Here is a 202,614-nt window from a genome sequence, read left to right as displayed (position 1 = left end):
ACACTGGGTGGGACACATGTGCTTAAGAGTAGAGCGAGGGCACAGCAACCTTGGGGAAAGAGAGACCTGGCAACGTACAAGTTTCAGCTGATGGCCTGAATTATAGCTGATCGCTGTGAGTGATTTGTTGCAGCGTGAAATTAATGTTTGATGGTCCATATAGACAAGATTATCTGCACTTAAGCAGATAAGGAAGTTTACAAACCTGTGAACCACTAGTTGTAGTTTTATTCTGAGCATAAATGTTCCACTCTCATCCACAGGATCTCCTTGCTCAAAGGATGCCAGATAGGTGATGCTTGCAGGCATGTGGCAGCCCTCTTTTTATATTAGGGAAATGTTTTTTTTAAAAAGAGTCAACGTCCACATCTTAATAAGTTGCTGTTAGTTGCTTGCAATCACCGCGTGAATATGGAGAACCCCCGGGACACACCTATGCGCTGGTCTTAGAACAAGGTGTCCTGACAGAGTGAGCACACATTAAAATAACCGTATAATAACCTTATTAATATGGATATCTCTGAAACCATTCCACTGAGGGTTCCAGAGACACTTGTCTGGGATACAGAGTTCATTTCATGATGTTTGCATCTGTGTTTGTGTGTCTACAGTACCTTGACAACAGTATTACTTCCCCCCAAAAACTCCATTTCATAAAAAACACAAAACAAAATGCACACACAGAAAAAAAGTCATTGCCTTTCTCTGCAAATGTCTTCGTTCTGAAAAATGGCGCTGTCAAGAAGACACAGTGCAGAGCGCTTCTCCTGAATCCTCGGCGGCGCCACATCAACAAACCTCTGATTTTCTGAGAAGCACCTCCACCAAAGTTCACCGATCATTCAGCCACAGGTTCCATCTCAAATGCGAGTCAGAGGTTTTGCAGATTAATGTCTACCTTGGCATCCTGTTTCCATGGCAACACAAGGTGCCAGTAGACGATACTGTATTGTGTGTTTGCATATGCTAAACAGATGGCATAAATGAATACAGGCACTGAGTGAGGACGCTCTCCAGCGAGTTCGTCCGTACTGAGTCGGGCCGCCTGAGGTGCAGCGTGAGTGGAAACACTCGGTGTAGGGCTTGGATTAGAAGAGCACAGAGTAAGAAGGGCGAATGTTTCGAGGAGGAAGTAATGCCCATAAAAAGACTGATATCTCCAACACAGATGCTGCACTGTGTGTATGTGTGTTTTCGTGTCCTGGTGCATGCGCTCAGCTCTGGTATACTTCACTGAGCGAGGGGCGCCCTCTCCTGGGCTGCTTCACTCCTTGTGGAAATCCACCTCGTCCTCAGAAACACTTTTCTCATCTGTCCCCGGCTTCTGCTCGGTGAAAGCCGGTGCGTAGAAGCTGGAAGGATGAGGCTTATCGTAATCTGAGACTCTCACTGTTATCAGCGTGTCCCTCTGCTCCTGCAGTACTCCATGAGCAGAAGCCCTTGTGCTGATGAGCACTCAGCATTTCTATGCCACACATTCACAGATTTGTCCTATTTATAGACATTAATTAGCATGAGACTGTTTCAACATTCATATCTGTACTCCTATTATCATCTCGTACTATCCCAGGTTTAAAGACACTTGCCAATTCGTACTCTGGCATTGTAACTAAACGCTCCTTTTATGTGATTCTCTATAAAACCTCCATATTTGACTTTAGCAACTGGTACATAAACTGGTTCGATCTTCACATCCACTGAATGAGTTTTAGGATGATTTTGTTGTAGATGGCATGTTTACGGTGTCTTGCATTGCTCTCGCTTTTCTCTCTTTTGCAAACATTTTACGATCGCTGAGGTTTGTGCAAAGCTTTCTTTCTGGGAAGCCCGTCTAATCAGAATCAGAATACTTTATTGATCCTTAGGGGAAATAATTTTTCATTACAGTGCTCCATTATAAACAAACATTAACAAAGACAGACAATACACTAACTAAGAATAGCACAATATATACATAAAAGTCACAACACACAAACGTCTATCAGCCTTTGCAGCGTTTGGACACTTAATGTTTTGCATCCATTCATATTTAGTTTCCTCGAGCTTCACGAGACTCTCTAACAGTATCTCTCACTCTCTCTCACACACACACACACACACACACACACACACACACACACACACACACACACACACACACACACACACACACACACACACACATATTTCCACTACTCATTCTCAGTTTTCACCCCAAGTCTTCTGCATTTTATTAGTAGAAAATTAGCTGTTAATAATAGTAATAAATATTCCTACATATAGATGTTCACTTACCTTATTAAACACAATTTTAAATGCATGAATTGATAGCAGTAACACACACAAGCCCATCATATTTTGTATGAGAGCAGTAAGGAAAATCATTGTTATCATGGCATGTATAAAACAGACCAACTTTACAGCAGGTGTTATGTTGAGATAGAAAACATGTATGGGTGATGTACGGTCATCTACCAATCGGAAGGTTGAAGGATCGATTTCCCAGCTTTTTCCAGTCTGGATGTCAAAGCATCGTTGAGCACGATACTGAACCCTGATGCATCCGTCAGAGTGTGGATGTGTATTCAAATATCAGACTAAGTACAAGAAAGATGAAGACAAACAGCACCTGTATGAATGTGTGTATGATTGGGTGAATGAGGCTTGTTGTAAACAGTGCTTTGAGTGTTTTGGTCTCAAGATGTTATTCGATTGGCAGAGAAGATTCTAAACAGTAAATTCATGCGTACACTTGAAATTGGGCACATTTCAAGTTCAAGCTATCTGCACCGCATGAGAAGTTTCTGATGCGTCTCCGTCTAAAACAGCTAAAGTCCCTGAACTACATGAGCTGATAGCATTACTCTTCACTTTATGTGAGTCACAGCATGTCCATCTTAATGCTTCTTGTCCCGCCTGAGCTTCTCCGTCCTGCTGTGAATCTCACTGACACCGGAGTGAATCAGCAGCTGCTCTGTTAGCTTTCGTAATTAACGGGCAGGCTGTCCCTTTCCGTGTGAGTGTGCCCGGCCTGTTTTCCTAAATGCGCGCACACACACACTGGACACGTGCACAGCCGGCCGCTGCACACATGGTGTCCTTCAACACACTTGATATCAGTCTGCAGCAAAGCGAGACAACGAGGGAGAGCCTGTCTCCTTCTGATGGCTCTCAGATACCTCGATGGCAGGTCTGTATATCACACCTGCTCATCAGAAGGAAACTCACAGAGAAAATTACTTGGAAAAAAATACAAATACTGCATTTTGAAAGGAGCTAATAAGTGAATGCTGACGGCATGTGTGTGCATGTGCACATGTTTGGACATCTTTCTGAGGACAAAAGTAGCATGCTAGTTTACTTGTGGGGACCAACGGTCACTTATGGTAACAAAACGCCCGTCACCCAACTTTGAAGGCTCAAAATGTGATTTTAGTGTCAGGGTTACAATTAGGTTTAGGCTGAGGGTTAGGACTTAGGGTTAGAGTAGCTAGGGAAAGCATTATGTCAATGAGATGTCCTCACTAAGATATGAAAGTGTGCGCGTGCTGGAGGACATCAGCAGCTCTCTCTTGCCTGCTAAACTCTCAGCTGCTATAGATTATTAAACCCGATTCTTTGATCCCCATGATAGAACAGAGAAAACCCGACTCGGTGTTATTTTGGTCACACACAGCCTCGATACAAACAACTCCTTATATGTTACTAGTTCCTGTTTTTATTTATATGCTTGTACAGCTCTACACTAACTTCCTGTTTTCCAGTCTGGCTGAGCACTTAGTCTGAGTCAAACTGGCCTTGCTTTACAAGCTTTTATTACTAAAATACATAAAACAATATAATCAGAAAATAAGCATTAACAATATGTTTATTCCTTAACAAGATGATAATGAGTCCTACACTATCTCCCCTCCTCAGCTTTTCCCACTTCCTACTGTTAGTCCAGACCCTCGACACTCGCCTCCTCCCACTCTCCTGCTCTCTCCTCCTCTGCACTCCCCCCCAGTGTAGCCACTGAACTGTTGCAGGAGTAGACTGTAGTTCCTGGCAACGTCCTCCACGTCCGTGCAGCAAGTTGATCATAAACAAATGTGACACAGAAACATAATGTATTAGAGAGAAACTCTGCTCCACTGTTTGAAGGTCTCCCACGAGGTGTCAGAGATCTCCAAAGTGGGACATGCTGGTCAAGTTGAATATTCATTATGCAAACCCTGAATTTAAGTTCCTGTGAGTTCAGGAACATTTCAGTGTCTTGTGGTCAAGATGCCGTTCAGCACACTGTGGCCATAGTTTCTTTGTGTGTGTGTGTGTGTGTGTGTGTGTGTGTGTGTGTGTGTGTGTGTGTATTTGCGCTGAATGCACACATTATGGAAACGTGTTCGTAATAGCAACAGGGCGATTGCTTCTGGTGTTGAATATTTACAGACAACTTCATGCTGCTTGTGCTGGCAGTTGTCACCTCACATATTGGAGCTCATTAACTTCATCTTCACCCTGGCATCAGCTCACACAGTCACCAGGAAGTGGCCACTAGGTGACCCTGCAGACTGTGCACAGGCACACTTGCAGATTCTTTAAAGGATCTCAAAAAAAATCAGTAAAAATCCCAAACTGTGCTGGCAGAAGGTTCTTCCAGCTGTTACTACTCACCTCTACTTAACTGTGTGAGGAACTGCGAGCCAAAAACCTGACTGTCTGGAATGCATGCTCTCTACAAGCAACGACTGCACTGAAGTGCATGTCTTTCACAAGCTAAGCACGACGATCGCTGTGACTATGGGACTGGATTTGCAGACCGTAATTGTGGAAACTAATTCTTATTTTTCTAATCTAATAAAAGATAAATATATAAAAATGTTGACTATTCAGTACCTCCCGTGTTTTCACGACATGTACATGGTGGAAAAAAAATACTATTTGTTGTGTCATTGGACAGTGTTGCACTCTCGGTGTGTAGCTGTGTGCAGCCCACTTACCTGGCATGAATGTGTTTCAGTATGTGCTGCATCTGTCTGTGGGGACTCCTGTCATTGAATTGTATAGTATATGACTGGAGGACAGCTGGTCTCCGTGGACTGTCTGTCTCAGCTTGTCCCTGACATAATGGGCAAGCTGGGAGAAAGCTTTGATTTAACGCTGAGTACTCACTTCCAGCTTGCTCGTTAATGGATGAATGACGGTGGCAGGAAGTGAAGGAAATGGGAGGTTCTCCCTGTTTCTGTGCTGACAAACCTTTAATTCCTTTTAATAAACTCTCCTTCCCCCTTTGCCTTTTTAATCAGAAGTCACACACACATAATCATAGTTTATGATGACACACTGCACTCACAAACATCAGTTCACAGCCTTATTCTAACTAATGGGAGACGTAGATGGAGCTGTCGACTCTATCCAGACACTCAGTTATACCTTTAATTCTGCATGGAGACCGGTTGCCCTGTAAGACGGGAGCATCTCATACCTGCTGAAGCTGAATGAACTGAATAATTAAGCATAAAACAAGTGAGACTACTAATACTTTGATGCTGCATTAGCGATCATTGCATGCTTAATGTTCAATTTAATGCATGCAGGTAGCATGGCCAATACTGTATATGCAAGAAGAAAGAAAACACGTATAGACGTTTTTCATTCCATAAGGAAATTTTAGGAAAAACTGCCGCCTACTTCCTGCATGTCTCCGTGGAATAGCTTGAGAAAAAAATTGGGGTCACACGGTGACAGAGAGGGGTGATTGTAAAAGCTTATCAGAAATCTGTGTAGTGCTTGACCAGATAGATCATCCGAAGAAAGTCAGCCAGAGTCTGTGTGTGCACGGAGGTGATAGTGAGAAGTAGCTTCAAGCCGCCAGGCTGGGCTCTAATGGAACGTTTCACAGCATGTGTGTAGCGTTCAGCATCCCTGTCTGTCTGTGCAGCTCTCTCCTCAGTGGAGTCCTGTTGTCTCTGATTATGTGCAGGTTTCCTATTGGCTGGCATTTTAAAATAATAAAGACCTAGAGTTGGTACTTCCTCTCTGCTGTTTGCAAGGACATCGTTTTCTCTCTAGCTGAGTTTAAAAGTTCACTGTTGAGACTGAAAAAAGGTCATTCATCAAATTAATTGACTCAATTATTTGCTTAGTGCAACATAATGCAGATTTTTTTTTTGCTACGCTAACAATATTATAGAAAGTATAATAACTACTTTCATCATAATTTATTATTTTATAGCTGACATAGATTAATTTAAATTATTAAATCACGTTTTATTATTTCTCCACTTAACTGTAACCAAACCCGTGATCCTTGGTTAGCAGAACCTAACAAGATTTATGTAAAAGGCACTCTCCTGATCATTTTAAATCACATTGTGGGGCAGAAACAGAAAACTTCAGTCCTCCTCGGAAGCAGAGCCTGCTTAATGTAGCTGAGATGAGAAATATTCAAAGACTGTACATAAAAGATAAACACAACTAGCAAAATTTTGAAGTCTTGACTGTCAGTTTATGGCAGCATTTTTTATTTTCACCAAAATGAGAAACCATGCATACATATACACATGGAGACGACCATCCATCCATATGCTGTGCTACCTGCATCCTGCGAGGTGGCACCTCCATGGATCAGACTTGTTTATCCAACATGTTGCAGGTTGTTCGATTGAATGGAAATATGGGACTTTGGAGGCCAAGTCAACATCTCAGACTTGTTGTTGTGCACCTGTTAAGATTCAATATTGAGGAAGGGTACAAGAGGTGATCGAAGAATAACCACACCGATCCGGCCGGGTGAAGTCAAACGATGATTTTAATGAATACACGCGTGGGAAGACAACTCTGTACGCAGACAGGAAGTAGTCTTCGACTTAATCAAAGCATGAACAGATATTTTATAGCATCAGGGTTTATTTACTGACGCCCCTTCATGCGTCACCGGTACATTTTATACATAGATCAGATCAACATCATCATGACTTTTCACCTAGAAAATCATCTTCTATTTTCATGGCTTGGTACTTTCCGTTCTTATCTTAAAATGAATTGTTCCTCTTTCTTGCCGAGACAACAAGAAACGGTTCCTCTGAATAAATTTAACTCTATGTGTGTGTGTCACGACCTCACATGCTCTTTGTGTCACCTCTTCACCTACTGTCTGTGTCTCGTCCTCAAATGCTCTTTCTCAATTCACCTGTTGCACTTCTGACCTTTTACCAGACCAGAAGCTCACTGAGACTATGTGTATGTCTTCTACTAAATAAATGTTTTAACCAAGAACCTCTACTAAAACCTTAATATAAAATGATCTGATATATAAGTGTTTTGTAAGCATGTATTGCGATTCCTTCTATGGCTCCAAGTCACTTGCACAATAGATTGTCCGAACATCGCGCCGAACAAAGCTTCCGACCCCCAATTAATTGACCGAGCTCCAACTCTTTAATAAGCACAGATATGCATTGTGTATAAAATAGTCATAGCTGCTTAAGGCCTTCTTAAAGCTATCTGTTACATTGTTAAAGCCTCGTCTTAGCCTGCGGCTCAAAATAACTTCCACTTCTGCATACAACTTCCTGTCAGCCTGCAACTCAGTCCTTCTGAAAGAGACACTGTTTAACCCCTGAATGCAATATAAACTCCAGATTTTATTATTAATGCAATGGTAATGATGACAATTATTTAACTATAGCAGTAAAATAATTTCCCTTCTCGACACTCCCTCTCATGACCTCTGGAACACCAGAGGTCACAATACATTGTGTCCTCACGCAGACCCTTCTCTGGTGGTCTCGAACCTCGAGATCTCCAGGATCCTCGCCCCTCCTGTGGTCGCCGAGATCGATCTTCTGCAAAAGAAACAAAACACCTTTTCTTGCATCTCCCTAACTTATCCTATCTGGGACTCTTTAATCAAAAGCCTGATCCTAATTATCTTCTTAACTTATTGACTTGTATTTATGTATATTCTTCAACGTTACTCATCACTTTAAAATTCTTTAAGCGCTGGTTTCACGTCCAGTTGCTCGCTCTACTTTCCCTTATCTGATCATCAACATCCTGTGCACAAATTGTCGCTGCTGCAAGTTCCTCTACTCTAAAAGAAAACAACCACTTTAATCAATTAAGTTTAAGCCTATAAGCAATTACTCCTGTATACATTTCCTATGTTATAACCCATTTTGGTATAGCCTTTTTATTTCATTTTGCTCTTTTAATGTAACAATACCTTCTAATTCTAATTTATCAGACTTAACCAAAATATATGCTTTCCTTCCTCTTTGGTCCTTTTTTAAGTTCAGTTAAAAGCTAAATGAATTTAAGGCCTTTTGCCTGGAATCAATACTGTCCTGTGTGTTTCTTAACTCTGTGTCTGTAAGCGTGTGCAATCCTTCATGAACTCATATTATCCTCACAGTAGATTGGCTAATCATAGCGCTAGCCAAAGGCTCGTGACCCTCCAGAGACAAATTTGAGCCACAACTCCTTTAAAAGCACAAAATGCGATATGTATAAAAATCATTTCTACGTAGAAGCTCCCCCTTTATCCTAAAGATAAACCTATGTAATATCTGTATGTGTACGCCTACATTATAACCACTTCTTCTAAAGATCAAAAAATCAAAGCTGTTCTACCCCTTCAACCCTCACTAATTTTCCCTCTAATATTTATTCACGGCTTTGAAAAACCGGCATTGTATCTTCTAAACAGGATTCAGTTCTGTCATGGTCCTGGGCCATGTTGGCCCAGCATTCTTGGTTCCTTGTATTTTCGCTCCTTATTTAGGCCAGGTTTTCTGAGGTGTCCTGTTGTGGTGTTCCCTAAGTGTTTTTCCCTTTGTGACTCTTACCCCCTTGTGCCCCTCTGTGTATTTATGAGCTCTCGTCTCTCTTTGTGTTTATTCCATGTTTCCCCCAGCCTGTTATGTCTGTGTTCTCCCCGTGCTCTGGGTGTATTTAAGTTGTGTCTTCTGTTATGGTAGTTGCTGGTTTGTCTGTGTTGTTTCCCCTCGGTCTCCCTGCGTCTCGTTTCTGGTTTGTGTTATTAGCTTACCCAGTTTAGGTTTCCGGTTTCTTGTTTTTCCACCAGTGCTGTTTTGTGCCCACCGTTGTAAATAAATATTCACCTGCACCAGAGCTGCCGCCTTTTGGGTCCTTTTCTACAACTCCACACGGCTTGCCTCGCAAACCGTGACAAGTTCACTTTTAATCCTTTAACCTTAACTTAAAATAACAGTTTCAGTTTTACCATATCCAACTGATCAAAAACCCAAAAGGTCCTAAAATGATCCTAAATTATTAAACAATTAAATTATTAAACCCTAAACCCCCCTTTATCTTGATACATTTCATGTGTCAAGATACTATACAAAACTTAAAATGCTCAGTTTCCCCACTCATGATCCAATCTATGTCATAAAAATAAACTTAAAACAGAACAGTTATCAGTCATGTGTTTCTTCAATTAATGGTGACTGAGTTACATCAAAAATATTTCCCCTTTAGCATTTGGCATTCTCCCAACAATATACTATAATCCCATAATCTAACCCCAGTCAACAAAACAAAAATTTTTCTGGTAAAAGCAAATTGTTTATCCACATTTATTCATCCTCACCTTCATCCAGTCACACATTCACTCACATGCAGTCACACCATATATTTGCTAATGGTGGAGCTTCCCGCGTCAGATTCTCCACCCTCAGCAAAATGAGCTCAGTCATTTTTTATTTTCCATAGGAAAATATTTCTTTATGCTTTTGGACTGGATTGACTCGCATAAAATCCTTTTTACAGGGACTTACGACCTGAATTGTCCCCAGGTAGCTCTCCTCAGCCAATTGTAATCTGGAAAGCCCCCTTATATTTGCTCTCCCCGAGAATTTTCAGCGCTGTTGCAGGCCTGCTTAAAACAAAAATGGAAAAAATAGAGCTGATTGTTAGCTCATAAAAACAAAACAAAATCACCTGACAGGTTTTCTTTAAGTGCACTGTTACAAAATAATGGGCCCAATTTTAGACATGTCCATGTTTCCTAAAACTCCCTCTATTTAAAACAAAAACACCAACAACCCAAACCTAACTGACCGAATCAACCCATTACCACAACAACCTCAACAACCTTAAACACACAAGTATTTGCCACCACATAATTTCACCTCCTCAATACACCAAAAGTCTCATTAAAACCACTCAATTTGCACACAAAAATCACCCCCTTATACTCTTAAATTCAGCATAAGACCCCTTACGACATCATATAATCACTAAACTATAAATTCCCTACCCCAATCTGCACTTCTCGTCTCTGCTATGCTTCCTCTTCCTGAAAGTCACAGTCACACACACACTCAGGAAGTTCCTTCGTCACCACACACTCCAGCTAATTTGCATACTGAGTCATCTCTCAAGAAGCTGTAACAACAGAAACATATGTTTAAACATTCACAACTCATTAAATCATTTTATTTCTTCCAACAGTGATCACTAGTGTTGATCACTCAGTACGAGAGCACTCCTAAGTCACTCTTTTTAAAACTACTTTAATCCCTTTTTTGTTTTCATAACTCCCTTTGTCATATGGCTTATTCTATTCCTCAATTACAAACTCAAATGTATTTTATTAAACATTCACACCATTGTATCATTCATACAAAATAGCAAGCTGTTCTTCATTGCCTATGTTTGTGTTCTTAGCCAGGTTTAATCAGTGTCTATGCATTAAACTCCATGAGCTTGTCTTGTCTTTATAAGTTTAATGCATTTTCTGTTTGTGTGTGTGAATTTGCATATGGTGCTTTTGCAGTGTGTCAGACTCCTTCATAATTTTGCCTTTAAACAGTCAATTTTCTCCTCCCCAAATTTACTAACCCAAATTCTGATTTCCTACCTTAAATAGCAGCATTCCTTGTCCTCAGCCAGAAGGTAGGGCTCCACTTGCCACTTTCCACCTCCACCCTAGCCCAGCGGCCTTACCCGTCAGGTCCCGTCTTCTTACTGAAGCCGAGAGTAATCGTGACTGTGCCTGCCTTAGGTTGTCCCAGGGTTTCGAGGTGGGATCTTACCCGTCATGGGCTATCCAGCCTTCCATACTCGCCTGATACGGGGCCCAAGTGGGCAGGGGAGGGAACACACTGGCTCTGGGAATTAAAGGAATGTAAGCTGCTTCCTTCATTGCATCTTATATTAAACTATCTTACTTCTGACTCCTTCCTAGAATAATTTCACCTATGGCACTTTGTGTATGTGTGTTTTCTATTCATTAATGTAATTGTCAGTTATTTTCTCTCTTCATTTTACTTTATTTATCTGTTTGTTTGTAACGTTCTACTTTAGTTCTACTAAACCTTGATGTAAAAACAATACTCCCTTATTTCACGCACACACTCTGCATTTTGCCTACGCACACACTTCTCTCTTAGACTTCCTCTGTTCACACATCACCTTGCACTCACTCTACTATCAACTTTCATAGTGTTATTATTATTTAGTATTTTGTACACCTCACACAGAATCATTCAAATCGAGTACTCACAGCATTCACATCACAACCTTCAACTTTCACTTTCGATCCTGCAAGACGCAGAGATGGACATCTCCTTCACCTAACATAAAACTAAATTACCATATCAACATACAATTACTGAAATTCAAACTCAAATACACCGTTTGTTTTAATAAAGTCAAAGAGTAAACAGGTGTACCAAGTGTATGTACTTATGTGTTTTAAACTGAAAGAAAAAGAAACTCAAACTCTTATAACATCACTCATGCCTCTCTCAAATTAAAAACACTTTCAAACTTTAAAACCTCCTACTTTACATCACCAAAGAAATACCTCTCATACCTTTATTCATCATTCAAAACCTTCTAGTCACCGCATTCACACTTAAAGTGTGACTAGAGTTGAGGGATATAACTCAAAACCCACTTTCCTAAGAGTATTTTAGACATGGTTGTCATAATCAAAAAAAGCAAGTAAAAAACAAACAAACAAAAATTGAAACCTCTATTAATTCTCACCGCACACACAAGAAATTGAAAAAATAAACCCACCAGCAACTAATGCTGGAGAAAAGTTACTACTGAAAGTGATGTGTTAGTCTTAAGTATATACAGTGCACTCAATATATTTATCTATCTACATCCAAACTCAGTCAATTACTATACATCCACTACGGCAACTCAAAACTTTATTTATAGTCCTCTAATAAACATAAATGGCATTTGAAACACACACTCAACACTGTTTGCAGCAGTATTTGTAAAACCAACTGTGGCTTAAACAGTTCACTGCTTACTCATTTGCATTTTCACTCACACACACACCGTCTAAAAATAGCAGCAGCATTGCCTCAGACTCCTTTCACACAGATCTTTTTATATTACAAAGACGTCTTATATTTACAACTACTGTCAGATCTGTCAGCTTTAGCGCCTAACCAATTTAGACAAATTTAAAATAACCGCCCACCAATTAACCAGTATCAAGACTTTAACTGTTTCTGGCCTCATTTCTAAAATCCCTAACTCAATTTAAAAGCGTCAACCAACCCAAACTTTGCCTGAAGCTCTATTTTTGGCATTTCACAGCCAAGGCTTACCTCGAAGTGTTAAGTTAAAGTTACACGCCCGAAGACCAACTTCTCCTGTCCAAAAAAGCGCAGGTACCGTTCCAAACGGTAAGGAGACTAACTCCTAGTTTAATTCCAGGCTGCCCTGTACCCCACAGTTAAACCACACTGAACTATCCCTCTTCGCCGAGAGGTCAATGTCGCGCGTCCACGACAAGGAGGGAGCGTAACCTCCGGGCTCTGCGCTTCCTACCAGTCCAACTGGCGTTCTTGAGTAATTTATAATACTTTGGAACAACAGTAAAACACCCAACAAAGTGTAAGACTGAAGCAGGTCCAACCTTATAACCAAAAAATAACCAAATTCCCTAACATACTAAAATCATTTCCAGCAGTCCAACTGCTTCCCGCGGTCCAACCGCATTAAATCCTTTCCAGCAGTCCAACTGCTTTAAATCCTCAGTACTGTCATGACATTCTCATCAAAATCAAAACAGACATCCACCAGTAACTTCAGTGAGTAGACTTAAATTTTGTCATGTCCAATTTGGCACACTTTGGAAATAATTCAACAGGTAGTGCCTTACCTTTTGGATAAGCCGGCTTATGCCCACTCACTTAGACCACTGGAATTCATGTCTGCCCGTCAGACCACCTAAGACCCCGGATTTCTCCGTCTAAACCTCCAACTCTCCCTCCTCAATAACCGGACGAAGCCCCCAAATGTTAAGATTCAATATTGAGGAAGGGTACAAGAGGTGATCGAAGAATAACCACACCGATCCGGCCGGGTGAAGTCAAACGATGATTTTAATGAATACACGCGTGGGAAGACAACTCTGTACGCAGACAGGAAGTAGTCTTCGACTTAATCAAAGCATGAACAGATATTTTATAGCATCAGGGTTTATTTACTGACGCCCCTTCATGCGTCACCGGTACATTTTATACATAGATCAGATCAACATCATCATGACTTTTCACCTAGAAAATCATCTTCTATTTTCATGGCTTGGTACTTTCCGTTCTTATCTTAAAATGAATTGTTCCTCTTTCTTGCCGAGACAACAAGAAACGGTTCCTCTGAATAAATTTAACTCTGTGTGTGTGTCACGACCTCACATGCTCTTTGTGTCACCTCTTCACCTACTGTCTGTGTCTCGTCCTCAAATGCTCTTTCTCAATTCACCTGTTGCACTTCTGACCTTTTACCAGACCAGAAGCTCACTGAGACTATGTGTATGTCTTCTACTAAATAAATGTTTTAACCAAGAACCTCTACTAAAACCTTAATATAAAATGATCTGATATATAAGTGTTTTGTAAGCATGTATTGCGATTCCTTCTATGGCTCCAAGTCACTTGCACAATAGATTGTCCGAACATCGCGCCGAACAAAGCTTCCGACCCCCAATTAATTGACCGAGCTCCAACTCTTTAATAAGCACAGATATGCATTGTGTATAAAATAGTCATAGCTGCTTAAGGCCTTCTTAAAGCTATCTGTTACATTGTTAAAGCCTCGTCTTAGCCTGCGGCTCAAAATAACTTCCACTTCTGCATACAACTTCCTGTCAGCCTGCAACTCAGTCCTTCTGAAAGAGACACTGTTTAACCCCTGAATGCAATATAAACTCCAGATTTTATTATTAATGCAATGGTAATGATGACAATTATTTAACTATAGCAGTAAAATAATTTCCCTTCTCGATACACCTCAAACCATTCCTGAACCATTTTTGCTTTGTGTCAGAGCACATTATCCTGCTGAGAGAGGCCCACAGCAGTGAATACTGTTTCCATGAAAGGGTGTACGTGGTCCGTAACAGTGCTTAGGTAGGCGGTACGTGTTAACCTAACATCCACGTTGATGGCAGGACCCAAAGTTTCCCAGCAGAACATTGACCAAAGCATCATTCGCTTTCTTCCCATAGTGCATCCTGGTGCCAGGTGTTCCCACCTTCTTCTGTTGCTCCGTGGTCCGGTTCTGATGTTTACATGCTCACTGATGACATTTTTGGCACTCGACAGCTGTCAGCATGGGCACAGTGATGGGTCTGCTGCAGCCCCGTGCACAGCACACTGTGATGCTCTGTGTAATCTGACCTTTCTGTCAGAACCAACACGAATTTGTTCTGCAGTTTAAGCTACAGAAGTTCGTCTGTTGGATCAGACAACAGGGTCAAGCCTTTGCTCCCCATGCACATCAGTTAGCCCAGGCTGCCCATGACCCTGTCGCTGGTTCACCACTGTTCCATGTTTGGTAGATACTGACCACTGCACACTGGGAACACCCCACATAGTCGTCTGCCCATCACAATCTCAGATCACTCAAATCCTTGCGTCACCCATTTTTCCTGCTTCCAAAACACCAGCTTTGAAGATATAATCTTTACTAATATATCCCACCCACCAACAGGTGCCCTGGTGAAGAGATGATCAGTGTTACTGGTCATAATTTTGTGTCTGATCAGTGTAAATACATATTGGAAAGATGTAATCTACCGCAGACAGAATACCAGTCCATCACAGAAAGATGGACACACATCATTACCTGTAGCCAATTTAAAACCAATGGTTAAGCTCTTATATCGTCTCTTTGATTCTAAATGGAAACACATTTTACAAGATGAAGATTATTCTGCATTAGTGTCATGGCTGTGTGCAGGCGGGCAGGATGAAGGACCCAACATGTAGGACTCAGAAACAGGGAGTAACTTAGTAACTAACCTTAATTCTGGAAACTCTTAAAAACAAAAGTTACAAAAACAAATCAAAACCTCAACTGCAGAGCTAGAAACTAGACTGGGAACAGGAACCGGAAGCTAACAGTCACACGCTAGGAAAAACCAACTAGGACATGACGAGAGAGCACACAGCGAACTGAGGGTACGACACGACACCGAGCAGTAGGAAGATGTTGCACACTTTAAAATGAATTGAAACCAGTGTGGCTTTGTGAGTTCACCTTTACTGTATCTGCAAATATATATGTAGACATAGCACAACGTTACACTCTTCTGCAGTCTCACACAACTCTTACAGGCGCACTGCCTTATGGTTAGTGGCTGGGCTTATTTACTCCCGCTAGAGCTGCTCATTTTATGGGATACTCCCTCTTGTGGTATAACGGAGGAATAACTACCCTTCCTGCACTATGTCATTTTTGGAGACTGGGGCACACATTATTTTACAACAATCAAAGAAAATACATATTTGAACAATCAGAACAATTTAACTAACTATAATATTGTAACTAAAGATTATTGGGGGTGGGGTGTCCTGTTTTGTCCACAATGTCTTTCTTGTCCTTACAAAGATTAGACACTAAATACAGACGTGAACAGTTGAGAGACACAAATGACACTAATGACACAGACGAGACGGGGAGAGCGAAACAGAACACATAGACATGAGACCTGGACCTTCAAAGTAAAACAGGAAATACAACAGGCACACACAGACACCAGCTTAACACTAACACATCAGACATGGCAACAGGGAAGGAACATGTGGGCAGGTAAAGGGACGCAGGCTCGACACAGAACAGAGGGAGCTTAAATACAAAACAGAACAAGGCAACAAGCATGAACCTGAAACATAAGATAATCAAAACCACTGAGTCCACAGACTCAGGACCGAGACAGACAGACTTAAATCCAGCAACTGAGAGATGCGTTTGCTGAGGTCAGCGTTGGTGCCATTTTCTCAGAGTCCTGTACTATCAAGCCTCTTTTGAGAGGGGTCGGTGATTATAAAGAACACATGTTTCAGGTACCTCCCTTTCTAGACTGGGAAACTACTTTCTTTTATATACCATGTATGGTATCATTTCTGAAAGCAGAGACAGAAAACAAAGAAGGACATTTTGATGAACCTCCTCTTTACAGCACAAACTACTGTAGCCTAGAAAGTTGCACGCCACAACATCCAGATGGGACTGTAAATATTCTGCCAGTTACTTTGTCATTGAAGGTTTATGCCTTGAACAGCTGCCTAGTTCAGCCTTAGATGAAAACGTTACATCAAAAATCCCCGTTTGTGCTTTCCACCTCTATTTCTGTCTCTTTGGTTCCCCTGTTGCCCGTCTTGTTGTTGTACCCAATGTTCCGAACATGTTTCTCCCACTGCTGCAATTACACCAAAGCAACGCCATCCATTTCAGCCCTCATTATTAGCACAGCGGCTATGCTGAATAGATGGCAGTCGTTTGGCAGGCCGGAGCTCCCCGAAACCTGGCGAGCGAGTCTAACCGAGCTCCACCTGCTTGTCTGAACCTGCTGCAGGCAAACACTTGTATTTCTCCTGTTTATGCACAGTGTGTTTTATTAGTCTCGTCTCTTTGCATTTATGAGCGCTTGTCTCTCTTTGCTGATGTGTGTGCAACCATTGCCAGCGCTCTAGAATAAGTGAAATATTAAAGCTACACGGGTCGATGTCAATGCAAACATTTGTCTGACCGTGTGCTCTGTCAGGCGTTCAGGTACTCATAACTCACTCTATTAACTTTTACCCAAAGAAACATTTTCTCTGCCTGTCGCCCACCATTCTTATCTTTCTGCTTTTTACCACAGTTCAAATTACATTTTTTTTGTGCTGTTGCTGTGACAAATAGCAGTGACCGCAACATCGGTTTGTTTTCAGAGGACACACATTATGTGTGGAGGAGTTGTAGCCAGCGGGCGTGAACTGGCTGCGAGCTGTGATTTGATTATCAGCCACAACAAATAGAAGGCAGGAAGTCAAATAGCAACACCTTACACAGTTCTGACCTCAATTCTCTGGTGTGTATTAAAAATAAATGAGTGAAGAATTGAATATAGGTATAGATTAACTTTTGTGTTACCAAATAGAACAACTTTGCTTTTGTTTGGTTTCTTCTATTGCTCTTTCTTTTGGGATATAATGTGGATATAAATGTCGTGCCAGTAGTTAATGCTCTTTGGTCTCTCATTTTGTAACAGACCATCAGTACTGCAGTTGTAGCAAATCATTTTTGAACATTTATCTGCTTCTGCTTATTTTATCTGCTTCCTTTAGAGTCCTCCACAGCAGATCATCCTCCTCTGTCACACCAACCCTCTACATGTCCTGCTTCACTACATCCGTGAATCTTCTTTCGCTTCCTGGTTTTGTTATAAAATGTTTCTATTTGGTATATGAAACACGTTTTTGTCCATCAATAAAGTTCAGGTTGTTTTTGAAACAGAGGCCAACAAAGCAAACCTTTGGTTTCCTAACTTAATCGGTCGTTAAGTGATGACATGACAAATCCTACTTCCGGGCCTAAAGTAGTCTGCGTTTAATATGGCTTTTGTGTTGTTAACATGTTTAATGTTATCTATTTTCTTCTATGTAATCTCAAAAAGCTCCTAAAACAGTCAGTGATCACTGTTGACCTCCCTCGGCTTTTATTACCGCTAATCATTTATTTAAGCTCAGTTTTTAAAACCTTAGGATGTAACTACAGCCCAGCCCATGCAGCAGTATATGAATGACTAACCTCGTATTGTGGATGGATTATCTCAGTTGTTCTCCTGGCTGAAGTTTGGTCCTTTTACAGCATCCTGCCATGCGATTACATTTGTTCCCGACCACCGAGAACACTCACGTTAACTTTTATCGAGTGGAAAACAAGTTAGCTTGTTTATATTATGCTAACATAGCTGTGTCGCTAGCGGTCACGTAGCACATCATTATATACCAGCTAGCCAAACTTCAGTAACCCTACAAACGTCACTGCTGTTTAGTTTTCTGTCTTCGTTTATGTTGGAAGTGATAACAGAGCTGTATGTTTTAATTTGTTTCCAAAACCCCGCAGTCAGGACATGCTATATTGTATTTAGATAGAAGCTAGCGAGCTAACTTCCTGCTAACTTCTAACTCAGTTAAATGTCATAAATTCCGTTTTCATGGATGCCTGGATGTTAAACTCAATTGTTACACCTGGTAGAGCAGAACGCTGATCATTTTATTAAAGATGAAAGACAGTTTTTCAACTCTCAGTAATGCCATAGTGATCGTTTGATATATGGACCTGCAGCGGAGTTTAGGCCCAGACACGGCTAGTGACATCAGACTTAACGACTGGATTATTTCCACTTTCACCACCAGCTTCGTTCTGTAACTCTAAGATCAAGTTTCAGCAGAAATGGTTTTTCTTGACATCCATCTGTCTTATGAGTCGGTGATCCATCCTGTCTGATGGACTCTGCAATGACTGCTTTGACTAAGTAGGCCTATCCTGGAAGGGTCATCCTTCATGCAGTTGTGGTAGATGCACTCAAATGACGATCGGGTTTGCCTTGCTCTCTTCTGCTGCTTTCGCTCTTTTGCTGTGTTGTTTTAGTCCTTATCTCCTCTGCAGGTTTCATGCCAGCTTTATTGATAGTCCACCATTCTGCACGATCAGAAGCTGCTTCTTCCCAGCATCCATGTTGATGTGGCATGCTTTCATGCTTACATACATCCTTGAATTTTAACTGTGGGTACCCCTCGTGGCTGGCACCAGTTACCAGTTTTTTTTGGGGGATTCTGCCCTCCATGTTTCACATGATCAGCGCCTTTGGTTTGCTTGATCAGCCTTTGTATGCTGGCAGTCCGAGCTTGCTGTAGGACCCTGGTGTTTTGATGCATGCTCGATCATCCAGATAAGGAAATCCCAGTATGATGATTCTGATCATCTGGACGTTGTGTTTTCAGTGGAAGAAGACTCAGACCGACCCTGTGATGAAACATCCAGATGGACAGAATCAAATCTGGATATTTTCCAGGTCTCCTGCCACATTTTGTGGTCTTAATATGGCTGATATTTTGCAGTGTTTGAATTTTATGGGATTTAAAACTTTCTCTCGTTCCCTTCTTGTCTCTCATCGACCTTCTAGAACAGCGATCCCCAACCTTTTTTGCGCGACGGACCGGTTCATGCCCGACAATATTTTCACGGACCGGCCTTTAAGGTGTCGCGGATAAATACAACAAAATAAAACTAGTACCGGTACCGAAAAAAAGATTTATTCATAACACACGTGAAAAGACCAAGGAAAACTGAGTTAACGATAAAAACGATAACAAAATAACGCTGAAAACCGATTTAAAAACCCTGAAAACCATACATTTCACACCTGAGCCTCAACTCTCGTGGCCCGGTACCAAACGACTCACGGACCGGTACTGGTCCGAGGCACGGGGGTTGGGGACTGCTGTTCTAGAATACTCTCAGCCAAATTCACCTCGAGTCTACCATCTGTAGTCTCCACTCTCTGTTGCTTCCTTGCCTGTCTTAACTCTTTGACCATAATGTTTTCTTGGGGTCAGTCCATCGGGGCACTCCTCATCCATCCAGCCAAATGCCATTTGTTGATGATAATTGAATGTGCTTATGCCTAGAGGGAGCAGAAGATCGAGCCCATTCCTCTACTGCTCCCCCTTGAAAATGATAATCAGGAAAACAGCATGGAAATCATCCCTCACACTGTTCATTAGCATTTCTTCAGCTGATGCTGTTTGTTCACTAATGAGAAACACACATGGAGAGACACTTGTTGTTTTCAAGGACACAGAAAGAAAGACATCAGCTGAAGTTCTGACGGACTCGTCTTTGCAATTCAAAGATTTCCTCACATTTTTCTTGACGTGTCATCACCTCTTCTTCTTCTTCCTCTTTATTAGGGAGGTGGGGGAATCGTTCTGTCTGTAGTGATCCCCCGCATCTTCCAACTGTTTCCACATGCAAATCAGCATTTTTGCTTCTTTGGAGAAATCCTCTGAAAATACCTTTTTCAAGGTTGCAGGGTGAGTGGCTCAGTTTATTTCAGCTTAGAAAAATAAACCAGACACAACAGAGTATAGAGACATTTCTCATTTCGTTGTAATTGAATTGAATTTTTTTGGACTTCAATAAAAACTAATAGCAGACTTGCATGACAAATTCTCGATATAACAACATCAAGAGGAAGGTGTGAAGCTGTAGCTTACAGTGACGGTCCTTTAAAGAGTGATGACAGGAAGTTAAATAGGAGAGGACGGGTGTGTGCTGTTTCAGCTCTGAAGCAGAGCGATGTCGGGAATAACTGGGCGGCATCATCACCCTCTCTTTCTGTAATGATGTCCTGCCTGCCTGATAGGCCTTAAGGCCAGAGTCAGACCTCCAACTGGCCAGATGATAAAGGACGACCTCGTTCCACAGCTCGTCGCGATGAGTCACTGCTCAGGGTTAAAGCTGAGTCTGTATTTGAGAAGAAGTGGCACGAGGAGGTCTTGTTCGCGAGTGATGGGAGAAGGGAGCCGGAGATCGACAGAGCGATTGGGGCTGCAGCTGCAGTAATGCGGACGCTGCAGCGGTTCGTCGTGGTGAAGAGGGAGCTGAGTGTAAATTTACCGGTCGATCTACGTCCCTACCCTCACCTATGGCCACGAGCTGTGGGTAGTGACCAAAAGAACGAGATCGCGGATACAAGCAGCGGAAATGAGCTTCCTCCGAAGGGTGGCTGGCCTCTCCCTTAGAGATAGGAGAGGTTTGGCCATCCGGGAGGGGCTCAGAGTAGAGCCGCTGCTGCTCCACATCGAAAGGAGCCAGCTGAGGTGGTTCGGGCATCTGACAAGGATGCCTCCTGGGCGTCTCCTGGGTGAGGTGTTCCAGGCATGTCCCACCGGGAGGAGGCCCCGGGACAGACCCAGGACATGCTGGAGAGATTATATCTCTCAGCTGGCCTGGGAACGCCTTGGTGTTCCCCCGGATAAGCTGGAGGAGGTGGCTGGGGAGAGGGAGGTCTGGGCCTCTCTGCTTAGGCTGCTGCCCCCGCGACCCGGCCGCGGGTGAAGATGGATGGATGGATGGAGCAGACAGAGAGACAGCAGGAAGTTTGGGATTGAAATAGACACCAGATTCATCATCGAACATAATCAACTTTATTTTAAATCCGTCGAAAAGCAGAAGTTAAATGTTTCTGATAATTGATTTATTGAGGAGAAGCTCAGACATGCTCATGTAGGGGACAAATGCTGAAGTTGTCTTTGTGATGAGCGGCAGCATTATCTCGTCAAGACACTAGTGTTGACATTTTTCATTAAGCACTGATGTTCTGTAATCTCATCGCCACACGGGAGATTCAAGAGTTTGACTTGAAAATGTTCTTCAGTCGAAATAAAAAATTGACATTCGGACGTCCAAATCAGATTCCAAAATTTCAACTTCAAACTGGACAACTACACATACGTTGGTGCTCGTTATTAAAGGAGTGAAAGTGAAATGATTATAAAGAGTACTAGAGAAAATTCAGTGGCACTTAATATAAGTGCCAGAGCTTGTTTCGGTTATGTGGATCACCAAAGTCGACGTTAAAAGTGGACGGGCTAAATGTCAGGCTTATAATCTGGCACTTTTTTATAGTGCCACTGAGGACAAAGAGATGACCGACAGCAGTTGCTCTTTTCAAGCTCTCAGTAGTTCAGAGGCCGCATTGAACTTCATCAAATTGCTTTAGAAAGTAAATCTGCTAGAGTACTCGCTTGATGCTTTATTAATGCTCTGGGAGAGATAACGGGGAGAAGATTATGGAGCAGCAAATTCACTTCCTTTGCTGCTGCGATGCGACAGATGTTTGACAACAGGCTTTCGTTCCCTCCATCCAAACTTCTGTGAGACTCACTGTGATATACCCCTGCTGAGATCAGAGGACGAAGGGATGAAAAAGCATAAACGCATGCACGGAGAAGGCTTTGATATCACGAGGGCTTAGGCGTGCAACAAAAGAAGCCTATAGTTTGGCATTCCTGAATACAATGTCTGCATATGTAAGGGCCAGAATAATATCTGGGAGGACGGGAGCATGAGGAACATTGTCATTTCGCAGACATGTGAATGAGTTGGTGTTATGACGTTTCACTCTGGAATCACCAAGAAAGTTTGAAAGCAGATCTACAACTCCAAAACTTTCTAAAGTTACTATTCTTAAGTAGGGCTGGACTTCAGAGCTGGGGTGTTTGAGGCTCAGGCGGTGGAGTAGGTGCATGCTAAAGTGCGACTGTGTGTGAGTGTTACATAGAAAGCATTTAGTGTTTGTGTTTGCATGAATGGGTGAACGAGGCGCGTTATATAAAGTACTCTGAGTGTTCAAGCAGAGTAGAAAAGTACGATGTAAGAAGCAGAATTTTCAGGGATCTGTGCTTCTATTTGAGTGTTTGTCAGTTTTTACTGTTAGCAGAGAAACTGCTGTGCTGCAGTGCGTAAATGCAGCGTGTACTCTAACCCTGCTGCCCACAGCAGACGTGGTTCTGAAGTGATTCGTACTTGCACCACTTTATCCTCTGACCGTACTCGTTGTTCTGTTTAGGTGTGAAGGGAAAATCATTTCTCTACGATGCAGGCACCAACAGACGCAGCTGTTTGCTCGTTTTTCTCTACTTGTGAAGGAAAATGTTCAAGCTGAGCACATTCATTAGAATTAGAATGTCATTTGATTTTCACATTATATTCATATGACATTAATATTCGAGTAATGAGCTTTTTACTTTTATACTTTGAGTACAAAAGTCAAAAACTCACCAGAGAATGGTTCAACACAAGCGTCGGTACTTCTAGTAAAGCTACAGTTGTATTTTTGACTCCTATCTTTTCAGTTAGCGTAATGAGATGAATATAAGCAGTCATCATGATCACATATGGTGACTGAATGCTGCCGTTTTCTTGGCACAAGCCCTGCAGTTCAGAAATGTGTTTACATATCTATGAAACACACAGTTGTCCAAACTTTTTACTTAATCATTTCTATCACTGGATCCCAGAGAGCTGATTGTTAATCTGGAGGTATCTTTTATCACCACCTTGAGATTCAGTCACATGATCAGAATCAACTTCCTGGGTATGGGATGACTGAGCATACATCAAGACATATGATTGGATATTTCAGTGATGTATTGAATGATGTACCTGCATGGTCTCTTTATCACAAAGTAAATGTCACAGTTAACATATCAAATGAAACATCGTATAACAAAATCTCCAGTTGTTACTGTCCTGGGCCGGTGACCCAGTGTTTTGACTTTTTGTATTATTATTATTATTATTATTATTATTATCCATCCATCCATTCGCTTCCGCTTATCCTTTTCAGGGTCGCGGGGGGCGCTGGAGCCTATCCCAGCTGTCATAGGGCGAAAGGCGGGGTACACCCTGGACAGGTCGCCAGTCTGTCGCAGGGCTAACACACAGGGACAGACAACCATTCGCACTCACATTCACTCGCACATTCACACCTAGTGGCAATTTGGATTATCCAATTAACCTATCCCCACAAGCTGCATGTCTTTGGATGGTGGGAGGAAGCCGGAGTACCCGGAGGGAACCCACGCAAACACGGGGAGAACATGCAAACTCCACACAGAAAGACCCCGGCCTGATGGTGGAATTGAACTCAGGACCTTCTTGCTGTGAGGGAACAGTGCTAACCACCGTGCCACCGTGCTGCACGGTGGTTAGCATAATATTATTATTATTATTGTTGTTGTTGTTGTTGTTATTAATCTTTGTTTTCTTCTGGGTTTTGTCTGACGTCCGTGTGTTCTGTTTTGCGTCCTCCCTGTCTCATGTAATTAGGTCCAGGCATGTCTCCCTCCTGTGCGCCGTTTCCTTGTTACCTTGTGTGTATATTTAGTGTGTGGTTAGCTCTGTTTGTCGTCGGATCGTCTGCTTACCATCCCGTGTTTCTCTGCTTTCATGTTTTCCGGTTGGTTTGGTTAGTTATCCCCAGTCTAGGTCGCTCTTAGTTCTGTTCTAGCTCCGCTTCTGTTCGTGTTTTCACCCCTTCTGGAATAAAGTTCACTCGCATCTCAGCCAGTGGCTGCATTTTGGGTCCTTCTACAACTCCACACGTCTGCTGCTGTAGCCGTGACAGTTATGGGCTAAAAAGATCCAAACATCATCACTGAAAGAGCAAAGTATTACTTCATCAATCCAAACAGTCATTTAATGGATCTTTTTTACTTTGTTTTCTTCTGTCTGTCTTAATCATTTAGCTCTCAAAAACAACCTGCTCTGCATTAATGCAGAAATTTAGCACATGTGACTCAAAGTTATGTAGATGAGACTCTGTCTGTCACTCTACATTATCCTTGATTATTCTCTCTCTTTCTCCCTTTTAGCCAAACAGGTGGAGCAGCACAAAAGAGAAAAAAAGCCTGATGTTTTCATTTTACCGTCTGTGGAAAATTTCAGAGCTTTTACCAACAAATTAAGTGTGGGAAAGAGAAAGTATATTATGTTAGGCTGTTAATTTAATGCAGCCCGTTGAGTCATCTGATTAGAAGAGTCTTGAAGAGTGAGTGATGTTAACAGTGAAGTCATGTCTTTGTAGCCTTTTTCAAAAGACACAACGTTCAGCCAGCATCAGCGGCCACGGAGATATTCTGTAGGAACACCAACTATTTGGATTTATTTATTATATCTGATAACAATCTCCTAAATTGTTGAATAAACCTTATAAATAGTTTGTTAGTTTTCAAATATACATGAAAAGGTACAGATTGAAAGTTGTGTTTTAACAGTCTTATTAAATCTGATGAGACATTGATGTGGGAAATGCAGATCTGCACAGCTGCTAGTTTGATATTCCTGCCGTTATTTCCCCAGCACAGTTGTCTCCGGTCTCTAAAACGAGAGTGCACCAGGTCTTCTCCCGTTAGCTACAAGAGTGAACCCTAAAGACTTCCTCGCTCACACTTTATTAGCAACTGGCCAGTTAGCTGACAGATCTCTGTGGACTGCACGAAAAGAGAACATAGATGCCTCTGTATTTGTCTTAAAGTTGTAGTTGTGCCTCATATTTGAATGACAGGGTGAATTGTGAGCTAACACTACCAAGCTTGATTAGAAAGTTGCATTCATGTGCAATGCACAACAACAGATACCTGCTAATTGGTGCTGAATAAGAAACTAACACAATTCTTTAGTTGTAGTCTGTTTCCCCCGTTAGGGGGTGAATGTGGCTCAAGAGTTGGGAGTTCGCCTTGTAATCAGAAGGTTGCTGGTTCGGTCGTTGTGTCCTTGGGCAAGACACTTCACCTGTTGCCTACTGGTGGTGGTCAGAGGGCCCGGTGGCGCCAGTGTCCGGCAGCCTCGCCTCTGTCAGTGCGCCCCAGGGCAGCTGTGGCTACAATGTAGCTTGCCATCACCAGTGTGTGAATGGCTGGATGACTGGTTGTGTAAAGCGCTTTGGGGTCCTTAGGGACTAGAAAAGCGCTATATAAATACAGGCCATTTACCATTCTGCACTACGAGTCATATTATTTATCAGGTCATTTTAATAAAAAATGCTTCAGAAACATCAACCCAAACATGTCAGAGGTCCAGGTCAGGTCAGAGGTAGCGGTCAGACCCAGCAGACACTGAGACTGACCATGTCTCTAAAAAAAGAGATGTAAGATATAAGACCTTCATGGACAGACGTGCATGTCCATTTGAAAGGTAACATCAACAAACTGTACAATAACCTGGAAGTTTGAAACAGCAGCCTAAAGCCTCACTGATGTATGAGTGCATGTTTCTGGTCACAAACAAGGCAACAGACCATTTTGAAGCATGTTTTTTTAATCATCGTGTAGTTAATGTGTGACCTGGGTCAGCGTGCTATAATGATGAGGCGAGAGGACGTTAAAGGTGTGTGTGTGTGTGTGTGTGTGTGTGTGTGTGTGTGTGTGTGTGTGTGTGTGTGTGTGTGTGTGTGTGTGTGTGTGTGACTCAAATGATGTAACTTCTCCTGTTACAAATTGCGCAAGGTCAGATACAAACCAAATATTGGTTTTCTTGGCCAAGCAGAGGAAGAGCTTGTAGCAGCACTTCTTCTAAAGCAATAGAGCCCAGACAGTCATGAAGACAGATGGAGGTTATCTGTCCCATCTAGCGTGTCCAGCGGCGCGGTCCCAGATAAAGCTCTGCTGGGACCAAAACATGGGGAAACGCACACGGGACTCTCATTAAGACGACAGTAATGGTGTTTCACCGTTGCACACCTGCCTCAGCAGAATGTGCTGGGGATTAGAGCGAGAGAGTTCATTATTGGTGATTCACAGCTTTGGTTTGTCTGCTGCGCTGCATCACAGCTAATCAGTGGAAAGACTCCCCGGCTCTACGTTACCGCATGCTGAAGATGAAGCTCTGATGCAGCTCAAACCTCACTGTGTTCTCCTAATGGTGCACTGACATCTTGAGGAAGTAGATGCGTAAAGAATGCACAAAATACGTCCAAGTTAACGGTAATGGGAAAGTGGCTCGTGCATCATAATGCATCTGCAGTCGACATCCAATCTGTGGGATTGACGGCTCTCTTTTTGGACGGCACAGACAGCAGGCAGCCTGGCATACAGCTGCCATCATACTCACAGCAGGAGAGTGTCAAGAGATGAATGTCGATTTGGATCACACGCTGAGCACCTCACAGAATCATCACCTATAGCTAATATGGTGCTCCTTTATAATTAGGTTTTTAACATTAAATAAATATTCCACGTCTGCAGTCCATGCGTTACCCAAGAAGCTGCATCAACATCTATTTAATTTTCTGCACCACCAACCCATACATTACTACACTATTATAAGTTTAACTCAAGCCTACTTTCATCAGAAGGTGACATCTTATCTTTGCCAGTATTTCCAGGCTGCGCCGGGCAGATTATGTAATTCCACAAGCTGACACATCCTCAGCTCGGAGACGGTTTGAACCTCCTGCTTTTAAATTACTTTGTGTCCTTGCCTCACTTTAGGCACAGCAGTGAATAATTTAGCTCTCCGTATTGCTTTTGTCTTTACTGTATGTGTCTGAGGTTGCTGCATGGCAGCGTGAGCACAGGCAGCTTTGATAGGGCTTCAAAGTCTGTGAGATGGCAGACGAAAAGATTCTTAATATCGTATCGTAAATATTGAAAGACTGTTTAAAGATGCTGGATTATATTCACATGATGAAAGAGTGGGATGTAAATGGCAGGGTGAACAGAAGCGTGTGTAACTGTTGGAGGAAGTTTTAACCTCTTGAATTTGACCTGTAAAGATTAAAGCTGGAGGAGCTAAGTTGGCTTTAGCGAGTTCAGTATAGAAGGAGACTGTTAAACACGAGTGTCACTCTTGGCTGTTTGCATTACATCTCTCTTTAAAGATGAATTTCTGTGTAAGACCATAAGATGGTGCTATGCGTCTAAACTGGGGAAAAAGTCATCACAGTGAAATACATGGTGCACATAACGTCAGTGATCCCCAGCTCGAGTTGAGTGATACACATGTTTTTGATTTCAGGATTCATGTCTGTTTTTTCTGCATATGATCCAACTAGATAGGCGCATGCTGCAGGTGAAGGACTCTGCAAGGATATGTGGACCTGCATTGCTGACAAAAACCTCTCTTACCCAATTCTTCCCCCAGACCCATAATAAGATTCACCCATGCTGCTTAGCATTCACCTATCATGCACTGTGAGTCAGCTAATCTTTAGTCTGCACGACTAAGAGGGTGAATCTCCGGCTGCAGCGAACAGGCCTTTGCAATAGATTTACATCACTTTTTCGTGGCACAGAGCACTGGGGAGGAAAAAGCACCGGCATATAGGAGCTGTGAAGCGTTCCACCTGTGTGCCATCACTACACATCAGCTCCATAACTCAGCCCCCCCACCAGCTGCACGCAGACAGCTACCTGAAGAGGTTTTAGTTGCCTGCCTAAACACTGCAAGGTCAACACAAGCGCTGCAGAAGAGTGAATTTAAGCACGCTGTCAGGTGTCGTGTGCAGGTTTGGAGGAGTGATCGGCGTAAAACGGCAGAAGTGACAGGCAGGAAGGATTTGATTTCATGTCAGGCTCATTTCGAATGTCACGGCTTCTTAGATCATTTTTAACAGGTCATAATGTTTTCTCATGTTCAGTAATCCTCTATATTGTCCCCTGTTTGTTATTCAGTGTTTTGACCACACGTTTGAATTTACTCTGCTGCTGTAGCTAAACCACTTGCAGATTTAAGGCTATTAATCATGGTAGGGACGCCCTTTATTACCATTAAACTGTGCCAAGAATTGACTTGAGTCAGCATACAGTGGGGCAAAAAAGTATTTAGTCAGCCACCGATTGTGCAAGTTCCCCCACCTAAAATGATGACAGAGGTCAGTAATTTGCACCAGAGGTACACTTCAACTGTGAGAGACAGAATGTGAAAAAAAAATCCATGAATCCACATGGTAGGATTTGTAAAGAATTTATTCGTAAATCAGGGTGGAAAATAAGTATTTGGTCAATAACAAAAATACAACTCAATACTTTGTAACATAACCTTTGTTGGCAATAGTATGCAGCTGGAGTATTTCTGGATCTCAAGAAAGCATTCGACACAATCAATCATGACATATTAATTAATAAACTGGAACGGTATGGGATTAGGGGGGTTGTACTGCAATGGGTGAAAAATTATTTAAGTGACCGGAAACAATTTGTGAAGCTGGGTGTCCATTCCTCATCATGCTTGGACATTGCTTGTGGTGTTCCACAAGGCTCTGTACTGGGTCCAAAATTATTTATTATTTATATAAATGATATTTGTAAGGCATCTGATATATTAAAATTAGTATTATTTGCAGATGACACAAATATTTTTTGTTCTGGGGGGAATCTAAAGGAGCTGCTGGATACAATTACTTCAGAAATGTGCAAAATTAAAAAATGGTTTAACAGGAACAAACTATCGCTAAATCTAAGTAAAACTAAAATTATCTTATTTGGGAATTCCCTTAGAAATGCACAAGTGCAGATTCATGTAGATGGTGTGGAAATTGAAAGAGTACTTGAACATAAGTTTCTTGGTGTGATTATAGATGATAAATTAAACTGGAAGTCTCATATAAATCATATACATAACAAAATTTCAAGAAGTGTCTCAATCTTGAGTAAAGTAAAACACATTCTGGACCACAAATCACTCCACATTCTCTATTGTTCCCTGATTGCACCGTATTTGAATTACTGTGCAGAGGTTTGGGGCAATACTTACAAATGTTCGCTATCATCAATCTTTATATTACAAAAAAGGGCCATAAGGATAATCCATAAAACTGGTTACAGAGATCATACAAATCCACTATTCTTAAAATCAAAAATTCTAAAATTCACAGATCTGGTTCATTTTCTCACAGCACAAATTATATATAAAGCAATAAATAACCTGCTTCCTGACAATATTCTAAAAATGTTTTCTAAAAGGGAACGGGGATACAATTTGAGGGGGGAATTAAATTTAAAACATCCTCGTATCCGTACAACATTAAAAAGTTTTTGCATCTCTGTGTGTGGAGTGAAGCTGTGGAACAGACTAAGTAAAGATATGAAGCAATGTCCAAGCATGGCGCAGTTTAAAAAGCGGTTTAAGGATATGGTTTTTACAGGGTACAGGGAAAAGGTAGAGATTTGATAGGGTGTTCTTGTCTAATATTTTCATGTGTGTGTGCATGCACGGGTTTGTTGGTATGGGTATATATATATATAATTGTAGGCTGTGTATCCTTGAGGTGTTAATGGGGTTATTGAAAATGTGTATATGTGCGTATGTGTGTATATACGTATGTATGGATAGATAGAAACATATATGTGTATATATTTAAAAAAATAAATAAATAAATAAAAAATAATAATAATTACACATAACATATAATGTAATTGCAAGGAGGTATTTCTGTAGTCTATTGATACTAGATAGTGGAAAAGGGGTGGGATTAAATAAGCTTATGCTTCTTCCTGCTCCTTTTTGAACATGGACGTTATTTGGAGTTGTGGTTGCTCGTTTTCCTTTTGTTTGCTTTGTTCATTTGTCTCTTTTAATTCTATTTTTTTTTATACTTTTTCAACATGTTCAAAATAAAGATTCAATCAATCAATCAATAACAGAGGTCAAACGTTTACTATAGGTCTTTACCAGGTTTGCACACACAGTAGCTGGTATTTTGGCCCATTCCTCCATGCAGATCTTCTCGAGAGCAGTGATGTTTTGGGGCTGTCGCCGAGCAACACGGACTTTCAACTCCCGCCACAGATTTTCTATGGGGTTGAGGTCTGGAGACTGGCTAGGCCACTCCAGGACTTTCAAATGCTTCTTACGGAGCCACTCCTTTGTTGCCCGGGCGGTGTGTTTTGGATCATTGTCATGTTGGAAGACCCAGCCTCGTTTCATCTTCAAAGTTCTCACTGATGGAAGGAGGTTTTGGCTCAAAATCTCACGATACATGGCCCCATTCATTCTGTCCTTAACACGGATCAGTCGTCCTGTCCCCTTGGCAGAAAAACAGCCCCATAGCATGATGTTTCCACCCCCATGCTTCACAGTAGGTATGGTGTTCTTGGGATGCAACTCAGTATTCTTCTTCCTCCAAACACGACGAGTTGAGTTCATACCAAAAAGTTCTACTTTGGTTTCATCTGACCACATGACATTCTCCCAATCCTCTGCTGTATCATCCATGTGCTCTCTGGCAAACTTCAGACGGGCCTGGACATGCACTGGCTTCAGCAGCGGAACACGTCTGGCACTGCGGGATTTGATTCCCTGCCGTTGTAGTGTGTTACTGATGGTGACCTTTGTTACTTTGGTCCCAGCTCTCTGCAGGTCATTCACCAGGTCCCCCCGTGTGGTTCTGGGATCTTTGCTCACCGTTCTCATGATCATTTTGACCCCACGGGATGAGATCTTGCGTGGAGCCCCAGATCGAGGGAGATTATCAGTGGTCTTGTATGTCTTCCATTTTCTGATGATTGCTCCCACAGTTGATTTTTTCACACCAAGCTGCTTGCCTATTGTAGATTCACTCTTCCCAGTCTGGTGCAGGTCTACAATACTTTTCCTGGTGTCCTTCGAAAGCTCTTTGGTCTTGGCCATGGCGGAGTTTGGAGTCTGACTGTTTGAGGCTGTGGTAACAGGTAACGAGTGGGGGACAGAAAAGCGTCTTACAGAAGATGTTACTGGTCTGTGAGAGCCAGAGATTTTCCTTGTTTGAGGTGACCAAATACTTATTTTCCACCCTGATTTACGAATAAATTCTTTACAAATCCTACCATGTGGATTCATGGATTTTTTTTTCACATTCTGTCTCTCACAGTTGAAGTGTACCTCTGGTGCAAATTACTGACCTCTGTCATCATTTTAGGTGGGGGAACTTGCACAATCGGTGGCTGACTAAATACTTTTTTGCCCCACTGTATATTGGTGAAAGTCCATTTAAATACTTTATTAATAGGCCGTCTTACGCCTAAGCCCTGTAGCCGGGGATTTCCTCAGCAAAAAGAAAGAAAGAGGCAGAAGATGCACATAATGAGAGGACAGAGGCTGAGTACAAGCCCACAGCGACTTCTGTCTTTGCAGCTTGCAGCCTTTACTCATTTCCTTTCTGCAAAATGCATTTTGTTTTCTCGCTGATAAGAGAAGCACGGATGCTTTCTGATTTAATCCCATAGATTCATCCCACTGTAGAAATCAGGTGTTGTGTTGGAATTTGGGAAATTGCTGAGGTGTAAAGACTTATTCTAGGAAGAGTACTTTGCAGAAACGAACTTTCACATCATTTCCAGCCAGTTTTTGTAATGGAACAAGCCTCCATGCAGGGGGAACATGAGGATGCTAGAGATGACTGTAGCTGCCACTCATCCATGCTGGCCCGAGGCCCAGAGAGAAGGGGTGCAAGGATGAAAAGTGCTGGCTTGGCTGCGTGGCTTTTTTCTGTGTGTAAGGGAAAAGAAGAAGTGTCTGGCTAGGGGCTGTAAATCTATTTCTTCTGGGAGAACTAAAAAAAAGGACCTTCCTGTGGTGGGCTAAAATCAGCCACAGGGCGCATCATCGTGCTGAGTACACGTGCAAAACTCTCGTAATTACTACATTTTTAAACACTTTAAAGGACTATCTGACAGAACTGTGACTCTTATCTAAATTAAACCTAAACTTGAGCTGTCCAAAGTCTCTCTGTAGCTATTAAGGGTCTTGCCTTTAGACAAATATTTTGAAAATGCTCCTTAAATGAATCAGAAGGGAGCTGTTGATTGGCTCCTTGGGGGTAGGTGTGACAGCCAACCTTTGTTCTCATTATGAATTTTGTCTGTACATTTAAATTCAGTATTATCTGAGTACTGCGTCTCTTTGTCTTTCCTTACCTTCGGCCTCAGGCACACAGGCCCAGAGACTAGTTGGTAGCAAATTTGTGTGGCTATGTGAAATCGGTAATATTGGTTACAAAGAAGGTGTTGCATCAAAAGCCTCAGTCTGATTGCTTTGCTTTGTTGTTCACTAGCAGATTGCCGCAGTCACACATAGTTTTCATAAAACATGGCGATGTGTCTGCAGACACCTGCATTTACTCTCTGAGCGATGGAGGAACTTGAAAAAGTTTGCAAACTAGAAACGGAGAACATTAGGCTTCAAAGTAAAAGTTGTGTCTTACCACTACAATCATTAAAATGTGCAGCTTTTACTTTGAAGGCCAACACTGTCTGTTTCTGTTTTGCAGGAGTTTGTGAGTATTTGCAGACATGTTTATGCCCACTGTGCAAACTGCTGATAATCACAGCTAGTGACTGCTGGTAACCTCCAGCGACCACTCGGCAGCCAGCCAATGAATGCACGGGTTTTCCTTAGGTATTTAGACTCACTTAAATGGGGTTTTATTGGTTCATTTCACAGCGAATGACAGTTGCCTGCAGCATTCACTCGCCAACCGGTTGGGGAATATAAATGTTTTTCCCTTGTAATTGATGGTTACCGTTTGGATGCCAACTGGTCTCTAAGGCTGTGTGACTGAGGCCGTACCAAACCTAATAACATGTTCTACTGAAGGAAAGAAATCCTCATGATGTGACTGTAAACACAGACACACACATGCTCAAGCTGAAAACAAAATCAGCCATCGCGTTGGTGAGGAGCGTGTTATGTGCCTGTCCCATGTCCGGTACTCGGCATTCAGTGGTTGAACTCTGCCCTTCACTGCACACTGTGACGTCTGTCCATAGACACACAGATATAACTGCCTTTGTGAGTATCTCTAAAATCACATTTTGGTATGGTCAAAACAATAGCGGCAGCATTGTTGCAGCCGGTAACGACTCTTTTCACAGTGGGATACACCTCAGTAATGCTCCTGGACTGAAACCTATTTTCAAATCGTTGCTTTTTTCAAACGTCCCTTGTGCGCTTCATCTTATCTACCACTTCCTTTTCCTCACGCTGTTGGGTTTTTCCTTCCCTGCGTGATTCAGATGTATGCTGCCACTCGGCTCTCCCTTTTCTCTATTTAAAACACTGTTGTTGCGTCTCCACGTATGCACTGATGCACAGCTGGGCTTCCGCATGTCTGAGTCTCCGTCTTTGTCTCTCTAAATGTTCTTTTGCTTTCATGTCATTTTAACGTCCTTTCTCATGGGGGAGCTCTAATCTCTTATTCCAAGCAACGTCAGAATACAGTGCCTATATTTGTACCGCACGGCCTCACGTTGGCACTCACTCACGTTTACCACATTTGACCCTTGAAGGAAAATCTTAATTGCAGGAGAGTGATCTTTTGACCATCTGTCTTTGTTTTCTGACAGTACCAGCAGCGTGTGGCAGATAGCGCTGCCCCGTTATCGCACTCAGCTAAAATATGAAATTGAAGGATTATAGTAAGTCCTCGTAGAGTGGCTGTCCTCTCCTCTTCTGTGGATTTCAGCACTCCTCTGACCTTTGTCTCAGCCAAAGGGAAATTTGTCTTTTTGCAAATTGTTGGTACTGTGAATTTCATGCAGACTTACATTTTCTACCTATATTTCTACACCACCTCATGTTGTGTTTACTGTACAGTCCTGCAGCGCAAACCTTTGCCCTCCATTTTCAAAACCTGCAGAAAGCCACAACCTTCACTTAAAATCAGAGTCTTCCAGATTCTGGCAAAAATGCTCCGTTAGTGTTGTAATATTGTCAGAGTCATGCTGCTCGGTTTGCCTGTTGCCATTTGGGCGCTGAGATGAACAGGCGGATCGGCATGAAAGCACAGGAGGGGGGAGAGACAGAGCATTTGCAAAGAAAGAGGAGAACGGGCAAATACAGACTGTGTGGAGGAAGGCAGGTCTCCCGAGCACAGCCCTCTGTGCTGGACGGTAGCTGGGAGAACAGGCGGATACAAGAGTAAGCAGCAGCGGAGAGATGCACTCGATAGGGTACATGTATGAACACAGATTTTCACACAGAAATTCTGGCTCTAACCGAGATCCACTGATAACAGAAGCATCGTTCAGTTTTAGGCTTTCAGGTCCTTTCAGCTCACTGGAACAATTCATGGATTTGCAGTTTAAATAAATGTTCACTTGTATAGAAAATGTTGTGCTATTGGCTGTGATAAAAAGGCAAGGAAAGTAAAATGTTAGAAACCTGTAATTTATTCGTGTGAGTGGATCTTCTTACAGTATACATACACGCTGGGCCTTCTGCAGCTATAACGTGTTTCCTGTTGCACTCAGGAATAATAAAGTAAAGTTACCATAAAGTAATGTAAATGTCATTGGTGCATGTTTGTTGTTAAGGTCACAAAATCATGACATGGACATTCAAATGGGGAAAAATATATTGGTTGTTTTATTTCAGTCTGTAAAGTAAAGAATTTATTAATTTTAACACTCAACACTAAAAATGAAACAAAGATGTAACACGTATATTTTAGGAACTATTGTAGCCTAACGTGCATTTTTATATGGCCTTTTAAGAAGCACATGTCAACCTTTCCACCTTCGATTTATGCTCCTCTTTCTATACTCTAATCATCATGTCAGTCTTACAAAGTGAAATTTTTCTGCGGTCCCAAAGTGTCTCGAAAAGTGAAGTGAAGAATGTTTTTCCTGAATCCCGTTTCTCTTACTGAATATTTAAGAGAAAAACTCAGAAAGGACAGATGACGTGACACTTGGTGGCCATTATTCCTTTTAAAGGGTCAGTCCCTGACAGCATCCAGCTGTAGCATGTTCTGCCTGTGAGGATGCAGATGTGGCCAGATGTTTGGACTGGATAATGTGGATGAACCTCGTGCTATGGATATTACCAGCTGTTCCTGCTTCTGACCGCTATGTCGCCAGCACTACAGTATCTCCAGAGCTAATGTGTCACCGCTGTAACTCTAACAAACAAAGCACAGCCATGGCTACAGTCACAGAAACAGCGATGTCATCCCAGAGCTGTAGTCATAATGAGATCTGCAGTCTGTGCTCGCAGCAGTCAGTGAGAGAGCTCCTCCAGCTGTTTTCTAAATGCAACGGGACAGGCTAGTGCCTGACAGCCACAGCTACAGTAAGGCTGCACTGACTCACTGTAGTCACAACCAGTGGCAGCCTACTACATAATGCATGATACCCTATCAGAATACAGCTCAGCCTTCGCTGTTGGTCGGGAGAAATGCAAAAGTTATTACAAGGGAACTCAGAAATAGTCACAGAAAGTGAGAGCAGAGTCCAGAATCTCCACTCAGCTGTGAAGTATTTGTAGCATTTCAGCCCCTTATGTCAGTTTATTATGACCACTGCACGTTTTAAGGTTGCTAACTTATATATTCAGACAAACAAGTCACCAAACTAAGTAGTACCATTCAAAACTAACAGTAGAAAAAAACAATAAAAGAAACTTGTGTCTATTTCTTGGTACTTTTGAGTCAATATATGTAGATATAGACAAGTGACAGTAAGTTAAACCTTCCTGCAGTGAGTGGCATTGCATTGCATGCTCAACCTCTGGGTGATCAGTCGGTTGTCTCAGGTACTTGCAATTAATCTAATCTTAACACACACACAAAAAATCTATGCAATCACCAGGGAACTACTACAGCTTACTCCAAGGCCATCCAGAGTCATCAGGTTTAAAGCAGCTGAACACCTGAGGGTGGGCTTGGACAAGCATGTTAAACAGATCTCCCCACAGCGAGGAAATATTCTTTGGAACAATGGTGTGCCATCCCTCCGTTAAATTGAAGCTGTTCTGGCAGCATATGGTGGCTCAACATCTTCCTGTCTGTAAATCTGTTATCAGCAAAAAGTGTCAAGTGAAATCTGCTCAGCTGAAACAAATCGGGTCCTGACGTGGATCTGAGCAAACCTGGAAGAGCGAATCTATAGGAATGTATATATTTACACTATAATAAAAGGTTTGCTTGGACGTTGAACGTGACATTGAGGACACAGACGCCGTAGATTCCTTCTCTCTTTCTTATTCACCCGCTGCATTATTGATAAAGCCTGGAGTGAATTCACAGGGCTTTCCCCATTGAGAAGACTGACCTTTCTCACAGCTGAGTCTCACACTGGTAATGCACAGATATTTGGTAGTTGCATGGAGGGCAATTTCATGCTGCCTGCCTTCTGAACCACAGCCCAGTCACAAAGCACTGCTTCTGTTTTAGCATCAGTAATGTTGTATTGTCTTATTTTTATTTGATTCTTCTCGCCCTCCGCAGTATATCTGCACCATTTGTAACGACAGTTTCACTTCCAGATAGATTTATTCTCTGTTTATGTGACGTAGGGATGGATATAAAGGGTGTAACGCACACTATCTTTAGTTTATTTCAGATTGGAGCCATCACAGACTTTGTGTCAGTTTGCTGTTAAATAATGAATGAACAGTGGTATAGTCATACTCTGTTTCTGATCTTCTTTTCTCCAGAGAGCCCAGGCTATAGAAACAAATAAAAGTAATGGTTGCCTGCAGTTGAGAGACAGACCATGCATTTTTAGATGTGTCTGCAAAAATCTGGATTTTAGCACTTTTAAAAACATTTATTGGCATACAGTGCCATTTAGATTAGTACAAGTTGGTTAATTTTAATGCACTGGTGTTTGTTAACTTTGGGCATTGCATTGTATGACTTCCAATCAGTGATTGACACATGCACGTTACATAACCCCAGCTTATCACCCACCCAATTATTTTTTTCATTTTAATTTTTCCTTTTTCAATAGAGCGCTGAGCGTCATCTTCTGTCTCACTTCTAATGAGAATCTGGAGCTTTGAGAGGTGAATTTTCTTTCATAAAACCTGCCTAAATGTCTCATATTAAAAAATGCAAGCTTGGAAATCCGTCGCAAACAGACTCCGTCTTGGAGGGTCTGGGATGTTTGCTGCTGGAAATTAAATGTCAATTCCAACCAGCGAGTCCATTTGTAAGCGTGTGGGTGCAGCGGGGACATCCTTGTTCATACGCTGCACATCAACACACCAACACATTTACCGTCGTATCACTTTCAAAGTATTTATGTCCTGTCATGCTTGCTTTTCTGCAAAATCACCTTTTATATGTCATTCTCACAACCAAAGAAACAACCCCAGTGAGTGAAGCTTGTATGATTTTCCTGTCTGATGGCACTGTGGAAATGTCCTGGCAATTATAATGAACACACGAGGTCTACTGCTTCATCACTGTCATGGCTTTAATTAGTATATGAGCCTGCTTGGCTCATATGTGATATTGCTGTGAAACACACCAATCAGCCTGATCATTTAAACTCTTCAGAAATGTTTTGCTCGGTGATATTTGTCTGAATAACATCCATGAATGCCACGACTTGCAGCACAATACAGTCAGAAGCATCAGACTTCCTCTGTTGCCTTCATCTCATTGTGCATCCTGCTGCCATCTCTTCCCCTGGTAAATGATGCGAATGAAATGCGATTCATCAGAGCAGGCGATCTATGCAGTCAGCATGGGCACTCTGACCGGTTTGCAGCTATGCAGCCCGATTCAGAACAAGTTGCACTTTATGTTCTGAAATCTCTCCGTCATTGCAAACACTGAAGTTTGCAGTGCTGAACATTAGTTCTGCAGAGTGTCACTGAGCCTAAGCTCCCCATGACCCTGTTTTCCGGTCACTGGTCATCCTTCCAAAAGGTCTGTGTACCTTTTTTTTCTTTTTTTTTTCTTTTTTTTTTTTCCCTAAAAAGAACATGGCTGCACAGCTTAGGTTTGCAAAGCTGCATCTGAACAAACCACAAGACTACGGAGAGTAATGTTTAATGCACATCATCAACCAAAGACCTCAGACAAGCATCAGCACGGCGGTGGAGGGATGATGATGTGGAAACCTCAGAGTCACTGAGTCCACTACAGGGAGTGCAGAATTATTAGGCAAATGAGTATTTTGTCCACATCATCCTCTTCATGCATGTTGTCTTACTCCAAGCTGTATAGGCTCGAAAGCCTACTACCAATTAAGCATATTAGGTGATGTGCATCTCCGTGATGAGAAGGGGTGTGGTCTAATGACATCAACACCCTATATCAGGTGTGCATAATTATTAGGCAACATCCTTTCCTTTGGCAAAATGGGTCAAAAGAAGGACTTGACAGGCTCAGAAAAGTCAAAAATAGTGAGATATCTTGCAGAGGGATGCAGCAGTCTCAAAATTGCAAAGCTTCTGAAGCGTGATCATCGAACAATCAAGCGTTTCATTCAAAATAGTCAACAAGAAGCGTGTGGAAAAACCAAGGCGCAAAATAACTGCCCATGAACTGAGAAAAGTCAAGCGTGCAGCTGCCAAGATGCCACTTGCCACCAGTTTGGCCATATTTCAGAGCTGCAACATCACTGGAGTGCCCAAAAGCACAAGGTGTGCAATACTCAGAGGCATGGCCAAGGTAAGAAAGGCTGAAAGACGACCACCACTGAACAAAACACACAAGCTGAAACGTCAAGACTGGGCCAAGAAATATCTCAAGACTGGTTTTTCTAAGGTTTTATGGACTGATGAAATGAGAGTGAGTCTTGATGGGCCAGATGGATGGGCCCGTGGCTGGATTGGTAAAGGGCAGAGAGCTCCAGTCTGACTCAGACGCCAGCAAGGTGGAGGTGGAGTACTGGTTTGGGCTGGTATCATCAAAGATGAGCTTGTGGGGCCTTTTCGGGTTGAGGATGGAGTCAAGCTCAACTCCCAGTCCTACTGCCAGTTTCTGGAAGACACCTTCTTCAAGCAGTGGTACAGGAAGAAGTCTGCATCCTTCAAGAAAAACATGATTTTCATGCAGGACAATGCTCCATCACACGCGTCCAAGTACTCCACAGCGTGGCTGGCAAGAAAGGGTATAAAAGAAGAAAAACTAATGACATGGCCTCCTTGTTCACCTGATCTGAACCCCATTGAGAACCTGTGGTCCATCATCAAATGTGAGATTTACAAGGAGGGAAAACAGTACACCTCTCTGAACAGTGTCTGGGAGGCTGTGGTTGCTGCTGCACGCAATGTTGATGGTGAACAGATCAAAACACCGACAGAATCCATGGATGGCAGGCTTTTGAGTGTCCTTGCAAAGAAAGGTGGCTATATTGGTCGCTGATTTGTTTTTGTTTTGTTTTTGAATGTCAGAAATGTATATTTGTGAATGTGGAGATGTTATATTGGTTTCACTGGTAAAAATAAATAATTGAAATGGGTATATATTTGTTTTTTGTTAAGTTGCCTAATAATTATGCACAGTAATAGTCACCTGCACACACAGATATCCCCCTAAAATAGCTAAAACTAAAAACAAACTAAAAACTACTTCCAAAAACATTCAGCTTTGATATTAATGAGTGTTTTGGGTTCATTGAGAACATGGTTGTTGTTCAATAATAAAATTATTCCTCAAAAATACAACTTGCCTAATAATTCTGCACTCCCTGTATGAACTTCTCTGTATACCAAAGTGTTCTGGAGTCAAATGTGAGGCCAAACCTGGCCAAGACCGGGTCATCCAACATCTCCAACAGAATGCCTGAGTACCTGAATGCTGTGAATAAACAAATATCTAAAAAACCTCAATGAATGAATGAAGAGATTTTATAAAAAGTTTTTATTCCCTAATTTTAACAATGAAAATCAGATATTTTGAATAATATGCTTATTTTTTTTGAATGATCAGTCTGCATATACCATACCAACTCTATTTGTAACGTACTTAACATAAAACCAGGGTTCACAAAGTGCTGTACATATGCAAATAGCATAGGCAAAGTAAGAACAAAAAAATAAATACAAATAAAAAATAAGATAAAAGAAGTAAAATACAATAAAACATGTTAAAACAAAATATGCCTTTAAGCTGCTAAGTACTACTTCAGTTATCAGCTGTGCACACTACAGTAAAGTGAACAGCATCCCCATTTCGATTTGTACAGTCTGAGCTCTTGCAGTCAGAGATCAGATAACCTGCTGTTCCACGTTAGTCAGTTTGTGGGCTGTGTTGCTGGTAATATCCAATAAGCAGGCAAATATACACAAGATTTACCATGTTGATAGGAGGAGGGCAGTTTTTACACATTACAGCACAGGATTATGTGCTTAGCTGAGAGAATACGAAGGATATTCCAGTTGTTTCCGTCACTGCCTGAAATATTGCTGGCAGCAATGTCTTCAGCTGATAATAGAGATCTTTGTTTCTTTAAACCTGCCGCTTTCTGCTCGGTGATATTTCACACCTGGTGAGATGAATAGGTTTCATGACTAGCACGGGGGGCCGGTGTTATAATGTCGTTTTCCCACTTAGTAGAATTAATTTCCCTTGTCACAAGCTGAAAGAAAGCTTAATTCCATAAACAGCAAACACACAGATACACATCGTATCCAGCTCATGGGAGAACACGTGTGTGCACTCTGTAGCCGTCGAGCCAGCTGGTGTGTTTTTGTCTTCCACGTCGGGGAAAAACGACCACATATGTGCGCAGTTCTGCCGCAGTGGGTCAAGTTAATTTAGCGGGTGCGCAGATGCAGGGTTATACATGTGGAGACAGATTTCTCTGCAAGAGGGCCTGTGAAATGACTATGAGTCACATGCTAATTACAAGAAGTTAATTTGTGCTTTGAGGGAGGTGAGAACAAATCCCAGTATACACACAGATCTCCAAAACATCCAGAATCATCCAGTCGCATGGGAGAAACTCAAGAGCCAATCTTTGAACAATTTAATTACATTTTATTTATACAGCATCAAATCACAGTCGCCTCAAGGTGCTTTATATTGTAAGGTAGACCCTACAATAATACATACAGAGAAAAACCCAACAATCATATGACCCCTATGAGCAAGCACTTTGGCGACAGTGGGAAGGAAAAACTCCCTTTTAACAGGAAGAAACCTCCAGCAGAACCAGGCTCAGGGAGGGGCGGGGCCATCTGCTGTGATTGGTTGGGGTGAGAGAAGGAAGACAGGGTAAAGACATGCTGTGGAAGAAACCTTGAGGCAGATGGGTTACCACACCAGGCGCCACTCCTGTTAGTGAGAACATGAGGCTACAATGCTCACAGGCTTCCCAGAATTGAACAATAGAAGACTGGAATTGACCGGAATCATCCAGATATTAGGATCAGAATTTGGTGTAACTTACATAGGCCAGATTTTCTAGACCAGCCATTCCCAACGTCAGGAGTGCCCAATCTTAAATCTTCCCTCTAATCCAGAAACAAGAGGAGGTGATGCGTTCCCTTCAAAGTTTTATTTAAAAATCTTAAGCAGTACAGGATAGATTGATAATGCTCCTCAGTCATATGCAAAGCGTTAAGGCCAATGTGTGGCTGACTTAGGCTACAACCACACCTACACAGGTATTTTTGCACCTTTTGTCCACACGTAAACGGCGTTTTTGATCACTGAAAACAGAGATTTTTAAAAACTCAGTTTTTGCGTGTACGTGAGGGCGAAGAAAATGGAGATTTAGTAACGCAACATCAAAGGTGTGCGCCACGTTATTGTTTACATGAGATACATTTCTACAATGGCAGATATACACAAAATGCTGTGGCTGTTAATCTGAATATCTGCAGTTTTTACACAGTTACATAAACACACGCAGTTACTGTCCCTCCGTTTACAAAGACAGAGGCGTCAGAGTGAACTTCTACAATCCCGATGCTGACGTTGGTTTTGAATAAATAAATAAAAACATTTAAATTAAATTTATGCATGCTGTTTGCATTTTGTTCATTCCTAAGTTGTGAGTCTACACCGGCCAAAATACTGTTTTGTTTATTAACATTTGAAATGATGAAGGCTTCTAGGCTTCTGATTGGCCGACATTTCACAGGTAGGGTTTTGCATGGTCTGGACAACGTTTGCCTGCGTTTTTGGCGTTTACATGTGGACGGAGATATTATTCAAACTGTAGCCTTACTATTGGGACTACAGTACAGAGCAGTAACATCAGGCGAGAGTAATGAGTATGTGATGGACCGAGTTGAAAAAACAGGAGTCGTCCCAGGAATTATTAGAAAAATATACAGTAGTTTCCATTTATTTAACCCCCAAAAATTATATTTACAAGCGTAATAAATGTTGAGCTCATAAAAGAGGTCAAAGAAACAAAACTGAACTCAGGCAACGACTGCAAACCTAACGCCCCAAATGACTGCTACAAACAAACATAACTGACCTAAACATGAAGTGACATACAAGGGTATATATAATGGCTGATCAGACCACTGTGACACATGAGGGGTAACAAACAAAACACAATCATAAATCACAAACGATGCAGTACAATCTAGTTTGTTAATAAACTAAACACTAAAGAAGAAAACCAAAAACCATTAAACCCTAAACTCAAATATTTAATTAAATACAAATACTTTATTTTTAAATGAAAGAAAACACACATTCTCCCCTTCAGCAGGAAGTGGTGGTGTGGTCCAATTATCTACCTTTGCATTTAATGGTTTCAAACCCTGGCTACCATCTTTTGTCCAGCAACTCCCAGGGATGATGGCAGGTAAGAAATAAAAAGACAAAGAAATGAAGTGGTATGAATACATAAGTAAACTAAATGTACGCGCTTACAAATAGGACAAATGTATCCAAACCAATCAATAAAGTTATTGGTAACTAAAATATATTACTATGTTCAAATGAAGAATGAAAATACAAAAGTTACCGACTTTAGTGTGGCCACGGGTTTGGCCATCACAGAGTAATATCACAGTTACCAGTTTTAATTCACTTTTAATGTAAATAAATTCACATAAATAACTGTAAATGTACCTTCACAGCTGACCAGGGGGCCCCGCCCACAGTTTGGGAGTCACTGTTCTATTTCAATAACTTTATCGATAATCAGGGAGCAGTCAGCTGCACAAGTGTAGAGCGTCCCCAAACCAAAAGACATACGTCAACAAACGTGTGCGCAGTGGACGCAGTCTGCTGTAAAATGTACAGATACAAACTTTATAGTATGAGAAGATGATGACGACGGTAGCTCAAATGTCCAGTGTAAGGTTGACTGTGTGCTAAGTCCTGCTTGTTTACTGTTTTTTAGCGGTTTATGAGAGCTCTTTCATTGGTCCAATGATTTTGCTCCGTGATGTGGAGCCTACGTCACTTCTCATAAGAATCTTTTGAGAAGTCTCATTTACGTTGCATTGGTGAAAATCTCAGTCTTCTATATTTGCATCTGTGTCAACTTTTGCAAACTACATTTGTTAAAGAATTGGATGACTCATGTGAACTGAGCCTTTTCAGCATATATGAAATCCCACTGGCCTTTGGTAACAGCGAGTAAACTAACTGGTGTCTGCAGTTAGCCCAGCAAAGACCCAGTCCTTACATTTGCTCTTGAATTTAATAAGGAAATAACTTAAACGTCATTTGAACATTTTCTCTTTCTTTGATCGGGGGAACTTTTTCCCACCATTTACAAAGAAAGAAGACATTTGCCTGCCACACTTAATTAGGGTTCCTAACCTAAAACTGGACAATCACACTTTGGGGGAGTATTTCTCAATTTTGTGACTTATTTGATTAACATTAGTGCCAATCACGTTTGCAAATCACAGAGTTCATTTTATCTGTTATAATAGAGTCGAGACCAGTGTGGGAATGATTCAAACCTGTAATAGCCGGTCCCCATGTGCATAGTTCCCTGATTTGGTTTTTATTGAGTTCACTAGTCGTCTTCTCTCTGAGTGAGGTTATTCACGCTCCTTACAATCTATATGCCATAGTGTTGTGCAGACTCGCAGCCTGTGAGCATTTCATCGCAACTCTTCTTCTTCTTCTTTCTATTCAGTCCAGCACTGGTTAGTGGATGGGTACACACCCCCCCCCCCCGGCAGTGTAGTAATCACCGCTGCTCAATCTCTAATGCATCTCATTTCCTGATGCTGTGTACATCTTTTTCTCTCTGTCACCATTTTCTGGAAAAAAACAACATCCTGAGAGAATGTTTGTCATGACTCAGGGTGTCCTTTCCCAAGGCTTGTGTCACATTATTGAGGAGGAATTGCTAACACTGTGCCACTGAGAATGCACATTTTGAGCTTCTGGACTCACAGATGTGGTCGTCTGAGCATTAGGAAGAGCCATAAAAGCAGCAGGTAGGCCTGCATGTGTGCAGCTGGGCCTGGTTCACCATGCTGTCATGTCACGGCGCATTACAACAGGTACACACATTTGCGTAAACGTTGTTATTTACTGTTGTGACCTTGTGCATACAATTTTCTATGTGCTTATTTTGTAAATTTACCAGATTTGAGTTAATTTTGTTTTAAAACACATTCTGCAACGTTGGCGGTATAATAAGAATTATCATTCTTATTCGGAATAATAAGAATGAGCCTAGTAATTTTGACCTTGTTTTGCTTTGCTTGCATAGTTTTCAAGCTTTTATTAGAGGGTCAACAATCGAGAGACAAAAAATATCATTCGACTGTTGCACATGTCAGCTGCTGTGCTGTTTGCAGAAGAGCTTATGCCCCAAGCCAGGCATGAACTACAGATGTGGGGTCATGGTCTAAACCCCTACAGTTTATACACTTCCAATTCACATCAAGCTATTATAGAAGCATGTTTGACAAAGTCCTGCTTCACACTTGTTATTAACAGTCGAAGAAAACGTAACACGAGGTTTACAGGAAGCTTTTGCCCACTGAAAGCTAGAATTGGCAAAAACAGGTAATACAGCTGTTCGTAATTGAAATACAAGGACTTGCAGGTATGCAGTGATTCATTTCATGTCATCTTTTACACACACATGCTTTCATGATGTGGTAAAATGTTATCAGATGAAACGTTTTCCTGACTGTGCTGACTGTTCATCACATTTTTGATGATGCCTCTGAGGAGAAGCCAGCACCAACCCTGATTTACACCTTTGATGTCCGCAGGTCATAAACATCCGCCCTCCAGCACAGTGTTTTAAAGAACTAATGATTTAGATGAATCAGAGACAAACTGCTGAAGGTCTCCTTTCTATTGGGCCACAGCCACAAAGTGCCCTGCTGAGTCAGGACTCTAAATAGGCAAACATCATTTACAAAGATTGCATGAAAGCAGGCCTTGGGATAGCGGGTCGGTGTGAGATGGACATTGTGCTCCAGTGTTGTTTATAACAATTCTTTCAGAGGTGGTATGTGGAGATGTTTTTGAAAGCTTACAAGAGAAAGGTGTATTATTCAGTGGTGACAAATCCATTTGCTTTTAAATCCACAGCAAAGCTAATACTTGAATTCTGAACTCATAAATTGAGTCTTAGCATTAGCTTCAAACACTTCTGCACACAACCACTGGAGGTTGGTTAACTTTAAAATGTAGATAAACATCATAACATCCATCCATCCTCTTCCACTTATCCCAGCTGTCATAGGGCGAGAGGCAGGGTACACCCTGGACAGATCGCCAGTCTGTCGCAGGGCTTAACACACAGACAACGATTCACACTCACAGTCACAACTTTGGGCAATTTAGAGTTTCCAGTTAACCTAACCCCACTTACTGCATGTCTTTGAACTGTGGGAGGAAGCCGGAGTACCTGGAAACGACCTGATGGTGGAATTGAACTCAGGACCTTCTAGCTGTGAGGTGCTAACCACTGTGCGACCGTGCTACCCTAAAGATCATAACAGATTCCATCAGAGGAAGAAGGTGGCCTCGTCATCTGATTCATGTCATTTTGCATCACGTGGATGGCCGTGCACGATGGTGATTGGATACTTTTAAGTTGGTGGTATCACAAAGATGTGTGCACAAATTATCCTCGGCAAAAGTTGACAGTATGTGAAGGAAATGTAGGAACGTAGCAACGATTATGATGATGTCAGCAGGACAAAGTAGAAGGAACATTTTGAATCCATGAAAGCAGTCCAAGGAACTCCCAAGGGGCTGATCAAACTAAGCTCTGAACCAGCAAGATATCTGGAGAGGAAATTACAGTGACAAATTAACACTGGTCAGTGTTTGGCTAACGTCTTTTACAATAGCTCTAGGTGATTAGAAAGAAGACATGCATCTTAATAATTCATTTTTTCTAATATTTCTGATGACTCCAAATTCATAAATGCTTAAAAATGACTGCATTTGAATATTATTTTCAAATGGAAAGAAGCTAGACGATGACCTATCCCACGCGGTCATATGATCATTTATAATGGACCCAAAAAGGACTTTTTAGAAGTTTCCTTTGATTAATTTGTTTGTATTCTGGATTATAGACATTAAAACGTTAACACGTGTCACGTCTCAGCTCATTCTGAGGGTTTCAGGTGAATTCCCCAAATAAAACTGTAGCTGCAACAATTTATTGTCTGCTTCTGGAAGTAAAGTAGCACTGCAGTTTAAGAAATTGAGTGTTGCATGTGTGTTTTACCTCTTCATTATCCACTTGCAGTAGGAGGACTTTTGCTCACACATTCGTCTTTGTTGGGTTTGTTATTACCTTTGGGAAAATCCATCACACCACTTAATTCAGTCAAGTAATCACCTGCTTGGAGTCATTTCTTATGCATTCGTCAGCTGCAAACAGAACAACTTGGCATTTTGAGCACATTGTTTTTCTTAGAGCTAACCAGGCGTCGTTCATCAAGCTTTGTGCTGACCCAGTCAATGCTCAGGTGGCAGGCGATAAGAATTAGGGAGCAACATGAAAAATGCACGCAGGTAACATTCCTCCTTTTGGTTAACGCCTCATATAATTTGAAGTGGGTGTGGACTGATATTAATGGAGCCTTTCTAGACACCACCACCCCCTATATCTTTAAAATCTACTGTAAATGATTCAGTTGTTACATAGTTGCTTTATTCTGAGGTGTGAATCTGCGCTGTTATGCAGACATACTGCCGGGTTGTGAGGTTTGTGTGAGAAATGCTTTTCAATACTGTGGACGATATCACCTTGAACAACTATAGCAGTGTTTAGCAGAGGGTACAGTGGTTACATAACACACACACACACACACACACACACACCACACCACAAACAAAACTAGCAGCAAATGAGATCTGAGAAAGCAGATCGCCTAGGAGAGCCATCATTCCAGCTGCAAGCAGAGCCAGATATGCCAGGAATACAGACACAGTATTAAATTATCTCTGGATTTGATTTGTCTGATAGATATTTCCTCTTGGATACATTTAATGTCATGGTAGTTTAGAAGTTTTGATGCTGTGCAGGTAACGCATGGTCTACTGTATACAATTTGCCACAGTAATGCATGTGTGTGGGCTTGGTTAAGTTCAGATGTTGGATATTTACTGGAAAACAGTGGCTACTAAATTGTGTTACTCACAAATTGTTATTTTGTGATGCCTAACAGGTGAACAGCTCATAGTGGGGCCCTGAGAACGGTGAGTCCAGGTGAAGCTGACTTACTGGAGTGATTTTATTCAAAGCTAATTTACTAAGACCACCTTACAGAAGGAAAAAAGTTGCAGGGCGTTGGCCGTGGCTCTGGAAGAGCTCCTGTAGATTCTGACAAAAGGCCCACAGCTATAGTAGTTAGCCTGTAGCATTGCCACTATGCTGCATTTCATTGACTCACCCTTTGCTTTCATGCTTCCTGCAGGCTCACACGAGTCTCTTCACTACTATATTAGGCCCCAGTCACACGAGCCTAGACACAAGTTGTCTATTCCTTTACTGGTTGTTGAGGGTTTGCTGGAACTTCCTGGCTGAAACAGGTTGCACAGAGAAATATAGCGTTGCACTGAAAACGTCCTAGCATTTGCTTTGGTTGCTAGCAGACTGGCAAGTGTTACACAAAGTGGAAACAGAGCAGCAGTCGCACCTTTTTAAATGTGTTTCAACAATCACAGCTTTTACTTTGAAAGCGAGCATTTTTTGTTTCTGGTTTGCATCGTACTTTTGAACATTTCCCTACTGCTCGGTGGTTAGCAAGTCTTTGGAGACAAGTTTGCATCTTTCATGCAAGCTGTGGACGATCACCGCAATATGCTAGGCACCAAAGCAATCACAAGGAGGTTTACGGTCCATCACCAGCTTTGTGGCCAACTTTACCCAGCAACAGTCAGCAACCACTCCCCAAACAACAGACCAATAGGTCTCTGTGACCGAGGCCTTAACACTGAATTTGTCGTTACACTTTTGGTAGAAAATTAAAGAAAAACTAACGACCTTTTAGCCTCAGTCGGGTGATATGCTACATGGTAACCATTATACCTGCCACATGTTAGCTTGATGCTGTGAGCATGCTGCTATGAGCGCCACCCTTAGTGCACCGCTGTGTGCAGCACTTAGTGCATAGTCTTCTTACATCCATGTTACACAGGCCCTGTAACGTTTATAATTTCAGTTTTATAAACAGTGGTGGGGCAGCATGTGTTCAGCAGGAAGTTGTATGTTTAGTGCAGGGAAAATAAATTCTGTTAGCTTTTTTTACACAGTTATAAACTTTATAGCTGTGTGGATTAAATCTGAGAGTAAAATGTCAGAGAAATGCCAAGTGGATGATATTTCCCCATTAAATAATACCCTTCCTGTGTTTTTCACCCACTTTGTTCCTGTTCTTAAATGTGGGGCCTTATCGAACACTTTCAGGTGATACGATGCAGGTGCTGCTGTTTGTAATGAGCTTGGTAAGTCCAGTTTTAATTGGAATAAGATGCCGAAGAATCTAAAACTTCCCTCGCCTTAATCCGAAGGTCATTTCAGCTGCTGTTGTTTATGGATTTGTTTGCTTTGTTTTAATATAATTTCATTACTTTTCTTTTTTACTGAAGTCATTTTTGTAGATTTTATAAGATTTCTTATGTGTGTTTTGTGGTTATTGTTGTGGTTTGTTTTGGTGTCTCTGTCACTTTATTACTTTTATCACTTTACCAAGCATGTTTCAAAATATGTGAAACAGTAAGATATATATAGATCATTTGATTTTGAGGACATGGTTCAAATTAGGCAATAGATTTTCATTTTTCTCCTTCCTTCCATGCATAATTCCCTCAACACTGAGTGGCCTTCATGGGGCTTCATCAAACAATGACAAACTGCCCAGAGCACATCAGTCCAATGCAACAAGACAGGTGAGACGTGTCTCCTTTGCACGTCATTTAGCCAAAGTCATTGGAGAGCAATGATAAGCCTGCTGGTGAATGGCTTGAATGAATGGTTAGATGTGGCCGCAAACCTCATTACGAGGACAAACTACGTTCGGTGGGAGGCTGATATCTCTTGCACAGGCGCACTTTGCAGTCTTGAATTTGAATAGAGAAAGGAGTAATGCTTAATGCCTTTCCCTCTGTGGGTATTGGCTTGTGTGGGACAGCGACCCGTGAAATGAATATTTTTGTGAGATGAGATTTGTTATACACAAAGAGGAAGTCCCGACACAGGAGAGTAGAGGTATTGTACGTTCACGACGTGTCGAGCTCGGAGAATGACAATACTTCCGAAAAAGGAAGAAGATGAAGAGATGGGAGGAAATAAACTGGGCTTACATAAGATTACACAGAGAATCTGAAGCGGTCTTTTTCTACCTGATGTAGCAGATTGTGCAAGTCTGTCAAGTGTTCTGCATAATTTTTTCTTCTGCAAATGCTTTGTGAAAGTAGCTGAGTGAACTAATGACTTGCTTAATGAACAGTGGTGATTTTAAAATAGCGCTACATTTATTCATAAGAAAATTGCTCTTCAGATATATATGCTTTTAGGAGAACGAGAGCTCCATTAGTCTTTCTCTGGAAGAGAGAAAGACTCTTTTTAAAAACATATTCAAAAATAAGCTGTAAACAAAAGCGCCCACAGCTCACTGTGATTAAACGAACTGATTTTTTAAAAATCCTTCTAAATACTGAAACTTGCAATAATAGATACAATGTATAATTTATAAATGCTTTATTGAGAATTCTTTTTTTTTTTTTTTTAAAGCAGGTAGTAGAAATAATGATGAAATATTTGGTGACTTGACCGAGTATTTAAGATTATGACTCTGAATGGCCTTCATGCCATGAAGAGGCTGCAGGCGGGTTGGGGATTTGGTGACACTGCGCTCTGCGTTTTTTTTTTTTGTTGTTGTTTTTTTGTTGTTTATCATTTTCCTAGTTTGAAAAACAAAATTGCAGATTGCAAACTAAATGTTGCAGTGCAATGAGCAGGATGCACGTGCAGACCAGCGTTATTAGTCCAGGGCGAACGTAATCGATCGCGTTCTTTTCCTACTTCACATTGAAAATTGATTTTTTTTTAATCTTGTAAATTTGTAGAAACCAAACAAGCACATATTTACAATCAGTCTTCATTGTCAGTCTTTCCATGTTGCACCAGTTTAGAGTTGTAACTTGTCTGAGGAGCTACATTATCATATATTCTACCTTCTGGACCAAATTGCTCCTGGAAAACATGAATATCTTTCGGCGAGGACGCTAATGAGCGCTTACACATATTGTAAGTATTTTTTCTGAGCTGCAGTTTCTCATCAGACTTTGTAAAATATAACAAATCGCTTTATTTCGCTCCCAAATTTTTCCTGCGCAAAGGGACTGAATCAAACTAAATAAGCGATTTTCTGACGAGGAGGCAACAGCCACAGTCAGAGCACGAGATGCTCGGCTGGTTAGCAGATGAACTGTGAGCTTCAAGGTCACACTTTTCCTTCCTGATTTCACACTTTGAGAAATCAAAGTTTATCTGATGGCTGTTTATCAAAATTTACTCCAGTGTTTTATTTCTGGCCAAATTCAATAAAGATGTTTAAGTATTTGTAATTAATGGTAAAAATGTGTTAAATTTAAAAGCAATTGTAAATCCTTTGACTGACTAACAAAGAGTTATTTTAGGTTGTAGAGCTAGCACCTTTATATATAATGTTCTTATATATAAATAAGGCTGCTGCTTTGTCGTTGATAGAGATGGACTTAAATATTCGACCTGTTGCTAGTAAAGTCATATAAAGGAATGCAAAGTGTGTAATGACATCGTCCAAAAATAACAGCAGCCAGGGGGCAGAATTGAGTTGACTGCAATCTACTGACATCTAGTTGTGAACAATTATACACTATACCTTTAACCACGCAAAAGCTAATGCTAATTATATATAATTATTATAGCTTAGTATTAAATGATCAATAAACATATTTTTAGTCCACTAAAACTTTTGAAAGGCTTGCAGGAAGAATATCTGAAGAAATCTTGAGCTTGGCAGTCAGTGCTGTGTTTTTGCTAAAACTGGGGAAGGAAAAAAAATAAAAAGATCATTTTGAGTCAAACAGCATTAATTTATGCAGTGAGAAACAACAACAGTTATTTTTACCACTAGGGCTGGACTATATCATACCGTTCACGGTAATACAGGTGTAATTTTGGGCAACGATAGGAAAATGAAATATCGCGATAGAACATGGTTAAAACGCACATACGCACATGGCGGCAACGCAGAATGAGGAGAGCGGAAGCGGATCGTTGAATGAAACTGATGAACCAGAACTGGTTTGTAAAAATGCTGCAGCTTCAGTGGTGTGGAACTGGTTTAGCTTTCGTCCGTCAGATACACAACAAAGCGCTATTTTTGGTAGCCCATGCTAGCGGGCAGTCGTTATTACCGTGTTGTTTGGAAAATACGGCACACTTAAAATCAATCCTTTGATTTTTCTGAAAGTCGACAGTGCCCCTTATAATCCCATGTGCCTTATGTATGAATTCTGGTTGTGTTTACTGACCTCGAAACGAATTTATGCACACGGCGCTCGAAAATCTATCAAATGTTTTAGTACGACTTTGCTAAGCTATGAAGCCGCACCGCTTGATGGATTGTCGGAGCATTACGGCTATCGTAGGCGGGAGTGATACGTACTGTGCTTCAACATAACATTACCGTATTGTGTGTGTATAACCTGTTTTTAAGTTATACATGGTTATGCTGAGGATATGTCGGCCAGTTTCCACTGGAAATGCCTTTTGGTTAAACTGTCAGCAAGGAATTTGCATTTGCACTGTTACATTTTTATATAACTTTAATGCACATAAAAAACAGCTGCTTGTTTAATACATTGATGGGATTTTTTGCACTAATAAAGTTGTGGAGTTGTAAAGTATCTTGTCTAGTGTCAGTTATATCGTCACTTATATCTTTATCGCAAATTTTCAAATGTGTATCACGATAAACATTTTTGGTCATATCGCCCTGCTCTGTTTACCACAAATAAGTCAGCACGGAAAGCCAATATTTGTAACATGTAACAATGCTTTTATGAAAACATCAGTCTCATAAAATATAATGTGTGCTGATGTCACTGTAACGTGTTATCAGCTTTAATAAATTAATAATATAAAGTTCATAAGTCCAGTATTGGTTTGTTAGCACGGTGGCTAGCACTGTCACCTCACAGGAAGAAGCTCCTGGGCCGCCAGGCTTGTAGACAAGCTGTGGACCCAAGTGCAGATGCCACCCGGAGGCGAGGAGTGAAAATGCAACAGCAGTGTTTTATTTACACAATGCAACAGATCAGAAGGAACTAAGGAAACCCTGGCGACGGTTGAAACTAAAGAATTCACTCAATTAAAGTATTTTGTTGGTGAGGCATTCAATGTAATATAGGAATTCTGAGTTGTGCCTCACTTCTAGTTCTCTTGAATGCTTTCATAGCTAAGGATAAGGTTTGTTTCTGACTTCCTGAATTAGCGTTAAAGGTTAGTCTGGTGTTTTCCTAGTTTCTTTGCCCTCTTAATAAAGCACGGTTTAAGCAATCAAATTCTCTGGTCACACTGGTCATGTCTCCGGGGTGCCCCCCGGTACAACAGCCGTCCCCCAGCTGTGTGTTTTGACAACCAATTTACAATAAAGATCAAATGAAGCTATGAAAACATGAATCCACCAGGTAACATGTGATCAAACGTTGCTCTGACCTCAGCTCATTATAAACCCAGACAAACAGCCATTCTGACCTTGTCGTGTCCCCTAGTGAGCTGCAGAACAATATCAGTATTTTGTATGTACCCACCTTTTCGGTGAGAGGGGATTGACTTTTTTCTGTGGGTTCATATATCTCCCCGCTCTACCTGGTCGAGCGCTGTTAGAATGCACGTGGGTTAGCTGGCCGGCTCTCTTGGCCAAGACTATAGATTTGGATTGACAGCTTTTCCATCCTGTCTGCCGCTGTTAATCATTGAAGGATTTCGGCTGCCGGCAGGCAGCTCTGCCAAGCGACCTTGAGCCCTGCTGGGGCCGAAGGACTCTAACTAAAAGCCTGTTCCCTTGTTACAGTACAGCAAGCAAGAGACACTTTAGCCAGGTGGCCCAACTGCTCCATAAGAGAGATTATAGCAAAATGTGCCACATTGTCAGAAAGAGTTTAACATGAATATCCATGTGCGGTTAATAGAATGAATACTCCTTGTGCATCATTTGACTTCCTGTGGGAATGCAGTGTCCGTCATCACCTTGGATCTCCGCTGTACAGATTTATATAGCTGGAAAATGACCGTGACAGCACAATAAAGAGAAATAAAGTAAGGAAACAAAAGAATATGACAGCTGTTGTTAGAGATGATTCAATAGTTTGTCCACAGCAACTCTGAAGAAGCTGGAGAATGATAGCAAACATGAAATATTTGTTGCCAAGAAGGGGAAAATATTAAATGTTGTGCAAAAGAGAAGTCAGATGGAGGTCGTGCAGCAGACATAAGCCTTTCACCACGTCCTACAACGATGCTCTGCTCTGTCTATGCTCTCCATAACTCTCCATCTGTATGAAAGCAAAAGAGCAGGATCCACACTCCAGTCCCAGGTTTTCGCTCCAGCCGTGCTTTTGGAACCAGCAGCAGTAAATGCCTGTTTTGCCTGCCTCGCTCCTCTCTCCCTCCCTCTCCTCCTTTTCTGCGCGCTACTCTGCTCTGCTGCAGTGGATGGTCCTCACGTTGCGCTCGCAACTCGTCTTAGTGGAGGAGATCTGAGCATCTCGCAGCCGTTTTGCCACCCTTCTTTGCCTTTTTAGCCGTTCCTTTTGCCAGCCCCTTACCTTTTCTCAGAAGGTTTGGATCAATGTGAGGCAAAAGTCATAGGATAGATGAGAGAGCTCAGGAAGTCTTTAATCTCATGCACTATGACTGTCTAATCTTCTGCTGTCTCCAGATGACAGAGAAGCTTGTGGTCCTAGATGCCTCCTGCTTTTAGACTGTGTGCCAGGTAAGTTGTTTCTCTGGCTTCATGTTCATTCATGTTCGTCATGTGTTTGTTGTGGCAGGTTACAGAGAAGCTCCGTTTACCCATTTCTCCCTGAAGGAGGCTGATATGTTGTCATGAGGAGATATGTTGGTGGAAGTTATGTACAAACACAAGTCCAACACAGGCTGTATGTAACATATGTGCACCTGTCTCCAGTTTTGTGCTTTTAATAGACCAGCTGAGCTTCTGTGCAAAAAAAAAAAATCCTGCAGCAACTTAAAACTGTTAGTTCAAAGACTGAGGCAGCTCTGTTTACCTCCTGGTGCTGTAAAATGGTTTGCACGTTCCACATGCAGCCATAAATGATGTGGACTGACGGTAGCTCCATAAATGTGTGTTTGAGTCCCTCACTGTGGTTTTTGGGGAGGGGAAGCAGTGGCAGAGGTAGTGCATACACAGTGCGGTGCAGCAGGGATGATAACAATGAGATTCTGTGACAGCGCTGTGAGGAGAGGGCACTGCTGTGGGTGTGTGAGTGTGTACATGTGGGTGTGGGGCAGTGTTGTATGTGTCTAATGTAAAGTTTCAGCGGGCTGGGCTCTGTGTGGGCGGCTTTTGTGAATGAAGTGCTTTTAGTCTGAATGCATGCGTGTGCATGCGTGCTTGTACTGTTGCGTGTGTGTTTCCCTTTCAACGCTATCGTTTGTCGCTGCTCCGCTCACTGTGGTTGTGCCCGTAAGGGCACGCGCTCTCTTTTGGGAAACACTCGTCCGCGGCGCAGCGCCGTCTCCTCATCAGGTATTGGGTGGCGTTCCGCTGTGGGTGGTGACTTGGTGACGAATTACAACCTGGGTTCCCAGGTTCTCACCTACTGGTGTAAATCAGCTGCTTGGTGGAGCGCAGAGCCACAGCAGCCAGTTAGAGGAGATGCTTTGGATGTTCACTGCTGCACTGCAGACAGACTCTCACACTGAATCTACTTAGAGACACGATGTTATTCAGCCACAGACAGCGTGGGCTCAGTAAAGAGGCTCTTTATCTATCACTTCACAGTATTTAAACAGATGGTTGTAATCCAAAGTGACATCCAGCAGGCTGTGTGGTGTTTTTGCAGATGCAGGTGGACCGATCCCCGGGGAATTATCACCCATTGTACAACTGTGCACATAATGCCACTATGCTAAGTAATGACATAATCTAAACGTGTGAACTATAAGCACTAAATGCTTCTTCTGGCTCGTCTGCCATGCCCTCCCCCCGGGCAGTGCTCACTACTTGTACAGGATTTTCCTCACACATGTACTCTGTTGTATATTATTATTGTGTATAATGCTGCAAGCTGTGTGTGCATGTATCAGGACTCCATGTCACACTGAAGTGTCACTGTACTGCAGCTGTATGCATTCACCCTCAGCTCACCTGCTTGATTTTCAGCCTTTGCAGTTAAAACAGGAAAAAAAGCAACCAAGTGACTCAATGCATGGAACCAGTTTAAGTGTCAGTGAATTTCAGTTCATGTTCCAGACCCATAGATAATTGAGTTTCTTCATGGATCAGTAGAGTACATGAGCACACATATGCAAAGCTTGAAGACTTCAAAGTCACAAGTTTCCTTACTAACCATAATGAAGGAATGTGTCTTTTTGCCATATTTATTAGACCAGAATAAAATGCAGCAGCAGAATTTATAACAGTATCCAAAGAAAAACAAATTTAACTCCATATTCTGTAAATTGAACATTAACTCATTCTTAAACTCTTAAACTCTTCAAACGAACGCAGTGACTACAGATAAGATTACACAATCTGCTCTTACCTCTCTTTTACTTAATGCGCTTTAATGTGCCTCCATGATTAGCACGTGTTTAAACACGCGCTTCCACTCATCACCTTCACAAACTGTTTTGCACAAAGCCCAAGTAATGAAACACAAGCTGCCAGCATCTTTGTGAAGCAGTTTGCACTGATCTTTTGCTTTAGTATCAGAAGTGGATCCACCACCTGCACCGACACCATCATTTCCCATATTTTGAAAGGTTCATGCATGTTAATAACAACACCCATGTATAAACCAGCTTCATGCTCTGCTAAGCTGCTGGGCCATTACTTTATTCAGTACCAATTTGTTTTCGGCAAGCACTAAACTTGAGAAATCGTGTTTGTAGTATGTCACCTGGCTTACAATAACACGGAGAATAGTAGATTGTCTTGTCAGATAACTGCTCGGTGTGGCTTGTCCCTTTCAGCACCCTTAGAGGAAATTAGGATGAAGCAAGAATTAGACAGATACAGCTGTTAGCCCCGCAAAAACCATTTTATTGCACAAAATGTTTTTTATTTTTTTACACAATGATAATGCTGTTTCCTGAGGATGATTGGCGTGGCCTGTGTTTGGGCTGAGGTCTTTTTATCTTAGCTAGTTTGGCCGTTTCACTTCTGTTTGATGCACCGTCTCAAAGCGCCTGCATGAATTAAGCAAATGTTTTCCAGAAGAAGCCAGTAAAGAATGAAAAATGGACCAGTGGGTATTATTTTACATGCTGTGGTAGGACTCGACTTAAGCGGGCAAAGAAGTGCAGGAGACTGATGCTGTCCAGTGTAGCAAGTGATTTATTCACCATTTTGTGGCCCAAACAATATTTACAAAGAAACAAATAAGAAACTCAACTCTATAATTAACTCAGTTCAAATAAACATAACTGAACTTAAATCAACGGAAATTAAGGTCAAACTGCACACAGCTACACTGACCTGAACCTTTCTCCTAAAACACCTGAGTTCTTCTGCTTAAATAGTCCACTTAACCAAACAATTTCTCCTCTGGACTATTCCATTCAGTAGGTAGGTAAGATGAACGTGATTATATTCAAACGTCTACTACTCCTCTTTACTGGCAACATAAACTCTGGTGTAATCAATACATATTACAACAATAAATCTATTTCTTCTCAAACCCTCTAAAATCAACTTTATAAAATTATAAGAGTTCTTCCCCTTCCCCCAGCAGGTATAAAGCAGGAAGTAAAACTACATTTCCTCCTTTTGTTTCTGCAAGACAGGTAGGTAAGGTAAGTTTAAACAATACAAATTAACAGTTGAAATAAAGAACATGTTAACTTAACAAACTTGTAGGAATTGATTTAAACCAAGATGTTATATAATCTGTAAAAGTGCAAAACATAAACAAACCCGGGATAGTAGATGTTTGCCTATTGCAGATTACATGTGAAATATGGTTAAATCAAAACAAGAATGTTAACTAAGAATATAGACAAATGGTCTTCTCACCCACTTTGTCACACATGCAAAATGATAAGTGCAGTAAAGATTGCACAGAAGCCTTCTGAGTGATCTTGGCGGTTCGCGTCAGATACAATCAAACACTTAAAACAGTCGCCGGCTGTAAACAAATCAGAGGGAACATGACAGCATGGAAGGATTCCTGCAGCCTATCATCTCTCTGTCTTGACATGTAGCTGCAGCAGTATGGAATATCACCATCAGCACATTGTAATGTCAATCATTTCCTTCTACTGTACTGCATATTAGGAAACTCCATAATGGCTGTAACAAGGAGCTTTTAATTTAATTGTGCAAAGGCCTGGCAGTCAGACGCTGTGCAGGAAGCGAGGGAGCTTGAAATGATTATTCGCCTGCAAAGGTTGCAGACAGGTTTTGGAAAACACTGATGCTACAGTAACAAATCAAGTTTGCAGTGCCCAGATTTCAAGGTTGGAGGTTGATTTTCAAAAAGGAAAAATATTGCCACAGTCCAATAGTGACCAGTTACTGGAACGACAGAGAAGGAGAGGAGAAGTGGTTGCATACATTTAATGCGGTACAGCCTCGGGGACTTTACTGCAAAGGAATGCATTCCTCTGAAGACTTCATTTGTTATGCATCATCATTTCAGCAGCTGACATGGATGAAAGCTGTGGCCGGGCTGTGCTTAGGATAGTCGCTGAGGATAATGCTCCGGATGAACGTGTGAACTGACGCACAGATGGTGGCCCGGCACCGACAATAAGTCACCAGTCAGTGCGGGGCATCCCACTTGCTGCAGATGATGAGCTGCTGATATGAGTTGTGTCCTTTTTGTTGGTCGTGAATGTGTTTGCGTGAGGCATGCTATCTAATGGGATAATGGCTTTGCTGGGATAATGGTTTTGACTCCAATCAGAGTCCAGCTGACTCCATCAGCGCTCTCATTTTGGAACACTTACCCAAAAACACACATACACAAGAACACAGGCTGGATGCTATTGAGGTTCTGAGCAGCCGCCTCTTCAGAGGAGGCTTCTCTCCCAACAGAGAATCTTGAACTGAGCCCAAAAACAAAAATAAGAGAAGAAGAAAGCCTTCTGTTCTTCTTCTGCCTTGGCATCTCTCCCCCTTCTCCTTCTCTGTGTGTCTGTCACTCACCAGCGCTCTCAGTCCACTATAGCTCTGCTTTTATCGCTCTCTCTCTCTGTCCCTGGGCAGTCAATAGGTTGCACTGCATCCTGAGTCCGTGCCAGAGCCCAGCCTCTGAGCCACAGGTAAAGCATTAAAGCCAAATGACTCATGCACTGAAACAGAACAAGCTCTTTGCTACTTGAAAGCACTGCTTGGGCTTGCTTCTTAAAAGTTTCACCTGAATAAGCTGCTCCAACTGCGATGCTTTCTCCCTTTAGCTGCACCGACAGTTAGCTGACACACCTTTGTGCCTCAAAGTCAAAGGATGAGGTAGCACAAAGGGCTGTGTGTGTGTGTGTGTGTGTGTGTGTGTGTGTGTGCGTGTGTGTAGAAACATGAATTACAGTTTTTGTTTTCTTTGTTTTTTTAGAATTATTAGGTGGAGAATAAAAATAACTTACCGTTTATCGTTATTACCATTAACACGACGTCTTGAGACGGATCACTCTGATGCTGCATTCACTTGTTGTTCTGCTAAACTCAATAAATGTGCCCTGTAAGTAAATCGACCTGACTTTACTGGACTCGGAGTTTAAATAGGCAATTTGGTCAGATCACAAGTGCAATACAGTATTAAGCTGATTATTGCACAGAACTCATTACACTTGGCTTCCTACCTTTCTAGCTTATTAGAAAAGAACATGAATAACCAGTTTATATAAAATTATTTTAAATCCACGCTAATGCACAGTCATGCCAGTGCCTTCACTTTGTAGCTCTGGTTTAGCTAAGATTTGGATCTTTGCTCCTTCGTTCACATATTTCCATCATATATTATGGGTGAGGTTGGGTTATATTTAGGCAGCCTGGGGCTATTTGGTACTTGGACTGCTCTGTTAATTTAAAGCACCTTAAATGCAGTTTAATGTAGTATTTCATCATCACATTGTCATCGATTGGGGAGACTTCATTGCCATGGCAATGATAATAACCAGCGTCAGCGCGAAGCTGAGAAATTAACAACTATGTGACGTTTTATTGACTCATACATCCACCTGGGCTCCCTCTGGTTACACCGCACAGATCAGAGTGATTATTACTCCAGTAAATATTAAAATATGTCATTTTTGGGAATTTGCCAGAATGACTAATGCTCTTCTTCATGTGAGAACAGTTTTATTTCAGAGAGCCACTTCTGCGTTATCCTCTTGTCCCCCTGCTGTCCTGGAGATGTGTCATCCAGTGCAAAAACCTTCGTTTGAAGCAAAAAAGTTCACTTTGACATTACAGACGAGTGTCCAGTATGTTCCCAAAACATAGAAAATGTGATTAATTGGGGAAATGCTCACAGTATAATTCAAAAACAATAAAAATGTGTATAACCTATGGGCTCAAAATGTGGTCATAAATATTTTGTACTTGTAAATCGGTTTTGTACTTGTAAAAAAAATTTGTCCATGCGTAAAAAAGATTTGTGTGTGTAAAAAAGATTTGTGTGTGGACTTAGCCCAAAAAAACCCCTGCAAGTTACAAGTACGAATTTTGACCCTATTTTTCTTCCTTTAAGCTGATTGGTCAATGTCATGTCAATCATAAATTAAACAATCCAATCAGAGAACAGATGGGTTTGGCTGTCGGAGGGGCACTTTTTTGAACTGCAGGTCCTTGAAGGGTAATCTCTATATAAATATCCGATAGCAGTTAGGTCCCCTTACTTTCAGCAGCTGTTGAAAGGATAAAGTTGTGGTATGTCAGTGGTTAGAAATACCATTATTACTTTAGGATTGCCACAACGTCAGGGCTGACCCGGGACCACTGCTGTGAGTCACAGTGCGCAGCATAAAAGTCCGTTCACATCGGACGCAGGATGTGCTGCTAATGCTAATTGCTAACTAAAAGCAAAGGATCCAGAATTTGTTGCTGGCTGCTGAGCTCTGTGGGTTTTTGCAGCAGCTCTACCTGTACTAGATGCACCTGCTCCTTGTCGTTTTTATCTCTGACTTTATGTGAACTACAAGAGTTTGTGGGGTTTTTTTGCTAGTTCTTCAAATGTTCAATAAAAACATATATGCTAATTCATAACGAAGAAAGCTTTGTAATGAAAACACTGCGCTGCCGCCCCCCCCCCCCCCCCCCCCCGCGTCCGCAGCGCTGTTGAAAAGGCTGTGGAAGTCCCTGTATTAAACACGTAGTCCTGTGACAGAAAAATCACCAAACTCGGACGACCACAGACTGTTTTCCTTCATGGTGATGAAGGAAAACGCTGGGTTGGCATGTAAAAGGGCATTTATTCCCTTCAAAGACCAGGGGCCCGTTCTTCGTACGTCGCTCACTACATCCAAGATCAAATGACACATCCAAGACCAAACCATCGCGCTAACCGTGAGCTCGCTAATCCGGTTCCCCGAACACACCTGTTGTTGACGATTAGTACAGCTGGACGCAGTAATGTGACATCACTGGGTGTCGTAAAAGGGGCTACGCATCGATAGTAGAAACATTGATCGGCAACCCGCTGATTGGTCGGCGAAAATGTCGGTATTTTCCGGCAGCAGAGCAAGAACCCTTGATTGAGGGATTTCAGGAGTTTCAGAGTTTAATTAAAACGCAAGGGAACACTGCAAAGGCTGCAAAAGCAAGGAGAGAGGGCTGGCAGGAAGTTGCTGACAAATTAAACTCGTAAGTAATTCAATAATAACAATAATAATGGAGTGGGTTTATATAGCGCTTTTCAAGGCACCCAAAGCGCATGACAATACCACTATTCAGTCACTTTATTATTTATTCATAGATTTATTATATTACACTATATTATCCAATATTATATTACATTATATTATATTGTTATATTATATCCTCTTTCACATTAGAGCCACAACAGGACCCACTAGAACATGGGAACAAGTAAAAGTGGAATATAGGAATATTCTACAGAATGGTAATATTTATCACTTATATTGCTTTTCGTCTCTTGGAAAGAGACCCTGGAATAATCTGTTTGTTTGTTTATAATAGCAACCAAGAAAAGGGCAGAGCAAAAAAAAGACAGGTGGTGGTCCTGCACCCCCTCGTCAACAAGTTGGTTAAGTAAATAATATCCTCACGGGAATATCAATATCTCTCAATGAGCACACTGTCGCGCTGAGCTAAAGGATCCTGTCTGTCCCGCAATATACGCTGGATTCTGAGGACTCTCCTTATCTATCTTGCACCTTCCGCAATGGGTTTCTCGCGTAAACGGACAGGACATGGCTGCGACAGACTTCCCAAATCCACCTTTGCTTTTATAGCCGTGGTCTCTCATCTTGATTACACGAAGTGATTTGCAATTACTACTCTGAAATATGAATTACATCTGTAATAATCACATACATGTAATAGAATGTTAATAGTACATTTCCCTTTTTTAGGAAATGACCTGTATGTATCTGTGTGACATCAATAAAAGGATCAAGTGCTGCATTATCTTTAGTTACATTGATGTTATTTATTTATGGTGAAACAGTGGTGGAATATCGCTGTTGCTTTCGTATAAATGAAGCGGACATACCTGCGTGGCCGCGATCTAATCCTGTTTACATAAAGTAAACCTGCTCCCGAGCAGGTTTACGCTTACGGCTCTGTTGCTATGACAGCAAGTCCCGGATGAGTTTCGGGGAACCGAACGATCCAAGATCACGCGAAATCGTCAACAATCTAATCCAGCTAACTTACTTAGCGAGGTACGAAGAACAGGCCCCTGGGGTCCGTTTTTCGTACCTCGCTAAGTAAGTTAGCTGGATTTGATTGTTGACGATTTCGCGTGATCCTGGATCGTTCGGTTCCCCGAAGCTCATCCGGGACTTGCTGTCATAGCAACAGATCCGTAAGCGTAAACCTGCTCGGGAGCAGGCTTACTTTATGTAAACAGGATTAGATCGCGGCCACTCAGGTATGTCCACTTCATTTATACGAAAGCAACAGCGATATTTTACCACTGTTTTACCATAAATAAATATTAGCAATGTAACTAAAGATAATGCAGTACTTGATTCTTTTATTGATTTCATACAGATACATACAGGTCATTTCCTAAAAAAAGGGAAATGTACTATTAATCATTCTATTTCATGTATTTGATTATTTCAGATGTAATTCATATTTTAGAGTAGTAATAGTAAATTACTGCATGTAATCAAGATGAGAGACCACGGCTATAAAAGCGAAGGTGGATTTGGGAAGCCTGTCGCAGCCATGTCCTGTCTGTATACGCGAGCAGCCCATTGCGGAAGGTGCAAGATTGATAAGGAGAGTTTTCAGAATTCCGCGTATATTGCGGGATAGACAGGATCCTTTAGCTCAGCGCGACAGTGTGCTCATAGAGAGATATCGATTTTCCCGTGCGGGTATAATTTACTTAACCAACTTGTTGACGAGGGGGTGCAGGACCACCACCTGTCTTTTTTTTGCTCTGCCCTTTTCTTGGTTGCTGTTATAAACAAACAAACAGATTATTTCAGGGTCTCTTTTCAAGAGACTAAAAGCAATATAAGTGATAAATATTACCAGTCTGTAGAATATTCTTATATTTCACTTTTACTTGTTCCCATGTTCTAGTGGGTCCTGTTGTGGCTCTAATGTGAAAGAGGATATAATGTAATATAATATAATAAATTTACCCTACCGCCTACTGGTGATGGCCAGAGGGGCCGATGGCGCGATATGGCAGCCTGGCTTCTGTCAGTCTGCCCCAGGGCAGCTGTGGCTACAACCGTAGTTTGCCTCCACCAGTATGTGAATGTGAGCGTGAATGAATAGTGGCATTGTAAAGCGCTTTGGGTGCCTTGAAAAGCGCTATATAAATCCAATCCATCATTATTATTATTATTATTATTATTAAATTACTTACGAGTTTAATTTGTCAGCAACTTTCTGCCAGCCCTCTCTCCTTGCTTTTGCAGCCTTTGCAGTGTTCCCTTGCGTTTTAATTAAACTCTGAAACTCCTGAAATCCCTCAATCAAGAGTTCTTGCTCTGCTGCCGGAAAATACAGAGCGCGCTCCTTCGACATTTTCGCCGACCAATCAGAGGGTTGCCGATCAATGTTTCTACTATCGATGCGTAGCCCCTGTTAAGCCACCCGGTGATCTCACATTACTTCATCCAGCTATACTAATCGTCAACAACAGGTGTGTTCGGAGAACCGGGATAGCGAGCTCAAAGTTAGCGCGATGATTTGATCTTGGATGTAGTAAGCGAGGTACGAAGAACGGACCCCTGCAGTTCAAAAAAAGCGCCCCTCCGACAGCCAAACCCATCTATTCTCTGATTGGAATGTTACATTTGTGATTGACACGACATTGACCAATCAGATGAAAGGAAGAAAAATAGGGTCAAAATTCGTAGTTTTAACTTGCAGGGTTTTTTTGGCTAAGTCCACACACAAATCTTTTTTACACACACACAAATCTTTTTTACGCACGCACAAATCTTTTTTATGCATGCACAAATCTTTTTTACGCAGGCACAAATCTTTTTTACGCATGCACAAATCTTTTTTACACACACAAATCCTGATTTACAAGTACAAAATATTTATGACCACATTTTGAGCCCATATATAACAGGCTGTCTGTTAGAGTTGTACTGAATGCTACACAGTCAGTGTGTATTACTGTGTGCTGCACAGGCTGCTTTCTCCATGCTAAACATCATGCACTCATGAGTGTGAAATATCCGCCACCTAAAGTGTGTCAAATACAGTAATGATGCAAGACCATCATCCAGCTCGTTTCTTCACTAAAGTTTAAATTGCCGTGTTTGTTTGACACCGCAACGCAGGGCCTTGCTCCCTTAGTTGCCATGGAGACACCATTAGGCAGTGGTGCCGCAACGATTTTTGTATTTCTTTGCATAACCCCATGCCAAACCGTGCTGGTTCTCGGGGACTCGCCCGTGCCAACCGCGTGCGTGGGTGGATAGATGGGTGCACGTGCATGTTTTTGTGACTGAGAGCGAGTGGGAGAGAAAAGAAGAAAGAGATCAAAAAAAGGTGGGAGGGATTGAGAAAATTAACACAAAAAAAGGGGCGAAAGAATGACAAGGAGAGAAATGAATGATGGAGTGCACTGGAAACGCACCCACGCACGTGCACTGGCATATACGTGCTGATCAGACACACAGTAGCTGTGCACGTACACCCCCCAGCAGCCATGACTGGAGTACACGCGTGCGAGTGAGCACGGTGACTGTGTGGGTGGAGGGATGCCGCAACAGTGCATCTTATTTTGCCTTCAGTTTGATCCCTGCAGCCCCCTCACGGGAGCTTCTCACTGCGTTACTTCAAGCCGGTTCACATGGTATGATGCCAAATGCAAACTCGCTTCCAATTTTGTCGCGGACGAGAAGCTGATAATGACTCCAGTGGTTTTCAGATTCCTGAAAAGTGTAACGACTTGTCTTATGAGAGGAATGGCTACATATTGATGTATGGCACAGTGCAGCATAAAAAGGGCTCATTCAGTTACTCGTGCGTAGGAAATGACTTCTCTTCATAGGCTTAAACTAGTCCCATAAGACTATTTCCCTTAATGCAAATAATTATTGGAGAGGACCAATTTTTTTTTTTCGCAAGCTGCAGCTGTTTCCTGACGTTCATTACTGAAAGACAGATCAGCCTGATTTCTTCTTCTGCTACAAGTCTGAAGTGAGAATGACTGAAGAGAGATGTGTTAATCAGATGCGATGTGTTAAAATATTATGTTTCTGCAGGACAAATCTGGCTTACCAGGTTTGCATGATGTCTGAAGAGACTTTCAGCCTAATATTTTTAATATGTGCACAGTGAAATCTTCTGTGTTGCATTGTCTTGCATGCATTGTTGCTTTTGGTCAGCAGATGACACTGTTGGACACATTTCATGAAAGCACTGTAAATGTGGCACGGTGCTGTGGTGGTTAACACTGGAAGGTCTTGGGTTTGAATCTATGAGCTTGGGTGAGGTCTTCAAGTGTGGGGTTTGCGTGCACTCCCCGTGCCTGCATAGGTTTTCTCTGGACACTCCAGCTACCTCCCACAATCCAAAGACATGCATGTTGGGTTGTCTGGTCATTTTAAATCGGCCATAATAGGGTGTGAGATTGTGAGTGGCTGGCTGACCTCCGCGTTGGCCCTGCAGTAGATTTAGTTTAGTGTTTTTGTTTTTGCCTTTTCAGTTTGGACTCAGTGGCTCGATGGTGTAGTGGTTAACACATTTGCCAGCACATGAAAGGTCTGTCATAAAAACCCAGCCTCGGGGGACACAAGCACAGACAAATAGGAGGGTTGTGAGAAGAACAACATCCGGCGTAAAATCTGTGCCAAATTATACGTGTTCATCCATCTGCTGTGGTAACCCTTTGGGAAATAAGGGAGCAGCCAAGAGTTAATTTTAATGGTTTAATTTCCCTTTCCTTTTATTAGTTTTAGCATTAGTTCAGCTACTTTCATTATTGTTGTAATAAACGTGGGTGGTATTGATTAGCAGCAGATTTAAGTTCTGAAGAGAAAATAATAATACACATTAGTCACATTAGTTCTGCTGGTTGTGTAGAAATAAAAATACACCCAACTGACTAAAACTGAAGACATTTCCCTTAATTTTTTATATGTACATTTGTTTATTGTATTTTGATTTGTCACAAGATCAGCAGTGTAGTGTGTGATTCCACCATGTGATATAATGTAGAGATGGAGACCAAAGCTGTGGCGCTTTGGTAGATGCATATGAAAATAGACGAGCTGGTTTTCTCTCTGTAGTCTAGAAGTGCAGGACGACAGGGTCCCTTGATGGCACAGTACTTGTTCCAGAAGATTGCAGCAGCAAAAACTGGAAATGATTAGGCTTTCTGCCAAAAACTTTAGAAATACCTGTTATTGTGTTTGTGTTGGACTGACGCACTTCCAGTATATCAGTACACAGCTCCTTTTAAAAATAAACCAGGTAATGAGAGGGGATGGAGTCCCTGCTATAATTCACAAAAACACACCTTAAACCTGATAACATGTAAGCTGGTGAAGGTATGTTGTTGTTCTAATTGAGATGATCTTCATTTGATCTGTGAAATACTCAGAAGCCCTCAAAGGACTATTGTAAGACATAATGTTAACTACAACATTTTTAATAACCTATAATATTTATTTACAGTCCTCCTGTCCTTTACGCCTTTCTGAACTACAATATTTATACTGTATACTGTTTATAAGATTGGGGAAACCTGCAGTCAGCTGAGACTGAAGAAGCCACTTGGATGAGTGACGAAACGTTTCTCCCACAAAACGCTACGTCCAGATGAACAGAATCAACTTTTGGAGAATTAATACTAGGATTTTATATATGATCAGTTTCTCTCTATTAAAAGGATACATACCACAGGCTTTCAGGGGATTCTAATTAAACTGCTACTTAAAAAGACTTACTTGACCCAGCTGTCTTAGTTTATTATAGGCCAATCTCCAACCTTCCTTTCATATCAAAAATCCTTGAAAGAGTAGTTGTCAAACAGCTAACAGATCATCTGCAGAGGAATGGCTTATTTGAAGAGTTTCAGTCAGGTTTCAGAGCTCATCACAGCACAGAAACAGCTTTAGTGAAGGTTACAAATGGTCTTCTTATGGCCTCTGACAGTGGACTCATCTCTGTGCTTGTCCTGCTACACCTCAGTGCAGAATTGGATACTGCTGATCATAAAATTTTAATATATTAAATAGAGTACGCTGGTGCTATTAAAGGAAATATGCTGGAATGGTTTGAATTGTGTATATATGATAGACTTGGTGATGGAGTTCCACAGGGCTCTGTGCTGGGTCCAGTACTTTTCACGTTACACAATGTTCCCTTATACAGTATTATTAGAAAGCGCTGCATATATTTTCATGCAGATGATCCAATGAAGCCAGATGCCACAAATCAATTAGTTAAAGTGTAGGCATGTCTTAAATACATAAAGACTTGGATTACATCTAATTTTCTGCTTCTAAATTCAGATAAAATTACACAGCCCTAAACATCTTAATAACATGGCATTGTTAAGGTTCAAAGTTGAGGAAGGAGAGTACACACCACCCATGGTCCAGAAGGTCTTGGTCAAACAATGATTTTAATGAACACACGTGTGGGAAGACACTCTGTACGCAGACAGCCAGTAGTCCTCGACTTAATCAAAGCATGAACAGATATTTTATAGCATCAGGGTTTGTTTACTGACGCCCCTTCATGCGTCACCGGTACATTTTATACATAGATCAGATCAACACCAGAATGACTTTTCACCTAGAAAATCATCTTCTATTTTCATGGCTTGGTACTTTCCGTTCTTATCTTAAAATGAATTGTTCCTCTTTCTTGCCGAGACAACAAGGACGGTTCCTCTAAATAAATTTAACTAATGTGTGTGTATGTGTTGACCTCACATGCTCTTTGTGTCACCTCTTCACCTACTGTCTGTGTCTCGTCCTCAAATGCTCCTCAATTCACCTGTTGCACTTCTGACCTTTTACCAGACCAGAGGCTCACTGAGACTATGTGTATGTCTTCTACTAAATAAATGTTTTAATCAAGAACCTCTACTTAAACCTTAATATAAAATGACCTGATATAAGTGTTTTGTAAGCATGTATTGCGATTCCTTCTATGGCTCCAAGTCACTTGCACAATAGATTGTCCGAACATCGCGCCGAACAAAGCTTCCGACCCCCAATTAATTGACCGAGCTCCAACTCTTTAATAAGCACAGATATGCATTGTGTATGAAATAGTCATAACTGCTTAAGGCCTTCTTAAAGCTATCTGTTACATTGTTAAAGCCTCATCTTAGCCTGCGGCTCAAAATAACTTCCACTTCTGCATACAACTTCCTGTCAGCCTGCAACTCAGTCTTTCTGAAAGAGACACTGTTTAAACCTCTGAATGCAATATCCATGCTGCAGATTATATTCTTAATGCAATGGTACTGATGACAATTATTTAACAATAGCAGTAAAATAATTTCCCTGCTCCACAGCATCTAACCAAACACTTATTCTGGATGGTGTTACCTTGGATTCCAGGAACACTGTGAGGAATCTCGGAGTCATTTTTCACCACGATATGTCCTTCAAATATGCACGAATGCTATCGTACATCTGCACAATATCTCTAAAATCAGAAACATTTTGTCCCAGAGTGATGCCAAAAATATTACTTCATTTTATAACTTCTAGACTGGATTTCATGATCCTGGGTCTTTAATCTATTATTGCGAGTTTATGGACTTTTAGTTTGCTTCTTAGTTTGCATATTGTTAACTTTCAGTAGTGTATTTAATCTTTAATCCTTATTTTCTTTTGTTTTGGAGTTTATTTTTTCTCTTTGTCAGTTCCCCTGTTGTTTAGTTCAGTCTTTTATCTGGATTTCCCTATTTAGTTACTGCTTATCACCTTTTTTATTTTGGTAGTCATTTGTAGTTTTACTTTCTCTCATGTTGACTTTGATTGTTGTCACCTGCGTTTCATTACCCAGTTGTCTCTACTTTCCTTAATTGCCCTCTTGTGTGTATATAGCAGTGTCTTCCCATCTGTATTTGTCTGTGTTTGTTGCTCTTCATGATGTGACCCCTTCCCCTTTATTTTAATGCATCTTAAAGGGGATGCAGTTGGTGCAGACTATTCAATTCAATTAAATTTTATTTAGATAGCGCCAAATCACAACAAAAGTCGCCTCAAGGCGCTTCATAGATACAGAGAAAAACCCAACAATCATATGACCCCCTATGAGCAAGCACTTTGGCGACAGTAGGAAGGAAAAACTCCCTTTTAACAGGAAGAAACCTCCGGCAGAACCAGGCTCAGGGAGGGGCGGGGCCATCTGCTGCGACCGGTTGGGGTGAGAGAAGGAAGACAGGATAAAGACATGCTGTGGAAGAGAGACAGAGGTTAATAACAGATATGATTCAATGCAGAGAGGTCTATTAATACATAGTGAGTGAGAAAGGTGACTGGAAAGGAAAAACTCAATGCATCATGGGAATCCCCCGGCAGCCTACGTCTATTGCAGCATAACTAAGGGAGGATTCAGGATCACCTGGTCCAGCCCTAACTATATGCTTTAGCAAAAAGGAAAGTTTTAAGCCTAATCTTAAAAGTAGAGATAGTGTCTGTCTCCCGAATCCAAACTGGAAGCTGGTTCCACAGAAGAGGGGCCTGAAAACTGAAGGCTCTCCCTCCCATTCTACTTTTAAATACTCTAGGAACAACAAGTAGGCCTACAGAGCGAGAGCAAAGTGCTCTAATAGGGTGATATGGTACTACAAGGTCATTAAGATAAGATGGGGCCTGATTATTTAAGACCTTGTATGTGAGGAGCAGGATTTTGAATTCTGGATTTAACAGGAAGCCAATGAAGGGAAGCCAAAACAGGAGAAATATGCTCTCTCTTTCTAGTCCCTGTCAGGACTCTTGCTGCAGCATTTTGGATTAACTGAAGGCTTTTCAGCGAGTTTTTAGGACATCCTGATAATAATGAATTGCAGTAGTCCAGCCTGGAAGTAATAAATGCATGAACTAGTTTTTCAGCGTCACTCTGAGACAGGATATTTCTAATTTTAGAGATGTTGCGCAAATGGAAGAAAGCAGTCTTACATATTTGTTTAATATGTGCGTTGAAGGACATGTCCTGGTCAAAAATGACTCCAAGGTTCCTCACAGCATTACTGGAGGCCAAGGTAATGCCATCCAGGGTAAGAATCTGGTTAGATACCATATTCCTAGGCTTTTCAGGGCCGAGTACAATAACCTCAGTTTGATCTGAATTAAGAAGCAGAAAGTTAGCAGCCATCCAGGTCTTTATGTCTTTAAGACATTCCTGCAGTTTAACTAATTGGTGTGTGTTATCTGGCTTCATGGACAGATAGAGCTGGGTGTCATCTGCATAGCAGTGAAAATGTATGCTATGTCTTCTAATGATCCTGCCTAAGGGAAGCATGTATAATGTAAACAGAATTGGTCCTAGCACTGAACCCTGTGGAACTCCATAATTAACCTCAGTGTGTGAAGAGGACTCTCCATTTACATGCACAAATTGGAGTCTATTAGATAGATATGATACAAACCACTGCAGTGCAGTACCTGTAATACCTACAGCATGTTCTAATCGCTCTAATAGGATATTATGGTCAACAGTATCGAACGCTGCGCTAAGGTCTAGCAGGACAAGCACAGAGATGAGTCCACTGTCAGAGGCCATAAGAAGATCATTTGTAACCTTCACTAAAGCTGTTTCTGTGCTGTGATGAGCTCTGAAACCTGACTGAAACTCTTCAAATAAACCATTCCTCTGCAGATGATCTGTTAGGTGTTTGACAACTACTCTTTCAAGGATTTTTGATATGAAAGGAAGGTTGGAGATTGGCCTATAATTAGCTAAGACTGCTGGGTCTAGAGATGGCTTTTTGAGTAAAGGTTTAACTACAGCCAGCTTGAAGGCCTGTGGTACATAGCTGATTATTAGAGATAGGTTGATCATATTTAAGATTGAAGAATTAATTAATGGCAGAACTTCTTTGAGCAGTTTTGTAGGAATGGGGTCTAAAAGACACGTTGATGGTTTGGAGGAAGTAATTATTGAAGTTAACTCAGAAAGATCAATTGGAGAAAAAGAGTCTAACTTAACATCGATGGTACTAAGAGTAGCTGCAGATAATATTACATCTGTGGGATGATTATTGGTAATTTTTTCTCTAATGATAAAAATTTTATTTGTGAAGAAGTTCATGAAGTCATTACTAGTTAACGTTAAAGGGATGGTTGGCTCAAAAGAGCTCTGACTTTTTGTCAGCCTGGCTACAGTGCTGAAGAGAAACCTGGGGTTGTTCTTATTTTCTTCAATCAGTGATGAATAGTAAGATGTTCTGGCTTTGCGGAGGGCTTTCTTATAAAGCAGCAAACTATTTCTCCAGGCTAAATGATGATCCTCTAGATTTGTGACACGCCATTTCCTGCTGTCTCATAACATTGTACAATTACTGTACAAGCATTGAGTGTATTTTTATGCTTTGATCTTCCTCATTTGGTAAGGCCAACGGTCAAAATTGGTCGTGCATAAGAACTGAAATTGGCTTTTAAATTTATAGCAGCCTTCATGATGGACTACTGTGCCTTTGAAGCTGCTGCTCTTTTATTGCTATCAGTCTTTTTCTGTGCGTTGAATTGAGACACTAAGCTCTGGCAACCATTTCAGTATGAACTCTGATTTGAGGACCCATTGTGCTCCCTATAGACAGGCAGCCAGGGGAGATTCTGTGGGTCAAAGGTGAGACTGCACACTCATGGAGAAAATGAAGTCATCATAGCTAGGATTTGAGAATTAAAGAGACAGAGAGCAGCAAAGGAAGTGTGAGTGTTGTCATCTGCCGAGATAACAAAGAGCCTGGTCAGGGGTGTCTTCCAGGTTAAAGTCCACTGACTGAAACGTGGAACGTTTTATATTTCCAGCTGTGAACGCTGTAATGCAGAGAGCGTTTTTACACTAACCGTACTGATAGCTAAACCAAACCAAATCCAGCATCTTTCATCATGCATTTGCTTAACTAGCTTAGATTGATAACTAATCATAAGGCAAAGAACCCCAAAGATGCAAGCGTGTCTATCTTTGAACGCAGCGACATTCAGGGGCAAAGTAAGGAGCTTACAGTATGCCAACATTGACTTTAATGAACACTGAAAGCGGTCATCATCCAAATAGTTTATGAACACTGACCCTCTGGAGCTAGACTGTCCCCAGGAGACTGGTAGTTGTACCTTTTCTGCTTGTCCTCTATCCAGAAGACTTTTTCTATTCCTCATTTACTTTGTACATGTTTTCTCTTATCTGCCCACGTCCACAAAGCTCTGCACATATTCTTCCTCTGTGTCCTGAGTATCTCTTCCTCTTGTTTACTCAGTGAGTTTTTCAGCAGCATAAGCAAAGCTTTTTTGGTTTTGTTTTTTTCCTGGGAAATTATTTACTCCTGTAAATCCTTTCTGAAAGTCCCCCTTTGACTTTTGGCCAAGAAAGGACTTAATGCAAGTGTGCAGTTTTGATACAACAGACATCAAATCGCACAAACCGACCATCCAGATCTCTTCAAAGGTAATCCAATGTTCCCTCAGAAGCCCTGCTCGTGTCGCTCTCTGTCCATGCCTTCAGAAATCTTACATTAACACACAGATGGTGCATGTGAGACCAGCTAAATGCTGTATGAAGTGCCACATTGTGATCTAGCCTGTTTGTTAATGAGCAAACGGTTGCTGCTGCCACATCACTAAGCTACGTGATAAACTGACTAATTAGGTGGATGTAATATGTGCAAATCAACTGTTTGAAATTCCAACAAATAATAAAGTTGATTTATGTTTGTGTGATGTTGTCATGACCACGCAAAAGGGGATGTAGAGTAGGGCTGAACGATATATCGCATTTGCGATAATATCGCGACATGATCAAGTGCAATTTTCTAACCGCAAAGGCCGCGATTATACTCTGGACATGTCCAAATTCATGGGCTGCATCCTCCTGAGGCCGCATTTGTAGACCGATTACGTCACAGCGACGCGCCGAGGGCTGTCCAAATTCGTAGACTCCTCCGAATGCAGCCGACAAATGCGTCCTCCTTTTCCCTGAATTTGAAGGATTCATAGCGCGGCCCAGCCAAACTCCAGTTTCCAACAATGGCGGCCGCTACTAAGTTTTAAAATTACTCTTACTAATCTTTCTGGGTCACAAAATAAACTTTTAACATATTTTCAGGCGAGAAAGTAGCTGTGTAAACATCAAATATCTGCTCAGTTTATCAAGATATCGCATATTTGCAAAAGTGCTTCGACGTTTTCAGAGACGTCTTCTACCCACCAGCTCGATAGCTAGCCGGGAGCTCGAGGGTTACTGATGCGGCCGAGAACGGCACAACTCCCGGCACATCATGTTCAGATCACCGCGGACTTTCGCTGCTCGGGTTAAACGTAATATATAATTCACTTAGACAACCTAAAAATGTTATTGTTTGGCTTTTTTCAGTGTTTTGTTTGTTCGTGAGTAAATCGGTTTGGCTGAGATTAAAGTTATTAGATTATTAGATTAAATAAAACTTTATTAACTCTTGTGTGGCCCTTTAAAAATGCACCCCTTCCGAGCCCTGGGGACCATAAATGGTCCCGCCCCAAAAGTGCAATAAAAAGATTATATATTCATATTTTTTTCCACTTTAAATTGGTCAGTCTTTTAAAACTACTTCTCCCTGAAATATTCATATAAAGTTTTAATTATATTTTCGTTGTTTTAACCCTTTAAATCCCAGTTTTATTACATGAGCGCCGTTTTTTAGCCCCAAAAAACAAAAAACTAAATATTTTCCAAAAAAAACATTTGAAGTAATATTTCTTTGTTATTATAATTAGGCCTTTAGATGGACTAAAGATTGGCACGAACAGTCATTTCGATCGCCTTTTTTTTTTTTTTTCAGGACCAGAAAATGGTCTCCAGGCGGCAAATGCTCCTCCTCTAGGCCGAAATAAGTGCATGTTGCCGGGGTAAGTCGCGACGATCACCGGGGCACGATCACCGGGGACTGCTTTTTCCAGCCCACACGTCCGATACCACGTGACAACAAATACGTCATTTCCTGTTGACTAAAAAAAAAAAAAAAAAAGCACCCTCTAACGGTCCTAGGGACCGAAAAATGGTCCCGCCCGATCAGCGGGCGAAGCCGCTGCTGCACGCCGGAAATGAGGCTTCGTTTCCCGCAGGTCTATCCAAGCAGCCCGCTGTTTTCCAGCAGGGATCAAATGTGGAGCAAGGGCGCCACCCGGTGGACAAATAAAAAAAATTACAACTCTAAGGCTCATAGACCAAAACGAGACGGAGACATGAGTAATCACCAAGACATTAACGGTAATAATTCTGCAGTGAAAAATAGCGTTTATAATGGAAGTCAATGGGGACCAAAAATGGTCCCCAGGGCTCTAAGAGGATGTGTATTGTTAGCTTAGCCACTGAAGCTAATTTAAGGAAGTCAGACTTGAATTTTGAAATGAAATTATGCCAAACTTTTTTTTAGAGAATTTGGCTATATTCCATTCAACACAGTGCAAATGGCTTGTAACTGAAAACCTAAAGGGACCATTTATGGTCCCAGGGCCACACAGGGGTTCCCCCGGGTGGGTTCCTCCTTGGTTTTCACACAGCTGACTAAACGTCAAACAGAAAACTGATTAAACAGAAGTGTGAGACGGTCGAGAGTTTACTCCAGTGTCCTGTTATATTTTAGATAGCAAGGAGCAGATGGCTGAGTTTATTAAACTCCACCGAGACAGCGGTGACGCAGATCAGAAGGCTAGACCGTCCAATTTCACAGCCTTTAAATTTTAAAGGCGTGTTTGTGTGTGTGTTTATACAATTGCTATTATGTTTGCACTTTATGTGTAATGTTACTGACTGCAGAGATCAGTAAGATGTGTGTATTTTTTATTTATTCGTTTTATTTATTTAATATTATTTTTTAATTGAATGACTGTCTAGTAGTTCACAGATGTCGAAAAACTGAGTGTGGTAAAGCCACTGATTTTTTTTTATGTATATTTCTGCAATCTGCACATTGTACTGACTTTCATTTTAATGTTTACACCAGGGTTCCTTGTCAGCACTTTATGCTCAGATGTTTGTAAGCTAAAAATAAATTATTGTGTATGTTCAAATATACTGTTGTGATTGAAGAAGTTAAATAAAAATGTCAGTCATCAATTCATGCATCACCTCATGTCATCATAACAGAGGTCTGTCTTCCAGGAAAGAACAGTTTAAAATTAATGTAATATAGTATTGGCCATACTATATGATGTATTGCTTGTCTTTGTTTAATAATACAGAAGACAAAGACCTTAAAAAATAATCGCATATCGCATCGCAATCGCAATATTGGGGCAAAAAAATCGCAATTAGATTATTTTCCATAATCGTTCAGCCCTAATGTAGAGTTAGACGGTTCACTTTGCAGTCTGCATACAGCAGGTTTGCAGATGTATTAGCATCACATTGTAATTCATTAGTTACGCCTGTTTCACTGTTTCTTAATCACGTGGCATCAACAGTGCACTTAGACATATAGACTGATCACAGAGGTCAGAGGAGATGGACCAGACTGGAATCTGATAGGAAACCAACAGTAATCCCAGTAATGACTTGTTATAACCAAAGTATGCAGAAGAGCATCTCTGAATGCACAACGTGTCAAACCGTGAGGATGATGGGCTGCAGCAACAGGAAACCAAATCGGCCGTCGCTCCTGTCAGCTAAGAACAGGAAACAGAGGCTACAAATCACAGAGGCTCACCAGAAGGTGACAACGGGAGCCTGGAAAATCACTGCCTTGTCTGATGAGTCTTGACATTGAGATGGTAGGGTTAGAATTTGGTGTAAACAGTGTGAAAGCATGGATTCATTCTGCCTTGTACCAACAGTTCAGGCTGCTGGTGGTTTAGTACTGTGGGTGGGGGATAGTTTCTTGGCACATTTTGGGCCACTTGGTACCAGCTGCACACACAGCACACCTGAGTGTTGCTGATCATGCCTATCCCTTCATGACCACAGTGTACCATCTTCTGACGGCTGCTTCGAGCAGGAATTCACTGTACTCAAACAGCCTCCACAGTTACCAGATCTTAGAGGCACCTTTGAGATGTGGTGGAATGGGAGATTCTCATCATGAATGCAGCTGAAATCTCTGCACCAACCGTGAGATGCTGTCATGTCAGCATGGACCAAAATCTCTGAGGAATGCTTCCAGCCCCTTGCTGAATCTGTGCTTTGAAGAATTAGGTTCTGAAGGCCAAAGAGGGCATACGCAGTATTAGCAGCAGGTTGCTCACTGACACAAAGTGCACAACGATATGATTGGTTTATGTTTCCTAGTTTAATAGATATTAATTCTATGACCTCATTAGACAATTTCCCAAAGAGTTTCTAGTTCTTTCTAGTTATTATCTAGAACATACGGATCTTTTCACAAGTTTTAGAATCAATGATGAGTAAAATAAAATGGTCTAAAATAAAGTCTCAACACCATGCAGTCTACAGTCAGCTCATATACTTGCTATTCAGGGTTCTTCGAGAGGTTTCTCTCTCGCTTATAACACCTCTGACCATTTCAGCATAAAGTGACAGATCTGAAGGTACCTGAAGAGATTAGAACAGGCCAGATCATATTTCTTCCATAAAGTGTCAAAGCTGGAAAAGTGGTCAGCATCACAGAGGGCTGTGAAATACCTCAGACCCAGTCTTCTCCATTGTGAAAAGGTCAAATCCACTATGGAGGGTGGAAAGAGAGCCCAGAGAGAAAACTGTAAGATATTTAAAGTAAAGGCAAAATTGAATCTAAATTCTAAGAGTAGCAAGGACAATTGGGTTAGAGGAATGGCAGGACAGTCCTAATGGATGAGATGACTATGCCAAGGCAGGAAGAGTAGATAAATGACTTGGCTGAGGCACTGAAAATGCCCAGGTCTGTCTCAGGAGTATTAAACCAGAATGAAGCCCAGTAATAATAGCTAAATACATAATAAATATATTTAGGAAGGCATTCTACATCCTGAGGGCACTGGAGACTTTGCTCACTTTCAGCATCTTACCTGAGAAAATGAAGCTAAAATAGCCCGTTCTTTTTCTCCAGACCTAACACGTGTTTAATGGGCACTTTTTTTTACAGTAATGGCTACATTAAGGCATTATGCTTTGCGCCTCCAGGTCTTTGTGAGCTCATTTCCAACAGGAGCACACATATCAACAGGCGGGATGATTTTACCCCACCCGGGGTGTTCAAAACATGTCTTTTAGTCCTTTTCAATGAATGAGATGTTGAAAAACATCCACAAGCCACATTTCTAAACCCTGACCAAGACTGCCCACTGTCACCGTTTGTTTTCCTCACATTAGAGAGAAGGTTGTTGATAATTGTCCCGAGAAAGTGACCAAATGTGCTGCCACGAGCTACAGCAGTGCAGAATATATGAGTCACTTTAGTGCCATCTATTTCAGCTGCTCCTGGCCTTCACAGTCAGTCATCACAAGAATGCAATTACACCCACTCCCCCAAAGCTCCTATTAATAGCTGCAGATAAATCATCAATGCGTTCGACAATACAGATGAGCAATGATGGCAATGACCCGAACAAATCAAATCTTATTGTCCAACAAAAAACACAAACAGTTTTCACATTTACGCCTTCTCCACGTGGGCTCTGTAGGAACGTGACACCTCTGGGACGATCCGGTGGCGATCTAACACCTTCATTTCCAGGTCGGCGTGAGCTGAGCAAAACACATCGACAACCACCACCCCCTCAACCCTCTGACCCACCCCCTCATCCTCCTGCTCACAGCTTATCTGTAGAGGATGGAGCCAGAGACCTGCTGACTAGTAAGAGGCAGGGTCATTAGGCCAGGTGGTGCTGCTGTGATACCTGCTGTGCAGCACATGTCTGGCATTAACACCTACAGACATGACTATAGATAAGCACAACTCGGATCATTAATCATTGTTCCAGTAAACTGCAATCAGGTCTTCACCTGTTGTGCCGTGGAAGGCTCTCCTCTCCAGGCTGGTATTAGCCAGAAGGAACGACTTGTCACAAATAAGTGTTCACTTCAAATATAAAGATTCAAACCGAGATGGACAAATGTCACTCTTAACTGCTGATATCGAGCCCTGGCTCTATGTCACAGTGTGTTATTATTGTTAATACTGTATGTGGTAAGATCAAAGTCTAATTTAAAAATGGTTATTAATATAAAATGTAAGAAGTTTGAAAGCTGAATAATGCCAGCGTAGTTTTATGTGCCACCTGTTGGGTTAGGTCCAGTGTAGTGTACAGCTTGGTGGGTTTTTGTAAGCTGATGTTGCTCTTGTCACTCGTGGCACTTTATTCTGGAAAGCAGCCATGTGAGAATGCAGTTGGATAAATCTATAAAGAGCAGGAAACCTCAGAGCCACAGCAGCAGAACCTGCAGAGCAGACGTACTGAAGCAGGAACTTGTTTTCAGTACAGTCAGAAGGACTTAAAAATAAAATTCAAATTCTGCAATTTTAATGTTGAAGAAAGATATAGTGACCTGAAGATGCTGAGGATATCAGACAGCCCGGGCCCCGTGTAATCGCTGGATTTGACCCGTGTTTGGGTTTCACGATGCTCTGTCTCCTGAGCTCCAATCTGGCTGTTGCATGTTGCGAGAAATGATGAACTCATTTGATCCAGATCCACTGGATAAATGAGACAACTGTTGGTGTCATCTAAGAGTTGTTAGACAAAGACAGCTCTCGATTTGCTTGCCAAAGTGTAAACCAGCTCTGTCAATGACAATGGGGAAGCTGTGTCAGCGTCCTGAACTGTCTGAGTGATTTCAGGGAACAGATGCACTGTACAGATGGGCACTGGTCCTTTTTTTTTATTAGCAGGCATATGAAGCAAAGTCTCAATGTGCCCACTGGGCTTTAGAAAGCTTGCATTTAGGATATGATTCAGGCTGGCAATAAGAGCCTGTTTCATCTTATCTCTAATGTGCCAACATTGTTTTAGAAGTTGTGTCAAATGAATTCAAAGGATAACGTCCACTGCTGCACATTAACATGAAGATTTCAAGAGCCTATAAAGGTCGATCTCTCACAGGGCATCCGTCTTGATTTTCTTAATGAATAGAACAGAGACAAGATCGATCTTCGCTGTGATGTGCCAGCCTGAATCATTTGAGAGTACGTGAGGTTACGAGCTCATCACTAGCATACTTTTTTACATCGGTGAGCGGCTGGCTATTGCTCGGGGACAGGAAGGTGAATTGTTTCGGAACTGTCTAGGCGATCATATCATTCAATCTTTATCCTTGAAGTTGTCCTGCAGCGTCTGGTGCATAGCAGGGTGACATGGGGACTAATTAAAACAGGAAATGTTGAAGACTTTACACGTCGTTCTGTTTACACATCTTAAGGATCATAAAGCCTTTTGACTTCAGAGGGAGCTGCATGACATTTAATAATTGCAGTGGTGGCTGAGGCCAAAAAACTGTCTGTGCTATGTTAGAAAAGAAGCTTATGAGCACTCAGTGTGAAGTTTTGACCTCTCTGTGGTTGCTTTGCATTGTGGGTAATCTAGTGGCCCAGATTTGACAGGCAACATTTTGAGCAATAGCAAATAGCTCGGGTTCAGCTGCACTTTCTACTTTTCCAGGCGGAAGCACACACCTGATCTCCCACCTCTTGCTGCACTGTGGCCTACAGTGTGATGTCGAGCTTTACAGCAGCAGCAAAGGCCGTCTTGTTATGAAACAGAAATAATTCACACACACACACACACACACACTATAACAAACACCAAATGTTCCATCATTCCTGCCACCACTGTGGCTCCTGCCAGGCTGATTAGATGCTCGGCCTCAAAACCATTACAGCATTGATTGGAATCATATTTTGTTGGGTGGCAGATGCTGATCGACAAGCAAACTCCCAGGCATGTTCCACATATGGGAGTTGATGTGCCTGCCATTAATTAAATCACTCTGGGATAGAGACCGCCAGTGGATGATGGCTTTTATTTGAGGGGCATAAATCACTGGCATTGTGGGGAAAAATGCAAATGATGCCTAAGCAAAGGGCGCCTGTCCCCCGAGTGTTCTTTGATAGGAAGGAGTTACTCGGTACCGCTCCGTCACCATGATTTAAACTGCATGTCTCTTTGCAGCCGTGGTCTATATTTTATGACTCGGAGCAGCTCTTTGCTTTAATCTCACGCAGATTCATGCATCTCACATGCTAAACATTAAGGTTTTGCACTCAAGCGCCCCTCTTATTCATTTAAATTGCCATCATGTGTTTGTTATGATCATTGCTCTACCGATTTGTCCTCAAGTTAATACTCTGTTACCGGGTCGCTTTGTGAATTCGATGTATCGCTCCATGTCTTTGGCCTTAACCCATCGAGTCATGACTTGACTTTTATCCTTGTGAATTCAAGGGTTGTTCTGACATAGACAGACCGCTCCCATAAGTTCCAGCTGTTTATCCTCGCCAGGCCATCAATCTCTCTCTGCTGTCTCCAAACAGACGACTGACTAATGGAGATGAAACGCAACATTTTTTATCTCTTTCTCCCGCTGAAAGTGATGACTGAGCTACTAAGTGTTATTAAAGGGTCTTAAATCACATTACATAAGCCAGGTATGTTATTGTTATTTATTTCAGAAAATGGCCAAAACGTTCATCTTTTTAAATCTTTTTGAAATCCCGCTTGTTGAGTCAGTTGTTTTTGTTGTTATTAAATCTATAAAAATGGAGGGAAAGCTTGTTGCAGACACCAGTATGGCCAAAATATCGTGTAATTTAGTGTCACAGACCGTAAAGACAGCAGCAATTCCATGCATTTCTTTGCTTCATAAGAAATGTTGCGCATGAAATTTGCCTCAAGCTTAGTCAAGAAACTAGAAAAATCAAATCACTAAAGTTATTTGAGTAGATTAGTTCTGCCGGTCCACTGCAAACACGAGGAGAGGGATCAGCTGACTTTGTTGCTGAGCTCAGATGCTTTCAAGTGCCACCGTTTAAAAGCTTTAAATGTACTCAAATTCAACAAGTGCTCCCCTGGTCCTCAAAAATCAGGTACAATTCATTTTGAATAAAAAAAACTAGATTTTCTCCAGGCTCGCTGTGGCCGCCTGCTAAAACATGGCAGTGGGTTTAAAACAAAGCAGAAACGTGTGAACACACCCGGCTGCCGGCGTGTCCACCTACAAAAGCTGCAGGTGCTGAGCCGGTGATGCCACGCTGACCATCGGCTAATACTCGTGCGGCTCGCTGGAGTTATCTGACATTTCTGTGCAGGCTGGACTCCACATCAGCCGCACTTTGGAAAGCTGCTCACTGATGAATATTTCTGTGCTTTATTTTAGTACTTCATTCACTCCATTCTGTCAGTAGTTCTTTGCCTCTTTCAAGTGGAAAATGCAAAGTGTTGCTAATACCTGAGCTGGCCCCGCCCACAGCCAGTTACCACTTAGTCATGGCTGCTTAAAGACAGTTCTGATGGACTCCCGTGCTGTCAGTCCACTGGTTAAAGCTTGTTAACCGAGGGACTTTGAACACAAGGTCAGGGTTAATGTACCCCGGATGTCATTTTTTAGCACGCTCATCCAATTAAGGAGCCTAGCTGAAACAATAGCCTGTCACTATTCAAATGTACGCCTTGAATAGATTAGCTGTGTGGAGGTCATGTGAGCTATGTGCACCTGTAGGTGATAAACAGCCTGCATGACCGCACCACTTTACCTCGTGGGTGGAAATGATTACATATGTTGTTATGTGTGTGTATTCACTATGACTCAGAGTGTGTTACAGCTGATATTATAATATGGGTGTGGGGGGGGGAGTCATCTGGGAATCCATGCCTGGTTGCACACCACTGCTCGTCCATCCACAAGGCCTACCGATCAATGCTTAGGGAGCATGTGATGGAACAGTGGTCATTTTTCGAGAGCAGACTCTGCATCAGCATGCTATTCCCACATTTATCACTTGCCCACCGCTCCTCGCGAGGAGCTCATACTGTTCGAATCAAAGAGATTAAACCAAATAAATGGCTGCATGAATAAGCCAATGATTTAATCCCTGCAGTTCTTTTGCCATCAGACTATGAATGAAATAACACACTGTGATAGATGGCCAAGGCTGTGAAGTCGTAACGAGCACATAAAAGAGGCCATTGATGTAATATTTAATCGCATTTGCAAATACAATTCTGCTACAACTGCATGAGTCATATCGTTAGCTTCATAGCATAAGTGCCTAAGTCATTTGACTAAGTCAATGACTTAGGCACTTATGCTATGAAGCTAACGATATGCATATCTATTGAGGGTGACCTCACACCATGTAATATTCATCTCTCTGTCAGAGGTAACCCTTCCCCAGGCCTCAGCCTCTGACTTCAAGTATAATCGAGTGATCCTAGAGAGGGCCACAGGTCGAGCAGGCAGCGGAGGTCCTTCCTCACGTCATGGGCAACTTCCTGTCTGGAATAGAAGCGGCCAGGCGGTGGATCAGGTTTATATTTATCCATATGCTCTAAGACGGAGTGTGAGGGATAACACTTTGCATACAGGAAGGAGAATCCACAAACACCTCACCACCTCCTCTTCATCCCTGCCCATTACTATGGCAACGGGCTTTTTCAAACATGGGAGACTTAAGGTTTCAGTGTTTATCCTTCCTCAGTGGACTGGCTTTTTGCACATGTGTGCGATAAAGTGAAAAAAAAAACCCAAAATAGTGATTTGGGGCTTGTTTGCTGCTTTTAGTTACTGCGAGCCCCTTTGATCCTCCTTTGTCCTGAGTTGTTTGCACTCTTTGGTGATGATTTTTCTCTTCTCACATGTCATTTCATCTGTCTTCTAATTCCAGGAGAGTCCTAGCGTTTCCTTCCCTGTAACGTACAACACTGCAGAGCAAAAAAAAAAAGAAAAATGTGCTGTGGTCTGTTAGTTGCTAGGCTACAGACGGACAAGGAGTATCTGTGAAGAGTTCCTCCTTTATGAATTGTCACATTAGATGGCCTTTAGCATTAAAGAGCATTGATGTCATCATTTTTTAAACAAATCCAGAAACAAAAGCTTGTCTGCTACGTGCTGGTTATTCTTCAGTGTTTCTGGATTCATATGAGCGAGTGTCAGCTTTCTTGCACGGGTGTAACGACTCCATGTCCACAGTTTGGTTCATGCTTCAATTTCTGGGCAACGTTTTTGTTTTATTTGTTTAGTTTTTTGCCACACATGCACACGGCGGATACTGTCTCCCTCCGCCAAGGCTGAATCCGACTGGACATCTGGATTCAGATTAGTTGGTGATCTGGTTGAGATTCTACCTCATTTTTCTTATCTCAGTCTGAAACTGTTTTCCGAAGAGAAAACACAAAATATTCAGAGCTGCCCTGCCCTGTGGTCAAGACACTTTTCCCAAACTCTTGGATCCAGATTTAACTGGACCATCACTGCTACAGTTTTCCTCAAGAAGCAAACAAAGCTAACAAACAAGCGCACAAACATTTAGAAAACCTATCAACCTCCTTTGCAGAGGTAATTAGCATATCATTACACGCACACGACCGAACACCATTTCTTAACCACACACATGTTTTACAGCTACAGAAAACATGTTTAAATCTCTGAACAGGCACTCTGTTAAACTGGGTATTTAATCACAAAGCTTGCCTGACTGCTGCTGGCTATAGCTTGCTTTCTGCTTCTCGAATCATTCACTGAGCTGCTGCACTTCTATTATGCATTTATTATGCAATGAGAGATCTGGGGTCTGGCAGCTGGATGGAAGAGGAATGGGCGCTACCGTGCAACAGAAGAGTAAACCCTGTTTGACTGTTTCTCAGATGTGTATAAGCCTCCATGATGGTGGAGTGGGTAGCAGTGTCACCTCACAGCAAGAAGGTTCCTGCTGTCACAGTCAGCGGTGTGGAAAGTTGTTGTTTGCAGAGCTAAATGCAGAACACAGGGGACTAGGGCTGCTCAATTAATCGAATTTTAATCACGATTACGATCTGGGCTTTCAACGATCATTAAAAATGACTGAGCCGATTATTAGCCCCTCCCTCGTGCTTTACTCTTGCGCTGCACCGTGTGGCAAATCGAGCGCACCTCTCTGCATTTCGAACACGCATCACAACAATTAAGAAAGCTAGGCAGAAGTTATTTGGAGAGGAGAGTGACTGCCGTTGGTTGAAAAGAGAGGTAAAAAAAATTTCAGTGGTGTGGAAACATTATGGGTTCGCGGAGTCAGACGTGGATCAAGTAGACATAGTGTGTAAACTTTGCTATGGTGTCATAGCTGCACCACAGAGCAACACTGCAAAGTTCACTAAACATAGATGTTTACATTTTTCATTTATTTTTTATATTGCAAACATTTGCACTGTTATCAGTATTTGCACACTATTTTATATTACTTTTTAAAGTCATTATTCAATACATTGTTATTGTTAACCCTTTAAATCCCTGTAGAACCGTAACCGAGCGCAATAATTTGTTTTACATATGAAACTGGAGGAGTTGTACTTACATCTTATGCCATCAGCTTGTCCTCGGTCACGGTTTCCTTCCACATAAAGCTTTGCAAAAATTGCATAAAAAGCGCTTGTAGGAACCAAAACATAATATTCCAGAAACACGCTTTGCCGATCCAATCAGCTGTTCCTAACACGTCCTTTTTTTTTTTTTTTTTTTCCTTTTTGCCTGTCCCGTTTGGCTCTTTTGCCATCAGAATTGTTGTCTAAAGGCAAAGAAAGATGCCCAACGGATTTACTTTACCAAATTGACCATCCCAGCCTTGCCGTAATGGTCCATTTGATTCACCTTTTATTGTTTATTTTATTTTCACTTACTGAATACGGGACAGACTTGACTGGGGGAAAGAAGGGGAGAAAGAAAGAGGGAAAGAGAAACAGCTGAGAAGAGGGACGGGGGAGAAGGGCAAAAGACAAAAACCAACAGAATGAGCAGAGAAAAAAAAAGAAAAAAAAATGCATATATCAATCACCTGGATCACCTGCTGAGAAAGAAAAAAGAAAACAAGCAGAAGAGAACAAGAGTAATAGAATAAACAACATCACAATGATATATGGGAATATGACAGTAAATACTAAATATTAAACATTATTGTGCAGCACATAAGATCAACAGAACACAGTGTGCTTTGAGGTAGGAGCCAAAAAGGGTGTAGTTTGTGGGTGTGATCACCCGTGTGTACACCTGTGAGCATGGATGCGCTTGTTTTTTTTTTTTTAAAGGTTCCTTCATGTAATGATCTGCTAGAGGGTGTGGGGGGGCCACAGCCCCGTCCTCCAGGGCATGAAGCAGGTATGGAGGAGATCAAAACTCCAGACATCCAGAGGCCCCCAGAACACAAGAGACCATAGAAGACCAACAGAGGGGCAGCCGCACCACTGTCCCAGAAAGAGCTGAGGAGAGTCCCAGATGAGGGCTCACTCAGCAGCCGCGGAGCAGAAGCCAGGGGGAGTTGCAGTGACGCGCCCGTGAGCTCCGCCGGCAGCCAGCCGCGCCTGAGTGACCGAGCCCCAGGCCGAGAGGCCGGGGGCACCCCACCTCCGAAGTGGCCCGAGCGAGCCCCAGGCTCCAGGCCCCGATAAGCGGCCGCCAAGGAGTGAGCCGGTGTGTACCTGGATGCCCATCCCCGGACACAAAGAACCACCGACGCACCGACACCTGAGGGAGTCCGCCACCGGCAGGGGGAGATAGGCCTCCAAACCTTGGAGGGCCTGAGATGTCCCCAGAGAAGTGGCGTCTGACACCCAACCTGACATATAGACACATCAGCTGTTCCTAACACTTCCCACATTGAAAAAGACGTCAACGCGAACTATCGCATGTCCGCCATTTCCTGTCTGAAACTGGAAGTGACGTAGTAATTTTTAATTGTAGGCCTTAAAAGCCTATACTGGTGTTTTTATAAGTCATATTTGACTCTATACTTTTCTGAATAGTTTCTGTGATGCTTAGAACTCATATTGCACTGCTGGAAATAGTTTATTTTGATGCACATGCTGTTTTCTTTGCAAATTTGCATCATAGGATTGTTTTTTGTTTTTCCTGCAGTATATAAGAATTGCTGTATCTCCAAAATAATTTTTTTGTATTTAATGTTTTGAGGGATAAGCCTCTTAAATTTCCCCAAGTAGAAATATATGTAAACTATTTTCAATTTTTTTTGTAGTTTATTGCACTTTTTTGCAATTAATGTAATTACTATGGACTTAATGCATACATATTATTAAAATATGGGCTATAACAGTTGTATTGATGTATAGCAACTTGAAATGCTCCCAAAAATGGCACTACAGCATGTAAAAGAAAGCTCTGGCGGACTTGGTTCTATGGTAGTTCTTAAAGGGTTAAATAAATATCGTCAAATAATCGAGATCTCAATTTCAGTGAAAATAATCGTGATTATCATTTTTGCCATAATCGAGCAGCCCTACAGGGGACAGAGGTAAACATGAAGAGCATGTTTTTATGCAGGACCCTGGGAAACATTAGGGGACACACAGAAACGTGGGACAACTCAGCAAAGGACAAAGAGAGACAGTAAATACAAAATGCAATGAGCTAGTGGAAACGTGGGGAACACAGCTGAAACTAATCAAGCCAAGACAAAGGAAGTAGAACTAACTAATACAAAGCACGACTGACAAAACCTCGAGTCCAAAGCCCAGCACCTGGTTCAAGGCCCACCTGTGGAGTTTGCATGCCTGTTTGGGTTTTCCCTGGATACTCCTGAGTAGGGATGGGTATCGTTTAGGTTTCATCCGATACCGGTGCCAAACCGGTACTTTTGAAAAGGTGCCGGTGCTTAAACAGTGCTCGAACCGGTGCTTAACGAATGGAGAACACACACTTTGTCCAAAAACCTCTCATGTTCAGCTGTTTTCCACTTTTTCTTTGGTCATTTTAGCCTTTTTGGCCAGGGTGAAGGGAGTATCTGCCATCAAATAAGAAGACAGCCGCATGTAACTACGACTGTGTTTGCTAGTTCACCTTACGTGCATTAATGTAATAACGTGGTTAGCCTACTCAACGTAAATTACACACGAACAACATTAAGCTTCTCACGCAGAGAAGAACGGCTGCTACTGCTGCCATCATCATCAGTCATCATTTCTGCTACACTGGCAGGGGCCAGGACTCTCCTCTTTGAGTTCTTGGGGGATGTTGCTATCCAGTGCCATAATGGCACCGGATACCGGTACCCATCCCTACTCCTGATAGCTCTTATAGTCTAAACACATGCATTTTAGCTTAACTGGAGGTTCTAAACTGGAGGTAGAAAAAGTGCCACAGCATATGAACATGTGGTTAAGTGTACCTTGACTAAGTACATTACATCACAAGACGGTAGTTGTATTTTCTGCCGTGAAGCAGATTCATTCTCCACTAATTCCAGGAGACATAAGGTCAGCTGAGGTAACAGCATGCTATAGGAAAAGCCCAGTGAACAGTGTGATGGTGTTTACCTTTATTCCCAGGTGTCAGTGTGTAGATGTACATCCTTATTCACTGAGTATGCTGAAAGCAAGCACCTCTCTCTGGACCAGCATGATTTATTTATGCATCTGTGAGTCAGATGTAGTTCCTTATCCCCTCTTCCCTACCTGCCTGAGGCTGTTGGCGAGTTGATATCGATCTTTTGCAAATTTGTATGTGGCGTTTGAGGTGCCTGCGCTGTTGCAGCTGAGATTAACTAAAAAAAAGTGCACGCTGAATTAATTTGCGATTTGCATTATTAAGAAAAGCTTTTTATGTGTTTCCTTATTGGGTGGTATTATTTTTGAGTTGTGAGTGGATGAAGTTTGTGCACTACAGTTGCCTTCAGGTCTATCGAGTGGTTTTTTTTGCCATTTTCTCTGTTTTGGTTTTGTAGCCCACAGCTTAAGAACCTAATTCACTCTCCCTGCTCTTAATAATGTTGTTTCCAGCAGCAAGCAATTAAGGAAAGACATCTTTAAAAACCGATTGCAAAGAGCCGAAACAACAAAGAGACAAAAACGGTGAACACTGTGCAGCATTTGGCACAGATTTAACTCAGGAGTTGGTGGAAAAGCAAAAAAGAGCTGAACGCAGAATGAGTGCTGAACTTAAAGTTGTCAGATGAACCAAACAGAGAAAGATGAACAGATCTTAAAAGGAAGCCTGCACATCAAACTCTATTTGTAGATCTTGAGGGGCGAGTGTGTGGGGGGAAAAGCAGTTGTATTAAACCTTTTGTGGCTCCAGAAGGCAATGATTTATAAACAGCCCGAAAGGATGTCACCTCTGTCATCGCCTACTATGGCTAAGAAGTGAGAGTTAGAAATGGAATAAAAATGTTAAAATCTGGGAGTGTGGAGTTTGAAAGAAGCTTATCAGGCTGCTGTGGCCTGCTTCCCATATCAGCCCGAGGACAGCTGCTGGGAGCCGTGTTAGCTGATACCAAGCAGCAGCCTTCAGGGCTGAAAAATAAGGCCGGCCCACAAGTGTCACAAACTGCAGTTCTTTGAGCGGCCACTAGAGGCTGATTCCAGCAGTGAGTCAGACTCCCATGTTAAACATCCGACTGTACAGCTAATAAAGTGTCTATGGTTTAAACTTTATGAAGCCTTAAAGTCGTGTTTTACTCTAATTGGAGTCACTGCCCTGGACCTCTCATGTTTACGGTGTTACCTCATGCCACAGTACATGCTACCCAAGCTTAATCCGGTCGTTAAGTCTGACGTCACTAGCCGTGTCTGGGCCTAAACTCTGCTGCAGGTCCATATATCAAATGATCACTGTGGCATTACTGAGAGTTGAAACACTGTCTAAAGTCTTTCATCTTTAATAAAATGATCAGCGTTCTGCTCTACCAGGTGTAACAATTGAGTTTAACATCCAGGCATCCATGAAAACAGAATTTATGACATTTAACAGAGTTAGAAGTTAGCAGGGAGTTAGCTCCCTAGCTTCTATCTAAATACAATATAGCATGTCCTGACTCCGGGGTTTTGGAAACAAATTAAAACGTACAGCTCTGCTATCACTTCCAACATAAATGAAGACTGAAAACTAAACAGCAGTGACGTTTGTAGGGTTACTGAAGTTTGGCTAGCTGGTATATAATGATGTGCTGTGTGACCGCTAGCGACACAGCTATGTTAGCATAATATAAACAAGCTAACTTTTTTCCCACTCGATAAAAGTTAACGTGAGTGTTCTCGGTGGTCGGGAACAAATGTAATCGCATGGCAGGATGCTGTAAAAGGACCAAACTTCAGCCAGGAGAACAACTGAGATAATCCATCCACAATACGAGGTTAGTCATTCATATACTGCTGCATGGGCTGGGCTGTAGTTACATCCTAAGGTTTTAAAAACTGAGCTTAAATAAATGATTAGTGGTAATAAAAGCCGAGGGAGGTCAACAGTGATCACTGACTGTTTTAGGAGCTTTTTGAGATTAAATAGAAGAAAATACAAAACATTAAACATGTTAACAACACAAAAGCCATATTAAACGCAGACTACTTTAGGCCCGGAAGTAGGATTCGTCACGTCATCACTTAACGACCGGATAGTGTAGCTGATAACTTCTCATAAGATCTCAGAGTATGATCTCAGGGTAAGACCTGAAGCTACAGATTGCACCCACAACCCACCGATTCCCATTGTGCTGTCTTTCATATAGAGCCCACAATCTCTGGTGAGAGAGCTGTCAGTGGTTGAGTTGCATTAAGGATAATATAGGTAGATTAAAATATGCATCGTTATTCTGATTCTTGCCACTAGACCGTCAGCTCATCTGCTGAATCCAGTCACGTTGCTTGTCTGCATATGATTGGCTTGGATAATTAGCTGTGAGCAAAGCTACCCCGGCTACGGCCCAAGATGCATTTACTAGTTAACAAAGAGACAGAAGGATGGGGAACGAGTCCAATATGGCCTCCCGGTGACATGGCTGACCAGGTGTTAGACACATTGTACGCTGCCTCTGGGCTTGCTTCGTCTGCTTTCTCCTCACGGCCCATTAGGTCCATTCCAGGAGATGAAGCATAATGTAATACCCCGGGCAGCGCTCGTAAAGCACACACACACGCACACATACATAAATACACACGTGCGCTATGACATCTGTACGTGAACGTTCCCTGGCAGAGCGGTCTGAGCCAAAGACAGCAGGTGTGTAGCTGCTCAAATCTGCTCTGTGAAGACACCAGGTGCCAATCTGTCATCATTATACAGACACCCAATCACATGAAACAATGTTGTGACATTATGGAGACACACGGAGAGAAATGGAGGGAGTCTAGAAGAGGGAGAGGGTGAGGAGAGGTGTTTCCCAGCCGTGCCAATTTACCGATCTCCCTCCAAGATGCAGAGAATTTGGCTCCCTCTTTTCTTCCTTTCATTTTTTTATGATTGCAGCTCTTTTTTTGTCATTTTTTCTCCTGCACTTGGACGTATGCTAAGCAGCACATATGTGTTTTTGTTTACCAAACAGCTCGACTCATAACTCATCTGCACAGGTGGTGATCTCTGCTGGTTGTGTGTGAGACAGAGGGAAATTAGCAGAAATCGAGTAACTTGTCTTTATCTTGGATGTCTCTGCTTTGTCAAGTAGCATCCAGTGAAGCCTCTTCCTATTTGCAGTGACAGCATATGGCATCTAAGGAGTGATGCACACATGCACACAGGTTTTGATTTCTTATGCTGCCAGAAGAATTTTCTTTAAATAGCCGATAGTCAGTCCCACTCTCTCCATCTCTCTGTCCTCATCCTTTCTTCGCTCCCTCATCCCCTCCCTCTGCTTCCTCCATGTCCCTCTCTGTAAAATATGAGCACAGCAGCCTTATAAATCTGGACTGGAGATAATGAGAGTCGATCCCCTCAGTCCAGTGGGCCACCAGCCAGGCTTGGTGCCAGTGACATCATCCTTGGGGAAGGCGGGTAGATTGATGAGCGCAGTGACACTGTGCCATTGGTTCTAAGGCAGACACACAGTCATGTATTCACGTATACACACACACACACACACACACACACACACACACACACACACACACACACACACACACACACACACACACACCTCTTTATCAAGTCTTTACACATGAGAAAGTATGCAGCATGTCTGGTTTTCTCTTGTGGAGGAACACAAGCGAGTTGTCTGTAACTTTATATTATTGTAGCCGTGATACATTAAAAGCTTGTTTCTACAGACAGTAGAGACATTAAATCCAAACAGAGCGCAGCTGTGTCATTACACTCACCTTTACTTGTCCTGATGGTCGTCATATCGCTGGAGTTTGATACCTTACAGCATAAAACACATTGGGATGGCTGGCATCAAACCTGGCTTAGAGTGGCTCAAAGGCTCCGTTTCATTCACATACTGATTGTTTGATTTAAATATCCACTGTAGTGCTGTACAGAGGCAACATGAGAAAAATACCAGTGTCCAAATAGTTATAGTCAAATACCATGTGGTACCATGACAGGTAGATCTTGCTGTATGAGAAACACCAAGTGACAATGTAGCTAAAGTGCAACTGATTTATTTTGAAGTTCCTAAAATTAAAAATCAAATTTAATTGGTCTTTGCTGATTTTTCATGATGATGTCAAACTGTGTTTGTTCTTGGACTTATTGTGGTTTAGAGATGATGCTGATTGATGAAACTCCAGCAGGTTTACAAGAAACTGTCGATTAATCACGTTCCACACGACGTTTTCACCGCAGGCTAAAGATGAAAAGTCACCAGCAGCGTCGCTGAGGGGGACATGGCCAGGTTCCACTCCAAAGCGTGCGAGGCTGCGCTGAGCGTTTCTGCCTGACGAGGATCTGAGGCAAACTTTGATGCTGTTTATTTGCAGATTGTGCAACATTTTTTGGACATAGCTCTGAGTGACGTTGCAGATGGTGAAGTGAAGACAGACTGACGATGCATGAGGATTCAACAGTATCTTAGAATTTGGTTAATGCATTACAAATAAGCTAGTTTGCATTTCAAATTAGGTAATTTAGAAAAAGTCGTGTTTCTTTTCTCTAAAATCCAGCTGTTGAAACTTTTCCGTCTCACAGGATGACTGTATCCTGCTGTGTGGTTAATATTTGTGGTTCCATTTGAAAGAGCCAAGAAATATTGGAGGCATTACTGTGAAATAACGCTTGGACTGCTTGTTCTCAATTGTGCCCATTACTTTGGTCTAAGTTGCTAAAACACACTTGCTGTATGTCCTGTTCAGTGCTAAACTACGACACTAAATATCAGGATTAAATCATCATCGCTGTGATCGTGTTGATGACCTGGAACGTATAATAAAAGCCACGCAGACAGCTAGCATGCGCTCAAACTCCAATGGAGACACTTTAGTCGGTAAATTAATGGCACACAGCCAACCTACTGTACATCCTCAGTATCCCCTGAGATCTGTGTTCACCCAGCCTGAGTATGTTCTGCAAAAAGCTTGCATTTTAACGAGTTCCTTTTGTCTAGAGTTGGGTCTGAGTTTTCTCTAACAGCTGACAGATTCTGCCTGTGCTTGCAGACGAGCTTCCAATTCGAACCAAATTACCGACTTCAATCAAGACTCATTTTCAGGATGCAAACGGAACGATTTGCTCAGCTCTGTCTCGTTTCCTAATTGAAAATTATTGAAACAAGGAAAACTCCACGGAAAACAAACACAGCAATATTTTTCTGTAGTTTCGGAGACGAATAAAGACACGCCTGCAGATAACCGGTACGCAGTATTCCCACAGCTCTCTCCCCGTCTCCCATTTTTGTCTTTTCTGGTGTCTTGTTTGCTTTGAATCTACAAAACAAAAATGTCTAAAGGAATAAGAGTAACAGACAGTAGCTTGAGTACCGCCATCACTGACCTGGCCGATTACTTTCATGCTCGACAGACTCTTTTCTGCTTCTTCGTCTGCTGATACTGAGCACAATGCTGCGCACACGTTGGGGGCAATGAGCTGCAACAGAGCATGACAGTGATTACATTTATTGATTTATAACAATAACAGTCATAAGACATCAGTGGCTGATTTTCCACACACCATCCTTCCCACTTGCTCTTAAAGCTTTCTCTGTGGGAAAATGTCTTTCACATTCGGAGAGGTTTTAAAATGATGAGTCACTAAATCACACACAAAACAAACAGCGATGCTGTTTAGGTTCAGCATCAGTTCAGTTTTATTTACATCACTTCAGAAAGTTCATTTTTTTGTTATTTACATTGAGTCGCCTGATTCTGATGTGCTAGCACGCTCAGAAGTAAGCCTCTCGTGGCCGTGGGACATGCACATGTTAAATATTTAGTGCCAAATATTCTCTGAACTTCCTCTGTTGTTGGTTTAATCTGTAAATACAAGAACCGTTAGCTAGATGTATAAAAGGCTGCGTACATGGGATGTAAAGGTGGGGGGTGAACGAGAGATTTGGCAGGTGGGGGAACCCCAAGGTGTGTGTGTGCAGGCTGTGATCAGCTGACCTGTGCTGTTACTCTAATATTTCCTGCTATTTTGGATTCAGCCAAATAACCAAGCTAAAACATTAGCTGATGCTTTGTGAGCTGATTTCCAGCCATCCATATAAAAGCTAGAATTCAGGGAGTCTAACCACCATCATCTGCATGAGTATAAATCGATGTCAGCTACCTGTGATGTAACATTGACCATGAAAAGCACAGCCTTCTCTCTGCAAACTAGCCAGTGGAATCTGCACAAACTGCCTACAAGACTGTCATGCAGCCTCTGAATAGTAGTTTTGTAATATTTTCCACAAATATAATTCAGCCACGCATGTAGATCTGATTAAAATCAATGACGTTACCTTGGTGAGCTGTCCTTACCTGTCCCGCCTTTAGGTGTCATTAAAGTGCACGCAACCAGTTTGTGTGCTTCCTGATATTTTTGAGCTTTTTGAAAAATTTCTGAAAAGCATTTCACACGATGCACCTGAGCTGCACATGTCCATGCCATCAGCTGGAAGCAATGCCAGCACACAAAAATGAACTCAATCCAGAGTGATGTGCATCACCCGCCGATCAGATTTAATTGTTCGTTAAGTGAAGGCACCAGAACTCTCCGCTGGTCCACTTTTACCCAGCGGGGATTTCTGACGAGTGGACCGTGTTCCTTTCGAAACAGACTGACTTTAATTCTTTGTTAAAATGAAAAAAGAATCATTTTCTGCCTTTCCTCCACCTGCTACTGTAAAATCCACAAAAGTTTATCTCTATCTTCTGCTGCTTTTTAAGCTTTCCCTGTTGGTGCAGTGAAAGATGGCTGCAGATTCCCAGCAGTGTTTCTCAGATTTATTTTTAATTTCTGCAGATTTTTGTGGGTAAAATTAAAACTTAATTGACTCCAGCATTTCATTTTCTTGGTTCACGACTGTCGTAATACACAGATGTGCAGATATAACATTTGGTTCTCCGTGATTTATACTGATTCTGCCTGAAAGGACTCGAGATTGCAGGTATTTCGGTGATATGACCCATCAGGTCTCCGTCGCCCTCCAATTGGCTGAAAAACACCAAATGTCTGCTCATTTTCCACAACAAGCAGACATTTTCAGTTTGGAGCTAAACAAAATTTAAGAAGAGTTTAAAGGACGTGATGATGAATGAGCTGGGAGGACATAGTGAGCAAAGAGGACAAAGCGAAGGGAAAGTTAAGTAAGTGATGTGCCATTTATGGCTACACCCCCCTCCATCAGCAGGTGTCAATATGACCATGTACGAGGCCCGGCCGTCCTGATAGATGCTTTAGTAAGACAGAGGGCTGCTGGGGCGTGAAGGAGGCCATCAATATCCTCTCTGCATGACTCTCACTGTCTGCGTCTGTCTGCACAGCTCGCTCGCTCTCTTTGGCCTTCCATCATTTTCCATCTTTCCTACCTCACTTGTCCTTCTCTTTCACACGCGTCTTCCTTTCTTTCCCTGCCATCATCCACACTTGAGCACAGTTTAGAGGCAGCAAATCACTCAAATAAAGTCTCACCCTTATACTTCAATCCTCTCCTGCTCCCTAAAATATTTATCTCCCTATTCCTTTCGTCTGCCTTCGCCTCCTGAGACTTCAGAGAAACCAAGTATAAATCTGACCCGGGACCCTGGGGGGTTGATAGAAAAACGATGGGTTTTAGCTTCGGTTTTTTCAAACCAACCTTCTCTTGCCTACATGCACCAAATCCATCCCTCCTACCCTCCCACCTCCGTGTGTCTGGCGTGTGCATCTTATCGGCACAGTCAGGCTGTTATGTGTGAGGCTCAGGGACTAACATGGGAAACAAACTGCAAAATGAAATGTTGCTTCTAATGTGCAAACACTCATTGTGACAACACGGTGTGTCCACCCACCCACACACTCACTGCACTACAGCATGCATGCTTGCATATGATACGTATGCAGGATACACATCCATGTTACAAACTGTACACTCACAGCATATATGTAAAGATTAAAGGCCCTGCAGACTCGCACTCATTTACATAAAATCTGATGCACTCAGCAAACTTCAACTAAACCTTAGCTTAACACCCTCGGGGCGGGTCGTTTGGTCAGTCAGGTTAAACATGTTTATGTCCTGTTAATATGAGCTTGTCAATCAGAACCTCATTTGCAAGTATTGAAAACTGAAGTAACCCAATGGTTTGATGGTTAATTATGTAGTCGCATTAGGGAAAAATGTGGTTGAAGACTGCAGCACAACTAAAATTACTGCGACCGTGTGCAATGACCGTGCAATCTCATTGCCTTTGAAATTGTTGCTTGGAAGACGGAGATCAGGTCTGCAACCACTTGCAGGCAGTTGCCACCTTCAGAATGACTTTGGTGTGTGAAGACAGTATCAGTCTGCAGTCAGTCTGCTGTCAGTCTGCAGTCAGTCTGCAGTCAGTCTGCTGTCAGTCTTCTGTCAGTCTGCTGTCAGTCTGCAGTCAGTCTGCTGTCAGTCTGCAGTCAGTCTGCAGTCAGTCTGCAGTCAGTCTGTTGTCAGTCTGCTGTCAGTCTGCTGTCAGTCTGCTGTCAGTCGGCTGTCAGTCTGCTGTCAGTTGGCAGTCAGTCTGCAGTCAGTCTGCTGTCAGTCTGCTGTCAGTTGGCAGTCAGTTGGCTGTCAGTCTGCTGTCAGTTGGCAGTCAGTTGGCAGTCAGTCTGCTGTCAGTTGGCAGTCAGTCTGCTGTCAGTTGGCAGTCAGTTGGCAGTCAGTCTGCTGTCAGTTGGCAGTCAGTCTGCAGTCAGTCTGCTGTCAGTCTGCTGTCAGTCTGCTGTCAGTCTGCTGTCAGTTGGCAGTCAGTGGGGTCAAATGGCAGAAACTGATGAAATGACAAAAGTGCAAATCTTTTGCTGTTGACATCCACAGAAATTCACTTTAAATAGGTCACACTGCTTCTTTACATTCAGCACACTCATATGTTTGAAATAAAAATTAATGTATTCTTCCACAAATAGTGATGTAATTGCTGCAGGGCAGTTATTTAACTGCAAAACACGTACAACTGACATGTTGTTACCTTGTTTTTTTTTAGTCGTTGTTGAGTCGAGTTTCTTATTGCAAAGCAGCATTTAGACAGCAATTACTTGCTCTTTGGCCAGTCTGGTGGTGATTACAGTGCACCTTCAGCCTCTGGGTGAAGAGTTTGGCCACAACAACTTTTTACAATCGGTCATCACCATCATCAAAGAAATTACTGCAATCATTAAGCAAACACCAATTTTCCCAAAATGCGAGGAGGTTGCCGTCCCCTTTTAACTCTGATTAGTCTTCACTCTAAAGCCTTTGCTGTATGTCATCACCCTCCGCTCTGTCCCTGACTTCCTGTTTGTCTCTGCTGCAGGTGTTCACTGTGCTTAAAATGTCTAAATTCAACACTGGATTCAGATTTACACCAAATGTGCTGCAGGCTCAAGACAAAAACGGACAGAAGCTGCAAATCAGTGACAGTCAGGGAGAATTTTTTATGATGTCGCTGTCAGTTATCCACCCATTGACACGATGAAAGCGTGAGTGTGACAGAGGAAGGAGAATGGCTTCCTTATCCCAGTGGAGGTCTGCTGTACTCCACTGGTCCCCAGTCACTGTTACCTAACAATCTAGAGACCCCTGTGAAGACTTCCACAGGAGGAGGTGATTGTGACTCATAAACATATACATACAGGAATAACTGTCAGCGAGACCATGTACCGGATATTAGTCTTGTATTCGTTGTACAGAAATAAACATGAAAAAATCAGAAATTGGTGGAGCGGAGGTTTGGATTTCTCATTGCAGGGAGATGTGCTTGCCTCGAGCATCGGCGGCCTCATAGCACCACATGTACCCACGGAGATCTGCCGAAAAGACAAGCGATGCATCCTGACATGTGACAGTTTTTTACTCGCCACAGAATGACAGCGTTTGCCTATAACTGAAGGTCGTGCTTGGATCCCTGCATGTCTGCCACACTGAACCATCCACTGCTTCTTCACAGCACAGCCACAGGAGAGGACTCAAAGCTTTAAAGCTTCTTTTTTAGCCATTTGTTCCGACGCACCTTGTTTTGAAAGTCGCACACCAGTAAAGCTGCTCGTAGCGCTCTGACAGCATTCTTCATCCACAAACACTGACGGCAGGCCTGATTTCAAACTGTTTGATGTCAGACACCTGCTGTTTTCCTTCTAAGGAGGGAAAATTAAGAGTGTTCTTGAAAATGAGCTCCTCATTATTGCACAATGTTGAGGTTCTGATTCCTTGTCTGTTCTTATAAAGTGACATTTACTGCGTCTATTTTTTTTTTCTTCTATTTGCTTCTATGTCACTAAAAACAAACTTTCAAATCACCAGCCAGTTTCATGTCTTTGACATAATGAAGCAAACCTGGCAACCATCAGAGCTCACATATGAAGGGTGGCTGAGCTCTGGAGGAGCGGGACTCGAAGTGGAGCTGCTGCTCCTGCACATTCAAAAGGAGCAAATTGAGGTACATTATTGCCTGTGTACACAAGTATCAACCCATTAAAGTATGATCAGCACTTCCTCTATGCCTACTTATAACCTTTTTCATGTAGATCGCATAATTTAAGTAGCATAGCATGTGGAAGTCCAGTGTAATTAGCCCCTGCAGACACAGACAGAGCTTAGTGAGAGGCCTTCAGTCTCACGCTCTCCTCTGAGAAGTGCTAGATCAGCTCCAGGGGGGAGGCTGCTGTGTGCAGGGGGCTGAAGATGGCTCGTGCCATTCAAGGAAAAAGTAAACTGAAAGTGGTAACCGAATACACAGATGAGAGTACAAGCTGAGCACGTGGGACGTGGTCTATCTTTAGCCTGTCAGTGCAGTTCTGCGGGTTCATCTGTATGATCTGTACATTTCTGTGCACTTCCCTTTTATTGACAGCCGATTGACTCTGCCCCCAATAAACAAGCCTTTATTTGGCTTGTGTCTCACAATCAGTGCGCAGCCCAACTCAGAGCAAACAAGCAGAGCTTATAGGCTGTTCCTTCCAGTAAATCCCGAGTCATTGATAAAACACGCCAACTCCAATATGCTTTTCTTTACCCTCACACCTGTGCTGCACAGTTTTCATGCCCCATCTCACCTTCCTTTATATAACTGAGTGTTTTCTCAGAAACACAGCGTTCGTATTAAAAAAGAAAACTAGCTAATTAGCACCTGTATCTCTCACACATCACATGATTGGGAGAAACGGAGAGAAGGCAGGGAGTGAGGGGAAAAGAGAGATCAGCCACCGGGGAAGGTGTGAGCAAGCTGCGCTGATATGGAAATGAAGTGTTTAATTATGGATGAATACATTATCAGATCAAGGCTAAGGATTTGCTCTTCGTGTATGTTGTGTTTGGCGATATCGTGGGACACCGCAGACCCCTGTGAATAACAGCGAGTTGGTTTACTCCAGAGCAGCGAGGAGTCTGCATTCAAGCCCAGACTGGCGCACTGAAATACGCTCACGTGTCTCCGGGTATAGATGATGATACATGGCTGGTTATTTAGCTACATTTGGAGTTGTTCTTGAAATGTGACGACGATCATGGCCTGTAAAGTGCTGCAGTTATGTCATCTTCCTCTGTAGCTTTTATTTCCTCCTCACATGGTTGAGTGTGCAGTTTGGGCTTTGGCTACAAAACCTTTTCTCAGCATCTTTGGTGATACAGTGGAAAAACTCTCACTTTGTTTGTGGTTTCACTTCCACACAGAGCCATAAGATGAATGCTTTTTGCTGGTGTGTTTTTTTGTATTGTTTTCGCGATGCACAGTTACTTTTCACACCCAGTATTATATTTGGATGGATGCTGGCCTTTGTCCCAGCCCGACACAAAGTTAGTTAGAGCTTAGTGATGATTTGTTCTTCAGGTTTTAAAATGAATGCGACTCGGGAGTCAGTTAAATATATTTAAGGATAAAATGAATCGATAGCAAAAGTCCCAAATCCCCAAAAGTTGATTCTGTTCATCTGGACGTTGTGTTTTCTTCAGTCTCAGCTGACTGCAGGTTTACCCAAACTTATAATCAGTACATTTGCATAATGACTGAAAGCAGCACCACAGAAGGAACAAAGGGCTGGGAGGTCAGTTCCTTAATCTTAATTATGCAAATTCTCATGACTATTGATCAACAACCACTGATCAATGGCCATGAGTAGCATTCACAGAGAGTTGGGGAATGGCTGCAAGCACAGCATGTAAGATGGCGAAAGATGTACCCTTAGGCCCCCTCCTCGATTCAGAGATGGTCTTTCCCTTTTCACGTAGAAGAAGAAGAAGTCCCTTTGGATGAGTGACGAAACGTTTCGTTACTGAAAACATCCAAATGAACAGAATCAACTTTTGGGGATTTACTTACCTGGATGATTGAGCACAAGACACAAAGTCCGATAATTTATCTTTTTATATTCTCACACCACCGACTTTTTGCAAAAAGGAAGTTTTACATGTCAGGACATAATGAAAGGAACGCGATGTAAAATTAGGTACATAAAGCCTCAGATAAACAAAAAGACATTATTAATTTACCCAAAGCTAAGCCACGATTGGGTAGAACCACCTTTGGCATTTTTACTGTGACTGGATTTAACACCAATCAATAGCAGGGATAGCTCAGTAGGTAGAGTGGTGGCCCCATGATCGGAAGGTCGGGGGTTCGACTCCACTGAACAGCTACCCTGAGGTACCCCTGAGCAAGGTACCGTCCCTACACACTGCTCCCCGGGCGCTGCACTGGCGGCTGCCCACTGCTTCACTGGGTGAATGGGTTAAATGCAGAGGAACTATTTCCCTATGGGGACTAACACGCACACTTCATGTGCTTTTTCCATATTGAACGTAGTTGGAAGCTCATTCATCAAACGTATGGGTCTGCAGGCCGGCCGGCACCCTGTGGCGGGCGTCACGTGGCCCGTAGGATGTAAGCTGAGTGTCACGGCCATCGTCCACGTTTTAACCCAACGTAGCTCTGAGTCTTATTCTTGTACCTGAGAAGCAGAGCCATGATCATTTCTCTTGATGCTATGCTGGCAGCTACTTCACACATCTAATTGGAAAGCAAATAAGAATTACCCAAGAACAGTTCCATACTGTAAAAACTGCCTGACCTTGATCAATACGGGCCCCACACAGGGAAATTCAAGAGCATTTTAAATTTAAACAGGCAGGACAAACTAATAGAGCCAATTGCTTTGACTCTGTGGAATTACACTGTAGGGAGTGGGGAGTAAAAAAGGCTAATTAAACCAGTAAATTCTCTCTGGGCTTCTGCTGTCCGCCACTTCGCTGGGAGCCCTGCACTGACTGTGACTGGTTTAACCCCACAGACCCCAAACACTACTGACAGCGCAGGGACTTGTGCACGCTGGAGTTCTCTCTGCGTTTGGCTTTTTGAGCTACACTTATGCATAAACGAAGAGACATACTGGCTTTACAGGGAAGGTGTTGTGAAAGAGTAAATAAAATTTTAGCACAGCCAATTGCCGCCACGGTGCTCAGACAAGAAGCTATGGGCAGTTTTGTGACTGTGTTACAACCAGACTGACAGCAACAACAAACCTGTCAGGGCTCTGTGTGCGGGCAGGCAGAGATGAGGATCCAAATGCAGGACTCAAACACAGAATTGAAACTCAAAAAACCTCAGCTTTATTGCTGGCAGAAAAACAAACATGGAGTGAGGATGGAACACTGAGACCGAGGATGGAACACTGAGACCGAGGATGGAACACTGAGACCGAGGACACACAGGCATAATTCTGAGGGTACGACACGACACTGAGCATGGGAAAACACAGGGCTTATATACACAGGGTAGTAACGGGGGAATCGGCAACAGGAGGGAGACACAGCTGGGAGAGATCAGGGCTAACGAGACGGGGGAGCTAAGCTGCACACACTAACATAAGACAAAGACTTTCACAATAAAACAGGAAACATGAATTACAAAACAAGCATGCAGACTTTACACTGAGAGACAGACAGAATGACACATGGAATCTGAACTAAACTAAACGTGAGATATAACTGAGAACAAATCCTTAAGCACGGATAAACAGAAACAAGAAATAATAATCATCATCATCACTACGAGAAGAAAACAATCCATGAAGCAGAAATAAACCAAAACATAATAAACTCAAAATACTGGGTCCAACGGACCCAGAACCGTGACAAAACCTTTAAAGAGAGCACTGCTCTGTGTAAGCCTCTTCACCTGTGAGACAGCTCATGTGGGAACAACGAGGCAGAAAGGCAGTCGCGCTTTAGTGCTTTGAGCATTTGGGGGCAATTTTAATTTGAGTGTGTATGTAAGGATTTGAACCAGCCTCACCGATTACTACAAAATAAGACGAGTCATGGAAGGTTGCTGATCGTCTAATTAAGCCCCTAATTAGTGGAGAGTAGATGACAAAGCACTTCAGCAAAATAAAATTTCAAAAACAAAAAGCATGCATGGCCAATTTTGGCCACTTTTAGAGAAAAGAGAGAGACACGCAGTGACACAGCACAGCTGTTTTGAATCCAGGGCCTGAGGACACAACATTTTCATCATCATTCTGCTTGTTAAGCCCACTGTCTGCCTCTGCAAAGCAACATATTTGCTAATCTGGGCCATTTAAAATAATCCCGCTGCACTCCTGGAAGCTGCCAACACTTTCCTGGCTCATAGGAAGGATTGATCGATAACTTTAACGCCCTTAAACTGAGTTTTGGGATTCACGCACTTGTAGTACTGTGTGTTTGGGTGATGATTAGTTTGCATGACCTGCATGTGTCATTTAGGTTTAGCCTGAAATGCATGGTGCATATTAACCCTTATACCCTCTTCTTTCAAATAATTATAGCAATGAATCGTCATGATTTCATGTTGTTTCAGGGTTTCATTTAATGCTGTGTATGTGTTTGCAGTTTTGTCACATGACACTGATGAATTATGATCCTCTTTCTTTTTTCTCCCCTTTTTATGTGGCCGCGTGTGGCTCACGGTTGTATTATGCATGGTTGCTGGGTTTCTATTGTATTGCACATGGGTACCGCCCTGCAAGGACATCAGCAGCTCGAAAAATGTTTGTGGCTCTCTGTTGTTTGCTCACTTTGAATGTTTCATTTTGTTTGTGACAGAGAGCAGAGGGATGCTCAACCTCCATTTTTTCCTAATGCCTGGTGATTCTAATGTTTGTCCCCACACACACATGCTCAAGCATATATGCTCGCATATGTGTTACCTCTGTTAATAATCTCCTGTTATCTCTCTTTGGTCCTTGTTTAGAATCACAGTGCACACTGTGTGGTGAACCAGAAGGTGAGTGGGCTTTGCCATTCCCCGAAATGCTCGTGTCATCGTCATCTCCCAGCTTGTTGTTTGCCATTAGGGGAGGGTGGGAAGCGGAGCGGGGGCGAGGCTTTGCTGCAGACACCCTGTTCTTCAGTCTTCATCTCAGCAAAGCAATGGTGTGGAGCAGCTTTTTAGGTTCCGTGTCAAAAATAATAAAAGACACAAAAATGCACTGCACAGAGTGAGAAAGCGCTCCCTGGTTTTTATTTATTTACTGTGCAGCATTTCGACAGCAGCGCTGCAAATTTCAAAGTATCACATGTGTAGGCTGGGGTGTGTACGCACAGTGTAACTCCAGAGGCAGCCATGTTTTTGCACATACTCTAATTGACAGCATGAAGGCTGAAGGGCACATGTTCGGAGCGATGACTAACCACAATTGTTTCTGCTTCACATCTCATCCAATGTTGCGCACATAGTTGAGCAAAGACATATTTGTGAGCTTGTGTGTGTGCAACATGCTCGTGGTGTATTTCAATGCCTGGAATCTGCTTAGTTCATGAGCCTGCTGTTAGATTACGAGGTCTTTTCAAGCTCCTGCCACCTCCTCATTCTGCATCATTCCCATATGTCTCCTTCCACTCCCGTCCAAAACCATCGCCTCCTTTTTGCATGCTTTACTTCTGAGAGGTGACCCTCCGTCTCTGCACAGCTGTGCTCCATGTGTTTTGTTCTGGTGTCTTATCTGGTAGATTGCTGTAACTAACAGTCTCTCTAAACAAAAATGACTGGAAATTATGGGTGAATAGAAAGCGCTTAGAGTGCTTTGCATCTCGCAGTGAGAGGGGTAAACCTCGAAATGAGCATGCTCGCTGATGGGCTCGGTGACAGATATATTTCCCTCTGGACTTAACCTTGTCCAGGAATCAGCCATGTGCCTCTAAGCCCAATAAGCATTATTCTGTGTCTCAAAAATCAATGCTGCTCTCTCTGCTTTGCTTGATTGGATTAAGACGTAATCAAATCGAGCATGATAACTGTGTTCTTCTGACCTTCCCACTGAGACGAGCAAAGACAGGAGGGGAGGCCTGAGGGAAGGACAGGGAGTGTGTGTGTGTTTGTGTGTGTGAGTGTGTATTCATATCTTTGTGGGGACCAAAAATTGGAATTTTACTATACTTGTGGGGACCAAAATCCTGGTCCCCATAAGTTTGAAGGCATTTCTGTGACTCAAAATGTGGTTAGTGTCAGGGTTACAGTTGGGTTAGGGAAAGCATTATGTCAATTAGGTGTCCCCACAAGATATGAATACCCGACGTGTGTGTGTGTGTGTGTGTGTGTGTGTGTGTGTGTGTGTGTGTGTGTGTGTGTGTGTGTGTGTGTGTGTGTGTGTGTGTGTGTGGATCTGGGCAGAAGAGCTCCAGAGGCACCCATGCTGTTGCTTCATGTTGCACAGGATGGTGTCTGTTGAACCTCCGGAGGGGAAACCAGCCCTGGAGCATCCGTGTGGTTGGTTGAGAAACGGCTTTTAATGGTCACTTTGATTCCTGATCTTATTCTTTGATTACTTACATTATTATTATGGTTTTTCCCATTTTGGACCCATTTGAACTTATTTTTTTAGTTAAAGTTCTTTAATATGTAGATTTCATTTAGAACACATTAAGAGCTGTTCAGTAATGATGCATACACATCAGATGTAAGGAATGCAAACCAAAGTTTTGGATAAACAGTCGGAAAACCAGGATTATTCGCCCCTAACAGCCAACAGGAGGAGGAGGAGTTGAGCTGATAGCTGGAATCAAGCTGAACTCATGAGCCTTCTCCTTTTTTCCTGCATTTGTGATTGTCGGTGGCATCAGGAGAGAAACCACAGTGTGTTTGATGAAGCTGAAATATTTAAAGTCAAATGAAAACACAAATTCATTTCTGTTTACATTACCATGTGTGAACACACTTAAAGCATCGTTTTTGGACGTACAGCACATATGAGTCCTATCAGTACAGAAACATTTGGGTGTTGAGCGGCTAATAGCATCAGCATGTCCATTAGCTCGTTGCTGTCGTACCTCTGCACGTGGCGGCCGCAGCGAGAGGCTTCATGTCTGCAGCCAGCCTGACATCTTGATAGGTGTGGCACAAATTTTCACTTGGACACAAATTCGTTTTTTGATTAGATTAGATTTTGGTGGCAAATATCAAGAAAAGAAACTTTAGAATTCATGTGCTTACAATAACAAAACTCCCACAGATGTCTAATGAAAAACGGATACTTAATATCCAAGAAGTGAAGGTCTGGACAGGAACTGATGTAAATCAGTCATCTGAGGTTTATAATCCCAGATTGTAAAAATCTGATTTCTGTTGTGTTTCAGTCCTGAGAGGAGGGAGTGTGAGCTGCAGTGTGACGTGGTGATTCTTGGTGAACAACTGCTTTCATATTTCTATAATTCCTAAATAAAAAATATATTTTGCTGCTTTAAATTCCTGAATGCACAGCAATGTCTGTCTTTGCCGTTTGTTGCCTGGCGCACTCGTCTTGTTTCATACCAGTCACCAGACTCTAAACCTACTTAAAACACGCAGCTCTTATCTCTGTGTTTGTGTGTTTGCTCTGAGAATTGTCAGAGAGGAATTTAGCGCATTTACAAGGCCAGGCGAGGCTTCGTCGCCTGCAGGTGATAATCCCACGAGAAGGGCAGAAAGCAGGCATGTGATGTGAGGAAGAGCGATACAGAGACATTGAAGTGCAAACATGCACATTTGCACATCTTGTTCTCTTGTGTTTGAGCTGAATGCTGAGCCAGGGTCTACAGATCCCACTGGAACCCTTAACTCCTTATCTCATAAATATGTAGCTCACACCAACACATAAAAATGATTGGACCCACTCTGAAACCGTACAGTAGCAGAGCATGTCAGATGTTTGTTATAAACTCTTAAATTCAGTTTGTTTATTGTACACTACATGAAAAAAGTAAGTAATTGGTCAGTAAAAATAATCCTGCAGCAGTTTTCTTCATCTCTCTGTTCCACACATTTCTTTTTATAGTCTGCGAAACAGGCACGAGAACAAGCGCAGCTGCTCAGTGAACATGCAGAAAAACTGATGCAGAATATTTCTTTGTTTAGGTCATTTTTAATGTGCAAACTCTCAAAGTATTGTTCCTCCAGTTTTTATCAAAGATGCACCAAATAGAGCTTTTTCTTTGGCTGCTGGGAAAATTAGAGGATGCCCACAAATTTGCAAGACGTGGCTCCAAGCACCCAAATAAGAGAGCTCTGTGGTGCAGCTCAGAGAAAACACGACGTTTACTAAGCTGTGTCTACAGCTGACGTAGAGCAAGAGGGAGGACATTTTCTCAAAGAATGAAGAGAAGCACTTACTGGTGTTAATGGAAATTCAATTAATCTCGCCAAGTGATAGTTTGTAGCTTGAACCTATTCGCTGGAACGTTGAAGACAATATAATTACACAGCAAGCAAGACACGAAGTAGGCAAAGTTCTTCATGTTTCTCGTGCACGGGAGAGAACCGGACAAACGCCGTTCCTTCGCTTGACCCCAGTTGCTCTCGTCCACTCCCCCGTAACACTGCTCTTTTATTGAGGTTACATGAATATGCATAGGTTCATTAACATATGACGTCTTTTTTTTTTTTGTGTCCCGTTTGGATCTTTAGCCATCAGAATTGTTGTCTTAAGGCCAAGAAAGATGCCAAGCGGATTTATTTTACCAAGTGGCTCATCATGGCCTTGCCATATTGGTCCATTTGATTGACCTTTATTATAATTATGAATTTATTTTATTTTCAGTTGCTACAAACGGGACAGACATGACTGGGGGATAGGACAGGGAGAAAGAATGAAAGAAAGAGAGGGAGAGAAAGAAAACCAAAGGGGAGAAGAGACGGTGAGAAGGGGGGGAAGAAAGAAAAAAAAAAAAAAAAAACACCTGGGTCACCTGTATGGAGAAAAAAAACAGAAGAGAAAGCAAACAACAAAGAGCAACATAATAAAAAAACGGCACCATCACAATAAACTAGCTAGCAGTAGATATCAGTAGATACTAAATAATAAACGATATTGTGCAGCACGCAAGATAGACAGCGCACAATGTGCTTTGAGGCAGCAGCCAAGAAAGCTGTAGTCCGCGTCTGTGAATACCCGTGTGTACACCTGTGTGCATACCTGTGTGGATCAGCATGCTTGTATTCCAAAGGTTTCTCCATGTAACGATCTGCTAGGGAGTGTGGGGAGCCACAGCCCCGTCCTCCAGGGCATGAAGCAGGTATGGAGGAGATCAAAACTCCAGACATCCAGAGGCCCCCAGAACACAAGAGACCAAGGAAGACCAACAGAGGGGCAGCCGCGCCACTGTCCCAGTAAGAGCTGAGGAGAGTCCCAGATGAGGGCTCACTCAGCAGCCGCGGAGCAGAAGCCAGGGGGAGTTGCCGTGACGCGCCCGTGAGCTCCGCCGGCAGCCCGCTGTGCCTGAGTGACCGGGCCCCAGGCCGAGAGGCCGGGGGCACCCCACCTCCGAAGTGGCCCGAGCGAGCCCCAGGCTCCAGGCCCCGATAAGCGGCCGCCAAGGAGTGAGCCGGTGTGTACCCGGACGCCCACCCCCAGACACAAAGAACCACCAACGCACCGACACCTGAGGGAGTCCGCCACTGGCAGGGGAAGTGGTGGTGGGTGGAGATAGGCCTCCAAACCTTGGAGGGCCTGAGATGTCCCCAGAGAGGTGGCGCCTGACACCCAACCTGACATATAGACACAGACATACAGGCACACACAGACACAAACATCCATTCCCACCCTCATGCTCTCATATGCACTTACTCCACACTCAACCAACGTGGAGACAGACATAAAGAGACGCTGTACACACGTTTCATGTTTCTCGTGCACGGGAGAGAACCGGACAAACAACGTTCCTTCGCTTGACCCCAGTTGCTCTCGTCCGCTCCCCCGTAACACTGCTCTTTTATTGAGGTTACATGAATATGCATAGGTTCATTAACATATGACGCCTACATACAAACAAAAAGTACCTTGCCTGTGTGTTTGTGTGTGTGTGTGTGTGTGTGTGTGTGGGGGGGGGTCAGAGTGTGACCCCATAAATGACTTCCCTAAACCTGCTGGTCTGGAAGTCCAACAGTTCATCTAAACAAAAGGCACTTAGCCTAAAACAGATATAGCCACGTTTATCCTACCATAAAAGAATAAGACAAGGTACGACCTCTTCCCATGCTCCCAGAGTGGAATGCACACAAAGTTTGCAGACTATTAAGGATCGAACCTCTACCAATCTAAAACTAATTATAAAACTCTAAGCATATATAAGTAGATATTTCTAAGCATAAATGACAATCAACAATACAAAACCTAACATTCCCCCCTTTTTGACCTTTATGCTAGAAAAGTTCCCAGTTATGAATACCTCATGTCTGACAGTGTCAATGCAAACATTTTTATACACAGCATATGTCAAATCACCCTAAATTACTGTAAAAGCACACAGTTTAACAAATGTATCAGCAGTTATCCCATTCCTCATTGATCTCATCCAATGGCAAACTGCATCCTACGAGCAAACAAATGAATTGTTAATTTAATAGTTAAAATAAGAAAGTAACATTTTCAAAAACATTCCAGCTTGGTGATGCTTCCTCCGGGTGTGCAAATCACATGTCTCTCTGCAGAGTGGTTTAAGTTCTGCAGGGCGTCATAAATGTCTCTTCCAGTTGTTTCCATCATTGTCCATAGGACCAGAGTCCAAATGTATGTAGAATAAACATTCAAACATACCAGTTGGTTTTGTTGTTTGTCAACACGGGTCTCAGCTATCTCCAAAGTTGCAGACCTCTTCAGCACTCTAGTTTTATGGCCTCTACCAACCCCCATTACCTCACTTCAGGCCTTCGTCCTGTGAGGGGGGTACTTATGACTCCTCCATTGTCCACGCTCTGCAGAAAAACCCCTCTGTGGAAAGGGTGCTGGGTCCAGTTATCTTACTGCTGTTATGATCCCAGCAGCCTTCAGAGTGTCATCATATGCACAGTACAGTGGCACAGCATTAGGTGATGTTCATATGAAACTGCTGTCATCACCACCATAGCTTCTGGTTCCTGTGCTTTCCACAGAATCATAATGCCATCCTTAGACTCCCTCTGCGTTGTCGATGGAGCTTGGCACGCTCCCCTCATCCTTCAGGTGCCCGTCTGTTGTCCACAATCTCCTCTGTTGGCCTCTGGAAATCCCCCTTGGCACAGCTCTCATTCCAACGCAGCTTCATGGTCCTTGCTGTGGCTCCAAAGTCTGATCTCATGATGGGCTCCAACCAGCTCAACCTTTGACCTCAACCACTGCCTGGGCTGTCAGCTATGCCTGGAATGGTTCTCGCTTCTCACTGGGCCTCTTAAGATTTCTCAGGAGATCCCTTTCAGCAATACTCTGACTGCTGCACCTGTATTCCCTTGCTAGGAGGAAAAACTTCTATTTGGAGAGCATGTCAACAATCATCAAACCACATTCTTTAGTTCAGTGAACTTCACTTATAGGCCATCAAAGGCTCATCTGAACATGGATGCACCACTTGCATAGGTTTAATACCTGTAAATGAACTGTTAATCACACAAATCACTGCAACAATCATAAAAAACATTGTTTCATGTTAATCCTGGACCCCTCCTCTTGACGCATGGACACTCCCATGAGTCAACTCCTCAACCCTGGATTCCTGTCTTAAAGAAAAAGGTTAGCTAAATCCTGTCCCAGGCAACATCAGGGTGTCTCCTCCAGAGTAGCTCCGTAAACCTGCAATAAAAGATGTTAGCGTGTTTTGCATATCAAGTTTGCTTAACACCTGGCTCTGCCAGCAGCCTGCATACACACCATCATGGCCTGGAAAGCAAAATCTGGAAGTGAAATCAAACTTCACACTTGTAAACAATTGTATCAGAAGAGTAATAAAGCATTCAGCATCAGCAAGACAAATATCATGTGCAGGTTTTCTCAAATCAGTAAACTACACAGCAAAATCTCCAGTGTTAAATTAACACTAGAGAGTGTCTATATGGGTCCAGACCTCTGAGTGTTAAATACAACACTGTTGAGTGTTAAATTAACACTTTTGACAGTGTTATATGTTTAAAAGTAACCTAGTCAGTTTTGAAGATTAACAATGGCTAACACTGAGCAGTGCTGATTTTCTAACACTGGAAAATAACTCAAAGTGTTAGAAATATTCCAGTGTTAGAAAATCAGCACTGCTCAGTGTTAGCCATTGTTAACCTTCAAAACTGACTAGGTTACTTTTAAACATATAACACTGTCAAAAGTGTTAATTTAACACTCAACAGTGTTGTATTTAACACTCAGAGGTGTGGACCCATATAGACACTCTCTAGTGTTAATTTAACACTGGAGATTTTGCTGTGTACAATTACAGTGGGGCAAAAAAGTATTTAGTCAGCCACCGATTGTGCAAGTTCCCCCACCTAAAATGATGACAGAGGTCAGTAATTTGCACCAGAGGTACACTTCAACTGTGAGAGACAGAATGTGAAAAAAAAATCCATGAATCCACATGGTAGGATTTGTAAAGAATTTATTCGTAAATCAGGGTGGAAAATAAGTATTTGGTCAATAACAAAAATACAACTCAATACTTTGTAACATAACCTTTGTTGGCAATAACAGAGGTCAAATGTTTACTATAGGTCTTTACCAGGTTTGCACACACAGTAGCTGGTATTTTGGCCCATTCCTCCATGCAGATCTTCTCGAGAGCAGTGATGTTTTGGGGCTGTCGCCGAGCAACACGGACTTTCAACTCCCGCCACAGATTTTCTATGGGGTTGAGGTCTGGAGACTGGCTAGGCCACTCCAGGACTTTCAAATGCTTCTTACAGAGCCACTCCTTTGTTGCCCGGGCGGTGTGTTTTGGATCATTGTCATGTTGGAAGACTCAGCCTCGTTTCATCTTCAAAGTTCTCACTGATGGAAGGAGGTTTTGGCTCAAAATCTCACGATACATGACCCCATTCATTCTGTCCTTAACACGGATCAGTCGTCCTGTCCCCTTGGCAGAAAAACAGCCCCATAGCATGATGTTTCCACCCCCATGCTTCACAGTAGGTATGGTGTTCTTGGGATGCAACTCAGTATTCTTCTTCCTCCAAACACGACGAGTTGAGTTTATACCAAAAAGTTCTACTTTGGTTTCATCTGACCACATGACATTCTCCCAATCCTCTGCTGTATCATCCATGTGCTCTCTGGCAAACTTCAGACGGGCCTGGACATGCACTGGCTTCAGCAGCGGAACACGTCTGGCACTGCGGGATTTGATTCCCTGCCGTTGTAGTGTGTTACTGATGGTGACCTTTGTTACTTTGGTCCCAGCTCTCTGCAGGTCATTCACCAGGTCCCCCCGTGTGGTTCTGGGATCTTTGCTCACCGTTCTCATGATCATTTTGACCCCACGGGATGAGATCTTGCGTGGAGCCCCAGATCGAGGGAGATTATCAGTGGTCTTGTATGTCTTCCATTTTCTGATGATTGCTCCCACAGTTGATTTTTTCACACCAAGCTGCTTGCCTATTGTAGATTCACTCTTCCCAGTCTGGTGCAGGTCTACAATACTTTCCCTGGTGTCCTTCGAAAGCTCTTTGGTCTTGGCCATGGCGGAGTTTGGAGTCTGACTGTTTGAGGCTGTGGACAGGTGTCTTTTATACAGATGATGAGTTCAAACAGGTGCCATTCATACAGGTAACGAGTGGGGGACAGAAAAGCTTCTTACAGAAGACGTTACAGGTCTGTGAGAGCCAGAGATTTTCCTTGTTTGAGGTGACCAAATACTTATTTTCCACCCTAATTTACGAATAAATTATTTACAAATCCTACCATGTGAATTCATGGATTTTTTTTTTTCACATTCTGTCTCTCACAGTTGAAGTGTACCTCTGGTGCAAATTACTGACCTCTGTCATCATTTTAAGTGGGGGAACTTGCACAATCGGTGGCTGACTAAATACTTTTTTGCCCCACTGTATTTCCATAATTCGCCTCAGACATGGATCATCCCATGTACTCAGTCCACATTAATGTAATCGGTGACTTCTCTTAAGCAAAGTCACTCAACTCATCAATCACTATGGGCTCAAAAGTGGTGAGCTAATGAGCCCATATTCAACTATTCCATAAACACTGCATCTCTTATTTGTTTTCTCATGTCACTTGTCCGCTTCTGCTGAATCTTCTACATGCACTCTTAGAAAAACAAACATTAGCAACACACATTGACCGTGGTCAGACGGTGGTCAGACGCAGGCCGACAGGTTCCAGAGGTGCCATAAAAACACCATAAAGTTAGCCATCCATAGCTGTGGAAAGAAGTGACACTAATTTCTCACATGTTATTCACATTGTCAAAGTAACCTTCACATTTTCCCAACAACACAGTGTAACAGCATCACCAACTCATAACCTGTAAACACAGTTTTCTTCACACATAAACCCAAAAATCCTGTAGTAAAAAAAAACATTAACTAGTCCTCTTATAAATCACATGATCAAACCACATTAAGAACTGTAATGCTGTAGAAAAGAAAATGCAAATGTTAGCGCTGCGCAGATGTATACACACTTTCTCACAGTTTCCTCTGTGAGCAACACAAGGTAGTGAATAAATGGTAAATGGCCTGTATTTATATAGCGCTTTACTAGTCCCTAAGGACCCCAAAGCACTTTACATATCCAGTCATCCACCCATTCACACACACATTCACACACTGGTGATGGCAAGCTACATTGTAGCCACAGCCACCCTGGGGCGCACTGACAGAGGCGAGGCTGCCGGACACTGGCGCCACCGGGCCCTCTGACCACCACCAGTAAGCAACGGGTGAAGTGTCTTGCCCAAGGACACAACGACCGAGACTGTCCAAGCCGGGGCTCGAACCGGCAACCTTCCGATTACAAGGCGAACTGCCAACTCTCGAGCCATTAATAACACCCCCTGGTAGATGCACAGACACAGAAAGTGGCACTTAAAAGGTTAAATCGTCATGCAACCTCGAATGTTGCCGTCATCTTTCTGCGGCTGTCAAAGGAAACACACATAGATTCATCTGCACCTTTGTCAGGTGGGGGTTAACTTCGCACAGTCGTGTTACATCAGTAAAGTCTTGTCAGCTTTTGTCAGCTTTTACCAGTCAGTTTTTTTTCTCTTTCACTCATTCATTCATACATTCATTGTTTCTTTGCTGATAGTGGAACCTATCGTCACATTTAGTTTCCACTCTCAGCAAAATGACGTCATGTCAAAAAGAAAAAGAAGAACTTTAGATCGGATTACCTCGCTGAATCCTTTTGGACAGGAACTTACTTTCTAATTGTCTCAGATAGGTGGCTTTCTCCTGAGCCCATTTTAATGTGGAGAAGCTCACTTGTAACAATTTTCTCGACGACGTGTCGTACAGCGCTTTCTGTTCTAATCGTGCAGATCTGCTCAAACGACAGAGATTATCGAACAAAACTTTCAGTGCACTGTGAAAGTATCAAAATAAAAAGGCCTTGTTAGGTCATGACACAAGCTCCTCATCTCAGGAGGGTAAATCATACCATTAGCATGGTTTATCATACCATCATACTAATTGGCAGGCTCAACTTCACAACAAAAGAAAAATCATCAGCTAGATTAACGCCAAACCAACCATCAGCTGCACAACACACAACATAAGCCTAATGTCTTATTAGCTATGAGTTTAATCCCCAGGTCTGTGCTCTTCACTCATTTAGGCCACACACCCATTTTATTCAGTTTTCCTTTTTCCCTTCATCATAAAACATGTGACATGTTGTCATGCACTTCACAAAAGAAGTTTGTTCTGACGTATTCAGAGTTGTGTATCTAGGTACAGGATTCACTCGCACATCAAAACAGGAAACTCAGTGTTTTAGAGTCTCCACTCTAACAAACTCCATTCACTTGTGCTAGAATTCAGTCACCTTTCATTAATCTAAGAACGATCAACTAATTTGCATATCAGCTATTAACCCACTAGGATGACAGGACAACAGAAATGCATGTTCAAAATGTTATCACAAAAATAGAATTTCCCTCATACAGTAAATTACTTGTGCTGCATCAATCAAGCAGAAAGCATCTCCCAATTTACTACATCAACGACTAAATTTATTGTCTGATCACTGGTTGGTCAAACCAGAATCTTTTTTCCCACGAAAGTTAAACTGTTGTCCTGCAACCTAGAGAGTCAATTGTCAGCATTGGATAAATTCAGCATTTGATAACAAGTGTCTGTTAAATTTACACTATTTTAACACTGATGAGAGATAACAAGCTGATTTTCATTACATGTGTGTTTGTGTTATTAGGCAGGTTTAATCAATGTCTGTGGAGCTGCATCTCCAGCAGGACATGTTCTTAAAGCTGCCTTTCCTACACACTTCTCTGCTATTATTTGATCATTTCTTAACTAATGTGCTATGAGTCCACTGGTCTTTGCATCACACTAAGTGACTTGGACAAGATAATAAACAGACTCACATGCTTAAGATGTTGTCTAATCTTCATGAGCTCTCTTGTGTTTTGAAGTGTTAGTATGGTTAATGCATGTTCTGCTTGTGTGTGTGATTTTGTATATGTTTCTTTTTGCATATATCCAGACTCCTTCTCAGTTTTCCAACTTAAGCAGTCAGTTTTCTTTTCCCCAGGTTTGCTAACCCAAATTTTGATTTCCCACATTAAATATGTTGTCCTCTCACTCTGTTGTCCTCTCACTCTGTGTCCTCTCCCACTTCAACAGTCCAATAGCCGGCAGTTCTCTTTCAGCTTTGTCCCGTGTTCCACTGTCTCTTCTTGCCATTTTACTCCAAAGGTGGCAAATGTCAAACTCCTACAGTCTCCTCAGTTCTCCTCAAACGTTCTTGTCACATGCACAGTGAAGTTGCTTGTTGGAAACACAGTGCCATTCATCCAATCAGGCAGGATGATGGGTTTGCTCTTCTTCTCTGATGCTGTTTGTCCACACTGCTGCTGCTTGCTGGGTCTCTTTGCTCAGGACTTTGCTGCTGTCTCTTCATCTGCCATGCTATTGCTCTTTGGAGCTGCATTCCTTGTCTTCAGGGAGGAGTGAGAGCTCGCTTGTGAGTTTGAGAGACACACGGTGCTGTAAATAAGTCAGCCAGAAACTTGGCCTGAATGTTTCCAATGATGTTAACCTATAACTTTCTTCCGACCGCTGCATGTGGAAAATTGATTCAGGTCTGCTTTTCACCTGAAAGTGACAAACTAAAACATTTTCATTATTATCCTCACTGCTTAATCAACACACATCTCTCTCTCTCTGTTTTTGTGAACAGTCCTTTCTTAAAAGCAGAAAATGAGATTGTAGTTGTTCTTGGCTGATCAACACAAACCCTTTTTCCTATAATTATTTTTCATCTACAATGTAAATTTTGTCTCTTTTTCCTCTTTTTTTTTCTTTACAATAGCTGGTGACCTGCAGAATCACCGCTCTCACAATCAGAGGCAATTACTTTTACACAGCGCACAAAAACACTGTGACGTGAGACACATTCACACTCACTTTTTTCATGTGCATAAATAAATCATATGGCTGATGATATGTGCCATGGTGATCCATGAGTATGATCACAAGTTTATTTTTTTTCAACCCAACAAAACAAATAACAAAAACATAATGCTGATGCTATGAACACTCTACACACATGAGTCAAGATGCAGGAAAACTGCTCACGGAAATGCTGCACACTCCAGTTATCACAGTTATCATTGTTCTGTTTCCCTCTCTTTGAGGAGTTCTCAGCCAGCTCTCGATCTGATAATGTGTAGCTTGCTCATCAGCTCAGAAGAGACCGCAACGCAACCTCACACAGTGGTTGCGTGCTTTGCCCACAGTGGCAAAGACTTGCACTTTCATATTCAATTCAGCTTCTCCATCATGTAGTTTTAGATGTTTCATACAGGGTTCAGCATATTAGTTGTTTTCACAGGTGTGCTCTATATCTCAACAATGGCTCATATTAAGACGACAGTCTTTCAAACAGGTCAAGTGCCTCTATGCACATCATTAGTTAAAATATTTACCTATTTTACTTCATCTCATATGTCATTGTACTGAATTTGAGCAACCCTAAGCTTAATGCAGATTACTTTTAACAACTATCCACCTCAATTAAATCTATGGTCTGGAGCACAGGCTGTTGTCGAACAGGGCAAGCTAAAGAATAAACATTTTGTGTCAGTAAGGGGTGGGGGAAAGCCATTCACCAGAGCATATCTTAAGTGCTGCTGATGTGAGCTGGCCGTGCTCGCGTGAACCCACACAGCTAAGGAGCCGTCGCTCTCTTTTATTTAAATACTTTGCGCTGCCAGGAGCAAAGTCCAGCATAAACGTCTGTCACCCTCTGACTCACTCTTGGTTGCTTAGGAACCCATGATAACAATAACAGCTGGCGTCACAGACCACGTGTTCTACTCCACACTCACTCACACAAACACCACTCACACAACAACAACAACAACAACACAAAATAGGCCTATTGTCCAGCACAATCTGGACCCCGCGGAACTTCTCAATTCCCCACAAAGCATCGGACCCCACAAAGCGGTCTACATTTCTCCCCACTAAGACAGCGAACCAAAAAAGTTCGAACTGCGCAACTCTGCGACTTAATGCTTCTGTACATAAAAACCCCACTGAGCGGCTTTGTACATCGCCCCACTAAGACGGCGAATTTTATCCCCACTAAGCGGCCATGGACAACGTCCCACTGAGCGGCGAAGACGTACAGTTATAGAGTTGGACTCTAAACTTACTCGGTGTTGCTTAGCGTGTAGTATAGCCTCGGATCCCGCCGATCGTCATTCATCAAGGAGAGAAAACAGACAGCTAATCCACCGGCCCGATGACGAATTCTCACGTCTCGGGACTTTACTACAAGAACTTCCTGGCTGACTCAGTCTTTCAGCGTGTCTCTTCTCCCCTCGGTGAATGTCGATTCCAGGGCTCCGGCTCTCGAAGGACCAATTAATGATAGGTTTGTAGCTTGAACCTATTCGCTGGAACGTTGACGACAATATAATTACACAGCAAGCAAGACACGAAGTAGGCAAAGTTCTTCATGTTTCTCGTGCACGGGAGAGAACCAGACAAACAACGTTCCTTCGCTTGACCAGTTGCTCTCGTCCGCTCCCCCGTAACACTGCTCTTTTATTGAGGTTACATGAATATGCATAGGTTCATTAACATATGACGTCTACATACAAACAAAAAGTACCTTGCCTGTGTGTTTGTGTGTGTGTGTGTGTGTGTGTGTGTGTGTGTGTGTGTGTGGGGGGGGGGGGGGTCAGAGTGTGACCCCATAAATGACTTCCCTAAACCTGCTGGTCTGGAAGTCCAACAGTTCATCTAAACAAAAGGCACTTAGCCTAAAACAGATATAGCCACGTTTATCCTACCATAAAACAATAAGACAAGGTACGACCTCTTCCCATGCTCCCAGAGTGGAATGCACACAAAGTTTGCAGACTATTAAGGATCGAACCTCTACCAATCTAAAACTAATTATAAAACTCTAAGCATATATAAGTAGATATTTCTAAGCATAAATGACAATCAACAATACAAAACCTAACACCAAGGTCTAACACAGAGTCTCATATTGAGCGCAGGGACAAAGGAAGCACAGACACAGCTGTTTTCAAGTCAAAATTAGAGCCCCGTCCTTCAGCTGATGCATTGGTGATGCGTGGCAGTTTGCTCACTGACAGCAAATGTGAAAGGGAGCATTTCATCATTAACCGGACCTTCACACAGACCCTGAACTTCACAGTGAGGGAGACAATGAAAGAAAATGGTTGAGACAGGAGGAGGACAGGGGGAGGTGAAGGGTAAGCCACGCATCTGTTAGAGAAAGAGATGAAAAGCAGAAGGGATACTGGGCTGGCTCGCCTCTGGGATTTTTTGTTTATAAATTGTTATTTTCTTTACATGTTTTGATGTGAAGCCTAATTGTGTCTTTGATTATGTTTTTACAGGGTAGCAATTCTAGTAATTAGGTTGTTGAGCACATGGTGGGCATGGAAACACAGGACCCTGACACTGAACAGCCCACAGTCCCACATGAGCTGCCTCAAGTTGGATTGCACATTTATGATCTCATTATTTTAAATAAATAAGAAACCATTAAACCGTTTTATTAGTGTATAAATTTAAAAAGAGACAAAGAGGGAAATTTGCAAACTGATACTGCACAATCCGAGGTTCGGTTTGGTGGATAAATCATGTATTATTCATTCTGGGTAGCCAGTTTTTTACATGCTACATTAGTCAATGCAATAAGCATTATCAGGCTCTCGGGTCTTATTCTTAACTGCATCGTATCAACGCTACGAATGTCTTTTAGTGTAATTTTGTGTTGGACAATTTCAGCCATGAGCCTGCAGGAGAGCAAAGCCACATTCTACGTTATCAGTAACATTATTGTGCTCTGATAGGCTCCTGTACTCCTTCTGTGCCCACAAACTCTGTCCTGTATTGAAGCGGGCAGCGTATGTGCCTTTTAATGTTCACAAAGCCACTTACATTGTATGTTAGCCAGATAAATAGGACGTGCGGTGTGCCAGACCACTGGCCAAGGTCAGTGTCCAATACAGAAGGAGCTTGTTGGTAGGTGTGAGGGGAGTACTGATGCTGCACATCATACAACACGGAGCCTCAGCAGCCTCATAAGGAGCACCTTCTGCTCCTGGACTTTCTCCTTTATCTAAAATTAGTCTTTGCACAAAATTGTAATCACTGAATTAATTAATTTAAGGTTTACTAGCAATGTTCTCCAGATGTCTGTGCTGACAACCATGTCAGTAGTGTACGTTGTTCAGCAAACACATTCCTTAGACTTAATCTCCTCACTACTGCACGGAAAACTCTGTACAGAACAGCTGTTAACTTTACCAAGTTAACATTAATCTTCCAATTTCAGGATACATAACCCTGCTACTAACTTCAGATTTCCAGTATGATCCATATAAAGTCCTAATTTCAATTAGTACATATATGAATATTCCTGTAGTCTATGCCAGACTTGTCATTGGGAACCACCCAAGACAGTCATTTGTATTTTCATGCTTTTCTGTTGTTCTAGGCACTAGGGCTGCTTTATTATGGTCATAAATAAATATCATATTTAGGTCAGAGGTGACAGGAACCTGGCCTGAGACCAGTCGCAGTCAGCTGTCATCTTCAAAGCGACTTTGAAGCATCAAGACAGCAAGAAAATGCCAACATGATGGAATCAGTTTGAGATTAAATGAGGTCAAGTTTGCAGTTTGTGACAATGCAGAGATTAACTGAGATAAATCATCACACATCACAACTCTGTTGCTGTCTACATACACAGACGTTCACATTAACATCCAGAGTCCTCACTGAAAGTCCTCCTGAAACACTGACGTAGTTGCTGCCGGATGGCAATTTAGCTGCAACATGACATATAGAAACTGCAGGACGGCTTCCACTGCAGAGGGATTTTGTGCAGACGGACTCAGATTAATAGCAGTGTGTTAGCAGCCTGTCTCCATTCATGAATCAGCTGTTTGGAGACAGTTCAGTCAGTGCGGGTCTGTCCTCGATTATTTGGAGACGCGTTGCCTCCCACCTGCAGTGTTGGAAAGGTTACTTTTAAAATGTATTCCACTACAGATTACAGATTACATGTCCCAAAATGTAGTTTGTTACGTATTCCGTTAAGTTACTTAATGTGAGTACTTCATATATTGTCATTGCTTTTTAAAGCTACATGAATGCACTATCGCTGTGTGATTTATTACTATTACTGAAGCCACTGAGCTAACACTGTTAGCTGACGTTAGCTGAGGTTAGTTCATAGACTGCAGACTGTTAGACTTGATGGAAAGCATTAATCATATAATCATGTGCAGTTCTGAAAGCAACACCAACTAGATTTTTAAATTTGAATATAAAATGAGTAACAGTAGGGTGATAGATCACTTTCTGTAGTGATCTCGTATAGAAATATGTTTTCTTTCTGTCTGCTTTCAGAACTGCACATGATTATTTGCAGCTAGCAGGTTGTAATGCAGCCTTCAGTAATAGCAATAAATCACACAGCAGTAGTACATAAAGATGCTGAAGTGGCACAGAACCCAGGCAGCTACCACAACTAAAACAAGGTAGCTGCAGTAGGCTAATGTTAATTTTTTAAAGAGCTTACTTCCAGATGTTTCGTTAGGTTGGACTCTTTTGATGCTGAGAGCAGCTTGGTTGCTGGCAAACAGAGTTTGCATTGCAACCTCAGATTTCTGGTCAGAGCCTCTTAATGCATGTTTTGTTTGGGTTTCCTGCAATAAGTGGAATTACCAAAATTAAATAGGGCGATCCTTTAATCCTACAGCAAATACATACTGTACACAGTCAGGAAGCCGAGCAGCCTGACGGCCAACAGGGCAGCATTAGATTGCAGCGCTGTTCCCGGCCCCGGGCGGCGACACAACGCCATCCTCTCAAGCTTAGTGTTTGAGAGGATGGCAAAGCAGCAGCTTTATGTCACTAACAGGCATCTGAGGGAGACGGAGAAGGAGGGAACAGGGAGAGGAAGAAAAAATATAACATCTGAAGATTGCCTGCAGCTGCCCAGTGAAGAGGGATTTACAAAACATGCTATTTAAACGGCAAGCAATTTTTTTCTTCCTTTGCCAGGCACCGAGGAAAAGTGCAGCAGGCAGTCAATCCTTTGAGCTTATCGCAAGTAACCAAAGTTGCTCTCTCTGCTTTCTCGAGCCCTCGTCCCCTTTTGAGTTACAGCCAAACGCAGACATTCACAGTCCTCCGCAGCTTTGATAGTTTTACACTTAACATTCACAACATTTTGAAATAAATGTTTAATGGCGAGAGAGAAAGAGCCTTGCAGCTGGGTGTGTGACATATAAAATCTCATCAGGCAAACATAATGAAGAAGGCTTCAAGGAGAAAGTTGTGTCACATTACTGGCGCTCCCTCAGATATTACATGCCATCTAATCTAGCTTCAGCTTGAGTGCAGGCATGGAGAATGTGTGGGGATGTATCTGTTAAGAAGATTGAAGGGAACAGCTTTCTCAAACTGCCGCCATCGATCTGTCTCCGTCTGAGTCCCCATGAATGCCAAAATCAGTGGCTGAAATAATGAGAACGTAAAGATACAGACGCGTTACCGGGGAGAGCTAGCAAGAACTCTTCTATCAGAGCAATTCGTCGCAACACTCAGGTTCTGTGTGTGCCAGCATCTGCAGGTGTGCACGTGTCCCGTGTGTGCAGATGTCCAGGTACTAGCTGCAGGGGTCTGCACGCAGAGTAGTTTTGCTCAGAGACTCATGGGACAGCGAGGGGAAAGCTCGACATCACTCCAGGCAAAAGACTGATGAGCAGCAGAAACACAGGGGAAAGTTTGAAGCGCCTCAAAAGGGAAAGCCTCGTGTGATGTGTTTTTCTGTGAATGCTCCCATTTATAACTCATGTAAAAACACACACGGCTACAGCTTGTTAGCAAATACTTTCCCAGTGAAATCCTCACAATGAATACACTTTTAAATATTTGTATCGTTATCGCCCGTAAACATCATGTTTCGAAGGCCGAGTACAGCGTTTAAAACTGAGAATGATAGTGTTGGATTCATTTCTGTTTATAACTCTGCTGTAGGTCCTGTGGTTTAATGGGACTTTGGGGGTGATAACAAGAACACCTGACCATCAGCATGCAAATAGTCTCATTATAGGGAATGCTCCCACGAGGTGCTGTAATACTTATCCAGGCGCACACGTCATCCGGCTCCCGTTTCATGCTTGCTGTAAAAGGAAGGCTATCGGCAGCTGTGAGGACTAATACATGCATGCTGCATACTTTGTTTTTGAGCAAATGCACCAATCCAATCCATCTAATATCCACACACTGTGAGGCTTACAGTGGCGTTAACAAGGTTTGACAGTTTCAAGTGGCGGTGACTCGTTATTCGTTATTGTTTAAACGCTCCGCGCCGTTTGCCGACTGGTCTGCCAGGCCGGCTGGATTTGCAGAAAGCGCTCACCGTGATTGGAGTCTCGCTTATCTCGTTTCTCATTCAAACTTGAGAGCTGTCACGTGGATTTGTGTGGCTGCAAGTTTTATTAGCACAGAGATGTTAAAATGTGTCTGGTTGTCAGTCAGCAGGAAAGAACGACAGCCCTGATGCCACTGGCATCGCTGAGATACTTGCAGAGCGTCCGTGGAAAGCGCAGCACGGAGGTAACGGTGCACACGTGTAGGGTGACGGGGCTGGATTTGCTTTGTGGGGTTTTTTTTTCCATTTTTTTTTTAGGTTATGTTTCTGTAATCACTTAAAACTTGCTTGGCCCGGTCTCAGAAGACTCCGGCTTGGATTAAAATGTCCCACTTCACATGATTACCCTGCGAGAAGGAAAATGATGCTCACACAGTACATTACACACAAGCGTCTTTTATGAGACAAGGGGGGAGTGACAAACCTGGTGCGTCACAGCAGTGGCACCAAAGGAGGGTGAGATGCCATCGGCTTTGACACAGAGGCAGAATTGGAGTCCATGGACTGTGCAGCCAGAGGCACATACTGAGCTTCTTATTTTGGCATGCTAACACCCACACAGAGCCTCAGCACCTCTTTTAGCTTATTAAATATTCATTGACCAAATGATTTCAGGAATGACTTTCAAACTTCCTGTTTGCCCAACCAGTCTGCATGTGTTTTGTGGACTTGGAGAAGGCATTGACCGTGTGCCTCGGGGGGTCCTGTGGGAGGTGCTGCAGGAGTATGGGGTGTCTGGCCCGTTGCTAGGGGCCATTCGATCCCTGTACAAGCGTTGCAAGAGCTTCGTTTGCATAGCCGGCAATAAGTTGGACTCGTTCCCGGTGGGTGATGGGCTCCGCCAGGGCTGCCGTTTGTCACCGATTCTGTTCAGAATTTTTATGGACAGGATTTCTAGGCGTGACCAAGTGGTGGAAGGCTTTCACTTAGGTAGTCTCAGAATCTCATCTCTGCTTTTCGTGGATGATGTGGTTCTGTTGGCTTCATCGGGTGGTGGCCTCCAGCTCGCCTTGGAATGGTTCGCAGCCGAGTGTGAAGCGCCAGGAATGAGGATCAGTACCTCCTAATCTGGGGCCATGGTCCTCAGCCGGAAAGGGTGGAGTGCCCACTCCGGGTCGGGGATGAGTTCTTGCCCCAAGTGGAGGAGTTCAAGTATCTCGGGGTCTTGTTCACGAGTGATGGGAGAAAGGAGCGGGAGACAGACGGATCCACAGAGATGCAGACGCTGTACTGTTCTGTCGTGGTGAAGAGGGAGCTGAGTGTAAAAGCAAACATCTTAATTTACCGGTCGATCTACGTCCCTACCCTCACCTATGGCCACGAGCTGTGGGTAGTGACCGAAAGAACGAGATCGTGGATACAAGCGGCGGAAATGAGCTTCCTCCGAAGGGTGGCTGGGCTGAGAAGTTCGGCCATTGGGGAGGGGCTCAGAGTAGAGCTGCTGCTCCTCCACATCGAAAGGAGCCAGTTGAGGTGGTTCGGGCATCTGACGAGGATGCCCCCTGGGCTACTCCTGGGTGAGGTGTTCCGGGCATGTCCCACTGGGAGGAGGCCCTCGGACAGTCGCAGGACACACCGGAGGGATTATATCTCTCTGATGGCCTTGGTGTTCCCCCGGACAAGCTGGAGGAGGTGGCTGGGGAGAGGGAGAGGGAGGTCTGGGCTGCTGCCCCCGTGACCCGGCCTGGATAAGCAGAAGATGGATGGACTTAATCCACAATGTTTCAGTGACTTTTCTATACCAGTAAAACCCAGGACGACTCATTTGGCCCGATTAGAGTTGACCTCTTGGAAACTGGCAAACAGGACGAAGGACAGCCTGTGAATTGTTTTCTAAAGAAGTGACTTTTAAGGCTTCACTTTCACACAAACTCTATAACTTTTCAGTTGATTATTAAAGCAGGCAATCAGTAATCAATAAATAACCAGAAATTCTCTGCGTTACTTCCAAAGTGCTTATTTATTTCAGCGTGTGCCGTCTGTGATCTCCACAGGAACGCTGACACCGACTCAGGTAAGATAAGATAAGATAAGATAGAACTTTATTAATCCCTCGGGTGGGTTCCTCTGGGAAATTCGACTTCCAAAAAGCACAGCAACGACCGAAGTTACAGTTACAGAATTGTTATATATATATATATATACACACACACACACACACACACACACACATATATAAATACAGAGACAAATATAAATAAAATATACAAAGGGGATAAATAGAATAAATAGGAATAAAAAATAAAATACAAGTGAATTGCACATTTCAAGTATTGAGTCTATTGCACTGTTGACTATTTACAAAAAGTATTGCACAAGGTATTGCACAGTGAGGTGAAGAGGCACTACAGCTTAGTTGTTCCCCCCTCCTTTGTCCTCCTGTTTCCCCTCCCTCTCCCCTCCAGAGAGGAGTTAAACAGTTTGATGGCGTGTGGGACAAAGGAGTTTTTAAGTCTGTTAGTTCTTGTCTTGGGGAGAAGCAACCTGTCACTGAACAGACTCTTCTGATTGTTTATGGCCGTGTGCAGAGGATGCCCAGCATTGTTCATAATGTCCATCAGTTTCTTTAATGTCCTTTTCTCTGCCACTGTCACCAGAGTGTCCAGCTTCATGCCGACCACAGAGCTAGCCCTCCTGATCAGTTTCTCCAGCCTGGATGAGTCCCTCTTTGCTGTGCTGCTCCCCCAGCACACCACAGCATAGAAAAGTACTCCAGCAACCACTGACTGGTAAAACATCCTCAGGAGCTTCCTGCAGATGTTAAAAGACCTCAGCCTCCTGAGGAAGTACAGTCGGCTTTGGGCTTTTTTATACAGGTGCTCTGTGTTGCATGACCAGTCCAGTTTATTGTCCACCCACAGCCCGAGGTACTTGTACTTGTTGACCACCTCCACCTCCTCCCCCTCTATCTGAACCGGCAGTGGACCTTCTCTGGACCTCCCGAAGTCCACAACCAGTTCCTTAGTCTTTGAGGTGTTGAGTTGCAGGTGGTTTGTGTGACTCCATGCGACAAAGTTCCTCACCAGGCTTCTGTACTCCTCTTCCTGATCATCCCAGATACACCCCATGATGGCTGTGTCGTCTGCAAACTTCTGAATATGGCATAATTCAGAGTTGTAGCAGAAGTCAGAGGTGTACAGGGTGAAGAGAAGAGGGGACAGCACAGTTCCCTGTGGTGCTCCTGTGCTGCTGACCACAGTGTCAGACGTGATGTCCTTCAGCCTGACGTACTGTGGTCTGTCGGTGAGGTAGTCGGAGATCCAAGCCACCAGGCAGGGGTCCACCTCCATCCTGTTCAGTTTTTCCTGAAGCATACAGGGCCGGATGGTATTAAAGGCACTGGAAAAGTCAAGAAACAGTATCCTGACCGTGCCTTTTCCCCCATCCAGGTGTGAGTGGGCTCTGTGTAGGAGGTACAGGATGGCATCCTCCACTCCGACACCCGCCTTGTATGCAAACTGTAGTGGGTCCTGGGCATGTTGTACCTGTGGTCGGAGGAGGTTGAGGAAGAGCCGCTCTAGAGTCTTCATAAGATGTGACGTCAGTGCCACCGGTCGGAAGTCATTCAGCTCATTGGGCCGGTTCTTTTTGGGGACCGGGACGATGCAGGATGTCTTCCATAGGGCGGGCACTCTCCCCAGTCGCAGACTGAGGTTGAAGACTCGTTGTAGCGGCTCCCCAAGTTCAGCAGCACACGCCTTTAGCATCCTAGGACACACCTTGTCTGGGCCTGCTGCCTTTCTGGGGCGAAGCTTCCTCAGTTGCCTCCTGACCTGATCCACTGTGACACTGGGAGATGTTTGGGAGGAGGGGAGGGGGGGAGATGTCTTGCTGCTGAGAGAGGGATTCGAGGAGGGGGGTGTCATGGTGTCAGGAAGGGGGGGAAGCGAGGGAGGCAGGAGAGTGGGGAGAGGACTCTGTAGTGAAGGTGAGGGTGAGGGTGGGGGGGTTGTGGGCTGGTCAAACCTGTTGAAGAAGTTGTTGAGTTCGTTTGCCTTCTCCACAGTCCCCCCCACTGTGCTTTTCTTGGTGTTGTGGCCTGTGATGGTTTTCACACCATTCCAGACCTCCCTCATATTGTTCCTCTCCAACTTCTGCTCCACCTTCCTCCTGTAGGTGTCCTTTGCTTCCCTCAGGCAGCGTTTCACCTCCCGCTGTGCTGCTTTCATCTCCTCCTTCACTTTGCTCCTGAAAGCCTTCTTCTTCATGTTGAGGACAGCTTTGACTTCCTGTGTTACCCACGGTTTGTTATTAGGATAACACCGTAGGTATTATGAATCCATGTGACAACATTGATTCCAGACACTCTAAAGTGGAGCGCTGTGTCAAATTCAGTGTCAGCTCTAACCAAACATTAACATTTAGATTTAGGAGGGAAAACGATCTTTAATGAGGCACCGGGCCCTTATTATTATTAATATGATCGCTCGCAGGCTGTCTAACTCTCTCCCGTTCGCTCCTTCTCTTTCCTTCGCTGTCTTCATCGTCCACATTTTGTAACTCGAGATAGCAAACTGGAACATCCTAATTATGATTAAATATCTCACCGCTGCCTGTGTTACCAAAACCAGAAAAACATGGTACCGAACACGTCTCGTTTCCTCTCTTCTATTTTTGTCTCTCCTGCCTTCGTCTTCTTCTCCCCTGAGTGTGTGCTCGCTTCACGCTGTTGCTGTCATTTCCTCCCAAACGTCCAAACATGGCCTCACTCTGGCCTCTGGATGTCTTTCCCCGTCTCTGCCTCTTTATTCTGTTCGCTTCACGTGAGGACAAAGGTGGGAACATCTCTCTGGTTCCATCCCAGTCATCCGTGAACTTTTCAGCAACAGGAACCAATTACTGTAACAAGACTGGTTTGCAGAACGTCTTCATTTCACGCAGTTTGTCTGCTGGCTTTTCTCCTTAGTCAGCCAGGGCCTGCTTGTATGATCAAGAGCCTCGAGTGCAAAGAAATGAATCACTGCTCTCTGAAATGATGGCACCTTAGAGATGCTGGTGATTACTGCACACTGCAAACTCACCATATTTAAGGTCTGCATGGGTTTTTGATTGAAATCAAAGTTTATTGCCACACTTTTATTCATGAAGCCTCCACAGATGCACCGCTTGGCCAGCCAAGCGTCAGACAGGGCCAGAGATAGCGGATGATGCACTGGGCCGCTACTGAATCACAAGCACCCTGTTGCTATGTATAGGCTGCAAGTACTCTGAGGAAAGGATCGGGAGCGAAAGACTGATGGCTACTGTCAGCCAGCGGCACGGGTCAATCATGAGCGCGACTATTTTCACCCATCTGAGTTTCCACATAATGTTTCCCCTCTTGAACATTTCCTGCTTGAACAGTTGTCTCCTTTGTACCAATGTTTTATTTTGGTATAACGTTGCGGGATGAGGGTGAGTCACGTCTTTCCGTTTTAGCCCAAACCGACGTCGCTGACATTTGACATCGCGGTTGCGGAGCCGCAGACCCGACGCTCATCTGTTTATTGCTGCGCTGCATTGTTTACCACTTGATAAGCTCCAGCAGCTTAAGGTCAGAGAGAAGCGTGAATCCCTTACGTAACAGTGAGACTCAGCGCTCTGTGCCCTCTGACAGACGGTAAGCCTTTCACTGACACTGAATCACCGTGACGTGGGAGATAATGAATACAGCGCACATCCTACAGTAGAACATTTGGCCTATTTTTCCCCCCATTGCCAAACTCCACCTCTCACTTTGTGTTGTTTCCCTCTATTTCCTGAGCCTGCACCAAAATCTCATTATCATGCTCTGCAGCCTCTTCATTTAGCCACATATCTGGCTCAGTAGCGCTGGGGGAAGACATTGGATTCTTGAAAGCATATCAGCAAGCAGGAAATAAGGCGTCTCTCTCTATCTGGCTTGTCTCGTCTCCCCTAATGACAGTGTTTTTTTAATAAGGACGTTTTCGACTCCGCGGGAGCTGTACTTCAGTGACCACTCGATGTGTAGCTCTATTAGCTGTTAACTTCAGTGCAGCTCAGGTGAACACCAAATGAGTTGAGCAAGTCGGACAGATTTCCCACTGGCCCAGAATTCATTGCAGGAGTTACGAGCGACATGACAAACACGGGCTCAGGGGATGGAAAGTTTGGCTGGGAAAACTGAGCGATGCTGAGGAAACCACCTCACACAACAATTCAGGTCAATATGTGACCGCGGTCTCTAATTTGATGTTCTCTAGCACGTTGGTCCTCTTTTTGGATTTCGTCGTCCATTTAAACAGAAATCTTTAACTCCGGTCCATGACAGGCATGTCTCCGTGCCTCGGAGGTGCACTCCTGGAGCCAGAGACACACTTTTCATTTCTAAAAATAAACCTGTTCCCCCCTCATCCTAGTTTTCAAGCAGGGAGTATAAATAAGGGAGGAAGGAACAATGCTCACAGCTTGAACTGCTGGAAGGGACCGTCATTATTTTCAACAACAATTATGACAGAATTGCACTCCTGCGACTCCCCCCCCCCCCCGTTTGAATCATCCGTGAGCGAGGCTGATTCGCTCACAAACGTTTTCTCCTCCCACACGAGCTTTGGAGGAGTGTTATTTAGAAAACTGAATATAGAAATGATTTATTGATAACACAGTTTAGAAGTCCTTCTCGCAGCTGCCGGGGGATTGTTGCTTTGACTGACTGTGAGCGATGTGAGTCACCGTAGCTGTGTGATAGCCTCAAATTTGCTTCCTTTTGTTCCTTTCTTTGTTCAGGAAATTCGTCCTGTGCTCCTGAACCGAAGTGAAAGCAGCACACCTGTTTGTTGGCTGTGTTTAATCACAGAGACTTTAATGGCAAGCTGACCTCGGGACGCAATAGCTGGCCTTTTTGGGCAGGCGCGCGTGATGACAGGCATCAGTCTGACATGGCAGTAATCCAAGAAAGGGCGGGAGTGTTAATAGTGTGTACCGTGTCCTCACCCCGATGGACCCCACTTCCCTGAAGGGTGTTTAAAACAACTCGGCGCCTGGGTCCAACGTGGAAACACAGGAAACATTCATCCCTCAGCCAGTACAGGCCACTGTGGGTTAACCTTCATGACAAGAAGGATCCACGGCTCGTGCCCATACTCTGTTTCTCTCTCACATCTGTTGTCACCATGTGATGAGGGAATTAAGCCTGTTTCTGTGAATTTAAAATGATCCAGTAACAACAACAGTGTTTTATTGCGCCCATTTTATCACAGCGGGGTCACTCCTTTGAGCTCAAGTGTTTTCAAAGACCACCAAGATCCTTAATTTAAGCTATTCTGAAAAATACCAAGCACTCTGACTCCCACTCCCACTTAATGCTCATTCTACAAATCAAACAATCCATCACTGTTCGCCCACGCAGGTAATGCAACCTGTGGTGTTTCCTCTGACACCGCTTCCCCAAAAGTGTTAAAATCTCATCACAACCCACCAAGCGTGTGACGTGCAGCAGCTGAACGCGAGCCGACAGCTGAGCGCTTTTTAACGAGCGCGCCGATGGTTGAACGAGACTTGTCTCGGGTGTCTGTATCTGTCCGTCTCCCTCCATGAGGTCCACCATGTGATGACACAAGCCCGCAGTGACAGCAGCGTACCAATTTCCAAACAGTTGCAGCAATTTTAAATCACCCCGAGTTCAATGTTCCCCGCCACCTGATAAATCACCCCTATAGGTTTTTCTTCAAAATGTCACGATATGAACTGCAGAGTCGAGAAAGCGGCACACGCTGATCTTCGCCATCAATCCAGTCCATGTAACTCCTCGGCCTTATGGGAAAACCCGTGAACACGTTCATTACTGCAGCATTGTGGAGCTCGCCGCATGTAAATGCAGCGAGGCCGCAGCAGTTTCATCTACCCGTCCCTCGTCATCTGTTGATAATCGTGTTTTGCGCAAAAAGACTCGGGGAGTGATGCCCCGCACTCTCTGAAAGTACACAACATCAATAACACAAGGTAATGACTTATTATCTATCGCCTTTATCAGACTGACAAAACCCGTGGCATTAACGGGGCGCTGAATGAGGCTGCCCACATCAATTAAATCCGCACCTCTCATTGTTCACATTCAGGCGGCATTAAAGTATGACAAGTGAAACATAATTAGGTATTAAATTGTATTAAATTGACCATTGAGTGTAACAGATTCGCAGCATGTTTCGTACGTCCCTCATTAATTCATGCAAAACAGCATTAATCCATCATAAGCATGCGTGCTGCATGCTTCACTTTTTCTCACCTTGTCTTGTGATAATTCCCCTAACCCCCCGTCTGCCCTTTCTTAACACTGAATGTGGAGAGACAGCAGAGCACTTGTTCTCATCTATAGTAGGCTCACATACTCCCGCGCAGACTTCACTGAGTGCAACAGTTTGCTGATTCTGAATCACTCCTGCAAATATTGAACACTTTGTAATTCATGTTGTCTCAGACTTGAGTAATCTCTCCGACAAAGAACAGGAGGCAAAAAAAGAGAAGGAAAGCTAACAAGGGTGAACCAGCCATGCTCCGGAAACGCTGTTGTTTGTCTTACGATGGTGGAGAGTAATTGTTGTGGGCTCATTCGTTTTCAGGGGGCCTACACGTAGCGTGTAGGAGTTGTTCAAAGCTCGAGCCTCAAGGACGAACGTGAGAGGCCAATCGGGAAGTGGCGCAATGATGCAGCGATGCAGTCGTTACCCTGTGAGGGTTTGCTTCCTGCGTTACTAACATGACAGCGGCAGACTGTGTCGTGCAACATCGATATCCATGCAAGTAAAGAAAACACCTCAAATTTTGTTCTTTTATTGTGAAATGTATTCACAGTGCAGGGCTGCTGTCTTTGCACACATGCAAAACATGTTTATGTGGAAATGTTACAGAGTGGAATTATAAACAAGTCATTGTGAGATATCGGGATTCATTCTTTACGTTTGAAGGCGCTCGTCATCAAAAATCCTTGTCAGTATTAATTCTTTGGATTCATGGTGACGGTCACCAAGTGTTTGAGGCAGTAACTGTGTCTCAATCCAGATCTTCAGGTCTTACATGTGAAAGCTACGTTTTCCTGAATTAACTGACACAAAACAACAAAATATATTTTCATAAAGCATGCAGAGGATTGTTCCGTTTCCACTATCCAGCATGCGAGAAAGAAGAAAGATGAAGTTAAAAGTAGGTTGCAATTAGTTAAGCGCTGCTGGGACTTTTTAAATTGCCGTGGTTTATTTTCTCGCGACAGAACACCACTAAACCTCGTATTGTGTGGTATTTTCCAGAACTGCAGACTACTGAGCTTCAGACTCCTGAATTAGGACACAGCTATGGTGGCAGATGTGACTGTCACATCTCCCATCCACGGCCCCGGGCTAAGGCTAACACTGGTCCTGGCTGTGATGTGCATGAGCTTTGTTTCTAAGCAACCCCAGCTCAAAGCTTGGAGAGTCTAGATGGGGTGGGTGGATGGAGGTCTGTTGTGTTAGTGGTTCCACTTAAAGGGTTTGCTTTTGAAGCAGTTATGTCAGCTTTGTTGAACTTGAGCAGAACCTTGAGTTGCCTAGCTTCCCAGCTGTGATGTAAGTGCTGGCAAACATCTTTATCAGCAGCTCATACATGTGAATATTTAGCAAGCAGTCGAAATTTAGGGGTTTATTTTTACCAGAAAGCTGCAAACGTGCTCCCACTGAACGAGTATTTGCATTGCCTGTGTATCCTGAACCTAGAGTGATACTGTACCTGTGAGTCACCTTTTATTCTACAGCGTGAGCGCTCATGACAAAAGTTTAGGTTGCTGTAACTGCACGCTCACCTGTCTTTCACTTTCTTTCCTTCCTCACATGCCTGCCGCTCTGACAGCGCACAGATTCCCACACACACTTGCGTGCTAACCAGTCTGACATGATGAATTATCTCTACTCACCTCACAGAGTTTCAAAAATGGCTTGTTGATGAGACTCGGTGGAAGAGGCTACAGAGAGACCCCTTAGGGATGAAAATAAAAATAGAGTAAAGAAGGGAGATCCAGTGAAAATGGGCTCCATGGTTGACCTGTCACCAGTCAGCGAACCCTGCTGTCTGTGTGTTTTTAAATCTTTACATTCAAAACAACGTGTGACACTATCACTCTTCTTCTTCTTGTTGCTGAATTTCATCCTTTGTGACTGTTTCTGGGTTTCTGTCAGTCTTCTAGATGTGAAACATCAGGTGACACCCCCCTTCCTTAAATCCAATCCAGCCTGGCTGTTGTCAGGCATTGCACCCGTGTTTTCCATGTCTCCTTCCACCATTGCATCAACTCAATCAGCCCACTCACTCCACTGAATTATTACTAGAATCATGTGGTTTTAGTGACTGCCTGGGGAAGCAAATGAAAACCAGCCAGGCCCCGTAAGAGTGACTTTGCACAGATGTTGACTATCAGGGCGGCGGGAGTTTACATATCTGATCTACGCTGCTTATTTAAATCAGATGGGTATTACAGCTTTATGAGATGTGCACAGTAAAAGGGGATAACATCAGCTCACAAGCTTATTTGTCTATTAACCCTATGTAAAGGGCAATAAAAAGCATCGTCTGCCTTTAAAATTAGGCACACTTCAGCACTGTTTGCAAACAGCAGGTTGGCCGTTTCAAGCATCTTAAAAGCTGTGCTGTAGATTCAGGCACTCTTAATATCTTCTGTTACTGCATGTAATCCCAGAAAGCCTGGCTCCATGCTTTCGAGTTCAGGGCTATCTGGGAGCCTCCATCTGTCCTGTTCTTGTTGATGAAGTCAGTTCTTTATGACTTTGGCTTTGTGTTTGGGCTTGTTAACGTGCTGCAGAATGAATCAGATGCCTCCCCGATGGCTCTACGTGACTAATAAAAACCGAAAGTTCTCAGAACTTCTGCACAGCGTATAAAATGTTTTATGAAGCAAAATGGAAAGTCCAGGTTATCAAAATGCAAAATCTGAGTGTGGTCTGACCTTTTGTAGTGTAATCATTTTCATCCCTCAAAGGTCATTTTTGGACCAAGCTTGCTCTGTTATTGACCGGCCTTCTCATTACTGTCGATTGTTGGGGCTTTAGTTTGTACTGTAGGAGGCATTCATGAAACCTGCCAGCCAAGATCAGTCAAGGCCAGCACAAAGAAATAGTTCAAAATCAACTGTGTCCTTCCCACAGGTTATTTCACATTATTTATCCTTTCATTGAGTTTGGTCGAGGTAAAGGTCATCTCTCAATCCTGGCAAATCAGCTGATAATTAGTTTAGGTCTACCTGCAGCTAGTGCTGCCTCTGCAAGCCTCTTTGCAGCCCACCAAAGACGGCTGCAAAGAGTCTGCTGTCCCTGATGCCTGCTCTGTACGGTGTCGGGGTTTTGGCTCGTGCTCATCACCTCTGTGCTCAGAAGGTCACAGAACAGTTATTCTGCCAAAAATAAATTACTGCCGATTGAAAAACAATCCTCGTTTGGCTTATTTGGCTTTGACTGAAATGTGTTTGAGATTAAATAGCTGTTGGTTTTAATGATTAATTGCTTTCAAACTTGAGGCACTGTTCAGCAAACATGTCTAAAACCTAAAGACTAAATAGACAAATAACTGCACAGCATCTTCTGAGTATTTATTTTTTCTGCGGGACTGTGTCATGCAAAGAAAGGTTTCACAGGAATCCCAGAGCCCTGTGAAAAACACAATGACTGAATAGCTTCAGTGGCGGTAACCTGAAGTAATCGTTTTCTATACGATTTTCTCAGTCTGTCACATTATTGTGGAAAAACTGTGACATGCACAGCTTTCTAAAGGTCCCACATCAGCATCAGGTTAAAGTCTGGACTCTGGTCATTGCAGCACCTTGACTCTTTTCTTTTTCAGCCTTTTCCTCAGAATGTGCTGCTCTGTGGACAAACGTCACCACTTTGATCTCAGGTTGTTCCAGAAGTCTTGTGGCTTGTTCAGATGCAGCTAAGTCGTTCTGCCTCGTTCTCTTAAGGTGGAAGATGTTTTCTCCTGCAATCCTTCCAATCTATCCATGCTTGTTCAGTTTCTTTTTCCAGTCGTACCGGCATGAACTTTAACATTTACCATGCTAACTGCCGCCTGTAAAGTCTGAGATGGAGCTGTTGGGTCTGACGTTGTGCTGAGATGCTGGGGACGTCCACTCCTGGCTAGATCCTGGCTTGTAACAACACAAGCTGTATAGTAACATCAGTGATAACAGAGCGAGCTGTTTGAAGCACTGCTGTGAATCAGGCTCTCACACTAATTACGTTTGACTGTCAGATGTGTCCGGTTTCACCTCTGAGCGACATTCAACCTTCCTCCATCCAAATCCACCCACAGGTGTTTGTAGCCGATCTGAACTTTTCCTCCGACATACAGTTGATCCAAAGGGTAATTAATTTAATAGTCTATCAGTAGCAGCCCGTAAACGTTGCTCCTATCGCCTAATTTTTCTGATTTGATTTTGTCCAGATTAACATCACAGCTAATCATTCAGCACTCTGACTGACTTTGTGCTTCTGATGTTCCAGCTGACTTTGGAGAATAAAAGGCGAGCGAGAGACAAAGATCTGAAGTGGACTGCTGGTATCTCTTCCATCTCCAAAAAAATCATTATGTTAGGCTCCCACCCTCCACACTCCCGGGCTGCTGTGGTCTGCAGCGAGGAAAATTACATTAGAGGGGAAAGGATTTCAATTGTCTTCTTCAGACTCAGGAGCGCGGTTGCCTGCCGGGCTTTGCAGACCTGTAGCGTTTTAAAAATCGCTTCCGAGATGGGATTGACTCGGAGGCTAGTCCGGACCTTCCCGTCAGTCAGCGATCTGGAGCTGGGAAGTTGATACAGCGATAAACTGCTGCTGACTCGAGCAATAAAAACATTTGATACACTTGCTGATTTTTAATAGGCTGCCTTTGACGTGTTTGTTTGTTTATTCTGTGTCGTCGCGGCAAATAAACAGTGCGACGATATCAAATTATCTCTGTTTTCCCCGAAACTCCTCAGTGGCTGCAAAGACAGCAAAGGATGGGAACTTCAGAGCGCGTTGCTACAGCAACAGCAGTTCTGAGGCCTCGTCTAACAAGTTGCCTGGGAATGGAGTACCGGCTGTTACATAAGATGCGGCTTACTCTGCCTCTGGTTCTCTCTCACACGCAGGGCTTTTCCTGTGGCAGAAATTCACATTCAGCATGATTTATTCATAGCTGGATTGCTGCGCTGGATTTATGATTCCACCATGTAAATGCAAACACATGCAATCAACCACACTTGGCAGGAATTTGTGTGGGGGCATTGTTGCACTCCAAGTCCATTTCTGTAGCTGCTGTAAATGAAAAGATTTAGATTGAGGAGATTGTTGTTTGAATAAGAAATGATGCAAAGACAGCAAGACGATTTGGCCTGTGATGTTGCGCGGGATGAAATTAGCAGAGAACAAAGTGAAGTGCGCTTCACTTTCCCGGCAAAAGTATTAATTGCGTTAAAATCCAAATAGCAAAGAGGAAGCAGGAACCTGGTGAAGCACAAAAGCCTCGAGGATTGTCGTTCTCGGAGGAATAAAGAATGCTGATCCTGACACTTTGTTAAATTTCTTTCTGTCACCTCTCGCTCCCTCCCCACTTTGACTGTCGGAGAGAAAGGGAGCCGCGAAGGAGCGCTGAGCACAGCACAGATAACACTCTTCATCATTAACGGGCTCACGATAAGTATTCAGACATTCAGCGGCTTCTCCTTATCTGGCCTCCATAATCTCTCAGCGGCTAAATACTAAGGCTGCGTTTAGCTCGCCACACCGTAGGTGCAAATCGCCGCCGCAGAAGAGAAATAGTCCTTTTACGTCTGTTGGTACAGCCTGCCAATAACCTAATAATTTTCCAAGAGATTAGTGCCTCAGACTTGTGTGCAGAGCCTTCCTGGGGTTTACGGGAATATGCATAGCTGCCGGTATACTTCCTGTTCACTCTCTGACGGTATCATTTTACAGTCTCTGCACCCGTTATCTCCCCAGACTCTCCCGAAACATATAGCCAAACACAAACTGTCTTTCCTTAATCCTTAATGTTGTTTACAGAAGCTCAGAAGACAATACCTTCTAACCTCCGCTAGCTTCTGCTCACTATAATCTGTTCCTTCATCCTCTCAGGAAAACCTCCACCCTGCTGGGAGAAAGATAGTAGGCTGTAGGCTTTGATTGCTGTTGAGGGATGCAGGTAGGGGGCTCTATCTCACCGCCGTTTCTCACATCCAGGCAGCACATCTAGGTGTGTAAGCACAACCACATGCAACTCGGTGCAACACAATCCACTGGAGGCTACAGTGTGACAGTCCAAACACACACACCTACTGTTACATCTGCTGTGAGCATGTTGCATGCTGCTTCCCAGCACTTTGTTGCTAATATCCTGGGAAAACTAAACTTGTGAATTACGAGTTTTGGGGAGGTTTTTTTTAACCTCTGACATTTTTAAAAATTGTATTTTCATGTTTGCTAATCTTTCATAAGCTGTTCTGTAGCTGTAATAACATATTTTCAGGTTTTGAGCTTGGCTATCACTCATTTAGTTCACATTATAAGTCAATAACTGAAAAATGATTCTGTTAGAGTCACTGACCTATGAAACTTTTATATTATTTTGATATTTCAGTACATACTATTATTTTTATCGTAGAACTGCATCATTGTTAATCACACAGGTGTAGGCAAGCTAAAAATCCATGTACCCTGCAGGTATTTTTATGATTGAGGAATTTAGCCAGATTCTCTCTACATCAGGGGTGTCAAACATAAGGCCTGGGGCCAGAATTGGCCCAGCAAACACTTCAATCCTGCCCACTGGACAGTTTGGAAAATGTGTGTAAGCACATAAATTGTGTATTTTTTACTTTTAATGTGTGATTGTGGCCTGAGGTGACTGTTTTTGTAATTTGGCGCTATTTAAATGAGACTGAACTGAATCCTACATAACGATCTTCCCTACAGCTGTTCATACTACACCAATAAAATTAAGTAATAGTTAAAAATTAAATGACAGAAAAGTTCCTGTTTTTTACAACATTTTCTGTGAATTAACAAAAATGTTCAGCCTGAAACTTTTTCTGTAATTTTACGTATTTATTTCTTACAATTTAGACTCAAAGAGGTGAACTGACAGATTTCTTTATTGTGTACAGAAAACAAGACACACTCTTCAAGGCTGTCTGTGTGGCAGAAAGAGTAGGGCTCAAAGGACTCGGAAACAAAGTGGGTAAACTAAAAAGCAGCTGTATTTCTAAACTTAAATAAACTACAAAGTAATGCAGGTCACAAACGAGGAAACCAAAATGCCAAATCGTTAAGGAGGAAAACTATATCCTATGTCCTATGAGGGACATCACAACAAAGAGCACAGGGAAACTGAGGACTTAAATACACACGAGGGGCCTTTCTCAATATGCGTACTTGTGTGTACTTGCGTTCTCGTGTACTCGTGATACGTCATCAGTCGGAGACCAAGTACTGTTCCAATTCGAAGTACGCATCAAGCCGAGAACGCGGAAAAGTCCCGGATGTGTTCTCGCTCCGCCCGTTTTATCGAACATGCATCGGTGGTGACTTGTGTGGACTTGGTACAGCTAAATATCCCAGAATCCATTTCCTCCAAAACTCAAACGCGGCAATGGCGGACGAGCGGGGCTAAAAACTTTTTAATATTACTCTTTCTGGGTCACAAAATAAACTTTTAAGTTATTTTCAAGCGAGAATGTAGCTGTGTAAACTTCAAATATCTGCTTGATTTATCAAGATATCACATATTTCCAAACGTGCTCCGACGTTTTCGGAGACGTCTGTGACCCACCAGCTCCATAGCAGACAGCGAGGTCGAGGGTTATTAGAGCCGATGAGAACAGCGGACTCCCGGCACATCATTTCAACCCCTCCGCGGTCTTTTCGCTACTCAGGTTAAACAAACCCCAAACCCCAGCAGCTGTCTATTGTATTGAGTGTCCACTACAATAAAAATAAAAGCGTTCTAACATCTCACCTGCTTGTTTTTATTAAGGTATGTACACGTATGTACATGTACACTATTTTTATTAATAGAGATTTCACTACTGAGGTTAAACATGATGTATAAGTCACTTAGATCACTTCTAAATGTTAATGTTTGGTTTATTTCAGTGTTTTATTTGTTCCTGAGTAAATTGGTTTGGCTGTGATTAAAGTTCAGCTTCATAACATATTACTCACAGTTAAATTAAGAGGGGACGGCAGTTAAAACTCCGGACCTGTGTGTGACATCATCAAGTATGCTGGTGTTCCAATTGTACAAATCACGAGTCCGTACTCGCGTTCTCGGCGAGTACGTACTTGCCGAGAATGCGAGTACGGACTCGCGTACTTGAGAATTGAGAAAGGGCCGAGGTAATTAGGAGGCGAGAATACAGAAAACAAGACACAGGTGAACAGAATCTAACTAACAAGACAAGGGGAGCGAAACTAAATGCAGCACACACAAGACAAGGAACTATCAAATTAAAACAGGAAGTAGACCAAGACTAAGACAAATGAACTTGACCACAACTAACCAGGGACACGACCAGGGAGACAGAAAGGTCACCAAACATGGAGACAAGGCTGATTTCCACAGGAGACGCTGAGTAAAAGACACAGAGACTAGGACACAAAAGGGACTGAACTAACCAAACAAGAAACCATGAACTGGAAATACAGATAAACATTCAGAGGGACTAGGAAAGTAGGACATAAACAGAAAGAGGCCAAACACAAAACTCAATGAACCTAAAGACACAAAGAAAATCAAAACTGTAGCTCACCAACACAGAAGATCCAGCAGATATCTCATGATCGAATGTGGAGTTAAACTTATTTTCCCTGACAGAGTTTCACTGGTCTGACACACTAACGTCAAAGTGGGCTGTTTGTGGCCCCCGATGTGAAAGAAGTTTGGTGCCAGAGCTTTAGTTTTTCATGCACACATATCAGGAAGTGATCATATATGTCTGTCTTTATGCAATGGAGTGTTTAGTCAGCGGTGATAATAAAAGCAGCATGAATGTAGCTCTTTTTTCTCTGAACTGAGATCAACAGACGATCAGTGATGAAGTCACGTGACGATTTTACTTCATTTCGTTCTCACGCCAATTTAAGAGCCAATGCATCTCCTATCTGAGCAGCCGTGCAAACATAATGTCCGCATGTGACCCACGCGGCGCTGTGATTGCGACGCTCTGTTTCATGAAAGAAACAGTTTGTTTCGAGTGTCACGGCCGGAGAAAGACAGATGGTCAGTGAGAAAAGATACGAGTGACAAATGATTGGTCCCCAATTGCTGTGTCAGATGGAAAAAGCTCACTTAGCTGAGTATTACATTAGCAGCTACAATGCTGCTGGTACAGATTTAGCTCACATGCTACACTCGAGACCTACGCATGAATTGTCCAGTGCTGTCGCTTTGATGGACAAGTGAGCAGGATGTCTGCCAAAGATGTAAGTCGCAGCCTTATTTTGATCCGAGCTGCTGTGGCAGATATAACGAGGCTGACAGAGCTGACAGACTTACTACTTTGTCTCCTTGTCCATTAGCTCCTTCTCAAATCGAATAGCTCAGGTCATTGCTGATTTGCCCTGAGGGTTGAGGACGCAATTCCCTTTCCTTTGATTTTCGAAGAAAAGGCCAGAATTCTACGGAGACTGCATTTAACCTTTGGGAGATGGATAAGGAAGCTGCTCTATTGATTAGTTTTGCTCAGAAAATGAGGGGTGTGACTTTACTTTGGCCAGCTGGATTGGATACTGCTGGATAAGGCCATTTCAAACAATACTATGTATACTCACCTCATGAGCCTATCTTTGTGTGTGCGTGTCATAAGGAAGGAATCACCTACTGTAGCAGGATTTTTCAGAGTACTCACAACTCGCAGGGTGGAAACCATCCGGGCTGCTGCAGCTGGTAATCATTTAGTAATTACTGAATCATTAAATGTGTGCCGAGTACTGATGGGTCAACATGACGATGGGTGTCACAGCTGGTGTGAGCCCATCGTAAAATAAAAAAATAATGTAGGTTTAAAATGAACTTAGCAGTTGTTTTGAAGTTATTCTACAAATTGTTTCTTTTTTTTGTATGCGATTTAAAAGTTAAAGTTGAACTTGTTTTCTACATCATTTAAAACTCTATCTCTCAGGGAAAACGATCCATCTTTAAGGAAATCGTCTTCATTGCTCTTGCAGCGGTAAACCAGTAAACAACCAAATTAACCACATTAAAAGAACTAAAGTAGTTCAGGCTTTTTGACATCTCAGAAAGGACGGATTCTTCCACTGATGCAAAATGCTGCAACTATTCCTCGCACGTTGCTTCACGAGCAGGACTCTTCTTCACAGTCGCCCGTAACCAAATCCCGTCCCGCTTAGCGCTGCGGTTAGCCACGACTAGGGTTGCCAACTCCCTGAAAAATAAATAAGGGACACCTCGTGGCCAGGGCCGGGCAACCCAGTTGTCTTCACCCTTCCCAGTGTGGTGAATTTTCTAGCTCTTTTTTTGTGTGTGAAATTATTTTTTTTAACCATTTGACTTGAAGTTGATTTAAGTAGATGCATATTCTATTCTTTGTGATATGAACACATGTGAAACAAATGATCATTTAGCCATTTATTTTTAGCTCAAAATGACAACATTAACACAGTAAAACAGGTCTCTTTCTTAAACAGAAGCCTGTCATGCTTAACTTTTGAGAATATAAGTAAATCTTTCTTTAAAAGAACTCTGTCCTGCTTAACTTAAAATAATAGAAAACAATAGAAAGAAAAATATTCTTGTAACAGTGCACATTTAGTGCATTTAGTACAATTGGCTTCAGTTGAGGTATTATTTCAGCTTTTCTAATGGTAATCAGCTGCTCCTGTTTGTAAACCCGCTTGTTCCCATGATTACGCATCATAACTCATCATCATTATTCACCTATGTATTACTTTTATGTATTGATTACAACAAATAGATGACTATCTATCCTTGCAGTTGTTTATTACACAAAATAAGTTATATTATCACACTTCTGGCCACATAGCGCTGATATTCACTGCACATGCCCATATTAACTTTTTCCAGCCAGGTGTTTTCCTTTTCCCATTCTTCCCTTTCTCTGAGGGGAACAAACATTGCTGCTCTAATGCTGGGCTTACACTGTGCAGTTTTAGGCCCATTTTGAGACGATTTTTGAGTCGTGCGACGGTTTTGGCGATCGGCCCGATTTTGGCCTTCATCGTGCGTCGTGTAGTATACGTGGGGTAACGAGAAGTGATTAACACCTCACGACCAGCTCCCGATCATCAATCGCTCGTGAGGGTGTCACCACAGCCGCTCACACTGCTCACGCGCAAACAAGTAAACGTCGGTGAAAAAGACGTTGCAGCACGGCTGTGCAGCGTGTGATCTGGACACAAGCGATGGAGGCACAACTTGTAGAACTTTGGAAAGCTCATCCAAGCCTTTTCGATGTGGCATCACAAAATGATCACGACCACAACAACCGTGAAAATAGTTGGATTTACACTGCTGCTCAGTCACAGCTGCCCGATCAATGTTTTTCATTAGCAATTTAGCAAAGTTGATGGTGGTGGTGGCGTGTGTGTCTGTGTGAGTGTAAGACAGAGAGAGCGAGCGAGCGACAGATTTTCTGTTATAACCTTAATTTTATGGAGGCACAGTGTGAGCACTCAGGTCGCATCAGAGCATCGGGTCGTATAGTGTAAGACCCTGCATCGTGACCTACCAACTTCTAACCCTGCGAGTCAATCGTGCAGTTTGAGCAGGAGCTGAATATCGTGACTGAAAAAATCACACAGTGTCTGCCCAGCTTTAGGTGTACTGTCGTCCGAGACCGCAGTGTCTGCGTTTGTTTCCCTGTTGGCCATGCTTCTTGTTGTGGTCATCTGTTGTCTTCCGGTATTTTCTCCGCAAGCGACCTTTCCTCGACCAATGAGATGAGCGGTAATCTGAATTGTCATACTCGAATTGTCATAAGTGTGCTGTCAGCTCATTGGTCACAAAGCAGGAGAGGGGCTGGGAATTATGTTTTCAAACAAAGCGTTAATTCCATTAAAAGTTATAGGCCACTTTTGATTCTCACTGTATTACGGGACAAAGTGCGTCCCTTATTAGCTCAATACGGGACGTGTGCTTTTGTTTCGAAATACGGGACGATTCCGTATTTTAAGGGACGGTTGGCAACCCTAGCCACGACGCTAACCACTTCCAAGTCTGAAGGTCGCATGCCTTTGATCTCTCAGTCTAGTGCAGCGCTTTATTAACTTTTAACTTTGTTTTCAACTCCAGTTAGGGCCTGAGCCAGTGGAAGAGTGGAAGCTGTCACTGATACTGAGCGCAGATATAATGCTATTTAAATGCTAATGTGTTAAGAGGAGCAAAACGACCTTTACTCACACTGTGCGCGCGGGCGGGGTGGCAGCACAGAACAGAAGGCCTTAATAAATGAGCGTCTTCCTCTGAATCTGTTTCCTGTCTGTGTACACCTAATGTCAGGTAGAAGGTGTGTTTATCACAGCTGAGCCCTGGAGCCTGTGACAGCATTATAGACATGTGTATTATGTCAAGGGGTGAAACAGATATTGGATGATGTTGGAGGGTGTGTGCGTTAAGTTGAACGATCATTTCCTTTTTCTGAGTTGATCTCTAATAAGTTAGCATGTCTGGAGTAACAGCAAAGGTCTCTGTTTTCTCAAATATCAGCTTTTCTTAATTTTTCTCATGTGCACAGTCAGTGTCGTTATTATCATCACATCAACACTAAAAGCCCAGTAGCTTGATGGTTGTACCCCAAACACTATTTCCACTGCACTTCTGGATTCAGCTTCCATCCTAGCAGTGCTTCTAAGCAGTTGGCACCCTTGCCAGGAAGCCAATAATGTGATGGCAGGTGCTGGTATCAGTGTATAAACAACAAGCCCTCTCCCTGTCCACAGATGTCGCAGATACTTGTCTCCCTGTTTGCAAAGTACTTGCCAGAAGGATGTGCACTCACTGAGAGAGCTGTCTGCCTCGCTCAGGGTGCTTTGGCTAAAAATTAAGTCAACTTTCAAATGTTTCTGATCACAAATCTATTTTTTTCTGTCTTTTTTTGTAGCGGATGATAAATTTGGTATCAGCACTGGTAGAAGGTGAAAAAGAAGAAAGAGAAACTGAGGGCAGATGAGTCTGTCATCTGTCGTATAATCCCAGGAAGTACCATAACTCTGCGGTTAGGTAATTTATTCAGTGCAGCTCCCTGAGATACCTGAAGGAATAGTGAGCTGTCAAAGAAAAGCCTTGGAGTAAGACAGTGACATAACTTCAGATAGAAACGTAGCATCGCATCAATCAATAATGCAGCGTCATCCTCCTGTTTCACATGCTAGCAGGGAATGATCTGGACTCAAGCTAAGCAAGTCCACCTGAATTATCCCATTCAAATGCATTCAGCAGTAATGCGTCTGATGAGCTTTTTCAGCGTAGTTCTGTGCAGCCGTACAAAAGCAACCTCTTCCCTCGGGCGTGCTTAGAGTAGCCTGGATTAATTTTACATCAGGCTGCCAAGAAGACATCCTCATGTAAGACTGGTAAACAACGAGAATTTGTTTTCATCTCGACAGATGGAGGACGGCAGCAACAGAAGAGCACGGCTGCACCTCAGGGGTTGAGATCTTAGACCTCATTAAAAATTATTTTGAACGGAATAAATTTGATCCAATTTGAAAGATGAAAGGGAACATCCACCCTTAGTTACGAGCCACTACCAGCAGAGTAAGTCGTTCTCGTGATCTTGCTCAGGTTTTTGATCTACGAGTACGAGACTCAATCAAACTATTGACAAAATAATCTAAATCCTCAATATTCCCAGGGAAAGTCCCTTAACCGGGAGAAAAGACCTGAAAAGGAATTTCACAGATAAAACTGATGCAGGTAAAGTTTATATGATTGTGAAGCTTTTGCAGGGATATTCAAATGTTTCACTGTCAGCACATGAAAATCCACTAACGTGGTGCCTTCGCTGACCTCAGTGTGCATCAGTCATATAAACGCTCCTCGGCTGATTTTGGCAGATGTTGGAGTTCAAAACTCTCATAATTTTATTGTAAGTGCAGCACATCTGGGCTTCTGATCTATGTGCTCACAAAATACGTTACAAGGAACATGTAGATAAGATGAATCTGAGTCAGTTTTATACAGAGGCAGGTTATAAAACGGAAACGCAGAAGTCATTGAACCCTGTTAAAGGACCCTGTCTCTATGAGAGGAGACATTTCACAAGAGCAATGCATTATAAAAGTCATAGTTTAATGTTGCAGTCAGTTACACATTATGAAGTTATGTTGGTTAAAAGTTGCTGTTTCTGCCTGACCTTGCCGTTAGAGATTTCACGTGTTCTACAAGCTATTCAATCAGAGTGTGTACTTAGTACTTCACTGTATTGCATAGAGTCCTGTGAAACGGTCTTTTTCCCATAACAATACCTCCAAAAAACCATCAAACAAACTAATATTACACAAGGGAAGTCTGTGCTTCAGCACTCCTTCAGTCTTCAAGTCAGGTGTCCTTGGGCAAGATACTGAATGCCAAAATTTCCCCTGATGCATCATTTGGTGTGTGAATGTAATGCAGAGAGGTCTGAGTGGGCAGCAAGGTAAAAATGTCTGGATTATTTCTACCTCGTGTAGACAGCAGCTTCTGTATAGTGCCAGGAAGTACCACACAGAGATCATTTGTACGGTGCAGCTTGTACAACTATTTAATTGCTCTGCAGGTTATTAGTCTTAATTTCAAGGTGCAATGTTTTGAGAGGCCAGTAACACTAAGTACAGTCTGCTTACCATTTTCCAAACGTTCAGTCAGTGCAACAGGCAGCTATCAGCTTCCAACATCTGCTGGTGCTCTGCTCACTCACACTGAAGATTTAGTCCTGTGGACTGAGGCATTAATGACGGTTAAGGGTCCAGCTGTCCTTTATTCATATCAAGGTATCAGAATTAAGTTTATGGAAATGTTTTGGGAATTTATAGAGTTGTTAATACGCTGATATGAGACTGTCCCATTCCCTCACTCTCTCCCGTTCCACAGTAGCTCATAAAAACTCTCCTTCATTTTATGGGGTTACAGCGGGAGTGAAAGTGCATGGGCTTTATGAGGCGTAGCAATGGCTGGCAAGAGGACTGAGATATGCTTATTTGTTTGTTTCCTATTTCACAAGACAGGCTGCAGATAAGTTTGAAATATGACATCACACTGCACTGTTCAGCTGCTCGTTGAAAACCAGGAGGTTTGGAGGACAGTCGCAATTATCAATATATTATGAAAAAGAGCAAACTCATAATTCACAGGCTCAAAAATATATTTTTACCTGTATAACTTGATAAGCATTCATTTTTTGGCACACGTGGAAATGAGGACCAGGCCAAAAAATTTTATTTGTAAAAAAGCGTTCCACTAAAGTTGAGTTTTAACCGACATTGTCCCGACATGTTTAAAGGAAGGAGCCTGTAATTAGAACATGCAGTGCTGAGGCATAAAAGCAAACCTTTCCTCTGATTAAGTTAAACACATTGGAATAGAGCGCGGAGACGTTTGACCTCGGTGACCGATTGCACAGAATTGGTTTTTAATCTTTGGCTACAATGCCCAACAGAAGCAGAGAGGGAGGGTGCATCTGGAGATCACCTTCCAAGGTCTCCTTCCCGGCCTTACGCCTCACGGCACACTCCTCGGGGCTTTGACGGATGACACCAGCGCCGGCGAGTGATAGGCTATTATTTCACTTTGCTTTGGATAAATGGCAATGCGGGATCCTACCTGTCGCCTGCCCTTCTCTTTCTTTTGTCTTGTTCTCTTGTCCCATCTTTACAGCGGTATGCCACCGCAGACGGGAATAGAAGGTGAAAACTAAGAGTGCTGAGATTTTATCAGAGCAATTTGTGGATTTCTCCTCCACATTTCAGCTCTGCTGCTTTTTGACTTTTTGTTTTTTTCCTCCCTGCAGCCAAAGTGGGTTTGGAGAGTGAGAATAAGCTGGATAACGACCAACTTGTGTGTTATTTGGCTTTTTTCTCCCCCATCATTAAGTGTGAAATGCGTTTCTTTTTTGGGAAGCTGCTTTTTTTACCCTTATTCTGATGAAATTGTCTCTGCTTATTGCTTTCAGACCAACAGTATTCATGGTCCCCCTCGCAGTACTTCGATGAGGACAGCTACTCCCCTCCACCCAGGAACATGAAGGGTCTCTCCGGCGGCCGCCCTGCCCACCTCCAGCTCACCTCCCCCACCTCTGCCCACACCTGCGGCCTGGCTGATTGTGACCATTCCCTGGACCACCTGCACCACCATGTTGACTCACGGCCTCCTTCCTATCTCCTCAGCCCCACTGAGAGCTGCCCCCTTGACGGTCATCACCGCTGCTCCCCACGGAGCTCCATCCACTCTGAGTGCATGGTGATGCCGATGTCCATGTCGGCCACTGACCACTCTATCTCCAGTAGCACTTTCCCCCGCATGCACTACGGCAGCGCTTCGCGGGACAGTGGCGGGAACGCCTCGGGTGGCAGGGAATCTCGAGACAACGGCGGCTCATCCTCGCACGGCGGCAGTGGCAAAATGAACCGAATCCCAGCAAACCTCCTGGACCAATTTGAAAAACAGATGCCACTGCACCGGGACGGCTTCCACACGCTGCAGTACCAGCGCACCTCCACCACGACCACGACTACAGAGCAGCGCAACGAAAGCCCCGGGCGAATACGCCACTTAGTCCACTCAGTACAGAAGCTTTTCACAAAGTCACACTCCCTGGAGGGCTCCTCCAAGATGAACGGCACCAAAGGTGACTCACACAGGGAAAGCTCGCACCACCACCATCACCACCACCAAGGCCACCACAAACACAGCAAACGCAGCAAGAGCAAAGAGCGCAAGTCCGACAGCAGCAAGCAGCGCTCGGGAGGTTGGTGGAGTTCGGATGACAACCTTGACAGCGACAGCACATACAGAACGCCGAGCGTCATGTCACGGCATCCAGTCGACCACATCAGCCACTGTTACCCCGAGTCTGTGCACGGCCACATGGTGGGAGATCTGTCGCTAAAGACCTCCAAAAGCAACAACGACGTGAAGTGCTCAGCCTGCGAAAGCATAGCCATGGCGCCAGAGGGCAAGTTCATGAAGAGAAGCTCCTGGTCAACGCTGACAGTTAGCCAGGCCAAGGAGGCCTACAGGAAGTCCTCACTCAACTTGGAAAAGCCAATGATGCCCACGGATCTCAAGCCCAACCTCAGGCCCTGCCACTATCTACAGGTGAGTTTGGCTTTGGTCAGGTTTAAGAACAGGGACTAGTCAGCAGACGCAAAAACGAGTAATTTTTCAGAACTCCTGACATCATCGCATTATTCTGCATCTTCAGTGAGCGCAGTAGTATAGTTGTAGTTACACTGGTGCACTGAGCTGCACTGCACCATTATGACTCCCCAACATCCCGGCTGGGATACAAGCGGGGCCATCAGATTTCGACCAAACAAAATCAAACCTGCATGCCGCCAAACAGAGTTTATTTTTAAATGAAATGCTCTGATTTGTATGTTGATGCAACAGAAGGAGCGATGATAGCGTTCGTTTTCTGTCACTGCAGTGCTTTGAGTGTCGTTTTATAGAGTTTTCAAGAACTTTAGGCTTTGTAGAAAAGACGAGCAAGCCTGCGCTCACAGGAGAAGAAAAGCTGCTCGTCTCAGTTGGCTTTAAAAGCTGATCTGAAAGACAGTGTTTTGTTTGTCACTGCCCTGGATATTACATTGTGAACCTGTCCTATGGCTCAGCATGTGGCTGGCAATAGAAAGGACTAGCACAGCAGGACAAATCAATTAACTCTGTAAATGATCTGTGCTGGAGGGGAAGAGCTGGCAGTATGAGAATAAAAGGCCAGAAATCAATCTGGATTTTTTTTACTGTGTTGTTTTCTCTGATTTCACAGAGGATTCAGTCTGGAAAAGTTTAGCATTTAGCTCAGACCCATGATCGGCTCTGCAGGAGACCTTATAGCACAGAAGGGATCAATTCAGTGAGTCAGCACTTTTCACAAAAGGTTCTCATGGGTTTATAAGCATGCTGCAGGGTATATGGAATAAGAAAGTACACTTTCAATCCCAAATTGCAAATTCAAGCCAGAAAAACAACATTATGTAACCGTGCTGCTGCAAATATAACAATGTGAAATGTGATTGCATCATGTAAGTACTCCCTGTAGCCAAAATAAAGCGATCGTTCAGCGCAAAGAAAAAGAGCAGACTTGGAGACTCGTTGCTCTAAGCAGAGAGCGTGTCGTATGATTGCCTAATGTTGTAAATGAAAAGCCGACATGTCACTGAAATCAGCTTCAGCTGATATCATCTGAGAGTTTTACGATGAGTTTTTCAGCACAGAATCAGGCAGACGGTGCATCATCCACTCCAGTTTTTTTGCATATCCAATAAGGAAAGTAATCTCTTAAAGAGAGAGTTGCAGTGCTGGCACCCCCACCTGTTCCCGTCTTCAGCTGAGGTAGTGTCCGAGTCACAGCACTATAAACACTTCTAAAAATATCCTGCCGCAGGGCTATATTTAGACCGGCGTTATCAATCCGATCCGTACAGGGCTTGACACATCTTCCCTCCCCAGAGGAAAATCAATGCGCTCTCAGGGAACGCTCGGAGACAACGTATTGAAGGAGAGGGAGAGAGAAAGTTGGAGATGCGTATATATGGCTGAGGTTTATGGCTCTGTGGATGTGCTGAGATACTTTAGGAAACAGAAGAGAGGAAACAAAGCAATGCTCCCCGTGGCTGCTGTTGTTGCTCATCAACAGGAGCAGTCAGGCAGAGAGATGGAGCCAATAGTCAGGAATGATACTCTACACACACTGAGGGGTCACATTGAGAAGTACTCGGATCCTGCTGCTGCTGAATTGGGATTACCCACAACTGTCTGCTCTGCAGCAGCAGCATAAAGCCTATCCAGGGAGAGTGTGTGTGCCGAACCTGTCAGTGTGTGAGTGGCAGTGTTCGTGAAAAAGTGTGTTTTTTTCTGTTTATCACACACCAGATGGTTTGATGAGGTGCTAGTCACCTTGTTGCCGTCCTTGGGTGATGACGGAGAGAGTGAGAAACTTTGAAAGTTTGGTAGAACTATAGACACAGACTTTTATCATAGACTTATTAAAGTAATCTAACTTTGCAACTTTGTAACAAATCAATCCCATAAATCCTACTGCAGGTAATAAAGTTAAATGTTAATGTTTGTGCACGTGGCAGGTCTGTGCGAGTCTTTGTGCGTGGAAGCAGGATGAACTGGACATTAGGGAAGACAGACGGGTTCATATAGAAGATTTTTCTCTAAAATGATAAGTGGTGGGGAATCAGACCTGGCATTAGCATCTCTTCCTGTCATCTCTCAAATTAGCCCTAATTAGCCCGTTCTGAGATCTGTACACACTAATAGCCACTGAACCATCTACTGTAATGCGCGTGTAGGTGTGTGGGCCAGCCTTTGTCCGTCGTTGCAGTGTGCAGCAGACGCTGTAATCCATGTTCAAAATGTATCAGCATCTTATGGCATTGCAAAACACACTTTTAATTAATTTTGCAACACTTTGTTGGTTTTGTTATTGTTTTCCATGAATGGTCGGATGCTGCATCGCTGTGAATTATGGCCAGGAATTATCTCCTTCCTTTCACGAAGGATGTATCCTCAGTGTATCCTCCACTAAAGGAGGTCATAAAGGAAGAACTGAAGAACCTTTCCTAACGATTTAGAGAATTCAAACAGCTCTTAATATGTCAGCTACACAGATACTTCCAGATCACTTTGGTTTGGAGCCTTTCTAAGTAAAACCGTCTATTAAACTGCACCCAATAACTCTGCGTTACTGACAACTCTCAGCCCAGATTAAGTGAGCTTTTCTAGCAAATAGAGTTCCTTCCTCTTCCTTCGTACAGTAGCGTTGTACAAAGGAAGGATTAGTCTTTGATAGTTTTGCTGATAGGGCATTGCGGTGGGATTTAATAAGCCAATTAACTGCCATGTTGGCTTGCCAAAGGTGGGGCTTGAGAGGCAGAAAGGCTGCTGATTAAAATACAAAAGCAAAGTGCAAAGCAGCAGAAACAAAACTGGCACTGTGATGGAAAGCTGTAGTAACGCACACCCACACACACTCGGGGGTTTCCTAGCATTTTTATGAAGGAGTTCCCAGATAGCAATCGGGCCACGAACCCTTACGTAGAGGGATCTCGTCCCAGGAACCCGACGATCAGACGACTGTCTGTCTCTGTTTGCCGGAGGCGACGATGTGGATTATCACTGTGACAGCGTGCATCTTATTGCAGTCGTGTTATTATGTCAAACCTCAAGTTTCTTTTGATTTTAATGTGATTGTTTCAGGGTATAAACATTAAATAGTCACTTGTTAAGCTGCAATCTGCAAAATGCCTTTTTCTGATCCAGTAGCCAGGCTAAATCAATAATAATAGCCAGCTATGATGCCATCCTAATTCTTGGGAGGTTTAATAGCCATATTTTCTGCCTTACAGGCGTTTCCTGCCAAGACTTCTTCACTGTTTAAGTGTATTATTACCATGTGGTGCAAAATACCCCAGCACTCCATATGCAGTGTCTAACAGTCTGTTTGGAGAAGTTTCGTCGCAAGCAAGAATTCTCTGATAAACCAGTTGTGCAGTAATAAAAAAGTAATATTGTTCATTTTACATGAACATGAACACATGAGTACATTCAGCATTCAGCACAGGTGTTACCACAGGGGACAAACGTGGAAGCAAAATCACAGACTGCACAGAGTTCTGATGAATAAGAAGGAGAGAAGAATATGTATTTGTAATGCTGGGGTAGGTGAAGGATGAAAAGCGTAGGTAGGTTTCCCCCTCACAACAGAAGAGAACCTCATGCCGTCTCTTTTATCTGTCATCAAAATACTCAAAAGGAAAATCTGTCCTTGTGTGTACTTTCTGTAAGAAGTTCTTCCTTTTGTTGATCTGAAAGGTTTTTTGTTTGTTTGAGACACCTCTTAGCAACAGAACAAGGGTGAAGAGTTGAAAAAGTCTTGGTTGAATGTCTTTCTTCTGTTTTTAGTGCAGAAATGTTGGGCAGTCTCATTTACATCGAGTTATCATCACAAAGATGCTGCGACCCTCAAGATTTCAGAGATTTTAATGTCAGTCCACAGCTTTGCTTCACTGTGAAATATCTCAACGTTTACTCAAATGATTGCTGCAAACTTTGTGCATTTATTCATAAAGCACAAAACCTTAAACCGAAAGCCAGCAGCTTCATGAAAGCATGCTAAAAGGTGGAACGAGCTTCTGAATATCAGTTAAAAATCAGTAGAGTGTTGATGTGGCAGATGTGCTCATGCTAGAGTGCTACACAATTATTGCAACCATGTAAACTTGCAGTCTTGTTAGCTTTGAAGACGGGGACTGTCTGTGATCAGTTGGTTACCATCTAACAATTTAATTGTTGCAATATGTTTGTGATAATGTAACTATAGTAAGATTCCAAAAATTGCAACTGTGTTGCCGTTTATCTACACAGAAAATCACATCAGTTACTTTTATTCCACAAATCCTGATCCTGCAGAACCCAAAAACTGCAAAATGACCCAGGCATTCAGCAAGCTTGTTTATAGAAATATAACCAGAATAAACAGTAATTATTTGCAGACCTTTTCTAATCTGCTGAGAATGACTGCAGGCAAACAACAGTTGCTGCAACCTCTTGCAATCAGTCTCCAACAGCAGAAATAAAAACCCCTCAGCAATCACAGATTTGGTTCTAGCTGCAAGGAGACTGACATCTTCTTTTTATTCTACAGCGACTGAGCCATTCCATTCTACAGCGACTGAGCTGTTGCTCGTTAACCATCTCAAGTTCAGGAGCGCGCTCCGTTGAGTAAATGCCCCGGTGAGCGTTTTTTTTTTTTTATAAAGTTACCATTTAGCTCACAGTTCAGGTTCATAGAGCTGCCAGCACGTCTGCAGATTAGAACCCTCCTGTTAAGCTCTTGGAATCATTCGTTGCCCCTGTGAGCTCTGCTGATGCTCATACAGCAGCTTTAGTGTTTGAATCACTCTGAGAAGTGCTGTTGGTATTCATGAGATTGATTCTGTTACAGCCAAAATGACAAATTTATTCTCTTCATCTTCCCAGGGCATGACTGCTGTCGTTTTGTTACTGAGCACGATTATTTACACTTTTACGACTTTGTCTGAAAATGTAAAGCGGCAGTAAACAAACAAACAACAAAACTGAGACTGCAGATTTGTGAATGTTGCATGTTTGTGCAAAAGCAGCACGAGACATGAGGAGTCCACGTTGGTGTGTAGTGGGAGGCTGGTGGATGGGATTACCAGTGATTGCACCTTTAAGAGCACTCTAACTCCCATCAACCAATAGGTATCAGCCATCTCTCCATATTTCTGCACAGTGCATTGCTCACTCTTTCTCTCTCTCCCTCTGTCTGCCCCAGCGTATTTCTTTACTTAATACCAGTGACTTATGTCTCTTAGTGGGTGTATAGATAGAGCCGCAGAGTTAATCAATGAAATGCACTGCAGCACTGCAGGAGCATTGGCCGGGGCCTGGCTACCCCCACTACCGGCATGCACACAAACACACAAACACACACATATACACACTGCATTCTCTCTGGCCTCCGACAGAGCCACAGATCAAAGCTGTGAAAGTAAAAGTAGACAAAGTAAAAGTAGACACACAAATGTGCCAGTGTCTGCTTAATCCTGCTACGAGATGCTGGTGAGGCAAGGTTGTTTGCTGCCATTGCTGAAGTGTCGGAGCAGCTTGGGCACGTACCAGGAGTTGTGGTCATAAAAATCTCATTATAGTACGAGAAAAAAATTTTTCCCCGAACCGCGTCTCTTATTTTTTGAGCAGAATCCAGTTGATTAAATCAAGTTAAAGTTCCGTTATTGTGAAGAGAAAAGCTCAAATGTAAAATTTCCCACTGTGAATTTTCACAGAGCTCCCACAAATCTTGGCTCGTATTCACATCATTGCATCAGAAGCTTCATCAAAGTTTCCCTGTGGAACATTTTTGGATGCTCACCTCTGAATTCCTCTCTTAGTGGGATCTTTAGGTCAAGGTGAGCAGCGAAGCACTCGTACGATCAGAAACTGACCACTCACTGTTTTTTATCTTCACAGGGAGACACCCTGGAATCTATCCTCTTTATCAGCAAATTTAAATTAAACAAATCTCACCACAGCTTGTGCCTGTCCTCTGGCATTCCGTTCATTAATTAGACGTCTAAAAATATCAAACCCCTCCAAGACTTAATTAACCCATCGACTCCATTTGGTAGATGGTGTCTGTCTGTCTTTGGAGGGGAGATGAATGACTTGTATCGCTGTGTGTTTGAGAGTGTATCCATATGGCTGTGTACATGTCCCAGTTAACTGTGTGTTTTGCATCACAGTAAGCTTCTGTAACTCCTTTCACACACGAGTACATGTTAGTGTTCGAGAGGCATTTTGTGCAGCACATCCAAACACCTCAAGCCTAACACAACTTCCTCAGTGATGTCATCACAAAATGCCACTTTATTGGGTAACCTGGTTCTGAGTCAGCTGGCAGCAGCTCTTTTGGGCTTGTAGACACTGAAGTTCAAAGTGAGCATCAGAATGGGGACAAAAGGAAATTTAAGAGACTTTGAATGTGGTGTGGCTGTTTGTGTCGGTCAGACCGCTGTGAGTCTTTCAGAAACTGCTAATCTCCTTGGACTTTCCCACAAAACATCCCCAGAGTTTACAGGGAATCGTCCAAAAAACAGAAGTTATCCAGTGAGCACTGGGAGCGGCCGTTGCTCAGGAGGTAAAACAGGTCATCTGATTGGACGGTTGTCTGTTCAATCCCTAGCTGCTCCAGTCTCTATGCCAAATATCCTTGGGCAAGACACTAACCCCAAGCTGCTTTCCGATGCATCCATCAGAGCGTGAATGTAAGACAGAAAGCAATTAAGCACAGAAATAAAAGTGCTGATATGAAGCAGACCACTGAGGGGCTAAAAACAGGAAACTGAGGCTGCAGTTCACAGGGGATCAACAAAACTGGACAATAGAAGATTGAGTCTCGATTTATGCTGCAGCATTCACATGGTAGGGTCAGAACTGTTGTAAGCAACGTAATAGCGGTATCGGTGGTTCAGGCCGATGTAATGGTGTTCAAGATGCATCGTTCAAACACAGCAGCCTACCTGAGTGTCGTCCACGTCCATCCTTTCATGACCACAGCGTAGCGTACCACCCCACAAAGCTCAAACCGTCTCAAACTGGTTCCTGGAACATGACCGTGACTGTACTCACATGGCCTCCACATTCACCAGATCTCCGTCCCCAGAGCCTGGCACAGCTGACTCACATCACGGACGTGTCGTTAGGACATTATGCTTGTATTCAGCTTTTTGCAACAAAGCGTGGATCATGATCGAGGAAATAATTGCTCGATTGTTCAAGATGTTTTGATCTGATGACACTCGCTAGTTTAGCAGTTGTGAGTGTGCGCACGTTAACGCTGCGGGATTAGTGCCGTTTACGTTCCAGAATATAAATATAACATCAGCTTTAATGCCTTTGATGAATTCTTGATGTTTTTCTATTTTTTCCATATAAAACTGATAACTCTTTTATTTGCAGCAAATACCCGTTTGAATAAAATTCACATTTCACTTGCTATTTTTCCTGCTGATGGCATTTGTATCAGGGAGTGATTACAGTCATCTACCTGATGCATTGATGACATTTGCATGTAGCCCATCTCCTCCTGACATTTGCCGCTGTCAGTCAGCTGCCACCCAGTTCATTTTCAGAAACATCTGATTGTTGGAGGAAAACACAAACTTTGTATTTGTGTATGTGTTTCAGTTGTGGTTTGAGGACATGTTAAAACCAGGGCGGCAGAGTTACTATGAAATCAAAGAAAACTGCTCAGCGGTCAGATTGAACAAAATAAAAACTCGAGATCTCCATAAAGATGTGAAAGTGAGTCCAGCTTCCACACAGAATGATGACTGACGGTGTCGTATCATGTAAAAGCATGGCTAGCTAAGCTTGTGACATCACAGAGTGCAGCGAGGTTAATCTAAAAAGCAAAATAGAAAAGCTGGAGTAAGAGGGGTTTGTGTTTGCAGCTGTGTGTTTGTAAGTGAGGCTAAGGTCCTGACTCAGCTGTTATCAACACAATAACTCAGTTCTGTTGTTTTTTTTAAAGAAAAATGTGTGCAGGAAAGAGAGCGAGTGAGAGAGGGAGTAACAATCATCACTGATTCATTATATCAGTGGGTGAAGTTAGCCCAGCACATTTTAATAAGCTGCACCACTGTCTTCAATACAGAAACCTATTAGAGCCTTTTAATGGCTTTGCTGTGTGCTGTGTAACGGCATGTACCATAATGGAGTCGCTTTTCCTTTGTGGTACGATGATGATTCAGAAACTAATTTTCCTCCATGATGTTGTGTGTTCAGTGTGAACTGTTTGCTCCGTATGCAATAAAGACAGCCAATGAGTGCTCTCGCTCTGAATGGGAAATGGTGATTCTCACGTGGATACTCAATTACCTGGTTTAACAAGTGGATGAAAATTGCAACATATGCAGTGCCCTGCTCGTTTCGATGGCAGGCTTCCACTTCCGATAGCTTACGACAGAGCGAGCAGAGGCAGCTCCTTTTCTCCTCTGGTTTCGAGCTTTTCTTCCAGCGGTAATTATGATCAGCAGCCCAGTCAAATTCACAGCCGACTTTCAGTCGAGGTTTTGAGCAGTTTGTAACCTGGCCAAACTGCAGAAATACTAAAACACCGCACAGCTGTGTGAAGGCGTTAATGTGTGTTGACTCATCGAGAAATCAAGAAAGGATCTGCATAGCTCAATGGGTGGAACAAACTGTGCCAGAGGTCGGGGTTCAGTTCAAGTGTCTATCAAGCGGCATGTTGCTTCATTGACGGAAATATTATAGCGCTGCTTTTATGGCTTCAGGGTTTTAAAACAACTACATTTACATAAAAAGGTGAGACACCGGGGTCAGGATTCTGTTATTCTGTATTGTTAACTTGGTGAAAATATCTCACCGCTATGGCTCGTTCACAGCCGGAAGGAAAGATGAGAATATTCTTACCAATACTCGCCAAACTTTGTTCCAAAAATCAGCAGAAAGTACAAGAAGACGGCAGATTGTGTTTGGGTAGCTGCATACTCAGGAACCTGTTTTTGGTTTGCTATAACAACACACCAGAAGTAACATTTGGACGTTTCTGCAGTGTCCAGTAAAGGTGCAATCATCTGTTGTTCACTGACACAATAATAATAATACATTTTATTCACAGGCACCTTTAAAGACCCTCAAGGTCTTTATGTTGTTAGTACAACAACATAAAAACATAAGGTAAATGAAAAATAAAAACAAGCATGAAAGTACAAAAACTAAACAATGTAAAAGTAGACGAAGACAGAGTCATGATGAAGGATATGCAATTCTGAATAGATGGTTTTAAAGATGCGATTCAAAAGTAGGGAGAGAGTTTGTAGTCCGGAGATCCAGTGGAAGCTAAAGGCTCCTGTGGTAGTCAGGCGAGCAGGTGGAACAGCAGAAGAGAAGCTGAAGAAGAGCGGAGTGTACGAGGGGGCGAGTACGTATGGAGATCAGGTAAATATGGAGGAGCGAGGTTATAATCTCCACTAATCTTCCCTGCATCCACTCCACAGAATTCAGTATGAGAATCCTGATGAAACCAGGAAAACGGTGTGGAAGTTCTTGAGAAGTACACCCGGCTAAGGCCCCACTCCCACAGACCTGTCACACAACTACCAGTAACAAGGGAAAAATGCTTTCCCTGTCCAGCAGTGATTGGCTGGTCCCATAGAGGATCACAGGGTTGCCTGATGTTTGTACAGAGGTCACCCACTTGTCTGCAAACACTTGATGAGCAGAAGTAAAAATATTTAGAGACAAATCAGCATCTTCTGTGCAAACTACAAGCAACCGCAGGTTTTCCACAAAGCTCTTTGCAACCAGTTTCATGTTGCTATTGCCAGCAACCGCTTGTTATCTTATAGTAGTACACACTTTTTCCCTCACCACTGGAGATGCCTCCGCTCAGCCTGTAGGGCGGTGCGTGACTGGGGGTTGTGTTGCAGCGAGTGACACTTTCACTGGTACAGAATGGATTCAGAGAGTCTTCAGACGATGGCTCAGGAGTCTGACGGCATATGCAGGAGTGAAAATCAAGATTTAACAGATTAATTCTGTCGGTGCTACATGCTGAGCTGCAGGGTGCTCGCGGTTTTGTTTTTATCTGTTTCATTATTGTTGTTGTGAAACTGCTGAAAGAAATGTTTAGTTTTTGCAAATCAGTTTTTAGTCTCATGGTAATAAACGTTTGATTTGCATATTTGACTTGGTCATTTAAGAAAAACCTCTGTCCTCTGTTATTGTTTAAAATATTTAATACAGTGAATTCAGTGTTTTAAATGTAATTTTACATAATGAATGCTACTACACCAAGTATCAGGAATACACTTTTTCTAATAAGCAAAGCAGAACTCTGTAAAGCAGGCATCTGTAATGCTGAAGAGAGCCACACTGAGAGGAAAAGGCTGTTAAAGTTGCAGTAATAAATATGTTCTGTCAATACAAATACATAAGAGGTCATCTGCAGTGACAGGTCTGAGGTTTGGTTCAGATTTATGGGCATTTTAAAGTCTGTAAAAAAACAAAGTTAGCAGCTTTGTAGTACAGAGCAATCAGCAGCTAAAGGAGGAAACCGGGAAGTTAGTGAGGAACAAGCGGAGCTAAAAACATCATGAATAATACATTCATGGAGCGGCTCAAACATGCTTCCAAACGCTCACTGTTTTAAAAGCTTTAAAAGATGAAAGCGTATTAATGCTCTGCTCCCAAGTAGCAAAAACAACTATTATGTGTCTTTGTTATTCCCCCTACCCACAAGGTGCCCCAGGATGAGTGGGGGGGTTATCCTGGAGGTGGGAAGGACGATGAGATACCTTGCCGTCGGATGCGGAGCAGCAGCTATGTTAAAGCCATGGGGGACGAGGAGAGCGGCGAGTCAGACTCCAGCCCCAAGATGTCGCCTCAGAAGTCAGTGCGGCCAGACGCCCTGGTCAAGGCCATCATCAGACCCAGGGATCTGCTGGACTCCCAGAGGTATGACGCATGCTAGCTACAAGTTTTAGTAATTAATGTTGTTTGGCTCTTTTTCGGTTTTAGTTTTTCCTTGCAGGGTCGTGTTTAGTGAGTCAGTGTCCCTGTAGTGCTGCACAAAGCAAACATCTATCTGATGTCCTGAATATAAACATGTATGTTTATGCAATCACATATTCTACACATGGTTTCTTATGTTTGCAAATAAGAAAGAAAAACATGATGATACCAGTCAAACTCTAAGTATTGATCCCACTCTGTTCAATGTCTCAACGTCCACCAGTATTTCTCTGGGATCCAACTGTGGAGGTTCATACCGCTGTGGCTGCCAAACATAAAAACGTTGAACAGCTCATATAATTATCATTTAAACTTTCACAAGTTTAGTTTGAGGGTTGATTATAATAGACTTGCATGCTTTCTGTCTGTTTCCTTTGCGTGCCGCAGCTGTTTTCACCCACAGTCTAAAAATCCCTTTATTTCCTCTCACTTTAATTCATTATAGGTCACCAACAACCATTGGTTACGTACTGTAACCCCGGTACAGTCGTACCTTTGTGAGCTGTCTGCTAATAATGAAAACTAAAATTCAAACATAAATAAAAATGTGACTTAAATGCAAAACGGTGTTACTATTTCTGAGGTTATCGGTTTTGTGCCCATTTATGTTTCAGATGGGGTTTGGGTTAGAGGTCTGAAAAGTGAAGTCAGAGTAGGAGTGCCTTATATTTTAGTTCAATTCAGTTCAGTTCAATTTTATTTACACAGCGCGGAATCACAACGACAGTCACCTCAAGGTGCTTTATATTGTAAGGTAGAGTCTACAATAACACATACAGAGAAAAAATCCAACAATCATATGAGCAAGCACTTTGGCGACAGTGGGAAGGAAAAACTCCCTTTTAACAGGAAGAAACCTCCGGCAGAACCAGGCTCAGGGAGGGGCGGGGCCATCTGCTGCGACCGGTTAGGAGATACATCAGTCAAATTAGAGTAAAAATAAGACAACAGCCTCCTTGCAGCTTGGATAAACCACTGTTTGCCCAATGATTACACTTAATTTTTTTTTTTTTTTGTATTTATGACTGATTGAAAGTAGCTGACATTCATATAAAAGTGTAGTTTTTCCAGCTTCTGGAACCTTTATTGCTTCATAAAACCTCTTTAAATGAGTTCATTTTCCTGACATCTGATGTAATTTCAGATCATGAACATGGATCTGTGTTCTTAGGAGCAATTGTTGCCTCACTGTTACCTCTCTCGTGCACAATCCCCCGAGCACCAGTTTTAATATTCCATATTTGACCCACCAGCACGTCGGTGTCAAGCCCCTGATGGCTGAACCTTGTAGTCATCAGAATTCCTTCATGGGTTTTCATATCAGCTGTGAGAACATGTTAGGCGCACTCTTCTGGGACGTGTCCTATTAAATGGTGAGGAAATTGAGGGCTTTTGTTTCGATAACTTGTCGGTGGAGGAAAACACTCATAAGAGGATTACAAGATAAGATGAGCTGAAGACACGCGAAAAACTCACTCAAACAATTACGTTACAGAGAGACGCGAGACGAGTTACTTTGATTATTGCTTTTACAAACCCATCAGATTAGAATAAAATGAGTTACTAAAGCAGGGGTCCCCAACTCCAGGCCTTGAGGGCCGGTGTCCTGCAGGTTTTAGATCTCACCCTGGGTCAACACACCTGAATCAAATGATGAGTTCATTACCAGGCCTCTGGAGAACTTCAAGACATGTTGAGGAGGTCATTTGAATCAGCTGTGTTGGATCAAGGACACATCTAAAAACTGGCCTGGAGTTGGGGACACCTGTACTAAAGAGTGCTGTTTGTGTCCTTAAACGTTTAGTCTTAGGTTGTGTTACCAACAGACTCGAGGTATTTGTCGGTTTTTGTTTGGCTCACCTCGTCCTTCACGAGGTGTTCACCTGAACACAGCTCTGGATAAACATGAGAGGCACCACACGACATCCTTTCTATTACTAAATTGTATATTCTATCCAGTGTTTCCTTTTTTGCATATTTTACTATACTGCCTTTTATGTTTTGAAATTGTGTTTTAACAGTACTCCAGACACTAAATGAAGACATTGTGTTTGGCAGATTCCCGTTTTCAGTCATTTCTAAAAGGTGGCAATAAAAGAAAGTAGATTCACTTTTGCATCTCGCTCAGCGGAGCCATCTTTCTTTTCTCTCTGCAGAATGTGAAAACTGTAATTATAGCTGAGGTTCACAAGTGTATTTTAATAATGTGACAATTTAAAGGGTATCCCAGACCTGCTTTTCCAAAGCACAGTGTTTTTATCTGCCTCTGTTCTCATATATCGAGTGCATTTATCAGCCAAGGTTTGAGTCGAGTGCAGCGGGATCCATTAAAGACCCGCAGCCTCAACTTCAGTCGCAGAAAGCCCGATTTTACTTTCTCATTTTCAGACAGTTCGATGGTTTCTTTCCTTTTATCAAGACTTTGGGGCAAAATGTGCAGACGAGATCAAAGGCAAATACTCTGCGGTAGTTCTGTGATCTACGCCGATGATTGTGATGTGTTTCCAGTAAGACTTTGATTTAAGAGTAAAAACATTTTAGATTTACTTCTAAACCTAACTTTTAATTCACTTGTTTTCTCTCCTGTTAACTAAAATCACTTCGAGTGCTCTTCAGTTCAGGTGACGACAGAAAGAACCTTGGAGGCAAAATTGGGGATAATGTGGAAGGTGGACTAAACTCTGAAGAAGCCACTCAGAGCAGGTGATGCTGCAGGAAAAATGAGGTCTTGTTTGACCACACTTATTTTTAGATCAAACTTACCCAGGTAACAGGATTAATACTGAACTACCCTGGGGCTTGGGGGGCAGGTATGTTAACCAGTGACTGGTGGGTGGGGCTTCTGCACCGGCCCCATTCACCTTTTCATCTTCATTTTTATCTGCACCTTAAACATGAGGTGGATGAGCACTACTGTCCAGCACCCTGCTAAATAAAGACATAAACCCTGAATAGGAGGAGCCTGTTTATAGAGCTGTAATACTTAACAAAAAATACACCTTTTCTGCTAAATTTATTTGAAATTTGGGCAGAACTACGACCCCTGTGGCTCAGGGTTGATGTTGCCTCTGCTGCATAATGTAAGTATATCCTGTTCAGCTTCTCCTTCGCGCCATGTGTTCCACTTGGGGACGAGCGGGTAGGAAAAATTCATCACAGGGCTGCTGAGACTTCTGCATAAATCACACTGTCTGTCTGCTCAGCTTCGGGTCTGCACAAGCCTAAAAGCAAATAATGACATAAATTGGAGGCATTATGCAAAGATGACCTTGCGTCTGACCTCAGTGTGCAGTGTGGCCGGTGACAGCCCCGTAATTTGTGGTATGCACTGTCAGAAAGTCACAGTAAGATGCACGACCCACACACACCGATGAGTCCCTCGCTCTTCTACTCTCGCTCTTCAGGCAGGTTTTTAAAAGGCTTTTCCATCACACGGTTTTGTTTTTTTTCCACAGAAGCGTGGAAACGTCCATGGGCAACACCCACGGAATCCATTAATGCACCTCGCCACTATTAACCCGACCCTCGCGAAAACACAGACACACACGCACAGCAGAAGGATTAATTGCGAGCTTTTCTGGCAAAGTGTTTGCGACGTCTCTCTGCAGGATAACAGAACAGGAAGTAGGTCAGCAGATATCCAGAAACCAGCTTCTACTGTTAAATACTTCTCTTTCATGACTACATAATAAGCCAGATATGTGATCCAGAGGATATATACTGACAAATGAAATGTTATGGTTGGTGATCAGCGAGGATCATGCTGATATGAGGAGTCTGGCCATGTTAACATCTACCTCAGAAGCTCTTTCTGTGTAATCAGTGAGATATGCAACTTTTGTCACACCTTGCAAAGCTTTCATCACCGTCCGTTTTAAATAGACATAAACAGTGAATGATTTATGAAGATGCAACAGCAGGAAGGGCTATCAGTTGCAGTTATTGTCCTCCAAGGCTCTTCTGAATAATAGCCCTCTCAGCGGTTAGACCGAGTCTGCTGGGCTCCGCTGAAAGAAAAGTATTGACACTCATGGATCAGGCTGTGGGGCCTGACTCCCAGTCCATTGATGGCATTTAGTCTGCGGGAGAAGGTTGGTCGGTGCATTCATTTAAATGCCAGGAACGTCCCCAAAGGTGTCATTACTGAAGAGTACTAATACTCCACTGATCGCGCGCTCTGAGAACATCATAATGTGGCATCCAACAGCTTGGCATTGATTTAGCGCGGCACTAAAAGAGCCTGGTTATATGAGCAGGTGTACATGCGTTATACTGGAAGTGAAGTTGCAGTAGAGAAATGGCAAAGATGTGTGAGGTAACGGAAACATTTTGTCCAGACAGAAAATGCTCCAATCAGCAGTGCGCTTTAATCTTGTGCGAACGGCTCCCTGAGGTAATTCCACAACATCTACGTCAGGTTAAGGTTAGGGCTCCGACCGCTCCGCTTCAAAAGATGGAATTTTAGTTCAAGGTTTATTGTCCTGCTGCATCAGCCTGCCGCCACTAAACCCTGATATTAACCTTTAAAACACGTGACAAATTCAGTTTACTCTTAGTGTGAGCAAACAACGGCAAAACTGCCACAAATACACGAATATTCCGCTTCTTAGTTGATGTATATCAGCAGTCAGTGGTATTTGCATGCTAACGTAATGCTGTGTGTTGTTTTTATTAAATCTGTCTATAGTGAAAATAATTATCGTTAGCTATCCCAACATGTGGGGCGCGTAGCCCCAGCCTTAAACTGTCTCTATATACAGCTTGTTTAATACTGAAACCCTCAGTGAGAAGATTGTAGCCAACGTTTCAGAGATCTCTCTCCTCCAAGCCAACTCGCACTTCACATCCTTGTGAAGAGCACACTGAAATTGCCCGAGTGTGTTACAGTAGCTCTGACCCACTCCTGCAAGCCTGTGTCATTGATTGGACACCAGGCTTGATAACTCGTGACCCCAATTAGTTTTTGATGATGCCATTAACCTCGGGTTATGGCCATAGGTTTTTCAATTACATTAACATACTAATTCCTACACTGTGAATGATTGAATTACGGTTTGAGTACAGAACAATACAATCACAGTGTTTGTTTACGAGTTCACTTTGTTTTTCAAACAAATAAGAACCATAAATATAAACGTGATGAAAGTAAATAAATAAAACTGTTGGATAAAAATGTGTTTTTACATATTTAAGTTTTAATATCTGTCAGATATGATTTGGACGTGGATCAGAATTATTGCCTGAAGGCCAAGAAAAATGCCCAGCAGATTTATTTCCCCAAGTAGACATTACAGCATTTGCTATACTGGTCCACTTGATTGTCTTATCTTATTTGACCTTTATTATTATAATTTATTTTTCAGGTTTTATTTTATTTTTTTCATTTTGAGTTGTTACAATCAGAAAGGACAGGACCGGGGGACAGGGAAGAGAAAGAAAGAGAGGTTAGGAAGACAGTTAACAGAAGGAGAAGAAAAATAGAGGAGAAGAGCGATGGAGAGAGAAAAGATGCCGAAATTCTGATTTCTACTACAACATTTATATGGCATGGTCAGAATCTGTTGTAAAGACCATGAAAGCATGGCTCCATCCTGCCTGGTTTCACTGGTGGAGGTTGCTGGTGGTGTAGTGGCGGATATTTTGATACATGCTTTCAGCAGGATCGCGCACCGAGTCACGAAGCTCAGATCATCTCAGACTGGCTTCTTTGGGTTGTGGTGGTACAGAAGAGTCACACCATGGAAGTGCAGCTGTGTGATGCTGTCGTGCCAACATGGACCAAAATCTCAGAGGAATGTTTCCAGCAACCTGTTGAAGCACGAAGAATTAAAGAAAAAGGGTCCATCATGGTACTAGCAAGGTGTACCTAATAAAGTGGCAGTAAAGCAGTAAATCAGATCAGTCCCCGAACTTCTAAACTGTGCTTTTCATAGACTTTCAAATCTACAGAGATCAGACATCAAAAGACCCCGTAGTACCAGATGCCTGAAACATTTAAAGACCTGAACTATTATTATATATTATTATTATTTTTATTATCCTCTTGAAGTTTTTTCAGGCACAAGAACATGTGAGAAGGTCAGCTTGGAGACACGGATCGACCTGCAGCTTTAATCTAAACACTGTCATGACTGAAAGTTTTGTGTATTATTTGTATATGAAAGAGCGCGCCGAGGTTTATAAATCAGCCCTCAAAGTGTTTTTCTGACTGGCCTATACTCTGCATGCAGCACTGACAAAGATGCTTTTTACACTTGAACACTTTAAGTCAATAATTTGAAAAGAAATTAGACCTGAAGAAGACTTAATTTGGTTGCATAATTAAGCCACCAGGTGATATTTTAAACCAGTGATACTTCTTAATTGTCTGAGCACGTTAATATCTCAAGAGGTGCTTCAAAGTCTGACCACTTTCAGCTTGTGTCACCGTAGCGCTGCGCTCCATGTTTGTAAATGATGTCAAAGATGTGAGAGCTCTGAGGCTGTTGTGGTTCAACGGCCTCGTGGGATGGAATTAGATTGGATCTAAGACAGAAGTGGCGCAGGTTGGATTTCCTCTGCACTCGTACCAATTCGATGTCCCTCTGGGGGCGTACAGATTGGCCAAACACAAATTTGACAGCACCAGGTCCCTGAAGCAAATCACGTTAAAGCGAGAACAGCCTGTCGAGTCGTGTCACCTCGCCTCACTCTTCCGGGCTCTCGTGTTTGACGGGGTCGCCTCTTTGTTCGCCTCACCAGTAAAGAATGCATCGCTGCTTCGCTGAGCGGGTGGAGCCGAGAAGTGAAGATAGGTGATTGTTTTAGATGATCATCCGCTCGCCCCACGCCTGCCCGGGCCGCACGCGTCCTGTAAAGCTGACAGCTGCGATGAAATGAATATGAATGGCTGTTTGTGCCGTGGTCAGACCTGCCAAAGATATTTAAAGAAAGTATTAATGATGATGAACTGAATGGCATGTGGCAAACTTCACTATGAGTCATTAGCATAATGAGTCAATCAGTAATCATATGTCACATCTGATAACGGGGTGCGCTGACACGCGTGCACACGCACATCTCCACTTGACATCTGTCGCCGCCACCCTGTCTTTAAACGACACTTTGACTTTGATCGCACAAGCTGATCAATCACGCGCATTTACGGCACTTTCCAAAAAAAACTCGCATTTGTTTGGCTCCCGGCTGCTATAATTAATCAGAGTTAACACTGGCAAAGCTTTCGATAATTCTTGATTCAACATACTGTAATTACTCATTTAGATGACATTGTGTTTGAGCGTTTCTCCCTCAGATCTCAAGGTAAGAGCGGAATTCCAATTCATTGATTCGTGGCTGCGTGGGACGTGTCATGCATAGATATGCTGCTTTTCTGTTTCCAGAGCTTCGTCTCTTCACTTTTGTGCCTCTATTTCTAGTATAACAAAAGCACTGTAGCAAAATGAGCGTTTTTAATCTTCCACGACATAGCGTCTCGTTCTCAACGACCGCAGCCTCCTGGATGCTGGCGCTCATGGCTTAAACAGCATATACGAGAGCTTATCACAGACAGCTGTGAGTCGTCTTGGTTCGGCGATTGCAGGTGCATTAAACTCAATTTTCTGCTGTTCACATTCTCACCTCTTTAAGGTATTTCAGGATTGCTGCTTTCTTGCACCACACTGACAAAACCCTAGAAAACATTTGCAGTAAAGATCTCTGCAGGGCGTTGCTCTTTATCAAACACACCTACGCCCAAGCATGTTTCCCAATTTTTGTCCCCGTTCTTTTAATGTTCCCTTAAATCAAATGATTATTTGAATTTTTGCTCCAGGATGAAATGGTTTCGGCTTAAAATGCACGTTGTTTAACCACTAACAGCACTTTCACTGGCAGCGTAAAAAGCAGGAAGTGTGAGATTCCCATCATCCCCTGTTGTGATATTGGCCAACAATGGAAGTGCATTAGTACCAATCAGAAACATTAGAGGAAATTTGCTGTGGCATGATTTGATAAAGGGCCGACGCATTCTCAAAACAGCCTCCCTTCACTCTGCTGCTGATAATAGACAGCTCTACAGGCAGCGATGGGCGAAGTCATGCACATTTCAAGCATCAGCCGGTGCACTTCTATCTGATCTTGTCAGCTAAAAGCTTTAAAGTTTAAAGTGTTTTTGTCCTCATTTAGCTCAATTAACCAAATGTAATTAGCCACACAGAGAAAGAGAGTGTGATTGATGCTTCACTGTAGCTGTGGTGTTCAGCATTCATCATCAGATCCTTTTTTTTCTTCACCGACTGTGGACCAACTCGTACCGCACTCCTCATGTTGCCATTCGTTGTGTGAACGTGTTACATTGTCTCAACCTGCCAGCTGACTCTAACTGTAGCATCCACCCACTTTCCTCATCACACAAACGCCATGACGGTCATACGGTGTCACCCTAATGTTTGCGGCGCTTTGGTGAGAATTCCCAAGCAAACATTCCGTGATGTCACATCCATCCAACAGCTCCTTGTGGGACCCAGTAACTCTGTTTTCTTCTCTACCCACAGCTCTTACCGCCTGGATAAAATCAACAGTGACATGCGTAACTACATCACCAATTTTGCTGCAGACTTGAGGTGAATACAGGTTCAGCTCCTCCCCTTGCCTCTCTGTTGCTGCCACGTTGCAGCGGTCAGATGTCAGAGCCAGCTGGCTCGCCGCCCTGCTGACATATTCAATATGGACGCCTTACAGCGCAAACACTCAAGACCAGTCAATGAAAGGTCACCTGGGGCAATCTGCTCATACTGCCAAAGCACAAGGCAATGATGCACACAATGCAGATTTGATTTTTCCTGCTGTTCTTTACATCAGCGTGCTTTTAGAGTTTTTTTTTAAATATAGTGCTAAAAATAAGATATGTGGTGCTTGTACCACAACATTTACACTTAATCGCTGGGTGTTTCTACCCCAGCATGTCTTTGAGTGTTCAGAAAGTTGATATTACTTTGCAAATACGCAGGGCCTTGCTACAGCATCACAAGATGGATTGGGAGACTTTTAATCACACTGGCATTTTCATGCTGCCAAACACCAGCGTTTATCTCTATAAAAAGCCCAGAAACTGCTTACTCATCCCGGCCTGTCATTAGAAATAGATCTGGCGAAGGGAACCCAACCTCACTTTGCTATTCCAAAAGCGGCTCACATAGTATTCTTTATTTTACTTAAAGCACATTTCTTCCGAGTCATTTTCTCTTCGGCAGATTCCTAACCAGCCGTGGGTTTCTGAGCACCTCTCCTGCACTGCTGGGGGAGCACGTTTAATTGACCTGGCTGACACTGGGGTGCTCTCCAAAGTGCTTGCTCACTAACTAGCCCCTGATTTGCATTTCCCTCATTTCCAAGCACTGATTGGATGTTTCAGCACGACAAAAATCAAAGTGCCTTTCTAAGGACACGAATGAATGTAGCAGGGGGGAACAGGAAGAGACAGCCTAAGAGCCACGGTGTCATCCAGCCTCCCTCTCAAGCTCAGCCAGCTGTGCTTAGTAATTCTTCATCGTGTTACACAAAATGCTTGTTTATCAGTCAGATTATATTTAATTGATTTGCTTTATGGCTGTAGTCCCACTCCTGTCCTGCTTTTCTTTGTCTCTCTCTCTGTTCAGTCAGAGCTACCACTTGCAAGCCACCAGGGACATGCACCCAAGCATTGCCCTGGATCCCTCCACCAACTACAACTCACCCAAGTTTCGCTCCAGGAATCAGAGCTATATGCGGGCTGTCAGCACCCTCAGTCAGGCTAGCTGTGTTAGCCAAGTGAGCCAGGTGAGTGCGCATCCTTTAGGTTTGCACAGATTTTCCTGGATCCCCGAGGGAGCCAGAGGGGTTGGCTTTAATTTCCAGGAAAATTTAACAAAGTCATTTCATTTAAAATCCCACTTAAAGAGGCCGATTCTCCCAGTTTCATTGTCACGGCACTGAGTATTGTTTTCAAAGCCCAGGCATAATTTTTCTTACATAAATTTAGTCTCAACACTTTACTGCACATTGTTTATCTGGACAAATTAAAGGATTCCAGTGGGGCTTGCTGAGATATTCATCTCCTTAGTAAAAGAGAGATATTGATTTGCTTGGAGTCCCAGCATTTCAACTAAACTTCCTCTAATTCCTAATCCCAGTCGAACAAGATGTTTATCTTTGATTCCTGATATTGCCAAATGAGAGTGGAGAGATAACGGTTAAACAGTTTCTGCTGTTTTAAAGGCATTCACATCAAATCCAACAACAAATGTGTCACGAACTCTCTGACAGTGTACGACCTTGACTCCACGAACCTTCTCACAGACTCTGCTTCTTTATGATTTTAAAGTGAGAAAAAGTGGAGGTTTACAGCCAACCGATAAAAATATGTATCCTCACTACCCTCGATCGATGGAGCTTATTTATGGCTTTGTTTCTCTCAGGTGAGTGAAACAGAAATTAATGGCCAGTTTGAGTCTGTGTGCGAGTCTGTGTTCAGCGAGGTGGAATCCCAGGCCATGGACGCTTTGGACCTGCCCGGCTGCTTCCGAACCCGGAGCCACAGCTACCTGCGAGCCATCCAGGCTGGCTACTCCCAAGATGACGACTGCATTCCCCCCATGGCCTCCACCGTCACCTCCACCATCAGGTCCACCACAGGTAACCATGGTTAAACATAAATCTGCACAATATATTAGTGGACATGTGACACTAATACGTTTTATTTTAACAAGGATGTGTGGTTATGGATACATAAAGACTATTAGTGCCAACTCATACTGTCAAACAGTTTCAGAATATTTGCATGAATCATTCTTGTATGTGTTCATTTTTACTGAGGCATTTGTAGTGACCAGTTGTGAGCTGTTCGTACTTTGGATACAGTGCTTCATCTGCTCATCCACTGGATGCATCAAAGAGTAAAGCTATGAACCCTATTGAAAATCACAAATGGAAAGTGTCTGAAATAAAAATCAGGTCAGAATAAGGACACCTGCTGCTTTTTCCACTGCATATATTTCTTTGTTGTGCCACATGGTGACAGTGAGCACGCAGCTTTATCGTCTCGCTGGAAACACCACATGAAGTTTTTACTTGAAGCGAGTTTACACGGTGCTGCAAAAGCAGCTTTTCACTCACAGACTGTTTAATTCACACAAGTTATTTTGTCTCAAGCTCACGTTTACGCACAACGAGATGATATTACAGAGCTGCAGACAGTTGTGTCTACACTCGGATCAGCTGACTACAGCGGTAACCGAACTGTCGCACTAGTTAGTCATATGTATCATACGTGCAAATTACTCAGCTGAAACATGCATTTACTTCTGATACTGAGCATTCATTATAACAAATTGTAAGCTGTTGCTGGTTTCAACAATTCCCTGATTGCTGGATTCACAGAGGAAAGGATACGTCCTTGTACAGATGAAGAATGTGGGAAGAACAGAAGAGAAACGGCTCGGACAAGAAGTCCAAGTGGATTCCACCTCCTCTCGCAGTAGATTCATGATCCAACTATATGGGCTATAATAGGGAGAGTTAGAGGTGTGGACATCTGGAGATGTGCTTATGATCAATTCTTCATACCTATAAATGTTTGCTTACACTGCTTTCTCAGTAAACTCAAAGATCTCTTAAGAGTTTGGTGCAATGCATTTGGCCCCAGTTTTGGAAATGGGGCAACTCGATTTAGTCAGTCAAACTGGACTTGACATTTTCAATAGGGTTCATACTGTACTTCCTGATTGATGAGAAAAGCTTTGGAATATTTGCTCATCTTTGCCTCTTTTCACTGCACAAAGTTCACATTTCCTTACCTCAAACGGAAGCCGAAGAGCACGCAAGGACTGTTCGCACACCTCGCTGATTAGACGAAATTGTCCATTCTCTATGATGTGTTCCAGGAGCTAGGAGTTTCAGCTTTGTGCATTGAAAAGATGTGAAGAATGCATGCTAGAAATTAAGGATGAGAAGGCAGTGTAAACCATCAGCATAAATGAGTCAAAATGGGAGTGCTGTCTAAATGCTAATATGACATATTGTTGCTATACATCTGTGGGAGTCACACGAGGAGATTGGCACAATAATCACTGCTGTACATTTCAGCTATTATCTTATTTTGACTCATGGCATTCAGTGCATGACTTGATGTTACTGCATTGTGACAATAAAAAGCACATTCTCTCCAGCTGCTCACACCTTTGGCCATATTACAGATATATATATCTACATTTGTCTTCCAGACAGAAATTATGTGCAGGAAGACTCTTGTTTACCTGACCAGGACAGAATACATGAGGATTTGGCAGACACAGTCCCTCTGACTCATGATGATCTAGGCTGCCCCATCAGAAGAGACAGGCTTTACCACCAAGACAACACGGGGGCTACAGCCAAACCCTTGTCTGGACCACCTGTTTCTCCGAGCCTCTTCAGATCCACTGGAGCTAGTGCTCCAGAACGGCCATCACCAAAGGCCATCCAGGCCAGTATCAAAGAGTCGGCTACACTGGCTGCCGCTATCAGCATGCAGTGGAAGGAAGAGGTCTCGGCCATGCGTCGAGAGCTAGCTGAACTCAGGAGGGACCTCTGTAAAGAACTTCGTGCTTTCAACAGTAATTTCAACACTTTCACGCAGCATTATAACACATGGTCTCCCCAGGGAGGCAACATGGCCGCTGGAGCTGGGGCAGGCTTGGGTGCAGGAGCTGGACCTAGTACAGGGACAGGAACAAGGGCATGGCCTGGAGCGGGATCGGGGCCTGGACCCGGGCCCGGGGCAGGAAGATTTGGAACCTCCACTGCAGATAGAGGCGCTGGGGGGGCTAGAGAGAAAAAGCCCCAAATATCCAAGGTATCGGTGGGGACCCAGGCCCGCAGCAAAGTCTTGGTCAGGCAGAGCACTGCAGATGCAGCTGTTAATTGTCCAGAAGAAAAAGACGAAAAGAAAGGGGCCCGCCGAGGCCTGCCAAAACAGCTCTCGATGGACCCGAGCATTCTTGCCTCTCCACAGTCAATGTACGTAGAAAGTGCCATACCACTTTCTTTGGATCCAATACTTCCTGTCTTTGTTCGAGCAGTCAAGCCAGAGACACTTGATGTTACTGCTGTGCTCACCAGAGCTGAATCGGAGCTTGCAGTCGACGGTGCAGTTCTAAGCTCCTCTGACATGGCCACTAATGAGCCAACACTCACCACCCACGGTACAGCGCCACTTTCTTTAGAAACAGCCCCTGAGAGTCCTCAGGGTTCATCAACACCTGAACAGGAAATGGTAATCACTCCACAACAAACAGATGTAGGTCCACGTAATAATTCCCTACCCCAATCTGAACCATCTTTCACAGATAACACAAACCCCCCAGACTCCAAGCAAATTCACAAGGATACGATACAGCTGCCATACCCAGTCCCTGTAGTTACAGTGTCACCACCAGATGAACAGGATTATGACATCATGTCAGATTCAGAGTCTCCAGATGTTGTCACTGTGGACAAACCAGATTCAGGCCCTCAAGATCCTACTGCTGCGTCCTCAACATATTCAGCACTGGAAAATACAGATTCCTCAGACCCAACACAAGAAGAACTTCAACCATCAGAATCGCCCGTATCCATTAGTCAAGGCTCAACCTCAGTCTGTGATGCACCAACTCCTCAGTTTGATCCTGTTACACTGTCTGATTTGGATAGCGGCATAACATGTCCTTCTATTGTTGTGTCAGAGTATCTTGACTCGGACGATCCTGCGAGTCCACCCGGCAGTGTCACAGATCCAGATCCCATTATCACCTTTCCCGATCATCCTTCCGACCTCCCTGATGAGGAGAAAACATCCGTCTCAACTTTTGCTTCCAGCTCTGTAGAAACTCCACCAAACCCTGAATCTCAAGAGTCTCAAGACTCAGACTGGCCACCTCTTCCAGAACCACTGGACACCACCACTATATATCACGCTGATCTGGTCCATTTTGACTTGGTCATGCTGACTTCCCTGGATCAAGATGATCTGGACTCAGTGTTTATGGATCCTGAACCAGAGCCTTTTGACATTAGTGTTGACTCTTTATCAAATGTAGAGGATTTAGACCCACCCATGTACCAGTCAGACAGTTCAAGTTCACCTCTACCATCTGTTGACCCTGCTGCAATGGGCCCTTTGGATCCTTCAGAATCAACAGAGTTTGTCTGTTTGGACCCAGCTACGGAGTATCACATGTCTCAGGACGTAGCCTCGGGATTACATGACATCCTACCACAGGTCACTGTCACAATATCCCCTCCTAGTTCGGTATCTCCTGATACATCACTGGAACTAGACTTTGGACCCACAAGTCCAGCCTCAGAACCTGTTCTATCATCAGGCCCAGATCTCCAAGAGATAACCTCAGAGGACCTGCTATCCATGGAGTCAGATGATGTTACAGCAGAGATACTGGAGTGTGTGGCTGTATCCCATATGACTGTGGGACCTGTGGAGGAGGATGTCCCAGGCAGTCCAGAAGCAGCTTCATCTGAGCAGGCCTTTTTGTGGTACAGGTGGCAGAAGAGGGGCCACAGGCGAGACTCGATGTACAGGAGTGCGAGTGTAGAACTGTGGAGTGGCAGATACGAGTACAACAGCGCAGAAATCACATATGTGTCTCTCACTCTGTGAGCTCATACCTCATTCTCAGCAGGCGAAATGTAGCTGAAAATTATATTCATAGCTTTTGGTTTGTAGCTGCCAGTGCACTTACAGCGACGTGCGCATCGAAATGTCATGGGATTGTTGGCATTCAAGCAAGAACTTCCTTCTACATCGTCCATGGAAAAAGACTGCATTGGTAGCAGCAAAACTGCATTTCATGGACTGCAACACAGTGCGAGAATGTCATAAACTCCTGCAGTGATAAATGCACTGAACAATAATGTTTCATAAACATTCACTGATAGCAGTACGAAGCTCTCTGAAGCAGTTGTCATCTCTGATGTGAATCATCTCCCAGGAAAGGACTCCTCATCCTCAGAGTGCTGGTTCAAATCAATGGATGATCCTGCATAACAAATGCTGTACACATTTATTTTAAGAGACTCTTTTAAGAGCTCACTAATAGACTGTAGAAACAGTCCAGAGTGTACAAGGTCACAGCCGTCTTTGCAATGATTATGGCAACTTTCCTTTTTTTGACCTATTTTGAGCTCTACTTGCATTGTCACTCTAAAGTGGGGTGAAGTAAATATTGGCAGTTATCATATAACTATATAAAGAGATACTGTTTACTATGTGAGCTGTTGGATGGACGGGTTTAAAGAGAGAAGAACATGAGAAATGATGTTTGCACAATGCTGAGTGGAACTGGGATCCTCTACTGTTACAGCTGTTTGCAAAAGTTTGAGCAAATTGTTTATTCTGTTGATATTTTACAGTGAATGCAACCTCAGCGGTGCACAGGTGTTAGAAAAAATAACTTTTTTAAATTCAGTGGCTTAAAAATAATAAAAAATATCAAATGTGCCACATGCAGAGGTTTGCATCTGCTAACATCACTGACGTCTCAGCCGTCTGGATTCATTAACAATCATCATTAGGTAAAATAAGGTGTGGGCAGACTTTTGCATACAGCTGCATTTTGTTGGAAAATAATTCTGCATTTACAATCATTCCCAACTAAAATTGCAAACCAGTAGAGTCACAGTATGTAGCTACCGTTACCTGCATACACATACAGTTTGCTATCAAACATGCACACATTTTCTGGACTGTACGGATGAATTCATCAGAGACGCTCTAAATTATTACATTTGTCTGACACTGGAATAACAGGCTTTGCTCAGAGGTGATGATGTATTTTTTACTGTAAGTTATCATCCTAACGCTCAGGAATCAAAGACTGAGAATGTACTGGGACATAAGTGTGATGACATGCCGAATTGTATTCCTTCCTGAAAAGAGGTATGTGTCACGCCGTAGTGCTGCATTTCCACATGTGTGATACTGACTGATGAAAATAATGTAGTAATGGTGCATGACAGATGGCCTCCATATTTCCTTGTGTTTCATATGCAGTGCTTCACTGTAGGTACTCGGTTCTATTCATAGCTTCATTTCGACATTCAGTGCAATGAAAGGAGCCTACGTACCACCGAAGACGCAGAATTCTGTTACCAGCAACGAACAGCCAGGCAAAAATCAGAAGATATATCTGCGCTCTCTGTCCAATTAATGCGCTCTATGTGGAGTCGCCCACTGAAGTCTGCGCTCTGATAAAGTGCACGGAATAAAAAGGATCTTTCAGCAGAACATCAGTGAGCTGCCAGAAAAGGATTTTCGTCTGTTGTTTTGAGTCGAATGTGCGCACAGCACTTTATTAAAGTTTGCTAAATTAGATGAATGTGAGAGGTTTTCAAAGGGGAGGGAAGTTAATTAGGTTCTACTGTTGAATTCATTTTACTGACATAAAGTGCTCCACTTTTCTTCTTCTCCTGGCTCTCTTCCTTTACCTTTGCAAAGATCGTAACTAGAAGTAGCTCACTATTTATTATGCACTGTAATGGTAATATTTTTATTTGTAGCATATAATCCAAAAATAAAGTGCTGTAGGATGCAGCGTGCAACGGCACGTAAAGCCAGGCTTTTCCTGCTGGAACAGACAGAATGATGCAGGTGTGTTCGGCTAACGCGCCGGCCGACCTGAGTGTGTCACAACACGGTATTTACTGTTATATTATTACAAACCAAAAAAAGCCAGTGGCCTCAAGTTATCTGCCCAATCTTAATTTACAAAATGGCTTCGACTGCTTCCTGCTGTAGACTCATTTCATTTTCAAATTTCATCAAGATGAAGGTCGGTTCAATTGGATGGAAGCGCTGAGACCTTTTCTGACAGCGAGTCAAACGGTGACAAATACGATCATTATTTTTCACTTCATCGGGTACTTTACATTAGACGGGGTTATCACAACCTCACTTTCTTGCATTAGTATTTTTTTATGATTTAAGATAAAGTGTGATAAACTGTAGAGGTCATGCTGTCATCGTAAATAAAAGACAAATGATCATTGTTGTTCTGTGGACCCACTCATGATCTGTGTCCTCAATAAAGTCTGGAAATAACTGATAACCCAGCAAATATCAGAAAATGAGTTGAAGTAAAGAAGATGCTTACTGCTTGGTGTTAACGAGAACAATCGGGCACTTCTACACTATTATAATGATGGTACTCTATCACGACGCTCATCCTGCTGCAATAGGAGCAATCATAAAGCACAAACTCCCACTGTGCCAGATGATCCTCATATCCTGCAGTTTGTTCTTGGATCCAATCTAAGTATGGCTTTTTGTATTGTTAATCCATTATACTGTGTGTTTGGGCAAATACGCCCCCTCTTCTGAATATCCCATCGCTCCCTTGTTTTCAGGGATCCAGTTCTGCCTCCCCTCCACCTGCAGCATTGATTGGACACCCCAACAAACCCCAGGTAAACTGTCTACCTGGGGCATTCTCTGTTGCTCCGTTTCAAAGTGACATATTGTTTTAATGAAACACGAGTTGTCCTGCAGCACACTGTTAAAAAAAGGAGAGAAAGTAGAGAGAGAAAGAAATATATAGTTTCTGTTGTTGAGAATAATGTTGAGGATCTGCACCAACTCACATTCATGGCATCACAAACTTCATTCGGTCCACAGGAGGCTACAGCCGTAGCTACCTGTCAAAGTCAATTAATTCAACTTGAACAAGTTAAACCAAAGAGCCAAATAAAGCCATGGAAAAATGGACCGCAAAGACGTGGGGACACGGTCGGGCAGGGAACTGTTGGGTTCTGGAGGTTCTACACTGGTGAACTGGAAAACTGAGTGGAAATTAACTGGCAGGAAACTGGCTGGCTGTTAGCAGCATGAGTAATGGGCTGGGGTTAGTTTTGTCTGGAGCCAAGCCTAGCAAAAAGCAGACTCTTAAACTGGGCGATCTGGACATGGGTGATAAACCTTCTGTAGCCTTAGTCTCAAGTGGGAGTCAGTGGGTTTGATCTAGCTGATACAGACCCTTATGGCTAGCAGGCTGGTGCTTACTGGGATGGCTCTGACTAGATGACAGTTTCCTCACTACAGCCCCATTAAAACAAACCTGCATATTCTGATTGAGGCAGACTTAATCGTTGAGAGTGCTTTCTCTGCTGCTGCTTGGCATATTTATGAGTGCACCAGTTTCTCAAACGTCACACAGACACATGGACACGCTCACCTCTGAAAGCTCTGTTGTTCTGTATGTTTTAACGATCTTCCTAATGAAGTGTCACATGACACGTGAGGCTAAGAACACACAGTGGCGTGCAGCTAACTGTTGCCCTGCAGATGCTCTTCTTCTGGATGCTAATGCAGAGCGGTGGCACCGTTTCTGACTGCAGAAGCCATTAAATACGACCACGAGAGTGTGGCTTCCATCAAGTACAGAAGAGCGTCTGATCCACAGATCAAGAACGGGTTATAAAATGACTGTCTGCAGCCACTCGTGTGGTTTATTTATCAGGAACAATGTTTTTGTCCACAATGAGCCATCACGCTCCTCAGGACGCTTTTAAACTTTAACAAACCCTCCAGGTGTGGTTGAGTACGTCAGAGTAATGACTCACCCTGTCTGCTCTCTCTTATCTGTAGTGAGTTATTCTTATATTCATTTCTTTAATGTTTCTGTCTGCAGTGCTTGTGATAGTGCCAATAATGGAATCCACCATCATTCTTCGTCTTCCAGCCTCCCTTCAGATCATTTACATATTCTTAAAAGCCTACTGCAAAACAAACTGCTGCATTTCCTTCGTAGTTATAAATCCAGCCGGAGAGAAAGACTCTTAACAACGTGTCACTCAACTCTCTTCCAAACTCCACGCCCATGTTAGCATGCAGCCAGCCTGATAGATGGAGAGGTCCTAACAGAGATGGAGTGGTTGACTCACTGCCTTTGTGTCTCACGTTAATCAGCCTGGCTGCTGCGCGTAGACAAAACAAAATGGTTTTTACTTTGAATAAATTTAGCCGCCTCTGAAGGTTCTGTCATCGATTACTTTTTAGAAATGAGCACTCTGCGTTGCACTTTGTCTGCTCGCTGCGATGGACACGTTCAGCAGATTTAGGCCCAAACAAATATAGTCCGTTTGTACTCGTGTATGCTCAAGGACTACATCCTCCCAGGTTTCTACATGTTTGTGTCACAGTTTATTTATTGCACCATGCATGTTCCAATTAATGCATGCATGCAACATTTAAGCACAACTAAACCTTCTTAGTTTAGTTGCAACATTTGGAAGATTTTGTGTTCCCACTAAAAACAGCCATACCAGACTTGATGCCAGGTCTACCTGAACATGTTTAGCTGATGTTCTCTCACAGATACAGTGGTCCCTCGCTATAACGCGGTTCACCTTTCGCAGCCTTTTTTTGTGCAATTTTCCATGTTTTTTGTTTTGTTTTGTTGTTTTGATCCGCGTCCTGATTGGCTGTAGACCATTGTCAATCAGTCTCCTCCGCGTGTCTTCTGTACAGTACAGAATGCGTTCAGTTTGTCAAATAAATCTTCGATGCTAGAAGTGTGACTGTACTGTAGGTTTGTAAGTTTTCTCCACGACAAACACAACAATGTTGAAGAAACGTTTTGCACTCCTTTGGTTTCCTTCTATAATCCTGGACTTATTTTTCTACGAAGGTTTGAACTTTGAGAGTTTAAACAAGAGAGAAAAGTGTGAAAATGTTCGTGCCTGTCTGGGAAAAGTGTATAAAGTGTGTAGTGACGGGTTTTACAGCCTTTAAACATCTATAATAACTGTAAAAAATAAAGTTGGCTACTTCGTGGATTTCACCTGTCGCTGGTTAGTTTCAGAACGTAACGCCGTGATAAACGAGGGACCGCTGCACTACTGATTGCCTCGGCACTCACATATTTTCCCCTCAGCCACGTGTGCTCTCTTTACAGATCCACTGATGTAACCTAAGAGCAAAAATAAAATGTCCTTAACATTAACACTGCTAACAATAATAATTAACCCTTTCACACATAGTGGTCACTGCAGTGGATTCAAAGGTTGTTTTCTTGTATTTGTGTCAGTGTTGATGGTAGACTTGCACATAAACACAACAGACATATTATATTATTGATTCGTTTGTCAAAACGTATGTTGTCCACCTAAGTGGACATGTAAAAAACTCTTTGAGAAATACATATTTTTAAAGATGAATAAAAATACTTAAGAGAAAGATCCTGATTGAGGTTGTCATAATTCATGCCTGAAAGGGTTAAATTAAAATGAGTGGTGTTAAAAATGAGTCTGTTGCACCTCTCAAGCCTCTCATGTTCCCATTCTTGAAGCATCAGAAACTGCTCTCTTGACTAAGGACGAGGTTTCCTCCTGGTTTCACTCACAGCTCATCACATGCAGATGTTTGTAAAGGACCCTACAGTCACGTCTAATTTATTGCATATTGTAAAAGCGCTTTGAGTGCTCAAGGCGAGTAGAAAAAGCACTAAGAACCAGTAATTTAAAACAGGAACGTCAAAATCACTTTATACTGTGAGCTACATGCAGCCCATCGCTGAAACTGCCCTTTCTGTCAGTGTAACGACATTTAGCTGAACATTCAATCCCTGAGATATTTTAAAAGAACTGCGATTTCAGCAACGCATTTCTGTGTATGTTGAATGTGTAAAAAGACAGAAAAGGTTCTGGTAGCTCATTCCTCTGCCCTGTGACACATTCACACATTTTTGTTTTTCCCCCACTAGAATAAAAACAGTCATTTAATCTTTAACAAAAACGTTCAAATTGAAGTTTGACACCCCTGAGTTAAAGGTAATAATAAAAGTCAAATCAAAACAACATTTAAAACGTGATGAAGTCAAAGAATAAAAAACAGAAAGTTCGGAGACAGAACACAAAGTGCGCCCCGACACGTCGCCAACCTCTAAACACAGAGCATCACATCACTCGGCTTCACGTACACAGAGAGCAGTTTGCACTACATCACCACAGCTTCATATGTTGGAACATGATGTATAATAATAGTGTTAAATACTCTGTCTGAAATGAGTGAGCGAGCAGTGCGTATGTTCTGGTGTTCACTTCATCTACATGCTGAGTAATACTGCCACTGACAAGATGGGACCAAGAGTTATGACTCCCCTTTGCACGACTGGCTGGCTAATAATGGCTCTATTTTGGTCCTCCTGCTGAATCATGCCCCTTCAATGGGTCATCTCTTTCCTCCCTCGATCGCTCCGCACTCCCTGATTTATCCTTGCTCTCTATGACACACACACACAAAACCCTCTTTCATCCCTCTTTATATCTGCAATGATTCACTCTCCCTCCCTCTTTCTCTCTTACCTCTACATTTTCCTTCTCTCCCATTTTCCGTCTTTATTCGGGTTCGCATCTCTTCATCCACGAGGACTTAATTCTGTGAATGGCCGTCAGTGTGAGTCATTTAGTCCCTGGAGCAGAACACTCTCCATAGACCAGACGTCTGTAGCTATTTATACACAGCTGCAGTCGGGGTGAGAAAGAGGCCAAAAGTTGTTGTAGGTTTCAGGTGAAGCGCTGGCTTTGATGGTTACAAGAAATTTCTCTCTTTATTAAGATAAATGCAAACAAAAAGGTTTGTGTTTGCTCTGTACTTGTGAAATGCTATTAATTCTACACATTAGTGTTTGGGGGGCCTGCGTGGACGGGGCAGCTCATTAGAACTGAAAGAAGTGGCTTTGTGTGATGTAAGCACACAAGAAACGCTGAGTTCAGCTCAGTTTGCCTCTTTGTTGAGGAAAACGATAACCCATAACTTGCCCCGCAGCGTGACTCGGTGTTCTTCCGCTCTGCCGTCGATCTTCCTTCTGCTCTTGGCTCTGAGGTGGCCGGCTCACAGCTCGTGCTTCAGATGCTCGGGCCTGTAACTACGATGAGCTTTCTGAAAATAAAGACATGTCAAAGCCCAGAAGGCATTCGTGACCCATTCCCCAGTCCATCTCTCTGTGGATTAAGTCCATATTCTCATTTGCACTTGAAAGAAAGTAATCCTCCTTCCTTCTGTTGTGAAACGGGCAGAATAAGAAGACGAGACGTGTCAGCCTTCCTTTAGCAGAATCCTCCACATGAGTACTCCTGATTACTTCTCTGGTTTTCATCCATGTCAGATCAGTCTCACGTTTCACAACGGCTTTTTTTTTTTACTGTGTTATTACTTTATGTGTAAAAACCAGTCTCTGAACACCTGAGGCTGTGGTGATGAGGGCTGGTGTTATTGTAGGGTCTTTACCTTACAATATAAAGTGCCCTGAGGTGGCTGTTGTAGCGATTTGGTGCCATATGAATAAAACTGAATTCAATTCAGTTTAACTGAATTTAATACAACCCAGTTGTCCCTGAATTCTTCTGAAGCCAATCCCAGCAGTCCTGTCAGCACTGGGTGAGTTTATTACTCCAGCTGGGTATCAGATCACTGCTTCCTAACATTGCACTGCTTCTGGAGGTATTTGAGGAGCTGGTGCTGTGGCCCTCTGCTGTTATACAGCCTTTCTGACCTGTGCTCATGTGTTGACTCATGTACCTGCTCAGCTTAGTTCCTACAATACCTGAGAGGAGCTTCCACGTAGTGGAGAGGCAGGTAGTTCGATGGGGACCCTTTATGGTCAGGATGGTTCTGCCTTGTGTTAGCCAGCCTGCTGTTAGCAGTGACCCTTATTTGTGCTGCCAGGCGATCGTGGAGTGCTGTGAGCTTCGTCAGTCAGCAGGCATGGATCATGTCAGGTACTGGTCCAGCTCATTCTTGTGGTTGGATGGCTGTCTTTGTGACGTTCACTGGCTCTTGTTCTGGGAGGTTGCTCTCGTCTGCTCTTAGATCCACCAGTGACGCTTCTTTCTCCTGGATGTTCTTCCAGTATTTTTCAGTCTCAGCTTCGGGTGGGTAGTACACCCTGGATGGGTCTGTGGACAACAAGCCATTATTCTCTCTGCTTGTCTTCAGGCTACTGGGCAGAGCTGTGAGGCTTCATTTGTTCAATTTGTTGCACCTCTAATTCACCCGCAACCTGTTTCTTTAGCAGCTAGCTTCTTCCAAATGTAATGCCCCACTGGGGCGATTCTAGGATCAGAGCTTTGGGGGGCTGAGCAGCTGCCCAGCCAGGCAAGATAAACTTTATTCATCACGATGAGACTTCTTCCCCGTCTCTGTCAGTCCCTGCATCCTTAAATGTCTCCAGTTGTCCTGAGTTCCCTCTGAGTGTCTCCTTGGTGCATTTAAACCCCTGTTCCTCCCTGTCCTCATCGTCTGTTGTCTTCATCTCCGTTATCAGTCATCATAATTTTACCATCTCCGTGCAAGTCTGTAAATTTCTTTATTAAATCATAAGATTCTTAAATTCATCAAGTCTCTCTGTGCCTGGGTCCTCGTCTCAAAACATGACATCACTGTTTTGTACATTTTAACACAATTTAATCCCCACAGTTGTAAACGAAAAGCAAAACACTTTTTTAAAGTATGTAACAAAACCATCAAATCTGATAAAGGTTATTTAAATGCTGCAAATGAAGAATGGACTGGAATAAAAAAAATCAAACATATCCTAACCGTAATTACTGGGAGAAAATGATGCTCACAGTAAATGAGAAGTAAACTGAGTGCATTTTTTGGACAGAGGTTCACTTTTAATGTGTAAAATACACTCCAAAAATAGAGTCCTTGAATATTGATTAAAAAAAATTACAAAAATGGAGGCAACTTTGCCTATGGTACTGTGTATACTATGTATGAAAAAGCATACACTGTAGTATAAAAAAGCACTTTTTTTTTTCTTTTTTTTTTTATCACATTTAGTAATCTGTGAGATACAAACCATCTGCATGTGTTTATCAATATCATGCTGGCCTTCTGCTTCTATTACATCCAAATTTGTTTCTTTTTCTATTTCTGGATTTTATGTATGATTAACTTTTATTTACGGATCATTTCTATGAATTACAAACACACACACACACACACACACAAATTCTGGTTTTGCAATCTTAGTGAGGACATCTAATTGACATAATGCTTTCCCTAGATGCTTACCCTAACCATCATAAATGAATGCCTAACCCTTAGCCTGAACCTAACCTTAACCCTGACACCAAAATCCCAATCATGTGTGTGTCCTCACAAGTCCTACAAGTATAGTAACATTCCAATTTTTGGTCCCCACGATGATGTCTAAACAGGCACACACACACCTGAACAGAAAACAGACCAAACTAAAAACAGACTTATGGCCACACTGAACTTAGAATAACATTAAAACAAATCAAATAAAATCATCCGTCACTATTTCACTATTATGAACATGTGCATTGTAGTTTATAGTTACCTTGACATATTTTTCCCAAAATAAAATCAAATCTTTTTACATCATTGCCTTGCATCATAAAATCTTTGCTATACTATAAACATATAGTATGAACAGTGGGAATTTAATGTAAATTTAAAATGTTAATATTCTGAAAATGGCTTTGTTCATTTTTGCCTCTTTTCTAGCCATCACCTACACACCTAGCTATAAGAAGACCCCTCCTCCAGTCCCGCCACGCACCACCTCCAAACCGCTCATCTCCATCACGGCCCAGAGTAGCACCGAGTCCACCCAGGACGCCCACCACGAGGGGAGGCACCCTCATGGTGGGATGTGGGCGTCCGACGGCATCAGCTTGGGGTTGACCCCGGGCAGAGGCCTCTACAATTCCAACGACAGCCTGGATAGCACCAAAGCTGTTACTATAGCGATGGAGGCGGCCAGAGTCATGGCTGGAAAAAGACACCCGTCCACAGACTCTCACAGCTCAGTGCTCACCTGCGATAAGGCCGTCCTCGTGTCAAAGGCTGAGGAGTACTTGAAAACACCTCGATCATCTATAGGGATACAGGTCAGTCTTCAAATGAGCGTGCATGGTTAAAATGCCATTTCACTGGTCCTAAAACTCGCACTGCTCAAACCTGTGTGTGGTTATATAACATCAAAGAATAGTTTCCCACACATACATTCAGCCGAGAAACAGCGTTCTCATTTCAGGGGCTAAAAATAGCAGGAGTGAGTCATCTTACTGCAATCCGTTAATTAAGATTCAACTCATGCTGGAGCAGGTTTTAGTGAATGGTAGTTCACTCCACGGTTCATTCACTCCTCTTCTTACTGTACCTGCCTCTCTTTCTGTCTAACCCCACTGACTCTCTCGGTCCCCTTTCTAATTGTTCTCCCTCTCGCTTCCTTTGTGCCTTTTTTCTCCCTCCACCTCCCGCTTCAGAGTCATTTTACTTTGGATTTGTCTCACTCGTGCTCCGACTGTAGCCGAGGTTCTGCTGTCGCTGATCTTCCTTTGCAGGTGTCTGCTTTGATGCTCTTAAAAGATTGAGGAGTCAGTTCACTCCGCCTTCGTAGCCATTTAAAGCAGAATATCAGTTCTATTAAAGTTTTAAAGTTTGCATGTAGGGAGTTTTTGGTTTTCTGCTTTCATCTCATTATTACGTACTTGTCTACCTTAATCAGTGCATCTTTCCTGTTTATTCTTCCTCCACACAAATATGTGCACGTACATATATCCACTCTGCTGGCTGTCGTTCCTGCTAAACTGTTTGCAAACTCAAACCTGCTCATATATAAAATTTGAACCTTTTGATTTCATTCTGCCTGTGTTTGAATATCTTTCTTTGATAAAGAAATTAAGTGCATCCTAACTGCAGTGTTTTCTTTCTAAATTAGATTAAAAGAGGTAACTGGTTTGAGCTGGGGTTAAATATTATTACGGGGAAGTCAAACAGTAATCCTTTGGTAGTCAGGAGATTCTTCCACGCATCCAAACTTGAGAATTTGCAGGAGAACATTTGGCAAATTTCCCTGTTCTGTCTAAATTGCCTCCAACGTTTTCTTACTGCCATCAAAAATTAGCGATTTTAATGATAAGAGACTGAAACTGGTAAAAACAAACAAACCCAAAAACACATGACAGAAGCAACAAAAGCTGGAGCTCCTCAAACGGCTTCTGGAGGCCGGCACTGATCTGGGTCTACGGGTCAAAACCCGCAGACTCACATGCTAAATGGCTAAATCAAGTCACTGAACTCAACCTCTCAACCCTGTTTGTGGTGTCAGTGTGTAAAAAATATCATTTGTATTGTAAGAGTGCAGGGTTAAAATGTTAAACGTAGCAGAGCCGACGAGTCTCTGTTAGACAGATGTGTGTGTGACTGTAGAGCTGTTGTAGTAGCCGAGCTGAATCTGTGAGAGAACGAGCTCTGCCGCCTGTCCTGTAACCGGCCCAGAGGGTGCATGGTCAGGATAACAGTTTGTTCAGCCACCTCCTCTCCAGTCATAAAGTCAGCCTTCCTAATCAGTTTATTCACAGCTCTGATGCTCAGCAGACCACAGTGAAGTACCCGGTGCTCACCACAACTGAGAGGCAGGAAATCTCCTGGATCTCAGCTTGCTTAGGGAGTAGAGCCTGCTCAGCCCCTGTCTGTACACAGCCTCTGTGCTGGTCTTCCACTTCAGCCCACAGTGATCCTTTAACGGACCTCCCACCCAGTCACGATTCCACTCTGATCTATCTGTTGATTTTGATTGGCTGCACTGGCTCTTAGCCTTTAACATATTCTATATATATTCTTTCAGATGCAATGATAAAAGCATAGTGATAATGTCAGGAGACTATAAACAGCAGACAGAGCAAAAACGCCAGGGTCTGTCAGTTATATATATATACATCTGAGCCATCTGCAGTTATTAGTGCATTGCTAAAAGCAGCTTTCAGCTGCTCCCATCTTGTGTGTAAAATGCCAGCCTTGCATTAAAAATGGTTGCTTTAGGAGGAGAAATGAGCTCAGTGTTAATGAAGGTCTCACAGTAACCAGGCTACATTTCCCTGACTCATGTAAACATCTTGGTTTACTCACTCTTTGCTCCAGAAATGATTTACCCAATTACTCAAGCAAAGTTCAGATATCCTTGTTCACATTCTTACTCTCCTCATCTCCAACACATTTGCAGTACTGGCACTTTCTGTTTCCTGTTAGCCAGGGTCAAAGCCTGCCATCTAAAGATGAACAGGCCACCCAACTGCTCATTTAAAGAAAACAGAAGTGAAACATCCAAATCTCATTGCAACACTTCAGAAAAATGCAAAGCAACACATTCAGCACATGTGCGTGAGCGATCTGACCCATCCATCACCAGTGAGGTGGCGATCAAACCCTCTGGGAGAACGAGTCCACTGTTAGTGCTGTGTGTTTGATGAAAGTGAAGGTGAAAATGCAGGAGTGTGTGTGTGTGTGTGTGTGTGTGTGTGTGTGTGTGTGTGTGTGTGTGTGTGTGTGTGTGTGTAACAGAGAATTATACTGACATTGAAATTGCCTCCAGTGATGTGTGGAAAGTCCAGTTAAATTACCAGTGCAGGTAATTTAAGCTTCTGGACTCAAATATAAAATAAGCAGAAAGAAGAATTTCTCGTTCATCTAATCATAAATGTTTAGGTTGAAAACATTACAGTCTGAGAAGACTTATATGCTTCATTCTCACATTCATCTTTAACAACATTATATTTACCTGCCTATACTCTGACTGTACTGCATGAGAACAATTTGAATGGGTCCTCTGTGGTGAGTAAATCATAGCATGAGAAATATACCGTATATAGCCTGAGACAGACAGGTTTCTTTAAGTATCCCTAGCAGCGATGCAGAAGGTTTCATCCCATCACTTTGGACCTTCATGTTGGAGAATTAAAGCTTTATTTTATAAGAGCCATAATTTCTAACAAGTTCTCAGAAACCTTTCCTGGAAAGACTCAAATATTATTGAATACACTAAGCTGTAATACCAGGGAGTCTGTTATTTTACAATTAAGGGATTTTTTTATTCGAAAAGCAAAATTGCTGTTGTACAAATTTAAGAAATTGAGCTTAGTGTCAGTTCACCAAAGCATATTTTTAATTATGACTTTGGATAATGTGTCATAGTCCAGAAGTCTTTGAACTACAGTATGCAAATACTCATTTATTATATTCAGCTGACCTCTTCGTCATCCACGTGCTTCACCCAGTCCTGTAATTAACCTGGATTATCCTTCCTTTGCATTGATTTCACCCTCTCAGCCTGCCTCTCCTACAGGAGGTCAACTTTTAACATTTCTGCACATTTTTTAAATGTTAATTATTGGCTTTGTGGACTCGGTGTTGACTTGACTTCCTCCGGTCCTCCCATTGGGACCACTTTAGAGCCATCTGGGCTGCACTTTTCCCACTTTAGAACTCAGACATGCTTACATTCCAAAAGTCTGATTGATTTATTCACAGCAAGAGTTTTAATTGGAGCCTTAATGAGGTCGTATGAAAAAAGGAGTCAAAGCTTTTAACCTTAAACGCACTCATTGGCTCCAGGAAGTCACCAGGTGGTGTTTGAGTGTTGTGGATGAAAGGCTGAGTCACTCCGTGCAGCTTTCAGTTTCCACACCTGTGCTGATTCTGTGCCTGTGATGATGTATGCACGCCCTTGTATTTCTGCATGCACGTGCCAAAGTATGTCCAGCCTAAAGAGCCTGCTGGACGCAAACTGCACGGCATCCTGGATGTTTTGCCTTCTTTCAGCTCTCATCCATCACAGACATGAAACTCTATCATGAGGTGGACTGGGCTCTGCCTCTAACACGAAGCGAGTAATGGAGGTCACCTCAGCAGGCTGCTCCGTGCACATTTCCTCCCTGCTAATAGCTTCTTCCAAACAGCCTGACAGAATACAAAATAGCTCACCAAAAATGTCACTCCTGAGCTTTAATACTGACCACTCCACAACAAAGGTAGGGCTGACATTTCCAAACAACAGAACTGCACGATATTCTCAACCAATGCATTTGGTTCACTCTCACAGTCATAATACTACACTGAGTCGGAGATTTATGAATGTCAGATGCTTAAAAGGCCTCTTATAGACATTTTGGGCGCTCTTTGAAACACCTGAGGGCTGGAATGATATCATTGGCAGAGAAATGCACTCGTTTTTTTACAGCTATGTGCACTATAGCACAGTGCTTTGATATCAGACAAACATTATTTACTATGCAGGTATTTCAAATTCACATACTAGGATCATGAGTTGTTAGAGTTCATCCTGAGGAGGACGCAATGCTCACATTAAGTCCTGCTTGTCTAACCTTTAAAAAAATCACAGTATAAAAACACATTTTGGTATATTGTCAAAGACTGGATCAACATTTTTTAATTTTAAAATCACCCAGTAAATGATGAGGGAAGTTTGTGGGTAAATGCAAAGTAGAACCAGCTAAAAAAAACCAGGGCACAGCCACGAGTCATTTTTCTGACCTATGCATGCTGTAAATGTGTTCCTGAAATATTTAACCCATGATTAGCTGACTCTAAACAACCCTGCGAGGAAACCCAGGTGACCAAAGGACGAACAGCACTCTCTCTTTCTCTCAGGGAACATAAGGCTCCGCTCAGCTCTTATCAAAGCTGCACCGCTCAGGTTATAAATACACCCGACAGAATAGAGAGCTGATCGCTCAGAACACATCCAAAGTCATCCGGTCCAAAATATGGTCAACATGTGCCCTGGGCCTCATTAAAGAACCACTTACTCAGCTCTCCAGTAATCACAGCTGTGATTGGGCTTTCATTTCCCGTAGTCTTTACCGGACAAATAAAAATAAAGAAGGATAGATCAGATGTTTGTGTAGCTTATGTGTCGACACAGTGGATCCATATTTCACTAGGAGATGACTTCAGGTAAGGGTCGGTGTTGGGAAAAATGAGGTCAGGAAGACAGTCCTATACGGGGGATAGATGAGTGGTAATGAAGAAGATGATAAGCGTTGGCTGGCAGGGGTAGATAACCGCCGCTGGAGAGAAGATGGAAGATGGTATGATTGTGCTGAGTGGGCTGTGGGTGAAGGAGTGGCTGAGACGTGCAGGCAGACAAGCATCTGATTGGAGGAGGGTGATGTAAGGTGTGATGTAAGGTGTGTGGCCAGAGGGGCCGATGGCGCAATATGGCAGCCTCGCTTCTGTCAGTCTACCCCAGGGCAGCTGTGGCTACAACCGTAGCTTGCCTCCACCAGTGTGTGAATGTGAGAGTGAATGAATAGTGGCATCGTAAAGCGCTCTGGGTGCCTTGAAAAGCGCTATATAAAATCCAATCCATTAATATTATTAAGAAAGCCCAGGTAGACAGAGGAAAAGCAGTAAACAAGAAACTGGGGTTTACAGTTTTGATAGGCTGGAACAGATAACTCGATGATGTGATCAATCAGGGACCAAGTCTGAGCAAACGCACTTCACATGAACATACAAGCATGGAGAGGGACTGAAGCAGGCGCTGTAGGAGCCACAGCAGCTGCGTCTGGTCATGCACTGAGGTATGTGTATGCAGGGCAGATGTGAGTGCTGTAATCTGCTTTTTGCAAACAGAAAACGATCTATTTTTTTATTTGCATGAGGAGCGGGGGAAGTCGTATCCAATCATAAGTGGTCACTCAAGATGCATTTTATTGCCAGCTGTGAACTGGTATACTTAGAGCTGTCAGCTTGTGTTTGGATCACTCAAAGCAGACATTGTGGAAACCAGACAGAGACAAGTGAGAGAAAGAAATTAGAAGAGAAAAAGAAGAACGGATGGAGGAAGAACAGCAGAGCAAAATGGTCAACACTGAAGAGGTGTCATTAAATGTGGCTCCACCGACTGTAGCCACGCAGGAGCCATTATCATCCGCCGCTCTGTCCTCCTCCTCCATAGTAAAAACTAATGTCCTCATTTCTATCACTGTGGATGGTTCCACAGCATCCAGTCTACCATAACTGACTAAAAATGCTTCAAAAGAAACCTTATCTTTATACACATATATGATGGCTTTTCACACTATTTAAATTATCTTCATGACCTTCATGAGGTCATCACCTACAGCTAACGGTTGTGCCTCGAATGTATTTCCTGCTATCTGCAGTCATCCCTTTATCCTGAGGCACAATGGCCACTCTACAGAAAACACAGGCCAAGAACAGAGAAATGACATTGCATCAGTAAGTTCAGAAATTAGAGTCCATTAACCTGAACATTTTACTGTTTCCTGCAGTGCAGAAAAACCCAAAAAACACCAGGCGCTGTGAAACAGCCTCACCTGGCATACATGCTGGAAGTCCTAGAGTCGCAGTAGCTCTGCACTCTGCAGTCAGTGGCACTCAACGTAGAGCCCAAATTATTGCCTCTCAGAGTTCAAGTAGCAAACACACCTCCACATAAACTGTTTGGAGGAGCCTGCATGACTCAAGCTTTTATGACTGAAATGTGAGAAAGAAAGCACAGAGGAGTATGGGCTCAAATTGTGGTCATAAATATTTTGTACTTGTAAATAAGGATTTGTATGTGTAAAAAGAATTTGTGTGTGTATTTAGTATTTAGTATTTAGTATTTAGTATTTATTGTCATTGTCAAGAGATTTGTGTGTGGACTTAGCCAAAAAATACGTGTGAAACTCTGGACTCAGGTTTCAAGTGACAAGTATGAATTTTGACCCTGTTTTTCTTCCTTTCATATGATTGGCCAATGTCATGTCAATCTCAAATTTAACTATCCAATCAGAGAACAGATGGGTTTGGCTATTGGAGGGGTGCTTTATGGGGCTTCAGGTTCTTGAAGGGAATAAATGCCCTTTTACATGCCAGCCCAGCGTTTTCCTTCATCACCACGAAGAAAAACAGTCTGTGGTCGTCCGAGTTTGGTGATTTTTGTGTCACAGGTTTACCTGCTTAATACAGGGACTAGCATCTAGTACAGGTAGAGCTGCTGCAAAAACCCACAGAGCTCAGCAGCCAGCGCAACAAATTCTGGATCCTTGGCTTTTAGTTAGCAGTTAGCATTAGCATCACATGCTGCGTCTGATGTGAAAGGACCTTCATGCCTGTGACTCACAGCCATGGTCCCGGGTCAGGCCTGACTTTGTGTTAAACTAATCCTAAAGTAATAATGGTATTTCTAACCACTGATATAGCACAACTTTATCCTTTCAACAGCTACTGAAAGTTAGGGGACCTAGCTGCTATCGGATATTTACATAGAGATCCTCCAGCTTCAAACTGTATTACCCTTCAAGGACCTGCAGTTCAAAAAAGCACCCCTCCAACAGCCAAACCCATCTGTTCTCTGATTGGATAGTTACATTTGTGATTCACGTGACATTGGCCAATCAGATGAAAGGAAGAAAAACAGGGTCAAAATTCATACTTGAAACTTGAGTCCAGAGTTTCACACGTATTTTTTGGCTAAGTCCACACACAAATCTCTTTTACACACACAAATTCTTTTTACACATACAAATCCTTATTTACAAGTACAAAATATTTATGACCACAATTTGAGCCCACAGAGGAACACAAACACAAAGCAGACTGCTCGGGTCATGAAAGGCAAGGAAGCAGACCAGCAGAAATCTGGGCTTTGCTCCCACGAGTCCAGATTTGAGATTTCTGGTTCCACATCTTTGTGATATGCAGAGAGAATGAACGGATGGTGAGAGAAGTGTGTTTCCCACTGAGAAGCATGGCAGAGGAGGTGTGATAATGTTGCTGGTGACACTGTTGGCCATTTATGTAGAACAGCCACAACATTCACAGCGGCTCAGCTTCCCATCTGGTTCCAGTTGGTGGGACCATCATTTGTTTTCCAACAGGAAGATGACCCGAAGCACACATCCACATTCTGTAAGGGTGTCCGGCAAACATGCTAATGGAGCGCCTTCACGTTGACCCGACCTAAACTCAGAGGTGTTTGTGTTGAGCTCTTGCAGCGTGAGTGCAAAGGTGGCTAATTTGAAGCTGCTATGCTTATTGCATAGTTGCACAGCAAAGCATCGAACGAGTTGTTCTCAAACATTTAGCTGGCGCTGTGTGGTGCCATTATTAAATCTAATGCTTCCTTTTGGGCAACTACAAATGCTTTATTGGACATTTTACGTTGTAGAATGTACCCTATAGCACACTGTGCTTCATTCTTTAGCCTAATTTCTGCTCAAACCTAAAAACCACCTCAGTCTTTTTCCGTTCGCAGCCTCCATAAATCATACAATGTTTACTTTCTGACACGCTGTGCACCGTTAAGTTGCTCTGTCCAGTCCCAACCCAATAAACACAGAAACACTGGGGAATTGCAGCTCACATAATGAGAAGCACTGTTTGTATCTTTTCTTCACATTAGGTGGAAGCAGCCACGGACTCTGAATCTGAAAGCAAAGGCTCACGGGAGTACCATTCTGTTGGGATCCAGGTAGAGGATGAAAAGAAAGGGTAAGATAATGGCTTTGGGATTTTCACATCATTACAAAACATCAGGGTTTGATGTTTGATCTCGGTATCGCAGAAAATAGCCCCACTGTCAGTGCCATTATTCGTCATTTTGGCATGTGTACATTCACCCGTGCCTTTAACCTTCCTGCCTTCTTGGGACCTTTTTGTGCCACTGCTATGTGTTAAATGGCTGCCATTTCCACTGTGTTCAGTGGAATATAACCAAACTTGCCACAGGATAGTTTTTACCTGTCAATGTTAATATTCCAGTGTGAATTCCTTAAATCAGCCTAAAATGGCTGAGCAGCAGAAATCCCCACACCCATCACCCTGGGGACCATTTTCTGCCCATTGACTTCCATTATAAACGCTATTTTTCAACCCCAAATTATCATCATATGATTTTATTTTTTCTTCTTTTCTTGGATGTCAATGAAGACTCAGGGCCTTGAAGTTTTAATTTTTAAATTGCAAAAAAAATGCAAAAAAAATAATGGCAGGTCAAAATGTATGTTGGTGCCAATCTTTGGTCCATCTAAAGGCCTACTTATAATGACAATCACATATTACTTCAACTGGTTTTTTGTGGAAATATTTAGTTTCGTTTTTTGGTTTTTGGGGCTTATAACACAGGGCGCTCATGTAATAACACTGGGATTTGAAGGGTTAAAACAACGAAAATATAATTAAAACTTTACATGAATATTTCAGGGAGAAGTAGTTTTACAAGGTTGGCTAATTTAAAGTGGAATAAAATATGGATATATGGTCTTTTTATGGCGTGGCTGAGAATGGTCCCTAGGGTGATGGGTGTGAGTTTTTTAAAGGATGGCAGGAGGGTTAATCTCTTCGCCCGTCAGACAGGGAAGGTTCAAACGCTCCAACAGCGTGACTGCAGCTGTGCAGGCCGACCTGGAGTTGGAGGGCTTTCCCACCATGGAGGACAAAGGCCTGCAGTTTGGTGGGGGATTCCAGCGTCACTCAGAGCCCAGCACACCTACCCAGTACGGGGCAGTGCGGACCGTGCGCACCCAGGGGCTCTTCAGCTACCGGGAGGATTATCGTACCCCTGCTGAACCCCCCAGTCCCCGGGAGACCACCAGCGAAACAACCTGGCAGCTAGAACCCCCCTCCCCGCGGGAGAACGCGGCTTCGCCGGGCGAGTCAGGGAGGGCGTCCCCTTCCCTGCGGAGGGACGGGAGCTGGTTCATGCAGTTGCTCCACAATGAAACAAAGAGGATGGAGGGCTGGTGTAAGGAGATGGAGGCAGAAGCTGAAGAGAATGACCTGTCAGAGGAGAGTGAGTGAATCTCTGATCCTTTGAGCAGAATTAACAGTTTGCATGTGCTCTGTTTAATATGCTGCGTGTCATTCAGTTCTAGGGAAAATCCGAAGTGCAGTGGGAAGTGCTCAGCTGCTCATGTCTCAGAAATTCCAGCAATTCTACTGGCTGTGTCAGCAAAACCTGGTAAGACGTGATTTTATTAAAGTCTGTAGGTAAAGAACAAATAAAACTGCTGTTTACATCATAACTCACATGTAGGTGACATTAACTGCAGCACACAAATAACATGACCATCCACACTGCATGTGATCCAGCCTACCACATCTGTGCTTGAAGGTAAGAGAGAGAGAAATTAGAATGACACAGCTACATCTGGCACAAAGGTGTTAGACTCAAAATATTGATCGTGCTGTAGAATGAACTTTTGTCATTAGAAACAGTTCCACACTTTGTTCTTCAACCTTCAATACACGTTTAATACTTTAGCTGGTGCTAACAAACTGAATCCAACTGCCTGAAAATGTCATTGATTGTGGAAAAGTGCAACATTGAGAATCAATAGCTATTCGGCGCATTTATATGTGACCTGAGCATTCTGAAATAAAACAATACATGCGTGTGTGTGTGTGTGATGCAGCTTTATCCTGGAACAGAGGAAGTAATGGTAGAACCAGGCTCCTATTGAAATGGATCTGAGACACCAGCAGTGCGTGTGGCACAGATGTTCCTCAGCACTATCACAGCCACTGGTTTTGCCTCTAAGTGTATGGCTTGCATCCTGCTATGTCCTGGATCGTCTCCAGGGAACCTTTGCACAGTCTGTAACTTGCGTCCTATTGGCTGTGGTAGCTCCTGCCTCCATGGTTCTGGATCTCGGGGCCCGTTCCTTTGCTGACGTGATCCAAGCCTCTGTGCTGTCCTTTGAGCTGGCCTTTTCTAGCCACTGGTAGGATTTCTTTAGTCAGCCGCTTCCCCTGTCTGTCGATGGTACAGATGTAGGTAGATGGTGCAGATATATCCCATGCAGGGGCTTGGTCATCCAATACACTTCCACCTCCTGTTCCGCATCACCGTCTGTCTTTAGCTGCCTGAGGCTCTCATGGAGCAGCCCTTGTGAGTGCTCCAAGTTTCATACTGTATTGTGGCTCTGACACTCAGTGATCCATGCCCTCCCACTTTCTGTAGCTCATGGAGTGTCTGGATGTTGGACTTTGGGTGAAAACCTCCATGCTGAATGAGGGGTTTCATGTCTTGACATTTGTGACATCTCCTCCTCTTGTGGGCATCTTATTATTCCAGCTGTTTATCTGATGACCGGTAGGGCATATGCATTGATGGTTTGTATCTTATTCCTACTATTCAGCTGGCTTCTCTGCAACTGTCTTACCTTCTGTGAGTTGATGTCTCCCTCACACCTGGCATACAGTTAGATAGGTAGGTAAGTAGGTAGGTAGGTAGGTAGAGGCCAGGTACTATTTCCTCCTGAAGGAGACGGTGTTATGAATGTTTACTCAACAAACCAGCAACCTTGACCATGCCATAAATCCATATGAAACAATATTTCATACACCGCCTTGGTTTGTGAAATGTCCACAAATGAGAAACTTAAAAGGATGTCTCATCTTGTTTTAGGAGCCTGCTTTTCTTTAACGTCTCAATCAACATTTAGGAAGCCTGAATTAAAACGAACGGTGTGCACAGAGTGCTTCTCTGGGAGAATTTCCAGGATTTGAAGCACACACAGGCACAGCCGAAGCTTAAAACTCACCGACTCCTTCCAAATCTGCCAGCTCTGAATATTTGAAGCCTTGAGACTTTGGAGTTTGGCGAACATCACAGGCACAGAGGTCAGAATAAAGCTGATGGAGTTCTGAGTCCATCTCTCAGTAATTAGAGATAACAGGAGTGAATTCTGTTTCTGGCATTCCTCACATGGTGGACACTCATGTTTGAAATCTTAGGGTTTTTGTTTTTTTCAAATGGCTTGCTTTATGAAGGAGAATTATGCTAATCTCATAATACTGTACAAATATCAAAGCCGAATGTAACCCCTATGGAGTCACAGTAAGCAAAGTATGATTAGCAATACTGTAAGTTTAATATCTGTGTGTGATGTTGCAACAGATACAACTTTAGGAAAGAGCTGAAGAAATAACATTTTAATTGGTTAATGAATTTCTACACTTGGGGCCAAAGATGATATTTTTGAGATCCTTTTAGCGACTCCTTGCTGTTTGTTTGGCTAAAAATAATTATCTGATTACTTAATGCACAAGAAACCAAATGAGTTGGGAACTTCAAAACTTAAATAACAAGCCCCCATCATATAAAAAACTACATCTACTCTGCTGCACGCTTCAAATGTCATAATGTTTTAGAGCTTGACCATCTCTGGTTGTCGAGTCACAGCACAGATGTTTGGTCGGTGCAAAGTTTATGAAACCATGGAGCTGAAATAGTTGAAGTTATAAAGTAAAACATGGATGGAAATATATGAATAAAAACAAAATCCTGAATACAGTGCAGGGTGTGCTGCAGCCTGAGCTGTGACAGTGTTGTGCTCCACACCATCAAGCCCTGAAATCAAACAAAGCCTCCTAAGAGAGCCTGTTTCTAATCGCATTTCTGCGTTGGATTTGGGAATAAAGAAATTTGCAATTAAATTAGAATTTGTAATGAACAAAGGTTAATAATATGCACACATTTACCTCAAGACCATCAATCTTTTTTCTCCCTGCATCAGTTTAAGAGCCTCTCATGATCATGTTTTTTAGACGTTATTGTCCTAGAGCACAAACCTGTGTACCCGGGTCCTCGTTGGCGGCGATCAACACATAAAATCAGCTCAGAAATTCTGTTCAGGCGTACGCAGGTTGTGCTTCCTTATCATGAAAAGCCTTCGCAAGAATATTCAGCTTGGAAGAAGGAAGAAGCTAATTTAATGAAAGAAAGAGGGACCAGCACACGGTAAACTCAAACCCATGACTCATTAACCTGCAGCAGTTACTGAGACAATGAGGCACCTTTCAGTCAGATGTTCCTTTCATTTCAGATATCAAGTGATGAATAGGTCTGCACCGACAAAGTCGGCTTAGTATTTCAGGCCCCATTCATGAACGAATGACGGGACCGCTCTCCAACACAAGCTGTTGCCCCTCGTTTCAATCACTAGTTTTGAATATGACGAGGACATCTAGTGGACTGGAGCTGAAGTGCAGTAAGCAGGGTGGCCCACATGTGCGGTGTTACATTATAGTATCTACCTCACCATTTGAACACTCTTAAGAGTATTTGATCTTTCCTCTTGTGCCCGTGCTGCGTAGGACCCCAGTGCCATGCCGCGACCCACCTCTCAGGACCTGGCTGGGTTCTGGGACCTGCTGCAGCTCTCCATCGATGACGTCACCATAAAATTTGACCAGCTGCAGCAGATCAAGAACAACAACTGGAGGCCTGTAGATAGCCCAGAGAAGAAGGTGAGGACTCACTGCTTGCAGACTGATTCTTAAAAAAATGTGGAGCAAGCAAAAAGGATTTTCTAATAAATCGCAAAATTGCATTTTAATCTTTCTCTCTTCTTTCTAAAGGCACCAGCTCCCGTACCAAAGAAGACAATTCGACAGAAGAGTGCAATGACGAGGGAGAAATCCCTGGACCTCCCAGATCGGCACCGGCAGGAAGCCCGCCGACGGCTCATGGCAGCCAAGCGGGCGGCCTCTTTCCGGCAAAACTCAGCCTCGGAGCGAGCGGACAGCATCGAGATCTATATTCCAGAGGCTCAGACTAGACTTTGAGAGGATCGGGTCAGGGGCTAACATGTCTCCCTATTTCAAACAAAACTTTAAAACTAGCCTTTTTCTAGACTGCTAATCTCTCTACTCTTCCTTTATCCATCTGTCGTCTGATCTGATAGCCATCCTCAGTGCCCATCGCCAAAACCCCAGCGGACTGTAGGATGCGCCAAGGCTATACTCCTGCATCCAGAGCGAGTGTTAGCAGAAATGTATGTCTGACATGAGTCGCTTGGGTTTCTCCTTAGCTCACTCTCATGACACCCGACCTACAAGCTCTCTCATCCAGTGTCCTGGATGGATACATCTGTAGTTTTTCAGCATTTGCAAAGTGCCATTTAAAAAGTGCAGCTTTGAGAACCTACCAGCAACCAGGCCTTTGAGCTAAAAGAGTAAATGAGAGATTTATTTATTTCAAGTTGTTCAGAAACGGTTAAAGTTAGTAGCCCTTCGATACTTTTTGATCATTTGAAAATTACCTTATGATTTATTTTCTTTTGGGGAATAAGAAGCTAAGTATCACTAAATTGTTGTAAGTTCAAGTCTTTGCAAAGTGCCAATGCTTGAAATACCTCAACTGTGTGCATGTGGCACTGGTTACACATCCAAGGTTATTCAGGCAGCCCTAAATAAGCTCTGGACTGGTCAGTGTTGAAAAATGCAGCTTTCTACCCAATCTGGTTGTAGTCAAACATTCTTCATGGGCTGGATTGGTGGAAGAATGACATCAGCTCATCAACGCGCACATTTCAAACATCTTTCCTATATATCTCACGTTGCCAACTTTCAGATATCGACATTTACTTGAAGCTGAAAACATGCAAGTCTTGTGCCAACACGTTCATCATGTCAATGCAGTAGAAACCAGTATGAAAGTGTCTGTAACTCCTTAGATTGAAATGTGTAGACAAATGCACTTATGCACTTATTACAGTTCTCTGTATTTCCAAGGGAAATGTACATACCCCAGTTCACAATAGTACTGTTGTATTTTTGAATTGTGAGTGGGATGAATATTCATCGTGTTTCCCCACTGCGTCTCCACTGTTTTCCGCCCTTTCTTTTGCTCTTGACTCCTCTGGATTTGTTGCACACATGCAGTCATTTTGATCGCGCACACACTCTACGCCGCACGGCCGTCTTTTCATCCACCATGCTTCTGTCAGGCCCTTTCAAGTTGCACCCTCAGCCACAGTTAATGAGGAGTGATGGAGAGAAAAATGTCAAAACATAAACAAAATATCTGCATACGCGCTTCTTTAATCTATGAAGTACTTTGTAATTTTTCCCATTTCTTGAAAAGTTCAGTGTAGTTTGAAGTCTCCCTGTGGCTGACACCCTTTAGGAAAAGATGGGGAATAATGAAATGAAATTGGGGCAAAGGCTTTTCCAGAGGGATGCAAGCAGCAAGTCTCAAATAGCTAAAACTCTGCAAGAGCCCTGCTGAACAGAAAGAACGGGCTGTGCACACCGATGCCAATTTTAAGTAGTGAATGGAGATTTGCACAATCCTAAATTCCACACAAACAAAAGCTAAAGATCACCTACATCTATATATGCAACTGTTACAGAGGTCTGGGGTTTTCAAAGTGTGGTTCGGGGACCTCCAGGGGTCCACGACTCAAAATAGTTTGCTGTCAATCTGTACGGGCGCAATACACACCAGTAAAACTATTGTAATCAGTGAAGGAATAGCTGGTTTGATCCAATCCTGGTCCGTGATTGTGTTCCTCATAAATTCATTCTGAGCAAAACGCTAAAATTCTGCTGCTTAATTATGAAACTTTGGTGCCGGTGATTTCGACGTTCGCTCCACTGTGTTGCTGATGTCGCTGTCAAATCATTGACCTAAAGACTGAAGTCTATTAGTAAAACCTTTGGGATAATCAACCCACTAAATGGTGCTGCTTTTTATTTAATCAGTACAGTACTAGACAAATAATCAAGTCGAAATAATGCGCTGTCCACTGAACGGTACATCACTTTAAAAATCTATTTTTATGACTAATTGTGCCCGAGTGCCTGGCTTCATTATGGGTGGGTTCAGGGATATGAATCATATGATAGCAGTAAAAAAACAAAGTCCCTGGATTTGAATAGTGTGTGTGTGTGTCTGTTGCTGATGTGTGAGCGTGGATCTTGTTTTTGTAGCACAATGCTGACTCTAAGTCAATCTAAGGTCTGCGCGTCATTTTCCTATTACTACCCAGCTGTGGCCTGACCTCCATCGCCCGCCGCACCCCCACACAGATCTACACGCCATCGCCGTGCCATCAGCTGTTTGATAAATTGTATTTTAGATACCTTGATTTACTTTTTGCTCCTGCGAATTGTACTTTTGAGTAAACGCAGTATTTTTTGAACCATACGCATCCTTGAAGACAAACTCCGAGCATACGTGGGATTCACACTTGTTTTCAAGCTACCATGTATGACACATTCCTCATCTGCCAAACTTCTTGTAGCAAACCTCAGACAACACATTACAGAATGACCAGGTAACCAAAGTCTGCGATGGAGTGACAGCGTTTCAATAATGAAACAAGAAAACACGGCGAGCTCGAATTCTGTTGGGTTTTTCATTGCAGAGGCAGGGAGCTTTAATAGTGAGACAGTGGGTATCTGGAAAGCGTCTGGGTGTGCGATGCCAGGCAGTTGGCAGAGCGGGGACGTTCCCCTGCTGTTGCCACAGTGGCAGACAGACGGCAGAGAGACAGACTCGGGTTGACATATGCTGGCTTAGAGGAGACGAGAGCTCGGCGCTGAGGCCCAAACTGCTGGTGCTGTGTGCTGTTCTGTAGCTGGAAGGCTGTTCATGTGAGGATCGCTCGCTGCTGCGCCGGGTCATTTTTAGCCTCTCTTTGACTAAGCAAAGCAGCTTATGTAAGATTTTGGGTCCTTGGTGAGATCAAGCAAACTGCCTCTAAGGCCCTTCAAAGCTTGTGTTGATAAATGTATTGCTGAATTGTGGCCTGCACTGTAGAACTTAAGCATCAGCACTACATGTTTCTGCTGGGCTGAGGCTGAAACGACTGAGGAGTTTCTCCCTTACGTATCTCGAGCAGGGCCGTGAAAAACGTAGTATAACCGCCACCTGATTCAGTTTCAAGCATTTCATTTGCACCTTTAAGACGCATCGCATAATTTGCCAGGAGGCCTTTTTTTCTAGTCGGACCTTGAAGGAACCAGGGGAGATGGAAAAGGGCAATAAGGAGACGAGTGTGAGTAAATTTACAGATGCATTTAGAGATAAGAACTGTGCAGAAATCATCCCTCCCTCATCCCCCCACAGACAAACCTCGCTGCTCTGACGGCTGGGTTTTGTCTCCCAGTGAAAATCGTTTTCCATCGATGACACCGTTTCTTTTGAGGTGTAAACGCATTCTCACATGAACTCTTTTTCACAGAGCGATCTTGTATTCCCTCGAAGCCGACTGTAGCGCTTATTCTGCGCTGAATCCTTCTGGATGACGCGCAGCATGAATCCGATACTGTGAGCGCCAAGGGAGTCTTCTTTTGAGGATGCAGTTGCAGCGCTTTCCTTTAGGTGGCCCGCTGAAACCTCGTGTGAACCCCGAGCGTACAAAATTTCAACAATGCTGTATTCAGTGCCAGGAGGGCAGCGGCCAACTGCAAGTGCAATGTCTTTGACTTATCCAGCAAACTGTAAAGTTCTTACTGCACATTAGTTTTACGTAATCAAACCATGACTGCCGTCGCCGACCCATCTCCAAACATGCGGTTTGAGCTTGTATCTACACATTCTGTGGCCTCACTTCTGGTACGACTGTCTATGCGCGTTAAACTCTAGAACCCATGACGTGAACTATTTCAAGGGGACTTTTTGGTAATCGTGCCATGGAAAGAAACACACTGATACAACACTTCCTAGAAGTTGGAATGTGAAACAACTCTATAATTACTAGACAAAATGAAAAAAGGTAGTTGTTTAGCTAAAACTATTTTCATCTCTTGTATATCATATCTATAGGAAGGATGAATATAATGCCAAATATTCATTATTTGTAAAGAAATATATATATAGATATATAAATATAAAATATATGCTTCATTGAAACAACTATTTTCTGCACTTGCTCATGTTTTGCTGTTATTCTCACTTTGTTATGGTTCCTTTCTAAGCTGATATGATGGCATGCAAAAAAAAACAACTGATTTTGAATGTAGGCTTATTTATTCTTGTTTTTAAGAATTATGACACTGTCACACTGATGTACATTTGTTATGTATTTATTTAAGTCTGCCACACGTGCATCTCTCAAGGCGCGTTCTTTCAGTGCAAGTTACCTTATCGTTAATTTATTTTGTATTATTATTATACCATATGCATTTTCCTCCATTCTTTCAGAGCTGTTGGGAGATTTTGCCTATTTGACTCGTTGATCATTGCTTAGTTCACTCAGTGTAAATAATTCTGCAATTAAATTTTTTGAGAAAACGTTTGAGACAAGTTTGTCTTTGTGGTCCTTTTTACTTTGAACAGTAACTCGCTGCTGTTGTGATCATCACAGCAAAAGTATTCACGTAAACTTAGACATTATACATTACACTGCATTTAATCCACTGGAGTGGGTATGCCAGAATTACAGCTTTCTGATGCCTTTCCTAACAGTAACTGTACTTCCAGCGGAGGGATTTTCTCTCACCGGAGGGGAGCTAAACGAATTCATCAAACTGCTCTTGACATTTCATGCATTTTAGATCTGTGGCCCGCTAACGAAAATAGCAGTGAAATAAAGATGAAGTGTAGCTCTGAATCATCAGTCAAAGAAATTGGTACACTTACTTTCCGATGTTCATAGTGTGTCAGGAGGTTCACCAAAGAACTGGCATTTATATAAAAGAATAACTGAATGAACTGGCTTTTGTTTTTTCACATCTAACAAAAGCGATCAGCGTGCGTCAGCTTACTATAAATCAATCTTATCCAATTCAGGGTCACGGGGGAGCCGAGGCCTACCCCAGCTGTCACAGGGTCCACCGTGGAAAGGTTGTCAGTCTGTCGCTGGGCTAGCGCGCAGAGGATGACAACCCTTCAAGCTCACGGTCACACCTACAGCCAATTTAGAACCAGCAATTAACCTGACCCCATGCACGCCTTTGGAGAGAAAACGCAACATCACACAGGTGCTTCTTGATGCGAGTCGACAGTG

At 42.9% G+C, this 202,614-nt stretch overlaps 1 protein-coding gene across 6 annotated transcripts; it reads left to right on the top strand.

The window, feature by feature from the left end:
* The first annotated feature begins 54,632 nt into the window (after positions 1-54,632).
* On the top strand, positions 54,633-201,903 carry dlgap2a (discs, large (Drosophila) homolog-associated protein 2a). 6 transcript variants are annotated; one of them, XM_085442584.1, is made up of 13 exons: positions 54,633-54,912; positions 146,918-148,062; positions 158,765-158,979; positions 167,571-167,639; positions 168,675-168,834; positions 169,473-169,689; positions 176,434-176,493; positions 183,563-183,948; positions 192,276-192,364; positions 193,225-193,664; positions 193,741-193,832; positions 196,973-197,125; positions 197,237-201,903. In XM_085442584.1, the coding sequence occupies exons 2-13, from the start codon at positions 146,986-146,988 to the stop codon at positions 197,441-197,443; spliced, it is 3,165 nt and encodes a 1,054-aa protein (XP_085298710.1). In that variant the 5' UTR covers positions 54,633-54,912; positions 146,918-146,985; the 3' UTR covers positions 197,444-201,903. The 6 variants fall into 6 exon arrangements, with proteins under 6 accessions (XP_085298710.1, XP_085298706.1, XP_085298707.1 ...); XM_085442585.1 differs by lacking the exon at positions 167,571-167,639 and adding an exon at positions 103,629-103,661 and having other exon boundaries at positions 54,835-54,912; XM_085442582.1 differs by lacking the exons at positions 176,434-176,493; positions 183,563-183,948; positions 192,276-192,364; ... (2 more) ...; positions 196,973-197,125; positions 197,237-201,903 and adding exons at positions 103,629-103,661; positions 171,276-176,427 and having other exon boundaries at positions 54,835-54,912.
* Positions 201,904-202,614: the final 711 nt, after the last annotated feature.

Source organism: Copadichromis virginalis, linkage group LG19, assembly GCF_057382275.1.
Source record: "Copadichromis virginalis isolate Kocher_CV1m ecotype Utaka linkage group LG19, C_Virginalis_male_GT1.1, whole genome shotgun sequence".
Taxonomy (NCBI): domain Eukaryota; kingdom Metazoa; phylum Chordata; class Actinopteri; order Cichliformes; family Cichlidae; genus Copadichromis; species Copadichromis virginalis.
This window is presented reverse-complemented; position numbering and strand designations above follow the sequence as displayed.

Coding starts and splice junctions, on each gene's coding strand:
- dlgap2a (XM_085442580.1), top strand. CDS start 146,986: ATGAAGGGTCTCTCCGGCGGCCGCCCTGCCCACCTCCAGCTCACCTCC. Junction 167,640..168,674: donor AATTTTGCTGCAGACTTGAG/GTGAATACAGGT, acceptor CTCTCTGTTCAG/TCAGAGCTACCACTTGCAAG. Junction 168,835..169,472: donor GTGTTAGCCAAGTGAGCCAG/GTGAGTGCGCAT, acceptor TGTTTCTCTCAG/GTGAGTGAAACAGAAATTAA.